Below are 256,277 nucleotides of genomic sequence, written 5' to 3'. Positions count from 1 at the left end.
TTTCGGCATCCACATTTTAGACTGTTGCATCCAGTTTCACAGCTGCAGCAAATAGTTTTCAGTAATATTTCCGGAATTAATTCTTTTTCGGTCAATTTGGGCATAATGCCCCTGAGATGTTGTTTCTAGTCCCAATCTGTTGCTGTCAGTTTATTACCGAGCCAAGTTTGAAGCTGATAATAAGCCCTGTAACAATGTTGTTCTTCTGCGCTTTCTGTAGGTGGAAGATTTGTCAATACGAAAGATGATTTAATTCTTGCTAACTGATATGTTTGAAATCTTAGTTGATGTAATGTTATACTTTCATGGTTACATTTATAATTTGATTTGTTTAACTGCAAGCCATTTTTGACAATATCTTCTTTTTTTGCAACTTTTTTATAAAAATTATCGGCAGCATTTGACACACTTTTACTGTCTAATAATGAGTTTACGATGGTTTTCTTTCCTTTTCCGGCAAATCCAGATGTTGTATCGCAACCAGAAAAACAATGTAGAAATGCAAAGATATTTTTGAAGGACTTACATTTGAAACTGTTGGACGTGAAAAAGTGATCTTTTACATTTCCTGAACTTGGTTTCAGAAAATAAATGTCATAATTCAACTGATTCAAAAGGACCAAAAGATCAATATCTTGACCAACAACTACGATAGTTTTATTCGTATCTCTGGCAATTTCAATTGAGGTATTAATTATGTCAGCATCTTCTTCTGCTTGTTTACACGAAAATCCCTGTGACTGTAATCTTTCCATTAATGTTTTTATTGTTTTGTCCTTGTTTTTCTCGTTAGATAAAAACTCTGGAACATTGTCAGACGTTCTCTTGCGATCACGTTCTCCTCTTTTAGTTGAATTAGCAGGTGTTACAGTCGTTACACTTACTGATTTTTCAATTTCTGAGTACCCATCAAAAACAATACGCTGTTCGCAGCGTAATGTTTTTCTACAAAGCGCAAATATTTGTTCATAATTTCGTCTACCGTTTCATTTTTCTGCCAAACTACTTCGTGCAATAAAAAGCCACCGTCCACTACATGTATAATACCTGAAGAATCTGCTGGTCCATTCGTGCTCAAAAATAAATCGTAAAGTTGAGATTTTACGTTCTTCCTGAGGCCATTTTCTGTAAAAAGTGATAGTGGAAAAAGGGGCATGATCGTACTATAAATAAGTTTCCATACCTTTTTTACTATCATCGTTAACGATATTTTTTTAAATAGCAACAATGGATCAACTGCTACGATATCTTCATTCACTTTAACGGAAAATTGAACCGTTTTTAAAGACGAGTCTTTGTTTTTTCTTTTAAATTTAACTGTCAAAATTATTTCCAACAATAGATTGCAATGATTTTCTTCATTCGCTTCGTACCAATTTACAGAACGATTGCCAATAATTCCAGAAAATATTTTGGCAATGTTATCAGTCTCTGGAAAAGGATCATGCCGGTAAAAAAATATTTGTAATTTTTGTAGATCTGCTACATCTCTTTTTACTCGATATTCCCGGGAATCAACATGTTGCTCTGTAGTTGCAAAAGAAGCATTACAAAAATCTTCCATTTCATTGCAAACTTCGACAAGTATGATCATTGTTAATACAAATTTTGTTAAAACGCTTTCAGACCAACCACGGCCATGGGTAAGTCAACTCTGAGTTTTCATTGAGCTCATAGATCTCACCTGCTCGATTGTCATATCCGTCCAAACTCCGGACTAAAACTTGTGAGTACATCTAATCGTAAAAAAACCTTCGGTGTACCGCGTATATTCATAATCATCATTTATTATGTCTTTAAGCTTTCGCTATCTTGGAGATAAAGATGAGCAGATTTTGCGTTGAAAAAGTGTCCACTTGCATAAAATGAAAATAGAAAAAGTGTCCACTTGCATGAAATGAAAATAGGGAAGCATTCATTCTACGCATTTTAAATGTAATTCCCAATTACCTGCACGTTCAGCCCGAATGAAATCTTTAATTGATGAGATCATTTGCCAGTACTGTATCCAAAGTTTTTTGTATTAATTTTAGATGCTCGATGAATTTTTCTTTTATCATAAAATCTTCGTTCTGTAAAATTCTTCCGAAATTTTCTCTTCTTAAATCTAGCAAAAATGCATCCATTAAACCCTTTTCTGTGTCCCACAACTCCATCGATGAAAAAATTAGTTCAGACAAGGCAAGATGAATTAGAAAATGTCCTGAGATGGCTCCTGCATATGCGTGCCCAGAAAGAGCTTTATCAGAAGAATTTTTTGCATATATTTCACAAAATGTTTCCTTAAGCCCACTACCATCCATGATGAATCCAACCGCCGCCGGGAACGACATCAATTAATGAAATCCCCCAAGCCTTACTTACCCATTCCAACCATCGGATGTGTTGTTTGAAAATGTTAAATAAGACCATGCAAAATCTGCCGAAGAAATTTCATAGTTATCCTCAACATCTAAAATATCTTCTATCAGAATTTTTTCAATCCATCGGAATTATATTTTTCAAAATTTCTCAATTTCACAAATCCAATGTTGCCTATCTCTTAAAGGGTCGCCATTCACGGGCGCTCCATCCATCCGAACGGCGCGGCAACACTCCAAAATCCGCCCGTGAATGCCGAACCCCTCATCCAATTGGATGGCATGGCGCGGCTCGCTGGATATCCAGCCGGGCCGAAATCCACCGCACCGCGCCGATTTTCGACCGCTCCATCGCATCGTGGTGAATGTGATAACCCGTTGGAGTGGAGAGTCTAGATAGGAAATAGTGGTCGATGATAATCTCATGTACCTGACGCGACTAACTAATATCAACCAATTAGAGTATTTGGTTTGAGCTCCCTGGGTTTGAGAGAGGGAGAGGGGTGAAAATCGTGATGCAATGTTTGTTTTCGGTAGTGGAATCATGTTTCCTCGCGTAATGGATGTAATTGTTTTTTTTTTTTTTTTCAACTTTTAGCTCTACAACTGGAAAAGAAAGCAAATTGAATAAAAAAAATTTTGCCGTTTAAGAAATGCATCATATGTTCTACATGCATATTGTATTTGTTTCGAATAAAACGCATGATGTTTAAAGGAAAATGACAATTTGATAATCATCGGTTAAGAATGAATCTCTGACAAGGCAAAGATTTTCCAATAATTTACTCACAACAACAACTGAATAATACTTAAGAGAATTTTGAATTTAAATTGCAAAATAAAACAACAGTATTATTTCAACCAATTATTGTTTGTGAAAATGCGTTTCGTTAACAGAGAGGTAGGATAACGAGAAATTGGAAATGAAAAAGATTAACTGGTGTGACTTCTACTCTCAAAAATTAGAGCCTATAAAAGTAAGAAAATGAAGTAATACTTATATTAATAGGTTTTATTTACAGTTGTTAGATTCAGTAGATTGTATTCAAGGTGTGGGGTTTTTTATAAGGCTAAAACTTACTTGTGCAGCACATTATTCATACTTGTCAAAAAAAAAAAAAAAAAACTAAAAATTTTGTACGTACCTGTTTATCAACTTTAGTTAGTAATAACTAAACTGACTTTTTTTACAGCATACTTTAAATATATTTTTCATAACTGTAATGTAAGCATTTTTTAGTGCAGCATAATGCAGCACTAAAAACTGCATATTCTGATATGTTTCAGTTTCATTAATTTAAAAAGAAAAAAAATCCTACATGCCTAAATTCTTCAATTCAAAAAAAAAGAAAGAAAGTCAGTCTAATATTTTGAACCCAAACAAAACAATATGAATTTTTTTTTCTTAGTGATAGAAAGATTTCATTGAAATTAATAGTAATAGCAAATATTGATGGTTCTTAGCACTCAGCTAAATTTTCCTACAAAGACTTTATTTAACAGGTTCTTGCAATTAAATGAATAATCAAGTGTATATTTTCATGTTAAGAAATACATATGTTATAAATTTTGCACTAGTGCAGATAGAATTTACCTTCTGGGGGCATTTTTTTTGGTCATAACAGTTTAGGATTGACAATATACATTAAAACCATATGTTCCTGTGGGGGGGGGAGAGAAGGGGCACGACTTTCTTTGCATCACTACAGTTATGACAAACCTAACCTGGCAGCATTGTAACTGTAGGACTAAAATTTGCGTAGCCTTTACAATGCTGCCAGGTTAGGTTTGCCCTAACTATTTGTCTTTGATTGATAGTCATGTGGCAGATAGATCCGAAAGAAAAAAGATCTGTATCCGTATCATGATTAGTAGATCTTAAATGGATTTTTAGTCATAAACTCTTATTACATATTTGAAATTCTACATGTGGATAGCTATAAAATAACATACAATCAGTAACGTAACTATGGAGTCTAGCACCCCATTTAGGAATTGCATTCTTCCTCTTTTCGTCTTTTCCAGGCATTCTTCGAAAAATTGAGGCTGAATTCTCTGATTACCCTTTGTAAAGATGTTCTCGGCTGTGTAATTATGTCAGTAAGGGCAAGCCGAGAGGAATGGAAGAGCGGCATTTATGTGCCGAAATATTATTTCTAGCCAGCAGGTGTAGCAGCTACTACTATAGCTACAGAACAAGCAAGAAATAACTTTTCACATTTTATGTCGGCTTAAATGCAACGTGGTCTCATTCTTATCGACTCACACCTACTACTCTTGTTAGAAAAAAAAAATGAAATAAGAAAACATCTCATAACAACAAAATAACTTTATTTGTACAGCATTTATATACATTCAATTTTAAAAGCGAACATTAAGGGCAGGTGGTGTTAACTTGTGCACATCAAATAGAAGACTATATTATTGACAGATAAATAGTGGAATAAATGTAAAATTTTTTATTTAGAGTTTATCAATAAGGAATTAAATTTTAAATTCCAAATTTTACTGCAGGCAATTCTTTACTTAGTGAACGCAATGGTTTTATTTACTTATACAACATTTTAAAATCTGAACATTATAATTTTCTCTCAAATTTTGTAGAATTTTCATGTAATTGAATGTGTAGAAAGCTTCACGTGGTACTTAGGGCCTTGGGGGATGGAAAACTAGGGTGTCCTAAAAAATGAAAGTAGATCTTTTTTGTCGCATTCCCTCTTATTTTCTTTTCTTTGATATCTAAAGAAAAGAAATGTCATGTAATTTGAACAACGACAACCTGTGCCAACTTGCATCCAAAAGTATGAACCAGTATGCCTTATGTACTACATCAACCTTGGGTGAACCTTGCGTACTAAGCCAAATCGAAAAAAAAAATTTTTTGAAGATTAAAAATTCCAAGTGCATAAAAAGTTACCCTTATAAACCCCACATGTACCACAAAATCATTAATATCCAAAAAAAAAAAAAAAATTAGGCACCACGCACAAAGCCTAAAATTGATCATCTTCCTTCAAAACATTATTTCTTCCTATTTTTCTTTTTTTTAAATCAAACATACTAAAGAAAATATCAAGTTGAAAAATACATTAGCTAACTAACTTGCGAATCAAAATTTGCAAATGAATAATAAAAATACTGTGTTAAAATGAAAAATTTAACTGAAACTTACAGAAATCAATATTTTTGAGCACTATATGGAAGACTTAAATACTGCATGAGAGCAAAAGTTTCTATTTAACATTAATTATGTAACTGCAAATAGTCAAGATAATCAGTTACTACTCACTGTTTTTTGAGCAATCACGATTGCTTATTGTTCTCATTTGACTGTCCTTGACGTTACGCTGATTTTATTTTCCTCCCGCCTTCCTCTGCAGCACTCCCGCCCACCGTCCTTTGCAGGTGCGGCTCCTCTGGTCCTGAGCACTGTCCTTCTGGTCGGTGGCGTCCATGTCTTGCACACACGCACACTCGTACACATACACACACCTACGTGCATACACATAGGTTTACGCACACACACAACTAATACACATGTAACCGCCCAGGGGCAGGCTCGGGGGGACAGGAGCCTTTTCTAGAAACAATAACTCCAATGAGTAGGGCCCAAAGGCAACCATATAGGGGGGGATTAAAATTGTACTGAAATCGGTTTCCATTGGGAAAATATTTTGTAAACCATGGGGCAAGTTTTTGAGCCCCCCCCCCCCCCCTCTTAAAATTTTGCATATGAGCACCTTTGGTAGGGTCTTGTCGCAACTCGTGATTGTGAAACACATAATTTGAATTCAAAATTTCAGAATTCAAATTAATTTACTTTTTTTTATTGTCTTACACAGGTAGCTCAAAGGAGGTGACTGCTTCGACAATTTCAAAAGTAATGGGGCATTGCCCTCCACTTTTCTAACTTCAGAATTATCAACTGATCATAAAATAATAGTATAGATCGATTATCATGTTTACTGAAAAAAAATCCGACCTAAATATGTTTAATATTTTTCTCATGTAATTTCATGCAAATTGTGAAATGGAGGGAGGGAGTCTCTACTGGGGGCGGCCATCTGCCTCGATTTCTGAGATGATGTCCTAAATGTGTGAGGTCATTTAAGTAATTATCACATTAAAATCCAACATAGCCTAATTTTTATTAAAAGTTGATGATAGAAGAGTTCCCCCTAACCATCCCTTTCTGTATCTATTTTGGTGCATGAGCTACCTATAAATCCTTAATGGGACAACTTTTGACTATAGAACATTAAAAATGTATGATTTAATTAAATGAAGTTGATTCCTTTCAAAGAACTAGCGGTGTCGAGTGTTTTCACTTTTCTTGATCTTTAAAATAGTCGTACATCTATTGTTTAACATGACCACCTTGCCCAATGTACCACTTAACCTCACCACATGGGGTAAAGCGGTCATAACTACGTATGAAAAAGAAAGTGAATAAAATATTTTTTTTCTTCCGAAAACTTAATGGAATGTGTTCTTAATGTAATGTTTCAAAACAACGAAACATATGTGAAGTTTTTAAATATTTATTATCTACATGAGTTGAAAAGCAGGATTTTATGACAATTCCCCATCCCCTCCTGACCGTAATAAATGAAATAATTTCATAGACAAAAATAATGAAGTACATACACTAAATTAATTTTTTTTAAAAATTAAAACCAAAATTGGCATTGCATAAAAATAGTTTTTATAAATATCCTATTTTCAATCACAAGTGATCAGAGTCCTGCCACAAACTAAAGGAAACATAAAATTATAAAAGATAATTTTTTGTGCAGAAATCATTAAACGAAGAAAAACTGTTTTCCTGGAAATTAAAATTGCATAACTTCAACATTTCAAAACATTAAATATAAAAGTAGTATGAAAGTACATGATAAAAGCAAAGGAATTATTGCAATGCAAAAATTATACAAACCTTTCTTCTTTTTTTTTACTTCCACTATTGAGGGATATATCCTAAAAGCCAACAAAAGCGAAAGACAAATTTACATTAACAGGCAATCACCCTCGTATGACCATTGGGACGAATTCCCTTTATGTCACTTACTATAAACATGTTATGTATATTTAAAGTTACATACACACGAAGAACAATATTGTCCTTAAAAACATAATACTGCTGCAGACGGGAAGGCAAAATATCTTTGTTGACTTTAGGCTCTGTTCACATAAATTTGCGACATTTTCATCTCAAGAAATCACCCACGTCGTCATTTCCACGAAAATTTGCAGCTTAGGAAAATAAATCCTTTTACAGTAATGAGAAGAACAAACCCCTGAACTTGAACCGAATTCATTCTTATTCGTGTACCGGCAGCTGTAAATTAATGAGCGCACACCTGGTTTAATCAAGAAAGCCTGCGTTTTCAGTTTGTTTACAAGAATAAAGCTTTTTAAACAATTTAAATCTTTGCGATTTGTGAAATAAGTCGATCAGAGTTTGAAAGGTTAATCTATCTTTTCGAATTTTTAAAAATACGAAATAAAAATCTCATAATTACTTAATGAAATAAAAACTTTTAATTTAGGGGAGTAACTCAATATTAACAACTTATATTTTACAGCATTAAAGCAAATGTGACAAGCTGTTTGCTTTTTTGAGTGATTGTAAATATATATGTACACATGTGTCAGGTTTTTCAAATGGATAATAAAAGAAAGAGATGAATTTTTTTATGGCTTGGTTTAGTTTTTATATTATTTTTTATGTAAACGTCGTACATTTCTTACTTTTATTTTTTTCATTTTTTGCTTTCTTATTTCGTTTGGTGATTAACTAATTCCAATATGTTTATCCTTCACTTTGTTCTTAAATGCATTTCTCCATTTGATACATTGCTTTCATACATAGTTTTTCCCGCTGGTAAATTTATTGCTAATTTATTCAGAGTGGTTTCATTTTTGGACTTTTTGCATTGTTTATGGGTTTTCTTGGAAAATTTATTACTTAACGGTTTTTTTCTTGGTGGAATTATATAATAAATTTTGCCTCCATGGTGTCATTTTATCTTTTTTGTTTTGTTTAATTTCTAGTTTTTGATATTTATACTATCTCCTGTTCCACCGTGTTGCTTTTCTCGGATGACTTTTCATCCAGAAGCTCACATTTCTTTGCATTGAAAAAGGTGTTCCTTGTAACACCGAAACACGTGTCTGCAATATTTTGCAATATTTGTGCTTTCTGACGTTGGATTACTGATTTTTTTGAATCAGACAACAGTTGTCTGAATAGCAACTCGCACAACAGTTTCGGCGCATGCGCAGTTATTGGGCTCGCTGCGATGGAAGGGTTACAATCCTCTTTGAAATAATATCCATGCTTCCAGATTTGGCAACTTCTTGCTATCAATCATTTTAGTAATGAAAATTGAAGTGCGTGGTAGGTCCGTTTGTCATTAACTTAAAAATTAAAATATTTACCAAATATATTTGCAAAAGTAGTGCATGACAAGGTTCTTTTAAGCTATTTATCGATTTTGAATTTTTATTGAAATAAGATAGGTCTTTATTCATAAATGAGTTTTTAAACAGGGAAACCTAAACCAAAATAAAATAAATAAAAAGAAATTATATTAATTTGAATTTTTGGCATCTTGGGCACGGGAAATAGGAAATTGAATACCCCCCCCCCCTTTCCGCCTTCGATGTTTCATAACAAAGTTTTGACGACTTTATTTTTAAATGTACGGTTTTTTTTTTTTAAGGATTCCTTAAGGGGTCAATGAATCTACTTCTAAGTACATGAATATTATGCACTAATATACTTTGAATATGGACGGAATACATCTTTAACGTTTCAAGCCATTTAAATAAATAAATGTAATAAATAAAATAGCGAAATTAATTAATCTTTTTTTTGGGGGGGGGGCACGTGCCCCCTGTGCCCCCCCCCTGAAATCCGCTACTGCAAGCGTGTGTGTGTATGAATGCGCGTGTGTGTTTGTGTAGGCGCATGTATGTGGGTGCGTGTATATGTGTATGCATGTGTGTGCGTGTACGCGCGCGTGTGTGTATGTATAGGCATATGTGTTTGTGTCTGTGTGAAGGCATGAGTGGGTGTATGTGTGGGTGTGTAGGAGTGTGTGTTTGTGTCTGTGCGCAGGCATGAGTGTGTGTATGCGTGTGTGTGTAGGATATGGACGCAACCTGGAGACGGTTTAACAAGAGGAGCAGCACTGTGAGGCCGGTCGACGCGACGGAGGTGCTGGCGGAAAAATAAAATTATAGGAATTCAAAACAGTCAAGTGAGAACAATAAGCAATCGTGATTGCTCAAAAAAAAAGAAAAATTAATTTGAATTTTGACCTTTTGAATTCAAATTATGTTTTTCGCAATTACGATATAGTTTGTGTATGTAGGCGTGTGTGTGGGGGGGGGGTTGTGTGTAGGGGTATGTGTAGACATGTGTGTCTGTGTGCAGGTATGAGTGTGTGGGTAGTTCAGTGTTTGTGTGGGGGAGGGAATGTGTGTTTGTGTGTGGGGGGGGGGAATGTGTGCTTGTGTCTGTGCAGGCATGAGTGTCTGGGTAGTTGAGTGTGCGTATGTGCGTGTAATTGCAGGATATTGACGCAACCTCGAGACGGTTTTCGCTAGAGGAGCAGCATCGTGAGGCCGGTCGACGGTGATGCTGCAGAGGGTGCTGGGGGGAAAATAAAATCATAGGAATTCAAAACAGTCAAAAGAAATCAGTAAGCAATCGTGATTGCTCAAAAAATTATATAAAATTAACTTTGGATTTTCGGCTTAAAATTTTTAAAAATTTCGAAACTCTACTGGAATATTTGAAATATCAGTTAATTTCATCTTTTCCGCATTTTTTTTTTTTTTTTTTTCACATACAGATTGGTTACCAAATTCCTCCAAAGGGGGTGGAGCAATCGAACGTTTCCCGCTCTTTGAGTAACTGCTATATCTCAGAAAGTAATAAGTGGCGGAATCATCAAAGGGGTGGAGCAATCGAACGTTTCCTGCGCTTTGTGTGACTGCTGTATCTGGGGTGCACACCTAGAGGAGGGGGGTCATGGCGCAGACTGCGCCATTGGAATATTTAAAGGGGGCTGTTTTGAGGGGTATTTTTCTCTTTTGGGGGGATGGGGGATCTCCGCAATATTATCTGGCGGAAGAAAACAAAAATTGGTTCATAGGTAGACCCCATCGTGTTCAAGTGCTGATTCAATTGGTGTGTAAATATGCATCTCAAATGGGGGGGGGGGGAGGTGAGCAAATCAAACGTTTTTCGTATTAAATGTGACTGCTACATATTTCGAGAAGTAATGAACGGAATTAAACAAAATTGATCCGCAAGTATACACCTTAGATAAGGTACAAGAACTGATTCAATTTTGGTGCCAGTAACTTTAAGGGGGGGGGGGGAGAGGGGTGCAAGCGAATGTTCTTTTTTTTATCATTGCAACGCAACTGCTATATGATAATAGACAGTGGCGGTGAATCGGGGGGTGGCTACCCCCCCCCCCACACACTTTTTATAGACTTTTTTTTTTCAATTTAGAAACCAAAACTAGAAATTATATTAAAAAAAACCCGGAAATGCCAAAATTTTTGGAACAAAATTTGCTTTACGTTGTATATTTGTTTATATGTTATATGTTATTTTCGTGAAGGAAGGATTTTGGGGCTCTAAAAAGCTCAATTTTTTGTTATCTTTAGTGACAATAAGGAAACCGGGAAGCTTCAGCTGATCTCTCTGAATATTTTTCGATATTAATACCTGAAAAATACAACTAAAGACTTTTCTCCACCTCACCTCGGCGATTGATGGGGGATGCCGGATGCCGTAGCGCCGTGAAAAATTTACATCAGCCATCCAGAATTTTTTTGAAATGCGAAGTCCCAAAAATCATATTTTTAGGCATTGTTTGATAACGATGGTACAAAGACCGGGCGGGGGGTTCAGTGCTGTGCCCTCAAGAACTGTTTTTTGAAACTGATGTCAATTTCAGGCTAGTTTAGGCAGGAACTGTTTGGTGGCTCCACGGAACCGTCTAAAAACAAAATTTTGAGCCTATAGTGATTACGTTGAAGAAAAGAGGGATCCGGTGTATTTCCCCCAAACAGTAGCTTAACTTCAAATTTTCGGCCCTGCCGCAAAATTTGATTTTGAGTCCCGTACTAAAAATCGTATTAATCTATATTTGTAGTACAATTTTTCGATTTCGTCGAGAAATAGGTTTTTGGGGTGAGTTTATAAAACTGTTCTGAAATTCCAGTTAAAAAAACGAAATTTCAGAAAGTTTCAAAAGTGTTTACACACATGATTACTCCTCCGAAAATCTCTAGATATTAAAATTCCAAAACCGTAATCCTAAACAATCTTCGTTAATGTTCATAAAATGGGAAGGGTATGCGCTCTCTCAGAGGAAATTTTATGAAATGTAACTCCTACAAACGCAATTGTAGGCCACATTTGATGACGTTGCAATGAGAGTGAATGGGGGATTCTGCCCCGAATTTTCGAAATTCAAGTTTCAAAAACGCAATTTTAGGTGAAGTCGTGTGATATTTAGAAGAGGCCAAGTTTGGGGGCCTGTAAATTTTTCGAAATATAAGTTTTAAAAATGCACTTGTAAGACATCCTAAATAGCTTTTTTGGAACTTCGATTTCGAAAAATTAAGGGGCGAAGTTTCAAATCCTCTCATCCCTTCTCCTAACTTCATTGAAAGTGGTCCACAAATGCGTTTTTAGGATTGTAAGGAAAAGTGTACAAAGATGAGACTTACGGAAAATTTTTTGATATTGAAGTTCCTAAAACGCAATTTTAGAGGAGCTTCGGTAATTTTAACAGGAACAAGGAAGGGTTCGGAGGCTCTTCCCCAGAAAATTTTCAAATTGAATTCCTGAAACGCAAGTGCAGGCCACCTTTGCACCTGCTAACGAGAAGGGATGGGGTTCCTGGGCTCTCCTGGCATTTTTTGAAAATCAAAGTTTTAAAATCGTAAATTTGGGAAGTGATAAGGTTCGAAACTTTACCAAGGAATTTTTCGAAATCAAAGTTCCAAAAAAGCAATTTTAAGCTATTCTTGGACATATTAGGGAGAAGAAGGGTTTCTGGACTCTCCCAGAATGTTTCCGAAATTGAAGTTCACAAACACAATAGGCTGTCTTCTCTTTTAGGTGAAGTAAAAGAAATTATTTAGTTTTAGGATCACTTCTTGGCTAAGTCCCTACTTTTATTTATTTTGGAAAAAAAAGAAATGTAAGAAAACTTTGTAAGTGTTTGGCCTAGGCCCATGATTTCTTAATCAGGACCCTTTGTCAATAGGTTCTAGAAGGCTCCCGAACCAATGTAATCTTTTTAAACAAAGTTTTTTTATGGAATAATTTAATAAAATTGAATGAAACAAAGCTCAAAAATTTTCAGGCCCCTTCCGGCTCCGGGCCCCCCAGCGTTGTGGGGTCTTGCGGTACGTAGTTACGCCACTGCCCCCAAAGTTCTTCGAAACTGATGATTGAAAAACGCAATTTTAGTTTGTTTTTGAATACGTTAAGTGCAAAGGGGTGGGAGTGGGAGCCTCTCTAGAGACGCTAATTCAGACTATCTTTGGTAGTAATGTTAGGGAATGAATTTCAGGGGCCTCTACCGCAAACATTTAGAAAAAGAAATTTGAAAAATGCCATTGAGCAATTTTTGATGACGTTTAGTGAGAGCTGTCTCCAGAAAAGATATTTTGGAGCCATCATTTTTAGGCTATATGTTTGATTACATTAAGGAAGAAAGGGTGAATAAGAGATTTAATTGGATCCTTAAAATCGGTGGTTCAACCAGCGAAAATTTCCGAAATTAAAGTCCTAAAAACGCAGTTTGAAGCTTTCTTTAGTCTCGTCAAGGTATTCTTTTAGATCTGCGTTTTGGAGTCACACTTAAAATTTGTAACCCGAGGCAAAGACCCTGTCCTCCTACCTGATCTGAAACCGGGCATTTCATTCGTGATTTTAATTACAAAAAATTGCTGTAAAGGGGGAAAATTAAAAATCTTAGTTGGTTGATCATATATGTTTGACTCTCAGGGGAGTCGCAATTTTCCATTGTCTCTCCTCTCCAGTCTCTACGCATCATCGACTGCTGAGCACAGAATTTGTTGTTGGAAATACTTGCGAGAGTATCCTTTCAGCATAGTTTTTTTACACAAAATATGTCTTCATTGTTTAGGGTCAATAAAAACTTGGGAGGCTGGGTAAAGCATTAGTGGCCTTTAGAAGGCACCCTTTCATGATTCGGGGGGGGGGGAGATTTTCGTCATTGCCCCTCCCCTGTATAAATATCTGATTACCAGTTCTGTCACAAATTTTGCAACCAAATGAAGCATGTGAGTAAAGAGTAGATATTAATGGATAATGGAGCAAGACAATGTGCTCTACATTCCACTTTTCTTAATATGCTATGCTGTTGGAAAATTTGCACTTACTTTGATAATAGAACAATTAAAATTCAGCACATTTATTCGACTTAATATAAGTTATTTCGTGAGTAATTCTGCTAGATTGAAAGAACTATATGATGCGGCCTGCGGCCGCCCGTGTGCGGTGCACACTCTGCTAGGATCGGCCCTGTTCAAAATACTTACTAGGGTAAATAATGCAATTTTAATTCATGTCTAAAAGTGTTTCTTCGGGGAAAGTTACTGTGTACAAAATCTTAAGAAAAACGCAAGTCGCTAGATTTACATCAATTACCACTCATCTGCTTTCAAAACCAGCCCCAGACAAATTTTGTACTTTCTTTTCCTCTGCTCCCATGACTTTTAGTTATTTTTTTCCTTTGCGCCCCCCCCCCCTCCTCGCGAGTCCCAATTAGCCTCTGATAATAGAAGAAAGTTCCGTTGTGATGGCCATATACTAGTTTGGAAAGGGATTCATTTATAGAAATATATATACAGTGGAAACCGGTTAATCTGATCAGCAGCTTATTCGAAACAAATCACGTAATAAAGCCTAATATTATTCGCTTGTTGGGACCAAATATCTGTTTAATCGGACCAAGAAACGTGAAAACAAATTGGAAAAAAAATTAAATTCGCCCACTTGAAGCAAGTTTCAAGTGGGTCAACGAACTTAATAATAGTCAATGCAATAAAAAATAAGAATGGTTCCTTGTTACTTTCAATTAAACCGAACAATATTCATAGGAAAAAAATGTTTAACGAAAATCTCATTTCATGGCGGCACTGTTCCAGCAGAAATCAAAATTTCAGTGAAATTTCTAATTTCTTCAATTTAGTTGTAGAATATGTAATTTACATTTCATTGGAAATTTATAACTGATAAGTACTTTTTAGCCCTTATTTTTTCACTCTCACATTTTTAGTTTCTTGGGTTGTTGAATTGAATCGATTTGGAAGGAATAACTAAAACAGTATGGCTCTGTTACGAGAGTTAACAGATCATTCGCTTTACCTTATTTTTTAATGGAAAAATTTCGAAGACAGCATTTTTTCTTATTCTTTGTATGCTTACCATTATCATAAGGGCATTTATAATTTATATGCTTTGTGTATAACATGTTCGGTCCAGCTTCGCAGGTCCCTGCTCGCTTAATCGGACCAGCCGGTTTTTAGGACCAAAATGGTCCCGTCCCCCTGGATTCAGACGATCCTTTGGGGAGGGGCGAATGACTAATGCATGTCCGACTGTGATTTTAATAAAATTGTACTTCTGTTTTTGAAAAGCACGTTTATGATCCTTGTTTTGTATTTTCCTTCAAATATCAGTCCGTTTTAAAAAACACTTCTAAATTTAATAGTTACCCAACAAATGGTAAAATTTCAATGATCAAGTTTTAAATGAAATAAAAATTTGAAGTTAAAATCCCCTGAATTCAGTGTCTTTTCCTGGCCAAACAGGCATGTAAAAACAAACAAATAAATACAAACAAAATATAGTGATATTTTTTATTAATTCTTTATAAATCTAAATAAAAACATCATAGCTATGTACAAATATAGGACTCTTTTAAAAAGTTAAATAGTCTCAATCACAAAATGTTAGAAATGAAGATTTATCTTTACATTAACTTAATAATTGTTTTTAGATCTCTTCAACTAATATTACTGGCATATTTTATCATATCAATGAACAAACATTCAATTAATATACTCAGGTTGATACATTTACAACCAACTTGTAATGCAACAAGGGAAAAAAATTGTCCAGTACTCATATTTTCAGGCCGAGGAGTGCTGAAGACTTTTGAGAAAGATGACAAATTTCAGAGCCAAGGACACTAAAGTAGACAAAAAGGCAACTAAAATTGATAATGTAGGGGAAAGGAGGGCACATGTGGTCACGATTTGTTTTACTGAGACAATTCTTAGTAGAGATCTCTCCCCCTCCCGTCACTTATTTCTAATGTCTGCAAAGCTAATTTGCAAGTATGTTTTTAGAAAGGAGAGCTCCCGGATTTCTAACTTTGTTTTCTACTATCATCTAAAATTTTAAAACAGCATTTTTGAGCCTACATGCCTAAAAAATTCCGGGAGAGTCTACAAAACTTTACCTTCACGTAAAATTAAGAAACAGACTTAAAATTCATTTTCCCAATGGCCTACCTTTCTCTCATGAAACGTACGGAGTCTTTTTGAAGGGAGACATTTAAAGTAGTTCAAATCTCGAGTGGTCAGTAAGTAAGTAAAATTCCTGGAATTTAGTAAAAAAAAAAAAAAAAGAAAACCTTTCACCTTAGTGTGCTTGTTGATCCCGGGCCAGTGGTAATTTTCGTAACTTTTATCAGTTCCACCGGGTATGCCGATAAAGATCAATTTGCTTTCTGGTACAATAGACGAGTCACTGATCGCTTACTAATTTGGTTGTGTGATTGGAAACGTACTCATTTAGTAGGTTGCAATCAGGTATCAATCTTTCCAAAAGATATAAACATGCAAAAATCGCTCTCTCTTTATAGTATTAGTATATATTTTAATGTAAGTTTTTGCCTTTCATATGAAGAAGAAATTTTTTGATTAGGTACAGTGGATCCGGAGATTACCAGGAACATATAAACATACAAAATAAACCCTCTATCTTTAAAATATTGGCATATCTACAAAACCTCAAAAGGTAACCTGAAATAAATGCAAAATTACAAATTTTAGAAGCACGGATTAATATTGTCTATCTGCACTACTTGAACTCAAAAACTAATTTGCTCGAAGGAAATCCCAGTTATCATTCATTTGAATAAATTTTGATGCATTAACATTCTGTGACTCTAAATGGTTCACAATGTCTAGGGGTAATGGAATGCTATATACCTTATCCTCTGTAGCTTCAGAGACATGTAAAGGTTTTAGCAGTTTTTATGCCGCCGTGATTTTTTTCCACTTGTTTTTATTACTTAGCATTCAGTCCACAGGGAAACTTCAACTATTATAGCATTGCAAATGCAAAACAATCAGCGCTTGTGTTTACGGTAAAAGAATAGATCACTACGAAACACAAACTGGTAGCGAAGACAAACTATTGGTTTAAAAAATTAGTATAAGTACATATATGCATAATTTATAGCCTATGTCACTCAGTAAGAATGCACTTTTCATGTAGTGAAAGAATTTTTCAAATACAGTGAAACCTCCCTTAACGGACACCTCTAATTAACGGACATTTTTGCAAGTCCCAGTCCCTCAATATAGGCCATTCCATGTAATTCACTCTGAATAACGGACAGTTTCACAAAAAATTTCCCTTGCGATCGTAGCACTTCCGGGTTTTTTTTTTTTCTTTTCACAGAATATCTTAGTAACTGCTTGCCTTACAAAACTTTTCATCCTCCACAACTGATATTCCACCCCCCCCCCCCTTTTCCTTATCACTGTTTCTTGGAATTAAAAGGGTGGTAAAAGGCATGGTAATTTTTGCGGGCAGCAAAAAAGAAAAAGAAAAAAAAAGTCATAATTTTGTAACGGCTAGTTTTGAGAGTATTGAAGCAGATAAGTGAAAACTGATGTCAGTCTAACAATTAACGTTCATTTTTCTTAAGATTTTAATGAATTTTGTACACAATAACTATTCGAAAGTTAAGATAAAAAAGAGGAAACTGGGCGCTTTTTCTAAATGGGTCTCTCAGGAGATGCAATTGAGCAGACCGGCGCCGGTAGTAGTCGGCTTCATGGCGCTGTGGTTTCGCTGGGTTGTTTAATTTTTAGACATGAAAAAGATTTGCCCATATTCAAGGTCATATTGCCAACTGTCAATCATGCAATAGTGATACTCGAGATAAAATAAATAAATTAACCATAAAAAGTGTGGGGGGGGGAGGGGGTTGCTCCGCCGAATCGCCGCCGTTGGTAATGCAAAAAAGAGATGTCAAACTGTTTTAACTGATTACTTTAATTGATTAAATGCTTTTTAAGACAAGTGTGTGCTGTCAGTATACCTTTATTAAGAAAATACAGATTAATTACACTTGACGTAAAATGTAGGAAACCTTTCGCAATTGTTTCGATTGTGTTCTACAAAGGGAACCACAGCCCATTTTGAAAAAGGTAAATTAAGTAGTTCCTCCTAATAGCGGACACCTCCCAATAACGGACAAAACTTCTAGTCCCTTGACTGTCCGCCATTCGGAGGTTTCACTGTAGTTGCAATGGTTTTGGAGATTACTTTGAACATATAAACATACAAAAATCTGCCCTCTCTCTTTATAACATTAATATTGATAATCGTGTGCATAATTTACAGCCTGTGCCACTCTGCAAGAATGGGCCTATCATACAATGAATGAATGTTTTGAAAAAGTGAAGTGGTTCTGGTGATTTCCCGGAACATATAAAGATACAAAGCAAACCCAGATTAATACGGCTATCTGCACTAATTGAATTCAAAAGCTAATTTGTTTGAAGCAAATCTCTTTCGTTTCAATAAATTTTGGTGCATAAACACTCTGTGACTGTAAATAGTTTGAAATGTCCATGGCGAATGGAATGCCATCATATACCATTCAAAGAGAGCCTTCAACTATTTTGTAGGTGCAAAGGCGGACAATCGGTGCTTGTGTTTACATTTATAGAAATAAAACGGTACGAAACATAAACTGGTGGCGTAGACAAACTATTGGTTTAAAAAATAAGCATAAATACATATATACATAATTTATAGCCTATGTCACTCAGTAAGAATGCACCTTTCATATACTGCAAGAATTTTTCAAATTGCTGCAATGGTTTGAGAGATTACCTCAAACATATAAACACACAAAAATCTGGTCTCTCTTTATAGTATTAGTATAGATTTGATATTTTAAATTTTTTCCATTTTCTTCATTTGTTCTTTCTAATACATTTTTCACTTATTTTTGCTTCCACTTCAAATCTCATTGAAGTTGGCTTAATTCTGTATTATAATATTTTAAGCATTGCTATGGTTTTTAACAAATGGGGGGGGGGGGGGGGGGAGACTCCATATTTAATGCAACTTTTAAAAAAATATATTTTTAATTTTAAAGCTCCCTTCAGATATTTTTCAAGATTTTAATGTATATATTTTTTTTATTTTCCTAAAATAAACTTACATAAAGGTTGAAAACGGTGACAAAAACTTCAAAAGGTGATTAAAGGTAACAAAATTTACAAAAAGTGACTGACTCCTCGGCCTGTGTTTTGTTTGTCCATATATATGGTTCATACACTTTTTTTTTCAAAAAATTACAAGGTTAGAATACAAGGATACAAGATATTTAATGACTATTTTAAACGGCATTTACACCATTTTAAGGAGTGCATTTTTCAAAATAAGACTGTCGGTCCAGGGTTTAGCATGTCATTATGTGAATTAGTCAGTTTTACTTATTACCAATAATTACTCCTCCTAAAAAAAATTAAACCAAAAGTGTATAAATCAATTGTCAGACCCATATAGTGACTAATAGAAGAGAAAACTGGACTTAAATATAAAAATATATCAAACATGTTAATCACCAAGAGAATTTTCAGACCGATTGAAAAAGGAGATTATTTATGGAGAGCTGGAAACATTTTACAAACTGATCAATTAATCAGACAAAAAATATAATTTTAACATTCAAGAAATTTAGGATGTCTTAAATATATAGAAAGATATTGTGTGGAAAGCTTCATGGCAGGAAATCGATGAGCAATAGCTAGATGATACCAACCAAAATGTAACCACTTTAAACAACTTCAGAAAGCTAAAACTTACACTAATGAGAGGATTTTTAAAAAATTATTAAAAACTAGCAAGAGATTGAACTTGACCAAATAAAAGTTCATTAAGTCAATGTTTTCCAAACATCAAAAAGTTTAAAATTCCTACAAAAGTCAGTGGAATTAAAAAACATATTCCAATTGTTTTATGTACCATATTTATATATAGCACTCAGAAAATTTTCACTTAAATACATGTATGCACAACTCCAATGAAACGGAGTTAAAGAGTTGCTCCAAAAATATAAAGGAATTATTTATAACTCATAAAATGGCACAGATTAATACTGTAAGTTTTTTAATTTTAATATTCAAAAAAGTTAAACAGCTTTTAAAAATTCAATATTTTTGAAGTTATAATTTTTACAACCATATTCTAAAGTAAAAGTTTTGTCAAGGACTTTTAAAGGCCTTGAAAACAAAGAAAAAAATTTCAAGTAGTTTTCAAGGCTGTGAGAACCATAATATCCAAATGAAGATGCAGACAATTGTTTGTGAGAATTAAAAAATAGCTTTCCTGGGTTGAATTATTGAATCAATGACTAATTATTTTAATTGTCATTTCTACAGTAATATAGCAAATGCAACAAATTTTTTTAAACGTATTCTCATATTTCAAGTATATTTCTTGTCACCTATTTTTACACAGTAAGACATCAAGTTAAAGAAGAAAGAAAAGGTTCAAAATTTAATTTTAAAAGTCACTGTATAACACTGAAAGTAAAATGAATTATTAATAATTTAAATAAATACAACGATAATTAATGGTGACATGTACATTCATAAAAGTAAACATAAGAAAAAAGAAAGAAAATTCATTTCTTTCTACAGTCATTACAAAACCAAAACCTAGCTTTTGGCTGACTTTTAAGCTTACTGCAGCCTAGGTGCGTCCACAACAAACAAGAGTCACATACAATTGACTTTTCGTTGCTCAAATCCCATTTGCAAACATTGCCTTTCCATTTGTGGGTTTTCATTTTTTTTCCTATCATTTCTGAAACCAATTTCCAAGCTTCATTGGAGAGATAATTTTCAATTAAAGCAATAGAAACCGATTTATCTAAGACTGCAGCACTAATTTTGCTGACATCCTGATGAACGTCACTTTCCTCAACTACATAATTGCAATTTGTAGCTTTCTTTGAAATATCTTCATCAAAAAGCCAGGAAAGTATTGATTTTTCGTTATCCCTAACATGTCGTTTAATGAAAGCAACAGGTTTGGATGTCAGATGAGCTTTCTTGCGTGGGAGTCCAATAGCAGTCAAATCTGCACCTTTAGGTCTTCCTCTCTTTCTGAGTTTTGAAGGGAGTGTAATTCTTTGCAGATCATGTTGAAGGTCAGCAGATGGTCCTGGCTGCAACAGTAAATAATAATTTCAGATCTGTTGTATGTACAATTCTACAATTACATGCATTTTTTACTAAAATCAAACCTGCGATATTGTTGAAACATGGGAGACCGCTGATGCATATGTGTGATCGTTGTGCAGCATATTTTGATCATCATTTGGAAATAATTGGGGCTGAAAAAATAACAAACATATAGTTAAGAGCAGATAGATGGAATCAGCCCAATGGAACAGGAGTGTATTTAGGTTGTTAGCAGCCTACTACAAAACTGACTGAAATTTCTGCTTGACGTAACCTGGCACATATTCACACATAACAAGCTTTTGACAAGGTACCGCATGTTGCTCTTCTCAGCAAGTTAGCTGACATTGGAATAGGAGGAAAAACTTTACTTTGGGTTAGAAATTGGCTTACTGGTAGGAAGCAAAGAGTAGTTGTGAGAGGAAATCATTCTAATTGGAGTGATGTTTTAAGTGGGGTTCCTCAGGGATCAGTTTTAGGGCCTCTTTTGTTTATTATATTTATGAATGACATCAATGAAAATATTTCTGGAAGCATGAATTGTTTTGCTGACGATGTAAAAGTTATGGGGATTGTCGAAAATGAAGAACAAGTAAAACAGCTGCAAGAGGATTTAGATCATATTACTAAGTGGGCAGATAAATGGGGTATGGCAGTTAATGTAGGGAAATGTCAAGTGCTACACTTAGGTCTTGGAAATAAGCGTATGAGATATCGTTTACAGGGTTCAGTCATAAATCAGGCAGATAATGTTATGGATCTGGGTGTCTTTATAAATCAGGACTTCAAGTTTAGTCAACAGTGCAGTATTGCTAGTAACAAAGCCAACAAAATGCTTGGGTTCATCAATAGATCTATTTCAAACAAATCTAAGAAAGTTCTTCTGCCTTTATATAGGAGTTTAGTAAGACCTCATTTGGAGTATGCTGTTCAGTTTTGGTCGCCTTATCTGAAGAAAGATATTTTTGTATTGGAAAGGGTTCAAAGAAGGGTAACTAAATTAGTAAGGGGACTCTCAGATTTAGATTATGATACCAGACTTAATAGGCTTAACATGTATAGCCTGGAGCAAAGGAGAGTCAGAGGGGACATGATTCAGTTATTTAAATTTATCAAAATGAAAGATGTAAATAAATTAAATTTTTGCAGGGAAAGCAGGACAAGGGGTCATTGTTTTAAGCTATTTAAATCTCAGGCTAACTTGGAAATCAGGAAAAATTACTACTTTAGCAGGGTCGTGGGCACTTGGAATAGCTTACCGGAAGAGGCGGTAATGAGCAAGGGAGTGGATAGCTTTAAGAGGGCCATTGATCTTCATTGGGGACTAATTAATTGACTAGGACCAGCCTAGCTGGGCCCAGAACCTGTTGCTGGTCGTCACATTTGTATTTGTATTTGTATAAAAGCATTAAAAAAATCGCTTATATAGCATCTAGGCATATCTTTTCCTCATAACAAGCAGTTATTTTGAAGGAAAAAAAAGTAAAGGAAACATAAAAAAAATTAATACTTTTTCTTTTGAAATATTGAACGGTCTGGATAAACCATTTACCAAAACAGAATTTACCTTATTTCTCACTTTTTGCAGCCTTAAATTTAAACGACCCTATGTGATCGCCCACATTTCTACCCCCTAAGTAGGGCAAGGACCCTCTTTACCAATGGTCATTCTGTGAAGGTGCCCACGGCCCCACAATTCAGTTCCAGACAAACTTATCTCAACATTAAAAAAAATTGGCATACTGAAGAAATATATTTTATTTCTCATTTAATATGAAGAAATAAAAAGAAATCTAAAACCTTGCTTGTGTACTTTTCCTATTCTAACAAAATTGTCGCTCTGTTAAGGTCATAGGTGCCCCATCATCCTAATGTTCCCAGGGCCTCCACTAGGGCAAAGACGGCCCTACAATGGAATCCCCTTATTTGAAAACCATACAATTTCCACAAACCAGAAACATGAAATTTTGTTTCATTTTGCAAAAAAAAAAACTTACCGTAAAATCAGTGTTTTGAAGGGTAATTTCTTCAAACATCACAGAGTCCTCAGGCTATAAAAAAAAAGATCAATTTACTTTCAATATATAGTAAGTGCTGTTTAACATGATCAGTACTAACAGTACTAGAAACATGCATTGAATATAGAATTTTGTCATACTTTGCATATGAAACTTACTGTATAGTCAGTGCTTCGAGGGATAATATCTCCATTAAAAGTTGGACACATCACAGAGTCCTCAGGCTGCAAAATAGAAGATCAATTTACTTTAAATATACTAGAATATACTCAATGCACACAATACTGGCTCAGACTGAAAGAGAAAGATAAGTTATATACTAGTAACAAGCAGTGATGTTTCTATAGGGTATACTCCACACACGATGTATACTCTCAAACATTTTTTTAGACATATGGCGTATACCCTCAAGCTTCATAAATTTTCATATTAAGACATACTATGTATATGATCACATGCACATATTGTGCGTAATGGGTTACTGGGAATATACCTTGAGAAAAATTGATGGGAACATCACTGGTAACAAGCATTAAATTTTGTTACACTTTACCTAATGAAACTTACCGTTAACTCAGTATTCTGAAGGGTTATCTCAACCAAACACTCAGGCATCACAGAGTATTCAGGCTGCAAAAGAAAGTTAAATCAATATACTAGAAACATGCACCGAATTTCGTTATACATTGCTCAATGAAACTTACTGTATATGCCGTGTTTTGAGGGACATCTCCATTTAAAATTGGACACATTACAGATTCCTCAGGCTGCAAAATAGAAGATTAATTTACTTTAAATACATTAGAATATACTCAATGCACACAATACTGGCTCCGCCTGAAAAATCAAGTTAAGTAATATATTAGTAACAAGCATAAAATCTTGTTACATTTTGCCGAATGAAACTTACTATTAACTCAGTATTCTGAAGAGTTATCTCCTCAACCAAACGCTCACAGACCACAGAGTGCTCAGGCTGCAAAAGGAAATTGAATCAATATACATACTAGAAACATGCACAGAATTTTGTCATACTTTACCAAATAAAACTTACTACCGTATAGTCATTGTTTTGAGGAGTAATATCTCCATTTAAAGACTTAGGCACTGCAGACTCCTCAGGCTGCAAAAAAAAAAGGTTAACTTATTTTCAATATTCAAGAATATACTCAATTCACACAATACTGGCTCAGACTGAAAGCGAAAGTTAAGGTTTATACTAGTAACAAGCATTAAATTTTGTTAGACTTTACCAATTGAAACTTACTGCTAACTCGGTATTTTGAAGGTTGATCTCCTCAACCAAATGCTCACAGACCACAGAGTGCTCAGGCTGCAAAAGGAAATTAAATCAATATACATACTAGAAACATGCATGAAATTTAGTTATACTTTACCAAATGAAACTTACTACTGTATAGTCAGTGTTTTGAGGAGTTATATCTCCATTTAAAGATGTAGACATTGCAGACTCCTCAGGCTGAAAGAAAAAAAAAAGTCAACTTATTTTCAATATTCAAGAATATATTCAAATCACACAATACTGTATTAGACTGAATGAAAGAGTTAAGTTATATACTAGTCAGAAGCATTAAAGTTTGTTACACTTTGCCAAACGCAACTTACTGTAGGTTTATTAACCAAAGACGTTCAGAATACCTAGTCTTCAGACTACAAAAGAATGTTGAATCAATATACTAGAAGCCAGGGTTTGTAATTCTTTTTTTTTTTTTTCATTTTTCTAAAAAAAATTAAAAAAAGTCTGATTTTTTTAATTTAAATCTGATATTTTGTATCTGTTATCTGTAATTTTGGAGTAAAAGCAATACTGCAAGAGTGAAAATCTGTTTCACACAGAAAGAGGTATCTATGTAGTTTTGCCAGTTGAAGTTAAGGTTGTTTAGTGTAATGTAGTTAAATTTAGAGCCACACATTCTAAAAATATGCAAAATTAATTCATGAAAATGAAATAAACCGATTTTGTTAAAAAAAATCACTTGATTCAAATCAACGAACCCTGCTAAAAGCATACATAAAATCTTATGAACTAGAATTTTTTTTACCAAATTGATCGTGAGCATACATCTGTGTGGACCTTTAACTAGATTCAGATCCTAAAGTCATATTTACCTGACCACAACAAACTAATTTAATATGTTTTCCCGCATTCCAGTATTCAAACATCTCATCCAGAATTTTAACTTGATGAAGATACTCTTCATGTGAGCTCAATGAGATGAGCTGGCAAAGCTTCTTCGCCCTTATCATAGATTGCTTGTATTTTTCTTGAGCTGAGGCACGCTCGACTCTTTGTTGGGTTGTAGTTAGATGCACTGCAGGGGTCATGTCAGTTCTGAATTCATCATATTTGTCTCCCTTTAAAGGGTGATTTTGCTCAAAATGGTTACGTGTCCACCTTTTAAGACACAAAGCTTCGTCAAACAGATCAATGTTGATGCTGTGAACGAAAATTGAAAATATGCCTGCAAGGCAGTCCCATTGAGGATCGAAAATGACAACTGCAAACATCTTTTCTTGTAGATAGAGAAGAGTATTTGGCTTCAACTATCTCACTGTTTGCATGTAGCAACTCGTTTTTCACTAGGTCAAATGCATAGGGGGTAAGGAATTGAAAGTAGTTTTTTTTGATCTTCATTTGCAAATGCGTATGTTGTTTTCTGAAGCACATTAGCTGCTGTTGTATTTCTTTCAGATCTTATTGATTTCAAAAGAATGAAAAATTTCTTGAAGAAAACTTCCAAAGTTGAAAATGAATTACGGATTTTAATTTCTGATTGAAACTTTCAATTCGATTGTTGGTTTTGTTTCCGAAACAACCAGCATTAAATTCAGCAATTCCTGTCCATTGCTCAAAAATGCAGAGCCAATTGGCCTCAAAATAGTCTAAAATTTGTTTTGGAGATGACTCTTTTAGAGTACTATATAACTCCAAGTACTTTTCTTCCGTGTCACAATAACACATAGCTTCAAAGATGGATTTCGCAAAATCACGTTCAGCAGGAGTTATTCCCAGTTTGTCACAATGAATTTCTCGCTTAAAAGACTGCAACGTGTGGAACAGGCAAAGTCTCAACTTTATATCAGGCAAAACAGTCTTTAAAATGGTTCGCTCTGTTAGATCTTTGTCTGTTACTGCAACAAGTGTATTGGTACAATCAGGGTTTTTCCTGGAAAACACCTCAAGGAACCATTGTAAATTTTCTATCTCTTCATTAATTAGAAGAGCAACTGCAACAACCTGGCTCTCACCATTGCCATCTTCAATCAGAATTATGAAAACTGGTAAATTTAAATTCACCAGTTTGTATGTTGCATCTAGGAAAATTACTTCTGGGTAGGTTTTAAATAGTCTCTTTATTTCTGCATCTTGAATGAAGATCCCTTGCAACTCATTCAACGAGTTCTGGTGAATCTCCGCATCACACTTGTACTCATTTTTGAGCATATGAACGACTTCAACAAAGCTGAATGTGGAAGAAGAGCCAGCTGTAGGGGGGAAAAAAAATTAGTTATCGACCAAACTCAGGAATTTTTTAGCAACAAGCACATATAAATGCACAACAGGATAAAAATTACCAGTTAGATTGATAAATATGTGATAGCTCTAACCAAAGTAAAAATAGATTAATTTTTAACCAGTAAATATAAGTTTGCCAAAATGTATCAAACTTTATCATAGAAAAAGTTGCTAAAGCAGAATGTTTTTACGGAGAGTTTTAAAAAGATTGTATATGTTTTGGTTCAACCTAGCTTTTACTGGTTAAAGCAGGCTTTAACACTAGAAAGACGGAGGGGCCTGTGTGGCCCCTCGCGTAGTTTGTTGTTTAATAACTCGGATAATATCTAACGGAACTTAATGGAATTTTCTGACTTTTCATTATATGACACTATTTGAATGCTTGTTTAATCATTTAATCATTCGCCTCATAGTACTGTTAATATTGATCCTTATACCTAGAAAGACGGGAGGGGCCACAGTGGCCCCTAAGCATTTTGACAGTTAAAAAAAATTTTTTTCCTTTCTCCTAATTGTTGTAGCATAAAAAAATGCCATTCACTCTACTTTAACCTGTAACTTCCTCTTTATGCAGCCGGTTGGATATACAAATGCTATAAACAGTACCGACTGCTTACCATCCTAACTGTGGCCATTGCTCTTAGAAAGGAAAACTAATTCAACCTTTTGCCCAGTATAGAGAGAAAAACTAAAAATAATTAAGTACTAAGTTTTTATTTAGTCATGAAAGAAGGTGTATCAGGCATGTGGACTCCCTCAGGAAGAATTTTTAAAAGAATTCACTCCAAAAATGGGTAGGGGCCACACTGGCCCCTTCAGTCTTTCTAGGTATACAGAAAATGTCAGTCGTTCTAGTGTTAATCAATTAGGATTGGTTAGACCCAGTTTTAGCCAGTTAAAGATCTAAGTATTAGGAACTCTTCGGGCTTTTGTTGTAAAGCCTGGCTAATCTCTGATTTAACTGGTTAAAGCAAAGCAGACAGCACAAATGTGGATTCAAGCTTTATGTAAAACTGAAAAAACACTTACTTTGAAAAAAAGACTAACCGCAAGGATAAATTAATATGTGAGTTGTTCTGACAAAGAGAATCTAAAATCAATTTAATTTTAATCATTTGTCATATGACATTATTCATATGAAGCACTCCAAATTTTTCATCACAAAAAATGTCGAAATAATTTGTTCTAATAACGTTTTTCGGGGTTCTGCAAGTATCCCTTACAAAAACAATAACAATGATAGAAAACAATATTCAATAGATTCCTTTTTATCTAAATATAACAGGTCTCTTGGAGCATTTTCAATTTCTCTGAAGTAAGTGGTTTTCTACGGTAAATGGACGCACAGAATCTAGGTTGACAAGCATCAAAAATCCCCGATACTTTTGGTTACACAACTGAAAAGTTTTAATATTAAAGGTAGCTTTAATCTCTTTAACTTAAGCTTAATAAAACTCTTAAATTAACCTGGCAGCTTCACATACTACAAACAAATAGATGAATAACATTGCTTACAATCTAAAACCAATCTTTTTTAAAAAAATGAATCAAATTTACAAACCTTTTTTTGACAAATTAGTTAGATCTCTTAAAGAGACCACCTTGCCGGTTTCAATCGTTATTTTATTTTGAACAAGTTTCTTGTTTGCTCCAAGATGTAATAGCGAGGCAACTTCTTTTTGTACATTTTCCGGTAATCTTCTCTGTTTAGGCAGTTGTCTAAATAGTGCTTCAGACACTTCATGATTGTGTTCTTCGATGAAGTCCGCTATTACAAGAGAGTTTCCATCGAGCTTCACATATATTTTAAAGGGGCAGTTTTTTCTTAAAGTTCTGAAAAAAAGTTGATATAGAAAATATAGAATAAGAAAATATAGTTGTAATAATATTGAAACATTGGCTTAACTGCAGAAGACGGTGCTGTTTTGATTTGTTCAATGCTGCTTTTTCTTCTTATGTTTATACAGTAAAATCTCGCTACAAGGATATATTGGGGATCAAAGAAATGTATTGTTGTAGAGGGATATATTATTACATATACCCCTACATATTTTGGGAACATAATAAGGGGTTCTTTTATTTGAATGTTATAGTATATACACTACCTAGGTTTAAATGTATTTGGGTCATTCTCCAGAATCCAAACAATATTATGTCCCAAGAGCTTAACATAAAGGATTAGTTTCTTTTTTTTTAAATAGTTAGAAATACCTTTTCCGATGCTATTCCATTCCTATTAAAACAATAACTCATTTATTTTTTCCTACATTTTTTTTTTTAATCAGAAAGTCATTCTTTTGGCATGTCCCGATTCGTTTCTCAAATATACTTCCTTTATTTAAAAATGTTATATCAAAATTCCAAATTTAATTTGTAGTACTAAATTAAGCATACTTAAAGGTATAAGAACATCCTTGAACTAAATTTAATTATTCAAAAATCAAGGTATGTCATTTTAAAGTTGTCCCCAGGTTTCATGTCATTCTCCTGTCCTAGGAATGAGTTCAATTATTATAGACTTAAAGAAGGAATTTTTAATTTGTTGTACTACTACCCTGTTTATTATCACCATTTTGTTGGATTCCTTGAGCATTTTGTTAATATGATTTATCTGCTGTTCTTACTAAACCTTTGAAGTTCAAAAATCGGTATGCAACATTTTTAATAATTCTTACAGTGGTGAAGAGAAATAAGTAAGCAATTAGCAGTAAGTCTTCTCTTGTCAGAAAAAGTGCAAAATAAGGGCAAAAGTTGATAAAATAGGATTTTTTTCATTATTTGAAAATCAAATAATCGTAATAAAGGGTGGTTGCAAAATTTAAAAAATATCGTTTTACAGGGGTTTATTGCTGTAGAGAATATCGCAATATTGAGAGGAGAATGACATTAATTCCTATGCGAGTTCACCGGGACCATGAAATATTATCGTAGTAGAGGGATTATCGTTCTGTCAAATAGCGTTGTAGCGAGGTTTTACTGTACGAAATTTCTATAATTCTTTGCTTTCTCCCTTCGTTTTTCCATTCACGTTTTACTTCACTTTCTTTTGGCGGCCGTAATCCTTTTTTTTTTCTTTCACGGATGTCCCCAAAGCAGAATTCTACTAAATTCGGGACGTAAGATGAAGAACAATTTTGCTCAAATCTAAAGGAAATCTTTGGTTATTCAGAGTCATTCTACAGATATTCTAAAGAAAAGAGCCTTTTTGCTGCCGAGAATAGATACTTAGAACAGGGTTTTAAATTTCCTGTCAAGAATCTTTCATTCATAGTGCTGCATGAAAAAGGTCAAGTTTCTACGTGTACAACGCTTGAAGTACTTGCAGATCAATTTTTGCTGAATGATTTTACGTAGCAGAACATCAAAGTATTCTGCTTTGCGGACGGGTGCCTTATTATTTTACTTCACACATTTAAAAGAGTGCCAAATAGGAAACTAGCAAAGTAGGAAATACATCTAATTAGATAGCGCTACAGAACTGAATAAGTTATATTGTTCCACAACATTTTGATTGAAAAATGAATATATGCTTAAATAAATAGACACTTACGTTGATTCTCGCTTGTTTCCACCAGCTTTCTTATAGTTTCCGCCATGTATACATCTGTAATCAATCAGGTAATATTTTAAAGCTGGGTTGGCTTGTCCAACATTGGTTGGGCAATGTTTTTTTGCTGCATCCAAAGTTCTTGACGTATGGATGTGAAAATCCAAGTAATTTTCCTCTGCGTATGAACTCAAATTTAATTTGAATTCTTCATACGAAGAAAATCGGTCACCAAGTTTGAGATTTACCATTCTCAAAAATCTAAAAGTAGAGAATTCAGGCTAAGTAAACAAATGGCTAACTAAATAAAGCTTCGCTTCTTTTCTGATATTGGCGATACTTTTCTTTTGGCGAATATTGACATCAGATCGGGCCCCAGAACTGCGCATGCGCAAAAACTGTTGTTCGAATAACAAGTCAGACAACTGTTGTCTGAATATACAGTGCGTTTTTTTATGAAGTTAGAGCACACGATAAGAACTTAGAAAATGCTTCTCACTTAATGATAATTGTTGGTTGTTATAAAACTATGAAATAAATTATCGTAAAATCGGCAATGTAAGATTTTTCTACCTTCAAATGACTGTTAAACAAGGCAGTTTTGCATAGCAAGTTTCGAGAAACGTTAACCGTTCTGGTGAACGATTAGCGAATTTCAGTAAAAGGTAATCTAATCTAGGTTTGCAGCGAGCAATCTTAAAATGCAAGTAAACACAAATGCTTCTCCTTATATTAGTGTATTTCTTATTAGTAATTAAAGGACGAATCGGCTTTATAGGACATAAAAAATCAAGACTCGTTCACACAAATAAATGAACAAATTTGTCTGCTAAAGTCAGGAGATAGACGTATACAAACCTATTTGAGGACTAGCTATCATTAAATTGACGTTATTTCACCAATGATATCCAAATAATTACAAAAACAGATGCCCGAATAACGATTTTCAAATTGTAAACAAACATCGGTGCGGTCGTGTCGTGAATGCGGTCACAATTTTATCACATTCCAAATGGATTGACTCCTAATGGCTCGGCTCCATTCGGCTCGCTCGTGAATGGCGCCCCTTAAGAAGATGGAATCTTCTTTAATCTGGAGATAGTTTTCTTTGAAGTAACACTAGATGCCGGAGTAACAACCATTATTCCACCCATAGCATCAATCAATCCATCAATCGTGCAAGTATTATGATCCGCGTTGTCAAAAACAAATTGGACGTATGAATCTGGAGAAAACGAATAATCGACAAATCCTCAATAATCAATGCTTCAAGGTGCAAATTTTCTTTATATGAAAAACACAAACCTAAATTAGATACCGTAAACCGGGGTTATTTTAGACTGACGGGGTAACTTTATAAAAACTTGTTTTTTATTTTTGAACCGTTCTGGCGGGCTTAATTTTACAATTGGCGACCCCCTGGTGGTCTCAGGATTTCAAGAATCACTTTCAGAGTGCGCTGACATCGCCAATTGATTGAAACAGTAAAATGGTTTTGGCAACACTGATTTATGTGTTATCCGTGATATCAGCTGTTTTCAGTTTGTTGTCCTAACATCTTCTGGTGCCACCAACTGAGCAATCTTTTGAATTCGGGCAAGTTATTTTCTGATTACACAACTATTTAAGATGATTTTCTTTTCTTTTTTATTTCTGTAACTCAATTCTACGCTTTACTATGAATTAAAACATAAAACAACACAAGTTGAAGAGGTAACTTTGATACATGGGGAATTCTGAATCTCGCCGCATCTGCTGCAGGATTCGAATCCCAAGGATCATACCTGGAGAGAATGCACTGTTTTCAGTTGACTTGAAGCCATAGATCAAAGACTGCTGTGAGTGCACCTTGGATAATGTTCACGATATGAGAAAGATCTCATGTGCCTCATTTATTTTAAAAATTTTGTGATTTCTGTGCCTTATTCTTAATTTCCTTTCGAGCGTTTATAATTTTTTAATCTATTCTTTTCAAGTTCTAGTTCAAGTTTTATTTTATTCTAATCAAGTAGTTACCTTGATATTTTTTATTCTCGAAATGAAGAAAAACATTACGATGGCTGTGGTTTTACATTTAAAAAACACGCTTGATGTGGTTTCAAGCTTTTTTCAACTGATGTTTTATAATAAAAAAGTTTCTTATGAATTTCTCTCTTTTTAGTTTGATTCAAACCTGATTCCTGCTAGATGAGCATGCTTAGAGTGGTAGGAACCACTCTACGTGACTTAAGAACCATTTTTCATTTAAAACCAGCTTTTTAAACCCAAAAAATGGAAAAATTGAATTTTGTTATCAAAAAAACTCCGGCTACCTTTTTGATGTGGTAACTTTATTACAAATCACCGAAACAGTCGTTTTAGATGGAGAAAACACGTTGTTTCAAAGTAACCCCAGATAATGGGGTAACATTAATTTAAAAAAGAAATGACCCACCTCCCTCCCTATTCAATATATCGAAGAATTTCAAACGGCAATTTAAAGCTGAGATGTTAAGCTATCGTTTAGTTCAAGAATTTTTGAAATATCTTGAAAAATGAGGGTGCTACAATACAAAATATGCGAAACCTGTATCAAAGTAACCCCGGTTTACGGTAATGACTCGATCAATCCATTTGAGGCATATTTTTTCTGAATCATTGACGACAAACCAAGTAAAATGGGAGATAAAAAAGAACGTGGCCTTACAGACATGATGATACAATGAGCCATTGTGGCCACTTTCTTATCCATCGTACGAACATTATTTATACTCTTTTCGCTATTATGTTTTCACACAGCATTCAAAAAACTTGCAAAGTTTCAGGAACATCCTTAAAAAGATTGCCTTCACTTAAACCTGCAATTTCGTAGTAACTATTGTCGTATAATTTAGAACGCATATCTTCTAAAACAATTTCAGCAGCCATTTGATCAATTTTAATTCTTTTGTCTTCTTTACTTTTTAATTTTTTTTCATACCAATCTTGGCAGAGTTTTTTACTTACTACACTATTTTTGTATAAAATTATCATGTCTTTTTGAATTAAATGACACTCCATATCATTCTGAAAATGCTCTTTCAAATTATTCTTTATAGTTGTGTAGTCAGGGAGATCTCTTGAAAATCATTCTTTTATTTCATTGACAGAAAACTGACATTCAGTTTCGTTCTCAATGATATAATAAATAAGATAATTAATGATATTCTTAGTGTTTTCATGGCTGAGCACCCCCCCCCCCCGTGTGCGTATACCTTGTCCTGGTGGTGGGGTGTTTGCGGTGTGGTGAGTTCGGGGCGATCTCTTGTGCGGAGTAGTTAACTCCAGTTGCTCAAACAGAATATCGGCAGGAAGGGACTTTTGTTCCCTTCCTTCCCTCATCACACTTACCAAATGCGGACGAAAACCCCTAAGCCAAGGTGTGTCAACCGTGCCTATGGCTGCGTGGTACCGGGGGTAGTCGGTGCCTCAAATGGGAGTCTTCAGGGATAGCAGGCGAACCCTGTCGTACGCAGCCTTACCTCTGTGTAGGGGGGCTACACCCCACTTTTCCCCGGTTCATTTATGGAAGATAACATAAATAACCCTTCTCCCCCTTGTGGGTAGCGTCAAAATTTTTCATAATAAAGCGCAATGATCCAAATTTAAATCTAACTAAAGTTTCTCCAATTTTAATAAATTACTTATTTTAAACTACCTATGTTTATACCTTTCACCTGAAAACACGCTTACTTTTATATTTATATATTTCATTCCAACAAATCGTTCGGCGCAGTATAGCCCTTAAGGGCTCTTGCGCCATAAAAAATAAACAAACCAACCAACCAACAACAGGACGAGTACACCTTTGGTGGATACCAGCAAAAGGGTATGATCATGATTCTCTCTTTCCAACTGTCAAGCATGGAAGAGGATCCGTCATGATATGGACTGTCAAGTCGTGGGTTTTCGCTGGACCTGTCGTAACCCTAAAAGGAAGGATCACTGGGGAGAAGTATAGAGACATTTTAGCTTACCAGATCCATCCTATGATGCAAACTTTGTTTCCTGGAGGATATGGAATTTTTCAAGATGATACTGCACCTATCCATGCAGCGGGACTTGACCAATCATAGTTTGATGAACACGAGGATGAAGTTAAACATTTTCCTTTGCCAGCACTGTCGCCTGAACTCATTATAATTGAACTGTTGTGGTCTATTTTCGAGCAATCGTTACCCTCCATCAGCGCCTCTCCCAAAGCTTCACAATATCTCCAGCAGAATTGTACCATTCTTGAACATAATTCAACTCTTGTATGAATCGATTTATCGGCGGATTCAAGCTGTAATACACGCCAAAGGTGGTCCTACACCATACAAATAAAGAATTCTTTATAAATCTCAAGAGTTTCCATTATTTTGATAACTACCTGTGTATATATATATATAAAGGGGAAAAGTAAAAATATGATAGAGTGCTCTGCTCATTTGAAAAAGAATCTGCTTAATTTAGAGGCTAACATACAGGGATGCAAAAGCTGACATCCCTGAAAACTAACAGATGCGTTGTCCAGCGAATCCATCCTAACAGAAGTGCCTGTAAGACGGATGTTTGCCTTTCCCTGCAGCAATATTTTTAGTTCTTTAATAACCAAAGAAAGCAAAACTACAATTTAGACCAAAGATATATGCACCGGAACCTTTTTTTCTTTGACGAGTATGTTGTATCCTTTACCAATGTTTGTGAGTACATTTTATAAATGAGCCCCTCTCCCTTAACCAGAGCCTGGATCCACCCATGACCCACATATATCGTCGCCTCTGAGCAACACTAAGACATCTGATCCCAGAAATAACACTAAGATATCCCACTGTTGCTCAGAGGCGACGATATGTGGAAATATTTTTTGATTTTTCAAAGCCCTTTTCAAGATCCCCACCCCAATAATCCTGCTAATAACTGCCCTCAGAGCAACTGCAAATATTTTACATAATCTAGATACTGCATACTGAAATATTTACCGACATTAGGGGAGAGTGAGCAGTGCACCTTGGGACACTGCTAATTTCTAAGAATCTATTTTAAGCAGGCATGTTTTTGTAATCTTTATTAGTAACCTTCACCACTAAATGGTGCCATAGTAAAAGTCAGCATCAAATGAATAAAATTTATGATTTTGTGAGAGAAAGAAAATTTCATGACTTAAAAGTAAATATTTTCTTCTTTTTTGTTTTATTCTCTGTCTTTGCAAATTTAATCAACTGAATTTCATTTTCTTATAAAAGAGAAGTACTTTAGATAATTTGCTTATGAGAAAATAATGAAACTGCATCTAGATTGACCATTACTTTGGTTTTTCTTAAACCATGTGGTGATTGTACCTTGTGACAGCTCGAAACTCTTAGTTTAAATGGCTGGCAATATCCTATTTTCAAACTGTCTGAATTTTAAAAAATATATTGCATAGAAGTATGTTGGGGTATTTCAATGCAACATTTAGATTTTAAATTTGATTCAAATAATTGACGTTAAAAATTAAAATATGAAGTGTCCCATGGTACAACACTCTCCCCTCCTTTATTATTATTTTCTAACCCTTACCTAGTTATGACTACGGTACACTGACAAGCGCAATTAAGCGTCAAACTGCTTTAACTGATTGCTGTAATCATAATGTCGTTATATGCTTGTTGAAGCTCTTGTTTAGGGTGGTATAACTTAAAGCTTATTAAAATCTTGTACCTTTGAAATTTTTGGTGTTTAAAAATTCATATTTTTCCAAACACCAAGATATCAGCAATTTTGCGAACAGAGCAAAAAGTTGAAAAATCCACCATGAAAACATACTTTGCAAGGCTTGAATTTTTGCACTTATGACAGGCTCGTGAAAATTAACACCACTCGAAAATAATTGCTTTTTAAGTAGACTGTGATTAACATTGCAATTAAATACTTTGTGATTGAAAATACAAGTCAAAATAATTTATTTTAATATTAAACATAAATTCTTATTTTATATACATTTTGGGGATATATTCAAAATTACAAAACATAGTAATGTTTTCATGAGAGCATCACTCCCAACTCTGTAGTATTGCAGAATATTCTGACATGTTTAAGAAAGGGACATCTATTGACCTAAAAAAAGACATACATATTTTAAACATCAGTACAAAATTTAGACATTTTATACTTTTTTATAAAGAAATTCAAAAATGCATAGAAAAACAATAAGTTTGCATATTAAAAACTGCTAAGTGAGGTGCATATTATGATAAGGAACTTTACAAAAATTAACTACCACAGAATGAAACATCCCAAGTTAAAAAAAAAAAAAAAAAAAAAAAAAAAGATAGTCCCATTTGTTGTTGCAGAGCATTATTCTGAATAACTAACCCACCCCATTGGAATTTATACTCCTTCCTCCAGGAGATTGGATTCTCCCTTTTAATTTAGTGTTTGTGCTGTCAAAATGTGATTTGTCTTTTTCTTGTTATTAAAGGTTTTTTTGTCAACATATTATTTCATACGTTAGTTAAATGTTTTTAATGTCTACATGTTTTTTATTACTTATTTTAAACTACCCATGTTTATACCTTTCATCTGAAAACACGCTTACTTTTATATTTATCTATATAATTTATTCCAAAAAAACATTTGGCGCAGTATAGCCCTCAAGGGCTCTTGCGCCATAAAAAATAAACAAACCAAACCTGAACAACTAACATGAACATTTGTATTATATCAAACCCAGAGGACATGGCTTTTCTTGGCGTTAATGAATCAGTAGGATCTGTTTCACAACTGGGGCTCGGAATCCTGGGCGGGTTCACCAAAATTCTTCAGTAAATCGATTCGACTATTAATTGTGTTGGAGCAATTTGTGAAAGAATAAGAGGAATAGATGCCAAGCGTTATTCATTCCTCCACTGCATCCAGACTCTTCAAAATTAAAAAACATAGTTGTGCGAGGAGGTTGCCATGTGGGTGGGTCTATGAACCGCAGTAAAGCAGTCCTGGCCTCCGCTATGATTTTGGCATTTGGCAAAACGGAAATACAGTGAGGCATCGTTTATTTGTTTTTTAAACTTGTCACTGCAGAGTCCAACACATATTTATATATACCTATTATACGTTTTTTTTTCATGCAGTCCCTTTAAAAACTTATAAACAATGTTTCACTGTAATTGCAAATGAGAAAACTGAATGAACTGAGCTATGATGTAAAAATGAATTAAGTATAGTGATGAACGTAAAACAATGTTAACGAGTTGTCAGGATTAACTTTAATAAATCAGATTTTGAAGGTTTTGCATTGGCAAAGTTTGTTTTTGGGAATTCACAAGGTAAGATTTTTATTTATTTATTTATTATTACTTTTAAATATTATAAATTTTAAACAAAAAACTTTTTTTTTAGTTCTGATTCTGCTAATTTTGTGCAACTGTTTCATTTTTAGCATTTACAGAGTAGAATACATGTTCATTCAACCAGGGAAATAGGGGTCAAAAAAGGAAAGGATGGGTTTGGTAGGGTCAAAAAATTCCAAGACCCTCATAGTCTTGGAATTTTTTGAATGTAACATATGTTAAAACTCATGAAAAAGTAAGATCAGGATACATTTTGGCTTAGTCCAAAAAAATTCCTGGGCCGAGATACAGGCCACCCAAGATGGCAACCTGGACATCGTTTCTCACTTGCATTCATCACTTGTGATTTTCGACAAAATCTTTGAAGTTCTTTATTTTAGCTCTATAGCGAAATTTTCACTTTATATTGTAACTTTACCCCGGATATTGATTTTAGTGAAAACAAGAATGTACTACGTCGAAAGGCTGTGTGCAGAGAAAAATTTTGGCTGGAAAATCAGCTAAAAACAGAGTTCTTGTTTTCATTAAAAAAATTTTAATTCCTGGATGAAGCGCCAACTTCATATGAAAATGGAGTTATGTACCTAAATTAAAAGTGTTTTCTACCCTCTTGCTGCTAAATAAAACTTTGAATTACCTCTACATATGAGGCAGTGAGAAGGAAAGGGATGTAAGTGGCAAAATTTAAAATATGGAGATAACCAGTTCACATAGTAGGTGAACCTCTCCTCTGTCTTGGGGCAAGAGATGGTACTAGCAAGGAAGCCCTGGTAGTTGCTGCTGTACAGTATTATTTAGAAAAAAAATTTCAATGAAAGCCTACCTAGAATGCGTTTTATTCAAAAGTTTAAAAAACCCACTTACATCTCTTTGCTTTTCAATGCCTCATATAGAGTTCCTGAAAAAAACTCATTTTTTCAAACGCCTTTAAAACCTGTTAAACGAAGAAGTGGAAGCTTTCCTTTTCAGAGATTGTAGTTCTCAGTGGTACTAATCAACAGTAAAAATATTTAATTTTTCTTTTTCAAAAGACTGGAACAAAAAACTTATGCAACATTTTGAAATATGTGTTATATCTTTTTAAACAGAAAAGAAAAGTTTTTGAATAAAACAAAGTTTTTTAACAAAATACAGTTGTCTTTCTGTTTAATGACTTTCAAAGAACCACAAAAAATCGTCCTTAACACTTTGAGGTCTATACCCGAGCGTCACTCGGGTTTTCGTTTTTGGTGAAGTTAACTAAGCCCGAGATTCTCTCGGGGCCCAATATTTACTCTCTTTGCTATAAAAGTACGAGTTATGTACGTTTCTAGCCTTTTTATATAGTATCTACGAACTTTTTACTTTCAGAAAAATATTATAGATGGCACTAACAGGCAGAAATAACTACATGAAACGTGATTAAATTGGGGTTCAAATTCGAATTTGTGCTTTGAAATGTACCATACTACAGCAAATTTTATCAAAACTGTTTATTTGCAAATTAAACCTATTTTCAGATATTTGTTCAAGATTTAGGTACGTTTTTAATTCAGTCTATGTTAACTTAAAATGGTTTTTTGTTGGTTAAAAATTATGTTTTCCTATGCGGAACTTTTTTTTTTAAAGTTTCAAACATGCTTTTTTTGCTAATTTCTTACTAAAAATTGATTTTTATTTCATTCAAATAGATCCTTCATTACGAAAGAAAACATCTCAAAATAATGTAATAAAAAAAAATTACCAAAATACACATCTTCCAAGTGTTTTTTAAAAAATCATGCAAAGTGCTAAAAAACCCCAGTCTGGAGGGAGATATGCGGTCGAAATAGCTCATACCTGAAAGTGTTAAATAAAATGCTTCTAAAACTACAGATCTTTCGAGACCATGAAAAATAGTCTTTAAACAGAAAAAGTCGTTAAATACAACTTCGTTAAACGGAGAGCCAACTGTATGTTATAACGTTCCTGAAGATTTCGTCGAAAATCACAAGTGAGAAATGATACCCAGGCCGCCATCTTTGGAACCTGAATTTTTTTTTATAGAAAACCAAAACATACCAAGACCTTACTTTTTCACGAGTTTTAACATATGCTACGATCAAAAAATTCTAAGACTATCAAGGTAATGTCTTGGTTGAATTCACATGAATTCTACCACATGAATTCATCATATCCAATTCAGAATTACTGCAGTACACTTGATGCCGAATTAAAGATGTTTTACAGTACACATATCAATAAAATTAATTGGGTCATTCCATGTCAAATCAGCACACCCATCTGACCTCACTATCTCAGATTTAAATGAAATTTGGCACATAGGTAGCATCCATGTAGACTAAGAAAAATGCCAAATTTCACTAAATTGTATCAACCCATTTTGGAAATATGGCAACCCAAAGTTACCAAAAATCGACCAAAAAAGCATTACCTTGCTCTCTTGAAATATAAATTACTCCTCTCCTAATTGAACTAGAGAAATGAAATTAGTGTCTTTCTGTTGCAATTGTTATGCAGTTTCTTTTGATATACAACAATGCATATGTTGTAATTAAAAAATATTTTGAAATTTTTAAATTTAAATTAATAAAAAAACACGTCTCTAAAAATTCTGAAAAAAAATCCAAAAGATACAATAGCTTATTGTTAAATGTTACAAAAAGTTTCAAAATGGCAGGGCAATGGGCTGATAGTTAAAAAAATTTAAAACTAAAGTGGTTTTATCAAAATTCTGATATAAATGACTTAAATTTTGTTATGAATGTTTGCATAAAAATTAAGCAAATTAAATAACCCAAAATGGAAAACATTTAATTCATCATTCACTAACAATGAATAAATCATTTGGATTGATGAAGAATCAAAATTGATTGTTATTTAAAAATTTAATCTAATTTGATTTGTTTTTGAGGTCTAAGCAAATTGTATATTAATGTATGTTTAGTTAATATCCATGTGAATACTAATATACTATTAGTTTAGACCTAAAAAAATCAAATTAATTAATTTTTTAAATAACAATCAATTTTGATTCTTCATTCAATTCCAAATAATTTTTATTTATTGTTAGTGAATGATGAATTAAATAATGTTACCATTAAAAACATTAGGTACTTGTCAGATATTAAATGTATAAAAAAATTAAATTTTGAGTAGTCTTAATTTATCGTTGTAATTTAGAGACATTGCAGAAAACATCATCCGAATTCATTGACCTTCTTTCTGATAAGCTGTCAGCTCTAATAAAACATGATTTCATAGCTAAACAGCAGACAGCATTCATGAACCAAATAAAAGAAAATTACAATATGGTAGTTCAGGATGAAGCTCAAAGTTATCATTGGGCTAGTAATTACGCCACAGTTCATCCTTTTGCAGTACACTACAAAAAGGGAAATTAAATGAAGCATTTGAATTGTGTTATTTCAGATTGCCTTGAACATATTATATTGGTGTGCGTACTTTTCAAAAACAATTTATGAATTCTTTAACAAAAAAATTTGGAAATACTCCAAAAAAGATCTTTTACTTTTCCATTGAGTCAGCTGCCTAGTACAAAAATAAAAAGAATTTTTCTAACATGTGCCATCAGAAACAAGATTTTAAAATTGAAGCAGAATGGCACTTTTTCACTTCTGCTCACAGTAAAGGGCCTTGTGATGGCACTAGTGGTGCAGTGAAAAGCCCGACTGCCAGAGCCAGCTTACATTTACCATATGAGAATCAAATCTTGACTACTCTCAAACTGTATGAATGGGCAGATAAAAACATTTGTGGAATAAATTTTACATTTAGTACACAAGAAGACTACATTTTATCAGAAACATTCCTAAAAGAACGTTTTAAAGAAGCAGTAACAATAAAAGGTACACAGCAACTTCATGCACTCATTCCTGTTGCATCAAGTCAAACTAAATTGTCAGTGAACATATTTTCATGATACAACCTCTTCTGAAGTATATATCTCAAGATCCCAAGATAAACTGAAATTATCAGATTGTAACGGTTACACTTACATTACAATGCAGAAAAATGAAGATGACGAGGTTAAAGTTACATGCCTTCATCCACATGGGCCATCCTCATCATTTAGTTATCCAAGTAAACTAGATGTACTGTGGGTACATGTGACTGATGTCCTATGTGTAGTAAGTCCTGTGACTCCTACTGGAAGAATGTATGTTCTTCCTGAACATGATATTTCACAAAGCAATGAAGCCCTATCCAATAACACGTAATGAACTTCCTTAGACTGAAGTGACAGTGATTTGTTAATTCCTTTCCGACGTCTTCATAAAAAAAAAATGACTTATTTTAAATTATTTCAATAATGATTTTAACTATGCAAAGTATATGGACATTCTATATCACATGGAATAAATTTCAATTTTCTTCATCTCACTGTCCGAAAGTTGTGTTTTCTATAGCAAAGTAAGTTGACTTTTACTATAGTTGAAATTTTGATAAAACCACTTTAGTTTTGAATTTTTTTTAACCATCAGCCCATTGCCCTCCCATTTTGAAACTTTTTGTAACATTTAACAATAAGCTATTGTGTCTTTTGGAATTTTTTCAGAATTTTTAAAGATGCATTTTTTTTAAAATTGAAATTTAAAATTTAAATTTGAAATTTTCAAAAAAAATTTAAATTACGACATATGCATTGTTGTATATCACAAGAAAGAGCATAACAATTGCTACAAAATGACACTTATTTCATATCTCTAGTGCAATTAGAAGAGGAGTAATTTATATTTCAAGAAGGCAAGGTGATGCTTTTTTGGTCGATTTTTGGTAACTTTGGATTGCCATATTTTCTAAATGCGTTGATATAATTTAATGCAGCGGCGTACGCAGACAAATCAGTTCGGGGGGAGGGGGGGGGGCTGAGCTCGAAAGTCTTTGAGCTGGGGGGGGGGGATACTTATGAACTGTAGCTAAGAAAAGTTCATGTATCGCTTTTCTGATATCAATACGAATGTAAGATTTCAAAAATACATCATAAAAAAAAACTTGTTCTTTATTATAATTATTGTTACATGTGCTATAATGAATTCTGAAGATTTTTATAATGATAAAAAAACATCTAAAACTTACATGTTACAATATTAGATCCAGCTTCCTAGATTTTTTCGAAAATTCATCTAAAATTATGTCGTTGGAAATGTTTATATCCCTGTGTATGGGGAGAAGTGCAAGTCCGTTTAGTCTTGTTTCACTAATAGAGTTCCTTAAGTATGTTTTTAATGAACGCAAAGTCGAAAAACTTCGTTCAGCTGTTGCAATTGTCACTGGTAAGATGCACAGAATTTTTAAAAGAGTATAAATGTTTGGAAACATATCTTTTGGGCACTTAGCGATGGCGTCGATTCCCGAAGAAGGTCTAAGGGATGGATCGATGGCGCACCACTTTTTTTTCCAAAGCTCAAACTCTGCTTCTATAACTTCTTGATAACCAGACATATCGCTCCGGTACAGCTTAATCAAACTTTCAATTGATGAAAAGTTTTCTTTGTGTACATTCTGTGGAAGTATATTTTTAAACGCTTTCAAAATTTCCTGGTGAGACAAAAACCGCTCGTCCAGGGAAAGGATGATGTCGTCTAAGAATGGAATGAATACGGCTCTCCTGAAATACTCCTCTGTCGTCGTGTAAGGCACATTTTTTCTGTATAGTTGCGAGTTGCAAAGTCTTGGAATGCTTTCAGCCACGTTTAAATCTTCAGCAAGACTTTGTACTTCTTCAAAAATATTTTTAAATCTCATTTCTGCATCTTCTCTCATTTTTTGTAACAGATTGCTAAGGCTAGCAACCATGTCTAGAGCATTAACTAGGTCTAGATTTTTCAACTGCAAGTATTCTGAGAGATTATACGTATAAGAAAGAAGTTTGGAGGCTACAAACAAGGATAATAAAAAACTAAAATTGCACACATTATTAAGTAGACTCTGTGCTTTGCTGCTATCTTTTGTTGAAGATTCCTCTCCAATTTCTTCTAAAGCAGAGACGACTGCGCACACATTCTCCTTGAACAATACGATTGCTTCGTGTCTCAAGACCCATCGCGTCTCACACATTCTCTTCAATTTTGTAACATTTGTTTCAGGATTTTTCCTTTTAATCCACTTCTTTATAATTTCTGATCGTTTACTTGATGATTTGAAAAAAAGTGCATATTTCTTTCAAAATTGCGAACATATTCCGAATATCTCGACTTTTGCAACCGTCAGATAAACATAAATTTAAAGAGTGGGACGCACAATGCGTGTATAAAGTCTTTGGGTACGTTTGCTTCATTATGGCTTGAACTCCGCGGAACTCTCCTCGCATTGCTAAAGCACCATCATAGCCTTGGCCACGGAGATTGTGCAAATCAATTCCGAGATTACTTAAAGTATCCTTAATCGTCGTGCAAAGTCCTTTTCCGGTAACATCGTTGACAGGAACAAAGCATAGGAAATCCTCCCTGACACTCGTAGTCGCATCTTCTAAGTATCGGACACACAGAGAAAATTATTGAATACCAGCAATATCTGTTGTTTCATCGGCTAGAATTGAAAATAATCCAGATTTGTGTACTCTGTCTCTGATTTGCATCTGAATCATTTCCCCAAATGTGTTAATAATTTCGTTTTGTATACGTGGGCTAGTATACATTGCGTTTCCTGCACTCATCACTAAATGTTGCCTTAAATCAACATCACCACCAGCTGCCCGATACCGCAAAAGAGCACGAAAATTACCGTCGTTCTTTTCAGGATCTTCTAGTGTGATGCGACCAGAATCTTGGTGGCCTCTCAAAGCTATCTGCTGCTTCCCGCAAAGTCTGATAGTTTGAACAATTGGAACAAGTGCTGCTCGGTTTTTTCTTGCAGTAACTTTCCTTTGGTTGTCAACTTGAACAGCAATATCTTCCGTCTCTTTTTCTGATATCGATTGAATGCTATCTGCAGTAAGCATACAGTTTTGATGGTAGCTTGTGCGTTCGTGACTTCGGAATATTTCCAAACTATCTTTTAAATTTTTGCACGGTTTGGATACAAGTTTTCCAATCATGACATGTTTCCCTTTACCAACTGTATCCTCGCTACGGAAAAGCACACAGAACTTGCAGAATGTTCCTTTTTCTTGATCAGAATAAGCCAACCATTTGAACTGCATTAGCCAATTCGTTTGAAAATGTCGTTTAAAGCGACCACAGTCCTCAGCTGGAAAAACGCATTTTTTATCTGGCTCCCACAATCCCGCAAGAGCTTTGAGTTTTTCCTCGTTTGACAATTTTCGATTGACATAGCTGGAAATGTCATTGAAACGTTTTTCCTCCATAGGAACTGGTAGGGGCTCTAGTCCTTCCTCCATAGGTAACTGGTCGGAAATTTTCTCTATAGGAAGCTGGTTGTTGGATATAATTTGAGGTTAATGGCCTACAGCTAAGCTGAAAATTAGGCAACTCATTTCTAACTAAAAATTTGAGGTAGTGGTCTGCCCGAAGAAAATAAAACATGAATCATTCTTTACACTGAAAAACATTTATTTAACATATATTGAGAAAATGATTACAACACAATGATTTGTTCCCCGAAGAAAAATTAAAAAAAGAGATCTTACAATAAGTCCATACATGGATCAAAAGTCCTGTCGATGTTCCATGGTGACACCTCACCGGTCGATGGACGGCATAGCAATTTCCACCAGAATTGCAGGCTGGTCAGTTCGTACCACGTGAGCAACAGTTCACCACATCAGGAGAAAAAACATATCGAAGATGGACACGATCCTCTTTCACCGGAGAACAAACAACCCACATCAGGGAAAATTATAACTTTTCACTTTGATAGACGTCATCACAACACGCGCTTTCCAGACTGGAGACATCAGCAGTGCATTATTCAGGAAAGACCAGACCTCACCTGAGAGGCCAGTAGCGAAAAATTTATGATGACATTGACAAAACACATTCACAGCACACCAACAACACAAGACGAGGAGACGAGTAAAAGAAAAGTAGTAGTGCCAAGCCGTCGAGCTACGGCCGGTCTGCGTATTTATAGCCAGATTCGGCCTTTCTCGAAACAATGTGACGTTACATTATTTGCATATTGCAAGAACAACACAACTCGGTAAACACACAGCTTGCAGGTTCACAATTCTTATTTAATTTGGCATTCAGCACCAAACACCTCAACATGGTTTCCTCATGTGATCGACATGTGCTTTGTCGGAAGTTTACCGACGTCTGCCGAATGACGGCAACCAATCATAGCGTGCCACATGTTTTTCCGAACACTTCCGATTCAAACTCGGACATTTGAGTGTCGGTGGCAGGTGGATGGGATTTCCCGCGCAAGGTTTTCTCCCGGAATGGTAAAAGGTAAGTCACAAAATATTTTTTTTTAAACAATATTGGTGAAATCCTTCAAGAACCAAAATAAAGGCATTTAGCCCAACACTGGTCTTTCCCTCCGTAAGAAACATCTTCATTTGTTTTCTGTTCTTCGATAACAGTAATTTGTGAGTCATTTGATAATTTAGGTTTTTTAAAAAAATCTCTCAAACTGGTTTGATTCCGCTTCGTAATTTTCGGTTTCTCGTGCTCCATCCTTTCCATGTTTGCCTCGCTAAAACTAACTATTACTCTGAGCGCCGAGCTGCTAAATTGTGGAAAGACCAAAGGCTTCAGAATTGTCATTGTGTTTCTTATTGCAGTCAAATTTCTAGTAATTCTACTCAAAGGAAGTGTCCCTGTATTAACTGTCGGATCACTATAGCAATTCTACATTAATGTACTTCACTCTGCAGTCGATAGTCAGACTTTGTTACTGTCCGAGATTATAAAACCCATTTTTCACCTGTCACTAAAAGCACACAAGCGCAGCTCAAATAATAAGATTAAGTAAGTCCCCGAAACCTTAACTACCTCCCCCTTTCTTTTACTGACCAGAACAAACTGCCCCAAGGGAATGACAACAGGTGCAGCAAATAGAGTCACTCGCTTCCCTTTTCCTTTATCTCGACAAAGGAACAGAGCTGCTGTGTGTGATACAAGAAAATAAATAAAAAGGCGAAAAGGTGGAAATATTTTTTCCCCTTTCTTTTAATTTGTACAAGCCGTGATTACAAAAAAAAAAAAACTATGTTGACTTTATTTTTATAATTAATTTTGAAAATTTCGGGGGGGGGGGGGGGGGGCTGTAGCCCTATCAGCCCACCCCCTGGGTACGCCACTGATTTAATGAAATTTGGTATTTTTCTTAGTCTACATAGATGCTACCTATGTGCCAAATTTCCTTAAAATCCGAGACGGTGAGGTCAAATTTTTGCAAAAAGTGTGTTGATTTGACACGGAATGACCCAATTTAAAAACTGAGAAGACGGGGGAAAAAAGTAACAAAGTGCAAAATAATTGCCACAAATAGGTTATCGATACCGATTTTTGAAAGCCTTAAGTACATCAATGTGACTAGCATAAGATAAAAAAATACTATCTGCACACACAACTCAAAACTATCTGCAGTATGAAAAATCAGTACACAGCAGGAAGGAATATTTGTTTTGAAAGACAATGCCATCTGCTTTCTACCAAGTATCCATGAAAGCAAGAGGGGATCTTCATCGATTTCTCAACATATTTTGAAGATAATGTTAAATATTGATATTAATTAACAAAAGCCAGTGTGATGCACTTATCCACAACAAATGTATCCGTGCACGTGTGTCTGTATTATCCAACTGAGGTGACTAGGTGAAGTGATTTGAGGATTAACTGTGGTATTTTGAGAAGCATTTTGCGCATGATTTATTTTTTCTTTTTAACTGAGACCACTTACATAAAAATCTGTATTTTTAAAATCATCTAAACTAGCATGATAGTTACACATTTTTAATCAGTAAAATATTAATACACCTGTATTGACTACTAGTGGCACACGCCACGGCTTTGCCCATAGCAGAAAATCAAAATGTCATTTGGTTCGCCTGTATATTTACAAATAATGGATGATGAATTTCTCGCCAATTGGCTGTGTTCATTCGCTCTTCCCATGTTAAGGTTCCACGTCATGATAATTTCGTAATTTACTCGTCCATCTTATGATAATTTTGCTCAGGAAAATGTTCTTAAAATTGAAATAGAAAATAATCGAATTTTCGAAAAATCGCTTCGAGGTGCACACCCCCATGCTACAAACTAACTTTGTACCAAATTTCATGAAATTCCTCTGAACGGTCTAGGTGCCATGTGCATCACAGAGATCCGGATAGAAATCCAGACAGACTTTCAGCTTTATTATTAGTAGAGAAGCCCACTTTGAGCATATATAGCCAAAAATCTAACTAAGTGAACTAGGTGGCAGAACGGTTGAGGCATTGAGTGGACCCGGAGAATCCAAGTTTGGGCTTAGACTTTCAGTCTGTTCATCTTTTAATTTCAAGTCGATTTTTCGAAGTTTCGAGAAAATTACCAAATGTGCAAATAATACCAATCTACATATTTCTAGAACATGTTTAAGATCTTTATAAAAAAAACTCCTCTTGCACTGAGAGAATTTGAATTCAATCTTGTCAGAAAAATTGCTCACATACTAAAAATAGAACCTGCTGTTTTCTATGCCAGAGTTTCTCAATTTTTTTTTTTGACATGCCGACTGACCGATAATGACTGTTGAAAACATTTTGTGGCCCAGTGTGCTTTTTTCTCTCTTTTTTACAAAGTAATACTAATGATAAATAAAACACATAATAAATAACACTTTGCCTGATATAAGAGAACTTTTTTTTTTAAATGTAAAGGCAAACAATTATTTTGTGTGTGTGTGTGTGTGTTTATTGTAATAATCTTACTTAAGTAAATCATTGGAAATTAAAAGGATTAATCACAAAATTCACGTAAGAAATTAAAATTTTATTAGTGTGTTTATTTATTAACTTACTTATTTTGACCAAAAACATTTTTTTAAACCTAGACGAGAAAAAATTTATGCAGACTACTTCCAGACCACTGGTTGAGAATCGCAGGTCTATAAGCTATGCTAAGATTTTTTTCAAAAAATTCTATACATCTAAACAACCACTTAACCTTTTCATCTTAGCAAATATGTTCTAAAGTTTCATCTTAATGCAAATATGTTCTAAAGTTTAGAAATACAGTTTCACAGAAAATTCAAAACTTACCTGACCATGATGTCTCCACAATATAAGCATTCTGAAGCAACTAAATCATCAAGCTCAGCCTTTAAAAAAAAGAGAGAAATTAGAATGTTTCAATGAGAATTAAACTGTATGTGTTGAATATGTAAATCAAACATCAAAATGTATTTCATACTTATATACAAAATCTGCCCAGATATGGATCCCGAACAAGCATTCCATTTCAGAAAATGGAACAAAATTTTAAAATACAGGTTTTTTTCAAGATATGTCATCAGAAATGATGAGGAGAAAATATAGTCACAAAAATTTTCAAATGGCAACACTAACTTTTGCCAAAAGAACAAATACAGGTTTCGGTGACTTAAATCAGGGAACTTAATTATAATTTAAATATTAAAATAAATAAATAAATAAATCATGATTTTTATCAAAACTTAAATTTGAAATTTTCCTTTCTTTTAAATACATTATTCAAATATAATCATAATAGACAAGAAATGATTGTATACTGTATTTAAAACAGCTGAAAAACAAAGTAGTATAGTTACAACTCCTTTTTTTAATGAATTTTTGTTTTTTGCTAATGGTAAACTTTTCTGGAGCATTTTCTTATAGGAAAAGTTTGAGCCATTGACTTGTGCTTTCCTTTTACTTCTAAGAAGGAAGGTGTCAGAAAAAAAAAAAAAAAGAAAAAAAATAGAAATCATAAATCAATCAGTGAGGTCAAAATTTTCATTTGATAGAACAGACCCTTAAAAAATCCTTTGGGTTAAATTTAATCTAAATAGCAAAATGTGAATGAGATTTATTTATTTATTTTGAAATCAAAGTACAACATATCATTTTGTAATTGATATGCTAAGTATTTGCTGACTCATAAATAAAACTGCTTTAAATTAAGATTTTTTTAAAAGCTGAATTAAGTATACAAATATTGATTAAATATAATTGCATGGAATAGGTTTTTAATAGTAAAAGAAAAAATTTGTTGACATTAACTTTTAAGATTATAGTTATACATTAACGGCATATACATTACTTATTTCACATTTTAATTCAGTTTATATGTCACTAGATAACAATATCAAACTACATAATTATTTTAATATTAGATTTGTATTTATCATTTCAGAAATTTATGTTGATGATGTTAAACATTAAGTTTACTATGTTTTTAAAATATTTTTGAATGCTAAAAAAGAAATAAGTTTGAACTTCATAAATTCAGATACATTAGAAGCTGTAGGATGATACTCTGAACACAATCATCCCTAAAATAACCTAAAGGGTCGTCCACAAATTATGTCATGCTTTGACAGGGAAGAAGGTTCGTGAAATTGCAAGTGTGTGATAAGGGGGTAACAATCAGTGCGGCTGATTTTTCATAGCAATATGTTAAATGAGGTTATATGCAACATGTTATAGGTGTGACAAATGGGATAGATGCCAAATACGATGGGGAAAAAATGTGATATCATTCATGAACAACCTGTAAGATTTAAATATATATATATATATATATATTGAACCTAAAATGAAAACAATTTAAATTTTGAACTCAAAAGAAGCCTAAATAAGCTTATGCTGCATTTCCAGAATTTTAAAACAAATGCTACTGTTTATAAAAATGTTCTTACATTTAGTCTATCTTTAGTGCTAACAGCTGCAGTTAGCAAAGATGCCGAGGAGATGGATGCCGAATCTTCTTGTCCAACAAGAGCAGCCAGCTGCCTTTGAATTTCGGAAACACGAGTTTGTTTAGTGGGAGAAATATGTGGGGTTACCTTTAAAAAACATAATACAATTAATGATAGCTGAATAAGATACATTAGGCATTGCAACAAAATGTGTTACATGTGCTAAAGGAACTAGAATCCTTGATTAGAAGATAAAACACTTTTATAGCTGTATATTGGCTCAAAATTTATCAAGAAAGCATTTTCCTACCCTACTTATCAAAGTCGGGTTTGAGGTTTCAGCAAATGATGTACAGTTTTAAGTTCATTAACAAAATAATAATAATAAATATATAAATAAAGCAAATTCTTTTATGCATGGTTAAGACAGATAAATACATGTATGGTTTTCGTTTTCAGTATTTGTAAAGATAAAATTAATTATATATAAATATATATATATATATACACTCTAGTTACTGTGTATTTCTTTAGAGATGTTCATTGATGCATTTTCGATTTAGTTTTCAATTATGAAACACATTGGCGCATTTAGAAAGATAATATGAATGTTTCATTTTTGATTAAACTTTCTTCCCCAATTTTAGCTTTTTTGCTAAAGAACTTTTGAACTCGGCTTAAAGCCCGATCAGCATAAGGCTAAAATACAGAAACATTTTATAATTTCTTTACAGACCAAATTTTTCAAAGTTTCTGATACAATTGCTGATTACACAAGTTTCTTTAGTTTCACATCAAAGCATACAGAGGCCACGTTCAAATAGAGCTACTGGTTAACCTGGGCAGTTGAAAATCTGCTAATTGTCATCTCTATTAGAAAGTTTCTGCTCAGTGACTGTCGGGCTCTAGTTAACCGGTGGATTTATTTGAATGCAGTCAAAATGAAAAAGAAATAAAATAAAATGGTCTTACTTCAGCAATCATGCAGATTGAATGGAATACATGTTTGCATGGAAATAAATAAAATGAACGACCCATGATGGGATAACTGCAGGATGCACATTTCTCTTGAGCTGTAACAGTGGAAAAGCTGGTGGGAAAAAAATTGGCTCATTAAATGAGGGACATAAAAACATTAGAATTGACAGTTAAATAATATATTTTATTATTCAGTCGTGTGCAAAAGTTTAAGACCACTCACAGAAAAATCAGATTGCAGGTTAATAGGGTAATAAACCAAAAACTTTAGTCAAACATCTTGAAAGAGTACTCAAACCTTTTGCAGACAGGGCAACTCGAATTCCACTCTGCAGGAGGTTGTTAGACATTGAGTGACTATCCTTCTTAGGACACGGTTATCACGTATATTAGTTTTTCTTGGGCGAACACTTTTTTAAGATCCATATAATTTCCCGAAATTTTGAATTTACAGATAGTTTGATAGATAGCTGTGTTGCTGAATTTTAATTTCAAATTTATTTTATGTTCAGAAAATCCAACTTCATGCAGGGCCACTATTTTTGCCTGTTTTTCTACAGTTAAGTAAAGATTTTTTACCCATTACAACAATCATACAACAACAATGTATATGAAAACTCTGATAACGAACTACTGATAAACAAGATAGACACGTTTATTTTGTGGTGTATCGAATTAATTGAACTCTGCTACCATAATCGTAGTGTCGGAAGCTACTGACGTCACTGGTAAAAACATTCTCTGGGGAGAGCAGATGGGTACGAACTCCGGAGATGTGTGCAGTGGCGACACACTCTGTATTGTATATAGAATTATGTATGTAACTAATGTAGTAATTAGAATAGTAAAGTCTAGTGTTATAATGTTTGAATGATTGCTAACCCATTACATGTCCCAACGAGCATAGGTTCCATAAAAGGAACCATAACATATTTATAGCAGCAGAAAGTGTCTGATGCAATAAACACATGAGATGATGCAATCACGGGTGTAAATGATGATATCTGTTTTACTTTTATTACAGAAAAATGACTACTGGTCTTAAACTTTTGCACGTGACTGTATTACACATCAAAATTACCCAAAGGTTATGTTTCACACGGAAAGGTTAAAACAAGAATATTCTAAAAATTGTTAGAACATTTTTTGAATTTTTATTCAAACACTGATAGAACTGTAACACTTGTTATGAAAGAGAGCAGAGCACAAATTTGCTACCAATCTTGGGATTCTGAGTGCCTAAATTTCATAGTATTTTTAAGATTAAAAAATTTAAGTAATCATATTGTAAGACATATTTTTTAACTTGCAAATGGAACACTACAATCAAGCAAAATACATTTGAAAATTTAATAAACAATTTCTGCAAAAAATATATATCTTAAACTTGATTTTCACTGGAAGCTTTCAATTCTCTGTCAATCTTAACAAGTATTTTGCAGTAAACTACCATCCTAAGCCAAAACTAAGGCAGAAACACATAAAATACACCGCCAGCTCAGCTATTCCATCCGAGGATTGCAGTTTTGTGTTATTCAGCAGTCATCAGCCCGGAATAGGAAGTAACTGAGCTGGAGGAGGAAAACCTCTTAAAGGAGCCAAACAAACTGGTAGCTAATTTAGAATTAGCACACTATTAGCATAATTCTGTGGCGTACGGATCACCATGATGTGGATGATGATACTCCGGGTCGGGATTTGAACCACGGACCTTTGTGATGCAAACTCAGTGCTTTAGCCACTGAACCAAAAGGACCTCAAGGTTTGGGGGCAAAGTTAGGTTATGTGCTCTCTGACGTACGCCACAATTCCTTGCTGGGGTGCAACAAGTTGTTCATCAACTGAACATCTAACTAACTGATTGCTTCAGATTTTAGAACTGCCTATGTGAGCTTGTTGCACAATAAAAAAGCTTACTGTTGTTTACTTATTTCATCATTTAATAAGTTTATTTGTTTATTCTCAAAACTTTTATCTTAACAGCTTAGTTTATTTTACTTAGGTAAGAAAAATATAACTTAATGATAAACATCAGGAACTGGATATTGTTAAAACTATAAGGGGAAAAAACTCAATGGTTTGGACAGGCAGTGAGGATGGCTGAGAAAAGAATTCCTAAAATATTATTAAATGGAAATCCAAAGGTTCAAGATTAAGAAGAAAACTCAGAGTCGGATAAAATGCATGAAGTGATGATGCCTTAAGCTCCTGATGCATCTAATTGTAAGAGAAAGGCAGCTAATAGAAAATAATGCTACCAAAATCTTGAAGTAACTCAAAGCTCTTCAAATACTGTCGACTCACAGTGATGATGAAATAAAAATTTAGCACTCAAAAAATAAATTTAAAAAAATCAAATGAAGAGGGTAAAAGAAAATTCAACGTACTTGTTTCGAAAAGTCTGTATTTCAACTCTTATTTCTTGTGTGCTTTTTGTTGCAACTTCCATTTCTTCTTTCAAGCCCTCAATATGTTGGTTATACTCATTTAACGAGGAACATATAGCATCCTAAAAGCATCAAATATTTTAGAAATTCCAAAAAAAAAACTCAAAACTAAAGTGAATTTTAAAAAAAATATTGTTTGCAGAATGGTAAATTGCTAAAATTTATTTTGTTTGTTAAATCATAAATACACAGAATTGTGCAATGTTATTATTAAATTTTGCTAATAATTTAAAAACTACAGCTGTTCAACAAAAAATAAAAATATTTGCCTCTTAATTCACAAAAATTTAGAAAACATTTTGTAAATGATAGAAAAAAATTCTCAAAGGTAACTCCTAGATGTTTACAAAAAAGAAATAATAAAAAGCTGACACTTTATATTTTCTGTTCAACAAATACAACTTAAAATTAGTAACTAATTTAAGTAATAACTACTTTGCTTGACATTGTATCTATAGTCAAATGAACAAAATTAATTTTACCAATTAGAATTCTGCAAAAAATGTTCCTAAAAATGACAAAATTAATAGTTTCTTGAGTTATTTATTAAAGAAATTTACACAGAAATACTACAAATGTTGTTTTACTGAAAGTAAGCAGAGCTATAACATTAATATATCATCAAACTTTAGTCAATGCTTGTAACTGAAGACGCATACATATGGGCATGAACTTTTACAGAGGTAATATCTGTGCCTCAAAGCCATACTAACGTAAGTCACAATATTGCTACTTTGCAGGAAAGCAGAAAAACCTTTGGCAAGGATGGGGCTCACACTCTTTTATGCTGGTAAATAATAAAGGAATTTTTTTTCACAGAATTACGCCGTAATGACTCAATGTGGAATAAGATTCTGCATTAGAACACTAATAACCTAAAAATTGACATTTTTGGACTTATGTTAGTTTGGCTCTGAGGTACAGATGTTAGAGCAATTGAAACTAATGTTGGGAATTGACATGAATGTCAAGCTATTTTCATGCTTATGACAGAATCAAATATTAATCAAAAGGGGGAAAAAAAGTCAGCAACCAAAAATAGAAAGAAACATAGTTCTCTCTGTAAAATTTTGCTTAAAATAAAAATTAGCAGAAAAAAAAATCATACTACATGTGAATTAACACAAAAATATTTGCACAAAAATAAAAATAGTTTTGAATAGTCTTCTGAATTTGAAAACAGTAAGAATTTTTTTTTTTTACCTTAAAATGATCTATTGTGACAAAATCCGAAAAAAATGGCAGAATGTCTTCTATCTTTATTAGGTCACATTCCTGTAAGAACTCCATGGCCCGTTTTATGTCATTTTTTTCTTTTACCACATGTTCAGCTGCAAAACAAAAAAAAATAGTCCTTAACACCAGAGTACTCATCTTACAGTAACAAATAACACACTACACAAAAAGAAATAATACAGGGAGGCCACTCTCCAGACAAATTCAAATTCCCTGAGATTTCCAGAGCAAAATTTAGGAAATTCCAGATACCACAAAACGTATTTGATTTTTTAATTTGATTTTGAAACATAATAAAACCACTATATTATACAAATATATACACAACTATGTGTTACACCCATATAAGTATTTTTCATGCTTTGCATTCTTAATAAAAATTGCTCACATGTGCCAGTCTCTCCCATACATGCTAATGGAGTAAAATTTTAAATGTCTTGAACTATCAAGTTAATTTTCTTTATTTTTATTTTACTTTATTCATGAATTCATTGTTGCCAGCCTCAAGATTAAACAAATAAGAGACTAAAAGAAACAAATAGGAGTACTAAGTGGGAGCTGAAACAGAATCAGGAAAATTAAAACTTAGAAAATACAACTCTTATATTGCCCCTAAATATCTCTTGTTTAGCATAACTGATAATAATAAAAAATAAAAAGATCTCTAAATTGCAAAAACAGAAACAAACTTTCCTCAAGGGACCTGTTCAATGTGTATATGTTGGAAAAATGTAGGGAAAAAAAGAGGTTTTATCTTTTTGAAGTAAAATTTCCTTGCCAAGCGTTTGATAAATTATATTCAAATTCAATAACAATATTGCCAGGGCAAAATTGCAAAAAAAAAAAAAATCAATAGTAATAAAAACAATTCATGAACTCTGTTCTCAAACAAAAATTTTGATTTACAATTTTAGTTTAACGTTAAAAAATAAATAAACAAACAAATAAATACTGACACATTCAGATTTAATTTTGTACAGCAAGGGCATCAATTAAGGAATAACACTATCGCGGACAGCCCGGGAAATTAAGGACTTGCCAAGCTTTCATATAATTAACTGTGCAGAAATTTGAGTCATTGAAGAAACGACTGCAACAGGGCTAGAAAAAATTTAAAAGCAAAATTTTATTGACATCAACTCTGAGTAAAATTTGTAAATAACGAAAATTGGAATTACAAATACGAGCCGTGAACCGAAAATCTTGATTGCAAAACGAAACCTACAACAAGATAGAGGGGGAAACTCGCATTTTCTATCTTAAATGATCATTACCTTTCCATTTTCTTCTTTTTATTGCATTTATTTCCAAGAAAAACACAGCAAAACATTTTTTTTTATTTACATTTTTTAGTTGTTGCTGCTTAGACAAGCTTCACTGCTGCAGAAAATCTGATTTTCTGTTGACAGTCTGAGCTTTGTACTTAGTAAATCAAGTTGATAAAGTTTGTTCTTCCTTTCTTTCTCTTTTTTTTTAAAATTTTCACTAACACAAGTAGCATATTTTGAAAATTTTATTGGAAAAAAGTTTCAGCTACACATTGCCTATTATTTCAAAGTTTCGTATAGCACGATTGATACAACACTGAACATATAACCTTGATTTATGTTATGTGTATACATAATTAATTCAAATAATATAATCTAAACAAATAAATAAAAAGTCTCATATAACACGGTTTCAATATATCACAGTACAAATTAATCCTGTTATACGAGGGGCACTTGTATTTTACATTCTTACCTATAGGTAATAATTTTCAATAAGGCTCCCATAAAATGAAACTTTTTTTTTTAATTTTGAGGGAGAATACAGTTAAAGAGGATTTGTTATTTCACTCATAAATTTTTTGAAGATAATGTCGGGTATAACTAGTGTATCAATACAAAAAAAAAATTAATTTGAATTCTGAAATTTTGAATCCAAATTATGTTTTTCGCAATCACAAACTGAGACAGGACCCTACTCGTTGGAGTTATTGTTTCTAGAAACGGCTCCTGGCTCCCTCAAGAGTGCCTCTCCTCCTACGTGTGCATAGTTGTGTGTGCGTGTAGACCTGTGTGTATGCACGTAGGCGTGTGTGAGTGTATGTGAGTGAAGTCGTGTGTGTGTATGTGTGTAGGACATGGACGCCTCCGACCAGGAGATCGGATAGCCCAAAACCGGAGCAGCCGCCAGCAGAGGATGGTGGGCGGTGGTGCTGGTGTCCCTGGTCCAAGTTGAAAAAGGCACGGACACCAAAAACGGTCAAATGAGAACAATAAGCAATCGTGATTGCTCAAAAAAAAAAATCAGTTAAAGATGCATTACCAATTTTTAGCCAAAGTTTTTTTCGTAGTTCATCATCATCCTCTGGTCTATCGGCATTCTGCTTTGCAAGTTCCACATCAACCTAATTTTCAAACAGCAATTATAAATTAAATGTTAACATTCATCAAATGTGCTATTGACTAAATCCAATAAATAAGAAGAGGCATCCCAGGTAGCATCAACTCATCGGATTTTGCTCGGCCGATCGACACCTCCTAAACTCATCGCGTAATGCACGCTGATATTGTTGCGATCAGAATCCGAGAACGGTTTTCGATGAGCTGTTTTTTATCGGAAAACTATATCCTTACGATCAAATTTCCCGATGAAAATTTGCCGAGCTGCATTTCATCGGAAAAAGAGATCGTAACGATCAAATTTTCCGCTGAAAATTTGCCTAGCTACATTTCATCGGAAAAAGAGATCTTAACGATCAAATTTTCCAATGAAAATTTGCCGAGCTACATTTCATGGGAAAAAGAGATCGGAACGATCAAATTTTCCGATGAAAATTTGCCTAGCTACATTTCATCGGAAAAAGAGATCGTAACAATCAAATTTTCCGATGAAAATTTGCCAAGCTGCATTTCATCGGAAAAAGGGATCTTAACCATCAAATTTTCCGATGAAAATTTGCCGAGCTACATTTCATCGGAAAAAGAGATCGTAACGATCAAATTTTCCGATGAAAATTTGCCGAGTTACATTTCATCTTAAAAAAAGTAGGTTGTTTAAATTTTCCGATAAAAGTTTTCCCAATCTAAATTTTTTGGAAATCTCCCAACTGTTAAAATAGGATAAGTTTTATTATTCGAATATCCGACTATTGATCAAACGTAAAGCTATATGGATCAACATTCAGGGTTGAGAATCGGAGGAAAAATGACTGAGACTTTGACTCCGAATCCGACTCCTGGATTTTGGAAAGGTTTACTCCGATTTGCTGCAAAATCAATTCAACTTTAACTCCACGATTCCAACCCCGATTAACTCACTGGAATTGCGAACAAAATGAGACTCCGACTCTTGAATGATTTCTCCCTATCTCCAAAACAATTCCATTGTGTTCAATTTGACTCCCAAAATTACCGACTCCGACTCGGTTTGCGGGCAAAGTGATCGACTCCGACTCTTCACTAGCTGGCGCCACGTATATTCACTGAATAAAATTCTCACTTTCCGTTCAGAAATCTGTCATGGCCTTGCCCCCCGATAGATGGCGTCACAAATGATTTTCCATTTAATACATTATTTTCCTCCTTGGAGAGAGCATTGCTTGTCTAGTGGTTATCATATGAATCTCGTATTCCAGAGGTCTAGGGTTCGATTCCCGGCTAAAGGGACTTAGATTGAGCTCATGAATCACGTTCATCAAAAGTTGTTAAATTAGAAATTAACTAAACAAGTTATTAAAAGAAATTAAATTAAATAATTGCCCAAATGATGTCATCCGAAAATACCCCTTCTGAAAGTTTTAAAGATGGCGGAAGTGTCACGTGATCATCCAAGATGGCGGACCCATCTTCCCACTGTTAATTTTTTTCCTCCTGCTTGTCCCTATATCGCGGTTGTTATTACTTCTCATTGTATTTTCGTCCTAAATTCATCGCCTCGGAACAGCACTGCTCGTATATTGGTCCAAATCTCATCGTATTTTCATCCAAAATTCGTCGCCTCGGAACAGCACTGCTCGTATATTGGTCCAAATCTCATCGTATTTTCATCCAAAATTCATCGCCTCGGAACAGCACTGCTCGTATATTGCTCCAAATCTCATCGTATTTTCATCCAAAATTCATCGCCTCGGAAAAGCACTGCTCGTATATTGCTCCAAATCTCATCGGTATAGGGAGCAAAATACATCGGATACCGATGATCGGATTCTACTACTGCCAATGAGACATATTGAAGCAATTTCCGATGAAAACTCATCGGAATCCGATCATCGACCGATCAAAGTTTGATCAGATTTCGATGAACGGCCGATGAGTTGATGCTACTCGGGATAAGTTCACTTTTAAAACTGAATACATGTACTTTCGTACTCATCCAATCAACTTCGGAAAACTTTCTTTTTCAAAGGAGAGAAAAAGCAATGCCACAAAAATCGCAAAGTCAAAATCTAGATACTTCTTCAAAATTTCAGTTGGAAAGAAATTGGTGCATAAAAATGTAAGAAAACTCATGAGTATAAAAAATACATAGGTTTTTATAACATGTCACCTTTCAGTTTTTACAGAGAATGTTCACCAACATTTCAAAATACATTTCTAGAATACATTAACTATTTTTATTATGTACAGTTAAATTTTTAATTCTGCAATTTCTGAAAATTAACAACTGCATTTTCAGAAAAAATTATTATTATTTATTTATTTTTATTATTATTATTTTTTTTAAATTTATTTATTTATTTTATTTGCTTTTTTTCTTTTATTTTTTGACATCTTTCTTTCATATATTTCTTGTGACAAACATCCTCTCATATCGTATCCAGCATGTTTAGCTATCACAAATCTAATATGAAATCCCTTTGGTCTAAAGGAATTCACTGGAAATGACTTGGAAGCTGGAAGCTTTTTTATTGATATTTTGCTTTCAGGCTAATTGACTGAGCTTAACAGTGATGAAAGAAGTGTTTTTACAGATGAAATTTGTGAAAGGTCTAACTTTAAAATATGGAATTTTGTGAAGGGGCTGCAAACCGAACTCAATTTGCATCTGAACCAACCCCTAAGGCTTTACAGTAAAATGTTAAAGGTTGTTGAAAAAACAGATTTGATCCCAGCCATGAGAAGAGCCCTCCAGGTCCTCTAAACTATTTGACAACTATGGACTAATTTTTAAAAGGTAGGAAATTGTTGGACAATAGGCCTCACTGCTTAAGCTTAACATCCCTAATCTTATAAACATACCTAAAAGAAAATTTTAAGTAACATGTTGGTAATTTTCTACACTTTAGTTTGCAAGGTGCAGATTTCTTTATATGTTACTTAAATCGAAGTTTTTCAGCCTCCTTTATGTTTTACACAGCGACTCAACTTTGCCATATCAATATTATGGTGCTGGCAGTTGATCACATGCCATTGCTTAGGGTGACTAAAATTTCTTAATCATGAGACTTTTCCACCTTAGGCAACAGCAGAGTCTCTGAAATATTTCAATAGATATGCAATTTATATAACAAAGCTGTTGTGCCTTACAATGTTAATTTTTTTCAATCGAACCAATGCAAGCATATATTTATTTTCCCAATTCAACAAAAAGAGAGAAGAGAATGTCAAATTTGGTTACATTACCCTTAAAGCTAAATCAACAGCTTCTTCATACAGTCCCATAGTAGTGTATATGTGAACACAAGCTTGTTCAAAACCGGCCTGCTCCGAGCATAAACGGAGTGCATATTTTTGATCATAAGGAATGTCACTTTCATCCTGCACAATAAACAAATTAATTTAATTAATCAATAAAATAATAATAAAAAAAACATGTCACTATACTGAAGCGGATTAATATGAACATGACTTTTTTCAGCATTTTCTCTGAACGGAGCTTCATTTGTGTTACTATGATAAGTGATGAATGATGATTTAATGACCATGAAATATGTTTATGAGAGCAAAACTTGGATTTATTATTATTATTTAAATTTCTAAATGTTTATATATATTTTTTTTTTGAGATAAATACAAAATTTTCTAATTTGCGAAAAACAACTTGGTCAATCCATTTGCATGGTTGAGATGATTTTACATATATTAGCACTTTATTCACATATTTTTTAATTTTGTCTTTTAATTATGATACACTTGAGTATAGGGACCATTATGTATCACAACGTGAAGTAGCAACTCTTTTGACTGAAAAAATTTGGACTTCAACACTAATGATTTGTACACATTGTGGATGTGATCATAAATACACACCTGTAGCACATACACACAAGTCATTATTTTTTAAATACAAGAAAACTTTAGAAAGTTGATACATAATGGTTTATTGCTACTTTGATCTCATCTTTGTAAACTTAACAGTACTATTATTATTTATTTGTTTGCTTATGAATTATTAACCATAACATGATATAATTATAAACCTAAGACAGCAGAAATGTAATCTAAGGAAAGTTATAAAAATTCACCAACCTGTCTCTGCAGATACACCATTAATTTTTCTGTCTCATGGAGTCGAGCATAAAGAGATACTAAATAATTATGGATAGCCTGGTCTTTCACTCCCATTTTTTCCACACAATATTCCAAATAGCGTATAGCCTCACTGCCCTAAAATATTTCAAAAAGAAAACTTGTTGGAATCAAACTATAATACACTTATTGTTGCTTTGCATCATCTGCATATCACGTCAAAGTTGAAGTGGAAAGTCCTTCAATCAGGTTTTAAATTAATTTATTCTTGTACTGTCCGTACGTTTGGTAATAAGACTTTTCTTTAATCATGTTATTTGTATTTTCTTGCTAATTCTTATCAGTAACGTAGACCCCTTTCAGCTGGTCTTCGCTCAACCAGATGTTTGCCCTTCAGCTGGTCTCCCCCCCCCCCCAACGGGTCTTTTGCTTTTTTTTTTTTAATATATTCTATTTCTCAAATATTTTATCTCCAGAAAAAAAAGAAAAGTCAATTAATTTAGAAGTAGTTTTTGTACTAGCATGTATACAATTTTTAAATTTATACAAAAAAAATCTTCCACTTCAAACATCTATTTTTTGCACATCAATTTTAGTTGGAAAATGCATTCAAACAAAAATGCCTTTTATCACGTAACTATATTTTTTTCACTTGTCCCTAATTCCTCTGCTTTGATTGGAATTTATCTAAACTTCCTAAGGTATCAGTAAAATAATCATGGGCGGAGCAGCCAAGCACTAATGCTTGGCCTCTTGTCAGTTTGGTCACAGCATCATGCTGCGATTAGGATCTGTATAGCCTTTACAATGCTGCCAGGCTAAGTTTGGCCCAACTATACTTTCCGAGAAGACCAAAATGATCTCTCTTTAGCCCTAACTATGATGGACATGGATTTGACCTTAAGAGAGAGTATATTGTAAACAAATAAATAAAAGCAAATGGTTATCTGAAACTATAACTCGTTTCTTAATGAGAATTACATTAGTACAATAAAGTCTCCCTATCCAAAAATTTCTTAAAACTCTGCATTATTTTTTTCTAAGTAGTTGAAAATATTTTTAAACATTACTTGTCTTGGATCTTTGCTAGTGTCATACTGGACAAGAGCTGGAATTAGCTGCACCGGATTTAATCTTCGGTCTTGAGCAATCCATGCATCAACTGTTTCTTTTGGATTTGTTTGCATCAGGGCTGGTGAAAACTGATAGAATAGCTCAGGACGACTCTATTAAAAATACAGTAAAATACTGAAACAACGAATACCAATACCCTAAAATATTTTTTAACTCTGTAAGCAAAAAAAGGATTAAAATAATGCAGCATTGAATGATGATGCTATGGTTTTGGATAGAAAAAATATTTAATTAGCCTGAATATTAAATTAATACTTCCCAAATGTTTTTCTTACTATTTTGCATCAAAATCATTTGACTATTTATATTATGAAATTTCAGTTTCTAAGTTTTCAATTTTTAAAAGAAGAAATCAAACATTGAAAGACTTACATGCTCTGTTAGAACACCTAAAGCTGCTTGATAATTCTTATGTTGCAAGTGATATTGTATAACTTTCTCAAAATCTAGAAAATATAAAACCATGCAAAGGTTATGAGCGGATAGCTTTCAACTTTTAAAAGAAATATAAAGGCAACATTTTGTAACTAAGCCGTTCAACATATTGTCAAGTTATATCTCTTCATAACAGGTTCTTCATAATCGCTTTCAATCAGATAGAATAAAATATGGAGAATAAAACTTATTCATTTGACTGCATAGTTAAACACCATATTTCACCTTTTTAATGAAGTACATTTTTATTAAAACTCAGGCATTACAGGAATTAATAACAGCATAATTTTCAACTTATGCTTCCATATTTCTAAGTAAAAACTTTGCCCGACTATTGGCCTACTTAATAATTTACAAAAGAATTTCAACTAGCTGATTATTTTTTTAAGAGAAAAAGTAGAGATTGAAATAACTTCCAAGAAAGTTACACTTACATAGTTCTGTACAAAAAAAATCAGAATACAAAAATAAAAATCTTTCGAAAAATGACAATGATTTTTTAAACCTGGTGAATATTTGAGAAGATATGTAAATAATTGTATCATTTGTATATTCAATTGTGTTGAGCTTCTTTTTGCTTTCATTTTAACCATAGGTTCATTACAAATTTTAAAGTTTATTATATTGCTTATCAAAGTGCTATTATCAAATGTTTGAATTAATGAATAAACATGATGTAAAGAATTCTAAGGAAGGTATACAGAAGCTTGCTAAGAACTCGTTTGGAGTATGCTGTTCAGTTTTGATCACTTGACTTTATTGGAAAAGGTTTCAAAGGCGAGCTATTAAATAAGTAAACAAACATTATAAATTTAGATAATTATTTCACACTCACAACAAATGAAAAGTTAGAATGTGATCCACTTATTTGCATAAAAAGCTTGTTACAAAGGAAGATGTAGATAAGCTGAATTTTTACAGAATTAGAAGTCAACCTATTCAAATCCTACACAATTTTGGATTAGGAAAAAATACTGCTTGTATTGTATAGGGTTGCAGACTTCTCGAAGTTTATTTGAAGGCAGTTATTAATTGTAAGAGGTTTAATTGTTTAATGAGAGTCATTGAGCTTCATTAAGGATTGATAAACTGACTAGGATCTACCAAGCTGAGCTCGGAACTTGTTGTTGTCACATTTGAAGTTGTACGTTAATGTTCAGTTACTTAAAAGTCTTGAAAGGAAATCCAAAATATTGCATGACCTAAAAGTAATTCAAATATCAAAATGAAACTTTTTGCAAAAATTAAAGAAGTAATTGAATTTGATGAGTAAAACATCTATAAGGAGCATCCAAAGGAAAAGGAGACTATAGTTATAGCACTCTCAGTACATTTTTAGTTTGTCTCTAGGGGAAAAGGGACCTAAATTCTTGACCTTAATCTTGATCTAAATAATCGTTCAACTTTTACAATTAATCGGCTGAAAAATGACTTTTTTGATATTAATTACTTTTGCTTGGATCAAGTACCTATGCTGAATGAATTTCACCAGATAGTTCAACTGGAAAAGTATTCTCTTCATTTATTTATTTATTTGTTTTTTTTTATTTTATTTTATTTTTTTTTGCTTAGAAGAACTATGCTGATCAAATGTATTACACCTAACCAATACTTTCGTACCTTTCTCATCATGCCCCCATTTGATTCAAAAACGGAAAATTACCGTGGTAGGGATGAGTGCAACGCATTCATATTTTTTTAAGGAAAAAAAATACAAATAGATAAAGCAGTGGAAATTTAAAATAAAACTGGAATTTTAAAGGAAAAAGAGGAAAAGAAGGACTTGTTTAGGGGGGGGGGGAAGAGGGCTTGTAACTAAAAAAGGACTTTTAGGGGGGAAAAGCGACCAGTTGGGGAGTCCTGCAGTTATGTCTACAAAAATTTCACAATATTATAATTACAGTTAAAAGTGAAACTGTGCAACTATGAATAATAGTCATCAATATTGATAGTGATTCCAGCACGTCGGAAGGGAGTGGATAGACTCAGAGTAGAGACTCGGGTTGCTACTGGATTCAGTCTTCCATGATGCCCTGCACTGTTCAACAGCAATTTCACATGTGGTAATCTGGCGGTTTTGCCATACAAAATCATCCACAAATGATGTTGGTGATGTGAGCCTGAATAGGGAATGGAAAAGCTTCAATGTTTACGAGTACTGTCTCATAACTTTGACATCATCAAAATAAGACGAACCATGCAAGACACTGCTCTCAGTACCTATCTCTAGAAATGAGGATATTGATTCAAATCCCACAACATCTATCATCTAACACATTTAATCACAGATATTTGAAATAACTGCTCCACCACTAAAATCTCCTTTTCATTTGGGCATACAGTAGATAGAGTCTCGCAAAATCCGAGGTAACTGGGACTCGCGCCACCTCGGATTACTGAAAACTGATTATCAAAAAATTCTTTGGACTACATAGAGAAACGCGCTGTTTACTTCCATACGCTCTAAAAAGGAAACATTGTCTCCTCGAAAAATTTCTCTCTCAAATATCAACATATATTTATGTTTTAACCAACCCTAAATGAGTTTTGATTAGTTTTCTTCTTGATGTCTGCACGTACTTGTGTATAAATTAGCAGGCAACAAAAAAATGCCCTTTGATCGTACTCTGTTAAGTTTTGATGAGACATTTGTGTCTATGTGTGAGCGAATGTATGTGCCTCACATAACACAAAAATATTAGTCATAGAAGGATAAAATTTCGTATATATAATTCGTATTTCGTAGAGTCATGTTTTGCACTTTTTTAATTGCAATTGGATATTCCAAAAGAGTTGTTTGTTTTTGGGGGCAAAAGAATGCTTTAATTTCAAGTTATTTTTTGTGTCAACCAACTTCCTACTTTCTCCAAGGCTAACTCTTAATCCATCTCCGACATTCAACGAATATTTCATGCCGTTTGGCAAGTATTATTGAGATAAACCTTTCAATAAGTTTTTATTACCTTATTGTACGCTGTTAGGGAAGTTCTGCACAGCAAACTATTTTAATTTTCAGATTAAAACATTTTTTGTTTAAAAAAGCATGCCTTGAAAATATCAACAAAATATCTCAAATGAAGCGGAACCTCGGACTTTTGAGACTCGGATTTTCAAGACTCTACTGTACTGTACTCATCATGAACAGAGGAAAATGAAATACCTTTCATAAGATTAGTAAAGTAAATTAAATTTTTCTCATCACCATGAGATGCCATTAGACTATAGACAGCACTCCTATTATTTGACGCACTTTCCTAAAAATATAATACAAATACTTCAGAGGAAACATAATCCAAGTACGTAAACACAGTGCAAAGTACAAGTGAACACATTTGAAGATAAAAAATAAATCATGGTAGTTATCAAAAATTTGTAAGATTCATTTTCAAGGTGCCAAGCTTAACACCATGGCAAACTTTGCAATACTTTAAAGTACTTAAAAAAATAAAAAACTCACAATGACAAATTACATAGTAACAAAAACATAAAGTGGAACAACTTTACTTTTTTACTAATGGTACAAACTTGTTTTTCCAGGAAAAAAAATTAAATGAAAGATGGTTTGTCATGAGGGTGTAATTTTTTGCAACTTTTCAGTTTTTCAGATATACATAATTGAAATAGAGCATATACAGAGGGAGACCAAATTATTATACTCAAACTTTTCTGTATTTTTATTGTTTTTTATTGTTGTTGCATAGCTTTATTATTTGAACACACTTTAAAGTTTATTTAAAATATGAATTAAACATAGTAAATTAAAGCACCTTCTGATCGATACTATAAATAGGTTTAAAAAAAATTTAATATTTAGTAACTCAGGCTTTTGCTGCTATCACGGCTTGGATGCGGAGTGGCATGCTTTCAATGCATGATATGGCTACTTGAGTTACCTAGTATTATATAAAAAATTGTTCATTTTTCTAAAAATCACACTCACAAGAAGCTTGAAATTTTAACAGACACTGACTGACACTGACGTCTATCACTTTTAAAATAGTTTTTTTAAAAAAAAGTAAAGTTGTCAGAATAAACTTTTATTTAAACTGTAAAATATGTTCAAATAATAAAACTAGGTAACAACAATAAAAATGCAGAAAAGTTTGTTTTGAGTATAATAATTTGGCCATCCTCTGTAACAGTATATTTTAATGCCATAAGTCTCGGTCTCTAGCCATAAAACACTTATGAGACTTTCCTATAGTTTCATTCACCATTATTTTAAATGGTGCATTAGTTATCAATTCCTAAGTTAAACTACATGTCCATGTATGAAGTAGTTCCAATTCAGTTCTAATATTTGAAAGGTGCATGAAGATTTTGCGGATTCTACACAATACAGAGACTTCTGCCACTGGAACATAACATTACAGTGAAGCACCGTTTATACGTTTCTGAAGGGACTGTATGAAAAAAGCGTACAAATGAAAAAAGCGTATAGGACACATTAAAATGTAATAAACTCTGCAGGGACCAAATTAAAAAACGTATATTTGATAAAAACGTATAAAAGAGAAATGTATAAACGGTGCTTCACTGTATATGCTGTATTTCAGTCGCATAGAAGAGAAAATTATGAAAAGTTACTAAAATACAATTCAGTTCCCTCAATTAACAAGATCCATATTTATTTATTTTTTTTTTACTGGAAAAACAAGCTCATACCATGCCATTGTAAGTTAATTTTTTTTTTCATTTGGTATTTGCATACTTTTTTACTTTTAGCCATTTATTATCATAAATGTAACAATAAAAATTTAAAAAAAAAATCATAAGATTCAGTGTTTTTTTTTTTAAAATATTATTATTTGCTTTTTATAAGTAACTGGAAAAGTGGAGAGTAATAGAACAAACCTTGACTCGTGATTCTTTGAGAATATTATGGAATTCTCTTTGCAAATCTAAATAGTCCTGTGAATTTTCCCTGCCAGCAGTTCTTAAAATTCCAAGTTCATTCAAAAATATTTCCATTAGCCACATAACTATCATCGTGATTTGTGTTTTGTCTTGCGATTTCAAACCTTCTAATTTTTTCATCAAAAACTTTCGTAAAGCTCCTTCCTGCTCAGCTTCTAAGAATTTTAAGGCGATTTCTTCAAATGATGTGTGAGTTTGAGCATAGATAACAGCACTTTCACCATACCTAAAAACAAAATTGTTCATTTTATTAACACTATGGCTAAATCACTACACTATATCATCTATCTACGCAAAGCATAATTTAAACTTACATAAAGAATTGAAAAATTTAGAAAACCAAACAACTGCATTATGAACTGAAAATATTTAAGGCATGAAAATTGAAAATGGGCAAATTGGAATAGAAAAAGAAAACCTCTGGTTTAATGCATTGAAAATCTACAAAAAACAGATAATACGGTGGTATTTCAATATGAACAAATTAATAAGAAAACAACAATAATCTGCACCAAAAAGATCAGAAATTCAGCACATTTGAAAAACATTTTTAAAAAAAAATCGACATTTGAAACTTATTTTACCTTTTCTTTTTAAACAAGTCATCAGCTTGCTTGGACAGGACTTTGTCATATTTCACAGGATCACCCTAAATATTTATTAAGAATGTTTTGAGCAATACTTTGAACAAATAAGAGCATACATATTATATTTTATAACACATTTCTTTTTGCAAAACATTACAAATAAGATATAATTTTTAAAAATGGTTGAAAAACAACTATTCAGTTAAAACTGTCTTAATCACTACCTTACTTTTTAACAGTGTTACGTCTAAAGGTAAAAGAAGAACAGCTAAAAAATAATAAATACATAAAATAAAAGAAAAAAATAATGAACCATAATCTATACTATTACAAAAAAGGATATGTTTATGATTTATCTTAATCGAGTTAAAGTAAAATTTTAAAATTCCTATTTCCCACCATATAACTTTACTTTTTCCAGGGTTCAAATACAGTGTCCTATTAAAATAATGCAAGAAAAATTAAAATTACACGATTCTAAAAAATTTATATTGGGTCAAAAGAAGCTAACCATTTGCAATAATTATAATTGTGCTACACCGTGGCAGGAAAGTGAGGCAACTGTTGCAGACGTGGAAACATTTGCCTTCGGAAGTAGTGTTACATACGGTTGGTAGGTGTGAAGTTTTTCGTTCTAGTTTTTTTTTTTTTTTTTTTTTTTGTAATTCAAGCCGGTAAGTCCCGTTTTTCTTTTTGATATGGTAATTGAATATGAAAAATGCATCTAAAAGAAACGTTGAAAATGAGGATGCAGTAACAGGGTTCATACCCTAAAGGGAGAAAAAAATTCAAGCACTTTTCAAGTACTTTTCAAGGCAAAAAAATTTTTTTTCAAGGCAATATCATAAATTTGTACTAAAAATATTGTATGAAGATTTCATGCAATGCAAACATATAAATAATAGGTAATAATATAAAAAAGTAAAGAAAAACAAAATTGCCTTTTCTACAACAAGACTTTGATAAAAAAAAAGATCCACTGTGTTGAAAGTTTTTCTGCAAATGTCTGAAAAACTTGGTCATAAAAAGCAGCAGGTCCTACGAGGTTTAATTTTGAAATCTTCACATTCAAAGAAGTATATTTTATAGAATATGCAAGTTAATATTTATATATATAAAAAAAAGAACCTTTCCTGAGTGATTTTAATTTTTATCAGAAGAAACCACAATGCTTAAATTCAATGGAATTGCTAGAGGAGGTTTTGATTGATAGTGGTTCATACACATATAAGGGCGGTTAGGATCAAAAACACAACCCAGATGGTAATTTCGGTTGCACGAAGTTTAATAGTATTAGACTTTTGATAATTATTTATGGGTATCAAAGTATAAATCAATCAATCGATTTCATACAAAATCACCTGTAAGTTTCACTGAGCTAATCGGGGGGGGGGGGATAATTTTAAAAACTAAGACCCCTATGACTTAAATATACATTTGTACAGCAACTACTTTTGATACATATAAAATTCATTTCTTATTTTAGAATAAATTTATGAAGTTAAAATATTGCACAGATAAGTGCCTGTTGATAACCAGCAAGAAGCAAAGGGCCTAACTAGGTTGGTCCTAGTCAATTTATTTGACCGCAATGAATATCAATGACCTTCCTTAAGCTATCTACCCCTTTGCTGATTACAGCCTCTTCTGGTAAGCTTTTCCAAATGCCCCACAACCCAACAAAAGTAGTAATTTTGAATATTTGAGGTAAAGGAGGGAAATTGGAAGTAGGGAGATGAAAGCATAACAAACTCTACTGGATTTATAGTAAATAACCAAAACACAATCACCCGTGTTATATACCTTAATTATTTTAGCAGACATAAAAAAATGATGTACTTATAAATTCAACTTTATAAAATTGTATAGCTCAACTTTATCATTAAAATACAAACTTTAAGTCAAAATGTTAAGTGTTCAATCGCTTAAATTAAAAAAATTTTCAAAAAATCTGTAATAACTAGAGACGTACCGAGTAGGACTTTGGCCGAGTAGCCGAGTACCAAGTACTCGGCTTTTCACTACTCGGCCGAGCTGACTTTTTATTTATGTATAAATTTTAAACTAAAAAATCGTTTGGCGCAGTATAGCCCTCAAGGGCTCTTGTGCCATTAAAAATAAGTAAACCAACCAACCAACTACTCGGCCGAGTACCGAGTTACCGAGTACTCGGCCTTTCACTACTCGGCCGAGTTACAGAGTACTAATTATGTTTTAAGAAGAACCACCGACACACGTGATGAATTTTGAACTTATTGGAATAGTAGTATAAACCTCCTTGTCCATATCATAGTTTTTGAAACTAAATTCCTGTTGAAATTTAATTACGCATTATTTAAGAATTTTGTTTATATGTGAAAAATTTTACAAAAAAAATTATTTTAAAAATTAAAAATAAATAAATAAAAGGTATGATTAATCAAGTTGGAATTCTAGTCCACTAAACATAAATAATTTTTAAAAGCAAATAAAACAAATGTGCAGGAACACTGCAGACACCTGTTTCTGGGTTACAAGGAACGTCTTTTTCAGTGCATAAAATGTGAGCTAAAGAACGTAAAGACATTCGACAAAAAAATCCGACTTTTGTCGGATGCCTTTAAATCGACGAGCTCACATTTTGTGTAGTGGAAAAGGAATTCCTTGTAATGCCAAAACACGTGTCTGCAGAGTTCCTGCACTGTGCTTTTAAGGTTGTTTTATTTCCTTTTATTTTTTGAGCAAAGGTATTTTTATATTTCTTATAAATAGTTTTTTTGCAGCAAAAACCCATTTCTAATATAAAAATTCCATATTTTCTATACTTCTCCTTTTTGCACAATTTTTACTTGATTTGTAAATGATTACAGAATATTATATATGCTTGCACTTTTTTATGAATTTTAGTATCTGTCTTGGACAATATTCAATTTTTTGCAACTACTCGGTATTGGCCGAGTATCTGATCAAAATTTGGCCGAGTACCGAGTACTCGGCAAATTGGCCGAGTAGGCCGAGTACCGAGTAGTTACCGAGTACTCGGTACGTCTCTAGCAATAACTAAGAATTAGCTAATGATAAAATTAAAATTGCAAAATTAAGTAAGTATATATGTAATTAAACAAAACAAAAATAATTAACTTTTTAGTTATTAAAAATAATATAAACAAGCTAATCTTATGTAGCATGTGCCAAAATAATTTCTAATTGCCAAAAAAATATAAAAATATTTACAAGATGCAAAAGGGTTGAAACCTCAAACAAGAGAAGCAAATTGTCGCGAATTAAGTTCAATGCTGGCATGTTTCCCATAAAATAAATTCATTAATTTTTTACTAAAATTAAACATAAAATACGTCATAAAATTAAACATAATCTAAGGTAGCATGTATGAAAATAACATCTGATTAGCCAAAATATTTAAATATTTGGAAGATGCAAAAAGATTCATATTTCAAACACGAGAAGCAATTTTCCGCGAAGTCTGAGTAAGTTCAACGTTGGCATGTTTTCCATAAAATAAATTTATTAATATTTTACTAAAATTAAACATAAAATATGTTAATCTGAGGTAGTATATGCGAAAATAACAATCGATTAGCCAAAATATTTAAACATTTGCAGGATGTAAAAAGATTGCAATTTCAAAAAACAGAGAAATTTTTCGGGAAATTCGGGAAAGTTCAATGTTGATATGGTTTACAAAATAATTCCTTTTTTAGACATGGAAATTAAACAAAAACTAAACTTATCTGAGGTACTATATGTCAAAATAGCTTCCGATTGTAAAAAACTTCAAAATATTTACAAGATGGAAAAGGATTGAAATCCCAAACAGGGAAGCGATTTTTCGCGATGTTGCAAATCGAACGTATGTTCAGAAAATAGCATTAGTAAAATACTTTATTAAAAGTTTTAAGCACAATCCGATGATTTTAGAAAGAATTTAAGCACCAAGAAACTTTTTCAAGGTTTTCAAGCACTTGAAAATGAACTTTTTTTTTTCAAGCACTTTTCAAGGTTTTTCAAGGGCGTACGAACCCTGAGTAAGTGACAGAGAGAAAGAGATAAAAAAAGAATAGCAATGTATACAAACCAGCAATAAATATTGTAGAAAAGGCAAAAATTGCTTTCAAAAATGGCTGTGAATACATCAAACTCATGTCTCAGGAATGACAGATAAAAGTCCCATAAACAATACTAAAGTGTTCAATGAGCATTTAGATAGAATTATTTCCATAGAAGACACAAGTAAACTCACACGCAAACTAAACTTAGTCATAATGACAAAAAATATAACAACTGTAAAAAATATCTCCAAGACGAAATAAGTTTGTAAAACTGAAATTACCTCTAGAATATTAGTTGAAACCCTTACCTCTAAGTATATAGTTAAAAATGTTAAATGTTACCTCTAAGTATAGTTGAAAATGTAAATGTTATATAGTTAAAAAGTTAAATAATTCTACCGTTATCCTGTCTTGCAACTTGCTTTGAGGTCTCTACTGGTTCTTTCTATAATCAATTTTTTTCCTTTCATATATATAATTATAATTTATTATGGAAAGTCATACAAATTTAAACATACCACATGGCCCATCATACGGGTTAACAAGGGGCCTGCAATCGATTTAAATGTGGGATCGACTTTGGTTAAGAAAGTTACCACATAGGAACATGAATTCAAATTTAGATTTAAATTAGGATATGAATATAACTCGGCTTTCTTGGCAAAACTTTGACAATATTTGTACTTTGCCTTTAAAAATGTATAAAAATTGCAGATATAAAAGATGCAAAACATGCATCCACGCTACTGGGCTTCAGATTAACGACAAAACTGAGATTTGCTTTTATAAGAGTTACAACATTATTTACGCAATAGAATGTTTGACTTGTAACTTGCACTTTATTGGGCAGACAGGAAATAAATATAAGGATCAATGGACATAGATCGGATATTAAGAATTATAGAAAACATAACAAAAAAGATGTCGAATTACAGCATTTCCAGGAGCACAGCTTTAATAATATCAAAATATCGGTGCTTGAAATGGAGAGCAACTTAAAAAGAAGACTTTACTTGGAAAGTTGACACACAGGCAGGTTTAATAGTGCTTACCCATACAGGCTTAACAGTTCTTTTTACAGCAAGAATACTTCCAGTTCACAATGTGTATACAAAAGTTCATTTTCAACGGAACAAAAAGAAGAGGTTGTAGGGGGAGAGAGAAAAAAAAGCAGAAAATGCAAATGCTTGAAATCATAAACGTTGTTAATCACAAAGAATTTAATATAAAAAATCTAAGACTAATTAAAATTGCAATAGTGTCCTAAAAATACAAAGCCCTGAAATTCTTTGTAAAAAAATCACTTGGATGAGTTTAAGTTTTAGAACAAGACTGTACATAATTCAATAATAGACCTAATAAAGTATAAATTAAATACAGATAATCTTTGTCAATTTAAAAAAACCCCTAACTTGCTGGTCGAAAATTTTGCAATTTTTTTTAAAAATAGAAGGTTCGACTAGATTAATTTCTTGAAAATCTTTGAAAGGTGCAAGGGATGCTTCCCACCGAAATATTAATGTAATACACGTAAAGTCTTTAAATATGAAAAGAATTTTAAAAAGCTAATTTGTAACTACAGTTTTTACAGCAAGAACATACAATACAGCAATCGTACAAGAAACTTCAACAGGAAGTGAATGCATCAGCAAGTACAGTCGAACATGCAGTAAATGAAGGGGCAAGCACTTCGGATTTAGGCAAACAAGGCAATTTGACTTTTGTGTCTGGGATTGAACAACCCAAGATAAGCCAGTGTGTGCGGAGAAAAGTACCCAGGATCAAGAACTAGAGAAAAAGGCCTTACAACTGTACCAGACCAGACTGACGGAAGAAGTGTGATGACTTCAAGAAACAACAAAGAATAGAAGAGCCACACAAATTGTTCAAGTTCATGGATATTGACGGTTTAGTTATTTGTATTAAAACTGATCAATATTGTGTAACTTGTAAATCTAAATACCGAAAAACTGCGCGAAAATGGCTCGAACATGCCAAAATAGCTCATGGAGGCAGACAAATCATGGGACTCATAAATATGTCTTACTAATATCGATCAAATAAAGGAAACAGACTGTATCTGCAATGAAGATATCTTTAAAAACTATATTGGGGATAAAGATCATGAGCATATTATTACAGGGGATTTGGGAATAATTCAAGATGCATCCTTAAAAAAATTGATGGAGAAGGATTCAAAGTTTCGACCACAAAGCTACATAAATAAAAGAACAATCATAAAATTGTTTTACAAAGAATTGGATACTTTCATCATAAAACTTGCTTAAAAATACAATTGGCCCACTGAAGGCTTTCTAGAATGGAAGAAAAATATTTTGGATGAATTCAGATATTGTTATAATCTTCAGGAAGATCAGAATAACAACATTATTGATAAAAAACTTTTAAAAAGTATAGAGAATCTAAAAAACAGTTTTCTTATAACTACAATTGATAAAGCGGCTCACAATTTTTCCATAATGTGCAAACTTTTTTATAAACTTATGCTGCAGAAAGAACATACAAATATCAACACAGGTTAATGAAGCTGAGTCCAATTTAAAGAAAAGAATACTAGCATTCGACAAAATTCTAAACATGCGCCATCTCAATTTCAAATTTCCTATCCTTTTAATAACTGTCAAGTTTCATAAAAATCCTTTAAAATTTAGATTTGTTACTAGTGGAACATACGCCTACAATAATCAAGCTGGATATATTTCTTTCATAAAACTTAAAAGTATCCTAGCCAAAATCGCTGAAGAAAAATGTTTCATAATTTTGAACAACCAGAAAGTTCTGGACTTCTAAAACAGTGGCATGAATGATTCATAGTATTAATACTTTTGATTTTGAAAATCTTTTCACTAACATTCCCCATAATCTCATAATCTATGTTTCAGTTAATCTTTTTGAAAAATATGAAAATTCCATCAATGTAGATAAACACTCTTGGATAAACCTGATTAAATTTTGTATTTTCGAAAATTACTTATAAAATGGCTCAAATAACTACAGACAGATCAACCGAATCCCAATGGGTACATCTTTTACTAGTGCATTTGTCAATGTTTTCTCTCTTGCATTATTACGAATCTATTTTTTTAAAAGACAACAGTATAGAAGCTTTTAGATATATAGATGACATCATCATTTTTAACAACGCAGAATTTCACAATTTATAGAAAGAAATTTACCCTAATGAACTTTTGCTTAAACAGACGAATAAGAATGACTCAGTATATTTCCTGGATCTCAAAATTCAACTAAATAAAAAAGGTACCAGTGTTGCTTTGTATGATAAACATTCTGTGATTCTGATTTTAAAGTTTATTCATTAATTCATTTTCACAGCTCTGTTAGTAAAAAAGTGTTCAGAAATATATTCATCTTGCAAATTACAAGATATAAAAAAAATGCAACTATAAAACAAATCTTAAGACAGCGATTCAAAATTTAACTGCAACCTCAACTGTGAACTGATATTCAGTGCATCTCATCGAAATTTCATTTACAAGCTTACGAAAGAGTAGTAGTAGGTCTTTTTGTTTGTTCCATGGCTTTCCTCTTGCAATTAAGTTCATTTGTTTCTTCTCTTGTAGTTTAAATTTGTTCTGAAAGTGTTCTAATTAATTTCTGTGATGCTTGTATTTTTGGTTTGAAACTGTTCTAATTAATTTCTGCCATGCTTATATTTTTTACTTCCGGCATCCCCTTTGCTTGACTTGTGAGATGTCGGGGTACTAGTGCTTCTTTTTAGGCATTTTCGCCTGCAACACTCACGAAACATCTCAAGATTTTTTTCCTACTCTCGGGGAGTAACTCCCTGATGAGCCCCTGCCGTGTTTTGGGATTTTGCTTCAATTTTACGTTCTTTCTTGTTCAAATTTTATATTGCTATTAAATTTATAGTCTACCAGTATCAAAGTGCTGCCTGTGGCACCTATTGAACTGAGTTGTGAAGCTTGATTCAATTTAATTTAAATTGAATTGTCCAGGTTTAAAATGCAGTCTATGTTAAAGTTTCTTGGTTAAAAATGTAGATACACAAATCAAATAGGAGAAAACTAGTCCACCCGTGCGGAACTCCGCACTGTACTTCGAATGGTTTCATAAAGCATTTCGCTCTTTAAAAATTTCAAAGAAAGAATATTATGAAGAAAAATCGAAAAAAGTAAACAGAAAAAAGTAAGCGCACAAGAGAAGGCATGTAATTTTAAGACATCAGTAACAAAACCTCGTTAAATACAACGTTGTGATAATTTGATCATCGCTCCCCTTTTGGTTGTACGTATTTTCAATGCAAATATTAATATCATTAAAAATGTGGCTGAGTGACACGTGAAAAATCAGTAATTTTGCATGTGAAAAAACAGGTTGTGGCAAATACAGTCCACCCATGTGAGCATCTGACGGAAAAAAAAGAAACATTAAAGAGATATTTAGTGGCACGGATTCGAACTGGCGCCATTCTGATTAACAGTACGACGCTCCAACAAACCTAGCAACTGTGCCTTCCTTTTCGAATGCTATTCATTGAAGGAATGCGTAATAAAACACAGTAAAAAAGTTTTTCGCCGAAAAAAATATAATAAGATCATGCGTCTATATTTTGTCATTAGCCAGCACAATAGGATTTAAAATTATTCGTAAAACATGGAATTTAATTAAAGAATGAAGAAGATCTCACGTAGCGATTGAAACAAACATACTTGAGAAGTAATAAATTCGGTTGAAAAAATAAGTGTTTTTATTTTTGAATATTCAACAATTTCCCATAGCAGGCTTCTTTAACCTGTACGGCTTAAAAGCCCGCACTTGTTCTTCTTTTAATCGAACACTTAAAATTCAAAACCAAATCCAGTTGAACTGAGCCCGTTTTTTAAGTGTAATTTTTTGAACGTAGACAAAATGTTTTTTTTTTTTTTCAGCCGAAAGCAGAGGAGTAGAAAATGATTTCTTACTAATGAAGTTGATAATAATTTTAATGTTTTATATCGTACTCGAATAAATATTTAAAGATTTACTGGTTGAAACTCTTAGTTTTAATTTGGCGTAGTATTTTTTCATTTGTACTAAAGTTCGAACACTGCTATTAGAAAAATCTACATTTCAGCATACAATGAAAATGTTTTTCTGCAGAAAAAGGATTTCCTTGAGGTAAATCTAATATTTTTTTATGCTTACATTATGCTCAGTGGTCTGGACGGAGTCAAAGCTTAAAAAAAAGGGAAGAAAACCTTTCGATTAGCAGTCAACTTATCTGAATGATAACTGTAGCCTGCATAAAGGAGTCGAAACACCAAACGGCATTCCCACTGCATTTATTTTATTACGTGTGTTATTTTTTGTATGTTATAAGTATATGCAATGCGTAATTTTACAGTAAATTTGCTATTATGTCGGACAGCCCGAACTGGCCCGAAGTTCAGACAGTTTATAGCCGAACGCTCTATCAAAAAAAACCCCACATGTAATTTTAAATTTTTTTTCTTGCCGAGAAGTGTTTTTATTTTTGAAAATTTTTACAATTTGTTATCGCAGGCTGTTTGAACAGTTATAACTTAGATGGCAGCACGTGTTCATCATTTAACAGCACGGTTAAAATACGAAATAATTTGAACTAAGTTCTTTTTTAAGCGTAGCTTTTCAAATGTAGTAAAAATGTGATACGCTATTTGTTTTTTTGCAAAAAGAAGAAAAATATATATATTAGCCTTTAAATTGAGGTAGTATTTTTTTTTTATTTGTACAAAGAGTCAAAAACTCATTAGAAGAATCTATATTTCAACATACGATTTATTATATTTTACTGAACAAAAAACAATTCCAACGTAGTCTGAAATCTTAAACATGATACAGTAGTACCTCCTGTAAGGGACACCTCCGAATAAGGGACACCTCTATTTAAGGGACACTTTTGCTGGTCCCAGTCCCTTTGAATAGAGACTCCAATGTATTTACCTCTCATTAAGGGACACTCTATTTAAGGGACACTCAAACGAAAAAACAAAAATTAATGCATAAATGCATAAAAAATATTGAATTTTCTAGAATTCAAGTTCCACTTTTTCTGAACAAACTAACTGGGGAATAATGGTATAGGTTTCAAAACATGAACAAAGAAAAAGTACTATTATCACACTAAAATGTTAGCTGAAAACTACTCCCAAATGCTTTCCCCATTCATGTGGGTTCAGCACTGACAACTTGAGCAACTTGACCCTTGACATTTTCTATTCATAACAGGAAAGTGCATACTATTGTTCTAGAAGGGGCAAGGGGTGAAATTATCTGCAAGGTGTTTCTTACAAAGTGTGGATCTGGATTACTTCTGGTTGATTTTGCTTTTGTTCTCACCCTCACTCATACTCATCTTTTAAATTCTTATCTCAAGTTTTGAGAATGACTTTGAAAAAACTCCACAGGTGTCTCAGAATGTACACTGGTGTATTCAACTCTAAGCAGATTTCACTAGCAAGTCAGGGGGGAGGGGTGTTGTTCAGAAGAGTTTGATAAGGTTTCTTATGAGAAGGAAAAGGCTGTATGCATAGAATGTTGCTTACTAACAATCAAGAATGGAGAAGGCAGGGATTATCTTGACTGATTGGCTCACTATTCTAAAAGGCTAAATTTAGATTCGGTAGGAAAAAGGAGATTTTTTGCTTTTAATGTCCTGTCACCAGTCAGGTAGGTCATATTGAGCTCTGTTGCTGAGAGGAATTTGTTTAGTTTTCAAGCTTTAATTCTAGCCATGGCTTCTAAAAGAGAAAGATTAACTTTGAAAGAAAAGATTGAAGTAATAAATGTGGCAGAAAATGAAAAACTAAGCTTAAGGGATTTAGGTGAGAAATTTAAAATAAGTAAAAACCAAGTAAGTAATGTGCTAAAGGAAAAAGAAGAAATAAAAAGATTGTGGATTACAAATTCAAATGAAAATTCTAAAACTGTTAAGTTTAGGAAAACTGAAGGAGAAGATATTGATCAAACAGTTTTTAAATGGTTTTCGGCTATTAGAGGAAAGAACATTCCAGTTAGTGGAGTACTGTTGCAAGAAAAGGCGAAAGAAGTTGCCGAAAGTTTAGGATTGCAGAACTTTAAGGCCTCTAATGGATGGCTGGAGAAGTTTAAACTACGTCATAATGTTACTTTTAAAACTGTTTGTGGGGAAGAAAAATCTGTAGATTTGCAGTGTGTTACAGAATGGCTGGAAATATTGACAGAAATTTGTGAAGGTTATGAAGCTAAGGACATATACAATGCTGATGAAACTGGACTGTTTTTCAGAGTTTTGCCAAATAAAACCTTATGTTTTAAAGGAGAAAAGTGTTCTGGCGGAAAAAGTTCTAAGGAACGGTTAACTGTGTTACTCTGCTGTAACTCGGAAGGAGAATTTGAAGTACCACTTGTAATTGGTAAGGCAAAAAAACCTAGATGTTTCAAAAACATTAACCCAAAAACCTTATCAGTTCAGTGGTATTTCAACAGAAAGGCATGGATGACTCAAAATATAATGATAGAATGGCTAACTGCTCTAGATGACAAAATGTGCAAAACAAATAGGAAGATTTTGTTATTTCTTGACAATTGTAGAGCACATCCACAAAATTTAAAATTGAAGGCTGTGAAATTGGTATTTTTTCCACCAAATGCTACATCTGTGTTGCAGCCTTTAGACCAAGGCATTATTCAAAACTTTAAAGTTGGATATAGGAAATTGTTTTTAACGCATGTTATTTCGCAAGCTTCCAGTGAAAACAGTGCTCAGCTCGCAAAGTCCGTGAATGTATTGAATGCAATCCAGTAGATCACTAAAGCGGTTTCCTCAATATCCAAAAGTTGCGTTCAGAACTGTTTTAAAAAAGCAGGCTTTAAAATCCAAGGTGTAATAGCACTGGGGAACAATTTGTAAAACAATTTCTGTTGAGTTAGGTTTTTGAGCTGTTTTATAGTTAATTAGGCATGCTGGTTTCAAAACTGTAGTTAGTTTTATTCTACCACGTCAAGTTTTTTCTCTACACCTTATGAGAATGTGACTACTCCCCGTGGAATCGAGCATGAATCATTGGCTGGCTGGCACTAACCTTCTCCGATTGGCGCCGGGTAAATGACGCATGGGAGCACAGCGACAGGTTTATACTGGTCTGGGGTTGTTCAATTACGCCTGAGATACTGTAGTGAGAGGTTGTATGTTACTCTGAAATAGTGAATCACATTCCAACGTGGAGTTTGAGTTCTTGTTTATATACTGTTCTTGTTCTTGTTTTTGAGCGTTTAGTTTTCATTTATACATCAACTGAAACTTTTCCTTATGGCTAGTTCACGTCGTAAGTGCTTAAACAGCCCCGATTCGTTTTGTTATATATGTGGCAGTTTTACCATTCCCAGTCAAAGGACAAACATCAGTACATTTGTCAGGCAAGTCTATTATGCCTATTTTAAAGTGAAAATTGGAGATCAAGACAAATCATGGGCTCCACACAAAGTGTGTAAGCAGTGTGTTGAGAGTTTACGGATGTGGACAAAGGGAACACGTGGTAAATTTCCATTTGGTATCCCTATGATTTGGCGAGAGCCCAGAGATCATTCAAGTGATTGTTACTTTTGTATAGTGAAAACGTCAGGATACAATAAGAAAAACAAATGTAAAATAGAGTATCCTAGTTTACCATCAGCTATGCGCCCAGTGCCTCATTCAGCTGAAATCCCAGTGCCAGTTTTCAATGAATTACATTGTTTGGAAATACAGGAATACGAGTCTGATGAAGATCGAAGTGACCCCAACGATAAAGATTTTGAAATTGAATGTGATTCCGTTCGTAAGGGATTTGAGCAACATGAGTTGAATGATTTGGTACGAGATTTGGGATTATCCAAAAAAGCTTCAGAGCTCTTAGCATCAAGACTGCATGAGAAAAACTTGCTTGAAAAGGGAGCTAAGGTATCATATTTTCGATCAAGAGAAAGCGCGTTTCTGCAGTACTTTCGAAGTGATGATGGATTTGTGTATTGCGATAACGTGCATGGTTTAATGGAAGAGTTGGGAATTTCAGCCTATAACGCAACTGAATGGCGACTGTTTATCGATAGCTCAAAGCGGAGCTTGAAGTGTGTTCTTCTTCACAATGGAAATTTATTTGGTTCAGTCCCGATAGGCCATTCAGTTCATTTGAGGGAAGAATACGAAGACATAAAGAGAGTCATTGATTTGTTGCAATATCAAATGCACCAATGGATCATTTGCGTTGACCTTAAAATGGTCTGCTTTCTTCTTGGCCAGCAACGCGGATATACTAAGTATCCCTGCTTTTTGTGTATGTGGGACAGCAGAGCTCGTGAGAAACATTGGATGCAGACGAACTGGCCGCCAAGATCTGACCTGAAACCTGGTGATCCAAACATTCTACATCATCCACTTGTCGACAGAAAGAAAATTATATTTCCACCTCTGCATATAAAATTGGGTCTCATGAAGCAATTCGTAAAAGCTTTACCAATTGAAGGAGACTGTTTCAAATATCTCATTTCAGCATTTCCTAGCCTGTCATTTGAAAAGATAAAGGCCGGTGTTTTTGATGGTCCACAGATTCGGCAGCTTGTGAAAGATGAAACGTTCATAGGAACAATGTCAGAAATTCAAAAGAATGCTTGGTTGGCATTCAAAAACATTGTTAAAGACTTTCTTGGAAATACACGAGCCCAGAATTACGCCGAAATTGTCCAGCAACTCTTGGAGAGCTTCAAAATGCTTGGTTGCCACATGAGCATCAAATTGCATTTTTTACATAGCCATCTTGCTAACTTCCCGAAAAATCTTGGTGCAGTCAGTGATGAACAGGGCGAGCGATTCCACCAAGATTTGAAGGTCATGGAGACACGATATCAAGGTAGATGGGATGTACATATGATGGCTGACTATTGTTGGAGCATCAAGCGAGAATGTCCACAGATTAAACACTCCAGAAAAAGCTATAAGCGAAAATTTTTACCTTAATATGTATAAATACACAATTTTACTTGCGGTAACTATTATAGCCTTTGTATGAATAAAATTGTTGATTGTAAACAGTGCATTTGACAAGTTTTTACTTTTATTTTCCTTTATATGCACAATTTGTATGACTTTTGAAGGTATCCTGTAGGTTGAAAACATGACGTGATAGACAAAAACTGCGAATATTTTTGGACCCAGAGGCCAAAAGTTAGTTGAAATCAAGTCACAGATTTAAAACAACGAAATTGCTGTTCCCCAGTGTAGTCAATGAAAGTAACAACGAAGAAAATGAACTCTCCGAACTTGCTCGAGTCACTGGCTGTGATATTCCGATTAACGATTATATAGCGATAGATGAAAATTTATGCACTGATGACACCAATGAGGATATCACTGCTTTCATCTCTGAGAAAATTGAAGATGCAGGAGGAAGTCTTCCAGAGGATCTTGAAAGTAGTGAGGAAGAAGAAGAGCCAGAAGAAGATTGCAAAATCAAAAATTATAGTGATGCTTTAAGACATATCACACAGTTGCAAAAGTTTATGTTGATAAATGGTGACAGTGAAGGACTCGGACTCATTAGCGACTTTAGTATACATGTACAGAAAAATGCGTCTAAATTACGTGCTGCAAAACAAACCCTTGTAACAGATTACTTTAAATAAATATCTGTAAGTACTTTTCATCACTAAATTTTTGCTAAAATTAATTTTTTGTAAATAAATAACTTAAAATTCAAAATATTTTCAAACTTTATTTAATACTAGCGTTACCCGGACGACTTAGCCTGTACTAGAAAATTAAAAGGGCATTTTAAAAATTATTATTGAATTCTTATTATTATTGTATAACGTTAATGCTCTAATGTTTGGAAATCTTGATTTTTGTACCTCCGAATAAGGGACACCTCTATTTAAGGGACAAAATTTCTGGTCCCCTTCGTGTCCCTTATTGGGAGGTTCTACTGTACTTATATTTTCGCTTACATTATGCTTTAATTTTCTTCCCGGAGCCGAAGCTTAAAAAGAAAAAAACCTTACAATCGAGTATCAATTTAGCTCCGTGTTGCATCAAATTTTCATAACAGCTAGGAGCGTTTCTACCTAATATATTCCCTCATATTTGTTATTCATTGTTCATGTAATGCGCAATATTTTTCTAATTTTTTGATGCAGATTGTCCGGACGTGGGCACAAACACGCATTCTCCCGGTTACCAATCGAATGCTCTGCCGATCAAGCTATTCAGCTCTGTCGTTAACAGTGCAAGTTAAAGTTATAAATTTAACCGAAAACCTTATTCTGGTTCTTTAAAACAGGTTTTTTTTGCCCGAAAAAACAATTTTTAGATCGTGGGTCTATTTTTCATCAGTAGCCTGCACGATAAGCTTTAAAATAAGGTGCAAATCAAAGAAATTGATCAAGAATTGAGGAAAATCTCGCATAGAAACCAAAAACAGGCTACAGAAATAATATATAAGGATTGCTGAATACTTGGCAAATCATAGTGTACAAGTAGCTCAGATAATAAGATTCAATAAGTAAGGGTCGAAAGAATCAATACCAGTAATATTAGTAAAAGAATTTGGAAAAAAAACAGAACAAAAAGAAATTAAAATAGGCATAATCTTATACAAAACACAAAAATATATAGAAAAATCAAAGGTTTGATACAACTGCTTAACTTGAGTCATCAAAAAAGAGACTAATGGAAAAACAAAATGCCTCACATATAGTGGCAATCATGAAAAGTGTGACGAATTAAAATGTATCAGATGTGGAGGAAACCATTTATCGACAGATAAAAATTGCCTAATTTATAAAACCAAAAATCAAAAAAGGTACCCAAAAAACTTCTAAATCTGACACTACAACAAAAACTTGGGCCAGTATAGTAATACCGGGAGATACTAAAAAGGAAAACAGTAAAGCTGAAATTAAGAAGAATAGTCCACCTATCACTTTTGCGGATCTCAGTTTAAAACTTGAGAATAAAGATAAAGAAATTAAGGAGTTAAAAACTGAAATTGAGAAATTAAAAATTTTGATATCGCTAAACAGCCAAATTAAGCCCCACCGATGAGAAAATTGCACCATAAAAAACTCGGAAATTGAGCTACTGAAAATCAAACTTTTCAAACTTAAACATAATGTAGGGAGTGTGAACCACCACTTCCTGATCTCCCATTTTCAAGTCAATTTGAACAGGACGACTTTCATGATAGCAAAATAGATATTACCTTGGGCGATAATTGATTTCTATGTTTTATTGTTCTTTTTTAGGTTTTGTTCTAACTTTATGTGCTGGAACATCTGTGGACGTTTCCCTAACTTTGATTTTATTAAATTCTTAATTGCTTGGACTAACCCTTCTATTATTGTTTACAATAACATTGGTTACCAGAAAATAAAATACAAAGCCTCAGAGGTTATGTGGCTTTATAGTAAAGAAAAAGAATTACCTCGTTGAGGAGGTGGTCTATGCACTTACATCAAGAATTTTCTACCATCATATTGTAACCCTTGTGAAATAAACAATACAGAAACACTTCATGTTAATGTTGTTCTTCACAAAAAAACTTAATACTATTAATTGTTACAGACCTCTTGGGGTGGTTAGAGAAGATACGATTGAGGGACTAAGCAGTTTAGTTAATGACATTTCATTCTTTGTTGGAGATTTCAGTGGAAGAATACTAGGTTTGGGGGACTGTTTTACTTCCCCTAGTGGGAGGAAACGGGAAAATTATATACTTGACAATAATCTACTTGTGTCATATGCAGGGACGTAACTAGAGGGGGGCAGACGGGGCTTGTGCCCCGGGCGCCAGATTTTAGGGGCGCTAAACTAACAAAGTAAATGCTCAAATTTTTGTATTAAAAAAAAAGAAAAAGAAAAATTATTAGAAGCCCCAAAAAAAAAAAAAAAAACTCAGTGCGGGCGCAGACAGAAAGCTTGCATGGTTTAATGTGGATAAAGAGTGGTAAAGATAGACCGAAAGAGAGCGAGGAGGGCGCAGTAAACAGCATGAAAGTATTTTCTTAGAGTGACTAGTACTTGTTATATCTTATTTAAAGAACCTGCCTCTCGGAGGAGGAATATAGGAACAAAGCTATGGGAAGTACAAAACAGCGGAAATACTCATACGTCATTTTTCTACTATTAAACGTCAAAAAGCTGCTAACATGATGTCTTCCTTTCATTTACAATGACGAGAGCCAGCCTCCCACACTGGCCTAAGGGAAAATCGTTACACTGTTCTATTGGCCTAGTTTAGTTTACAATTTTTCTCATTCTTGGTGAAAAATCTCGCACTATAATAATGGAGATTCGATTTAAAGTGCGAGAGGCTGCCCAATTTTTCTTTAGAAAATGCTGCGGTATTTAGAGATAAATTCAGCTAAAATGAGAAATTTTAGACTTAGTTTCGACATTTTTTTGCCACCCACACAATATTTTAAATATGCTTAAATCATCTACTTCAATTAATGAGTTAGAAATCAACTATTTTTTTCACCTCTCAAATTTTGCTTTGGTACTTTTGATGCATATTTATATTTACAGTAGAAACTCATTTATCTGACTCCCATTTATCCAGACCTCCGGCTTATCCGGATCAAAATATATTCTCTAAAAGGATAATTCTAAATTATTTGAATTAAGAACGAAACCATAAATGTGCCAAATATTCGCTTATTTTGATTTAATACACAACTGCTATATATAAGTCGTGCAATAAATTATAGTCATCTTATAAACAACGTGACGTATTTGGAGTGTCAGTCTGATACCACTGCAGCTGAACTATTAATGACCAAGTATTTGCGAGTAGAAATCCTATGTAATTTTGCTGCAAAAGATCGTTTTTCGCAGCTAATAAAAGATAAGTCTTCTTATTTGCGAATTAATTACTGCTTATTATCCGTACTATCTGGATTTCTGTTTATTCAAATTTCCTTCGGTCCAAGTTAGTCCAGATAAATAAGGTTGTACTGTAAATGGAAATAACCTGGAAAGAAACTCACTGAAATCATGCAATGTTAATATATTTAAGATTTGTGTTTTTAAAAAAGGGTAGTAGAAAGCGTTTTGATATCAAACACATTAGGTTTTCTAAAAAATGTTTTTCAGATGTATACTAAATACCAGAGGTGGGGAACGTGCGTCCTTTATATAAATTAGATGTTTTAATAATTAATATTAAACTATACAGATTGCGACAATTTAAAATGTGTTGAATATAAAATTTTCAAGATAATGTTTAAATAAGACAATCTGTTCGAATCGAGCTATTGTAAGTTGTCGGATCAAAGTCTATATACTAAGTATTAGCAATATTCAATTAATTTTACGTGAGAAACAAAAACAAATAGCCCACTAAATTTTTCATCGGAGTTGAAATTATTTCACACGTTATTGCGACATATTGTTGAATACTGTTATTTTTCTTACAAATTTCTTCATAGTAGTACTATGTAGTTAATTATAAGTTATAAGTACTTAAAAATAAATAATTGAGAACATTTCTGTTTTATTGTTTTCATATGAAGTGGTAATTTTAAATTCGCATTTCGATACATTAAAAAAAAAAAGCAACGTCAAAGAAATTGTGAAAAAGATGCCTGTGGCAGGTCTGCATCTAGGAGACCTCAGAGCACCTACAGCCTTAAAATTTTGTACAAAATTACTTCGAGCCCCAAGGATTTTAACCTGGGGTTGTTAACTTGAAATTTCTAATTAGTTTTTTTTTTTTGGAATTATTTTTTTAAGCTAAAATTTCACATAAATTGCCTTTAAAGGGATGAAAAATTTCCCACATCCCTTAATATTTCATGTTGTTCCAAAAGGATTTTTTCTGCATCAAATAAAGCTTGTAACACTATTATCAATAAATTAGAACAGCAGGTATAAGGGTTTCTCTTTAAGTAAAATGTTATGAGACCTAATGCTCAGTCCGGAGCTAAAGAGCAAAAAAATGTATTACTACAGACTACGAACTTAAAAGCAGTTTTTCAAACGTACAAAACTGCCGTTTGGCAATACTCAGGAGTCCCTTTAGCACCAGCACCTATAGTTGCGCAAGTTGGTTCAAGTTAGTTTGAAACGAGGGAAAATGCTCTTCCAGGCAATTTTTTTTTCTTCAAATATCATCTCATTTATGCATATTTCCATCAAATTATTTTTATATTTTCGGGTTGGAGTGGGATTGTGTTCAAAAAATTAGCTCTTCACTTAAACTCTATTTTCTATGGGAAGGAAAGGAGAATTTTCACTTTGTTCGAAACGTAACTCGTAACGTGTTTTTCAATCTGATTCTTTCTGACAGACGATTTAAATCTTCGCGAATCAAATAAGGTTGCGAAGCAATCTTCGGGGGTTGGTATGCGTCAGCCAGCAGGGGGCAGAGCCACCTGATAAAAATATAATGCAACAAGTTGTTAATTACTCCCTTGTGGAAATACAAAATAGTTTTCCTTGAAAAACTTCGTATGTAAAATAATAAATAAAATATTTAATTATTTTTACCCACTATCGAAATTTTAAAAAATGCAATCCAGTGATAAAACTGCATACAAACTTATAACTACGTAAAAGTCTCATTTATAGGCTTATTAACACATGCGGCCTCCTTATCACTGCCTAATTTAAATTTATATTTTTAAAATAACATTTTATTTTTTTTTTATTTTTTATGGGGGGTGGGGGCGCCGAAACGAGGTCTTGCCCCTGCTCGAAAATGACCTAGTTACGTCCCTGGTCATATGATGGTATGCCAACCAGGCTGAACAAACTGAGAACGGGATCTTAGATCTCGCAATTATAGGAAAAAAGTGTTGTTGGTCATTTCTCATGGATACATTTCGACAAACATGGTAGTAGCGACTACTTCCCATTCTCGGTCAAATCCAATATGGGAAGAAGAGATGACTCTTAAGCTATCAAATGCTTCACAAACTGGGATACAGTTTCAGAATCACTAGACTATCTCTTGCCCCATAACAGAGGAGAGGTGTACCTACCATTTGTACTGGTTATTTCCAAAATTTTGATTTTGCCACTTACCTCCCTTTCCTTCTCACTACCTCAAATGAAGCTTTGCATAGTTGAATAAAAGTGTGATTTGAATGAGCTAATCATTCCAGAGTGAATAGTTGAATATATAGTGTTTTGACTTTTTTTTTTTGCTTACTCAGGACATTAGGTACGAAAAGTAACATTTTAAATAAGGAATCATTGGCATTAAAGCAAAAGTAATTAACTCCAAAACTTCCATTATGAAGCATTATTAATTTATACTTTAACGTCATGAAAAATTTTAAAATAGCAAAAATCATTTTACAGACCCGCCTTGTTAGTTTGCACGTTAATATTAAATTGTATATGTATAATTGGTTTACTTCCTGAAATAACTTACTTAGGGCTGAGAGTGGTTTGTGAAATTATATGACGAGGGAAAGAGAGGCGGTAATACGCATATTTTTATAAGAATATGTTTTTGAAACATGATGCGACATGTGCAAAATGGAAGCATGGTAAAGTGTGACATTGGGTGGGGGGGGGAAGTCAAAATGCTGAAAAAAGTGACATCATCTATGGACAGCAACGAATTTCTCTCTCGAAAGTTTTCATGCTATTATGTAGTTTATATCGTATATTTCTTTTTCAGGTGGTTCACCTATAGGTCTTTTTACCATTGTCTTTCTTTTTGAAACAAAGAGGAATGACTATCAGAAGTGTCAGCAGTGTGCATCAAAACTCCAGTTCTTGAAAATTGTGTACCAGTTAAGGACAAATTATTAGCAGATAGGACTGTGAAAACCTGTTCTCATTGGAAATATATTTGCATATCAAAACCATAGGTCTTCAAAATTGCATACCAGTTGAGGATAGATTATTAGCAGATAGGACTGTGAAAACCTGTTCTCATTGGAAATATATATTTGTATATCAAAACTGTAGGTCTTCAAAAGTGTGTACCAGTTGAAAATGGATTATTAGCAGATAGGACTGTGAAAACCTGCTCTCATTGGAAATATATATCAAAACTCCAGTTCTTCAAAATTGTACCAGTTGAGGTTGGATTATTAGCGGATAGGACTGTGAAAACATGTTCTCATTGAAAATATATTGTCTTTGTAATATTAACATTAGGAATTCTGATTACACTTCCACGATTGAATGGAGAATCGCGCAATGTGTTCGAAAAATGCGCGTCAGAAGAGTACAGGAAGTAATTTATTCTGTGAATAATTATGAAGTGCAAGTTTCGTTAATTTCTCTATGCTAGCAAAGGTTAGTGCCTCTTATGAGGCTGAAAGCCACAGACACTTTCATTTAAGTAGTTTTATGTAATTATATTTTATATACTAGTTGTATACTGTAGTTGCAATAGTCATGATAAATTGATTGTGAAATTAACTGCAGTGTATGCAGTAACCAGAGTATCTATGGAAGAGGGTTCAATATACGTAGTTCCTAGACCAACGTTCTCGTGGAGCATTACATCATTTTTTTTTATCAATTATACATTTTTTCTAACTGTCACAGATTCTTATACGTAACTCCCATGACTTTAGTGAAGGAACAAAACTGGCATTATGGAAGAAAAAGATCGTTCGCCATTTTTGGTGTCTGTGTTTTTTTTCTCTTGGTGGTTTCATCGAAAAATCAACAACAAGCGCTGGAGAAGAGAAGAATAATTATTCTGCGTCTTACTTATTTCTTGCTAGACTTCTAGTCACATTCATGGCGGTTTACCAATTTAAAGTAATTTAGCACCGGCAGAAAAAATGTGGAAAAAAATTCTTGGCTTGGCTTAATATCCTGATATTGTTTCAAGTTGTAATAATTCTCATTTACAAAGATTTTCATGTTCTGGTATTTAGAAGACTTAAAAGCTTCAAGCATTTTAATGGGCTTGATAGTTTGTATGGACTATCGTTCCTGTTAACCTCCAAGCGGTAGGTGGAGAAGATTGGAGAACATTTTTTCTGGACAAATTGGACATATAGTAAGTGCTTTCGGAGACACCTTTTTATGTAATCTGTTTAACGTGTCAAGTATGGAATTTTATGAGAAGGGAAACAAAATTCCTAAATGGGTTGTGTTTGAAGTGGGGGCGAGTTGCTTGAAAACCCGTCTGACTGTCTAGAAAAGAAAAAAATTGTTTGTCTTTGGTTTTTAAAGTAGAACAATTTTTTTTTTTAATTATTATGCAGCAGGCACAGAGAGAACATGAGATATGCTTTTCGTTGGGGGAAAGGGGGGGGGGTGGAGTCACTGCCCCGTTAGGTTTGATCATTATCATCAATTTCATTTTGCAATAAGTCTTCCCCTATGAAAAATGCTCAACTGATACCTGACCTATGAGATGATTTCAAGTGCAGAAAGATAAAAAATGCATACTTTAATGTTGTTTTTTATAAGAATAAAAATTTGTCTCAATGAATTTTATTAACATTAAATATTTATGATTAGTAGATTTATAGCATTTTAGCAATTATTTGTGGTTTCTTCTGTGCTGTAAGATTTATATCTTTACGCCAGGCAAAGATATGTTCAAGAAAGAGAAAAAGAAATCCTAAAGAATTCCAAAGGCATCTAAGGTATTGAAAATTAAATAATTATTCAGTAATTATTGGCATTATTTTGTATTTATTTGGAAATATGGGACTTTTTTCAGAAAATATAAGGCTGCTAAAGGTTCATAAAAAGTTAAATGAGTTTTGTATTATCTAGTATCAAAATGTATTTATCTAGGATTCGAAATGCGGTTATTAAAGTTACCCTGAGATCTGTTAAATCACTGTTTTGTTTCACTCGTTAAAATCTATGAAATGTATGAGAGATATCTGGCTCCTATCAGTGTCAGGGGATGTGATCCAAATCCTTTCACTCAGATTATATTGTAATGTCAAAGAGAAAAAAGATCCATTCTTCAAACCTGAGTTTACATATTCTTAAAAGTTGTGGTGTTCATATGGTGGACTTCATATTTGGTTTCAGAGTTTAAATATTTGAATTTAACAAATCATATACATTTATTACTTTACTAATTGTCCGATTGTACTTATTGCTTCTTCTATCTGATTGTCTATAACGATAGAATTGATATATTCAAAAAGTACTCCGTATATGTTGTTCTACGCCAAAAGTTAATTTTGCTAAAAGTCGTTCCACACTTAAATAAATTTGTAGATTTGAAGTTATAAAGGTTTAGTTTCTCGTAAAGCTTAGTGCTGCTTTTTGAACTGTTCCAAATCTTATCGAAGGATGCTGTTGAAGGTTTTTCAAAAGAAAAGAATTATGATGGGATACTTTTCTTTAAAAATATTTGGAGGGAGCTTTTGGGGAGCACACAAACATTTTTTCTGACATAATTTTATTTTTTCACAATTTATTGACAAATTTTAGCTTTGAACTTTATTGTTTCTGAGGTTTATTTTGGAGGGTGTAAAGAAATGTTCTTTATATATTCTTTTACTTATTTATATTAATATTTTCTATCATTCCTTTTTTTCTTTTAAAGAAAAATAAGTTAAAATGGAGTATTTCCAAATTTAGCTCATAACATTTTGATTATCATAACGTGTAAATTTATAAAAAGCTGAGAGTATGCAATACATTTTGAGTTGCTTTTGTGAAATTTATTTTTAAAGTGTTTTATATTAGCATGCAATCTGACCCCCTGTTTCTCTTATACATCGTGACTTTGATTAAGAAGATTAATAAGCCAAGCTGTGTGTAGCAACAAATGGTAAATTGCATCAAAATATTTTGAACATTAACATTAAAACTGGGTTCATACTATTTTCAAGTTTCTGCAACATAAAGACTTATGTACAGTTGCAGGGAGTAAGAGTTCAAGATGTTATATCAAAATTGTCACTGCAACCAGGTTAAACTGTTAAGCAAACTCTAGGTATTAGTATAGTAGCTTAAGTATCTGGAGCCTTTTTTTGTACTCTGGCAAAATATATTGAAAAAGAACTATTTAAGGTAATCTTTTTATATATTAACACTAAAAACACAAAAGCGGTCATTTTGACTGCAAATGATTTTCAAATACTCATATTTGCTGCATTTAATTTTCAAACTATTTTTCCTTCATTCACTTTTCCTATTTTACAACAGTAAATTTTATTTCTTTAGGCTTATTATTTTAGTCGTTATAAATGTTTATACCTAGAAAGACTGACTAGGGTCATTTTGACCGCTTAATGAACCTTTATTTATGCATCCGTTATCTAGTGCGTTCAATTGGTGCGTATGTTTTCGTTTTCTTTTCTGTCAAAAAACTTCTGTTTATGTTAGAGGTTATACCGATGATTATATCTGCAATTACTATCTAGCTGACAAAGACGGTTTAACAATGAATCGTGTCATTGAGGAATTGGGAATACAGTGGTCGTTGCATGGAGTTTGGAACCTCAAAAGTAAGGGAAATTTCAGTTGTATAACTTATGGTGAATTTCTGAAGGACATGCATGCTGAATTTGAACAAGGAAATTTGCGACATTTTGTAGATGCCAGCCCCAAGACTCGGCATACTTGCTGTCAGGGTCAATGGCATGAATATTTGAAACACGCGTGTAATAACGGCATTGAATTTTTTGTTTGGGAAAAAAGCTGTGTTTGATTGTTTGAATAAATTTAACCCTAATGATGCCTTTGTGCACTGTTGTCGTTACAACAATGTTAGAGGTTGTAATCGCGTTGAAGAAATTGCAAAAATCTCCTATAAGCCATTATGATTGTCGTGCTGACAAACCTTATTGCCGGTCTTTCACTAGTGACATGTATGATCCATCTTTTAGGCATTGGGATACACGGACATATAAAACTGGTGTCCAAGTTCAAAGATTTAATAATGAAGATCCATTCAACTTCCATTGTAGTCCACAAACACATAGATGGTATGATCCTGATTTAGTTACAATTTTAGAATTTGGAGATAAATTTAGCGTTGATTTGATTCAACCTGTGACTAAAAAACCCGACCAATCTGTGACTAAGAAACCCGAAGTGACTAAAAAGCCTGAAATCGTAAAAGAAGAAACAACACTGGGACACCAAGTGTGACTATGGTCAATGATTATTCAAGGAAACGTACATGTGTATATCCGGAGGATGAAGATTTGTTAGATGATGAGAAATGGTCTAGTTGGGGAGTCCTGCAGGATTTTAGAATCAGGACAAAAAAAAAAGAATTAGCAGCCCTAGAATATCTAAGTGACACATACGGTGTGAAATGTCTTAGCCCTGGTGGCAAATGGACAATGGTTAAACGTAAGCGTGAAGATATTAATTTGTCTAGATTAGATATGAACACTGTCAGAATTATTGATGTCACATTGAAGAACACTGCTGAAAAAAAATCGAGTCATTCTGAATAATTTCAGATTTGGAATCAAAAAGAGGAGAGTTGGAAAACTCTGGTTTAAGGTTTAAAAAAAAAAGGTAGGCGAAGCACCCTTTTAAAACTTGTTTCAAAATTTTCACAAAGAACTAATGTGGATAATTTTGCGAGTAGAAAATAAAAATAACAAAAAATGTAAAAAATTGCTGTCTTTTTAATTTTTTTAAAGTGTATTGTTTCAAAAAAAAAATGTTAATTGATATGAAATGTTCTAAGATGCAGGTAGAGAAATTTTATTCTCTGTGCAAAGCATAGTCCATTTAAAAAATAAAAAAAAATTAAGAAAAAAAAATTTTTTGGCTTTCAAATTTGAGTGCAACAATGCACATCCCAGTGTCGTACTTAGAAAAATCATCAGGTCTACGTACAAAAATATGTTAAGATGTTAAATTTTTTGTTATGTCATTGTCATGTGTTTATGCAAATATATCATTGCATGAGAGTTATTCTGTCATTACAATCTTGAAAACAAGTGAAAATTTTGTTTTAATGTGTATGGCGTTTCCTTTATACAGATAAAATGATTTTGACCTCATCACAATATGGACTTTAAATATTCATGTGGTGAATTTTTCTGTTATTGATGTTTTTGGTGATTTTTGTAGTATCATGTGTAGATGGTGAATTTTTTCATACAGTCCCGTGTTTTTTATGTATGTCCTATGGTCATGTATTTTTGGGTAGTTTTTTGGCAACCGTGATTCTGTGTCATCGATTATCTCACTAGGTTTGTTTTATTTTCATTAGGCATTTAAATTTTGACTTACCCTTTTCAGTAAATTTTTGTCTTTTATGATTTGTTAATAGCGTGGGTTTGTTGTTGCAGCGTTCAAAATTTTTATTGCGTACAATTCAGTTTCTCAACCCCCCCCTCTTTCACCGGGTAAAATGTGATATAGTAATCCCATATTTCTATAGATTCGCGTTTTTTCCCCCCTATGTTTGCATTTTCTGATTTTCGTTAATTTAATGGCAGCATTTCAGAGTTTTTGGCAGCCATGTTTTTCTTCTTCCCGCGATGTGTTGTTCTCTCGTCTTTTCGCTTCCCTTTTTTAAATTTTTACTTCTACTTCAATAATAACTATGACTTCGACTCCCAGTTCTGTTATAGTTTTGATATGGTGTGGTATGTGTTGAGCGACAAAATGTTTGTCTTTAATAAGACATATGATAAATCACTCGTCTTTTCAATGGACTATTAAGTAACAATAAACATTATAATCAATCTATCTTTTAGAGCTTTATATTTATTTCTGGTAGAGCTACAATTAAATCAAATACTGAGCTAAGTGTGTCTGCATCAACACATCACTCAATCACGACAAAAAACAAATGAAAGGTGAGATTTTTGATTAATTATTAATATATTAGAAACTCTGCCTACTTTTTAATAACCAGTATTGAATAACGACAAAAAGACAAATGAAAGATCAGATTTTGGATTAATTATCCACAGATTAGAAACTCTGCCTACTTTTTAATAACTAGCATTCAATAATAACAAAAAGAGAAAGATCAGATTTTGGATTAATCATTCATATATAAGCAATGCCACTTATTCTTTAGTAATCAGTACTCAATAATAAAAAAAGGACCAACAAAATATCAGATTTTGGATTAATTATCTAAAGATTAGGAAAGCTGTGTATTCTTCAATTACTGGTATTCAATAATAACAAAGAAATAAATGAAATATTGATTTTGAATTAATTATCCATATGTTAGCAACGCTGCTTATTCTTTAATAACCAGTATTCAATAATAACAAAAAGTCAAATGAAATATCAGGTTTTGTATTAATATTCCATATATTAGCAATGCTGTTTATTCTTTTAATAATGAGTATTCAATAATGACGAAAAGACAAATGAAAGATCAGATTTTGGATTAATTATTTATACATTTGCAATGCTGCTTATTCTTTAATTAGAAAATCCTCCGTCAAGGTATGACGAGTGAACATTGCTTCTACATTTGAACAAAGTCATTGCCTGTTTGGTGATATTTTCATAGTTGAAATTTTAACCCTAATTCCAGTGGAATAACCCTTAACTCCTGTAGATCACTTATTGTTTGTTGAGATTAGTTCATTGTTGATCACTTCTTCGATTCTTTATTCCCCTAAAATTACTGTTTTACCAGTAAAACAGTTTAGATACCCGATCCAGTTCAGCCCCGTCAAAATAAAGCATTTCCCCGCATGTCAAACATTACAAAAAAAATGATCAAATTATCATGCTGTGGCAGGAGTTTCATTGTTGGTGACGTAGTGTTACTCGATCATTTGCTATTACAGTCGAACCTCATTAACACAAACTCGCATAACGCAAAATAAATGCCATTCCCCGTCAGATAAAGCTCCAAACTAATGTTAGATCAATCGTTTAACACAAAGATGGTTTTGCTACGGAACTATTCATCAACAGTAATAAGGGGACATAATTGTTATATATTTTTTTTTTGTTGTTTGTTCACGTTAAATTTATCTGCAATATTTTGCCATATTGCTAGAAGTGTTTCTAGGATTCCACGACTCATTTGGAAACTTTAAATTGTTCAAATCTCTATCTTTTGTGTTAATAAATGTTAATGATTAATCTAAACTTGTTTCATACTTGGCTCAACCAAGACACATTTGTGAGGGTTCACTAAGATTTAATTAATTTCCTCCAACATTTAATAACAGAACGTGGTTACCTCTGTCTCTTAGTATTTTGAGTTTAAAATTGAAATGGATAAGGATTATAGAAGCATCAAAAAGTTAAATAGCCAAAACTGGTCAACATGGTCAAGGGACATGAAAATGATTCTTATTGAGAGGGACCTGTGAGAAATAACAAAAGATAAATCATTAAGTCAGGAAGTTCCTGAAAATAAAAAGAAAGCCAACCAGGCTTTGGCATTTACTTATTTACACATAATTGACGAACTTAAACAATTAATTTTTGAAATTGAAGATCCCCTGGTCTTTTGGGAAACTTTTAAACTAAATTTTGAACCTTCATCCTTGGCCAGAATTGCTAGTTTATAGGAAGAATTTTTTTCGTGTAGAATCTTCGAAAACGAAAGTATTGGGATGTTTGCATCAAGGTTAAGGATAATTTTAAAACAGTTACAAGAAAGTAATTATGTAATGGATGAGAAATTACAAAGTTATCAACTTATTCGCAATTTGTCTGAGGATTTTCGGGGAATTGTACAAAACATTTACCGGTGGGAGGAAAATAAATTCACCTTTTCAAACGTTTTAACAGAATTGTAAGCTGAAGAAAGGCGTATTAAGTAGCTTAATAATGGGGATAATGGCAAGGGCAAATCAGTTGTAATAATAGTCTATGGGACAAACGCGATGTTCGTTAAAGTTCGTTTACCAGTTCTTGTGAGTAACTGTGTTCAGCTGGAAATTATATCAACAAACGATTTCTTCTTAAAATCACAATGTTCCCACTTTTAAATTTGCATGTTTTCAAAATTTTGCCAAATAAAATCGGGACTATATTGCATGCTTTTTTACATCTCTTTAGAAAAAGTAGCCAATAGATGGCGCTAAAAATAAAGTTAATTTGTTATTAGAAATCCCAAAAATACATTTCTAAGTTATTTAAAAACTTTATTTGAATATTTTAGCGAGATTAAAATATTAATTGGGCGAAAACTGTCTTTATTTTTTTAAAAAGTGCAGTGCTGCTTGTATTCATACGCGTTTGTTTACATCTCATCTGAGCTTTTTTGATTCCAACTGCGTTTAAATGCCTGTTCTGCATGCTGTCTTTCTAATAAGCGCTACTTATTAAAAACGGATGTTGATACTTTATTATGTTGTTGTATCCACCTAGAAGGATCAGACGGTGATTTAGTTGTATTATCACATAAAAGTTATGATAAAATAATGATCTGTATGAAGGAATGGTCGGCTCTTGATGGCCAAGAAAAAATTGTTGCTGACAATTTATTACAATTAGATGGTTTTTGTGGAGAAGGAAATGTTGAAGTATGTTTTGAAAAAAAGTACGCCTATCATAGAAAATGTTACATGAAGTTCACAGATCGGACTAAAATTGAAAGAGCCAAGAAAAGGATGGAGGTATCAGAACAGTCTAGAGAACAAGTTTTACCTGTCAATCGTTTGAAGCGATCCAAACCATCGACTAGTGTCATCTTCCCATCAATTTGCGTGATTTGCAGGAAGGAAAAATTCATCACCGATAAACGTTTTGGGAAGCGAAATAAAGAGAAATTAAGCCAGTGTCAAACTTTTGCTGCAAGTAAGTCACTCATGGATAGTGCTGTTAGAAAAGCTGATGAGAAGCTTCTTTGTCAAATACAAGGAATTGATTGCATTGCCAAAGAAGTTAAATACCACAATAGTTGCTACAAGTTGTACACCAAAATCAACAATTTTTGTGATGTTAAGCCAACTTGTCCTGCTGCATATTCTTTATTCTGTGAACTTATTAAAGCTAGAATTGTTAAAAATTCTGAAATTCTGTCTATGAATAAATTATCGAATTTATATAATGAGATTGTCAGTAATTTAAGTCCAACAGATTCCTTTTCTATAAATAATCGCCAACTAAAGAGGCGGATTCAAAAAGATTTTCCCCAAATATTATTTATAAAACCAAAACAACGAAATCTGTCGGAGCTGGTTATGTGCCACGAAAATTCTGAAAAACCTCTCCTAATCAATCAAAATGTGACACTGACTGATTCAACTGAAACGGAGGATGAAATGAAAGACTTGGTGCCTAAAAATCTTAATTTAAATAAACTTGATGGGGAATCTAAGGCAGTTCTCTATAAAGCAGCATTAATCTTAAAAAATATCATTAAATCATCCCCTTCTCTCGAGTGTTCATGGCCTCCAACTGCTGATGATTTGAGCGAAGTTTCTGCTGAAAATATGATTCCGTACCTATTATTTAACTTTTTGGCTTGGAGTATTGGTGAAACAGAGGATGTTGAAACTGAACAATTTGTAAATACTTCTTTGAATGCAAAACGAAAAATTCTTTCTATAGCTCAAGATATTATATACATTTCTTCCGCTTGCAGAAAGCAGACCCCAAAGCATCTGTCTTTAGCTATGGCTGTAAGACATATTACTGGATCTGCCAAAGTCATCAGCATTTTGAATGGACTAGGGCACTGTGTTTCCCATTCCGCTGTTTTAGAATATGATACTGCGCTTGCAGAAATGCAGTTAAATTCTTCTAATGGTCTTCCGGCTGGCATTGTTCCTGGAAGTTTTGCAACACTTGTGTGGGACAATATTGATTTTTGCGAAGAAACTGTTACCGGCCATGGTACTACACATAGTACCAATGGCATAATTGTGCAACCTAATGTTAATTTTTATTTTAATAATCATCAAATTTTGAAATCTGGAAAAAAAAATGAAGAAACGCAAAATAGATCCTCCAATAACTCATGTATCATATTATAATATTGGACAACGTTGTAACCCTGATGTTTCTAAAATAATGACGTGTGATAATAAAGCGGAAAAATTATCCACAGCAAAACTAATTGACACGGTATATATTCTTTCGAAACTTCCTGATAAAAACAAAGAACCCTTGCCAAACTGGACTGGTTTTAACTGCTCTTTAGAATGTGAGGAAATTCCACCAATAACAACCATTAGCTATCTGCCAGTTTTAGAAGCAAATCCAACAGAATATCCTACATATCTTCTATCTATTCTATATATCTTCTATCTTAATGCCATTTTATTAGAAAGTTTAAAAATAGCTGATAAAATTGGTTTAAAGGAAATAGTACTTGTTTTCGACCAAGCAATTTTTGCAAAAGCTCAACAAATACGTTGGAAAGAAGAGAAATTCAAGCAACGTTTAGTTATACGACTTGGGGAATTCCACACTATTATGTCCTTTCTTGCAATCTTAGGCAAGCAATTCAAAGATGCTGGACTCAGTAACATCATGATTGAATCTGAAATTGTTGCTGAAGGATCTGTCAATGGAGTACTAAGTGGCAAGCACTACAATCGCAGTTTACGTTGCCATAAAATAGTTTTTGAAGCCCTGAATAGACTGTTATGGACTGAGTTTTTAGATTTTATTTCCGATGAAGAACGAGCCCTATGCTTAAGAATGTCGCAAAAACTTCATCAAAATTATAGACTCGGTCTTCTGAAAAAGAATCAATTTCCTTCAGATGTCAAATTAATTGTTGATAAGTTTGAGGATTTTATTTCTTATCGTTCCAAAAGCAATGTAACATTTGCTTTTTGGACGACATATTTGGATATGTTTGGATGTCTTCTGAGATTTTTAAGAGCAACTAGAACTGCTGACTGGCATTTACATCTTGCGGCTCTTGAAGAAATGATACCTTGGTATTTTTCATATGATAGAGTGAACTATGCTCGATATTTACCTATCTACTTGCACGAAATGTTAGATTTATCAGTAACACACCCTTCTATTTACCAAGAACTATGCAATGGAAACTTTGTTGCTCAGCGACAAGACAATTATGGGTTCTGTGGTATCGCAATGGATCAAGTTATTGAACAAACAGCAAATCGGGATTCAAAAACCAAAGGCGGACTCACTGGATTTACAAAAAAACCCTGCTGCTGTACATAGATGGATGCTTTCACATCATTTAAGAGCACATATAAGCATATCATGTGAAGAGCTTGCTGGAACTGTGAAAACTGATACCCTTAAAAAAGATTTGTATTTATCTGAAATTAAAAAACATGAAGACTTAATTGATAATGCATCTACCACCATAACATCAATGATCAATCCTTTTACATGGAGGGAGGATACATTAGTAAATATTTCCAGCGGAGCACATGCTTCTGAGCATATTCAAACAGATCTTTTAAGAGCTAAAGATCTTGGTGAAGAAGCTTATAAAAAAAATTTTCAAGAGCGCCTCACCGAAGATCGGAGTTTGGATGTGTATGCTCCAATAAAACAATTAAAATTGCAAACTTTTTCAGACTGTGGGAAAAAAAGTATTTCGAAGGATCAGCCTCAAAAAAATGCTCTGAAAAATTCTTCTGACCTTTTAGCCCGAATAATTATCATGGGACAGAGTAAAACCTTAGACATGAAAAGTGTTTCAACTCACAACCTAAATGAATTTCCTCCTGCAATTGCAAATGCTGATGGATCGCTTGTGAAAACGAACAAAGCAACTTTGGTTCGTGCAGTTTTGGAATTGGCCGACATCAACATCACTGTGGAAAATTTACCTAGTAATAGTAGTTTAATTGTTGATGGAATGGCTATTTTTCAAGAAATGCAAAACATACCACCAACATTTGGAGAGTTAGCGTTGAATATCCTGAAGCGTGTAGTCAACCTAGCTATTAAATATAAATGCATAACTTTACATTTTGTAACAGATACTTATCCATTTATCAGTATTAAGAACAGCGAAAGAGAACGTCGAAGTGATGGAGATGAAGCTGTCATTAACATAATTGAACCTGCTCAGAAAATACCAAAACAATTTAAAAAGTTCTTGGCTTGTGGAAGAAATAAAGAAGCATTAGCAAAGTTTTTGTGTGAGCAATGGATTACTTATGATGCGGCTCTTTTTACTTTCTTCTATATCTAATATATAGAAGAAAGTATTGGATTCGTGCAAATTTTCGAATTTCGAATTTTGACGGATTCGAACGTTTTGAGGTGTGCTGAGTCCATTTCGACCATTTTTGGAAAATGTCTGTCTGTCTGTATGTGTGTGTGTATGTGTGTCACGTCTGTGTGTGACCAGTTTTTTGTGGCCGCTCTACAACAAAAACTACCGCATGAAATCGAACGAAATTTGGTACACATATGTGCCCCTATGTGAACTTGTGCCCATTAGTTTCTGGCGCGAATTCCTCCAAGGGGGGTGGAGCAATGGGACGTTTTTCGAGTTACGCGTGCTTGCTATTACTCAGGAAGTAACTGACGGAATCAAACAAAATTTGGTCCATATGTTGGTATTAACAGGAACAGGTGCTGATTCAATTTTGGTGTCAATAACGCAAACGGGGGTTGAGCTATAGAACGTTTTTTGTCGTCAATTGTGACTGCTGTATCTCAAGAAATAATGAACGGAATGAAAGAAAAATTTATCGGCAAGTAGCCCTTAGTGGGTATAAGAACTGATTTTATTTTTGTGTCAACAGCTAAAAAGGGGGTAGCGCAATCACCCGTTCTTTTTTTCCATTTTGAGTGTCCTATCTCAAGAAGTAATGCTACGTTCTGGTTGAAATTTGGAATATATGTGAATCCATGTGTAAACAGGCTTTGGTTCAATTTTGACGCCGATCGCTCCAAGAGGTGTTGATTTTTTTTTTTTTTGCGAATAAAAATATTTTTATTAATGCAACAATAAGAAAGATAAATCGTAATAGATTGTCGTCTGCGTATTTCTCGTGATTTTAATTGTATGGAAATGATAGGAAATATTATCTCAATGATTTAAAATTTTTAACTGTTGCCATCTTATGTTTGTTAACAAATAAAATATTTGTAATTAATTCAAGCAAGGCTTTTAAAAAAACTTTCAATTTTCGCTCTTTGCTTTGCTTTTGCAATAATTCAGACATTGGGATAGTCGTCAAGTTTTTGCATGTGTAATTTTGTTTTTGTTGGGAATATTGCTTCCTCGTCAAGCATGGGGAGGGATCAGAAAAAAAAAAAGAAAAATATAGAAGAAAGTTTCGTGATGGCCACAACATACTAGTTAAAAATGTGACTATGTTTTTTTCATATGGTCAAGTTTGTCATCATATATTTACTGAAGATGAAAAGATTTTTCACGAACAAGTGACAGAATTGAGCTCAGACCACGAAGAAGCCGATACTCGGTTGTTTTTGCATGCTTTTCATGCATGTAAGAAGTCTACAACTGTAATTATAAAAAGTTCAGACACTGACGTCTTTATATTATCACTGGCAATGAGCCAACACTTTTCTGCTGATATTTACTTACTGATGGGCTCTTCATTTAATATAAAGATAAAGAATATAACTGAAATTGCTAAGTCTTTGGGCCATGATCTTTGTTCAGCTCTTATTGGGTTACACGTTTTCACTGGTTGTGATTCTTGTAGTGCATTTAAAGGTAAAGGAAAAATAAAATCTTTAAATATAATGAATTCCAATCCTGTTTATCGTTCAACATTTCAAGAGTTAGGCTCTTCATGGGAACTGAATGATAATTTGGTTTCTAATCTTCAAGCTTTTATATGTGAATTATATGGCTATCCGAAGATAAACCTTGTAAATGACGTACGCTATTTAATTTTCCAGGTCAAATTTAGTATTGATGTTTCGTTGCCCCCTAACTTTGATTCGCTGATGGGCCATATCAGACGAGCAAATTATCAAGGAAACATTTACCGAAGGTGCTTGAAAAACTTTATTTATGCACCAAGCCCGTCCGAACATGGATGGAATATAAGTAATAACACCATCACAATACAATGGAGCACTATGCCCATGGCTCCAGATTTTGTTGTGAAACATATCTCATGTGCATGTTCAAAATCAGCATGCAAGACTAAAAACTGTTCATGTAAGTCAAACAACTCATTATGTTCAGAATTTTGTTTATGTGCAAGTAACTGCCAGAACTCTCTTCAGTCAACTGAGCTTTCTGAAGATATGAACAACTTAAACTATGAGAACTCATTTTATGACAGTGATAGTGATGTCTCACAGCACTAAATTTGTAACTTATGGAGACTTATAATTCATGTCCTTGTCAAGATATGAAGTTTTTCATTGGTGATTTCAATGCTTAAATTGGGAAGGAGCGTTTTATTAGTTCCTATGCTTGCCCTTATAGTCACAATGACACCAATGAAAATCAATATTCCTCTTCAATATTCCTATAATTTAAATTCCTCTTCTGCATGAGATCCACTAATTACTTGTTGACTTTTCTTATCTCAACGTAAGGTACAATATAATATAAAATTGTTAACATGTTATTCAATGTTTATTAGTGTCAGTGGTATAGCCAGAAAAAAAAAATCTGAAGGAAAGTGGTACTTTAATTCCTTTTCACTATCAAAAAGAAACATTGAGTTTCAGGGAAGATATACTGTCGGCCCCGCTTAATCGCCTTACGGATAAATGAATACCCCGCTTATATGAAAAAAATATCCTGAAACCAAATATTTCCCATGCCGTAAATGCAATGTTCAAAATCCCCGCTTAATCGAATAATATTTCTTGGAACTGACAGTATTTGTTTAAGTGTGGCTGACAGTATTTCCAAATCCATTTTTTTATGTGCCCCTAATTTGCATCTTTGATGATTGAAATATGTGTGCATTATTTTATCTTGTACTTATTCCCCACTAAACTTATTTGCAATCAGCTGCAATATTTTTTAGTAAATATTTTGGTGTGGTATTAATTGAAAAATTATAATGGTATAAAAGTTTATTATATTTAATGTAAAGTAATTAAACTTTTTCGTTAGAATTGATTTTGCAGGTTAAAAATTCTAAACAAAAAAAATTGATAAAAAATGGAAAGAAATACGCCTTTTTAAATTTTAATTATTGATAACTTTTAATCAGGCAAACTCTAATGAATTGTTTCCGGAGGAATATTAAAAGTCTACATCCTTATTTATTTCTGCCAATTTAACTTCAACATTTATGAAAGAAAAACTTCAAGTTTTTGACTCCAGCTTCGAATCCATTTCGGAGATAAAAAATATTTTTTATAATGCGTATTTTGGATCATTTTTAGTTGAGAGTATCAATAAATATGTGAAAGTATTTTTTAAATCTCCTGCTTATGGCTATTTCATTAAATATGTTTCAAAATGTCTCTAAAAATGTCAATTGCACTTAACATGAAGCTAAATCGCACAGAATCAGAGTGTAAACACACAAATGGCGGAAGGATACAACAATCACATGCATGCGTACAAAAATTCAAAAGCAAAGGAAAATTGATTTCTTTTTCGCTTTTTACACATTATTATTCTGTTTTCAACCATTAAATGAAATAAAAGGAACAAACTAGGTCTTTCAGAGTTTTAAATTTATTTTAAAGTAGATTTTTACTGCGCCACCTTGCGGCGATTCTGAAGAATGACTGCAAAGCAAATAAAACATATAGTTCTTGGTGAATGTGCAATGTTTTGAAAAATGTGCGCATGAAAAGGTGGGAACATTGTAATTTTATTTAAACATCATTTTCTCAAAGTTTTAATGTCAAAATTAGGTACTCCCTTGAGATGGCAAACGGAATCTCATTTCTAATCGCTTTCTACAGCTTCGTCCCATAGTCTATAAGTGCCTCCTCAAGATACGGAGAATCGTAGGGAGGGAAATTTAAACAGAAAACTTGTTTTCTGTGCAAGAAACCCGACATCTGGCAAGCCAATGTTGGCATAGAAATAAAAATCAAGGTAAAAAATTTTCAAAGAAAGAAAATGATATAGACCCAGTTCTGGATATGAAAATATAAGAAAAGAGAAATTTGGTTACCATGTTAAAACAAACCATGAGGCATTAGAAACCAGTAAAAGCAATGAAATTGAGGGATTTGCAGTAGATACTGGAGCCACTGCTCATTTTTGTGGGAACAAAAAGTTGTCCTTTGACCTAAATGAAGTAAAAGATGTTCAACTGGAGGTAGCAGTAGGTGGGGTACAGAGCCAAATCGAGGGAATTGGTAAAGTCATTTTTAATGTTAGAGTAAATGAAAAAATTGATGAATAACATTTAAATGATGTGTTTTATGCTCCTGGTTTAAGGTCGAATCTAATGTCTGGTCCTTGCATAGATAAACATGGGTTCAATTTTTCTTGTTCAAATGGTAAATTATCAGTGTTTAAAGGGGGGAGAAAAGCTTTTGATGCATTTTTAAAGAAATAATTTGTATTATGTAAAACTTCTTTCATATGTTTTTAGTGAACTCAAACCATCTGTATAAAATTGCAAAATTTTTGAAAAATGCTAATCAGGTCAATGATGAGAGGTTGAATCCCTTGAATCTGGAAATATGGCGTAGGCGGTTTTGTTATGAAAATAATGAAGATATACGTGTATATATAAAAACATGTTTATGGCCTTGCTATAAAGAATAAGCATGCTCCAAGTTGTGAGCCTCGCAAATTGGCCAGAAACTGCAGGGTTTTTATCAAACTGGTTCAGGGTGTTCAATCTCGTACCTCATTGGAGCTAATTCATATGGATTTAATGGGATCAGTAAACATCCCATCTTTAGGTTGACTCAAAATATGTTCTGTTTCTAATTGACGATTTTTCTCGCAAATCTGTAGTATATTTTTTAAAATCAAAGGACGAAGTATTTGATTACTTTGTAAGGTTCTAGAAAAGGTTTTTGGGGCGAGGCAGCATTGAGTTTGAATTACGTTTGAAATAGGACTGTTTTAAAAGGAACGGAGAAGACTCCTTTGGAATTGCATTATGGCAGAAAGCCATCAGTCAAACACCTAAGAACTTTTGGATGTATCGACTACCTAGGATGGCCAAACCAAAAATTTAAGAAATTACATATGAGGGTATATCAAGGTGTAATGATCGGCTACTCCACAAACGCTTAGGGGTATAGAATCTGGAACCCTGAAACCCGGGAAGTAGAAGAAACAATCAATGTTAGATTTGATGAATCCCAAATTTGGGGAAGAAGTAAACAAGTTGGCCGTTAAGGGGAGGACAGTTTTTCTTAAAAAGGCCATTTAGTGAAATGTATAGCGAGGATGAGAAAAAGACCAAATCTACCCCCACAAAGTATTTGATATTTTGTAAAGAAATTCCATGGGTAAGGGAAGCAGTTCAAAGGAAAAATGATACTCATTTGTACATAATTGAGGGTGAAAATGTCAAATTAAGGTCTAAAAATGATGTAAAAAATTACTGCAATTCCCATAATATAAAATTTGATCAAGATGTTTTTGACTTTTGTATCAAAAATAATGAATCAGGCCTAGTTGTCAATTTGAATTTAGAAAGGGGGGATAGTGAAACAATCTTTTAGCCCCCCCCCCTTCAAAATAAAAAGGTGTTGGGAAATAGATGGGTGTACAATCTAAAGACCAATGATAAAAATGAAGTGGTTAGGTATAAGGCCAGGCTTGTAGCTCAGGGAAACCACCAGGAGTATCCCAAATCTTATTCTCGGGTTTTTAAGCCCAGTTATCAGTTTTTCTCTTATCAGAGCCTTTTTTTGCAAATTTATGTTTGTTGGGTGTGTCACCTTTCTAGGTTGATGTAAAAAATGCATATTTATATGCTGATTTAAAAGAACAGATTTTTATGCCCCAGTCTGAAAGATTTGTAGATCCATACCATCCAAATTACGTCTGTAAACTAGAAAAATCACTATACGGGTTACAACAATCAAATTGCAATTGTTGGCATAAAATATTATTTTTTTTATTCTCGGCCCACAGCCGATAATTTAAAGAAAATATTTTTAAGTTGAATATTGTTACCTACTTTTAGCCCTGTCTGGTAAAAGGGTAATTCAACTAATTGGTGCCGACACTTCAATCGATGCTTTCTCCACACCATAATTAATGGCGAATGTTTTCTTAATCCATTGCAGATTGTGTGTTTCGATGTGTCGATTCGGAAAAGTTGAATTGTCACATGATGATTTTAATTTAATTCCACTTGTTTATAACCACATGTACCATGGAGGGATTACGAAAATTCGCGGCAGTGGAATAAACAAATGAGTTGTAGTTGAAGTTATTATCTTGACGTCATCGAGGCACGCAATCTCATTGGCTGATGGAATATATATTGAGGTGAGTGGCAACACTCGCTCTCTCTTCTCTTAAATCCCCGGCTGTTTTGGTTCTTGTTGTGAGGCCTAGCTCGGCTCACGTGGGTCTTTCCCCGCTATGCTAGCGGAAGTCTGTGGCGTGTAACTGGTGATGCATTAATCACATAGTTTTCAAGTTTTTTGAATTTCAAGTCCTGGTAATGAAATGAGTCCAGGTGAAGAAGTGCTTATTTTTTTGTCCGGTAAATTGATATTGCCAGGGAAATGAGTTCGATAAGTTCCTCTGGATAAGTTCACCGAATCTTCCCATGTGGTTTACCTGCCAAGATAAGTGTTGTGTTCCTGAAGTTTAATCCGGTCAACTTTGTGCGTTCCTGGGATTGTCAACTTGAGACTAACCTGTGACTTCATCTGCAGACTGGCGACATTTTATCCTTTATTATATGGAACTTATTTCTTGTGATATTTTGGAGGGTCTTTTAACGGGGATGTTTGCTATATTTTCTAGTCATATTTAAATAAATGAATTTTTCTGAAATATGCTTTTTGCATGTCTCCAACTTGACATTTCACGGCCATTTAATGTTAGCTTAGTTTAAATTTCTTAAACAGAATATTGGATATTTAAACTTAACTGTAATTATGCCAACAATGTGGTAGCAGAGCTCGGTCAAATGTCTTTTAGTTGGAGACAAATTTGCATAAATTTTCAGAATTATGGAACGGGATTATCGAAATATTGAAAAACTTAACTCCAGCAATTGGGCAACATGGTCGAAGAACATGAAAATGGTGTTAATAGAGAGAGATTTATGGGAATTAACGCAAACAAATTAGAAGAAGATATTTCGGCAGAAATAAGGAAACGGAGGGGCCAGGCAGTGGCAATTATTTACCTCAACATAGAGGATGAGCTCAAACAACTGATTGATGATTTAGACGATCCATTTGCTGTATGACGTCATTGAAGTTGAACTTTGGACCTCCATCTTTAGCCCATGTTGCCGGGTTGTGGGAGGAGTTTTTCTCAAGTAGAATTAATGAAAAAGAAACCATTGGAATGTTTGCGGCTCGGTTGAAGTGTTTGCTCTGACAGTTGGAAAAAATGGTTACAAAATGGATGAAAATTTGAAGAGATTTCAACTAATACGTAGTTTGGACCAAAATTTCAGAGGGATAGTTCAAAACATTTATAGGTGGGATGGAAATAAATTTAATTTTTCAAATGTTTTGAATGAACTTTTGGCAGAAGAGGGAAGATTAAAATTTTTAGGTAACGAAAAATTTGGCAATAGTAGTTCAAGCATTAATGCTTTTTCTGTTCAAAATAAATCTCAGACTGGCCGGAAAATTGAAAATGTTAACAAATTTGAAACAAGAGTTTGCTTCACATGTGGCAAAAGGGGGCATATTTTGGCTCGATGTTGGAGCAGAAAACCAAACAATCAAAATAAGGGTAATTGTAATTGTTCCAAACAAAGTAATACCCCGAAGGCTGGAATGTTTTGCACTATCAGTCATGTATCAGGAGTACAGGCCAACAGCACAAATCTGAAGGAAGAAATACCAGCATTTTTACTGGATACAGGTGCAACGGTACACTTCTGTAAAGATAGGGACCTATTCTGTGAATTGAAACCTGTTAAAAATACAAAAATGGAGGTAGCTGTGGGCAATGTAAATAGTCAAGTCGAGGGGGTAGGGAAAATTGTTTTCGAAATTAAGACAGGTGGTAAGATAGTAACCATCACATTGAATGAGGTCTATTATGCTCCAACACTTAGACAAAATTTGTTTTCTGGATCCAGGATAGACAGCCTTGGTTTTTCTTTAAAGTGGTATCCTGGTAAAATATGTATTTTTAACAATGATCCATGGCATCAAACTTTTTTCTGAATTTTAAATTGATAAATTATATTTTATAAAACCTACCTCATTTTTAAGTAGTAATCAAAGTTGTGACTCACCACCAAACATAAATGTAACAGAGGTTAAAGGTTTAGACCTGGAGTTGTGGCATGAACGGTTTTGCCATGTTAGTTATGACAGCATTCTTGAAACAGAAAAGAAAAATTATGTCAAAGGGCTTAATATTAAAGGTAAAAACAGGCCTGACTGTGAACCTTGTATCATGGCGAAAAAAAGATGATGTTCATTTAAGTTCACCCCAGGGATAAGGTCCCGAAGACAACTTGAGCTTCTTTTTATGGACCTAGCAGGGCCATTTCCGGTGGAGTCACTAGGGGGGGGGGATATATTTACACGACAATTGATGACTTTTCCAGGAAGTCCACTATTTATTTTTTGAAGTCAAAAGATGAAGCTTTTAGATTGTTTTCTCAGGTACCAGAGGTATGTAGAAAGAGCCCTCAATAAGAAAATTTTGGTCATAAGGTCTGATAATGGGGGGGAATTTATGAATTCTATTTTTGAAACCCATTTAATTAAAGAAGGCATCAGCATAGAGAGAATCAACCCTTATACTCTGGAACAAAATGGAGTGGTAGAAAGGTACAATTTGACCTTGAGAATGGGTTAAGGGCAATGCTGAAGGACTCGGGACTACAGGAAGAATTTTGGGCAGAAGCCGCCTTATGATTCAACTACTTACCCAGAGCTGAAGAAAATTTTTGAAGCTATCAATGTGGACTTCAGGGAAAATTTAAATTGAGGAGAATCAAATTTGGAAAAGAATGTAAACAATGAGGATGACTATTCATTTATTAAGCCTATGAGTGAAATTCTCTTGGATAAAGAAATAGATGAAATAAAGGCTCCCACCCCTTGTGAAGAAATTGAATGGATAAGGGATGCTGTGAAAAGAAAGAAAGGGGACCGTACTGACATCTACTATTATGTAAAGGAAATAAAACAAGGTTGAGGTCACCCAATGATGTAGAGAAATACTGTAGGGAAAATAACATTGTTTACAATCCTGGACTATTTGATTTCAAAAGTAAAAATATACCTTGTAACCCTTTGTTTGATCTTTTTAATTCCCCTAATGAACAAATGGAACCCGAGCCAGAGGCAAATTTGTCAGAAGTGCTAATTCCCCAAAATTATAACCAATGTTTAAGAACCCCAAAATTAAAACATTGGCAAGAAGCCATGTCTGAAGAAATGAAAGTGATTCAAGAAAGGGGGGCGTGGCAGTTAGTTCCCCAGCCAGTTGGTAAACCAGTACTTGGTAATAAGTGGGTATATGATTTGAAAAGGAATGCCCAGGGGAAAATTGCCAGGTTTAAATGTAGGTTGGTTGCGATGGGAAATAGACAAGTGGCAGGTGAATCATATTCACAGGTATTTTCCCCAGTTATCTATTTCTCCCTGATTAGAATGTTTTTTTTTTTTTTCAATTCTAGTAATGTTTCTAGGTTGGAGTTATTTCCAATTAGATGTCAAAAACGCATATCTTTATGCTGATTTGGATGAAGAAATATATATGAGACAACCACAGGGTTTCGTAATCCCGGGAAAAGCAGACTGGGTATGTCGTCTAAAGAAATCGCTATATGGTCTCCATCAATCGGGGAGAAATTGGTACCTGGAAATTGATAGGGTTCTCCAAGGTCTAAATTTTGTGAAATCTAAATGTAGTAACTGTGTTTATACAAGAAACAGAAATGTATTTTTATTGATTTAGGTAGAGGACATCGAAATTTTTGGAAAAAGTGAAATTATAATTCAAGAAGCATTCAGGATTTATCCAAACATTATGATATTAAAGAATTAGGAAGAACTAAAAAAACTATTGGGGGTTGAATTTTTATACACCAAAATTCTTATATTAAGACAGTTTGTGAGAGCTTTAAAAGGTATCAATATCCATATTCGACCCTCCCAATAGCGAAAGGTACAATTTTATCTTTGAGTGATTGTCCAAAAACGGACCAAGAAGTAAAATAAATGGAGAAAGTACTTTATCGCAATTTATTGGGATGTTTGTCCTATATAGCAGGGAAAACTAGGGCAGACATTGCCTATACAGTTATAATGTCTTATCACAATTTCAAGCAAATCCGGGTAAAAAACTTTGGCAGTGTTTATTAAGACTCTTAGGTTATTTAAAATATACGAATTACTATAAATTAAGTCTGTCTGCAAAAAATGAAATTAAAATAAATGGTTTTTCTGACTCAGATTATGCTGCTAATAGGGAGGATAGGATTTCGATGGGGGGGAATTATTTATATTGACAGAGTACCCATTATCTGGCAAACATTTAAACAAAAGTGTGTTTCATTGTCCACCATGGAAGCTGAATATGTCTCTTTAACAGAAGCAGCAAAAGAAGTGGTGTGGTTAAAAAGAATTTTAGAAAAAACATTACATTTTGAAATAGCTGGATATAAATTTAATGGGTCTGTGCTTAATTGTGACAATATAGCTGCAATAGAATTTTCAAATTCCCCTATAGAAAATTCCTGAACAAAGCATATCGATGTTAGGTATCATTTTTTGAGAAATTTAGTAGAAGAGAATACATTTGAATTAAAATATGTGAAAAGCGCAGAAAATCCTGCAGATACGTTCACCAAGCCTCTGACTCGGGGTACATTGAGAAAGATGTGCAAACTCATTTTTGGTAATTATGAAAATGTAAAAGGTTAATATTCAAATGTGTTAATTTTTTAATACGTTTATTGAAAGTGTTTAAAATTTTTTAAAAATTTGTTTGGAAATATGTCGGTTTTTCATGTTGTTTTGAAGTGTATCGTGCTGTGTGGCCAAGAAGGGGGGAATTTTGTTGGCATAAAATATTATTTTATTTATTCTCGGCCCACAACTGATAATTTAAAGAAAATATTTTAAGGTTGAATATTGTTACCCTACTTTTAGCCCAGTCTGGTAAAAGGGTAAATTCAACTAGTCGGTGCCGACACTTCAATCGATGTTTTCCCCATGCCATAATTAATGGCGACTGTTTTTTTAATCCATTGCAGATTGTGTGTTTCGATATGAAAAAGTTGAGTTGTCACATGATTTTAATTTAATTCCACTTGTTTAAGACCGCATGTACCATGGAGGAAATGCTAGAATTCGCAGCTGTGGAATAAACAAATGAGTTGTAGTTGAAGTTAAAATCTTGACGTTATCAAGGCACGCAATCTCATTGTCTGATGGAATATATATATTGAGGTGAGTGGCAACACTCACTCTCTCTTCTCTTCGACCCCCGGTTGTTTTGGTTGTGTCATGAGGTCTAGCTCGGCTCACGTGTGGGGTATTTTTTCCCCCGCTATGCTAGCGAGAGTTTGTGGCGTGTAACTGATGATGTATTAATTACATTGTTTTCAAGTTTTGAATTTCAAGTCCTGGTAATGAAATGAGACCAGGTGAAGAAGTGCTTATTTTGTGTCTGGCAAATTGATATTGCTGAGGAAATGAGTTCCATACGTTCTTCTGGATAGTTCACCGAATCTTCTCATGTGGATTACCTGTCAAGATAAGTGTTGTGTTCCTGAAGTTTAATCTGGTCGACTCTGTGCGTTTCTAGGATTATCGACTCGGGACAAACTTGTGACATCATCTGCAGACTGGTGACATTTTTATTTTTTATTATATGAAAAGTGGCCAGCGCTTAAAGAAGAGTTTTCACCCCGGGACATTTTCAATGCAGAGGAAACAGGTTTTTTTTTAAGGCACATCCTTCACGTACTCTTGTCATGAAAGGGGAAAAGTGTCCTGAAGAGAAATGTAGTAAAGAGAGAATAAGAATTATAGTGAGCTGCAACATTAAAGGCAGCGAGAAAATTCCTCTCCTTGTTATAGGAAAATCAGGAAAACCTCGTTGCTTCAAGAGAGTACGAACTTTATCTGTAGATTATGCTCTCAGTAAAAAGCTTGGATGAACGGTGACAGTTTCACCAAATAGCTGACAAACCTCGATTTAAAATTTCATTGTGGAAATAGAAAAATTTGTCTGATTCTGGACAACTGTTCTGCCCATGTTGAGGTTGAAGGTCTCAAAGCGATCAAGTGTGTTTTTTTACTCCCCCCCTCCCTCAACACTACAGCGAGAATCCAGCCTTGCCATCAAGGAATAATCAAATGTCTAAAAATGCACTATCGAAGAGAAATGGTCCGAAAAGCCATCGACTGTTACGACACTAATCAGGAATTCTCCATCGATCTATTAGATGCCATGTGGAACTTGAAAAATGCATGGGGCAGAGTAAAGCGTTCAACAATTAAAAATTGCTTTCGTCATGGAGGGGTCGATGGATCCGAGGAAATTGTCAAAGAAGAGCTGGGTGATAAAATAACTTCTTCAGTTATCGAAGAAGCTGTAAAAAGAAACATTGTTTTTGCCACCTTGTTTGAAGTATACATAGCAATAGGCAGAACTGCCAACCTGTGAAAATCCAAAATCGTAGCTGCATTTTGGGAGGGGGGGGGGGGGCGCTGCTTCAGGATCAAACATTGATGAACTGTCAACAGTATAATGAAAAAAATAACGATACTCAATGAATTTCAAATATGATACAAAAAATATAAAAACAAGAATAAAAGATTTTATATTGAATATTTTAAGATGATAAATTCTTGATTATGAGCTGTACCTTTCACATGGTCGGCATGTCTTTTTGAAGTAACATGATTGCGGCAATCATGTTCAACTGAAAAATCGCTATTGCAAATAGTACATCTTACGTAACACGTCTTTAAAGATGAAATAAGGAATGGCTTTTATATTCTTCACGATATTATTGGCAGTTTTTTCGTTTTTTTGCCAAAGAACCCATAAACTGCATGAAAACTAAACTGGCAGCACACATGTAGAAGTTTGATTTTCTGAACTTGCCAGTTTATTTTTCATGCAGTTTATGATTTATTTATTTATTTTTATTTTTTTGCATTTTTGGGATTACAAATTAAAAAAACAGAAAATCGTAGTTTTGAACCCATTTTGGTAGCGACGTAGTTTAAAGCCGTAATTTGTAGAAACTACGATTTTTGCGTAGCAGTCGGCAGTTCTGGCGATAGGTGACGAAGATAGAAATTATAAGATAAACGAAACCAGGTGGCCAACTTAAAATAAATAAAGTTGTTAAGTAGCAAATATGACAGAATTGGTGTAGGAAAATAAGAAGGAATTTTAACAGCTAAAAAGTCAATACTTTAACAATGATCACCAGAATGATCAATATAAATACCAAACTAGTGAATCAAGGGAATAAAAGATAAATTAACCACACAAGGGCCTGTGTGTATATGTAGTTTCTCAAATCATAAATAGCATAAAATTCAAAAGGAAACTGATAAAAAAAAAATAATTCCAAATTTGCAATTCCACCTGAAAAAAAAATCTAAATGTCAAGTTTTTCCTTTTTTTTTTTTTTTTGACCTGCCAAAACCTGGCACAGTTTACAGGACCAAGACTAGGTTATAGAGAGCATGGGGACTGCTGCAGTTATATTTAGAAAAGAATAACTACTTGTTGAAACCGCGGCAAATGGGTATTAAATTTTTTAAAACAAATAAAAGTGTTACTAGGAAATGATAAAATTTGCTCATAAAAGGCTGTTACATTATTTGTCATAAGTCAGCTGCTTGTGTAGTTATTGAGTACAATGCATTAGTAAATTTCCCTATAAATTAGTAGAGACAGTATCGACAATTAGACGATGGTATCAACGACACAGGAAGATTAAAACATTTATAAATTATACTCCCTTACTCTTTGCATAGTTCAAAACTGCTTCCCATGACAATTTTAGATTCATGTGAAGCAATCAATTCTATCTGGGGAAAAAAAAATATATTTGATAGTTTGTTTTTGGAACATCTGCTGTCTGAGTGAACTTAAATATTATCTTACTGATATTGTCCCTTCTTGCAAGAGGCTGAGAGGTTTTCTGTCTTTTTCAGCTCGTTACTAAGTATTACCGTAACCCCTGGCATGGTGGAACGATCTGCTGGGACAACCAGTTAACTCTACTTCTGCTCTACGGAACTGTATGGGCTCAGTGGTACTTAGATAACATGTTGAAGCACGGCAATAAACTTGAGTTTATCGGCAAGACCACTCGGCAATAGAATTAGATTACACTTGCAGCAACAATTAAAGGATATTTCGGACAGAATTTCTTACATTTGAACTGATATAACGGCGATGCAGTGGAATACAGAAAAGTGGAGGATGCGTAATGATAGGCAGACAGGTCAGGAATTTGTTATACACTCTTTTTAAGACAAAGCTCCAAAAATAGGAAATTAATGGGCACTGGGTCACAGGGTATCGATGTGCATCACAAATATTTCAACGAGTTCAACCCTCTGATTTCGTCACATTACCATCACACAAAGTTACACACACAACAGATTGAATCCATTACAACGACCTCCATTCACCAAGAAATCTTTTATAAACTCAATATTGTGTTTAGTAGCGGCCAATGGACCGACTTCAAACTGAATGGGTGCTCAGTGCGAGACCTGCCCAGCACAATGTACCATGCTCAAAGACCTCCGACTGCTCAGAACCCAGCCGTATGGGTGCCTGCTTTGCGAAACTCTCGTGTGGTACAACCTAACCCGGTAATTACATGATTTATGTAATAACAAAAAAATTTTTTTTTAAACGGTTGCATTCGAAAGAGCATATTGAGAGATTTTTTTTGACCCATAAATTATGTGATCTCATCCCCTCGTTCCCCAGATATAAGGTTTTAAAATCTGCTAAAATCTTAAGAAAAGTTGCCAAATTTAAAGACTTGGCAAAAATTGAAAACAGCACGTGATTTTACGTAACTTTTATTGCATTTGTGATAATACATTTCAGAATTTTAGTTTATTTTAAATGTGATTTACTCAACAAATTTAAGTGTTAATTCTAAAAATGAAATATGTTGTGTTCCTTAATCTAGAAGAATTAATATGAATCAGTACAGAAAGCATGATAATTTGAGCTTATGTATAGAAAATGTAATGGATAGATTTTGACGTTGAAATAAAATTGTCATGGATTATGGTATCAATTTCTATTTTTCAAGAAAATTTATTATGAATACATAAAGTTTTAGTCTTAGCACTGTCAGGAAAAATGTTAAACTTTTTAATCAAAAATTTAAAAAAATAAATAAAATCAATATTGATTATTGAATAAAAAATTTATACCTCATATTCAAAAATACAAAACATAACAAAAAACAGCAAAACTATAGCAAAAATAAAAAGGGCTAAAAAGAAGAAATGTTACAGTGGCTGGTCTCCACAGTGTTGCCATACAAGTTAACTAAAATATGGTGCATTTTTTAGTTTTTAGTATTTCAGTTAGGAAAACTCTATTTGTCCTACTGTACCCTATTTCCCACTGTGCTGCGCTCTCCCCTACCTAGAAAGATACTCAATGTAAAAAAATACCTTTTATAAATATCTTTCTTTCTTAGGAGGGTAATATATGTTGATAGACAAAATTTTTATTTAAGTTAACTTCATTGTATCAATTTGAATCATTGGCAATTTATATTATATTATAATTTCATGATTATGACATAATGCCTAAAAACTTTTAATACACCAAATTAACCTTACCTTACAATATTGCTTAGCAAGTTCATATTCTTTTTTGTCTAAATACACCTCCCACACATACCTATGTCAGGAAAATAGAAAACAAGCATGTCAAATATAAACCTATAGCATTAATGAAAGAAAATCTGATGTGAAATTACGCAATCTAAACTCACCGATCTTCTTTTGTAACTTTGTATCGGTAGATTGCCATATCTGAAAATACCCAAATGGAGTTCTTTTCCTGGTCCTTAACGATCCCTTTTAAAGATCCGTAAGTCTATGAGATAAATAATAAAACATGCAAAACATCAAAATTCATATTATAAAATACTTTCAGTTTTGTTTTGATACAAATTTTACTTTTTTTATTTTAATGTTTTTTATTTTTTATTTTGATGAAGTTTTAATAATAAGAAGAAACTTTTCAAGTAATTAGGCTTTCTACAAATCTAAGACAAAGTTTAAATTAGCAATTTATTCTACTGACTGAATATTAATGTATTTCACTTCACTCTTCTCAGTTTTGAGTATGTGAACAGAAACATGACATAAAGGTTACTTTTATGACCAAAATTAAAAAAAAAACAGTGTTTATACATTTTCCCCATTTAGTTACATTTCAAAAACTAAAAAAAATAATAACAAAAAAACAATATTTAAAAAATAAAATAAATTTTAAAAATTCTAATACCTCTGTGAAAGCATCATCAAACACTAGCTGTTCGTTAACAACACAAATTGCTTTGATTCTAAAAGAAACATGAAGATTATTAGATACTGAAATATACTTTTACTATTCATTCACTACTACATGAATTAATTAAATAAGAAATAATTACCTGTCCCTGAATAAAACTAAAACATGAAATTCAGTAAGAAGAACAGACAATGGTGTCCTTTTCTCATTTCTTTCATCAGGATATCCATTCAGAGTTAAAGTAAAATCCATTAATTAAATGTTTCAATACTAAGTATGCATTTTACAAAAGGTCCTTGTTTTTTGTCCATACAATATTATCCTTAAGTACAAGGTGCATTAAATCGAAAAACATACTAAAACCTTATACTTTAAAATCAATAAATGATTGTGTGTTATAATTACACTAATTCTTTCCTTTCTACATTAAAAAAGGACCGAGTTTTAATAGATTTGCATGGATGTCTCAGTCTTCTGGAGGAGATGAGGACAGTACAAAATTTTGGTTGCAGATACATGATAAAGCTACAGTGCAGGGCAGAATAATTTTCTCATCTTTAAGCATAAAATTTAAGCATTATTTTATACATTCTAATATCTAGTCCATGAAAGTTCACACATTTTAAAAATTCTTACACCATTTTAAAGACTGAAGAAAACAAGATTAGACTCATTCAAACTTCTATGACAATTAAACAGCGCCTAGTAAATGTCTTTAATGTTTCAAAAATGCACAAAGCCCACACAAATAAATTTATCCCATACATTGATGCAACTTTTATTAATGTTTTCATGAATTAATCATATTCTATCTCTTCAATTGAATGTTTGTTCTCACGTTTGTCCTCATAAACATAAATGTCAAAAGGAAAAAAAGAAAATGAGACTTTTTATACTTCAATTTATTTTCCATGCACGGTTTCAAAATAGTTTCAGTTGAACCTTGGACAAGGGAGCATGTTAGTATTTTTCAGCTGGGTCTGGTTAACCTCTCAGCAGCCCTGAGTGTAGCCTGCATTTCAATAACACAAGATCCAATTTTCAAATATTCACATCAAAATTTGTACTTCAATTCCTATCATTAAGGCAAATATTTTTCCCTTTTTATTTGAAATCTACTAATTACATAGAGGTATTACTGTAAGTTAAGAGATATCAAAATATAGTAATAATGAATGAGTCAAGGATACGGTAATATTTTCTTGTTACTTGCAATAAGGTTTTGAGGAGACTTTGCTGCATAATTAATGGTTCCATACATAACACCTGGCTCTGTTTGAAAGAAAAATATATCTTAAATAGTGTTGCAATACAAATTCAAAGGAATTCGTTACCATTATTGAAAATATACACAAAAAATAAACTATTGCAACTTTAAGGATAATCATATTTTAAATACTTATCTCAAACAACAGTAAAGGAATTTTTTCTAATTTATTCATTTAATTCTAGCATACATGATATCTATAAATTAACCATTGGATAGAAATTTGCTGCAAAAAATGTAGGAAAAGCGACAGGAAAACACTGTTTTTTTCATTTTATTTACAGGTTATCGGATTTTTTGCACTACACTGTTTATAACATAAAATTCTTTTAGTGCATTTTAATGAGAACCATTTATAACTGAGGAATATCCACTGTGCTCAGGATTTCTCAGTATTTGCGGAACAATAGTGTGTAGTTATTTCCGAGGAGATTTCATTGTAGATTTTCTCAACTTTGTAGAGTTGAGAAATAAATAGAAGTAAGATATAGAATTACTGCAAAAACAGCTACTGGAACACCAAACCAAAACAAAGTGGAATGACAGTCCATGGGGGCCAAGGCCTACTGTGTCCATCTCAGTCTTCCTGGTCAAGGGTGCTAGGTAGATATTCCAGTTAGGTGGTCAGAGGAACACGGAACACCTAGGGCTTAGTTCACAAGCACACTTGGTACTCATTTTATCGACCCACTGAAGGCTGAGTCGACCATGCCCGACCATGGGATAGAACCCGGACCTGTGGCGTGGGTGTGCGAAGCGGGGGTACCACTGAAGCACTGGGTTTCACTGGAACACCACAAATGTTAGATAAGTTATAAAAAAAAAATTGAACAGAGAAGCAGACAGGATTAGTGCTCCAACACCTCGGTTTTTGTAACCAGATCTCAGCTATTTGATGCATTTGCAAGTTGATCGGTTCCTTTCAGCGAATCTTACAATTTCTGGTTTTCTAAATATTTTTTATATTGTGCTACAATTTATATTTATTCCTTAAAAATTAAATATTTCTAATAAACGTGCTACAACAGCATGAAGCTGTAATGGCCATGCTGAGATGCTACAAAAATGCCAGCAAAACCAAAGAGTTATACATTGAATGCTAAATATGACACCTACCACTACCACATGTAACCAAAATATATTGAAAGTCATTTTAAATCTTGATTACGTAAAATGATTATCCCTACTTTTTCTTTCCTAAGTGAAACATAATTTTGTGATTGAATGGTTAAATAAGATCCAGAAAGAACTTCTTAAAAATTTTTCATAGCGAATCCTTGCCTGGTGATTAATTTATTAAGATTCTGTAATATAACTTTACTTTAAAAGCAATAGATATGAGCTTTTACCATACGTTTGCTTTACTATACGAGCTTACCAATAATTTGACAAGCATATTTGAAGATTAAAATACATACCTGTCAGCCATGCAAAGGCTGTAGGAAGAGATTTTGTGTTTGGATAAAACAACTGTAGTTTGCTATATGGTAAATCTCCAGGCAGTTCAATGTAACTTTCTGAAAAAATAAAAAAGGAATAATTAAAGCTTTTGTGAAACAACAAAAAGCGCTTTTCCTTTAAATAAATTAAACATATTTTCTCTATAATATGTATTTAAAAGATTATACATTAAAATATTAGTTTTTAGCCGATTTATCTTTAAAACAGAATGACTTTTAGTCCAAAAGCATCCTTCAGAAGTTCATTTAAAAAAACATACATTTAAAAACATTATTAAAGAATTCGAAAAGAAAAAGTTTTTATGGATAACACATGCTAACAATTTTTAATAAACATTACCTTTAAAATTTAAAATAATCAGAGAATTTAATGAAAGATTTACAAAAAGATCTTTACTTGATTATTAATCACTGTTTTTTTCCCTTACATTAAAAAATAAAAATAAAAAGTTTATTTTTTATTATTATTTCACAGTAAAGAAAAAGTTACAATAGTAAAAATCTCTAATGACTTGCAGAAACAAAACAAAAAAATTCTAATACAATATTTATAAGGCTTTAGAGAAACATACAAGTTACCTGGATTATCTCTATAACAATTAAAAACATTTTGCAAAACAGGAGGGTCACCAGATGTCCCACTTCCCATAAACTGCAGCAGGCGACTAAAATAAAAATTAAATATTAAATGGTAACACTGAAAGAAACAGGTTTTGGTTTTCAAAACAACAGATGCCGTCACATTCCTTTAAATAGAAATTATAAAATTTTCTTTATAAATATGTTTTGATCAAAATTTCACAATTTACTTATTTATTTGCAAAATCTTAAATGTGTGCAGAAAAAATTACAAACTCGAAGGATGGCTACTAAATGTTTTTACACTCCGAAAGAATAAAAAATTTCATTCTGCCTTTGTGTATATATGGATGCATGTGCTCAGTTTTAATCAGTTGTATTTTTTGTTTATTTGGCAAAATATTTCAAATTGCAAAGAATTGTTTTTCGTTTTAAAAAAGTTTTTAGTCATTTTAGTTGAAGAATGTGCTTATTTTACATCGGGAGGTGGGGGGGGGGATGAGTGATTTTCGCTTATTCAGAGAACTGTTTTTACCTTTATCATTTTTTGAAACAATATCCTTCCGATTGTTTTATTCTTTTTCATATGGGGGATGCTGCAGCGGGATTTCCCGTTCGTTCTAGATGATTAGTTAGTTTTCTACACTTAACATCTGAGGATGCTTTTTATCCTTCGAGTATGGCTGAAGGAACAAACCATCAAGTACGGGAGAAAAAAATAGTTAATAAAACAACTGCTCAGTGGGAATTAGATAAATCAAGTTGTAATAAATATACCCATTCTGACACCAAGCAGCTTAAAACACATTTTTTTTTTACCCTTTTTTTTCAACAAAACGGTTCAAACACTTGATAGTTTATTGAATTTTTTTGACTTTTCAATTTACAAAGTTTGAACAGAACAACGTTTGTCGGGTCCTCTAGCTATTTATAAAATATTCTGCTGCTGGACTCTCTCATGATTTTGTCACGTCTATAAAATTGAATAATGAGATTTTAAAAAAATCTTTTTTGAAAAATCTCACCCACATTTTTATCTCGAATAGGAACCCTGTTTTCAACAATAGGTGGCAATCTTATTCAAAAAGGCAAGTTAAAATGTTGGGGAAAAGAAACTGCCTTCAAGATATGCTTCAGCACCTCCAAATTATATTTTTTTACGCAATATACTGAAGAAAGCGACAATGTATATGATAGTGAAGCCAGGCTGGGGTTACCAATATCCTCAAGAGCAATGACACACTTTCCTGTAATGTTACAGAAATCTTCATTAAGCAGGCTAATATTTTCATTAGAATTAAAGTTATGGTTTATTATGTGTGTCTAAGTTATATCTTGTTACCATGACGCGACGAATGGATTAGTGTTATATTCTCAGATGAAAAAAATGGAATTCATACGGTCCACATAGTCCCTCATGCTATTGGCATAACTTAAGGAAAGATCTAAAGGGCATATTCAGTAGGCAACAAGGTGGTGGCTCGCTCATGGTATGGGGAGCTCTTTGCTTAAACGGATTAACTTCTCTTACCTTTCTGAAGGGCAGACAAAATTCAGAAGTGTATTAAAATACTCTAAGCAATCATTTGTTACCGTTTGGTGAAGTCCTAAGTGGTCCTAATTAAACTTTCCAGCAAGACAATGCTCCAATACACACTTCCCATAGTGCAAAAGAATGGCTTGTGTATCAAATTATCAATCAGACCCCGAAGTGGTTTTTTGATGGGAAAAGATAGGAAATAAGGAATCAAAAATTTAAAAAATAGGAAAAGTAGGAAAAAAATCACTTAAAAAAGTAGGAAAAAATAGGAAGAGATAGGACTACACACACGTCAAGACGACTGACAATCATTAGTATGAAAAATAAACTGATGGAAACAAAGATAGTAATTACAAAAATATGAAAATAAAATCTAAACAAAGAAACATTTTTCACCAATACAGTAATAAAATTTTTAAGTGTGAAAGAATAACATGGAATATAACGTTCTATTTTGGTTCAATAAAACCATTTTTCTTAAAGATTTGTTTTGTCAAAAACGAAAACATTCCTTCGAGAGCATCCATTTATCATTTAAAAATACTATCACTTTCAGCTCCTGTTATCATAAACTATGATACAAAAGCAAAGCAAATATAAAATTAGTTTTAGTTAAAAATAATTAGCAGTTGACATGCATTCTTGCATAAACAGAGGCAGATGTTTTAATTTGAAAAAAAAAAGGAAAACGACAGAAAATGCAGAACTAAAATAAATGTGTTCTTAAATATGGGACGTAAAATTTATAATAAATTAATTAAACTAAATAAATAATGAAATAAGTAAACTAAAGGGTTTGTACTGTTTTATGTATATTTTTAGCATTCAACATACATTTTTGTTTCATTCACGTCATTTATGGGGGTCAATTTCTCTCTTCCCTGGCTTTGGAAAATTAATGCTTAGCTATACAAGTTTGTGCGGTTTTTGTTATTTGCAGATAAAATTTGCATTCAGTATACATTCTTCGCTAGCTACCTCTGGGGGGAGGGGGTTGGGGAGGGGATCAAAGTGATGAGTCAGTTCTAATTTTAATCAAGCAATAAAAATGAATATTGTATTAATGGTTTGATGACTTTTACCTCCTTCTTGTTCCAAAATTTTTGCCACGAAAATAAAAGGAAACATCCATGCATGGCAAACATAACATTTTTATCAAAGACAAAAATCAGTTACTAATGTTTCTCTGTGCATAAAAGGGAAGGCATGTAGTTTATCTCAATCCTCATCATACAACAAAAATATTCATTGTTCACGAAATCGAGGTGAGGGGGGAGCACTTAGCATCAAATGCCTGCATATATCTCTTTCTCCCCCCTCTCTTCGATCAGGCGCACTAAGTAGATACGCTGCATCGGTATAATTGCCGCACCCCGAAAAGAGTAAGAGTCTGTCAAAAAAATTTTAAATGCTCAGAAATGTCGCATTGCCATAAACACAGCACATAAAAATGATGAGCAACTCCTGGATATTGATGATATATCAGAGTAGAAAATACCCATTAATAAGAAAAAAAATACATATTAGTTTGTAGCTCTATCCCCCAACTTTTAAAAATATGAAGTATTAAAAACAAAATATTGCATTTAAATCGATTTCCGATTTTTCTCCAAAAATCGGGAACGTTTTGCCCATCCAGGTTTTGTCGGGTTTTTTTCTTTTTGCAAAAACTCTTTGCAAGGAAAGAAAATGAAATTTTATAAATTTTATAATCATGTTTACGATTTAGAATGAACAATAATCATATTTATGAGTGAAAAAGTTTCCGCAATCATTTTTGAAGTGATCCGTTTTTGCGAATTTCTGTTATCTGTCGCTGTTATCTGTAGTCTGTATTCTGTTTCTGTCATCAATAAAATATGTACAGAGTACAAGTTTTTCATTTTTTGCTTCCTTATGTTCCTTTTAAGGTTTTACATTGCCTTTCTGTTTAAATAGAGCTCCATTTCACTTGTAATCATACAAAAAATTGGCGAATAGGAAATTCTTTTTTTTCCCACATTTTTTGAACAGTCGGTCGTTTACTTTAATTAAAGCTTCTAATTGATGGGTAAATAATATATAATTGCACCAGAATGTGCTAGTATCCATTTTTTTGTTTCGTTAATACAGTAGGACTGAAGTCAGGGCGATAAAAAGAAAAGTCGATCATAAACGGCGCAACGGCAAAAAAATCACTTACGAAAATTTAACTTTTAAACACACAAACGCCGCACAGTGGTTCAAAACGACAAAAAAGCGGGAAAAATTCAATAACTTTGAAATGCTATGGAAATTTGTTAAAATTGTTGTATGGTAATAGTTATCTTCCTGCTGGCTGATCGTATTCACTACGAAACCCCGATTTTACGTCCCTCGAATCAACGTTTTCCCCGCGTTTTACGATTTTTATCATCACGTCCCAGTTTTTCCATGTACTAATAATATTCATTTAACCCGGATGGAAAGTTTATTGGTTATGAATTCCCGCATTTTACGTTTTCCCTTGGCAGTTTAAAAAAAAAAAAAAGAGTTTTAAAATTAAGCAAAGTGTTTCCTTCTGTGCATTTTTAAACATAATCCACTCTGTTAAAAGTTAATCCATGAAAACAGAAATGCTACTTCTCCATCCATAACCAACCTTGTGGACCCTTCGGCCGCCAATGAAGATGAACAAGAAGAGGAAACACAACTTGTCTCTTCTTTCAATACTGCATTTTAGAGCTTACTAATAGTGAAAGAATATTTTCTTTATCATAAAGACCAGGAAAAAACTTTGCAAAGTATTTCAATCCTGTATGAATTCACTGACTCATTATTACTGACTATTTTCAACCTAAACGACCGGATTCGTAACTTAATGTGTTAGAATGATCTGAATTGGTATGCACAATAATGTTCTTTTCGTAAAATATCGCGTTCTTACCTTTTTATAAACGTCATCGTAGCAGCCTTTATTATTATTTTTGCTTCCTTATCTGATTTTTGCTTACTATACATTTCTCATACTTTACGTTTTCCCATATTTTATGTTTTTTTTTTTTTTGTTTTTTTTTATTTTGTTTTTTTTTTTTTAATTTGAACTGACGTTTTCCCATATTTTATGTATTTTATGTTCGATTCAGGCTACTAATAAACGTGAAATCGCCGTTTCTCTATAGTTAGAATTCATTTCTGTTTTTAGCGAAAAAAATTAATTAAATCAGTTGTATGCCACACACAAGGTTTATTCATTGCAACTGATACCCTCGAATAATATTTTCTGTCAATGTTGACAAACTGAGAACAGCTTTATACTCGAATGATTTCGAAAAGGAAATCGGAAATTTCATACGTTTGATGATTTTCTAATTTCATTGTTTTATGAACAGAATGGTTACTTAACTTTTTATATAGAATTCTGTATGAGTTTTAAAAATTTCTTTCTCATATGTATCTTCTTTAAAGTCATATGAAACGGATCCGAAAATTGTTATTTTCAGGTTACTATTGCATTGCATGTAGAATAATGCTCCGCTTTAAGCCACAACAACGTAAATCTGTTTAAAAAAAAAGCCTCTATATTTATTGATGAATGTTTCAAGAGCCCCAACTTTCGGAAACAGTAAACAAACGTTTTTAGGCTCTCCTGCAAAGTAGTGAAACTGTGACATACCTTAGTTTGGAGCATGTCAAGTTTGATGACCACTTTCTTTGATAAAAAAAAAAGCAATTTAGCCCCGTCATAACGTTACGGGTTATTTTCTAGCTTACTATATTGGTGGTGCGAAAATCAAACAAAACATCTGCCACGACTACAGTCGCAGGTGGTCGCAGCTAAAATGTTGTTGTTTATTTACAGGAGGGATTAAACTATTGATGTATGTAAATTTTAGCTCACCGGAAGCCGCCGATAAAAGTATATTCCACGATATTTTTCATTATATTTTTTAGAAAATAATGGTTTTTTATTTCAGGTAGTTTTCAATTTTCATGAATTTTTAACTACAACGTAATATGCATCCTATAAGTGTGAAAAACCAATCAGAAATGACTTTTATTAAATTTTAGTCCTCCTTATTGAACGAATGAATTAAAACTGAAGTATAAGGCGTACGTCCGAAAAAAGTAAAAACATAATTGTTCAACAATCTTGGCTTATTTTTGTGAAAAAGAAATTTTTTTTTTCAAAAAACTCTTATGGAGTAAGTTACTACAACTCAAGGGCTAAGTAGTTACAGCATGAAATATTTTTTATCTTAAAACTTAAAAATGGCTATTTTTTCCGCCCTTGAACCACTGTGCGCCGCGGCGTTCCTTCCAGAAATTACTGTAGTTATTCAATGAAAAGCTAAGGATCTGTTTGTTCCTTTTACTTTTCAAAATCAAAACATGCAGAAAATTATTGGTGTCGCATTGTAAAAATAAGAATCAATGCACAATTAGAAGTGCTGTACTAAAGAAAGAAAAAGTAGGAAAAAAAAGGAAAAAGTAGGAAAATAAGGAGAGAGCTCTAAAAAGTAGGAAAAAGTAGGAAAAATAGGAACTCTTCGGGGTCTGATCAATGTAATGAACTGTGGCCAGATCTCAATAAGATAGAAAACATCTTGGGAATTCTCTCAAGTGACTCATACCAGGATGGGAAGCAGTATTATTCTGTACAAGAACTCAAATTAGATATTAAGGAAGCCTGGTTGGTTTGGTTGATTTGATTTTTATGGCGCAAGAGCCCTTGAGGGCTATACTGCACCAAACGATATTTTATTACATGCTATTTATTTTTCATTAAAGAATAAAGTAAATAAAAGCGTATTTTAAAGAAGAAAGCATAAAACTTCAAGTGCTAGTATTAAAAAAGTGCAACCGATAAAAACATTTAAACAATTTGAAGATAAAGACAAAATGGACGAAACAATATCTTGAAAAACAAAGGAAGGACGAAATCACATAATGACGAGACAAACACTAAATTAAAAAGGATAATCCAATCTCCTGGAGGAAGGAGTACAAATTGCGATGGGGCGGCTCCCCCAGCAACTCCTTCAAAGGTGGGTTAAAATTATTAAAATATTTATAACAAATTAGATTAAAATTTGGGCAGTAGCATAAAATGTGCAACACTGTCTGATTTACATCACATGTAATGCATGTTGGAACTGGTTCATGACATAAGAGATATTTGTGAGTGAATCTGGTATGTCCAATGCAAAGTCGAGCCAATAAGACTTGATGTCTCCAGGTGATATTTAATGATCCGAAACCTCTAGTGGAGGGCTGGATCGAATGCAGTTTATTTTGGATTTCTGAATTCCATGTCCCCTGCCAATACGTGTTGAGGCTTACAACGATGGCGTTTTTGATATCATCGAAAGGGACACTATTATCGAACAGGATATTTGCAGCTCTGGCAGCTGAATCGGCTGCCTCATTGCCTGCAATGCCCACATGACCAGGGATCCAACAGAAGGTAATTTGAAAATTATTTTGCATAAGGTTTTTGTACAAAAGATATGACTGGATGAAGATAGGATGGCTATTATTATTGCAGTGAGTGATGGCTTCCACTGAACTCTTGGAGTCGGTGAATATCACCCACTTTTTGTAAACGGATTGGGTTATTGATTGTAGAGATGAAAATATAGCTTTTATTTCTGAAGTAAATATTGAGCAAGATGTATTTAATTTTTCTGCCGTAACTTGATCATTAATTATTGATGAAAAGTTGACGTGATCGTTTGCTTTTGATCCGTCAGTGAAAATGTGTTTATAACCAGAATACTTGCTTTTGATCTCATAAAAGACTTGTTGATAAACTGTATCAGCAGTAGTTTGTTTTGGGAATTTTGAGAAATCATTGATTATAGAAGGTTTGACTTAGCACCATGGTTCAATTAGTTCTATTGTGTTGACAGTTTTGAAATCTGATAGTTGCAGGTCTGAGAGTATTCGACGCATTCGGATCCCAAATATTGGGCTCATCGAAGGTCGATGTAGAAATAATGCAACATTAGATGGATTAAAAATATGGAGATGTAGTGGGTGATTGGTGCAAGGTTTTGTTTTGAAGTAAAAATTTAAAGAAAGTTTGAGGCGACTATTGTTTAGAGATTGTTCGTGTGCAAGGATATAAAGACTATTGATAGGCAAAGTTCGAAAGGCTCCGGTGCAGATGCGCAGTGCCTGATTATGTATTGGATCCAGAGCTTTCAGATAAGTTTTAGCAGCGGATAAGGAAGCCTGGTAGAGACTCACATCTGAAACCTTCCATAATTTGGTGCTATCAGTGGAAAATTGCGTATTCGAGCTAATCAGATGCAACGGTGACACCATAGACTACTAAAAGACTATGTAAATATTTCATTTTTGTGCCAAAACTTTTGCAACAGCAAAATTTTGATTTCTTTATGAAATCTTATTTTAATTTTTATGAATTGTTTCCAAATTCGAAACATGAATTTGTAAGCTGATTGTTTAATTACAGTAAAAATTTCAAAGCTATTCGGTGTATACTTTTCTTCATATCAAAATATTTTGGCTGTGCTTAAACTTTTGCGCCGCATTGTAGTCCCATTGAGAGATTTATTCAATTTGTCTCTATGTATGGACATGGTGCCGAATATTTAACCAACACAATACTTTTGAGTTTTAAGGAACTAAATCTCAATATCAATTTATGTAGAGGTCAAAGCTACGACAACACATCAAACATGGTTGGGAAGTACACTGGATTTCAAGCCAGCATTAAAGAAATTACCATCCTAGCAAAATTTATACTTTGTAGCAAGGTTGGTATAAAAAGTTTTTTTTTTTTTTTTTTGAAAATAAAAGAAAAAATTTTTTTTGTTTAAACCGGTTTAATTGGGTTTTGATTACTATTTGTAAAGAAAAAACTTTATTTAAGGAAAATCATGAAGATTTTATGCATTGATTGTCAAGGAATGTTTAATATTCATATTTGTACCTAATTTCTTTCTAATTGATTGAACAATTAAGAGCAAAATCTTGTAATTGCATTTCCTCGTACTTAGAGATTTCTATAGCAGAATGTTGTATAAAAATCTCTTAACTATTATAAAAAATACAATACATAAATGGGTCTTGATATAAATAATCAAAGAAATAATTTATTATGATAGTTCAGACATTATTAATTACAAATAACCATAAATAAATTCTAGCAAATTAATTTCCTCATAATCATAGCTATCTAAATTAAAATATATAAATAAAAAAATTAAAATCCTGCATTCTTAAACATGGAAAGTATTTTGCAGTATCTATAAATGAATCATAAATCTGATGTACATTATACAACTTTAAAAATCAAATGATCAACGTGTATTTTGTTTAAAGATTTAAAAAAAAAAAAAAAAGATTACAAATCATGTAATTTATTTACTTACTTAATGTATCAGTGACAACAATAATAGAATAGAAACAGGACAAATAGGTTTTAAGAAAATCATTATGTTTTCCATTGTAGGTTGTATTCCTCAGGTTTAATGCATTTAGGATTTTTTTTTTTCTTTTTGTCAAAGAAAAACAATCATTTTAATTAAAAGCCTCAGTACCAACTTAAATGAAAATATTCTTTTAACACATTTTGATAATGAAGACTGTCATAAATAATAATGTTTATTGATTCATCCACCATTCATACGTGAGACTTCTTTTATTACATTGGGATCAAAAAAGTTCATTGAAAGGTAACAATTTGGCATAAAAATTTTTTTATAACAACACACAGTTACATGAATGTTTTCTGTTTTCATAATTTTATACATTTTCTTTTCTTATCCTCACTGCATTGTACTAGTGTCTCAAACCCAACACGGCTGCCTACGAGATGGATGAATCCATTTCAAGCAAAGGGGAGATAGGGAGATTTAGGTGGAGTAAGAGTCCTTGTTCGAGGCTACTTCCAATTCATAGTCTGGGTTTTGGACTATTGTTATTTTTGTTGTTGTTACGATCGTTTGTTATAATCTTTCATATTTTATACTAACATGTCTATGCTTAATCAATCATCAAAAAAACAGCACTTTTCAGGGCCAAACCCATCCGAAATTTCTTGTGAAAAGTGCAATGTCACTTTCCCCACAAAGAAATATTTGTATGCTCATACAAAAAGGTTTCATCCAGGTGAAAATATCGAAATTCGTTGAAGCCAGCTGTGTGGATTGTGTTCCGTGGCATTTTCCACAATTTCACTGTTGCATGCACACATGCAAGATAAGCATGAAGTGAAATTAAATTTCACATCATATTCTTTTCACTCCCAAGTTGACTTTGAGGAATGGAAATCTCAAAAAGAAAGAGAAAGCCAGTCCTCCTTTATCATCAGAAACTCAGTAAACAATGAAGACGTGGCTTTTAAATACTACAATTGTCACAGAAGTGGATATTTTACCAGCAAAGGTACAAATAACCGACATGGGAAGGTTAGTGATTCCATAAAGTGCGGGTACACCTGTCCTGCATTTATTAAGTTGAAGTTACAACTTTAGACGATCTTTCAGAATGGAAGGTTGACTTCCATTCTGTTCATGTGGGTCATCCTATGGAAGTGGGAAAGCTTAGGCTTTCTAAAGATGAGAAAGCCCACTTGGCAAACTCTTTGGCTGCTGGCATTCCAATGTCAAAAGTACTTGATGAGACTCGGGTCAGTTACTCGCCTACTAAAAAGTACGGCTTAACTACAAGGAAGGACTTACATAATATAACAAGAGATTATAAACTAAACATAAATGTTGTGTTGCATCAAAATGATGCATCGTCAGTTGAACTGTTAATTTCCAAGTATAAGGATTCGAGTGACAATCCAGTCATTCTTTACAAGCCAGTAGGACAACTTCTTCCTGATTTTCCTGCAGTAAAGGAAACTGAGTTCCTTCTGGGCTCATGAATGAAGCACATAGTGAACTGTTTAAATTGTATGGGGAAAAATTTGTCATGGTTGATTCCACTTATGGCACTAATCAATATGGCATGCAACTAACAACTTTGATGGTGCACGATGAAAACCATGAAGGTATTCTAGTTGCTTCTCTGTTTTCTTCCAGAGTAGCAGCTGAAGCTTTGCTCCCTTTCTTTGAAGAAATAAAGAAAGTGTTGCCAGAGGTAAAGACTCAAGTTATGATGACTGATGACACCAATTACTATTACAATGCCTGGAAAGAAGTTGTTAATGACAACTCAAACTATATTCTATGCAGCTGGCATGTAAAACGGAGTTGGGCAGCGAAATTAAAAACTAAAATAAAAAGTGTAGAAAATAGAAAAGCACAGAAGGATAAACTAAATTAAAATTTTAACAGAAATGGACAAAACTACATTTTGGAAATTAGTGAATGAGTTTGTTGAAGAGTTCAAAAGTACCGAAAGTGAATTTATTTATAACTTTCAGCAAAATTACCTCAACCGATCTGAAAAGTGGGCAATAGTTTCCATAATAACTTGGGAGTTAACACTAACATGAAGTTTGAACGGTGGCACCATCAGCTCAAATATGAAGAAGCTGGCAGTACAGTAAGGAAAAGATTGGACAAAACAATTTCTCTGCTCTTGAAAGCTATAGCAAAAAAGCTCCTTTCCTGCATAATATCTATGGAGAGGGGAAAATTAACTTCCAAAGTGACTGAAATTAGAAAGTGCCACCAGACTTCTATTCAAATGAGCAGCTCAGATACATATGTTTTTGCCATGGAGGAAAAATATGTAGTATCAAAAGAAGGTCCTTCTGTTTATACGTACAAAATCAAAAAAAAAAATAATATCAAGTGCACCTGCACAATAAGATGCCACTATTGCCATGTTTGTATCCACAACATGAGCTGCACATGTGTGGATTATTCTGTTAGATTTGTAATATGCAAACATATTCACTTTGTATGCTCAAAGTACCAAGCTGCAAAAGAACCATCCACAAAAGATTCCAACACCATAAGAAAGATAACAGACTGTAGTGAGGACGAATTGGTAATTGCCACAGATTGTGATGATGCCAGAAAAATTGAAAAAGAAGCGATTATAAGATCCTTAAATAAAAATACATCCAAAAATAATGAAGAGGTGAAACAAAAATTGTTGCTTGAAATGCAACAGCTTCAAGCGAAAGTGTTGACAATGAATGCGGATGAACTCGACTTTGCTGCCTTAAGTGAACATCTTAAGGCGATGAAAGCCTCTTTAGAATTGTCTAGCGCCAAAAACCTGTTTGAATAGATTAACTCAAGTAGATGATGCTCCCCCAAACAAGTTAATTGAGAAGCAAAGAAAATTTTTGGTTAAAAAAATAAATAAAGATATTTTAGCAAGATCAAATTTAATTGCTGAATTGATAAAGAACTCTTCTATTTTTGGTTGTACAAAACAATTTTTGGCAATCTTCAGCATCATGCGATTACTGATATTTGTTCTTTTGTTTTTTTCAAAGTCCTGAACATTTCTTTCAGTAGTTGTGCATTAAAATTTCTTCAGGTAGTGATCAAATTTCACTACCTGAAGATTCAATAAACGGTCCCTGCTGTTGCAAGCCCCGTCCGGGTGTAAGATTCCAGCTAAATCCTGGCAGGCCAAGGTTCTTGCCCTGCTCCAGAACATGCCATGCCCAATGCATGAATTGAACCGAAAATTATTCTGCCTCTTCGAGTGATTGCCCCTGCCGTCCCAAAACCCCTCACAACATAAAATTCCAGCTAAATCCTGGCAGACCAAGGTTCTTGTCCTGCTCCAGAACACGTCATGCCCAATGCATGAATTGCACCAGAAAGAATTCTGCCTCGTCGAGTGATCGCCCCTGCCTGCGAAAGTCCCGTCCAGGCGTAAGATTCCAGCCTCTCAAGGAGCTCAGCCCAGCTAAAGGACCTAAATCAGTTCAGAAGCTGCATCCCAAGTCTTCAACGACCCAAAGAAAGGTTATAAAGACAAATGCTGAGTAACTTAAAATGATTTAGTTATCTCTCTTTTCACGCAAATTTCAACTCTATTCGGTCATAGATGCACTTACACAGAGTATAAGAGCATGCGCTCTGGCCACAAGAAAATACTTGGATTATTATTAAGTATAATTATTAAGAAAACAAATTTTTGATGAATAACACATTATTTTCATCAACTTGTCTTTCGAGTACACTCATTTCTTAAATAACTTTTTTAGTTAGACTTTTAACTTTGGTAAACTTTTCAGAGCTGCACCTTTTTTATGTTTGCTTAAAATTGAAATTGTCAAGTTTTTTGAAAAATTGGAACTGTAAAAGTTGTGTCTTTACAAATAGAAAATGGAATTACAAATGAATATGGTTTTAAAAATTTGCACACTCGTGCTAAAACAATTGAAACTGTGTTGTATTCAAATCTATGTAGATATACAGGGTGACCAGTAATTAACATACTGATGTTTAAAATTCCTAGTGGCCGTAAGTTTTGTAGCTGTCTGTTACAAGCTTTTAGAATTTCATTATCTGTCTGCAAATTTCGAGTGCAATTTTATTAAAATATTTGTACGATACTGTCATAAAAGAAAATTTTGTGAACTTGAACTAAAAAAGAAGGAGTTTTAAAAGAGTTAAAACCAAAATGAAGGAGTTTGAAGGGCCCTTCAAAAAAATTTCTTGAATGAAGGAGTATTGGAAGAGTTTTGAAGGAGCATACGAACCTTGTCTCCGGCCAAATGTGAATTGAGAAGTGCTGTTTGTTTCTTGCAAGCAGAAGGTAACAGGGCAGTGGAAATTCATCAAAGAATAAGTCGTGTATGTGGAGACAACTTAATCATTGCTGGTGTTCGTAAGTGGTGCCGAAAGTTTAAAGAGGGCAGAATTAATGTGCATGATAAAGGGGAAACCTTCAACAACCTTAAGATTATAGTAACTGTCTTTTGGGACCAAAAAGGTGTGTTACTTCTAGAGTTTATGCAGCCATTTACATTGTTAACGTAATCCTGGAATTAATACTTTTGAGTTTATTAAACTAATGTCCAAGTTTCACGTAATGAAAATATATTACATTTGCATAGATATATTTTTTTTAATTTGAGAGTTGTATTGATTTTTAAAATTTATTTGGATTAAATTTAGATAAATTGAAGAATTACCTTAATCTTTCATCTTTCTCTAAATTAAGATATATCGTGTAATGAATATTTTACAGTTGTAAAAGTATATTCATAGTGAAAAATATTCCAATTTAAAAAAAAAATACTTTTGAAAAATCTCTGAATTGTATTAAATATGTAAGAAGCATAAATAACTAAATGAATAAATAATACATTTATAAAAAAATGGATATTTGAAAAAAAAAACATTTTATTTTTGTTTTCAGTAGCAGTATACGATTATGTTTCCTCCAGGACCCAGCAGAGATAGATGTCGGAAGGAAATGGGAATCTGGTTCATCAAAAAGGAAAAGGAAAATTGCAGAGGCTGCTTCAAACCAAGCTCAGAGCTTGGTTTGAAGTGATGAAATTTCTAAAAAAAACCATCTGAATCAATTGAAGTAACTGCACCTAAAAGTCCAGATACTTCTGAATCTCAGTTGAAAGCAGACACTGATCAATCTGATTTGGAGAATTATCAATTCAAGGACACTCATGATGAATGAATAGATTCTATGGAGTCGATAGTTAACCACCATGTGGACTTACCAGAAAAAGAAATCAGATGTGAGGATGCTCCACAGCAGCCATTATTAATCAGCTTAGCAAATCCAGGAATATGGCTGTTCCTGTTATCTAACTCTCAGCTCCACGATATAGTTCAAATTGGTCCTCAACAAACGTTAGATATCGCTGATGAAAATTACCCAAAAGATGACAGTCAGACATTTTTCTAACTTTTACTACGTAGGAAGGCTAAATAATGGTGAAACTCAGCATCAACGATGGCTGCTTTACTCAGCAACTTAGGATAAAGTGTACTGTTTTTCATGCAGACTTTTTTCTAATCTGCAAATACATCTGGTGAAAGAAGGGTGCTGTGATTGGAAACATTTAAGCAGTATCTTACAAAGACATGAGAATAGCGGAGTACACATACAATGCATGCTAAAATGGATAACGCTAGAAAAAAGGATAAAGCTTGGAAAAACAATAAACAAAGAGAATGAAGGACTGATTCGGGAATCACAAAAACATTGGCACAATTTCTTCAAGAGATTGATTGATATAATAAATTTTTTAGCATCTCACAATCTGGCGTTAGAGGACACAAAGAAACTCTTAACACAAACAATAAGAATTCTGGAAACTTCGTAGACTTGTTAAAATTGTTGGCTAAATATGATTTTACATTAAATCAGCACATGAAGCGCATTAATGAAAATGAACTCAAAAAACCATTGTTTAAGTCCGGATATCCAAAACGAATTAATCGTATTGATGTCTGAAACTGTTGCAAGTGAAATTATTCGAAGGGTCAAAGAGGCAAAATATTTTGCTTTTATGTTAGACTGCACTAGAGTAAAAAACACGTAGAACAAATGTCAATTATTTTGAGATTTTGTAATATAACTGGTTCCATAGAAGAGCACTCCATTGGATTCCTTGCAGTTAGTGAAACATCTGGAGAATGCCTTACAAACACTGTACTAACAGAGTTTGAAAAAGTTTAGATATTCAAAACTGCCATGGACAAGTCTATGACAACGGCGCAAACATGGTTGGCATAAATTATAGAGTCAAAACTTGAATATTAAGAATAAATCCTAGGGTATTTTTTGCCCCTTGCAGATGTCACAGTTGAAATTTGCTGCTGACAGATGCAACCAAGCCTTCCATAACAGCAAAAACATTTTTTGGATTCATTCAAAAAATTTACTTTTTTCCAGATCCAGTAAGCGTTGGGAGATAGTCAAAAGCAAATTGAAACTTACATTAAAACCTTTATCAGAAATGTGTTGGGAATGCAGGATCGAGGCAGTCAAAGTTGTATATTTGCAATTCGATGATGTCGATGAATGCGTCGAGACTCTTAAAACTTGTACAGAAGAATCCGACACACTAAGTGATTGTGACGCAATTCAGAGTGAAATGCTTACTTATGAATTTGTGCTATCAATAGTCATATGGTATGAGTAACTATTTCGCGTCAACGTTATAAGCAAGTTATGGCAAAAAGTAGAGTCAAATATGAGCATAGCTGTTGAGCACTTACGCAAATTTTACGATTGGGTGCAAGAATACCGAGTGACAGGATTTGAAAAAAGCATATCTGAAGCCAATGCTTACATAGAAAAATGCTCCTATGATGTGCCCAAAGAATTTAAAAACAAAAGAATATCTTTAAAAAAATTTTTTTTTGATTATGAAGGTTTAAATGAACCTATTCTGACTCTGGAAAACCGATACAAAACAGAGTTTTTCAATACAATAGTTGATGATGTTATAACTAGTGTGGGGTCCAGATGTGTAGCTTTATATATATATATACATAAATCACCATTTTAAAACTTTCGGCTTTTTGCACGACCCTGGTAGGTTGAGGCTGCTATCTAATAAAGGCATTTTCAAACACTGCCAAGATTTAGACATCGTCCTGTGGGTAGGTGTGGACGTTTACTTCAAAGCTGACGACTTACATGAAGAGCTGCACATTCTCACACATAATTTATCAGAAACTGTCTAAGAGCCAAAGCAGCTTCTTTTGTACATAACAGAAAATAGCTTGCATGATATTTACTCTAACCTGTACATTATTATACACAGTCAGCTCTGCTTCCACTGAAAGAAGTTTATCACAACTAAAACTGGAGCAAAATTATTTAAGACATATGTTGGGCCAAGACAGTTTATCTGCTTTGGCAGTTCTATCTGTTGAAGCTGACATCGCAACAAAATTGAATTACTATGAACTTTTAAATGATTTTAGCAAGGCTAAGAGCAGAAAATTTTTGTTTTTGTAATTGATGTTTTATTATAAAATGAATTGTTAAAATTAAATTTTGATAAAACATTTGCTTCTTAAATATGAATTAATTTATAATGCAAAAATTAAGGCTTTGTTTTATTTACTGTTTTATAAAATTACAAGTTCATTATAAAGCTCATCAAAATATTGTGCCAAAAAATTGAATAAATCAAGCATTTCAAATAAGTTAAAACAACTTTAAAATATATGTGCTTGTGGTTCACATTATATATTTTAATCTTTTAAATATATTTTTAATGCAAATTATTTTTAATTTTTTGATTGACAAGAAAGTACGAGAAGTTTGGTATTTTACACAGACTACTTGAACAAGTTGATTTAGGGTTTATCTCAAAATCGTGGGGGGGGGAGGTCTTGCAAAATTTATTCGCTCACTCTTAACTTTGCTGTTGCTATGCCACTGTCAAGAAGCAATGGGCCATTTCTGAGAATTTTGAATCTCTTGTTAGGTTTTTGGGGGGAAATTTAGACGACGATGAAATTAAAAAAAATATTTGCAAACTTGTGGTAAGAATGCCACATATTTACCCTACATTTAAGTTCAAATCATTTTGAACTCCATTTCTGTTTAATTAGAGCGACAACTACTAACAGAACTGTCATGTGCCCATTTCTTTGCTCTAATGGCGGATGAATGCACAGACGAATCCCAAAGGGAACAATTGGGATTAACCTTTTAAGCGTGTTTGATGAGCTCACCTGGTCATTGTAATGTTACGCTTTAGACGGGTGTGACGAGTCCCACTCGTCATGCAATTTTAAAGTCAGCATTTCTACGTGTATGACGGAAATAACATGTCATAACAATATATTCTTTTAAGTACAAAAGCTGCCACTAGATGGCAGCATCAAAAAATATAGCTTTAGTTGTATTGTAGTTTCTTAATTTCAGTGAAAATGGCGAGCTCGTATAAGCGCTTTTGTCAGAAAAGATCGTTATTATCAAATGATTCGAGTGATTCTGAAGATGAGATTTTGGATCATTCTGACTTTGAAAGTGGGTCTCATGAGGAAACAAGCATCTATAGTTCTGAGTCAGATGAGGCAACTAACAATTTGGATTCAGCGCGGGAATGGTGCCAAGTCTCAAGCTTGACACAAGCTCCACCACGTTTTCGATTTGATGAAAAACCTGGAACAAATTTTCAGATACGAAATAGCGATAATTCTCTAGACTTTTTGCAATTATTTATAAGTGATGATTTGGTAGAGACTATTGTGAAGCAAACAAATTTATACGCAGAACAGTTTTTGCAAAAGAACATAAGTGTACTGAAGAATAGATCCCGAGTGCACAAGTGGAAACCAGTAACTGCATCTGAAATATGGATTTATCTAACTCTTCTTTTACTGCAGGGAATTGTTTTCAAACCTGTAACAGTATGGTATTGGTCAAAGAAAAAAAATTTAAGTACTCCTTTTTTTTGCTGAAATTATTTCGGAGCAAAGATTTTCTTTGATAAGCAAGTTTCTGCATTTTTCAAATAATGAAACCATGAATGAAGAAACTCATCCTTGCTGGAAGCTTAGAAAAATTTGGCCCATTTACACTTTGCTTCTGGAAAAATTTCGAACTCTGTATACACCAGAGTGTGATATTAGTATTGATGAAAGCTTGATGTTACATAAGGAAAGGCTTTCTTGGAAACAAGAGTTACCCTTGAAAAGAGCAAGATTTGGAATCAAATTCTATATTCTGTGTGAATCAGACAAAGGTTACATATGGAATTATATTTTATACACTGGCAAAGGGATGATTCTAAGCCTGGACTTCTACAAGGAAAGCCTTAAATCACAAATCATGCTAAGTTTGATTCAACCATTGCTGAACAAAGGATACTACCTTACAGCCGATAATTTTTACATGTTGCAAGATCTTTGTGATGAACTTATATCATTCAAAACTGACTCGTACGGCACAGTTCGAATGAATCGTAAGGAAGTTCCAAAAGAATTTCAATCATCAAAACTCAGAAAGGGTGATATTATTGGTTTTCAACACAGAAAACTAATTGCAATGAAATGGAAAGATAAAAAAGATGTTCATTTACTGAGTACTGTCCACAATATTGAAATGAGTAAAGTTTCTTGTAATGGAAAAGAGATTGAAAAGCCAAAGGTTGTAATTGATTACAATTTATCAATGGGAGAAGTAGACAGAGCAGATCAAAATTTATCCTATTATGAGACGGTACGGAAAAGAATGAAAGTTTACTACAAAAATTTTTAAAGACGCATGCTTGATCAATGTGTTTTCAACGCATCGACTCTACAGAGAAAAGTAACTAACAAAAACATAAAACTTGTAGACTTTAGAATTGCAGTAATTGAAGAAATATTACGCAAATATCAAGTTTCTACAGTCATGCCGGGAAATGCGGGAAGAAAGAGTAATGAAAATGATCCTCTACGTCTTACAGGAAGACACTTCGCAAACTATATTCCTCCCACACCCTGCAAACCAGAACCTATTAGACGATGTGTTGTCTGCTATGCTTCTGCTAAAAATGGTAAGAAGATTAGAAAGGACACAAGGATATGGTGTCCAGACTGTGAGGTTGCTCTTTGTAACTGTAACATGTGAGAGAATATATATCATCTGAAGCACGCCCGACCACTCCTTCCAATCTTCTTGATGAGCATTCCCCCACTGCAGTGCGCGCGCGAGAGAAAAAACTACACGCTTAATGATCATAGTATGTCAATCTAAGCGAAGGTTTATTATCATTATTTTAATGTTAGATAATTTTTAGATATTTGCATGTTTCATGTCATTGTTCCTTAACGAACGCTAGAATCCGTGACGTAACTAGTCTTGGAATAGAGAACGGCACGTGTAGTGGTCGTTGCCCATGACTACTTTGACGTTGATCCTTCTAGAACAAGTGACGTCACGTGCACACGCTTCGGGCTTGGCCACTGAAGATCACGATCAGGTAACATTGAAGTGAAGATATGCTAATGAGATTCGGAATATAAGCGGTGGCTGTTATCAGTTGATCTCACTCTCACTTCTTGCACAGTCTAGACGCATTGGCTCATGTCAGGCAAGCCAACTTGCTGTTTGTTCAGCAAGCTTAGGCTGTTAGCCTTTATGTTTAATTGAAGTAGTATGACGTTTGTCCATTGAAGACTTCATTCCTTATGAACGATAGTGGGGTCAATTGATAATTACTTATTAGTCTAGGTCAACGGGGTATTTGCAATAATGGTATACTTATTCTTATTTACTTTTGTTAAAGCCATATACTATGTTTTTATCTCTAAATAAATTAATTGATGTTTACTAAGCTATTTGCCTTCAATCATACTGATTCACGAACTCGAATTTCACAATCTGCTAAATGTATTACGTTGTTTGGATAAGAGTTAGTTTTAATCATACCTTCCCATCCAAAACTTAAAGGGTCAATAGTCGGGAATCGTTGAGAAAAGTATGAAATTATCTAATTGCATCTTTATCACTCTAGATTAGGCAAATGGAACGGCAAACAAGCAGGGGCTCAACGCAGAATTAGGCAGATTTCAACTCACTGCAGAAACCATAAATTGGTTCTAGTTTTAACTCCCGACACACAAAGGAAGGGAGTTATAAGTTTGACGTGTCTGTGTATCTGTCTGTGACACTCTAGCGCCTAAACGGATGGAGCTATTTTGAAAAAAAAATTGTTTGAAAGGAGAGTTGATTAAGAGTGTTCTTAGCTGAGTTGCATTTTTGGATGACATTAACTAACGAAGATATTAATTAAAAACCCTAAAAGGTTCTTCGCAATTTTTGAAGTGAAAACATAGTTCAAAACTTTAAAATTTAATGCCAAAATGAAGAGAATTTTTTTCCACGTCTGATATAATGTGTTTGAAATTTCCATGTTTCATAGACTTCGAATTATAACTTTTTTTCAAAGCAGATTTTAGAACGGTTAAACCTTGATTCACGGGATTGATAACCAAATTCATTGTTGGCCGACAAGGAAATAAAATGCAACCATTTAAAATTGTTATCCGTTGCCAGTTTCTGTTAAATAGCAAATTAAATACTTGAAATTGATTTTTTTAATAGTATAAGGCTTTTAAAAGGATTTTCTACAGTTGCGACTCAGTCGGAGGGTTTTTAAATTTTATCGTTGCTTGTTATCGTTGCATTTATTAAAGAAATAGTCAACTGAATTCGATAGATGCTTTGCTAATTGCTCTTTGGAAACTATTTCACTATAGCCCAAAGTAATTTGAAGTTTTCAAAGAAATTTAACGAGATGTATATGGAGAAGAAGTGCTCAAAATCTTAATAGTATTGACTATTCGTTGGTTGTCTCATGGCCATGCATGGCAAAGAATAGCTGCACGCTATGAGCAACTAATAGATGTCTTAGATACTCTCTTCATAGAAACCAGGGAGCCTGAACTCAAGGGCTTGAGAGAACAGCTCTTGTGTGTGGATTCTAAAATTCTGACCATTTCGTTCTTAGCCGATTTTTGGGGAAAAGTAGACGTTTTAAATTTATGGCTAAAATCTCCAGATATTTCTTTCAGTGTACTTCATGTGAAAGTAAATCATTTAATTGAAGAAGTGGAAGAATTTTGCGGAAACCTGAAACATGGAAATATTTTGGAAAGAGTCGAACATGGTTGAATATTACAACAGACAGTACCTCCTCTAAGTATGAAAATGCAAGGAGAATCAAAACTCAAAGAAAACTGCTGTTAGCGAGTTTAATGGACATTTTGTAAATTAATTTTTGAAGGATTTGAAACAAATAAATTTGGCTTTTGGATTAACTTCTACTATTTCCAGTTTGAAAGGTTTGATACTTTCAAGAGTGTACATTTTTATGCAATATCTAATGATGAGAATAATTTTGATTCATATTTATCTATATTACTGTCATATTATGGGGAAGGAAGAAAAGACACTTTTCAGTGTTCTGTTTCAGTTTCGAAACCATTGACGGACAAAAAAAAAGAGAGGATTTCTATCCAAAATGAGAAAGAGGATTTCAAAAAACAGATGATGTTTGCCAAAATGAGTTTTGACATAGAAAAACCAAAATGGCCTAAGAGCTATAACAGGAAAATAAAAAAGATGATGCAAAGAAAATTTTAGGAGGAAAAATGAGTCCCAAAAAGTTTAAAATGTTTTTAGAAATTCTCCAAGTTGGGTACTACATCCTAATTTTATGAAACTTATAACCATGGCCACTACAATGCCAACATCAACGACATCTGTGGAAAGATTGTTCTCTAGATAATTTTGTATGTACAGAGATGAAAACATCTCTGAAACAGGAAAGTCTAGATGAAAAGTTACGAATAATTTTTAATAAGCCAAAAAATTTGTCTGGAAAGAAATTGTAGATTTTTTTTTAAAGTGGAAATTGTCACTTATTACTTTAAATTTATGTTCTGACACAGTAATATTTTATCTCACTTTCAAGTAAATCCTGGGAGCGAAGTCTCTTTGTTTAAATAAATGTTAATTTGTTAAAAATGAGTATGTGTTTTTTTCTCTCCAGTGGATCACACAACACGTTTTAGTTCTTTGAACTGCAGGTACTACCTTTAGTTTGCCAACAATTAATAACTCAAAAAAAAAAAAAAAATATTTAAAACATTATCGCAAAAGAAGCCCCAGATGGTTGTTTATGTAACAAGTCACTATTATTAATAACTAAAACAAAAGAAATATCTTTAAAATCTCAACATACCTTGGGGTAGCAGCAAAGACAAAATAAGTATCTCCAGATATTTTATGAAACACTAAACCAGTAATTGTCTTAGAAACAGAACCCAACACATTGCTTGTACCTATATCAAACATCTGGAAAGCAGACGGTGAATTTTAAGCAAGAAAAGACAAAAAGTTTTTGAACAAAAGTATTTCTGAAACTGGTAATAAAACTAACTTCTGATTTTAAAGTCAAACACAAACACACACATACATGCATTATACAACAATAGAGCCTTGTGTATCATACCCTCATTAATCTGGATATTTGGATCAAATTTGTAAAACTTTTTCTTTTAATTTTAAATGCACAACTGTAAAGTTTTATATTGCAGTAGTGCTTTTTTTTATATAGAAGGACTGCTCTAACGACTTTTTAGACTAAGTGCCCTCTAGCAGGAGAAATACCATTCAAGGTGAGGAGAAACAACAGAGGAGATGTGCGCATTAGATGTTAACATATAAGTGTTCCAGACGGGAAATAGTTTCAGCATGAAATCATATGTTATGTATGTTGTGATAGACATAGAATGTCTACTTAAGTGAAGGTAAATTATCATTATTTTTTCATATTAGATAACCGTTAGATTTTTGCATGCTTCATGTCATTGTTCCTTAACGAACGCTAGAATCTGTGACGAAAGTAGTCTTGGAATAGTAAAGGGCACGTGTGGTGGGTGTTGCCCATGACGTCATTACTTCGGGAAAAACCCGACGTCTATCCTTCTAGAACAAATGACGTCACTAGCACACGCTTCGGGCTTGACCACTGAAAATCATTGATCAGGTAGCATCAGAGTGACAATTTACTAATGAGATGGGGGATATAAGCGGTGGCTGTTATTAGTTGATCTCTCTATCACTTCTTGCACAGCCTCGACGCGTTGTTTTAGTTCAGGCAAGGCAACCTGCTGTTTGTTCAGCAAGCTTCGGCTGTTAGTCTTTATGTTTAACTGAAGTAGAATGTTGGTTATCCAGTGAAGACTTTTTTCTTTCACGAATGAAAGTCGGATCAATTAGGAATTTAACTTAGTTGTCTAGGTCAATGGCATAGTTGCAATGATGTTACACTTTCTTATTTACTTTTATTAAAGCCATATATTATATTTTTATCTCGTAATAAACTAATTGATGTTTACTAAACTTTTTGTCTTCCGTCATATTGATTCGCGAACTCGAATTTAACACTCTGCTAAATGTATCACGTTGTTTGGGTAAGATTTAATTTCAATCATACCTTACCAACCAACATGTTGGCTATTGAAAACGATGATCGATTCCCATGCAAATTCGTTCTGTGCATGTCGGCTGGGCCCAGGCTAACAAGATTGGCCTCATCGCTAATCGACGATCGGCATGTGCCGATTTGGCGTATATGAGACACGTGCCTTTGAAGGAATGAGAGTATGGGTGGTTGTGAGGTTGATAGATGTTGATAGGAAAGCTCGTTTTTCTTTTTTGTCTTAGGCGATTCTGCCTTTTTAGTTACCTTGTAAATAGTTGTGTTTGTTTTAGTATTGTTTAGTGTTCAAATAAACCATGAGATTTTAAACATAGCTTTCTTTCAAGATTGCTACATGGATATTAAACGTTGGGAAGTTTGAGGAAAAGAATTTTGCTAACAATGTATTGATAGTTACATTTGTGTTTAGTATAATGAGAAATGTGAGCATTGTCCACTATCAGAATTCATCTTATTTGTGTAAGTAAAATTATTAACGAGCCATAGAAGAATTATATTTACACAATTGCACAAATAATTTTAAATTATGATCACGAGAAGGTAGCTGTAAGTATGCCGGACATTTGACTTTTATTTCGATTAATGGTACTGTTTTTGCATAGATTGCACAATTAATTATGATAATCTAATAAACATGGCGTGCACAGAGAGAGCATCAGTTCTACATCATTCCAACTGAAAGAACCATTCTATGAAAAAGCTGCCATGTTGTCCTGTACATGATCGCTCATATATTTCATTAAAATGTAAGTTTTAAAAGGTAATGAACAACATATTTTGCTTAAGAAATCACTTTCAATTTTAATTTCTTAAAATGCTAAATTGTGACTGTTCCTCTTTAAATTTATTTTTAATGAAATAATATACGAGCCGCCAAGAGTAGAACAAAATCTCTTTTTTCCATGGAACATCCCTAAAATGTTTGCATGACTTTCATTCAAACAAAGAAAAGTGCAAGGAATACCAAGTAAAACATATTTTGCCATCCCATATTACTGCGAAACAGACGATTCAAAGAGAAAAAATCAGCATTTGTCCCCTTAGGAAAAGGTAGAAGAAGTCCTTCTCCAATTCATAAATTTTAGTGAGTGGAATGGGTGGATTCATAAGCTTTGAGCTAATCTCATTAATTTTCAGACAAACTTAATACACTGAATGGGCTTGATATTAGCATTCTCTGCTCTAAGGCTGACGCTGTTCCCCTAATTACAATGTAGTTGGAAATAATTTAGTAATCTTAAACAAGTAATTTCTAAAAGTATGCTTTAAGTTACCTGTTTACAATACTGTTCAGGAGAACTTTGGAAGAAAGGTCTGTCATCGCTGGATGCTAACTCGGCTTCAAATATTAAACCTATAAGAGAAAAATACAAGATTTAAAAAGAAAAGTTTTTAACCAAAGAAAAAAAAATAACAGAAAGTGTTACCATTTTCGTTATTTGACATGAAAAATATTCAGCAGTTAAACTTTAGCCATACTGCACTCATTAAAGTGTATCTAATCTAAGCAGAAATCAAAATAAAAACAAGCTAAATAATAAATAGCAAATATCTTAAGTGTTGTTGGCTCATAAGATTTATACTTATTGTTACCATTTAAACTATGTAACAATTTTCTTTAAAAAAAACTTAAAATAGCTTATTGACTTAAATACCTAGAAATAAATTCAGATTCTTATATACCTTTTGTGGTTCCAATTAATATCATGCCAGTAGTATTTTCATATCCAAGCAGAGGATTCCAAGCAACCGCACTCAGTACATGTCCCTTGAATGATAACCAAACGTAATTACAAATTACAATCAAACAACAATTTTTTACAAATTAATTTGTGAACCTCTTTTAACTTGTGTCTATTAAATGAATGACATCCATAATGCATTACTTATGGGGAAAACAGACTCTGCTTTCTTGCTGCATAAGCATTGAAAAAGGACCTCACTGAGCCTCAAAACAATTGCTTGCTTTTACGAAAAATTTTAAATTGTGCATTATTTTAACTGAACCTCAATCGAAGGTTTTCAATTCATAAGTAGTTCAGTTACATTTAACATCTTTAACCTCTACTCTCTACTCTGTTTTTCCTAAATAACTGTTTAACTTTCATGTCAATTAAATGTACGACATCCATAATAAATGTATTAACCATGTAAAAAAGATCTTTCAGAGATGGACAGGGACTGATTTACGGCGGGGCATTCGGGGCCCGGGCCACCAAAGGAAAGGATGCACCAAATTTCTGTCTTTTTTTTTTTTTTTCGAGCAAAAAAAGACAGAAAAAACTCCAAAACAGTTTTATGATGGACAATGTGAAGAAGTCATATTAGATTCTAAGTAAAGTTTCAAGGTTTCCTGTTTTTATGTAATTTGTGATAATTTGATTACAAAACTAAAATTCAGAATGTCAGCCTATGATGGCATATTAAGGAAATTGTCCTGCTTGTTTGAATGCGACGAGCAAAATATTCGAGAAAGTGCAAAAGATAATTAAAAATCTTACTCCTGTGATTTGGAGGAATCTTTTCCTGATGAATTTATTCATATTAGTTCAATCATCGGAAAAGAAAGTTTAATGACCGAAAAGTTTAAAAAAATCCATAAACTTGGTAAATGGATACCTTTGCCAACGTAGATACAGGCCTGAAATTGTTTTTGACTTTGCCAATCTCCAAAACAATTTTTTGCTTTTATGAAAAATTTTAAATTGTGCATTCTTCAAGTTAGCTTTGCATTGTACCTGAACCATTTACAAAGGTTTATTACTTTTAGTTATTATTCATTTGTTTTGAATGCCGCAAAACAATGATTATCGAAATGAACTGTGGGATATCAACATTGATAACCCTGTTTTTATCTAGGCTGCTAGGAATCTGCATGTTGATTATAATGATAATATCAGCGTAATCGACCCTAAGCCTGTACTTGAAAATCTGATCAATCAATGTTTTCGAATCTGTGGAAAATTTATACGAATATTCCCTTGACATTGAAACATGAAGTTTCTAGTGCACTAAGTTGAGCACATTACATTTTGCTCTTCTCTGTCTCACCTGCTCATATTTGGGTTTTCAATTTCACAACGATGCTTGATCAAACAGCAGACTCTCCTTTTTTTTTGCGTGTTGTGTATGGTGTTACAGAAAGAGGTTTTGGCTTGCACTAGTGCAGCTGGAACCCACAAGTTAAAACTGACGGTAATCGACTTGACAGTGCTCGACCTCAGGTTCTTATAGGAATTAAAACGTTTCCAGTTCTCGACAAAAATAATGAGCAAGCCTGGATATTTTCTCCGACTGTTACCGGAACTACTTCCAGCTGCAAGCACTCTTCATCGATGAAACGACCAACCAATGCAAAAATAATGCTTATATTCTACTTGATAATAGCACAGCTCATCCTGAAGCTGAATCATTAGCTGAAGAAAATGCTGAGGTTACGTTTCTTCTAATTCACGTTTCTCATACAGCCTTTTAGACAAAGGCGTGCTTTATGAGGATTCAATGCTCATTACAAGAACAATTTTTTGCAATGCATGCTTGACTTGATAAATAAAAAAAAAAGAACATTTGCAAATTTGTAAGGGACTTTTCACTGAAAGATGCACTCTAGTGCAAAGCTAGTGCACGATAGCATATCCAATGAAACTTTGAAAAATGCGTAGTACAAATTAATTCCTCAAATTTTATTTGTTGTAGACGATGAAAGCAAATCTGAATTCCATAGATTTAATGTACTGAAAGAAAAAGCGCAAATTTCTAACTTGTTGGCTTATGCACAGCAGCAAAAAATGAATTCAAGAATCAAACTTCATCAAAGAGCTGAAATGCGATGACAATGCCCAGACTGTCAACAAATCAAGTGATGGTGAAATATTACTGGACACATTAAAAATAGAAACCCACAGCACTGAGGACGAGAGCAACTGTGAACAAATTGAAAAAGAGACAATTTCGACTGAAGATCTAACTAAAACACTTGATACTGTGATAAAAGGTCTTGAACAAAGATCGTTCATAAATGAACAGAAAATAATGACTGTTTATAAAATTCATAAGAAATTTGTTTCCAGACACCTAAAATAAAGAAATTATCTTTCTTCGATATGTTGAAGTAAATTTGAAAAAATTTCCCCAAAACTTCATTGTATTTGATGATAAACATATACATTTTCATTTCACATATTCATTTTTCCTGTAATTTGTAGAATAATGTTTTGTTTACATTGTGTCAGTTTTTCTTTATCAAAATGCTGATATGATTTTTTTTATTAATCATAAATTAAGTGTTTCTCATTTATTTGTAAGGCCTATACTTTGTATTATTATACTATTGGATTTGTTAATTTTAGAAGTAATGTTTACCTTTCTGTTATTATTGTTTTCTCGGAAATAACAACAGATGGAGCTACCATTCAAAATCTAAATTTCTTCAAAATACATGTTTTACATTAGTTATTTAAGTTTAAGATTCATATTACAAATTGCTATTTTTGTTAATTTGTTAGAGTACTACTTAATCAGATATATTGTCGCATTAGCAATCAATAGATCATACTTTCAATAGTTCAGAAAATCCCATAATTCAGAATTGCTGTAGTCCAGGCCCTGATTGCCGCACAGGCCAACTAGGCCCCTATCTACCTAAGGGACCCCGATTTTTTTTAAGTCATAACTGTGACTGAGACATGCTGTTAGCTGTTTACAAATAATCATTAACTCTTTTCTCTTGCATTTTCAAATCAAAATAAAAAACGATCTGTTTGTTAAATGAAAAATGCTCCCAAGAAAATTTTTTTAAAAACATGAAATTTTTTAAGAAACATGTTTAATTAAAAACTAAAAAGATGAAAGGAAAGTTATTGCAATTTTTAGAGCCACATGATGGTCCTTTTGGCACTAATAGCAATAGTAATGAAGAACTTGGACTCAGGACAGATATTTCAAACAGAAATCTTGGTAATAATACTATTGATGACTCTGCAACACTTGCGCTTGCTGAAGAAAAATCTGTAGAAACTATAGCAGTTTCTCCCTAAGAGCATTGTTCTCATAACCTTGTAGAACACTCAGTAAGTCCTGTTGAAGATCATTCTGCTGTACTTGTGAAAGAATATGCCACAGACGGATACGTTGTAGTTGCTGCTGAAGAATGTACTAGTGATTTTTTGGAAAAACCTGTGACATAATTTGTCACAGCAATTCCTTTTGATAAATATTCCGATGATCCTGGACTTTGGCCTGCAAAAATTTCTGAAGATATGAAGGACTATTTTGTAATAAATAAACCTGATCAATTTATTTCTGAAATTGATCGATCCCAAAAATCCAAAAGCTCCTGTACAAAAGGCGAAGATGTCTTACAGGAGGGCATTGCTGAAAGCTTTGCACTAAGGCATCAAAATGAAATAACGCCTGCTCACTGGAACAGCAAACAGTAACTATATTTAGATTGTGAGCACGACAAGATTGCTTTATTTTCATCCAACAAGACAGTTTTGCGGTACTTTCAACAGCAAAATCCTATTAAGACATTACATATAATTTCAGATGGATCTGCTAGCCAGTTTAAAACAGATATTCACTGTCTGTTGCCCTTTCCCCAGAAAGAATGTATAGGGTGTGAGGCAAGTATTGTCTTTTTTATTTTTTTCAAGTAAAAAAAATCCGAGCTTTTTTCAAAAAGTTGAAAATGCTGCCAATAGATGGCACCACATCGATTCCTTTTCGTTTTGTGAAATCTTTTGACCTACAGTGATGCGAAGTAAAGCAAAGAGGGGAGGGAAGGGAGGTGAATCAGCGATTGCACGTGTTTCACTGAAGAGAGAAGCTATACTGAAGCCTTCAAGTTCAAAGTGGTTACGAAGGCAGAATCAATAGGAAATTGTCCTGCTGCCAGAGAGTTTGGTTATCGATGAGAGATGTGTTCGCTGTTGGAGGGCAGAAAAGTTTACCATCGAAGCGATGTCGAAGGCAAAACGTGCTAGACGGGGAAGAGCAGCTCACTGGCTAGAGTTGGATGGAGATCTCAAGAAATGGATTTTGGAGCAGCGATCGAAAGGACTCTCCGTTTCAACTGTTTGGATCTGAATTCAAGCCCAGAATATCGCTGCCAACATGAACATCGCCAATCTCAAAGGCAATGCGAATTGGTGCTTCCGGTTTATGAAGAAGAATAAATTGTCCGTCAGGTTCCGGACAACTGTGGGGCAGTGTCTTCTGGCCGATTGGATGGAAAAGAAGCAGACGTTTCTGGACTATGTCGAAAGGCTGAAGAATGAAAAGAACTTCCAGCCATCACAACTTGTGAACATGGAAGAAGTCTCTGTTGGGCTTAAAAGCCTTTATTTGATATCTTGGAGTCCTTTTCATTGAGCTTTCACATGTCAATTAATGTGGCATTTTATTTTGAAACTTACCTCCTTTACATTTGCCACTTCGTGTCCTGTTTCAAGGCGGGGGAGAGCTAAACATAGATTCGTGCATGTTCGGACAACTTCGGAATCAGGTTATGACGTAACACCCGATGGCCAAGATGTTTCTGGCTACTCTGAGCCAAAAGAAAGAATAGAAAGTTGTTTGAATCGCTCGATCAGGAATTGTTGAGATGTGTGTCTTCAATTCAAATGGGTTTGAGTCATAATATGATGTGTGGTAGTTAAGAAATGCATAAATAGGTTTTTCAAAATTTCTTCAGAGCTTCTTTTTTTTTGCTTAGTTTTGGCACTTGCCTGTGTTAGTTGGTCAATCGTGGATTGACCTTTGCCATTTGGCAACCATGTAGGGTTTCATATGCAAGGAAAATCGGCGTGCTCGAGTCGCTGTTGAAATTTTTGTTTTTTTATTCATGCTGAGCATAAAATAAGTTAACTATGTTATTATGGTTGTGTTCAAGTTTTAAAAAGGTTCATGAGGAATTTTAATTCACTTTTGAATAATTATCTGAGTTAGTTGATTTTTGAAGCTGACTGACATGTGCTACGCCTATTATGTGAACATGGCTGGCGTTCTCATTGAATGACCTTTACATTCAAGACCAAATGGTGAATGATGGTCAACGCCTCTTCTATGGAAATGAGAATCATCTCTGCTGTGGTCATCACTGGATAACTGTGATTTGCTTATAGTTGAACTTCCCGGAAATCTATTGGAGATATCCGAAGTTCCTATGCATGTTCCTGAATCTGGTGCGCTAATGTTAACTGTAGAGGATGTCAGTTCGATTAGAGCTGAGAAGCCTATGTTTTGAGAGCTGAGGAACTGTTTGCGCGAAAGTCAACTTGGTGAAACAACATATTGGGTTTGCGTGTTCAATTGTCTCTGTGTTATGGGACTTTAGTTTATCAGTTGCTGTAGCAAGTTTATCAGCTGAAGGTGACATTTTATATTTTGTTTAAAAGTGGTTTTCCTCGCATATTTTGTTTGTCTAGCTGTTCAACGTAGAACTTTTTGCAAATGTTTGGGGGGTTTAGTTCAAATTGTTTTGGGGCATGTGACTAAAGAGTTTATTTAGTTGAATTTAAACTGTGATATTTTGAAATAAATGTTATATATTTACAATTTTTGAGTGTTTTATTTTCTTCTGGCAGACTGCACGGGTTTTGATGTTGGGTTCTGAATTCCTTTAATTTAGTTCAATTAACTAAAGGTAAAAACAGAAAGATATACTCAACAGTCCCCTTGACGTTCAACTGCCTGCCAACCAGGACAGTAACTTCTGCTGAGGAAAGGAGTGTCCTTATCACGACCACGGGGAACAAAAAGACTTCGTTCAACTGTGTTTTGGCGTGTACGGCCAGTGGAGAGAAGTTTAAGTCTATGCTTATCTTTAAGCGAAAAACGCTCCCAAAGGACACCTTTCCATCGTCCGTCATTGTACGATGCAACGAAAAGGACTGGATGAACGAGCCTCTGATGTTGGACTGGCTGAATGAAGTTTAGAGCAAGAGAAAGTGCTCTTTTTTCCAGCCAAGTAAAATGCTGATTTTCGACTCCATGGCGGCGCACAAAAATGACCCTGTGAAGCAGGCTGCTTGGAAATGTTCAGCTTCCCTAGCCGTCATTCCCGGGTGAGCTGACAAATCTGCAGCCATTGGATTTGGCTCCCATCAATAGTTTCAAGCGCCACATGCGGCAACAATGGGAGTCTTTGATGGTGAACCGTCTTCATGACTACACGAAAGACGGCAATCTTAAGAAGGCATCGTTCAGAGAAGTGGCCAAATGGGTGGATGTAGCTTGGAATGGGGTGAAGTAGAGCACAATCATTTCCGGCTTCACAGAGGTAGGGATAATTCCCCCAATCCCGGATGTAGCCGAGGAAGATGGCGATTCAGACGATGAAGAAAATAGTTTGGAGCTAGATGAAGGTCGGTTAGGTCTGTTTGCATCGGACAGCAAGGAAAGCTACTTCGACAGATTTTGAATTGCCGATCCGTAGTGGATGCGATCCATTGATCTGTTAGATTTTTAATTTAAACTTTCACAAAAAATGAAAGAATCATTTGATTTGAAAAAGAATCATTAAAAATACGTTTTTGCATCATGCAGAATCAATCGTTTTTCAATGTAAACATTGCATCACATTGTGACGTCATTCGTGTGATCGGTCCCAATAACTCAGTCAAATGAATGAACTTTTGGGTGAACCGAGTCACCAGTTCATTGTATCTTATAACCGCGAGAGTTTTTTTTTTTTAGATTGAGTTACTTTTTGATTGGCAACACATCTTTAACTTTCTTGCATTGGCAACACATCTTCTGTTTTGCATATTCTTGATTCGAAAGCCATGTGAAGACTTGAAATACTTTGGGCGATCTTTTTCGCTCTCTCTCTTACCTCTCGTTGCCGATATGTGTTGCATGTTGTAATTTGTCGTAATTTGTGATGTCTTTACACCTGGCAGGTCGTGATAGTCTACAACGTGATGTTAATTATGTTGGTATGTCTAAGGTAGCTACTATAGGTAAACAGTGAATTGACAGTTACAGTTAGCTATAACACTGAATCATTGAAAATTAAGATATTAGAGTATTATTTGACCTCTTTAAGACTTCATTTATTTTGTGCTGTAAGAAATTGTTCCTCAATTATATTTTTGCTATACAACTTTTGGGATTTACTGATATCAAATTCTAACATATCTTTCCCCATCTACTGTCATCAACTCAACTCTACACTAATTGGTCTGGGGGGTGATACTTTTGTGAAGGGGTTTTTTCTGTGGTGATTTGGCAACAGAAGGAAGGAGAAAAAAGGACAAGGTGGATAGGGGCTGAAAGGAGAAGAAAGCCATGAAGCCATGTGGGGAGTGAGATAAAAATCCCACCTACCAAGAAAAATATGGAAGAGGCTAGCATATACAAGGCATAAGAAGGTTGAATAAGAACCAGAAAGGCCACCTTGAAATAGAATTATCCTGATGCAGTCTGATTACAGAGTGGAACGTGGAGTTAGGGTGGCCATTGTGTGGAAAGTCACACAGGAAAGTACTCTGGTGTAACCTACCAAGTTGCCTCCTTACCCTGCAGAACACTCCTCATAAGGTATGACATTTGCAAATCATAATATTAAGAAAATAATGAACTGCCTAAATGACTAAACTGCCATAGATTTGAATCATAATTTATATACCCCTTAAAAAAATTGTGTAGGGTTGAGACCTCTTTGTCCCTTTTTTTTACTGAAATCAATGTATGATGGAAATAAATGTTTGATGGATTCCCTCACCTTGCTGAACCAGTTTTAAATAGTGGAAACACAACGCAAAGTTTTTTAAATTTGTAATATACATTGCTTAGAATTAGAACAATTATAAAGTTCAGAAATGCCTTTAGGCCTATTTTGTATGTTATGAAGATGCTTTATGTTCCATGGAACCAGCATGCTCGTAAATAGAACTTTGCTTCGTTGTATCATAGCGGCAGATATACTTATTTTCAAAATATTTTTAGATACTAATAAGGATGTTGTACTACAAATTTAACAATCTCTAAAGGTAATAAATACAGATTTTTCCATTGAGGAAAACAGCCCCTCGTGTTATTATTTTCTTCAACTTCAGGTTATGGACATGTTTTGCAGGTTCACTTCTACTAGCGGTGTAGTCATTCTAATTCCACTACACTTAATGCTCACAAGTGGTTATGGGCCCAGGGTTATCTCCAGGAAGCTGGAGAATCTTTTCAAGAAGTTTTTAGCCCAGTCGTTGATTTTTCTATAATCAGATTGTTTTTCTGTATATCTTTTTAAGTGGTGTCATCTGCATGTAGACATTAATAATGCTTATTTGTATGCTGATTTGGATACTGATGTCGATGTGAAACAGCCTGGTGGACATGTACTAGAGCCTAGTAAAGTTTGCTTGTCAAAGAAAGCTCTGTACGGTTTACACCGAAGTGGTAGGATGTGGTATTATCAACTCCATGAAACACTTTTGAAATTGAACTTTTCTAGTTTAGATTGGTGTAATTGTTGTTACATATATAAAAATAAGATTCTTCTTCTTTTTTATGTTGATGATATCATACTTTTTGGCAAACTAAAATCTGATTTGAATGAAATTGTAAATTTTTTAAGAAATTATTTTGAATTAAAAATTTTGGGTGAAATAAGAAAACTTCTGGGAATTGAATTTGAAAACATTGATGGTAATTGGTATATTCATCAGACAATGTATATTAATAAAATTGTAGAGTTGTATTCTAGTTATAATATTCCAATTAGTAATGTTCCTATTTCGGTTGGTGTGGTTTATTCAAAAATTGATTTGCCTACTAGTAAGTTAGAAATAGATAAATGTAGTTCTTTACCATATTGAAATTTAATTGGCTGTTTATCCTTTTTGGCTAGTAGAACTCGCCCTGACATAACATATGCTTTGATTATATTTTCTCAATTTCAATTTAATTATAGTGAAAAACATTGGCAAGGTTTACTTCGTCCTCTTGGTTATGTTTTGTATACGAAAAATCTTAAATTGAAGTTATCAGATATTTCAAATTTCAATATTAAATGTTATTTTGATTCAGATTGGGCAGCTAGTAGAGATGATAGGGTTTCAATGGGAGGTTACATCCTTTTGCTAGATAATACACCTATCCAGGCCCTGATTACCGCACAGGCCGACTAGGCCTGGGCCTTGGGCCCCATCTTCCTAGGGGGGCCTCGAATTTTTCAAAGACGTATGCACTAGAAGTGATACAAAAAAAAAAAATAAATAAATAAATAAAATTGGTTAAAAAAAACTTCCTTAAAGGAGAATTTTATTCATTCTGTTACTAGGGGATTTATCACATCGCAATTGCGAGAGCCCCCCGTGACCACAGGAACTCTAAAATTTATGATTTGTATAGTTCTGTGACACCCAAAAGGGCCCCAAAAGTTTTCCTTACAAAATTTTGATTTATTCTGCCAGTAGTGAGTTAATTATGCCACATTTGCGAGGAGGGGCCCCCACGACCAGCGAGGGGGCCCCAAAAGGGGGTTCAAAAATGCACGTGGCAAATGGTTTACACAGTTGTGGGATAGAAAGAAGGGCCTCGTAAAATGCATTCTACCAAGGAGCCTTCACTCCGTTGATCGGGAAGCGCCGTAGTAGAAAAGGAGGATTAACAAAGGTATCCCCAACTTCCGTGGGAGAAAAGAAGCTAATATCGTTAAGCTAATTTCTCGAATACGACAGTGTTATATTCAGTGTTTTCTCTTTCCTTCTTTATTATTATGGGGCTGCATAGGCAAGTAGCCTTTTGCAGGGATCGTATCATATATGAAAACGAGTGATGTCATGAGATCATCTGACCGGGTTAACCGCTAAGCTCGTTCGAACTCTACCGTTATTTGAAAGAAGCGTTACTCATTGTCGGGACCGTAACTGAGACAAGCTCTTGGCTGTTTACAAATGATCGTTCGCTATTTTACCTTGCATTTTCAAATGGAAGTTAAAAACGACCTGTTTTTACATCAAAAATGTTCCCTAGAAAATTTTCTAGTGGTTCTCAAAAGTGCCAAAAAAAGAAACATGTGGAATCAGAAACTAAAAAGATGAAAGGAAGTTTATTGCAATTTTTGGAGCCACGTGATGATTCTTTCGGCACTAATAGCAGTAGTTGTGAAGAACTTGGACTCGGGACAAATTTTTCGAGCATAGATATTGGCAATAATTCTACTGATCACTCTGCAGCACTTGCTGAAGACAAATCTGTGAAAACTACAGTAGTTTCTCCCGAAAAAGATTGTTCTTATAACCTTGTAGAACACTCGGTAAGTCCCTTTGAAGATCGTCCTCCAGTACTTGCCGAAGAAAATACCACGGAAGAATGCTTTGCAGTTGCTTCTAAAGAATGTCCTAAGGATTTTATGGAAAAACCTGTGACATATTTTGACACAGCAATTCCTGTTGAAAAATATCCTGCGGATGCTGGACTTTGGCCTACAAAAATTACTGAAAATATGAAGGACTATTTTACAGTAAATAAACCTGATCAATTCATTCCTGAAATCGAACAATCCCGAAAATTTTGCTCTGATAAAGAGAGAGTTTTAACTGCTCGTAATTTTTTCCGGATGAAGCCAAATGGAGAAAAAATTTGCAGAGAATGGTTGGTGTACTCTCCATCTAAAGGAGTTGTATTTTGCTATGTTTGCAAATTATTTAGTTCGAATCAGCAAGCATTGTGTGAAGGGGGATATTCGGACTGGAAAAATATTGCAGCGAGATTGAGTGAGCATGAAAATTCACAGACACATAGACTTAGTGTGTGCTCTTTATCACTTCGGTCTATTTCTAAAAGTCAAATTGATTCTCAGCTAGTAGAAGAATATGATAGAGAATGCAGTTATTGGAGGATGGTGCTTCAAAGAGTTGTCTCTATAGTAAAAAAACTGACAGAAAGGGGACTTCCTCTCTTTGGTGACAATGAAACTATAGGCTCAACCAGTAATGGCAATTTTTTAGGAATTCTGGAACTGGTTGCAGAATTCGACCCCTTCCTGAAAAGTCACATTCAGACCAAAGGTAACCCAGGTACCGGAAATGTCAGTTATATCTCATCGACAACAGTTATTGAACTGGTGAATTTGATGTCTGAAAAGGTGTTAGCCTATATTGTTGACGCTGTTAAAGGAGCCAAATATTTTGGGCTTATCGTTGACTCAACGCCAGACATATCCCACATGGATCAGCTTTCAATTGTGCTCAGGTATGTCGACAAGGCAGGGGAACCAAATGAGCGATTCATAACATTTTTGCCACAGCATGGGCATGATGCATTTTCCCTCTCTGAAAGTGTTTCGAACCTTCTTAAGAAATTGAACATTGACATTCTCAAGTGCCGTGGGCAATCATATGATAATGCCAGCAACATGTCTGGCAAGTATTTTGGGCTACAAGCCAGGATTAAAGCAGTTTGTCCTAATGCAGACTATGTACCTTGTGCGGCACACTCTCTCAACCTAGTTGGGGCAAACTCTGTGGACTGCTGTCCACAAGTCGTTTCATTTTTTGGATTATTGCAAAGCATTTTTAATTTTTTTAGTTCCTCAACTCACAGGTGGCAGCTGCTAGAGCAAAAGCTTAGCCAGTGTTCTAACAAAATCAACATCAAGTCTGTGTCTGCCACAAGATGGTCAGCTGAAGTTGATGCTACCTCAGCATTTCGAAGGGGGTTTTCTTACATCAAAGAATGTTTAAGTGAAATTTCCAGTGATGAGAATGAACAATCAGCATGTCGCCATGAAGCAAATAGTTATTGTTTAAAGATGGGTGAGTTCGAAACTGCGATTTTAACAGTTGTTTGGGACACCATTTTAAAACGATTTGATTTGACTAATCAAACCCTTCAAAGCAGTACCCTCGATATATCTGCAATAGTGCCACTGTATGATGCTCTTATTCAGTTTGTTCAAACTGTTAGAGATAATTTTGATCTTTATGAAGCAGAAGCTGAAAAGTTAGTAGATGAGGGCATTTCCTACAAGGAAACAAGAGTGAGAAAGTGTGCAGTATGGAGAAGAATTTTGCAAGAGTCTGCAGTTGAGACAAATGCAGCAGAATTTGCTTCTGTAGGTAAAGAAGTATGTCCCAAAACTGTAATCCTATACTTGTCTGCAGCTGAAACACAGAGTGATAGAAACACACAAAAAAATTAAATGAGAATGAAAAATCAACCAAGGAAATTCCCAATACTCATCAAATACACTATATTAGGAAAGCAGGGGTAAAATTTGTTGAAACTAGTCTTATAAGCCTTTTCTTTTCTGATGATACATTGAATTCCAAAAAAAACTAAAGTTTATGTCAGTTCTACATCAGAAACCAGCTCACAAGAACTGAATCCATGCACGGTGAATGGCGAAATTGCACAAAAAAGGACTTAGATTTCAAGCTGGCAACTTTGTAATAGTTCAGTATGATTCAGAAAATGCACCTAAACAATGTTCTTTATTGACCTGCCAAAAAAATTTGTGTGCACATTGATGTGAAGCCTTGGGTTTTTAGTAACCGTTTTCAGCATCTGGGAATGCATTAGAAGTTGTTGAGGTTTTTAGCATGAGTTATCTTTGAATGTGATGTGATCAGAACGTCGTGCTGTTACTTGGATAATAAAGATTTAAGTTAGTGAATATTATCTCTTCTTTCACACTGAAATAGTGCAGCAATGAACGTTTGTTTTCAACGTTAAAGATTTGAAAATCATATTTGCGAAATTCAATTTCGGAAGAAAGATTAAATGGACTAGTGCTAATGTATATTCACATGGAAATCTATATATAGGAGGTCTTGAATGATCTTGCAAAAAAGCCCCATAAAATGGATATAAGAGTAAAGTAAATGTATATACAATACATATTGTGTGTAAGGATTTTTTTTTTCCCCATTCTTTCTCTTTCTTCATTTTTAAAGCCATCGTTATAGCAATAATAATTATTTATTGTTTTAAGCAGGTAATATATAAATGAATAGTTTCAATGTCACATAAATTAATTGGTTAAATACATTAAATAATACTTCCATATTAAAAATGAATGAAAATCAATTAAGAATTTTCAGTTTTCACCATCAATCAATGAATCATGTTTTGATTTTCAAAACAAATCATCGGGAATCAAATGCATGAATGTTTTTCTGTTTGCTTTTGAATTATTTTTCTTGTTGATAAATTACTATGCCACATCAACAGCCAAAACAAAAATCTAGCTGTTTGAACAGAAAATTGCTAAACGCTAAAAATAAGCAATACAAAAATATGGCTCAGTTTATGATAGATTTTACCCAGAAAGCTGAATCTACTGAAGATGAAAGCTCAACAAAAATTGATTGTGCTTGTGACTCTGTTAACAGTGAAAATTAACTAGTGATGTTTACAATAGTTCCAAGTTGAATTCATCTGATATAATTAAGGACAAGGAAATAAATAATTTAACTGAACCTATGAATGTTAAAGAAAGTATGAACAAAGACATGCAACTTTTTTTACAGGAAGATCCTGTCACATGGAATAACATAGATGATAATACGGTCAAGTATTTTATTAAAAATCCTCCTGAACAAAACACTGAAAAGCTTTCTGAAACCGTCAGAGAAATTTTCGACAAAAGATGATTCTTGACAGAGAATAATTTCTACCGCCCGAAAAAAAAACGGTGAAAAAACACTAAAGAGACTGGTGTGTTTTATTTCCATCTAGAAAAACTTACTTTGTTGGTTTGTAAACTGTTTGCTTTAAATGTAAGTAAAATAGCCACTTCTGGCTTTAATAATTGGAAGCATCTTTCCATAAGATTATCGGAACATGCAAATTCACTTCCGCATATGTATTACCTTATTAAAATCATCTGGAAGAATAGATTCTGTTATCATTAAAAAATATAAAAATGAAGTTTTATATTGGAGAGCAGTTCTCGTTTGAGTCACAGAAGCTGTTAAATTTTTGTCATCAAGAGGCATGCCTTTTTTCGGTAGTGAGGAAACAATAGGTTCTGTTTACAACGGCAATTTTTTAGGCTGCCCTGTGTTTATTTCTAAGTTTGATCCTTTTCTTTCTGGGCACTTGGAAAATTGTGGTAATACACAAAGAGGATCACCATATTTAGCATGGCTGTGTTAATATGCAAGTATCGAAAGATTTTATTGCTTCATTACATAGAATAAGAGAGAATAGGAGGGGAGGGACAAAAAATAAATTTCGTGCCCAGTGTTTTCAAAAATCTTAGATGGGCTCTAGAGGGGCCGTGAAATAGAAATGATGACTACATTATCAAAAAAAATTTCTCTAAAAGATGATGTATTATGTATTGCAGATCTTGAAAGTCACCCCATGCTTTGTGAAATACTTTCCCGTTTTAGTAATATTTATAAGCAAGCAGAATCTATATTCTATAAAACGTTTTTTTAACCTGCAACTAGAAACTATCTCCAGTATTTTAAATAAAGAAAAAGCTGAGCATATTGATAAACAATGGGCTGAAGTAAGTCAATTAAGTGCAGATGGAAAACTTTTTAATTAAAATGCATTGAAAGTGATCCATAGTTTTTAACCATAGAATTTTTTTGAAATTATTTGTCAAATGATCTATACCTTACTTCCAAACCACAGTAAAAGTGTAATTCGTATACAGTGAAACGCCACAAATCTGCCGACCTAAAATCCGCCAACATCCGAAATCCACGTCAATTTTTCCCAAAACTTAATTTTGCCGAAAAATAATTTTTGCAAACGCAAAACTGCTATTTTGTTGCCAATAATCTGACGAATTTCGTCACATTACGCTCTCAATCACTGAATAAAAAGATGATCCCCATGCAAAAACAGTCACTAGCAAAATAGTTTTAGTTACTTTACATTTGGCACAATGACTGAAAGATGTAAGCTCTAAGTCTCTCCTCTCCGATACATGTTTTCTTAGGCTGCTTCCAAAGGTATGCTTCTTTCCAAGGTATGCTGTCATTGATGCATTTGCTGCAAAGGTGAAGATGAGAGGAAGGCACCTTCACCTCTGTAGGTCGGTTCTGTTTGAATTGAACAACATACCTTGCAATAAAAGTTATGATTTTTAAATTTTTTTAACTTATTTTTTGAAAAAGTAAATTTTTTTCATTTTAATTTGATGGCAGAATGCAATTGAACTAAATTTCCCTCGGAAAAAAAGTTTGCCCTCTCACTTCACGTAGTCAAGTTACGCCTACGTGAACAAGTGTTTAGTTTAGTGAGAGAGAAGCACACGGATTTCTGTTAAACTATGTCAAACCAAACGCTAGAGCTCAATCATTTTAAAAAGCAAAAATTCAGTATTCTATGCTCTAGTTTTCTGTCAAGAACTTTTGAAAACTGCTTTAAAAGCTACAACAAAAATCTATGAAACATATGTAAAAAAAACTTAAGGTTCTTTAAAATGTTTGTTTTGACATGTTTTAAGTTAAAAAAAAAAGAGGGTCATGTTATCAAAGCATGAAAATAATAATTATTGATTTCTAAATAAATATGGATTTAAAGCTTTCAAAAAAAAAAATATTGTAAGATACTGTGACTCCTAAAGTGACGAAAGATTTCAGATAGGGGATGAATAAAATACTCCATTTTTCTCTGTTAAGATGGAATATTTCTGAGCAACAAATATAAAAATATTCCAAAAGACGAAGAACATCTTAATGTATAAAAATCAATGCCCTGAGGTAATATATATATATAAATCAACACACAGCCAATGCCGCTGAAGCCTCAGACTCGAAATTTGGCAGGCACGTTCACACGATTACGAAAGTATCCAATAAGAAAGGATTTTTCGAAATATCAATTAGCTTGGGAGATATTAATTAAAACCCCTTAGTTTCTGGAAAATTAAAAGCTGTAATTGAAATTTAAATCCCTTATTTTCGGAGGCTTTCCTCCATTCAAATCATTATTCAGTACTTCATTTCAATTTTTAATCAATGGCGAATTTAAAATTTGATACTTTTTATTTCTCACGCGATTCTTCAAGGCTTTTCTCAAGTCAAATAATAAAGTTTTTGTATTTTGCTTTCAGTTTTTTAAAACTGGAAACGAAGTTTTTAAGAACATCATCACAGATAAAATACATAAAGCATTTACGTTTTATTTCACATCGTAAAAGTAAATGAGTGAGTTCTTCCAGTTTATTATTAGTTTGCATAGTACTGATTTAGAATGAATTTTCATGTCTTCGACCCTGTAAAATAGAGGCTCAGCTGGAATAATACAGAAAATATGTTTCCTGAAAGCCAATATGATGTAGTATGCTGCAATACAATTTAAAAAATTGAATTTCTAAAACTTGAGAGGAGTGCAATTTCCTGTAAAAGTTTGCTTTGCAATAACCGTTAATAAGTCACAAGGACAGACATTAAAAGTAGCAGGGTTCGATTTAAGAGAAGACTTTTTCAACAGGCCAATTTAATGTAGCTTGCTCCAGAGTTGGTTCATCAAGTAGCTTAATAATTTTAGCATCAGAAAAAAAAATGTTGTATGCAAAGAAGTTCTTGCTTAAACATAGGTATAACAAAATGTGGATAGCCTGCGTTTGCAAAGAAGATCGATACTTTAAAAGGATCGTTAATGACAGTTAAGAATCAGTTAAGGAAAAGGGCAAATACATAAAGAGTCCAGGGGCCCTGGGAGCCTCCCAAAATTAGAAAAAACTATAGGTTAATAAGTAATTATTATAGGGGATTTTCGTAACTAGGTGCACCAAGCACTGTTATCTCCTGTTAATTCTATTACCCGAGCAATGCCTGGTACGGGAATGCTAGTCCTCTATAAAATAGTATTAAGAGGTCTAAGGTTTTGTTTTTTAAAATAATTTAAACTTACCTTCAACTTTGTGCAGTGTTGTGGCTTCTTTGCAACACGAGTTAAATATAAATTTTCCGTTGGACCATCATTTTCAGGATTGACTAGACTAATTATGAGATGATTTCCTTGACGATCCAGAAACAATTCATAAATCTTCCCCTTCTCATTGGTTAATTTTTGTAAATCAACATCTAAAAAAATGTTTTTTAATTAGGAGAAAAATATATTGTGTTTCTGGATTCTACTAAAAATACTTTAAGGTAACAGAATAAAACAATGAAATAGAAAAGAGAGATTTTTATTTAAAGTATATGTTCACAGTTCAAGCTGACAGTTAGCAAAAAATTAGTATTTTTTGTACGACTTTTTTTTCTCCAACTGTTTTAAGGATGTCACAAAATATTCATAACAGAAGCATGCTCTCCTTTAAGTTCAAAGTATTTTGCTAATTTTAATCTCATTTTAAATAAATAGTCAAATATATATAAACAGATTACACAATGCATTGGATCTTCAACAGGAAAAAGTATTCACCTAAATAAAACAATCACATAAAAGCAATTGGTAAAATTTCGATGTTGCCATCAGCGATTGTTAGTTGCCTTTTTTTTTCTTCTTAAAATTAATGACTAATAATAAAAATACAAATCAAAAACACTATGCTGCGGTACTAAACACAAATGTGGTATTTGCAGTAGAGCTCAAAATGAGAAATTCATGATTAAAGTTTTACAACTTGTTTCTTTGATTTGTGATTTATTTAAATTTACAACTTATAGTAGTTTCGGAAATAACTTATCTAACCTACGTAAGAGTGCATTTTTGTAACAGTCTTACTTTAAAATTAATGAATGTAGTTATGAAAAATTCTCCCTTCAAAACCTTTTCATATACTAGGTTAATTTCAAAGTAAGTGACTATTACTAGTCCTTTTTAGAAGTCTCTGCACAAATACGACAAAAATAGTCTAGTAAAATGTGCTTAATGTACCATTAAATAATACTGGAAACATCTGATTTATTTGGATTTTGCTGTCACTTTATTTTGTTAATAAATATCGAACAGAATCCACCTTTTGACCGTTTTCAAAACTTTGGACATTTAAAACTGTGTAAACCATAATAATTTTCTGTTCTTTATATTCAAAGAATGTCGTGTTGATGCTATCATTTATAATATTTTATTTTCTAGATTCATTTTTCCCAAGCATGAAGATAATTTTGACAGCAGACGACACTTTAACAAAAATAATATTGGCCGTAGAATGAAATGCTTTTTTTTTTACATAAAAGATTTAGATGTGAATATTTTACATGCATTTCATTTTTAAGAATTTGCATTTTAAATAAAAATTTAAATAGAAGAAGGAGAATATTTATGCAAAGTTGTATTAGTTTTTATTTAACAACCTATATCAACTATTAAAAGGTAAACTAATTTTAGTACTTTGTTACCATAAACTGCTACATTATTAAATATGATGCTTTACTAAGGTACAAAAGTTGTATCCACATAATTACTAAGGAAAAAAGGGGTAACTGCTTAGATACAACTTTAAAGGCTTAACATTTGTCACTTACATTGAAATTGGTTTAGCAAACTACGCAAAATATGCAGATACCACTTTTTTGCTATAGCTTTTCATTTTGATATTTCGAATTTCACAAACTGCCAAAAAACTTGAGATTTAAGTAAACTAAATTACTAATGACCACCTGGTAAAAATTGTCAAAATGTGCAGATATCACATCTGTGTCTATCACAGCAGTGCAGGCAAAATTTCAAGTCTCTGGTTTTCATAATTTTTTTTTTTCACAACATTAAAAGTTAATCTTGTTATCTGATATAGCTCTTTTCTCAAAACATGTGTCAACTGATAAAATACCAGTGAATAGAAAAAACTTAGTAAACTGCTATTTTCACTGATTTTATGTCCAGAATGATAAGAGTTTTTGTATGCAGGTTTTTTTTATATATATATTGATTTGTCAAATATTGTTCTTCCTGAAATTTAAAAGATTTAAACCTTGAATTTTATTTCTCACAAAAAAATAATATTATTCTACTACGACAAATCAAGGGGGGAGCAGATAAACTAAGTTAAACAACAAAATAATACCTTCGTATTTGTCAGGTTGGGCTAAATCCATTCTTCTAATCTTATTCCGCATCCCTAGTACTAATTGAAGATTGCACACAGCCATATGGGTAACATGATCAGTAGGACTAAAATTTAAGAAAAAAGTTTTAAAAAGGCAAAGGTTTAAAAGGAGATTTCATTATGAAATTTAAAGTAAATTAATAGAATTTTTAAAAAAAAACTAATCTTTTGAATAACAATTCATTTTGTGAACTACTCGATTCAACAGCTCATTTTAAGTTTCTATGAGATGTAAAGATGTCAGACAACAAAACAGCAAGTTTTAATTAAATAAAACAAATATGTGTGTGAATATATTAACTTCAAATCTTTTTTACTACAGTCCAGCAAAAATATCTAAACTATATCCATAAAAAGCAGAACTTACTGAAGGCTCCAAACCGAAGCACATATGCATGCATATAACTTGAAATTTTATTCGAAATATGTTACACTTGGCAACAGATATCAGATATATGCAATTCATCTGAAATAAATTCTGTATATGCGTAGGTGTAAGTTGATATCACGTATATGCCGACCCCTTAATTGAGGAGCAAAATCAAGGGGGGGGGGAGAATCAAAAAGCAGGGGTAAGTCAAGCCCCTACTTTCCGGGGAAAAAATTTAAGTTTTGCGGCAGTTTCTGAAAATAAACGCTTTAAAAAGAAGGAAAATGAAATGTGTTGAACATACTAATGAACAAAAATGTGCGACTATTTTACTTGTGTTAAAATAGTTCCATTTCTGCAATCATAATTTTTATAAGGAGTGTTTTTTCATCATTACAGTATTTGTTGCTTTTATTTTGAATTAATATCAATAAAATCTTATGTTTTAGTCATGTTACAATTTATTTTTTCAAATTTCTACGCAACCATCAAAAAGATTCGCAAATCACATTTTTTGAGAAGTCTGTCTTTTACTGTAACTATTTAGACTTGATTTCATAGTTGGGCCATACCAAATCATTCCTGATATTTGAGTATTGATTTCTTTAGCGTTTGTTTAAAAAGGCTGAACTAAAATCAGGCAAATGTTCTTTTGAATAGGGTTTTTCTTCCCAAGAATTGTTCAGGGAATTTTTTTTATAAGTTTCTCCCGACACCCATAAGCTGATCCCCCCCCCCCTTTTAAACCACACTTTTTTATACTAAATTGCTTAACTTGTACGCTAGTATGTATGGTGCTTCTAAATGTTGGAAAAAATCCCTTATTGGTTGTAATAAAGGCACATCTCAAATATGAAAAAATATAATTAATGATTTAAAATCTTAATTTAATGCCATTTCCTGCCACAGAGCTTGCACAAAAGAAGTTTACGTACCTGGTGCATGGGGTTAATAAGCAATATAATCAAAAGTATCAAATCATTAATTGTAAGCTATTAATTTAGGCCGAAGAAACAAACCAGTACACAGAACATCAAAAATATTTGTGCTTTTGTAGTAAGAAGTAATATAGGGTGTAACTTTTGATTTCTCCTATGCTTTTTTTTTCTTTTTTTTGAGATGTGCCACTACACTTGAGAAGGCTACAAAACAAACTACAGATACAGCTAGTTCTAAGTACAAGTAGGGTGAAACTATTCCGAGCTTTCGTTAATGTTAATACATAACTATTTTTTAGTAATTTACCTGTACGGGATTCTTTTCTTGCTGAACATGGGAATATCGTCTTCTAAATTTGCGTTTATAATGCCAGCTGTAGTCTAAAATAAAAAGTTATTGTACTAAAACTTTGTATCATGAAAGAAACATTTAATAGTTCAATGACATATTAAAGCACTTTACATGAGAAATTGATTGAATGCATAACAACAGCACATATTACAAAATTCATATTTTCAATTTAAAAGTGTGGTGGAACAATAAAAAAACCTATTAGCTAGAGAAAAATTTAATCATTAAAAGCTCTTTTAAATAAATATTTTGAACTCATTGTACCAATTTTTTTCAACTGCAAAATACACAACCAAAAAAAGGCTAATTTCAGTGTGCAACAATTATTTACAATGTCACTCAATTTTATGTTGACATTCATTGACTGCACTGTACCAGCTAATGATGACTGCTCTTTTTCTTTTTTTTTTTTTCTTCTTCTGTAGGGTAGTGCTGCATGCTGCTTTTACCCAATATACTGCTGGAAAAGAACAGAATTCTTGCAAATAATACTTATTTGTTTCTGTCACAAAAATGTGTCAGACAATACTTTACGTAGTAATATTTTTTGTGCTACGCATATGTTAACAGAAATTATTTGACAAGTAGCTGTAAGAAATACGGTGATGCTAATGAAAATGGTTAGTCCTAAGATAGTGGCATGCTTTGTAATTTGCACTAAAATGGTGTTGCATCTCTGACCATGATCAGTTCTTGTTCCTTCAGGCACAGCACACCTGAATGATTTTTTCATCATTTTACTTCTATGTCCTGCTACAACTTTTCCAAAACTAGTTAATATTTTTTACTTCAGTTGTTCCTAAAGAATTTATAAATACAAAACTTATGAATAAATTTTAAATTACTACAAGATTAATTATTTTTGTTTTTCTTTTATTTTAGTCAGAACAAAGTCCGAGCAGTAGGCCAAGAAACAAGACCAATAACAAAAAGAAGAAAATTGATAAAAATGATATCAGGATTCGTACTCAATTTCAGAAATAAAATGAAGGAGTTTTGGAGGAGTTTTGAAAGAGTAAAATGAGATTTTGAAGGAGTACTAATGGGCTAACCTTAAGTGATGTTACTTTGTGTTTTCAATATATCTGACTCCATTCCCCTTTGTCACAAAGTGTCACACTTCACCTTACTACTCTTCTTGTCACATGTCACATTATTATAATAACTAAGTGAAGTCACTTTTTGTCACCCTCTCCCTTCCCCTTGTCACAATTTCTTGAATCCGTCTCCACCTCAAGGTTTAACATCACTTGTGGATGTGGATGACCCTTTTTACAATATCGTACATAACTACAATTTACTTATTTTTTTTAACACAATCACTTAATGTAGTACTTCTTCTTATGTATCTTTAAATATTAAAAAAAATTAAACAAACTGACTGTTGCTGCTGAGAGTTTGGTGGAGGGAAAAGCAATAATCATTCAACTCGAAAAAAATAGCCAAGCAGCATTTAAGCATGTTTTACTTCACTTATGAAATATCTTAGTCTTCTAATAATATTTTCATTTTTAACTTTTACAACTTCTGTGCTCAATTTGTAAATCACACCTTTATGAAAAAATTAAATATATGAAATAACTACATCAAAATCATCCTCGTTACAAAGTTAGTTGTTGCCCGAAATATTTTAAGTTACTGCCATAGAGAAAGATTATGTACTCTTGAACTAAAAAAGAAGGAGTTTTGAAGAAGTTAAGACGAAAATGAAGGAGTTTGAAGGGCCCTTCAAAAAAATTTCCTAAATGAAGGAGTATTGGAGGAGTTTTGAAGGAGCGTACAAACCCTGCTACATGATCTCGAGTAGGAGACATTGTGGCTAAACTTCCAAACCCTAGTTAATTCCCCCCCAAAAAATTTTACACCCTAGTCACCAAACATTGAAGTTTTTTAACAAATAATTCCCTGTGTCACCCTACTTTTTGTAAAATTTATAGATATTTTTTTCAAAATCCCAGTCAGCTAAAAGACAGGATGATGGAAGAATTGCAAAATTTGTTCTATTTCTTTTTTTTTAATTGAAATTTTTGTTTCTAAGAGGGTGCACAAAAACACATCGACTTAGCAACTAAAGTAAAATTTGTCATATTTAACTGTTTCACTTTACTGTTAAGTTATTTTCTAAGAAAAAACTTAAAAAAAACACACAGAATACAAACCATTTCTGGTATCACTGGTTTTCCCGTCATATAGCCAGAAGACATTGATGTAGCTTGCTCATACTGATCAAATAGAGAAGCCATTGCAGATTACTTTAATACTTTCTTGCACAATTATAAGAAATACTCCTTTTCTGCAATTAAAAAAATACTTTATAATCTTATTTAAACAAATCTAAATACACATTTTGAAAACAGGAACAGTTTGCTTGAAAATGGCACATCAAAAATACAGGCCCTTAATTGGGGAGGGGAATCAGGAGCAGCAATCTTTTTGGGGGTTCACCCCCCCCCCCCCCCCCCACTAATAACGTCTTGACAAGCAGATAAAAAAAGAAAGCAGTGTATCCCAAAACATAAATATACTTTAGTACAATATAAAAGCAGACTTAATTTCTTTTTTAATCTTGACAAAATCTACAATGAAACTTGAAAAAAAATTAATACAGGACTTTTTTTACTGAATACCTAAGATGAAACTCTTATGCAATGCAATGCTTCAAAGATTTTTATTTTGCTTATTTTTTTACAGCTTGAATATTTTTTGCGGGCATAAGGCTCATAGGAGTGAAACCGACACTGTTTTTACACCGAAAAATAAGTGGAAAATATCCAGAAAATTTCACCTCTTAAACTCGTAATAAGAATGTTAACAGCTGTGACAGTCAACTTTGGATAACTCAAAATCCCAAGGGACCAGTTAAAGTCCTTGAGTTGTTGGTACTTTGAGTTACAGGGAGTTCCCATAGTCTTCTCAAGAGCTTGGGACCCAATGAAAACTTAGTGATAATATTTGAGTTATAATGCTTCAAGTAATCGAGAGTCGTATGTACAGGGTGTGTATTTTAAGTAATGAGAATAAGTCCACAAAAAATAATTTATTAGAGATCTTGCTACATAACTTTAGTAGTCTTCAAAATATGCTCCTTGAGCATCAACACACTTCTGCAGGCTACGTTTCCACGTTTTGTGCGCTCCCTGGAAGTCGAGAACCAAAATATCCTTCTGAGTATGCGTGCAAGCCCTTTTGACATCATTCAGGATCCCGTGGTGGCGCCCTTTGAGGCTTTTAGGGCAGGTTTCACTTTGGTGAATAGGAAAAAGTTTGCTGGGGCTAAGTCAGGGCTGTAGGGAGGCTGTGGAACTGTTACGATGCCATTTTTTGTCAAGTTCTCGGCAAACACGAAGCACAAGTTTGGTGCAAATCTTTCTCATCCCAAAATCCTCAATGAAAAATGGCAGAGCTGCCAGAAGCTAATGATCCAGAGCAGCATTTCTTAATTTTTTTTTAATAAGTGAAAACCTTTTAAATAACCTGCTGTTTTTTTTTTTTTTTTTTGAGGAACCAGTTTTTTTTTTTTTTTTTTTTTTTTTCATAAGTAGTATAGTTTGAAGCAACATTCTTGAAACGTTTTATTTACAGTGAAAGTAAAAATTATTTCAGATAAAATTTTGTAATGTCCAAAAACATATTTCGAAAATTAACGGCAAAATTCATGTCAATTTAACAAGGGCTGTAACATGATAGTCTCTTTTTTTTTAATTTAACATATGTTAAAATTCATTTAAAAAAAAAATAAGAAATACAGTCGAGCCTCCATATATCGAACTTCCACATATCGAAATTTTCTATTTATCGAAATCCCAGCAAATTTTAATGTTCATTACATAGAAAAATTGTTTCTATATATCGAAAAAATCTCTATATATTGAAATTATTTTGAGACATTTGTAGATTTTTTTTTTAAACTTTAGACTGTTTGTCTCATGAAAAATGAAGGTTTAGGGGAGAAAATTATGTTTGCTAAAGGTTGCTAAGAAACTCATAAGAAATCTGGCTTTGAGGGGTGTGTAGATAGGTCGTTGTTCCGTTCTGGAGTTCTTAAATTCCTTCAAGTTTATTTCAAATCTTAGTTGTAACCAGTAACACTGTAAAATCAGTTTCAAGTTATCCTTTTTGTCTGTTGATTATCATTCCTAGTCTTTTTAGCTTCAGTAGAAATCATTCAAGTTAAGTAGATTGATTTTTTTACTTTTCTCTCGATTACATTGTCAAAACGAAAATCTCCTCATGTGGCGAATCAAGTTGAACTGCCGAAGAATGAAGATGTATGAAGGCACAAAAATGTAATTTCTGTTAATTTTTCAATTATTAACTTTTACTTAATCCAATGCTCGTATAAATTAGAAATTGGGTTTCATGCACGAAAATTAGCTTTAATTTTAATGTTTTAGGAGATTTTTATGATAAAAACAAATTGTTTCTATATATCGAAATTTCTATATATCGAATTTTTTTCCGTCAATTTGCTACTTCGATATATGGAGGTCCGACTGTACACGTTTTTTTTCGCCCAAAAAAATTCCTGGGCCAAGATACAGGCTGCCAAAGATGGCAGTCTTGTCATGATTTCTCACTTGGGATTTTTGTCAAAATCTTTAAAGTACATTATCTCAGGAACAGTAGAATATATTTTTTTGCAGTTTGTTTTATTTATAAGTTTTTTTTTTTTTTTGGTTTAAAAACATATGCAATATTTTGAAATATGTGCTTTAGTTTTGGGGAAAAAAATTTTAAATGTTTTTCATTTTTCTCAAATATGTCAATTTCAAAAAACTTTCTTTTTTTTACAGTTTATTTAGTATCACTGAACATTATGTTCCCTGAAATGGAGAGCTTCCACGTTTTCCTTTAATAGAATTTTAGAGGCATTTGAAAAAAAAGAGGGTTTTTTTAAGGAACTCTTTACGTAATTGCAGACCTGAAAATTCCAAAAAAAAAAAAAAAATTATAACAAGTGGCCAGAAAACACTTTTAATTAAGTTACATAGCAAAAAAACTCATTTTGATTCTACTTTATCCAGGAGTTTGTTTTTTTATCAAAACTAGAACGCAATCTCCAGCGATTTGTTGTATTTCCCCACGCAATCTTTCAGCATAGCGCCAAAAGAATCGTTAAGCACAATATCATTTTGTTGTTCTCACTTAATTTTATATCCTGAATAAAATGGCAACTCAATATGAAAATTTCGCTATATAACTTAATTAAAAGTGTTTTTCGGCCACTTGTTGTGAAATTTTTTTTTGAATTTTCAGATCTGTAATATGTAAAGAGTTTCTTAAAAACCTTAATTTTTTCAAATGCCTCTAAAATCTGAAAAAGTGGAAGTTCTCTTTTTCAGGGAACCTAGTGCTCAGTTGTACTAATAAACTGTAAAAAAATGAAAAGTTTTGAAATTGACATATTTGAGAAAAACATTATTTTAAACTTTTTTTTCAAAAGACTGTGGAAAAAAAACTAAAGCACATATTTCAAAATGTTGCACATATTTTTTAAACAAGAAAAAATATTCTTTAAAGTAAAGCAAACCGCAGCAAAATATGTTCTAACGTTCCTGAGATAATGTACTTAAAAGATTTTGACAAAAATCCCAAGTGAGAAATCATGACAGGACAGCCATCTTTGGCGGCCTGTATCTTGGCCTAAGAATTTTTTGGGGTAAAACAAAGAAAAAAATTATGAATTTTAACATATGTTAAAATTAAAAGAATCCGAGATTCCTGTTATAACCCTTGTTGAATCGACATGGATTCTACCTAACAAAAAATGAAATTTGGAAATAGAATTTTGTAGATACAAACAAAACTTTAAAATTAAGTATAAGTTTTGTTCATTCAATAAATATTTTAAGTTGTCTAAAAAGAAAGGAAAAAAAAGAATGAGTGCTTCGTGGAACCCTTGATTGATCTCTATGGAACAGTGGCCAAAACCAGAGCCCTTCATGAGGTTATGTTATTTGTAATTTTTGTTGGCAAGAAATAATGTATCCAGTGCCTCATTGCACCAGGAGGGGGAAAAAAATTAAAAAGGGCTGTTTTACTTGTTCATGGCGATAAATAAAGCAGTGCTAACCCATTTGGCAACTTTTTGCGAAATGTGGCAGACCTGAGTGAGTTTGAAATTAGAAAATTTCTGCTGATGATACTTGAAGCTAAATCTTTTTTTTATTTTATTTTTTTTTTTTATACACCATCTCATTTTTTACATTTTAGTCACTTTTAGGCTGAAATAGCAGTTTTTTTGACAAAATAGTAGTTTTTGTCCTCATTTGGGTGAAAATAGTCGTCATAGTCTGCAACTCTTCAAAATAGTCGCAATAGTCACTCAGGGTTGCCACTCAATTTTGGAAAAAAAATTCCATGTGTTTTCCCTGCATGAAAATAAAACATTACAAACGAGCGAGCACTGATTATATGGAAAAGAACATTAATATCTTGATAATTTCACCACAGGGTAAAAAAACGAAACACAAATTTCTAAATAAATAAGGAAAAGTAAATAAGAATTCATAATAACCGAAATAATAGCATAGTGGTTGAATATATTCAACTCTTTATTCAAAAAAAAAAAAACTTCTCTTAGCCATGGACCTAAAAGTGTATAAGTGACCCAGAACAATGATTATTGACGACTAATTTCATACTCTAAATTATCATAAAATTCAAGATTCTATTTTTATGATAAATATTTTAATATTTACTTTAAAAAAAACTTTCAAGCAAAATTACCATTTTTTATTTTACTTTATTTCTGAACTTTATTAATATTCTCATTATAATTATTACTATTTATTTAATTTTTGGGAGTTTATATATTTGGGAATTGATTTTTGTAACTTTAATTTAAGAAGGAAAAAAAATTCCCTGTATTTTCCAGGTTTTTGAGGAAATTTTCGAAATTTCCCGGATTTTCCCTGTTTTTTTGTTGATTTTTAAATTCCCTGTATTTTCCCTGTTTCTTCAGGTTTCCCTGTGGCGTGGCAACCCTATCACTTTTTTAGTTGCCAGTGGCACCCCTGACAGCAAGATGTCAGATTTGACAATTTTCCCACCAAATTGGAAAACTAATCTCAGAAATAGGAGAAAATTTTCACCAATTTTGCATATTCTACGTTATGATAACTCCCCTAGTTCTTCGTTTCCTTCAGTGAAAGTAACAGGTACGGAGACGATAGTAGCGACCCCGGTTCTTCTTTGAACAAAACCCTGGATTAACCACTGTTTCACTCAAAACATATTTGAACACATCAAGTATAACAAACACCAATTAAAACAAAATGCACGGGAAGTTACGAATAGCTTCAAAATACATTATAGAATGAAATTCAGGAACCTGGAATTCCAATGCAATTGATAGAACTCACTTCTAAAACAATGAACACGAGCCTAGAGTACACATTTCCATGACAAAGTATGCTTTTAAGGAAACTTCATGCTTGTGCTGCATCTATTCACGTGCATTTGGTTCACCTTACAAGACATAAAAGATAAAAACTCTTAATTCTTGTTCCTTCAAACCCCTTTAACACACCTCTTTATTTACCAACGAGGAAGCCTAGCGTCTGAAAAGCGACGGCTACGGTTTTCGTAAATAATTTCAGTGAATTTTCCAGTTATACCGAAAACAGATTTAAATTCAAATAAAGGCTACTTGTGTTATTATATAACGGAAGTAAAAATTCAGACAGTCGTTCGAATGTCCAATATGTAAATTTTTTGAAAGTTGTGTTCGATGAGCGACCGGTTGATTGATCACGTGCTAGCTAGTGACGTCAGCTGATGCCTAAGCATTGAAGGTGACGTCATTTTTACCGTCATTACTTAACCGCTGTGTTTCCGGTTACTCATCGAACGCAACAATTGTCAGTTTAAAATTCAGTTAAAAAGAAAGTTAGTTGTAACCGAGAGAATTTGTTTATTTATGTCCTTTCAAAGATATCACATTTTTCGCTTATATCTACAGAATAAAACATAACCCAATGTTTTGACGAAAATTGAATATTGAGTTTCAATAGTTTATCACTTTTGCGAACATTTCACCCTTAAGATGTTTCGTCCAGTTGTAAATTTCCTCAAATGGTCGAATTATTCTAACGGTGTTGTGCTTAGTTTTTGTTCAAACGCTAAAAAATCCGCGAAACCATTAAGAAAAACAAAAGGTTCATCTGCAGATTACAGAACTCAGCATTTTGTTGATTACCGTGAAACGACTGTTCAAGGGGGCAAAGGAGGAGACGGAGAAATCGCTTTCTTACGTTTACCGAAAAATCCCTTCGCCGGGCCATCGGGAGGCGACGGGGGAAATGGAGGGCATGTCATTTTTGAAGCGTGCAGTACTACGAAATCGCTGGAAAGTGTTCCGTCTGTGATTCGAGGTTTAAATGGAACTCGAGGTCGAGGCAAACATATGCATGGCGCCAACGCTGAGCACACTATTATTAAAGTACCAATTGGAACTCTTGTGAAGGAAGATGACAAATTTATTTATGATTTGAATGCTCCTGACTCGAAATACATTGCTGCTAGAGGAGGCGCTGGTGGCCATGGTAATCATTTTTTCCTAACCAATGAAAACAGGCATCCAGAAATCGCAGAGCTGGGCGCCGAAGGAGAAGTCCGCAAATTATGCCTTGAATTGAAAATTATGGCACATATCGGTCTTGTTGGGTTCCCGAACGCTGGAAAATCTACTCTTCTAAGAGCAATTTCCCGTGCACGACCAAAAATTGCTGCGTATCCTTTTACCACCTTGAACCCTCATGTTGGCATTGTCCATTACGACGATTACGTGCAGTTAGCTGTGGCTGATCTCCCTGGGTTGATACCAGGAGCACATGAAAACAAAGGATTAGGAATATCGTTTCTGAGGCACATTGAAAGGTGTTCAGGCATTTTGTATGTCATTGACCTCTCCGTGGAGAACCCATTAGGACAGCTAGAACACTTGAAATTTGAACTGGAGCAGTACCAAGAAGGACTGTCTAGAAAGCCTCATGCTGTTGTGGCAAATAAGTGTGATTTAGGAGCAGATGCAATGGAGAAGTACCATATGCTGAAAAGTAATGTTGAAATTGAAGTGTTTCCTGTCTCTGCAATGTTTGGTAACAACATCTTAAATCTTTTACAGTATATTAGGAAATTGTATGACGAAGGAAATGCACCTATGATATGGTGAACAATAGTTATGTTTTAAAAAACATAGTGTATAAATAATAAAAATATATTTTATTGGTTTTGATCCTTTACCATTTGTCTATTACGAAACATGCTAGATATTGTAGTATCCTCAAACTCATATTTAATCATTTGGTTGTTAATGAAACTTGAATGCATCTGTTTCGGATAAACCCCTTCTTCCATGCAAGGAAGTAATTATATATATATATATATATATATATATATATATATATATTCATCTAATAACTTCTTTACTTTCACTATAAAGGAAATTCTATTCCACTGCAAAACATTTTAAATTTTTCGGCTATGTTCTATGCCAAATAAAGTTGAACTTCCTTTTCGCACTATTGTCATGAAGATGAATATTCGCCTATAAAACTATTGGCCATTTAATCAAGTAATATGACATTAAGTGATCTGTATCCTTTTCTTTGTCAATAAATCAGGATTGATAAAGAAATTTCTATGTTTTAATTCAGAAGCTTTAAATGTCAAAACAAATTTTAATGCTCTAGCTCCTCTCCTTGTTAATGCGTTATGACTACCTTGCTAATGCGTCAAGGGCGCCCCAATTGAAGGTTGCTGGGACCAGCAAATTTTGCCTAACAATTCAGCAAGATTATGGACAATATGTAGTAGCTACATTGCCATTTCGTTAAAATTATAACTAATATCTTTAATTAGGTGTGGGTATTTAACATTCAGTAAATTGAGAATTTCCCTCCTCTTCCCTCCCAAAAGTTTTATTTTGCGGTCTTTCTGGCTACAGCTTTATGTCTGCTCCATTTGCAGTAATTTTCCTTAATATTTATGCACTCTTCTGGTTTTGATTTGCAATTTTTGTTATTAAAAGCAACAGTAAAAAAAATAATTACATAATGGAATAAAAAGAAAATGCTTTGTTTTCAGTCCTTATGATCTGATAAAACACGAAATATATTTTGCTTTAAATTTTTTTTTACAACTACTGATTGTTAAAGCAAAATTCATTTTTTAACTTTCTTTTCTCTGTTTTATATTTAAAAAAATGTATAAAATTTAGTAACAAGTTTTGTTTGCAGATTTATTTCAATCTAATCTAAATTAATCCATCGATGGAAAAGTATAGAAATCTATAACCTTTTTAAAATTTTACAATAGATAAACTTTTACCTGTCCTTAGTTTATCTTAATATAAGGGAATGTGGGTCAGAGTGAAATAGTTAAGATAAGTTACTTTTTTAAAAAATAATAAATTGAAAATGTGTTTGGAAAATCATGGAACACAAAGAAAGAACAATGCATTTTGCAATAAAATTGCACTGAAACGTTATTCTTTATTTTTGGTGCTAAATTTATATCTTCAAATAAAAAGTGGAAATTTTTCTTTTCTTTTTTTTTTTTTTTTTTTTGTGTGTGTGTGTGTGTTAGCAAAATGAAAAATAAAATATTTTTCCAATAAAATATTCCCCATTTAATAATTATAACTATTTTGGTCTAATGGATAGTAATAATGAATGAGGAATATAAATTAAGGATAATAACCAGGGTTGCCAGATGTCCTGGATTTCAAGGGACAATTCCGTATTTTGAAAAATTGTCCCGCGTCCCGGGGGAACGTGCATACGGGACGGCTAAAGTCACGTATTCTGGCTAATAACAGTATTTTACAAAACGAGACATTATTTTAAGGGAAAAAAATAACAAAACATGTGAAATAAAGAGCAAAACGAAAATAATTTGGCAGCAAATGCAAAAAATGTTATCGTTTTTATTTGGTTTGTACGTTTTTGTTTTGGCGGCAGACCATGAGGTTTACTCATTCAAATTTCCACATTGGCTGGTGTGGCATTTAAAAAAATTTTTTGCTCCACGGTTCCTTCCATTACTATTTTTGATAAAGTAGTCACATTTAACAAGAAATTTTTTCGATTGCACTGTTTCTCTTATAGCAAACGCAAGTAAAAAATTAGTTAGCACCTGTTCCTATCAACGTCGATCTGCACACTGAACATCGTTCTATTGCTTGCTTTATTCTCTGAGATAGAGTTCCTCCAAACTTGTGCTTACCCATAAACATACCGAGAGAAATCTTCGGACAGCTATGAAAACGTTGTTTATCACTCCTTAAAAATACACCATTACCAGTAATTGAACTCAATCTCAAAAATATCCCCCCCCCCTTTTATTTCACTTCTAGAAGCCGTCCTGTATTTACTCTTTTTAAATCTGGCAACCCTGATAATAATCCTCATATCAATAATAGCCCAGGATCAAGTAACCCGCGTGTTTCAACGATGAAACTCGCGCCACGGCATGATAATTTGATTTCATGTTATGGTAATGTTTAACATGCAGGGAAAGGGTTTATTGTGACAAGGCTGAACTCGATCCAGTAACTTAACTGTTTTACTGGTAAGACTTTCATTTTAGGAAAACGAAGAAACCAAAACAATTAACACTTATCTACGGGAGTTTAGGGTTGATCCACTGGTGTTAAGGTTAAAATTTCCACTATCAAAATATTACTAAACAGGCAATTGCCTGGTTCAAATGTAGAAACAACTTTCACAGGTCATACCATGATGGGCGATTTTCTAGTAATGAATGAGGATCATAAATAAAATAATGAATGAGGAAATGAATAGATAATGAAGCAACTAAATGAATGACATAATTAATGTATGAGAAAAATGTAAATGAATAAATAAAATATTGAATGGAGAAGAAAGCAGGGGAATTATTAAATAGGAGTGTAAATAAATTAATTAATGAATTCATAAATGATTTAACAAATAATTGAGTTAGTGAAAGAACTATATTACTTTACCCTGTGTGCACTTGACTAATTGTACAAAATATTTAAAATAAAAATAAGCTTTAAAATTAAATAAATTCTGCAACCATTATTGGTGGGTTTCAGCAAATATTCAAATGTTAGAACTTGATCATTTTCTAGTTACAAAAATATTTTTGTAATTACTGCAAAACATTACAAAATGAGTATCAATTTTTTTAAATGACTTGTATAACCATATGCTTTGATTTTCAGAGATTTTTGCCTGAGTATAATAGACTATACATGATGTGGTTAAAATATTACCAGATAAGTGGCGTTAAAAGCAGAGTAAATATTTCACTCTGCCCCACATTCTCCTACATAAGTAAAAATTACTAATCATTAACTAAAACTAAGTTAAGAATTTTTACTTTTTATGTTTTTTAATAAACTTTTTTAAATGCAACCTAAAAATGACAGCTTAAGTTTAAATTTTTTACTTTAATTTAGCTGTGTTGAAGTAAAACAAACAAACCTCTTTATTTAAATTAGTTTAATTTCATAAATACATAAATTAAAAAATTAGAAACACTAAAGAAGTTAATTTTAAGGTTTTTTACTTCCTTTTACAAAAAAGAAAGTATTGTATTCGCGAAAAAAAATTCACTCAAAAATCGACCTTAATTTCCGTTTTACGCACCCCCGAATGAATATTGAGTTTTTTTTCCACACGACCACACGTGGATAAGTGCCTAAGAACGTACAAACACGCGAAATATCCATAATGACGATTCCCGAGTTAATTACAACGAATTTTCTCGTGACATCTGTATGTACGTATGTATGTATGTGCGTATGTATGTCGCATAACTCAAGAACGGAATGTCCTAGAAAGTTGAAATTTGGTACGTAGGCTCCTAGTGGGGTCTAGTTGTGCACCTTTCTTTTTGGTTGAATTCGGATGTTCCTATGGAGGTCTTTTACACCTTTTTTTTGGGGGGGGGGGAATCATTGTTAATTTCGATGTAAACTCAAGTGGTGTTATAATTCGGCGGACGCTTGGCGATATATCGCCAGTCTTTAGGTCGCCAAGTTTTGTTGCCAACTTGGCGACAAATTTGGCGATTTTTTAATAATTGTTTTACGTTGGCCACTGTTAGTGATATTTAGAGAATAGAGTATTGAATCACATTAAAATTGCCAGTAATGGGGAAATTACATTAAGTTGGAGTAAAAGGAAGTCATGTGATGCACACATCAGCTCGTTTTAGTTAAAGCATAAATTTTGTTTAAATTAATTACTTTAGCACACTCTCATTAAAATATATACAAATATTAAAATCTTGTATAATAAATATAGTATTTTTAAATGTTAAATATTTAATTAAAAATATTTGGTTAATTTTGGTTACAGCACACCTCCCCTCCTCTACCTTCAAAGCAAAGATCAAGAAAATATTGGGAGCCTGCATTTATTCCAATCCCCTTACCTTTTAGTGTATGTTTGTAAACATTTGGATATGAATGAAATCTAATGAATATGGGTCTGAGATCGGTCAAGTAGGATTTTCATGTTCGTGTACGAATATTTTTTTGTAAACCTGTTTTTGTTAAAAGTTCGTTTTCAGATTGCATTTCTTATTCCCTTTTTTACTTCCTTTTACAAAACGAGCTGATGTGTGCATCACATGACTTCCTTTTACGCCAATTTATTGATAATAGCGCCTTGGAGTAAGCAAGGAAACACTAAACATTTTTACCCCCAGTTTCTTTCGAACCAAAAAAAAAAAACGTTTTACACAGATTTATTTCCCCATTATTGGAAATTTTAATGTGATTCAGTGGTTAACTCTTTAAATATCACCAACATTGGCCGAATTAAAACAAGATTTAAAAATTTAAAAAAAAATCGCCACATTTTTTGCGAAGTTGGCGACAACATTCAGCATTTCTACACAGGCGTCGTTGGCACGGGTAACAGGAAGGACATGTCCTCCTCAATATTTTGAACTCATCAAAAAGTACCCCTCAATATTTCGAGATGAATAAACGTGCATGAAAAACTTCATGACTTTCTCATTTCTGAAACAAAATTGGATTAGAACTAGAGCCTAGACTAAAATAACAAAAACTTCCTTATCTATCGCTCTATCTGGAGAACCATCCCTGAGTCACTCATTAGTTTCCCACGTTGCTATTCGGCTTGATGAGTTTTCTAGTTTTTTACTTTCCCATTAAAAGTAAAAGAAAGAAGATAAAAGCATGGAAGATGGCTAAATGCATCTTTAAAATATTGTTTAAAACAAAAAAAAAGTAAAAGATATTGCGAAGTAGAGTCTGAGATGGGGAAAGTATGCTCCTTCCCTCCAACATTTTTGATTAAATAGTCTGATTCGAGCAAACTTTTTTTTGTTCGTATGATCGCAGCGAGAACGCTTCATTCTCATATTTCAGTTTGATTTGATCAATTTTTCGTTCAATTTTGATCAGTTCAAAAAAAACTTAGCATTGGCGCCTACAGGAAATTTAAGGCAAAAAAAAAAACATAAAGACGGATTTGCTTTATGCAATTCATGTTGGAAAAAGTTCTTGATACGGAGAGTAACGGTATAGTTGATTGGCACAACTTTTGTTCAATTTTGAACAGTTTAAAAAAAAGTGAACAATAGCGCGTACTGCGAAATTTAAAGCAAAGATAAATTCCGAACTTAAAGGCAGATTTACTTATAGCAAACTGTGTTTGAAACAGCTCTTGGTGAAGAGAATGTGCAGAAAACATCTTTTTGATTTGAACAATTTTTCGTTCAGTTTTGAACAGTTCAAAAAATATTTTAACATCAACGCCTTCGGGGAAACTTAAGGCAAAAATAGATCCTGAAGTTAAAGGCGGACTTCTAACATTGTTTTAAAAAGTGTCGTTGTTGATGAAAAACGTGTACAGAACTAGTTTTTTTATTCAGCTATTTTAAGAGTATTTTTTAAGCAATTCGAAATTTTTTAACGTTACGGAGAACGCGAATTTTTTTTTTTTTTAAATTATTTATTTATTATTATTATTATTATTTTTGTACCAAAAAGTTTAAAAAATAGCTCAGATTCTGGATACATTCTAAATTTTAGACTTAAAAAAATAGTGCGTTTTTTTTTTCTCTCTCTTCTTTCTTTTTGCCATTTTGAAGCATAAATCTCGATAGTTAATTGCTAAAAACTAAAAATAATAACTGGACTGCAAAAAAAAAAAAACTGTTGTTTCTACAATATAATACTTGCAGATTTGAGGTTCCAATTTAAAACTAAAATTAACAGTAATGTCCTGTTTTAGGAAAGATTTGTCCTGTAAAATCAACAATAATAATCTGTAAAATTAGCAGTAAAATATTGTTTTTTAATGAACTTGCCCTGTGAAATTAACTGTTAAAATTGGATAAACTAAAATTAGCAGTAATATACTGTATTATAAAGAAATTCTCCTGTGAAATTAACAATGATAAACTGTAAAACAAGCAGTAATACACTGTCTTGTAAAGGACTTGTCCTGTGAAATTAACAAATATCAAGTGTAAAATTAGTAGTAATAAAATGCACCTTTTTAGTAGCGGTATTTTATGGTCTTATAAACGATTAATACAGTAAAAATAACAGCTGTAAGCCATTAAGTTTAGCAAAGATCAATAATTTTTAAGGTTTTTTTTTTTTTTAATCATTCTCTTTTCATAGCCGGAATCAAGGGCGCCCATATAGGGGGCAAGGGGGGGGCTCAAGCACCCCTTAGAAATAAGAACATCCTTGTTTTTGATGCTTTTTTTCTTTGCAAAAAGGTTTAAAAATTTCTTTTCCAGCCATTAATGAATAAGGTATTAAAAATGTCAAATTTTAATATCTCTAATCTGTACTGAAATCGGTTTCCATGGGGAAAATATTCTGCTAAACCATAGGGAAAATTTTTGAGCCCCCCCCCCCTTAAAATTTTGCATATGGGTGCCCTTGGCCGGAATGACTGCTTTTATAGCTGAAAAACAATATAGAAAAGTAAAGCAATAAATTCTTATGCACGTAGTAGAAATCAGTCCACGTACACTAAAAAAAATTGCGTAACCTTACTCCATAAAATCGGTGGCTGCTTAGCTGCCTCCAATGCTCTGAGGCAACGTAACTAGTGTAAAGTAACACATCGCTTGTGGAAAGTTACACCATGGTAATGAAACTATAGTGTAACGTCTCACTCATTTCTGCGTAAGGTTGCACCAGTATACTTACAAATTACCCGAAAGGTTACACATTAGCAAAAATTAAGGTTTCATCTGACTTTCTTGCTAATTGGTACTCATTTTTAGTTCTAAGTTTACTTATAATATTTCAAATTAACTATTCGGTGGTTTAAATTATCCAGATATGTAAATGATTAAGTAAGAATTTCTTTATTTAAGTTTTAAATTGAGAGTACAAAAATTAATTTGTAGGTTACAATACTTGAAATATCATTTATAACAGTTTAAAAAAGTCATCCTAGAAACCCTTTCCTTACAGCTCTGTCTTTTAATTATTTGGTTATTCAATATTTATCAAGTTCAAGTATTTTCACCAACTAATGTACACCAATTATTTATTTATTTTAAAATACAAACAAGACACATTTTTATTAGCCTGAGTGGTGTCCGAACCCACAGCGCAAATTTCACAGACAGGTCGCAAAGCTAGAGCTTTTACCGCTCTACCACAAAGGCCAGTTTTTGTTTTGCTAGAAAGAGTTGATCTTCTCCGCGCCGATGCTGATCTTTAAGCATGCGCTTTGAATTCTACAGAAACCATGGCGCAAGGTTCCTCCAACAATTTAAGTTTTAAAAGAATGATACTACACACTTCAGAATTCGTGTAACGTTTCTCCCATTAATACTGGTCCCCTTGGAAAAAATTTTCAGTGTACAAAATCTGTTCTTTTTCTAACGTTTTTTTAGCTGCAAAAACAATGTTTTAGGGGTTTTCAAACTGGGTGCCGCGGCACCCTGGGGTGCCGTAGGAAGAGGTGAGGTGTGCCGCGAAGTTTCCATATTATCAGTATAGTATATGTTCGATGGGTTTGCCAAATAAGGTCCAAGAGATCAATAAGGCTATCCCTCCATTTTTTGATGTGGCATAGCAAAAATTCACCAGATCTTGACTTCATCTTCATCAGAAAGCCAAATTGATGACAAAGCGTTATCATCAAGCATTTTTAATAAAACAGACAAAAGTGTAGCAAAAGTTAATATAGTGGAGTGATGTAAAAACAACCTGATCTTATCTTGTTATAAGTTTTGCTTCTACAACATGGTTCACTGTAGGTTACTAGTATAAAAAAAAAGTTGTTTATTGTTCTTAGCCTACTTCATGTAGATGACGAATTCACAAAGATAAATGTCGCTGTGTACCGTCATTTTTTTCCCTATGATTTGATACCAAGAAAATCAATTTGTTAACCGTTATTAAGGCCGTGGTTAGCCTTCTTAGCACTCCGGTGTCCTTATAATATGCCGCTGCATACAATGAGGTAGTGAGAATGGGGGATGCAAGTGGACATTTTCAAGTTTTGAGTAAAACGCGTTTAAAGATAACATCCTAGGTAGGCTTTCATTGAATTTTTTTTCTAAATCATGTTGTACAGCAGCAACTTCCACGGATACTAGTACCATCTCTTGCCCCAAGACAGAGGAGAGGTTCACCCACCATGTGTACTGGTTATCACTGAATTCTTAATTTTGCCACGTACATCCCTTTGCTTCTCACTGCCTCCTATGTGCACGAACTGTACCAAAAAAAAAAAAAAAATAAGTAAAAAAATAACGAATCCTGTTCTGAATATGGTGATTGATATTTCTAAATTTCATGGAAGTTAATGGTAAAAACATTACCAAAAATTAAAATTTTTGGTAATGTTTTTGATGTTATCAAATGTTTAACATACATCGATATTAAAGACTTTCAATTCATTTCAGTTTGATAGTAGTTTTTGGCACTTTTGTATTCATTCATAAAGGAGAAAGATTTTAGGTTTCGAACTTCAGGGTAATCTTATTTGCAGCACTTACGCACTTATATAAATAATAGAGATGGACTAGGGTGCCGCGAAAAAATTCTGATTCTCCAAAACAAGGTGGCCCGGGTCGAAAAAGTTTGAGAACCCCTGTTTTAGGCTATGAAAAGCGACAATGAAAGAAATATAAAAACCTTTTGCATAAAAAGCATAAACTACAGTCAAATATGTTTAATTGATATTAATTTCAATGTACACAGCATAAAGCAATGCTATCTTTATATTTTATAACATCAGTTGGAGGAGAAAAAATGGGGCTTTTTCGTTTCTATAAAGAACTTATAGTTCTGTTGCAAACTTAAAAATTTACAAACAGAAAGTTTTTGCTTTTTCATGAAAAAAAGCTTTTTGATCCATAAAGATTTTTAAAATGAGAAAAATTCATTGTTTAACTGAAAGTACTGCATCGTAATTTCTCTGCAAATATTTTTTCTCTTGTGTTGCTAAAATGTGTAGCACAACGTGGGAAATATTATGCAGTTATGCAATCCATTATAGCTTTATTGTCACGGATTTCTTCTTTTTATTTATTTATTTATTTATTTATTTTATTTTATTTATTTATTTATTTATTTTTTTTAATGTAATCAGAGTTGGACCATGGAACTGCCTTGTTTGAGAAATACTACTAATACTACTGACCATATACGGAAGAGATATGGGATTGTTTCCCAAAGACGAGTATATTTTAGTGGCGTTATTGTAGTAGGGATTTTCTATTTTCTCTGTGGAAAGATGATTGATTATGGGCCTAAAATCATGATATTCGGCTCAAATGCCAGAGGAAAAAGCTGCTGAGAAATTCTTTTAGCCTTATATTTTTATTGATGCATCTAAACAATTTATGTGTGCATAATATTTTATTAAAAAAATTATTTTATTTATAGAAACATAATGACTGGTATTTGAGTTTGTTTGATAATCCTTAGCAAGTCCGAACATTTTTCCCAAGCCATCAATAACAGAATTAATTGAAAATCCCGTTCTTTCCTTACACGGTGGCTATAAAAGCCATTTTCTGCAGCTGACAATCATGAGTAACATAGCTCGATAATCAACCACTAAAAATCGTAACTGAAAGGAAAGGGAAAGTAAAAAAATAAATAAACAAACAAATAAAAAAAAATCGAACAGATGATTTAAGAACAATAAAGAAGGCTAGAAAGTGTTTTATTCTCTCAATTGGCGAAACGATTCAATTAAATTCGAAAGTGAACGAAGCGAAACGATCACTCGCTCGGTACTCACCAATCGACAAGGCCGTTCGTTCGATGTTCTATTTGTTGTTAATTCACGTGTGCCGCGACTCGAATACAAACAGATAAGCTGGGAGGGCTTTTTCTTTTCGTTCGAATGTTATTCTGAGCACATTTTGGCGTCTGAAAAGTTTTCGCAATCCGTTTTTATCGTCAGTGAAGGAGATACGGGATGTTGGTAGTTTGCGAGACAATGTTTGATAAGGATATCCATCGCTGGAATCGGCCCTGATTACTGTTTATTCAATTTGGGGCTCAACAGCTTTTGCTTCAGTTTTATTGCATCGTCAATGCATTTTGGGCGATGTTTCCGAGGTGTGAAGCGTAAGACGAAAGGATAAATTAAGAAGTTGCCTGGAACTTTTTCTGAGGTAAGTTTTAATTTTTCTTCATGCAAAAAATTAATATTTTTGTTGTATATAAAGTTTAGTGCCTCGAAGCTACCCACCAAAAATCAGGTTCTGGAGCTGATATCTTAAACTAAAAAAATATTTGAAGCATTACCAATTCTCTAAAATGATTTATTATGATTTTTTTTAAGAAAGAAAAACTAATTTTAATAAGAAGTTTTCGAAAAATGATAATGCTTTAAATATTTGGTTTATTTAAAGATATCAGAAGCAAACCCGTTATTATTCCAGGGGAGGGAGGGGAAACAAAGGGTGTATACTGCCGTGCTAATGCTAAGCGCAAAAGTCGTATCTACAGCCGAGTTCAAAACGAGAAACTGCCATTTAAGGGGTTACAACAGTACCTCAAAAATGATCAAACGATCAAAAAAAAAAATTATTTCTTATTTCAAAACTAAAAATTATTTCAAACACAGGAAAAAAGTTTCATCGCTTTAATTCAAATATTTAAAAAGTTATGATTGTTTTTAGGTCATGCTCGCTGTGTTTTCTATGCAAAAGAAAAACTTTAAATTGCTTTTTCTCGATGATCGTTTTTTTTTTTTTTTTTTTTTTTGCGATTTCAAGTCATTAGAGAGATTTTTTTCTATAAAAGATACAGCTTTAAAGTAATACTTTTCGCAGTTAGGATAATATATTTAACAAAACTGTGCATTGGATAAGCATTTTATAAAAAACTCAAATATTTAGATCATGTTATACCAATAAAAACAATTTTTTTAAATAAAAATTAAGATTTTTTACATAATTAATCACAGAAAGTTTTCTAATAAATATATAAGCAAAAGAATGCAGAGATTTTTAGAGATAATTATTGCAATCGTTTAGCAGAAAACTTTTTTTCAAAAACAAAAAAGCCTTAGGGATTTTAAAAAATTGAAAATTTCCTTAATTTTTTTTAAAGGTTAATTTAAAAAAAACTGAAAGTAAATTATTGATTGCGAAGTGACTGTGCATGTTATCGTTTCAAAGAAAAGCAAAATTTACTGAAACTAAAAAAAAATGTCTTGAAGGTTGACCCCGTAAAATTTTGCGCCTCCATGTATTTGATGCGGGTGCAACTTTTTTGGAATTTTTCAAAAAATATTCCCACTCACAAGTGACCATCAAACGTTGTATTTAGGTGAAATATATGACAAAAAAAACACCAGGTGACCGTAACTCAATTTTGATAAAAAGCGCAGATACGACTTTTCTGTTAGTACGGCAGTATACTTAATGCAAATTTTATTGGGAAATAACAAAAACTACGCCCACTTACGTATTAAAAAGAGACATTCATTTTTCAAAAGCAAAAGGGAGCAATTTCCCCATGACCTGCCCTTAGTCTGGAAATATTTCTTGGGAGTCAGCTCTAGAGTACTTTACCTAAATGGTTTTTTTTTTTTTTTCCTCACCTGATTTTTTTGTCGAGTTAAATCTGAAGATAATTTTAAACCAAAACATACTAATTTTCAAAATTCAATTTCAGTTTAGAGATATTAATAAGCTAGAAGTAAATGACTGAAAGGAAATGAGATCAGAGTGAAGCTTTAAAAAAAAAATTAATCATGAAAAGCTGTAACTTTTTTGAGATCTTTGTTCGTTTACAAAAAACGTTTAAGTTTTAGATAAGTGTTAAACAAAAATTGACTCTCTCTATTTATATTTTTAAAAGTAAAGTTAATTCCTTTGGTTATATGCACTCTGGGTACATAACAATGATGGTAATAATGTTTTCTTGGTTCTTTTCTTTCTTTCTCCCCCCCCCCGCCCCCAACGTAGAATATCGATTAATGAATTATTATAGCATCAGTTCCAGTGATTGTACACAAAAAATTTTAATTTAGTATTGGTGGGCAGTTTACACGACCGAAGACAGTTTCAGTACATTAGTACCTGCTTTTATTTATATTTCCATTCAGGAAGCTCTTTCTTAATGAACCAATAGATCCATCAATCATTGCTTCCCATAAGAATAAAAATTACTTATCGCTTCCTTCAGCACAAGTTTTCCCATTTGAAATCAACATACTTCACTACTAGTAAAAGTCATTTTAAGGTATCATAAGCTTATTTTCACCAAGCGCGGATCTAGAAAGCGCCATGGGGGGTCCTGTCCCTTCCTCTTAATCGACCAAATATAGTCTAAAACTGCATTCTGGTGACTTTTGATCACCAATTTGATATCTAAAACAATGTTTAAAGCAGTTTCAATTTACGACCTCATAATTCTTCTGCGAGTGCTCACGAATTCGACACAAATATACAATTTAAACAGGTTCTTTTTTTTGTGGGGGGGGGAGGGGTTATGAAATGCTATGCAAAAAAAAATATTTATTTCGAGTCCAAGATAAAATTCTCTTTGCGAGGTAGTGTTCGACGAAACCCATCTAAACGGCACCCAAAACTCTCTTTCAAGATCATTTTTCTGCAAAAACGATGCACTTGAAAAGCCCAAAAACAGCTCTTTTGATAAGTTTAAATCAGGGCCGGATTTGGAAGTGTGGAGGCCCCGGGGCAACGAAGGAGTAAAGGCCCCTAATCAGAGTTCAAAAAATCATCATATTTTCGAAAATATCCGATACTTTGATATATATCCGAATATATTGATATATATGTATATATCCGATATTTTCGATTTTTTTGACCCGTGAAGGTTAGGATATTTTGTAAAAATTTTATTGTGGGGGCCCCTTTGTTGTGGAGGCCCAGGGGCAGTAGCCCCGCCTGCCCTCCCCTAAATCCGGCCCTGGTTTAAACGATCATGTCTCTGAAATCAAAACCAACACTACTTTTTTTAAGAACATTTTCTGAATTCCCACTTGTAAAGCTTCTTAAATTTTAAAAATTCCAAAGAAAAATTTTTTTGTTTATCAGTACAATTCGTAATGTAGTTTAATATTCTGTATTCGAAAAGAATATAAGAGTGTAGAAACGTAGCTACATTTTTAGCACTTACTTTTCATTTTCTCAGAAACTGAAATAAGTTTTATAAATTTAATTCTGCTTATTAATTACCAAAAGCGGTGGAGTTATGTGTCAGTAATTTAGTTATTATGTGTTACATTATGTATTGTTTAGTTATTATGTTAATTATTATGTGTGTATACTATGTGTATAGTGATTTTTTTCAAACATATTCAGACCTTGATTCAATATCTAAAAAATGTCAATAGAACTACATATTTTTTTTTTCTTTAACTTACATATCTTCAATGAAATTTTGGAAAAAAAAATAGTTTTTCTTATTACTCTACCCTTTCTTTCGTTTTCTTTTTTTTCCGTTTCAATTTAATTTAAATACTATTTTTCACAATAGGTTTAAGTATCTATATTCTCAAGTGATTTAAAATCGTAAAAAAAACTTCTTTGAATTTTTAACATCTCAGTTAACTTGCTCCAAAAGTGACAAGTTTTCTTTTTTTTTTATTATTCAAACAAATTAAAAGTAAATTTTATTGTTTATTGAAAGAAAAAAAATTGATTTCTTCAAAAACGAAAATATGAACACCTAACTTCGTTTCGAAACAAGTTTTCTTTTAAAATATAGTACAGTAAAACCTGTAAAGTTGACCACCCTTGTAAGTTGACCACTTATCTAAGTTGACCGCTTTTGTCAGGAACGGAATTAGTCCTATCTTATATAATGAAGGAAAACCTCTGTAACTTGACCACCTCTCTATCTTGACCACCTGTTTATCTTGACCACTAATATACACCAGCTTTGGTTTGGAGTATGGTAAAAAAAAACCTTTGTAAGTTGACCACTAGGCAAAAGCAAAGCTTTATCAGTTATGCCTCAAATAAGTAACCAGACATTTTAGAAAAACCTGTGAATATTTATGTTTTCATCGAAAAACATTGGGCTACTGTTAAGTCTCAGAAAATGAGCCTAACTTCAATAAGGAGTTATTTTGTTGAAAAGTAGATTACCATGGTCACAAATGTACGAGAAAAAAATCAAATGAAGAATTTGAGTCACTTTTGACTTGTTATGATTTTTTAGGAATTGTTAATATCAAGTAAGTAGTTTTTCATAAGCAATGAGGCATTTTTTTTTTTTTTTGATCGATTCACAGAAATTTTAAATTTGTATGATACTTTACACGTCATTCTGGTAAATAATCTCTAAAAATATTTAAACATTTTTTCTTATTGTTTTAAAGTAATGTTAAACAATGAAAGTGAAATACACTGCCAGCTCAGTCATTTCCAGCCGAGGACTACAGTTTCGTGCTTATTAGCACTCATCAGCCCGGCATAGGAAAGTGACTGAGCTGGAAATGGAAAACCTCTTAAGGAAGCCAAGAGTGCCAAACAAACTGGTAGCTAACACAGAATTAGCACTGACCAGACGAGTGACCGAAGGAACGGTTCGGTTCGACTCGAATATAGGGCGGTAACTTACTGAACACACCTGCCTTGCTTTCAAAATTCGAGTCGAACCGAACCATTGCTTCGGTCACTCGTCTGGTCAGTGCTAATTCTGTGTTAGCTACCAGTTTGTTTGGCCCTCTTGGCTTCCTTAGAGGTTTTCCATTTCCAGCTCAGTCACTTTCCTATGCCGGGCTGATGAGTGCTAATAAGCACGAAACTGCAGTCCTCGGCTGGAAATGACTGAGCTGGCAGTGTATTTCACATATTTCTGCCTTAGCCCTGGTTATAGGGCGGTAACTTACTGAATGAAAGTGAGTTTAAAGCATTCCAATTAATTAAAAAATGAATGCATTGGACAAGAAATGACAAAAAAAAAAAAAAGTTTTCATTACTACCTTCTATAAGTTGACCACCTGTCTAAGTTGACCACCAAAGTACTGCACCGCAAGTGGTCAACTTACACAGGTTTCACTGTACCTAAATTTTCCGGGTTTTTTTTTTTTTTTTGTAAAATTACGTCGTGAAAAACATCTACATAGATGAAATTAAAAAGCAAATCTTCATCTAAATGCAAACTTTCAAGATTACTAATCCCTTTCACTTAAAATTGATAAGAAATAAAAGCACCATAAATGTATGCAGTGTAAATTTAATCTTTATGATGAGTATACCAATTTGCCATAATAACTAGATCGTTATTACCGCATCCTAATGACCATTTCTCATTAAATGGATATGCCTCATATTACCTAATCTAGAAAATCATCAGCAATAATAGTATGTCGGGTGCAAATTTTTTCTTCATTTCCACTCCAGTCCATTTGTAGAAACAAGAAACTGAACGAGTAGGGTCCTATCGCAATCTATTGTTGCAAAAAACATCATTTGAATTCAAGACGTCAAAATTCAAATGGATTTTCACTTTTTTTTTCTTTTTTTCTTTGAGGAGAGCTACAAAAGTGGAAGTAGTCTTGTAAACAACTCAATTTCGTGAAAGCAATGTTTAAGTCTTCAAAAGGAATCAGTTTTTGTGAATTAATTTTAAAACTATCGAGCATTCTATTTAGATACACTTCAGAATATTTAATATTCGTCTTATACAAGGTCAAAGTAAATGCAACAACAATAATAGCAGCAATGATAACAATAATAACAATATTATCCTGATATAGATAATAACCGATGAACGAATAACCCACGTGTTTCAACAATGAAACTCGCGCCACGGCATGATAATTTGATAATATGTTTTGGTAATGTTTAACAAGCAGGAAAAGCCTTTAATGTAACAAGGCTGAACTCGATCCGGTAACTTAACTGTTTTACTGGTAGGACAGTCATTTTAGGAGAATGAAGAATCAAAAAAGTGATTGAAAATTAACGCTATCTACTGGAGTTTAGGGTTGATCTACTGGAATTAAGGTTAAAATTTCAACTATCAAAATATCACCAAACAGGCAATTGCTTCGTTCAAAAGTAGAAGAGTAGAAGCAATTTTCACCCGTCATACCTTGACGGGCGACTTTCTGGTTATTAATAATAATGAGGTCGTTTCCAAAATTTTAAAAGTATTTTTTTCTGAAAGAGCATGATTAAAAACATAGGATCTGACCATTTTTTGAATAATTTGTTTAAGTTTAATATTTTTAAAAAATTACTTAAATCGGTATGCTTTCATTGTTTATACTTCTGCCGATGAAATGCCATTCAGTGTTGCCATTCACAGAACAAAATATTTAATTCGCATCTTTACTGGCGTGTATTGGCGATGATATGGTTGATAGCAAGCGTAGAGTGCAATTTTAATTCGCTTCTTGATTATCATAACGTTGAAATGCGATAGAAAGATGCGGCAAAGTGCATCATTTGTGATGTCATCAAGACCACGCCTTGTTTGAGAAATCGGACATTTAAAAAAATTAATTAAAAAATAACTGTTGGGAAAATAAAAGTATTTTCTGGGTCCTTTTTTTTTTTTTTTTTTGCTTATTCTATCAATTTTAGTGACAAAAAGTGCTACTTTTGACTGAAGGAAACAACCCATTATAAATAGCCTTGATCTTTTACAGATAAATTTCCTGTTGCTGTTGTGTAATCATGTATATTATAATTATGTTTCGTAAATGCTTCATTTAAAAAAAAAGGTTAAGAAGTATTTACCAGCACACTTTTTTCTTTAAAAAAATTTTCTGTTGACATTTGCTTCAAAAATAACAACAATAATTCTTGACTTTAAAAATTATCATTTTATCTTTAGGGAAAAGCTCCTTATCACTGGAAACATGGTTATTGTTTGAGTTCAGTAAACTTCCATGCTAATATTTGCTTTTTTTTTTTTTTTTTTTTCGTGTTGATAAACCCTGAGTTTTTTGTATCAAAGTTATTTTTGAAGTATAAATCTTCCACTGTCAAGTTTTAAACGGATCTGTTTCATTTGTTTACTTTATGATTTTGAAGGAAGTGTTTATATAACAGTATTGGAAAATAATTTTAATTTTTGAAACTATTGAAAAAATTGCATAGCGGATTTTTTTTTTATTTTTAATATTTTATATTTTTGTTAAGATTCTTATTTTGTTATTTACACAAGCAAGAAATTCTTCTTTAACTTATCGACACATACATCCAATATGTCAATGTTTTTTCTTTTTTTTTTTGCTATTTGATTTTTTACTCAAATAAATAAATTGCTATTTTATCTAAAATACGAAAATTATTTTTTTATAAATAAATCTTTTATGAACAGGTTCCAATAACGCGCCGAGCGACTAAAATAATACCTTGGCGACTAGTTCTTTCATAATAAGAGGGTGGGGGAATTTAAGTGTAATTTTTAATTTTAGAGCACTTTCCCTCTTTCTTTTGCCTTCAAAATTCCAAAGGTAAATATTATTTTAGGAGTAAAGTAATATTTACATGTTTTTTGTTTTTTTTTTCTTTAGTGGTTGAAATGTTAAGTTGTTCCGCGCAAAATGATGCGCAGATCAGCCACTTAATACCAAATTTTTCTAACAGTAACTAATTCTGGAAAATAATTTGTCATAAAAAAAATTAAAAAAAAAATTCTCGTAAAAAAATTAAAAAAAAAAATTCTCATAATTTTTTTTCCTGTATCTAAAATTGTAATTTTTATCGGTCTCTGGCTATGAATGTTAAGTTACTTTAAAAATCTTACACTTTTTAACCACAAATTTCGTTCGTAAAAGTAATATTTCGGAAAAACTCAATAAAAGAGAAATAATTTGGCATTGTAACTTGTGATACTTATTTCATAGTTTTTCTATAGCTACGCGTACATTTTCTTTTTGCTTAAAGTCAAACAGTGCAGTGGAAAATAGATTCTTATAAACTTTCAGCCACCATTCCCTTCCAGTTTAATTATTGTATAATACTATTCAATTTTGATTATGTGATGTTTTGTTACTTGAAATGTTCTGCTTTTTGCCTTCCAGAAGGCAATGCCCTAGTGTTTCTGACTGAAAACATGTCATGTCAAATGTTGTAATTCCAATGTTGGTTTTGCTCTTTTTCCACATTATCTCTCCTTTTTTCTTTCTTTCTTTCTTTTCTTTTTTTTTTTTTTTTTCGCAGCCTTCAGCAAATTGAAAACATTATAGGAAGCGCATATTTAAGTCTGAATGCTTCCCTTTTAGAATGTCTTCTCACTTTTTAAAATTTCGTCTCGTATCACGGTCTCATTTACATTTTGACTCATATTATCCAATTATCATTTGCCGATAAATATCGTTTGTTTTTCTACTTCACGTATCTCAGAGAAGTTGCAGTTCCCAGTAACACGTTAGACACACAGACGATAGTTTAAAATACTTAATTTCATCATTCTTGAAGGAAACGTTCTCGTCTGCTCAAGGAGGCGTTTAAAACACATTAAAAACTCCGAAGAGAACATACGAATGACCTTGAGTGACTGATTAATATTCCGTGTCGGCTGTCTTTCGCTCAAGCGTTCTGCGTCACAAAAACAAAAAGGGATCAAGAAGTCATTGTTTTTCTTTTCCTTCTTCACAGTCATGTTTACAGTAAACATGTGTTAGTTATAACTTTGAGATGTCTCTTTCACTCTCTCCTTAGGCCTAGTTTAGCTGTTAGTTATTTATTGTGGTGCAAGTTTTTGACGAATTTGTCTTATCATTTTCGTCAGTGCTGTTCAAATCATATAGTTGACGAGTTTTTGTCAGGTCAAAAGGGCAGTTTAGACTACTTGTATCTGTTTCAATTCAAAAGGCAGACATTTATTTATTTAAAAGGGCGGTTTCAAACCAATTTACTTTAAACTTACAGCCAAACATTGCGGGAAACGGAGTCCCCCCCCCCCCATATTCAGCTTTGGTTTCACTGGCAATTTTCGCGGGAGTCAAATGTAAAAATTATGATTTTAACGCATGTTATTCAAATCATTTTTTTTTAATTAGGATAAATCGCATACACGCATCTCCCCAACTGATGCATCGTTATTATTTTCTTTGTTATTTGTTGTTCCCTTTAATATTTCTGAATCCAGTTTTTTTTTTTTTTTCCCCTTCAAATACCAGAAGTCATTTGACATCGTTTCTCTAAAACTTTCCACGGTTGGTTTGCATAGCTTTCAAAGTGCATGTTTTATGTAGTTGATGATATTTTCTTTCTTTCTTTCGTTTTTCCCTTAAAAAGAGATTATTTTAATAAAAGAAACAAAAAAAAAAAAAATATCACGATTGATAAGACCACAATAAAAGCACAAAACCGTTCGTCCTAGATAAAACTAATGAAAAGAAAAGTGATGGAAATAAGATTCTAATGAAATGCCAACATTTTTAAAAGAAATTAGCAGAAAAACAGCACTAAAAATGACTGGCACTTGTTTCGTGGTTACCAAGAACTTCTTCTCCAACGCTAAGATCTGAGCTTATCGATGAGAAAACACAACCGGAAAAGGTATCCGATTTTTTTTTTCAATGTTTTTTAAATCATACGCTCATATCTTTCACACTGAAAAATCTATCCCTTTTAACTTTGATACATTGTTTGCAATTTTTACCTCTGTTTTGTGCTTATTACCATTGATTTCAGTTTTTTAATGTTTCAGCTTTTAGCCAGTGGCGATGATTTACCGTATCGAAAAAGTGACAATTGTGGGTGTCCCATGTCCATTGGAGATCAGTATGAGTTATTAAAATGCACACGATAAATGCTTAACGTGGTTTCGTGCATATGCGTTGCCGGGGGGCATGGATAGGTACCTGTCTGAGGGATGCCGAAAGCCAAGGCGGGCCCCTTGTCAGTTTGGTCGCCAAACCCCCTACTCCCATAAAACTAGTCAAATTTATACTACTCCGATTCCGAGCTGGTCCCTCTCAAGGGACGGGCCCCTAGTTTTAGATTAGGCTGATATGGATATGACCTCTCGTTGACCCTGGCTGCTCCTCCATAGAAGAGGCTCTTATATCCGCGCCTTTTATTCCTCTCCTTAATTAAATTAAGGAGAGGAATAAAAGGCGCTTCTTTTGTGGAATTAAGTTAATTTCACAAAAGATAATTTAAAATTACATTTTTAGGACTTCAATTTCAAAGCAATTCTGGTGGAAAGTTGAATAACTGCGTTTTTTTCTCTCAATCTGATCGTAAATAGAGTAAAACTTTTTTTTTTATGGGGGGGGGGGGGCTTTATTTCAAGCCATTTCCGGAGTTCGGAACTGGAGGGAAGAGAGTAGCTAAAAATCCACCACTGCTTTTAGCACAACGATAAGCACTTTGCTTCTTGCTTGCTAACTACTACTTCTTGAGCACGTTACCGAATGAAAAAATTTTAACGTTAAAATATTCAAACCAAACAATATTATTTAGTACTAGTTTAAAACTCAAAATAGATATTGAGTTTTGAGATTTATCTGAATTCTGGAAAATACATGATTAATTTTAACAGTTTTGAAAAAGAGAAAGTTTTAGGTCAAACTTCGCATATCGTTATCTTGATACTGGTGAATTTGAAACGTGAACTAACGATGACCTATTTTAGGGTCGCAATAAAAGAAAAAGGGAAGAAAAATACTTCTCTTTGATCGATTGTCATCAACAATTGTTCAATAAAATGTAGGGTGTGCTTGTGTATGTGTGTATTTTAATAAATTTTAGGTTATGCATGTGAAAATTATTTTTTGAGCTACCTAAACATGTTTTTCAAAACTTTAATACTTGATCGCATATAAAGCCTCTTGACTGTCCCATCACTTAATGTATTGTTTGGATCAGCAGTTACAGTAAATAATGTGGATTTTTTTGCCCTTGAAATGTTTGTTTAACTTTTTACTAACTTGTTACTACTGATTTCTTAAAACTCCCACTCCAAAAAATTTTAAATGTATTCTTGAAAATGCATTGAATTTTTTTTCCTAAAATTTTCAAAGAACACTAATTCAGAAAAGTTTAAATTTTAAAATTTTATGGAAAAGAAATTTTTTTAAATTTATTCGAGTTACATGTACCAAATTAAAGTGCATGCCATTTTCTTCAAAAAGAGCTAGAAAACAATTAACTCTAACTGCAGTAAAAATTGAGATATAGTGTTTTGAAGCAAAATTTAAGCAAAAATTGCAAACATTTTCCCACGTTTTTTGCTGAAACTGCTTATCTATTCAAGTTCCACTTGGAAATTTTCTGGATGTTTATATTAAAATACATTAAAGAATGCTTTTTTTTTTTTTTTTTCAAAAATTTTAAAGGACACCATCGTTAAAATTTTGTGGAAAAAAAAATTTTTTTCAATACAAATAAATCATATCATATCAGCATCAGATAAAAGTGTATATAGTTGATTTTAGTAGCTCTCATAAAACTTGAGTTAGAACATTTAAAAGCATTGTAAAAATGAAGGCTTTCACGGCCGGTGTCAATAATGTTGTGAGATTTCGGGCTGTTTTGCCGCGGTCTGAATGTTGTTTCCCCAAATGTTTCGACCGCATCTGCAGCAGTCATCTTCAGTGTTTACGTGGTTGAAACTTCCAGGGAAGTGACTTCCTAGCAACTGATGCAGATTTTGAAGTGTTTTCACTATTTCTGTGGGAGCTAGCTCTCCCTTCGTTTTGGGCCAGGATTGGCTGATGAACGTTCGTCCTTGTTTCTGGTAGTGACAACAAGTCGAAATCTTCATCAGTAGCTAGAAAGTCGCTTCCCTGGAAGCTACGACCACGTAAACACTGAAGATGACCGCCACAGATGCGGTCGAAGCGTTTGGGGAAACAACACTCAGACCACGGCACAGCATCCCTGAATCTCACAACATTATTGAAAGCATTGTCTGCAAGTTTAAAAAAAAATGCTTTTAAATGAATTTCAAAAACTAATTGCTCATCAATTATGAATGATAGATTTTTTTTAAAGTTATACTCGTTTCTAAATTTAAGACTTTAAAGAAAACTTTTATGCCTGAATGTTTCGTGAAAATCTGAGATAGTCATTTTTAGTTTTTTTTCTCCTCGGTTAAAGTCACCCAATATGATGGTACCTCCGAAAATGGGGTAGTTTTATATGTGTATTTGGATATATGCATGCGACATCTAACGGAGAATGTCGAACTATAGTTGGGGTAAAACGTAAACCTAACCTGGTAAAATCGCGAAGGCTACGCACATCCTAATTACAGCGTTACGACGCTGCCGGGTTAAGTTTGCCACACCTATATTTGTCTAAGGCAGCGTTTCTCAACCTTTTTTGGCCCGCGGACCAGCAAGAACTTATTTAAAAATTTGCGGACCGGTGATGATTTCTTCTTTTTTTCTCAAAAAAACTTCTTTGCTTTTGTAGAACATTAAAAACGTGCGAATTTTGTTTACGGGTCGGTGAGGTCTTTCCCTTTTTTCTCTTTCTCGCTCTTCTTTTTTTTTTTTTTTTTTTTTTTTTTGGAAAAAAAAAAAAAAACTTTCGACTCGAGGACCCTAAATACTTGGGGAAAACTTTTGTGATCGACTGAGATTATTTTTTCTTTATTATCAAAATATAGTTATAATAAATGAATTAATAAATGCTTAGATAAAACTTTACTTAGTGTAAAATAAGTTACAAAAATATTTGAACGCTAAGAATAAGACGAGTAATTATTGCACAGAAATAATAAACAATGCTGAAAAATCATAGATAGTATGAAATTTAATCAGTAAATTCAAGTAAAATGTGTAGTATAGAATGTTATTTTTCCTATAGTTTTTTTATTAAAGAGAGAAACGTTTTTTAACATAGGCGAACAAAAATCTCTGTGGACCGGTCAAATTTTTCTGCGGACCGGTTGGTAACCGCTGGTCTAAGAGGTAATGCTGCTTTGTATTGTGACTGGAAACAATGGTTAAGCTGTAGTTGTGAAGGTTATAGATAGTAGTTTGCAGTTCCAAATGTTTTTCCATTGCTAGAGCAATCAAGCAGCACAGTTCTTATGTAAAATTTTGAAAATTGTAACTTTTATCTAAATTCTGCTCGCCTACATTCGAAAATTATGCTTGTAGTATTATTGAGTTTTGTTTCAAAGTGTGTACAGCTTTTAAAAGAAATCCCACAAGCAAAACGTGAGGTCCTAAAATGAGACTGAGCTTCCCCTAACTTCTGCTGGTAATGCAAAAAAGAAAGAAAAAAAAACTTGGCGACCAAAAGCTTGGCGATGCATCGCCAAGAGTTCACCAAAAGAAACATCACTTGAGTTTGCATTGAAATTAACACTGATTTTTCTCAAAAAGGTATAAAAGACCCCCTTTTGGAACATCAGCGAATGCAATCAAAATGTGAGGTGCACAACTGGCCCCCATTCAGAGTCTACATACCAAATTTCAACTTTCTACGGCGTACCGTTTTTGGGTTATGCGAAATACATACTACGCACATACAGACGTCGCGAGACAGTTCGTGGTAATCAACTCTGGGATCGTCAAAATGGGTGTTCATACATTCCATTTCGGGTATCCATACATTCTTAGGTACAAATGCAAGTGCGATCGGGTCGAAAAAACAACTCAATAGTCATTCGGGGTGAGCAAAATGGAGATTTAGACCGATATTTCAGTGGCATTTTTTTCGCGAATACAATACTTCCTTTACGATGTAAAAGGAAGTAAAAATGCAATCATTTCTTAAGTGCAAGTAATTGATTCATGAAATGCAAGCAGTTGCTCCCTAGTGTAATTTTTGCGGTGCCCCGAAAAAGAGTCGTTCAAGTAACCTTTTCTCGATTTTGAAAAAAATATAATTAATAGCTAAAATTATTGGTTTGAAATTAAAAACTCCAATGGCCCTTATCCTAAAAAAAAACCCCTCTGTTTTCATGTTACTCTTAATATTCATTGTTACTCATATTAATAGTAAGTCACAATAATAAAAGGTAACCCAGATTCAATGCTTTTTACCCTATGTATTACAATAGATTCTACCGAATCTCGAGTTATTCCTAAAACTAGAAAATCAAGCCAAAAGCGAAAGTAGTTCATACTTTTTCCCAGATTAAAATCTTCTGCTCTTTTTAATTTAGTCATTTCTTCTTCACTCTTATCAGAGTGAATCAAAGCTCTTCGCTTCCCTGCTGTTGTGGAGGAAAATGCCCCCCTTTTTTTCAATTACTTTCAATTCCTTCTCTTTTTCTTTCCTGTACGATTTCTCGCCTTAGGACCCGGCACTTCAGATTCGTTACGCTTGAGCTTAGAAGAAGGAAGGCATTAAATAAATTTCGTATGCTTGACTAATCTGGAATTTGTGATGAATTTCGAAACGTTCCAACAACTGTTTAAGTGATTATCGTTCACACGGTTATATCACAATTACTTAAAATCTCAACAATGCTTGACACGTAACGCATATTAAAATAAGAGTCATAATTTGTTTAATTTCTAGTAACTTGTTCTGTTCTGCTCGAAAAACATGAAGTTGCTTTGAAATTCAGAAATGGAACATTTAACTCTGAAAGGAGAAAAAATAGACAAAATCAGCTCGGTTAAGGCTGTGGCTAAAACTGTGTATAGACCTGCTTCGGAATTACTAGAAACCAAGGACGCCCATATTGGGGGAGGGGGCAAGTGGGGGCTCATGCCCCCCCCCCCTTTAGAAATTAGAACTTTCTTGCTTTTAGTACTTTTTCCTTTGCAAAAATGTATTTTTTTTTTTGCAGTCATTAATGAATGGTTATAAAAAAATGCCAAATTTTAATAACTCTAATCTGTACTGGAATCAGTTTCCATGGGGAAAATATCCTGCTAAACCATGGACAAAATACATAAGCCCTCCCCCCCCCCTTTTAAAGTTTGTACATGGGCGCCCATGCCCCCTTTCTTCATTGCAGAAGACGTTTTGAGATTTTAACAATAAATCACTGTAAAAACAGCGTCCGCAATATTTTTGTGATTTTTTTCTTCAATATTTTTACCTTTCATACTTGGAACTTATGAACGACTTTGTATAATATTTAGGCCGCGTCAATCTAGTCATATAGGCGGCTAAAGCACCAAAAAAATGAGGGAGCGTCATTTACCACCAAATGAGGGAGCCCCCTTCACCACCACCAGTCTCTTGACTTCGTGAAATAAATGTATTTCTATATTCGCAACTTCAATAAACTATAGGGGGCGCTGCAGCCACTGTCTAATGGCGGATGAAAAAGGTAAAACAAACAGATGCCGTAACTTTTCACTTGCTTTGAAGCTTAATGAATGACAGTAATTTTTCATCGTGTTTGTGGGAAGCTTTCTTTTCTATTCTTCTGAAATTACATTACACCACAAACTGTCTGAAGCCTGTAATTTACCCCAAAGAAAACACGTGGAATGGAATGTTTTACCTTTTTCTTTAGTATTGTTAATCACCGCAAGGTAGCTTATTCGAGCTCTGGAGTTGCGAATACGTGTGGGCGCGGGTTTCGCAGGCCTGAAAAAGAGCGAAGAAATGATATGAAAGATAAAAATAATATTATCAGTGGCGTAACCCCGGGGGGGGGGGGCGGTCCGCCCCCGGGTACCACCCGTCTGGGAGGTATCACCCTAAGTGAAATTGCAAGTTTTTGAAAAATACGAAGTTAAAATGCATTTTTAAGACTACAAATATGAAACTTTTCCGGGGGGAGGGCAAACCTACGGACCCCCCCCCCCCCCGCTTTATTTGTTTTTGTACATTAGCCCACTTAAAATTTCGTTATAACATAAATGTAGTTGTTTCTGAATTGCATGAATTTCATGTTTACGTACTTTAGGTACCTATAGGTACGCCACTGTATTTGTTCCCCCTTTTCCATGCTACAGCTATGTTGTAGAGTATAGTGCACAGTATACACTACTGGAACAACATAGCTGTAGCATGAAAAGATGAGAATAAATGTTTTTTTTTTCTTTCATATGTAATACAGGGTGAGCATAAAAGAATATACCAGTTTTAAAAATTTTGACTATAAATAATACATAAAAATGAAGATAAATTGTGCAAAAAAAAAAAAATCACTCACAAATGTTAATGTGAACGCCTTTCGTAACGCGACACACATCTATAACATACATTTTGAAGTGCTCAATTGTCAATTTTTCGTAATGCTACGCATATGCGATCTTTCAGTTCCTGCAATGTTGTAGGGTAGACAATGGTGGTGTATAAGCATTGTCTTTGACGAAACCTTATAAAAAAATCACATGGGGTTAGGTTTGGGGATCTGGCTGGCCAACGCATCTTTACTAATAATAAAGTTGAAAGTCTCTCTCTCTGTCCGGATCTCTGTGACGCGCATAGCGCCTAGACCGTCCGGCCGATTTTCATGAAATTTGGCACATAGTTAGTTTGTAGCATGGGGGTGTGCACCTCGAAGCGATTTTTCAAAAATTCGATGTGGTTCTTTTTCTATTCCAATTTTAAGAACAAAATTATCATAAGATGGACGAGTAATTTACGAAATTATCATAACGTGGAACCGTAACATGGGCACAAGCCAATTGGCGGGAAAATTTACCATACATTATTTGTAAGTATACAGGCGAACCAAAAGACCTCTTTATTTTCTATTACGGGAAAAACCGTGCGGGTACCACTAGTAAAGAATAAATGATCATCCCCTGCACTGTCAATCCAGCGTTGCGGAAAGTTAGTTTCGGAGTGAGGGGGGTGGTAAAATAACCCCCAGACCTCTTGGTTTTTACATTGTTGCCAATCCTAATATAGTAGTTTATACACGTGTAAGGACTGATGTGACCAAAAAACCCGCCCGGAAGGAATTTTTGGCTGCGCACGTTTAAATAGTTACTTGCGGTGCAAACAAACTTGGGCAGTTTATCTTTATTTGTATGTATCATTTATAGTGGTAAGTGTACTAGTTTATGAAATATAAATTTTTAAAGCCAGGATATTCTTTTATGCTAACCCTGTGCTTATTTATTGTATATGTACAGTATTAGCTACGGTAACGACATAGCTGTAACATGTAAAAGGGAAAATAAATAGTATTTTTTTTTATATAACAGACGTGGTGAACCGATTGCTCCGCGTTTGCTATTTTGAGCAATAAAAACAGGGGATCTCTCTTGTCAGGTTGGTTGATTGGTTGGTTGGTTGGTTCTATTGGGTTTCTTTTTTTTTTTTTTTTTTTTTTTGGCACTAGAGCTTTGATAGGCTACGCTGCGCCAAACGATCGTCAGGATGTAGCGAAAAGTGCCAAAGGAGTGAAAGTGTTTAGAGAGAAAAGGACTTAAAAATTCTGAGATTTTGAAAAGCATTGCCGAAACACACGCATAACGAAGTTTTAAATGGGGTTGTTTCCTTCAGTCAAAAGTACTACTTTTAGTCACTGAAATTGATAGAATGAGTAAAAAAAATAACATGGACCCCGAAAATACTTTCCTTTTCCCAACAGTTATTTTTTAATTAATTTTTTAAAATGTCCGCAAGACGTGGTCTTTACGACGTCACAAATGATGCACTTTGCCGCATCTTTCTACGCGTTTCCACGTTATGATAATCAAGAAGCGAATGAAATATTGCGCTCTACGCTTGCTAGCAACCATATTGTTGCCAATACACGTAAGTAAAGATGCGAATTAAATATTTTTCTCCGTGAATGGCAACACTGAATGGCATTTCATCATTTGTGATGTCACACGACAGAAACGTAAACAAGGAAAGCGCACCGATTTAATTTAATTTTTTAAAACGTATTAAACTTTAACAAATTATTTAAAAAATGGTAAGATCCTATATTTTTAAGCATGCTCTTTCAGAAAAAAATACTTTTAAAATTTTGGAAACGACCCCATTGTGAATTAAAAACCAAAAAAGGAACTGAGCAAAAATTTTTAGTAATATAAAACATTTAAAATACAATAACGATAAGACGAAAACAAGGACACAAGGACTAAATAAAAGATATAAAGCCAATCCCATGAAGGAAAGCAGGGAACAAGCTCCCTTATCAGGCAATTCAATGGAAGTGAGACAATTCGTCACAACACGCACTTTTCGTCAATCTTCAAGACAACCCCGGGTTTTCGGACTCCAACCTTCCTAATCTCGATGACTGCCGAATTTCTTAACAAGCCACTCAGAGAGCTGAGTCATTGATTTGATCGATTAACTTTCTATTTGTTAAACTCAAGAAGACATTGAAGAAACTGAAGACAATATTGCAAAAAGCATTTTTCTTTAAACATCCTAAGTTCAGGTAGGTGCTATCTATTTTTTACTTCCTTTTACAAAAAAAAAAGGAAGTATTGTATTCGTAAAAAAGTTTTCACTCAAAAATCAACCTTAGTTTCCATTTTACTCACCCCCGAATGAATATTGATTTTTTTTTCGGCTCAGCCACACGCGGATAAATGTCTAAGAACGTATAGACACGCGAAATACCCATTTGGACAATTCCCGAGTTAATTACAACAAGTTTTCTTGTGACGTCTGTATGTACGTATGTATGTATGTATGTGCGTATGTATGTCGCATAACTCAAGAACGGTATGTCCTAGAAAGTTGATATTTGGTACGTAGACTCCTAGTGGGGTCTAGTTGTGCGCCTCCCCTTTTGGCTGCATTCGGTTGTTTCTAAAAGGTCTTTTGCCCCTTTTTGGGGGGAAATCATTGTTAATTTCGATGTAAACTCAAGTGGTGTTATAATTTAGCAGACACTTGGCGATATATCGCCAGTCTTTTGGTCGCCAAGTTTTGTCGCTAACTTGGCGACAAATTTGGTGTTTTTTTTTAATTATTATCTGATTTCAATTTGGCCACTGTTGGAGATATTTAGAGAGTAAACTAATGAATTACATTAAAATTGGCAGTATTGGGGAAATTACATTAAATTGGGGTAAAGGAAGTCATGTGATTCACACATCAGCTCCTTAATTAAATGAGCGCTTTCTGAAAATTTTCAAAATAATATTTCTCAAAATCAGTAGTTAGGGAAACAAGCAAACAAAATATTCCATGCAAAAGTTTTTCAAATAAGAAAGAGACGAAAGTTGAAGCTTGCTCAGTATTTTTAAAAAACAGATTCTTAATAGAAATCTACTTTTAATAATGTTTAACTTGATATTGTGTGCCATGTCTCACATGCTAAAGAGGCTTACCTTTCGATTTGAAAGATTAGAATTAGGAATTCGTCCTTGATTCCAAACTAGCTGCTGATCTTAATATAGATCTTATCAATCATTCTACCATCGGAACTTCCGAAAAAGTATGCCGTTAAAGATTTTTTTTCTACCTTTTTTCTTTTTTCTCTTTTTGCCTTTAGTGATTATTTATTCATTTTTTTAATTCATCAAGCAAATTTGGTTTTCTTCAGCGAAAGAACAAAACTTACAGATTTGACAACGTAGAAATAAAACCTGTTTTGACCAAAAAATATTTAGACCTCACCATACGCCTAATAAAGCAAAATTCGGGTTTAAACCAACCTGGAAATTAAAACTATATTTTTGGAAGACAAATAATGGAAAGATATAAGTGGTGAAAGTTGACCTCGTTTATTGTAGGCATGGCATTATTTCCCATGCCAAATTTTGTAAAAGCGTTAACTTTTCAAAACTTCTCTTAAAATTCTTTTGCAAAGTTCTCTGAATTTTGATTTTTTATGTCAAGGAAAGGGACTGAACTTCTGGTGAATTTTAACGTATAAATTTAAGGCTGTGTGATTGTTTTTTAAAAAGTTCTTCAATAAAATTAAAAAGAAACACATAACTCATATCGAGCAATAGCAAAACCAGGCAAAGATTAAACAGAATTTATCGGGTAAAGCGAGAGAATTAGCAGTCTTAATTGCTGAAAATAAAAAAGACAGTTTGTGCGTTCGTAAATAAACAGGCAAGGCAATATAGTAGAATATGCTCCGTAAACCTTTGGTTTGGAAAATATCGTATACTCTCACATTTTTAATGAATTTGATGGTTATATTTTATTGAATGATTTTTCTGAATACAATGCCTTTAAAAAATATCCGCGTTTCTCATTCAATTATCATCATTTACTTTTCATTACATTTTTATAAGTTTATGATACTAATTTGCTGTTACGTGGGATGTATTTTTATTAAAATAAAAATTCTTAGCATCAATATTCTGCATATTAATAATATCACCATCCTCTTTTCTCCCGACAGTTTCATCGTATGTTATTTTTTAATTCATGTACAGTGTCTCTTCTGATACTTTTACGAAAACAGATTTACAAGCCAAAATCATCAAATGCAATAAAAATTAGTTACAGAATTCAGCCAATGGTTGAAATTTGAAGAGGGGGGGGGGATTTCGCGATTGCAATTCATCTTTTGCCTCGCCAAAGAAGTGAAAAATTGTGTATTACTTCTCTTTGGATCAGAGGTTTCGCAATGTTAAGATGCGTTTGCTTTTTCTTCCAGGTTCGAGATGCGTGCCCCCTCCCTGTACGTCCTGATCTCCCTGTCAGGGATGGTGTTCGGGGCCGAGATCGTGGCTAGTCACATTACCCAGTCCCTGGTGCTCCTCATCTCCGCCTACCACATGCTCTACAACATCCTCTCGCTCCTCCTCCTCGTCGTCAGTCAGAGGGTAAGTCACTCGACGTGGAGAAATTTTAATAAATGTCGTTGTGCAGCTATAGGGTAAAGGCGCCATATTTCCTACTCCCTAAGCTTTTTGGCCTCTGATCAGCATATGTTACGATCAATTAATCAAAAAGAAAAATTTTAAATATACCATACCAAATAAGAATGCGGTATTTAAACTAAATTACATTAATGCAATTTGTTTTCCGTTAAAAAAAGTTTTTAAAAATGCACTTTTACTAAGATATAAAATTGTTATTTTCGTCCCCCTTCCAATACACCTTCTAAAAGAGGTAATAGTTGGGTAAAAAAGCGACTAATAATAGTAAATGCGGAATAAGAACTGTGGTAAAGAAATCTTCCCGAATTGTGCATGTTTTTTACAAAGTATTACATTAACAAATGTAAGATTGATACTTCAAGCCTCCAAACAAGCGTCACAAATAACTTTTGTTTGTTTTTCACCCCGAAGCACATATTTGTGTTTACCACAAGGTGCATTGAGGGCAATGTAACTATATTTCTCCATGTTTGTCTCCAGAAAAAAAAATGTTTGGCACCTATTCTGCATAAACGTTTATATTCCAATCTTTTTAGGGTGCGAAAATAAGAACATCATGTTCAGCCATATGGCGGCTTCCTGTTTTACGTGAAGTGAACCTAAACGTGCAAAAAGCTCAGATCATTCATTTTGTAGCTTACTCTGAACGAATATGTCAAATACAACAAAATAAACACATTTTAATCAATCCAAAATACCATTTACAAATAGCATTACGTTAAATCATGTTTTCAAAAATCAGAAAAACTGCTCCCACATGGTAACGCAACGAACTAGACTTATGAAATTTCCACCAATAAATATTTAAGGTTTTTTACTGCTACCAGAAAAATTATCACCGGTAGCGGCACCTAGTGTTAGACCATGGAAACTTAAGGAGATGAAATATGGCTGCTTTACAGCTAAACTTCGAATTATGTGGGTGGAGAAATAAATAAATACCTTTGAGCAATTCCATCTTAATAGACGGATCAGTTATTGCAAAAAGTTATCACAAAAGACTCAAAATATGTTTGATCAAAGATTCATTACATGAGCTTTATGAAGAACATGGACTTTACTTCTAAATAATATAATTATTTTTTGAACATCTCGAGAAAAAATACTTAAGTAACATTTTTTTGGCACAGTAACGGACGTATCTTTTGAGATCCCCCCCCCCCCCCCAACACACTTCAAGGATTTTTGTTTTAATTTTGTTACATTATAAACACACGTAAAATTTTTGAAAAGTACATATAAAAAGATATTTTAAGTTATTTACATGGTATTGACTTTTTTAAGGAAAAACAAAAACAAACCGATAGACAGCGATACACTGAGTTACCGTCACGGAGTAGAAAACCGTACACTGAGGACACTGAGTTATTGCCGTCACAGTTACCGTAGAACACTGAGTGTAGAAAAAAAATGAGTAAATTTAATTAAAATTATCTTTTACCTTTAAAGGCTGAAATGAGCAAATCAGTTGTGTCATGTTTTACATAAGCAAAACTTTTTTTTTTTTTTACACTAAGTAGATATGCTTTAAATGTACAGAAAAAAGATAAATCGTTACAAAAATAACTATTATCGATTTAGTTAAATTTTTATTTAACTAAATTAAATTTATTTATTTTTCCGATTTTATAGATAAGTTTTTTTTTTCTTTATTTCTTTCTTTTCTTTTTTCTTTTTTTTTTTTTTTTTTTTTAAGTTTTCTTACTTTTTCGCTCCTAACCATTTTATCAACCTACGATATCTTAGAGTTTAGCAAAAACAGTAACTTTAAGGAATAACGTGCAAGATGGCGTATGTGCTGTTTTTGACGATCAGAGTATAAGAAGTGGCAAGGGTAAGTTGTTTTTCTTGCATTAAAACTACTCTAGCCGAGAAACAACTTTTACAGAATTTATTATTTATTATTTAGAGTTATAAAATAACAAAAGCTTGTTGTTTTTTCTGCATCTAGAATACTCCAACGGAGAAACAACTTTTACAGAACTCATCATTTATTATTGAGAATTAAAATTACAAAGGCCTAAAATAAGAAGTAACAACTTCAAGTAGCACAAATTGCAGATTACTGCAGGCACGTGTTTGGTGTTGCAAGGAACGCCTTTTTCAATGCTAAAGAAATGAGCTTATGGATAAAAAGACATCCGACAAAAGCCAAAAGCGATCCTTTTGTCGGATGTCTTTTCATCCGTAAGCTCATTTCGTTTGCATTGAAAAAGACTTTCCTTGTTATGCTGAAACATGTGTCTGCTGTAATCAACAATTTGTGCTTTTGAACGCTGTTATTTCTTATTTTACTCTTTGCGCACAAAGGCATTTATTTAACTAACAAAGGCTTTTCTGCATGATGAATACAACTATAACGGAGATACAATTTTTACAGACTTCAGTATTTATTATTTAGCATTAAAACAAAAGCCTTGGTGTCGGAATTGACCTCATGATGAGGACTGGGCGAGATTTGGTGAACAATCTAGTGACAAAACTGGAATGTCTCCAAAATAATTTACAAAGCCGCATAGTTTTCTAACCCGAGAAATGAGCTACAACCGTTATATCATCACCCTAGAAAGCACGTCGAAGAAAAGAAACTGGAATAAGGAATCTTTAATTCACTTTTTCAGTCGTTTTTGAGCCTTCTAAAAATTATCGGAGGAAGTTCATGCTTTCCAAGCTTTCTCAGTGAGACAGAAGACTCCCCCCCCCCCCCCGAAATTCAGAGTCAATTTTTTTAGCCACAGTGGCTGAAACTAACCGTATCTTCCTATGAAATTTTTCCTGTCAGTGCCACCTCATTAAACAGAGGTTGCTTGCAACCTGAAAATGCTTTTATTGGTTGTTATCATGTGTTTCCAACGTTTATTTTTTTATTCATCCAAAATATTTTCATAAATATGAAAATCAAGGTATCAGGCTTGAATCCATAACTACTGTGTATGCTTTGACGTTTGTAGTAAAAGTTAATTTTCCAAATTTTGACAACAAATAACTACATGTGTTTTCCGCATTCATTCGCAAAGATGCTTTAAATGAAGATACACCCGCAATCGGAAGCAAATATTCTTGTACGCAATCACTTTTGACATAATTTCATCATTTCGCTCTTTGCATGTCCTACTTGATGACTTCCGTTCTGTTAGGCTTAGATTCACTATCAATCGAAGGATGACCTCTTCCGTGATGATAAGACTATTACAGTAGATAAAAAAAAACACTTATGTCTTTGTTAGAATGTTATTCTTGGATTTTAAACATGTCTTCTGCAGCTACAGCAGGACAAACATCAAAATAATATTGCACGGAAAAAAAAAAACTTTCAAAATGTTACTGACATTATTCTTGTTTATACTCACGTAAAATGAACCCCTGAATCCAAGTATAACAACCGTTTTTACCCATCATCCACCCGTTTTTTTTTGTTTTTTTTTTCAAATATCATCTCGTCCCACTAGTTTTTTTTTTTTTTTTTTTTTCCAGTTTTCAACAGCTTTATAGTCATTATTTTTATTTGAAGGGGAAGGGGCAGTATATTAATCAACCGGTAACTATCTTCTGAGAGGGTAGAGAAGTGAAAAGTTCAGAATCATAAACAGGTAAGGAGGGAGACTGATGGGGATATTCCTCTCCTAAAATGTTTTTAAAAAAAAAACCCCATCAAATCGATCTTTGTTCTGGATTTTTTTTTTTTTTTTTTAATTTTTCAGTTATATTTCGGTTTAGAAACAGACTGTCGGCTTTGTTCCAATGATCTACACGGTCGAAAAAAAATTTACTTTGCAAAAGGGCAATACCCTAGAAGCTGTTTTTTTTTTTTTTTTTTTTGGTAAAGTTGGATTACATATTTGTATGTTAAAATAACTAATTAAATGACCTCTAAAAAATGTGGAACGTGGCCTCACAAAAAATCGGGATGTATAGTCACGGTAGACTTCCCCCTTTCAATTCAGAATTCCATTCTTATGAAATAACATTAGAAACTTCCGTTGGTTTGGAATTTTTAGATTTTATTTTTGTGAAATAAATAAGTTCATCCATAAAAATCCACACACAAACACATACACACATGCATACATACAGAAACCCACACTTACACACATTCATGCCTGCACAGACACAAACACATATGCCTACACACACATACACATACCCCCCAACACACACATTCATACACACAACTACCCATACACTTATGCCAGCACACAGATACAAACACACATGCCTACACACACATACACATAACCCCTACACACAAACACATACCCCCACACACAAACACACACGCCTACATACACACACTCGTGATTGCAAAAAACATAATTTGAATTTAAGATGTCAAAATTCAAATTAATTTTTCTTTTTAAATGTTTTCTGTTCTTTTGCAGATGTCGAAAGGAAAAACCCTGAAGAACACGTTCGGCTGGGCCCGGGTCAAAGTGCTGGGGCTGCTGGTGAACATGCTGTTCTTGGTGGCGCTGTGCTTCGCGGCGAGCGTCGAGGCCGTGCAGACGATGGTTCACGCATCCCACGAGGACACGGAGCCTCGCTACCCCCTGCTCATGGTGGTCCTTGGAATGGTCAACCTGGCGCTGAATATCGTCTGCTTCGTCCTCATTGGAGGTAAAAAAAAAATAAAAGAAAGAGCTTGTTTGCGTAACTGCTTTTGAGGCTCGCTTTTCTTCTTCCACAGGAAGTGTTTGTCAGCCTTCAGTTTTTTTTTTTGGTTTCGAATAAGAAATGTAAAACAGCAAGTGTGAGTGCTAGAATTAATTCTAAATTAGGTTCTATTATTACGACAGTCGTCAAATGCAGTCGAACTCGCTAAAACGAGCGCAAAAGGGACCGCGATATTTACTCGTTATAACCGAGTGCTTGTAAAAAGCGAGTTCGTGAAAAAAATTATAATAATTCATAAAGTTGCTAATTATCTACTTATTTTTAATCATTGTGCAGGACCAAATAAGTTGGTTTCTTTGCCTTAAACTGTCTGAAAGTATCTTTCTCATGTCATTGTTTTTGAGGAATATACATGTTTGTTACTGCCGTGTGCAGGTAAACGGCAGTATCTACAAAAATGAGCTTCTGAGATCAGGGCCCGATCAAGACAAACTGGTGCCCAGGTCCTCGAAAGAAAATGTTGCCTCTCCCCTTCCATGAGAAAATCAGCACAATTTTAAAGCCGATGTGTTATACTAGATACCTAATATACTAGAAACCAACACATTACTACAGAAACGTGGGATTTGAATACCAAACATTTGATAGTCACATAGTTAAAATTGCATTAGCTTAAGGTAAAAATGAGTTTAAAAAAAAAAAAAACAATTTAAAACTGCAAAAATAGCAACAAAAAAAAAATAACTAATTCTGACATTAAGCTTTAAAAAGGCTTCTTTCTGACTTTAACAGAGGCAAATGTGTCGATCACATCATCGAAATCTAATTTTGATGTCACAGAATTTTCAATGGTCAATAAGGAAAACGCCTGTAAATTATCCTGAGAAACGCAGCTTCTAAAACGATTTTTGATTCTTTTCAAAGCTGAAAAGGAACGTTCACTTTAACAGAAAAAAAAGGAAGGAAGTAAGTTAATTTAGGCTATTTTAGTGCCCCTAAATTTGTGGTGCCCAGGTCCGCAGACCCGCCGGACCGTGCGTTAATCAAGCCCTGTCTGAGATATTTGAAGAAACGCGTTTTTGATTTCCCACAAATATCAATTAAATATTGAAATTTGATTTTAGGCTATTCTATATGTTTATATCGAAATATTTTTTGGGCAGTTTGTTTCAATTTGATTTTGCAATCAAAATTTTAATTAAAGCAGATACTGCCGTTTACCTGCACTTCGCAGTAGTAATTTTCATGCACTTTTACTGGTAATCAGCAGTAACTGCACAATGTACTATTGAATGACCAATAATTACAAATTCAACATAATACGGAGTAGATATGTCATTATGAAGTATATTTATTGCAATGTGAATAATATATTTTACTTTAAAAAATAAATAATACCGTGTATACACTTGACATAAATTTAATATCAATAAATGAAATGTAATTTAAAAATAAAATAAAAAGGCATATGTTTTGACTGCTTACGGCATTGTCGAAAACTCTTTAATGTTCATACGTTGTCACTTGGCAACTGGAAGATTCTTTAGGCATTTTTAAAACTACGACAAATCGCTTTATGTTCCGCACTTTGCACTAAAGCAATAAATATCCATGAAAATTTAGGCGAAAGAAATGCTTCGTGTGTTGATAATGGCTATGATCGAACTACTAAAACTGCAGCAGCTTAGTATATATAAAAAATTGTGAAAAATATCGTCTGCGACAGAACAAAACAAATGGAACAGAAGCGTTCTGTTGGTACACGTTTATTTATCGTCTGCCAAGCATTACTTGTGTTTACTCGTATGTTATCTTCTATAACTGTACATTAGCAAAAAATAATTTTGTTTTATTGTTTTTAGAACACGGATATGAAGAATCAAAGATTTTTTTTTAATGTTTGAGGGCTGTGAAATTACAAAACGTTTTCTTCAACTTTATTTGAAATAAAGTATGATTATTTTTCCCCAAGTATCTCCCCCTTTTAAGTATATCTTTCGCTCAAGGACGAGAGACGGTAATTCCCAAATTTTGCCGAAAGATAAAATACGACCTGACACGCATACCTACATCTAATGAGAAGCGACTAGGAATCATTTTAAAAAATGCAATATTTTCTCTAAATTTGCCTAATCAAGGAAATTTTTGAGAGGTCACACAATAACCTCCCATCGGGGCGTCACTGCTTGCCCTTAGTTGAACTAAAAAGAAATCGCGAAAACCGTTTGTGCGTCTTGGTTCAAGTTTTGGCGGCGATTCATTTATGTTCCATTCTCCAGACAATGGTTATGGGCAGGTATAGAGCAGTAAGTACATACTGCTGATTACCTGCATAATGTAGCGATAATATCAGTTACTGCTAATCACCACTGATAAAAAAATGCTTTTATTTAGCGCTAACCAAATAAACATGTTTGCAGCATAAAACTGAAGAAGCATAGGTTTGAAAAATTCCAAAAAAAAAAGAAAAGAAAAGAAAAAAAAAAGAAAGAAAAGAAAATGGAAAAAATTGCAGTTACTGCCATTTACCCTCCCACAGCACAACGATCATTGGCAAAAAATTTCATGTAAATCAAAAAATTTGCAGTTACTGCCGTTTGCCTGCCCACGGGAGAAAGTTTTCGTTCTTCCGTGTGCAGGTAAAGAGCAGTAAGTGCATTCTGCCAATTACCTACAAAATGTAGCGACAAATGCAGTTACTGCCGTTTACCAGTCCACGGGAGAAAGTTTTCGTTCTTCCGTGGGCAGGTAAAGAGCAGTATTTACATACTGCCGACTTCCCGCAAAATGTTGCTAAAAAAGCAGTTACTGCTAATTACCACTGATAAAAAAATGCTTTTTTTTCTGCGGCAGTCAAATAAAAGTGTTTGTACCATAAACCTATAGTTAATAAAGATTTTAAAAATGCAAAAAAATGAAAATCGAAAAATCTGCAGTTGCTGCCGTTTACCTGCACACGGCGGTGTACACACATATATAATTTTTCAATGTTTCTTTACTCCAAAAATTTTTTACAAAAAGTGCTGCCATCGCTTGTTCTCAAGATTTATAACTTACTAGTAGCACCCGCAAGACTTTGCCTGTAGTAGAAAATTAAAAGGTCTTTTGGTTCGCCTGTATATTTACAAATAATGGATGTTGAATTTCTCGCCAATCGCCTTGCCCATGTTACGGTTCCACGTTATGATAACTTGGTAATTTACTCGTCCATCTTATGATAATTTTGCTCGGGAAAATGTTCTTAAAATTGGAATAGAAAAGGAATAAAATCGAATTTTTGAAAAATCGCTTCGAGGTGCACACCCCCATGCTACAAACTAATTCTGTGCTAAATTTCATGAAAATCGGCAGAACGGTCTAGGCGCCATGCGCGTCACAGAGATCCTGACAGACAGAGAGAGATCCGGACAGAGAGATATACAGACAGAGAGACTTTCAACTTTATTATTAGTAAAGAAGATCACTTACTTTAGTTGACTTGCTAATGTTAAAGAAAATTTACCAAAAAATGATAATATGAGCTGGAAGTAAATAGAAATTTTACGAATCACAAAAACATTGCTCGCTTTAAGCGAGGTTTACTCGTTAAAAGCGATCTATGCTCCCACAGACTTAACATTGCCCCATCCAAGTATTTCTGATTTCCTCGCTAAATCCGAGTTCTCGTTAAATCAGGGCTCGTTATAAATGAGTTTGACTGTATATCGATGGTCCATGGGGATATTCACACAAAGTATATCACACTTTTTTCATTATTTCTAAACCCCCGTCCCTTCTCTTCCCCTATCAAATATCTCGCTATTTTTAGTAACATATTCTTATTTTTAAAAAAAAAATGTCTGAGTAGCACACTTCTTGTTTTTCCCTCCCTCCATTTGTCACAAAACTTCCCAACTTCACCACCCCACTTGCTCAAAACGTGATATCATTTGTTGATAGGAGTGTAGTTACGTGTGAAAGACCCAATATCTAAGGCATTATACAGGAAAAAGACGCACGTGTAAAAAAAAATTCAAAATAATTTACAAATGCATCACGAATATCACATGATTAAAAAAAAACACTTCTGGTTGCGTTTGATGAGCTACCGGTCGCTCACCGGTTAAAATAATAATGTTACCTCCAATGCTTTAGAATTAGCTGACGTCACTAGCTGTCACGTGACAATTAACCGGTCGCTACCGGTTGAGCTCGTCGAACGTAAGCTCTGAGAGTTGACATTTTACCACAAAATACACAAGAAGAATTTCATCTAAAAAAATATTTAATATCTTTTTAAAAGTGGCAGAAGATTTTCTAATAATTTGAATTCAAAGCTGCTGCCACGAACTTATTTCCTTGAAATATTTCTAAACATAAAATGTTTGTCATTCAAAGCATCTGCTACTAGCTCATTATTGCAATGTAAATACACTTTCTTTTCTTTTTAATGGGCTGTTGAAACTAACCTCAAGGTTAGCGGGAGGTTTCGCTCATAATAGCTGGCTCTATTGACAGTTCAGCGCTCACTAAACATGCTTAGTTTATCTATTTATTTTTTAAATAATGAGATAAAAGAAAAAGTTGTTTGGTTAAAACTAGTGATGTGCCGGATCGTTAAAAAAGTAGATCCGCAGATACGGATACGGATACGGATCATTAGTGTCAAGATCCACGGATACGGATACAAATCTCAATTTTTTTTTTTTTTTTTTTTTTTTTTTTTTTTTTTATCCAATTCAACTATCCAAGTGTAAAATTTGTTACGTAAGGTATTCCCGTCGGAAAATTGGCAGTTTCTTCAAAAAATGTCAACTGCGGCAAAAATATAATCAAGATTATGATTTACTCTTTAAAGAAATCTCCGTTAAAATTGAGGGAGAATTGGAAGGAATGGGCCAGCGCTGCATTAATGATTAGATGGAATGTGAAAAATTATTTCTAGCTTACTCGGTAGATGTAGGATACAGAAGCAAGAGTGTAAAGATGCTACTGGACAGACTAGAAACAATTTTTCGCATTTTATTTCAGCATAAATGCAGCGCTGATCCATTCCACCAAATTACTCCGACCGACGGAATAACAGAGCCAGGAACACCTTTGCAAACAGTAAATAGAGATTTTAGTCTCACTTTTTTTGAAGGATGCCGAGAAAAACAAAAATGAACCAATAACAGAAACCCCAAATCAATAACAAAAACTAATATTAATTAAAAATTTAAAAAAAAAACAATACATGTCCCTGAGACCTCATATGAAGATGAATTTCGCGGGTCAGATTACACATTTGTTAACAAATATGAACTGACAGCTGGTAAAAATTTTAAATCATTGAGCTTTTTCTCTTTATCTTTTCCGACTATGAAATCGTAACTAATCACGCATATAAAGGCTTAGAATTGCATTCAAAATTTTCTTAACAAGATTATAGCTCCTATTGTATATAAGTTGGAAGTTTCAAAATAATATCAAACACAGAAAACTTCGTTCTTTCAATTAGGGCCAAAATTTTTTTATAAACTTCTACGCCGATCTGAAGAAAAATTATTGAGCAATCACGATTGCTTATTGTTCTCATTTGACAGTCCTTGACGTTGGGATTATTTTTCAGCTTGGACCAGCAGCACCACCGCCCACCGGCGCGGCGGCGGCACGGCTGCTCTGTTCCTGAGCACTGTCTCTCGGAATCCACTTCTGCTGGGTGGTAGCGTCCATATCCTTCACACGCATGCTCATACACACTCGCCAACGCGTGAGCGCCTTTACACACATACACAGGCCTACGTGCACACACTTAAGCCTGCACACACACACAACTATACACACGTAACCACCCAGGAGGAGGGACATGCTTGGGGGGGGGAGCCATTTCTAGAAACAATAACTCTAATGAGTAGGGTCTACTCGTGATTGCGAAAAACATAATTTGAATTCAAAGTTTCAGAATTCAAATTAGATTTTTTAATTTTTTCTTTTTCTTTCTTTCTTTCTTTCTTTTTTTTTTTTCAAATTCTGTTTATGAAAAACAGTTCGGGTCTTAGAGCTATCTTTTACTGTTTTGTTGAAATGTTGCTGATATTTGGCGCAATCAACTAGAGCAGGAACAGTCAAGAAAAAGCCGTCATTAAAATGACAGTGTACCAGTTTTACGAGTGAACACGAAACTATCGCTCGTATTGGTACAGCTGTTTCTCGGAAGCAATATGCAAAGTCATTTTCGTTTTTCCTTTGAAGCAAGTATTTCAGCTTTTTTTTTTTTTTCTTTTTTTTTAAATAAATTCGAATCGTGAGACAGTTTTTCCTTCATTTAAAATATTGTTTTCGATGATGATTTTACTTGTAATTCTTTTGAGAGACTATATTTAAACCTACCACAGCAGCTAAAAATGAAATCAAAAAATCGTAAACTTTAATTTAGTTGCAAATATTCTCTTTTAAAATTTTTTTTGTCCCTCTGTCCGCCACTAGGAGAGAGGCGGAGATGAATGCTTTGTACTCAGGGTGTCAAATAAATAAATAAATATAAAATTAATCACTCATAACTTTAAAACATAAAGGCGACTTGACTTCTCTCCCAACGACATGAACGTGGACTTATATTAAAGCAGCCTATGAAAGTACACGGGTAGGTAATTACTAATTCACACTTGCACAACTTGCAGCACTAGAAAACTACAGAGAGAAAAAATATGAAAATTGGAAAGTATAATTATCATAGGACCAACAGCTCGCTGCAAAATAAAAATAGTCGTATGGTTTAACTGGTTGCTTCTTCTACACAGAGTTTCCCAAACTGTGGTCCGCGCAACCTGGGGGTCCACGAGTCCATGCGAGGGGGGCCGTGATGCTATCTAGCTAAAATGTTAAATATAATTGAGATTGAAGGACGAGTAACAATATTTTAATTAAAAAAGAAAGCACATTTGCGAGGAATAAAAAAGTTCTTGCTTAAGTGCATCCAAGACGCACCATCCCCCCCTCCGTCGGAGCTTAACACAGTGCACGTTAATTAATTTTGTGTGCATGACAAACACACTTAAACTAGGCTAACAGTGAAATAGGAAAGTGACTGAGCTGGAGATGGAAAACCTCTAAGGGTTCTCCATCTCAGTCACTTTCCTATGCCGGGCTGATGAGTGCTAATAAGCACGAAACTGCAGTCCTCGGCTGGAAATGACTGAGCTGGCGGTGTATTTCACGTATTTCTGCTTTAGCCCTGGCTAATGGGCGGTAATTTACTGAATATATGCTAACAGTGTTTTGTTCACTAACTGAAAAAGTTCATTTTTATTAGTAAACTTGTTGTAAAAAAATTGGTGATAGCATTTTTATTCCTAATTAAATATTAAATAGAATTTTACTTCCATAACTCAAAATAATAATGTAAGAAATGGAAACCAGACAAGAGTTCTGAAAAATATACAGAACAATGAATGAATAAATTTAAAGGATAACAAGCGAAAAAATATATTCGAAAAAAAATAGATTTAACTGTGTCAATTTTTTTTTTTTTTTTTGGCGCACCGGTAGGGGGGGGGGGATTCGCGACGTTTAATTTTTCCGGAGGGGGTACTGGAGGTCTGAAGTTTGGGAACCTCTGTTCTATAACTTAAGAATACACAAAAGGGATAAAAATAATCAATTAAACAAAAAATAGTTTTTGAGAAAAATGAGCGTAAGTTATTAATAAAATTAATCAGAAATATAAAACTAAATAGACAAGTTAGTATCACAAATATGAATAAATGAGGAGCTGGCATTGAAAAGGAGTGAAAGGACAAAAACAAATTTTACAGGAAAAAAGGGAAGATTATTAAAAGTCATAAAAATAACAAAAAAAACTATTCTAATGAATCATTTGTAACCAGTAAATAGTTTACTTTGAAAATTAAACGATTTTTTTAGTATGATTTTAACAGTTGTTTTAATGATTACTCCTCCTCACTCTTCTATAAAATTTTGCTTTTGTCCTTTAACTCCCTTTCAATGTCAACTCCTCGAATAAGTATACAAATAAAAGAAAAACAATGCTTGTAGAAAAAAGAAAATAATCATATTTAAAGAAAGGAGTAATAGAATTACGATTTCTTAAATATTTAACACTGTTTTTATTTTCCTTCTTAGGATATACTCATCACCAAGGATGTTCGATGATTATACAAGGTCATGATGTCCAGATGAATTGTGTCATCACAGAATCATCATCAGCCTCTACATCAAATGCAAAAACAATTCAATCGACAGACCGTCTCGCCAAGAAACGTAAGAAACATTTTTACGAGCCTGTAATAGAATTGCGATGAAATGAATTGATGAAGGAGTTCCTTGTTAACCTGGAAATTGGTATTTGAATGCTATAGTTTGTGAACTTCGGAGCGTAAGCTATCCGACTAGCATTAAAATTTGCGGACTTTTTATTTGTATTTTATTTATTAAAGCATTACTGTTCTTATTATTTTATTATTATTATCACTACTATTATGATTACAGTAGAAGGCTAATTATCACAACTGGCCCTAGTCCGAATAATTAAGAGTCCATGTAATTGAACAAGCAACTTTAAGAATACTTCTAACCACATCAAGGGCGCCCATATAGGATGCATAGGAGGGGGGCTCTAGCCCCCCCCCCTTAAGATAAGAACTTCCTTGCTTTTTTTGCAAAAATGTAAAAATATTTCTTTTCTATCCATCAATGAATAAGTTATTAAAAATTTCAAATTTTACTATCTCTAATTTCTACTGAAATCGGTTTCCATGGGGAAAATGTTCTGCTAAACCATTGGGAAAATTTGTGAGCCCCCCCCCCCTTAAAATTTTGCATATGAGCGCCCATGAACCGCATTGAAACGGCTGGAATTGGAATTTAATCCAGAAGATGAATATTTCAATCAAATTTAAAAGTGAATAGACAGATTTTTAATAAGTTCAGGGCAAATCACATACTGGTCGAACTTTTTTTTTATGTCGTTTTACCACTAGTCACGTCGACGAAATAGCATCCGATTCACTAATGAGGAATCAAATTTGTCATGTGACAGTTTAAAACGATAGCAAAGTTAAATCAGAGGGGGACGAAAATCGGACTGATTGTGTACATACAATTATTTTTCTTTTACTCTATAGGACATCGAATTGTATATTTCCCCCGATTTCCTTCCTTCTACAAAGTCATTATTATCTTTTACAACGAGGAAATGTTTTCGATTTTGTGCGTATTCAGTCCTAAGAAATATGAAGTGTACTGTCTGTAAAGTAAGAAAAACAACGTCAAAAAAAAGCACAAATTTGCCAACTACAGGGGCTTCACTGGCTTTACAGGCTTTACTGGCTTTTGTTGGATGTCTTTTCATCCATAAGCTCATTACTTTTTGCACTGAAAAAGGCGTTCACTGTAACGCCGAAACACGTGTCCGCTGTAATTGGCAAATTTGTGCTTTTTTTAACGTTGTTTTTCTTACTTTACTGTTCAGCACAAAGGTATTTATTTATCTGTACTGTCTGTGTTCGGATCATTGGATGATTCAATTCATTGGAGTTCCGATACCCGCGCTTTACATCTGTCGCTCTCTTTTATAATTTTTTATTCAAGAACTTCATCTTGATCATTATTTATAAAGTTTCCACTTTTAGCTCTGATTAAAAAAAAGGTCCTTGTTAACTCCGAAATACGTGTCTGATTTTTTTTTCTCGTAGTTTGAGTATGTGAATTTATTACACTGATTCCGTCAGATTATGAACTGTTTTGTTCCTTTTCCACCAGATAGATGCTGTTTCGGTGATCACCAAGTCCTCGACTTCTCCCGAGACATCTCCTCTTGTCTAACGGTCATCGCCTGTGGGGCTATCGTTCTATTGCTGGACGGACTTATCCTGAAGTACGCCGATGCTATTCTCGCACTTGCTTCCGTGGTCGTACTACTCAGCACGACATACCCTTTCAGTAAGTGAAATATTGCAGTCGGACACTTTGAGCAGACATCTGATGGAGAGAGCACAGGGTTGCTTCCCGGTCGCCGACACGCGGTAGATTTTTGTTTCATTCTCACGTGTCAGTCAGCCAGGCCGCGGAATGTGAATAGAGTTAGAATGGGGTCGCTTCCAAAATTTCAAAAGTTTTTTCTGAGAGAACATGTTTAAAAACATAGGATTTGACCATTTTTAAAATCATGTGACAAAGTTTAATATTTTTTAACAATTATTTTGTTCGGTGCGCAGATTCAATTCCATTTTTTACGCTTCTGCACATGACATCACAGGTGATGAAATGCCATTCACAGATGCCATTAGCGCAGAGCCCATAGTTAATTCGCTTCTTTGCTCACATGTATTGGCAACGATATGGTTGATAACAAGCGTAGTGCGCAATATTTAATTCTTGATTATCATATCGTGGAAGCGTCAGCATTCAACACACCAGTGGAATTGCGCGCCAAAGTACATCACTTGTGGAGTCTTAAAGAACATGCCTTATTGGAAAAATCGGACATTTAAAAAAAAAAAGAAAATTAAATGTTTTAATAAAGAAAATCCTCGCCCCGTGCTATTATTATTATTATTATTATTATTATTATTATTATTATTATTATTTTGCTCATTCTATTAACTTCAGTGACTAAAAATAGTACTTTTGACTGATAGTAACAACCCTATTCTATTCCAGCGATTACTTCCGTATTTTTACCGAGCCTTAGGGTTGATATCTCCCCCACTTGAGCTCCGAAAAAAAAGTAGCCCATTAAAAGTAAATTTAAAACATAACCGCGAACCGAACACATTTGAAGTTCACATAAAAAAGATACTGAAAATAAATAACAACAATAAAATGTTTATTTCATGGCTAGCTTAACAAGCATGTATTTTCATTAGAAAATATGAATCATAATTTCCGGTTAAAATCGGTAATCGGTTAGATACATGAAAATATTACTGATATGAAAATATCGGTAGTGAAAATACGACTGAGCTAAAGCGTCTCTTTTATACAAAGTTTTGTTTGATTTAGGTCAGTAGCCGAAAAAGGTTGCCAAAGTCAGTTCGAAATAATATAAAGACGAACTTTAATTTCATAAGCACCAAATACCACGAGAAGAAGTATTAAAAATGCAAGAACAAAATCGAAAAGAAAAGAAATTTCCCCTTGTGAATTCTACCACATTAATATTTCTCCTATAAAAAAGTTAAGTTACTGATGACATTTAATGCGTTAACTGCTACAAATTTAGAATCACTTATGCTTACCTAACTGTTGACATCGGCCTGCATAACCTTTGTTATATAATCAGTCCTGCCTTCTTAAACTAAATCTATAAGTCTGAAAATCAATCATCTCCACTTTTTTACCAAATTAAGATTATTTTACTTTCCAATTCAAATGGTGTAGATCCCCACTTTTAGCTATACCTCATCTTATCCCGGCTTCGTTCGAAACAGGAATGGTATCATTCCAGCGACAGACAGTCGAAAATTTTGAAATGGAACCTGCCTAAACACGATGCCCGAAATATGACGAATCTACCCGGTTCGATTGCCAATTCTCTGGCATTCGCATGAAGTGAGTGCTAAACATACATACATATACATAGATAAGTAGATACACTCAGATTTTGATATTTAAGATATTTCATAGATTAAAACTTACTCTTAGTGCTGTGAAGGCAACTTTAAAGCTTTAATCCAATGTGTGTGGCTGCTTTGGTGCAAAAGACAGATGACAATAGCTTTTAAATAATGTTAAGTTCAGATCTTTTATGTGAACTTTTATTCTTTTTGCAGTTCGCGAATCTGGTCTCATCCTGTTGCAAAGCATCCCCAGCCACATTGATGTTGAAGGCCTAACGAAACGACTACAAGTAGAAGTTAGTAAATGTTCTCTCATAACTGTCTATTTATGTTTTGATTACATTTTGCCATTGTTGAAAGGGAGTGGCTCCCAGGAGCGGATACAAGGGAGGGGCGATGGGGGCGATCGCTCCTCCCTTGAGGTACTCTCCACCGGTAATTTTTCGAAAATGAAGGTCTAAAAACGCAAATTTCGACGGGTTTTATTGATGTTGGGAGAAGGGGGGTTTGGGACCCTATCTCGGAACTGCTTCGAAATTGAAGTCCAAAACATTTGTCATCAATATTTTTAAATCTGTATACATATTAAAAAGTAAATAATAAAAATCAATCGCCTCTCCCTTGAAAAATTTCTGGATTCGTCCTTGGTGGCCCGGAGTTAGATCTGTATTCCCAGGGACGTAACCAGATTTGTTTAAGGGACGGGCTTTTTAGTATGTATGTTTTAGGTGGGTGAGTCGAATAAGGCCGTGTAGACCAGTAAAACCATCCCCTCTTTCTTGATGCAGAATTACAAAAATTCGCTAGATCGTCACTTCATCGTCGTCAGAAAGTCTAACTGATGAAAAATTGCTATCAACAAACAGTTTTTAATCACCAGGCAACAGCGTTGCAAAAGTTATTACAAAATTACCTGATTTTATTTTACAGTAAATTTTGTTTCTATCGTGGTTCACTGTAGTTTCACAGAATAAAACAGTTCTTATGGATCTTGAAGCCTAGTTTATGTTGTTGACGAATTCAAAAGGAAAAATGTCATTGTGTACCGTCTTTTTTTTCCCCTGTGAATTGAAATCTTGAAAAGCAGATTGTAGCCCAATAAAGTCATGGTTCTCTTACACCGGAGTATCAGCAGGTGTAGGATATGATCCCGTGCTGCATATGCTGTGCATATGTGCGCGAACTGTGCGCAGGAGTGACTAAAAAACAAAAAGTAACAAATTGCAATAGTGCCCTGTATGTGACTAATACTTTTCCACTGTAACTCTTTTCCACTGTAGTAAACACGGACGTGTTGATAATGTTTTTGAATTTATCAAACGTGGTTGAATATATTTTTATGTTGACATGAAAGAACTTTTCAATTATTTTTAGTTTGATGGCACTTTTTGGCGATTTCTTGTCTTCAACCCTGCATGAGGTAACCCTTGCCCAGAATTGATTTTATTAAGAACCCCTGTTTCTAATGAGACCAAATAACCTTTCTATGTTAAAATTGCTACGAAACATAAGTGAAACTTAAATTTTCACGGGGAATTATTTTCTTCTTACTTGTTATGAATCAGCTGATGCAATACAAAAGTTATAGCCAAGTGAATCATGAATTAGCGATGTACTAGGCCATGAACCTTAGGGTGGCCTTACTTGGAGCACTTATCTTACCCAAAAGAACATCTAAATTTAACTGTTCATTAGTTAAAGTCAGACCAAACAACGTAAGTAGAAGCACAAATTTGTAAATTGCTTCTACTTACGTTGTTTGGTTTGACTTTACTATTCAGCACAAAGGTATTTATTTATCTTGTTCATTAGTTATTAATGCAATATAAAAAATAAAATGTTAGCAAACATTGCTGAATGTCGAGAGTTTGGATACTGGACGGTTCCTGTCTACCTGTCTCTAAAATCCTCGCCTTCAATTGTAAACCTGTGGATTTCTTTCTTGAGTCTCAAACGCTGTATTTTTCTTTATTGTATGGAACTTTTACCATTTTCGTTATTTTTAAAAAGGCATAGCCTTCCTAAACGCTTCAACTATTCAGTTGTAAATTAAATAAAATGCTGATTATTTCCATTTATTTTACCAGTAATAAGAGCAAACTAATCGTAAAGTTGAAAATTTTCATGATATGTCTTTGTTGCAATTGTTACCAAAGCGGAGAAAGTAGAATTATATGATAAAAGAACTAAAAAAAAACAGCAGAGTCTACCCATAGTTGGGGCAAACCAAACCTGGCAGCATCGTGATGCTGCGATGAGGATCTGCGTAGCCTTCACAATGCTGCCAGCCTCGGTTTGCCCCAACTATCATTGTCTTTGTATCTCAGAAGTAGAATGGGTCATTTCCCTGAAAGTGCTTCAATAATAAGTTCTTTTTTGCAGTTTCCCGACGTGCTGAACGTGCATGACTTGCACGTCTGGCGGCTGACGACATCGGAAGTCATCGCCACGGTACACATCATCTTGAATTCTCCAGACATTTACAGGAGGATTGAGAACACCCTCAAGGATTTCTTCCTCAGAGAAAGCATCAGCTCCGTTACTGTACAACCTGAATTTACTAATGTAAGAGCTTTTCTCAAATTGAAATTTCATTTTATGTTTTAAAACAGCACTTGAATTTTTTTCAAGCATTTTTGTTCAGTTGAATTTTTGTACTGCAACTTAAGAAATAATCGATTTTTCTAATAGAATGATTCTCGTCTCTGAAAACTATATTTATCAAACGACATGAGTAGATTGATCAATTATGGATAGTTGACAATTGCCCTTTTATCAGGTTGTTGTTGTCGTTTGCCAGCTAGACTGGCACGTTGGGAGTAAGGAGATGTAGAGAATTTTCCAACCCTCCTCCCCCTCGGGACCCTTACGTAATTCATGTATAACCCCTGGGCGAAAATTTAAACCTCGCTAAACATTTTATTGAGCAATCACGATTGCTTATTGCTTTCATTTGACTGTTTTTGGCGTCCTATCATTTTATTTTCCCACCGCCACCCTCTGCACCATCACCGTCGACCGGCTCCTCACGATGCTGCTCCTATATCGAAAACCGTCTCCAGGTTGCGTCCATATCCTACACACACGCGCATACATACACAACTACATACACACGCACACACATACACTCACACACACATACACACACTACGCACACACACACATACACGCGCACTAACACATACACACAAACACACACAAACACATACACACACGCATACATACAGACACCTAAACAAACACAAACACACACACATACACACAACTACCCACACATTCATGCCTGCACGCAGACACAAACACATATGCCTACACACACATACACATACCCCGCCCCCACGCACACAAACACTCATACACACAGCTATCCACACACTCATGCCTGCACACAGACACAAACACACATTCCTACACACACATACACATACCCCCCACACACAAACACACACGCCTGCATACACACACACACTCGTGATTGCGAAAAACATATAATTTGAATTCAAGATGACAAAATTTAAATTAAATTTTCAATTTTACCTTCTTTATTATTTTTTTTTTCTTTGCTCTCAAATAATTCATGAAATTTTAAACTCGCGAAATCACCGATACCTTCATTTTTGCGAAAATAAGTGCTTTTGCAGTAAAAAAAAAAGCATAGATTAAAAATATTTTTCGTCCGTCGAGCCGGAGTCGAACCAGCGACCTTTGGATTACTGTTATAACCAGCTACAGTCCACCGCTCTGCCAACTGAGCTATCGTTGGCCCAGAGTCTGTTGCTGATCATCTTGCAGTCATTTGTACTACATTTTAAACGAAACGTATCAACTTAACAATTGAACAAAACATTCTGTGACACTTGAACATAACATTTATTGAACGATTGAACAAAACTCAGTATAGTGTCCGGCACCCTAATAGAGATATTTCTCGACCCCTCTCTCTTGGTCGCACGATTATTTCAGCCTGGTGCTCGGATGCGGAGGAGCGAAGGGATGTTTGGGGAGAGAGATGACTGAGGTCTGATAGAGAGCAGCGGTGTTGTGCGCTGGCTCTGACCGGTAGTTGATCTGTTTGATGTTGTGTGTTATGCTTTATGCTGATTCTTGTGTATATATTGTACAGTAGATTAGAGGATGTGTGTAAATAAAAGTTCCTAAAGTTAAATCAGATGAATTCCCTGAATCTTTAAACGAACCAAAGCGGATAAAGGGCAAGCTAAGTCCTGCACTCGCTAAACTCATGGTAATTTTACAGTGTGCTCTTCGTGAGCAAAAGATAAGATGCGCCTAGCGGTCACGCACTTTTCCTGATAATTCTTGTTTCAGATTATCAAGTGTACGATTAGAATTTTCATTAATTAACATTGTTGCCAATTTGGCGAGTGCCAAATGTTTAGGTTGCCAGATTGTCACATGCAGTAACAATCTCTTTTATATTTGTATCTGTATTAGTATTTTTGTCTTTAATTTTTGTTAGTAGCATCGATCTGGGTTAGTACAAATATTAACCACTGAAGTCTGAACAATGAATGACCACTGCAGAGCACACTTCCTTTTCAGAAATTCATAATATTTTTGAAAACTAGCGTTTGGTTCATAACAGTAAAAACACTCTTACTGATACATCTCATTATAGAAACATAAGCAAAAATTTTATTTAATGGCCATATTCGCGATTGCTTAAGATTATCCAAACGAATTAATCTAGGCCGTTTCTTGTTATGGATGCTAATCAGTCAAATATCATGGACTTAATCTAGCATTGCTGATGCAAGAGATTTGCAACAAGTGGGAGTTTTTGGTCATGGCCAACGTAAAATGTAAAAAAAAAAAAAAAAACTACCATATTAAGATTGGCAATACGTGTTTAAACTAAGAATTTAAGGAAGGTTTTGACTAATGGCGTTGTCAAGGGCAGGATAAGGCAGTCATAACGTTTCCCCCTCCATGAGGCTCAAAATTATGCAAGGTCCTAAAATTGCACTTTTCGGCCTTTAATTTCAAAGTTTTTCATATCCCCCCCCCCATAAAAAATTTCTCACTACGCCACTGGTTTTGACTCCAAAACCTCCCCCCTGGCTGTGATATTGCTTCGATCAAATTTAAAATAAATTCTGTTAATTTTTGTGCCATTCATTCATTTATTTATTTTGTTTAATAAAAAATATTTTTCACTTCTGCTACAGGGTTCTTGGAGTGAAAAATCGAAGTTGGAATGCTTCTTGCAGTGTTCTTCGAACAACAACTGTGATGCGCTTACTTGTTGTGGTCCTCTTACTGAAAAATCCAAAACCCGCCATCGCTGTACAGATAGTCAAAACAGCGAAGGTGGCAAAGGAACAATGGGTCACATAGAAAGAGACCTGAACTGCATTCCCGGAATGTATGATTTTGCCAAAATACCTACTGCTACGGAAACAGTGGTGTGAAATCAGGTGTATAGCAAAAATAAATATTTCGGTCACAAAATATGAGCTTTAGCATATCAGAGTATGGAAATAATTGTGTGACCCAAATCCAGTTTCGTATCTTTCTGAAGATTTTAAAGAATTTTATTTTGATACAACGATGACAGATAAAAATGCCCCAAAACGTAGTTCATATGTGTTTCCACAAGGAGGTAGATCTACGCTATACCCCTAACACTTCATTCAGCATTTTTCAAGCATTAACAATATTAAAACATGCTTAGTTTTGTATTTTCCATCTTCTGCGGATGATAAATATATGAATACAATCCGTAAAAATATTTTTATTTTTTCTCCAAAGAAACCACCACCAACAGCGAATTTTTCCACTAGAAAATACGCTTGACCGCTAAGTATTCAAGATGCTATCTGAAGTAATTAAGAATAGTGCCAAATTAAGAAAAAACAAAAAGAGCAAAATTAACAAAATAATAATAATAATAATAATAATAACGTCTCATCTTTTTGCTATAAATCAAGTCATGTCATAGTTTCATATCTTTAACTATATTTAAAGATGAATAAAAAAAATCTAAATTCAATTGCTGTATTTTTTATTATTATTATTATTATTATTATTATTATTATTATTATTATTATTATTATGCAATATACTTATGTAAAGTGCTGAAAAAAAGAGTATCCAACGGTCTTTTTTTTTTAACCATTATGCTTAAATGAGCCATTCAATATTTTTTCTCATTATGATGCTTTGTGGATTTATTTTGCTCAATCATGTGACGATTGAATTACATTGTTACAGTGAAATTTGTTGTTATGTTTTGTAAATAAAATGTTTTTACTTTTGTACGTCAAATTGAGTTTTCATGCATCAAAGCCGTTTGGTTTCAAACAAAAAATTTGTTCTATTAACCAGGGTTTGGTTTATACCACGTTGGTTTAAACCATGGTTTAAACCACGGTCAAACGGTTAAAAAAAAAAAAAACATGTGTTTTTTTTTTTTTTTTTTTTTTCAAAAATGTTTTTTTTTTTTTTTAATTGAAATTCTTCATCGTTTTCCCCCAAATGTTTTCATAAATTTTATATATTATTGCTAAGAGTAAAATCTAATTGATGCAAAGTAACTAGCAAAGTTTTATAGATAAATTACAGATTTAATAAATTTAGAAACTTATATTTTTTTTAAGGAAATGCAAGTTTGCTAAATAGTTTTTCATTTGATTTCTTTTTTTAAAACAATGCAGCTTTACTATTAGGTACATCTTTATACAAGGCAGACCAACTAAGTTTTTTTTTTTTTAATTACATGGAGAAAAATCCAAGTAGCTCTTTTTTTAATTAATTCAATTATCATTATTTTTCAGTCTTTTGCGTTTTAAAATAGTTCAAAAGGCATATTTCAACTAAAATTTCATTTACTACGTAATTTGCTTGATTACTAAAGATTTATTGAGATAGATTATGTACTATTGAAGTGGTGCATAGTGTATACAAATTTTAACGCTAGAATATTTAAATGACAAGAGAAAAAAAAATAACTAAAGTCCAAGACCTTTTGCATTTTCATTAGACGATGGAGTCAGAGCAAGAAAAGAAAATACATAAAATTATGAAAACAGAAAATATATATGTAACTCAGTGCTGTTATTAAAATAATAATAATAATAATAATGCCAAATTTTCACCTTTTAATGAACTTTTTTTTTTATCTCGATATAATAAAAGAAGTCTTATGTATGAATGGTGAAAGAATCAATATAAATATTAATTTTTGTCAGTCTTCATTAGCAAAATATCTTAAAAGAGTACTTTCAAACTGAGACTTTAATTATTTTTTTTTCTTGGATAAAAAAAATTGTATTCCTAAATGCATTAAACCAGGAGAAATGTCTAAAATTGAAAACATAATGATTTTTTAAAACCTACTTGTCCTGTTTCTATAATTGTTGTCACTGATACATTAGGTAAATAAATTACATGATTTGTAACTTTTTTTAAAAAAAATTTTTAAACAAAATATGCGTTGATCTTTTGATTTTTGAAGTTCTGTAATATACATCAAACTTGCGATTCATTTGTAGATACCACAAAATACTTTCCATGTATAAGAATGTGTGATTTTAATTTTATTTTTTTTATTTATCGTAAATATCTATGAGGAAATTAAAAATTTACAAGAATTTTTTTTTTGGTTATTTGTAATTAATAGTGTCTGAACAATCACAGTAAATTCTGTCTTTGATTATTTATACCAACGCCCATTTTTGTACTGCATTTTTTGAATCAGTGTGAGAGACCCCGAAAACTCCTTCCCTAACGTTATAGAAGGTCGACTATAAATACATGTTTGGAGCTTCGAAAGCTTCCGGAGAGGGCGTTGAATCTCTCATCCCACCAACATCACCTGAAATCGTCTGAAATTGCTTTTTCTGATTGATGATTTCGAAAATTACTGGGGGAGTACCCCCCCCCCCCATCCGGTCCCCCCTTCTTCTAAACTGGTCGAAGGTAATCTACAATTGGGTTTTTAGGAATTCGATTGAAAAATTTGCCGGGGAAGGGAACCCAAACCTCTCCTTTCACAAGACCTAACGTGATAGATCGTTTAAAACTGCTTTTTATGACTTCAACTTCGAGACTTTTCTAGGCGAGAAATGGGGGGAGTGCGTCATCCTTAAAGTTCAAATGAGACGCTAGACCCCATAGGCACGTTACTAAGCACTTTAAATTTTCACACGAGCATCTTTATTTTTATTTCATGAAAATTCATTGATATTTTTAAAGTGTTAAAATGGTATGAGTTCTATTTGTGTAAAAAGGGGGAGAAAAATCGTTTGAAGGTTGCCAAAAAGAGCTTCCATCCAAATTTAGAACTTGACTTGATTTCACGAACCAAAAGTTATTCCTCACCGCAGAACCGTTTCTAATTATTATAATTCTTCACTATCATAACAAAGATAAAATGCGTATATAAAAAGAAATGATGAAAACTGGGTGTGTGATGTAGAATCTGGTTAGAAAAGGCTTCCTTTGCCAGTCAGACACAGCCTCCTCAGTCTCATTTCAGCTGGCTGCCTGCACATTTACAACGGTTTTTTTTTTTTTAATTTTTATTTTTATTTATTTTTTTTAAAGCTAATGGGGAGCGTGGTACCCCTGGTGACCCCCGAGCGCACGCCTCTGTTCCACTGAAAAGATATCCTATTGAAACCTTTCCTCATGCTCACTGCTCATAACTTTAGTTTAAAAAAAATATATCCTGGAAGAAGTGAACAAAATCAAGTTTTAGAAACACATCATTCATCAATGGTCACAGAACTTCCGTAGGGATTGTTTGACCAACTCTTATTAGTTCTCGTTTTCTCTGCTGCTTAGAAATATATACCTTAAAGGCTTCTTAGGTATTTTTTTTCTCCCCTCACATTTTTTTTTTTTTTTTCAAAAACACTGATTTTCAAAATTGCTCGTATTTGAAGGGTCGTTGAAACTTTTCTCCTTAACCTTAGCTTCAATACATCTTGATTTCGATTTCGATTCCGAGTCACAACTGACTACAACTGTATTTATGTCGACGACTGCATACTAAGTGCCTTGCCTCCATTATTTTTTTATACCGATAGATGGTAGCACCATCGCCGGATCGAACAGTTAATGAGAATTTAGAACTAGACCAGGAGCTGATAGCTACCTGGTGCTAGCATCCCCAGAGGTATCGTTTCACTTGGAGGACATTGAGACTACGAGCATATTTAACGTCGCCCAGTCCCCTTTAATGACGACGGTGGATCTTCGACCATCGAGGTTCGAACTCAGGACCCTCCGGCCCCGAATCCGACACTCTACCAATCGGGCAACGACGGCCCCACAGAACTTCCGTAGGGATTGTTTGACCAACTGTTATTAGTTCTCGTTTTCTCTGCTGCTTAGAAATATATACCTTAAAGGCTTCTTGGGTATTTTTTTCCTCCCCTCACATTTTTTTTTTTTTTTCAAAAACACTGATTTTCAAAATTGCTCGTATTTGAAGGGTCGTTGAAACTTTTCTCCTTAACCTTAGCTTCAGTACATCTTGGACATTTCCCTAAAGGTATTGGCAAAACTGTCTTTGTTCACAGCTTTCATGAAGTTCTTCATTATTCCCAGCAGAATGAGAATGAGTGGAAGCAGAAATGGGTGGAACTACCTAGAAATCAAGTTTTGGCTGATTTTGGGCATCCCAGAATTTAAATTTCTTGTAGTACATTTCGGTTTTCATGTAGTGAGATTTTTTATCCCAACCTAGGGTCGAAGTTTAAAGGACGTTGGGTCCCATTGGGGGGGGGGGGGTCTATCTGTCAGGAAAAAAGAGCATTAGTGAGCATTCACTATCCTAGTTGGCTCTGTATCTTGAAAACTAGAGCTAATCTTAAATTTTTATGGTGATTTTCGTGTTTAGCGAAGCAAAATATTTCGGAAATAGCTATTTTTGAGCCGGATGCATTTTTGGTGTTGACTAGTTAATTGCTTGTAGTGAAAAATCATCAAACGCGATAGCTTGCCAGAAAATACAACTACTCAAACACACGTTCCTATCCAAAATGGATGATCGTAAGCTGATGCGTCGGCTCGTAGGGGCCTTAGGTAACCCTAGCGACTTATTTACTTGTGACGTCAGCACTGACGCCTTTTAAGATTTTTTTAAGCGAAAAAGTAATTCAAATTTAAGAAAAAAAAAAGTAACTCACCCACGTTTTCGACCATGCCCTTTCAGAAAAAAAAAATAGTTTTGAAAAATAGGAAACACAAATCAATTACTTAAAAAAAAAAAAAAAAATGATGGGAATGGGTTCGTTTCCAAAATTTTAAAAGTATCTTTTTCTGAAAGAGCATGCTTAAAAACATAGGATCTGACCACTTTTTAAATAATTTATTTAATTTTAATGTTTAAAAAAAAACTTAAATCGGTGCGCTTTCTTTGTTTACACTTCTATCGTGTGACATCACAAATGATGAAATGCCATTCAATGTTGCCAATCAGGGAACAAAATATTTAATTCGCGTCTTTACTCACATGTATTGGCAACGATATGGTTCATAGCAAGCGTAGAGCGCAATTTTAATTCGCTGCTTGATTATCATAACGTGGAAACGTAGTAGAAAGATGCTCCAAATTGCATCATTTGTGACGTCATAAAGACCACGCCTTGTTTGATAAATCGGACATTTTAAAAAATTAATTTAAAAAGAACTGATGGGAAAAGGAAAGTATTTTCTGGGTCCATGTAATTTTTTTATTTTATTTATTTATTTTTTTTTATTTATTTTATTTTATTTTATTTTATTTTTATTTTTATTTTTATTTATTTATTTATTTATTTATTTTTTTTTTTTTGCTCATTCTTTCCATTTCAATGACTAAGAATAGTACTTTTGACGAAAGGAAACCACCACATCAAAAGTACAAAACTATTTTATTCACATTTCTACGACAATGAAAAAGGGGAATCACATGTTGCAATTATACATCTTGTTCACTCTGACGGCGTCGCTGGACGTCATCGTTGTCTTGTCATAGGGATCCAACAGCGGCTGTGAGTTCGTGGCTTCCATGGTCTTCAGTTTGCCCCAATCCTTGGAGAAAGCGTAGTTGCCGTAGATCATAATGGAACCGTAGTCAAAATTGTTGTAGAGGATTTCCTCTTCCGGTTTTGCTTTGATAAATTCACTGTCCATTCCTAAAACGAAATGAGAGTTGAAAATGGAAAATTTATATCTTTTTACCTATGAGTGAATAAGACCAGCGGTTAGAGTTGAATCAATACCTTTGTGAGTAAAAAAAGACAATGTGTATACCAGTACAAACAAAGCAATAAACAGAGCTAAAAACTCAACAAAAACAGCAATTTCGAGTCTATTCAAAGCAAGGCTCTTCATCAGTGCATAAAAAGAAAAATTGGTTAACGAAGTCCAAACTAATGGTCAAGTGAACCTTAGCCGTTCACTAGGTTCACTTGACCGTTAGTTCGAACTTTGTGAACCATTCTTTCTTTTATGCACTGATGAAGAGGCTGGTTTTTGATAGCCTTGAAACAGCTGGTTGCTGAGTTTTTAACTCTGTTTATTGCTTTGTCTGTATTGGTATACATGTTGTCTTTTTTTATACTCATTTCGCAGTACGAAGATTTTGACTTTTTTTTACACATGTTGAGCTTGAAAAGTAAAATGAGAAATAACAGCGTTTAACTGCACAAAATTGTTATTGCACAAAGTATCACATTACAAAACTGCTTACAGGTGCAACTGAAGAATTTCTCTTGTCAATCTTTCGACGTGAAATTTTAAAAAAGAGAGAAATAAATCTCCACTTATTGGCATACGAAGCTTAAATCTTATTTGTATGATGCATCCAGGATAATGATGGAACAAGTCATTCTATTTATCAATTCAATCACTGGTTAACAAGCGAGATTTTGGCACTCTTTTAAAGAAAACTCGAACCACTCTTCAAATCCACACTGTACTACAGTAGAGAACCAATTATCCGGGAAGTTCGGGACAATCACCGTCCCGGGTATCTGAATCTTTTTTTTTTTTGGATCACTAAAAAGCGCTATTGGCCTTTTGTTCATTAAACTTAAATTACTATAATATATAGTAATACATATTAGCAGTTCAGAAATGCTTGTTATTGAAAGTTATACATAAGACCTGAGACCCTAGCATTAATTTTGAAAAGGAAAAAAAAAAAAACTTTTAAATGTTTTAAAACGAAAGAAAATGAAGGGAAGGGCAAAAAAAAAATTTTTTTGAATGTAAATGTGCGATTTTTCTACTAATATAGTGTATAAAAGAATTTGTTTTCAGGAACGCTTTTTTTTTTTTAAATATTTTATAAAGGTTTGGTGTTTGCGATTACGGTAGTTATTGATAACAATTGCTTTTGCATTAAGTTCATACCAATAAAAATTTGATTTATGAGTCTTGCGTTTAACGATTTCTAGATTCCACCATCAACTATCCAAAAAAAATCGCAAATCTGGTTTTCGGTGTTTCCCGCGCTTTTCCGACGTCACTTACGCTTCAAACGGCTTTAATTAGAGACTGTTCAATAAAATATTGCATTAGAATGCGGCAATATTCATTTCTTTAGTATTCAGTTGGAATAAAACACGAAAATTTCAGACTTACGAGTGTACTTTTTAATTCAAGAAAATATTTCGGAAATTTTGCCCCGCGTTAGGATAACCCTTTGAAGTTCGTTTTTGTAAACATTTTCCCGAGTTATAGATAAGTAATATGGTATTTATTGAGAAACCGCTCATATTCTTTTAGGTATTTTTAAAAAATTCTTAATTTTTTAAAAATTGCCAAATGCGCGTATTCTTTAAAAATGGCGGGAAAATCGGCAAAAGGTTGCCGGTTTTCTGGTTTCCCGGTTTTTTGGTTCCCGGATAAAAGGTTCTGCACTGTACAATATTATACAAAGCAATAAAGGAAGCTCTGATAAATGTTGTGCGGAAGTTTTTCCCATAAGATTAATTAAATTAAGAGATAGTTAGAGAGTTAGTTGAAGAGATATTATTTCATTGGAAAAGCAAACTCAAATTTTTGACGCAGTTTATTGTAACTCAGTTTAAAAAGGTGAAAGCCCTTACCGTGCTCGATGTTGTCCCAGTAGATTTTGACGTACTTATCTCTGTCGGACCGCGTCTGCTCGTGGTTGAATCCTAGAGTGTGTCCAAGTTCGTGGATGATCGTACCAATATAGAGACAGTCAGGTCCCAAAGACATCTCTTGTTGCCAATAACTCTGGTAGCCCAAAGTTGCCCAGCACCTGTTGAAGAACGAATCGTTGTAATATACACTTCTTATAAGCTCCACTTTCCCTCCAAGAATTTCTTAAAAGTGGACAAGCTCTGAAAAACAACTGAAAGGCCCTCAACAGATAACGATTTCTTTCATTTTAGGTATAAAGTTACAGACAAAAAATATGCATATAGCATTTAATGTTAGAGCTTTGTAGCCGGCGGAGTCGGAGGGTTTTCAAGATTCAGAAATCAACAAAATACTTGTATGATTATGTGGGGTGTAAAATATTTCTCAAGTATTCATTTTTCCTTGAATACGCTTGGCAGAATTAAATTCCTAGTACAGTTTCGTATCAAAGGGAGCTCAGAGGCCTATCTGGAAAATCTGGTTGCTAAAGTTCTTGTGGTAATAGCTATCTGCCGATTCAGATGCCACAATAAAGAACGAATGCCAACTCTCGTAGAATGCACTAGGTCTGCAAATGATCTGAAATGAATACGCAGTCCCATGACTCAAAAGTAAAAATAAAATAAAAATAAAGCATTTAATGTGATGTTAATGGCGAATGTATATTTTCTCATTCCTTTTTCTTTCTTGCTTTCTTTATTTTTTTTTCTTAATGTAGAGGCAATTTGTCATTTCGGCATTTGCTCTTTCAATGCATGAACTTGATGGTGATGCTAATGTAGTTAGAAGCTCGCCAGAATTTGTGTGTTCAATTTTCCCAACTTAGCTCATTCTGAGAGGTTCGGATAATTGAACCTTACTGCATGTTTCTAAAATTTGCAAATTTTGTCTTGTGAACATAGTGTTTCTAGAAACAGTAAAATAGCTGAAACTTTCAAAATAAAACATTTTGAAACAATTATAAATATTTAAATTATAATGTGATTAAAACTTCAGAGGAAGAAGCGGACATTCCAAATAGTTAGCGAATGCTGCTTCCACCTAGAAACGGAATATTTTCCCTTTCATCTAATTGGTGGTAAAGCTTGACCGCGGAGATATGGCGGATGACCTTGAAGAGGTTTGTTATTAATTTGTAACTAGAAAATCGCCTGTCATGGTATGACGGGTGAAAATTGTTTCTACATTTGAATGAAGCAATTGCCTGTTTGGTGCTATTTTCATAGTTGAAATTTTAACCCTAACACCAGTGGATTAACCCTAAACTTCAGTAGATAGCGTTAATTGTTTTCGTTTCTTCATTCCCCTGAAATGACAGGGGAATGAGTATAACAGTTAAGTAACCGGATCAAGTTCAGCCTTTTACAATAAAGCCTTTCCCTGCATGTTAAACTTAAACATTACCAAAACCAATTATCAAATTATCATGCCGTGGCGCGAGTTTGATTGCTGAAACACGCAGGTTACTCGATCATTGGCCATGATATATATGAGGATAGATAGGATCGGCGAAAAGGCGCCTCCTACTACTCGACGCTTTCTGACCGGTTCTACCTATCACAAATTATACAACCGCTTCATGGTCATCTGCCGTCTCTCCGTGGTGAAGCTTTATGACAGTTTACAAAAGTAGGGGTTTCTTCTACCTACCCTTGTCCAGAAAAGATTTTGAGAGCTTTTTCGTCGCCGTTCCTCTTCACAAACTTGACGCAAGTGAGTTTGTGATAATTGTCCATAGCTGCTTCAATCAACTTGGTGTGTTTCGCTGTAATAAGAAAACGACAGATCAGGGATGTAATTCTGAAAACGAATTTACTCCAAATGAACCAATATAGAAGATGGTGAGGGACAGTGAGACCTTGGGTACAGTGAAACAAAGCAATTTTTTGGATTTTTTTTATTATAATCGGTAAATGATGTTAGGTACCCATGAATATGCAGCATACAATACTAAACGAGCTGATGTGTGCATCACATGACTTCCTTTTACTACAATTTAATGTCATTTCCCCATTACTGGCAATTTTATGTTTGATTCAATAGTTTATTCTCTAAAACTCACCAATAGAGGCCAAATTAAAACAGATTTTTTTTTAAAAATCGCCAAATTTGTCGCCAAGTTGGCGACAAAACTTGGCGACCAAAAGACTGGCGATATATTGCCAAGTGTCCGCCAAATTATAACACCACTTGAGTTTACATCGAAATTAACAATGATTTCCCCCCGAAAAGGGGCAAAAGAAACTTTTATAAACACCCGAATGCAACCAAAAGGGGAGGTGCACAACTAGTCTACCCCACTAGGAGTCTATGTACCAAATTTCAACTTTCTAGGACTTACCGTTCTTGAGTTATGCGACATACACACGCACATACGCACATATGCATATCCGCACATACGTACATACGTACATCTAGACGCCACGAGAAAATTCGTTGTAATTAGCTCGGGAATAGTCATTATGGATGTTTCGCGTATCTGTACGTTCTTAGGCATTTATCCACGTGTGGTCGAGTCGAAAAAATAACTCAATATTCATTCGGGGGGTGAGTAAAATGGAAATTAAGAATTTTTGAGAGAAATTTTTTTCGCGAATACAATACTTCCTTTTTTGTAAAAGGAAGTAAAAATTAGCAAATATAAATCAGTAACTAGCTTACCCATCATGGTCATAGAAATCATACATAGAATCAGGGGCGTGCAGGAGGGGTGGGACACCTGTTGGCCCGTGCCGAGCCTGAAGGGGGCCCAATATTTTCAAAACTAGGGGTGAAAAATAGAGGTAAACAATATGGAGGCGGGCCCGGAAAAGTCATTTGTGACGGGGCCCCAAAATTTCTGTGCACGCCCCTGCATAAAATAATAAGGATTGGAAAGTTGTTGAGCAAAATGTACCTACCGAATGAGTGGAATCGAAATAAGTGGATATTATTTTAGCAAATTGTAGTTCTTCAAACATGGAATCGTTTTATATATTACTACTGCTAATTGGGAAAGAAAATAGAATTTGAATCTTTTATGACCACTTAAGCATTTTGCAATCAAGCAGGGGCAGGTTGGGTTCCCCAAGAAAGCGCCAACCTTGACTCAACAAGGTCGCACATCGAGGGCGCACAGGTTCAAAGGCAAAAAAAAAAAAAAAAAAACGTCTAGGTTCGTGGGCGAAAAAAAAAAGGAAGGCGCATAGGATTGAGGGTGCACAAGCAGGAGGGCGCACCAGCCCGCGAGTCGATGGGCCGACGGACCAATTTGCCCCTGGAATTAAAATTAATTGGTATAATCTTTTTCTTACAAGAAATTCTTTGGATGGCAAAATTGTTAAGCTGCCACAAAAAAGTTCAGTTTCTTTATTATTTTATTTTATTATTTATTTATTTATTTATTTATTTATTTTTTGAGCGAAGCAAAATTGCTGATTGTTTACACCTTACTTTGACTGGCATTCGTTCCTTTTTTTCGCTTTATGATTGGTGGATAGAGAATTACATGATCAAGTGCCATTTCTCGAAAAATTATTTTCAGATTTTGAATGAAGTAAATATTATCGACTTCGTTGTTTGCATGCGAAAATAGCGTTTTCTTTTTCGGAGAGGAGAGGGGGGGGGTGTTCTTTTTCTATTGGATATTCTTTGTACTTGATTGCGAAAACTTTTTTTTTTCTTTCCAGAAACAAGAAATTCATTTCTTTCCCCATGAGTTGAGAAACATTGATCAGGCTTGGATTTCAATTGGGAAACCAACTTTAAAACAGTAAGAAGTTACTTACTGAGGGAGCTATCAATGTAATAAGGAACTCTGGCTCCCTTCCATCTAAGTCGTTCGTCAGCTACTGCATTTCTGTCCTAGGGAAAAGAAGATAATATGGCTTTTGAGCAATGAGCAATGTTAATACCTTAACTGAAACCACTACACCGATCTAGACATCTAGAAAGGTATCATTTGTCGAGAAATTACCCTCTGCCTATATTGTTAAGAAATACATACATTTACATATTTGTACAATAAAACCTCGTGCGCCCGGCTCTCGTTTATCCAGATCTCCGGATGAAATTGATTTCTTTTTCAAAATTTCAAGTTCACGTACTGTCCACCTCTGTCAAGTTGAGCTTCGCTTCTCGACCGATTAAACGATTCCATTTGTTGAAATAGGGTTGAGGGAAAACGAATTAAGAGCTTGCGGGTTTAGTTTGCGGTGTAATTGCTCATTTGACGAACAATATAATTCAGGTAAGAAGTAGCAAGCGGTACAAGATTTTCTCGCCAAATAAAAGGGTAGCAATGGTCGCTCAACTCCACTATTAACAATTCCTCTTCTTGTTGATTGCTCTCCCTTGAAAGAAATGGACTTGCCCAAGGCCACAGCTCATCTTCTCAGAGGCGGACAGTACAGTCGACCCTCATTTATCGCGATTAATTCGTTCCAGGCTTTACCGTGATAACTGAATTTCCGCGAAGTAAGGATTCTGCATTTATAAACCGAATATTTTCCTAAGCGCATTAACTTACTTAGGGCAATTTAAATATGTTTTTAACATAGTTAGAGCCCCATAGAAATGAAACAGCACCCTAAGCCACCATTAAATTTGCATATATTACACAAAATATGAGAAAACGGGATATATTAGACGTAATAGATATCACATAGTTATGTTTATTGGGAAATAAAACTACATACACTCATGCAGTTCTTACACACTACTACTAATCTATGAAAATAGCTTAACTTGTTCGATGAAGAAATAATTGCCAGTTAGTGATCATATATATCCCCGTTCTTCTTCTACATTTATCCTCATTAAAAATATTGCGAATACAACTTAAAAAGCTAGTGCACTGTTGAACACCATTTACAGGTGTATTTATATCCTGGTGGATTTTTATACTTTCCAGTTATAGTGTTAAACGGTTAAAATGAAATAGCGATTTCTACATTTTCTTCGGCGATTTTATAATACCTCCACTTCCTCAACTAGTACAACTACAGCCCCTCAGAAGAGCTTACCTTACTTGAAAGACATACTTTGTTATTCTTTTGCAGGAAAGAGTTTACACGAGAGCATAAAAAAGGCTAATTACTATATTTAAAAAATAAAAATAAATAAAAACGAAAAACCGCGATGTAGTGAAGCCGCGAAAATCGGAGCGCAAAGTAGCCAGGGACGACTGTAGATAATTTTAAATCATGATAGCAAAAATATAAGTGCACTAAACATTCGCTTTTTAGTTTGGTCTGTGAATGATAAATCGTTCACGTGAAATGCTTCATTCAAACACCATGCGTAAATGAAACTGAACCAATTCTTTATTAAGAAATGGTATAAAAATGTTTTACCTTTTTTATATCTTATGAACTTTTTTTTTTTTAATTTTGTTACAAAACATTGTTTTTTGTATCCTAATGAACGAGAAGTTTGCTTATTTGAAGATTTGTTTGTTTACGACCCATACAACCCGGATTATTCGGATTTTATATCAACCAAACCGGATTGCCTTTGAACCCAGTTCGGATAAACGAGGTTGTACTGTACTTGAAAGACTACTTTAACTTTTGAAAGTATTTGCAAAAAATTGTCAATTCTATTCTAGTCGTTCTTAAAAATTACAATTGATGCTTTTCAAATGTCTTCTTACTTACTGTAGGATCATATCCTTTGATATCTCCTTGGTAGAGGCCATTGTTTTGCAAAGCTAGTCGAGCTCTTTCTGTCAGAATAAAATAAATAATGGGTTTTAATTACAGTTACATTATGTTTCCTTAAATTATACAACTTTCATTTCTAAAGAAAATATTACAATTGAAATGAGTTCAGTGTTTTTATTTAGTAAGAATACTATCGACAAAAACGATTTTCACTTGAGGTGATTTATAACCTTTCAAAGACATTCGACTGCCTCCCTGACTTTGAGAAATGGAATGTGTTGAAATATAATTTCCTGCATGTCAACGTATCTTGCTATTATTAGTATAATATACAGAGTGTTTATAAAGTCTTGTTTTGATAAAGAAAATTTATATCAAAAATATTTCAGATTCATGTATAATTCTGTTTTATTTTGATCTTAATCTTATATCGAGTTTTTACCACTCATTATGCAATTCTACGTATGCACCTTTCAGAGCTCTGAGAAGATTTAGACCGGACGATATTCGATCTTGTGCGAGGGAAAAAGCAGTACGGTTCAGTTCCATTAAATAATGGACTTATACACATCAGGATTTTTTTCAAAACATTTAATCGTAGAAAGTACTATAGTAAGAAAAATATATTTTTTTATATATAACATTAATTACATTATTTTCCATTACATTAACATCATCATACTCTATTCGAATACTAATATTTTCAATAAATTTTTTTAGAAAATCGTCGCCAACATCAAATATTCACCAAACTTTTTACAGAAATTTATCAATTTCCATTATAACCTACATAGATTCTCTTTCGCTTTCTGTTCATAAACTTTCATTGAATAAGGTTATTATTATTATTATTATTATTATTATTATTATTTTCAGATAAAAGTATTTTTTTACCAAGCTTTGCGAAAACACTTATAAAAACTCTGAAAACAATTTTTACCGACAATATCAAACAAAAATCGTTTTCTAACACCTTACTTTCAATCTCCTACGATAAAATAAGCATAATATAGTATGCAAAAACTTCTTTAAAAAATTGAAATCGTTAGGAATTTAATCCTAAAAATATTTTTACATAAAATTATTGACAAAAAGAATTCACAATTTTATGGAAATTTAGAATAAAATATGTAAAGTTTTGAAACTTTCTCAACTGGAATTTTAGAAATAAATCTACTCAGCTAACTTTGTCATTTTCCATTCATAAATATTTCTTTCTTGCAGCAACACATATACATAAACTGCCACTATTAACTATTATGAAAAAAACTGTAACGTAAAATCATATGTACCTCTTTCAGCAGGGGTTACTGGAACCCCATGTTCGGACGAGGGTGCAGCTGCAGCAGCGGCTACGAGAAGCAGGAATACCAGACACATCTCCATGTTTGGACACAATCAGCAGACACTTGGAGATGCTTTTATAAAGATCAACTCTTTATCAGTTCTTCCCACAATCTGGATTCGACACCTGTGGTGTTCAGTTCTCATACAGTGGGTTTCCATGACAAATTTAAAAGCTCGAGAAGTTTTTATTTATTTATTTTTATGATCTTTAGCATCTCAAGGAAATACTTGAGTTCTATTGCTCTGTAAACATCATATCCATATCACATGCTGATTTCCATTTTTGAATAATCGAAAAAAAAAAGTTTAAAAGATGGTTCAAACGGTTTGAGTTATCGATTAATCTAGAGGTTCTCAACCTCGGAAGTGCGCCCCCTAGGGGGCGTCGAAGAATTTCAAGGGAGACGTAAATGTTTGTTTTGCTAATAAAACTAATTTGATGAAATTTTTCTGCCCAATATGAATGTTTTCGACATCACCGCCCTTTTTTCAGCTGTTCAGTGCAATTTTCATTCATTAAACTGAGCGAATCTGGATTTGTTCAGAATTAGCATAAATCAATGATCACTGAAAGTAACCTTAAGTGCGCTGTGTCACAGAGGTACAATCTGATATACAGAAACGTGTCAAGGACAAGCAGTGGCAGTCCTCCCGTTGATGTTGCGAAAGTGACTAGCATTACACGCCTATCTAACACAGATTCTAGAGTACTTCAAATTAATTATAATCAAAAATAATTACATTCTTTGATTTCAAGTGTACCAACAAAAATACTTTTAAAACAAAATTCTATGTATCAATGTTAAATTTTGTGTTCAAACTTATCTGCCTTTTCATTTAAATTACAGCTCCAGCTATCCTAACTAGAGATCTTATATACGGAGAGATTGGACAACGGCGCGCCGCTGTCCGCCATGTTTAGTCCAAGTGTTGTTAGCTTGGAATGCTGCGCTGTGTGAATTTCTAGATTTGCCACAGAATATAGGACATGAAATCTTTGAAGAATAGACTGATTTTTCTTCTCCTTGCATTTTCATCAAATGGAGTGAGCGCCAAGTCTGGCAATCCGGTACCAATCGTTTTGTAACGTCATAGCGCTTGCAACGAAAAATTTTTTCCTCAAAAGTTTGTTCATAAAGATAGAAAACAAACATAAATTTGTGATCTGCACATTTCATTTCATAATATCATAACTAGCTTCTAGTTTTTTCGATACAATGTACAGTGGGGCAGAAGATGCATTACCGTCTACGGGGAGTGAGCATTTTGGACATAAGATGGCCGCCGCTCTGAAGTTGTCCAATCTCTCCGTATTTAGGATCTCTAATACTCAAGAGCGGATCCAGAAAATGTTCAAGGAGGGGGCGATTGTTTTCCACTCTTTACTCTTCAATTTCTAAAAATTTTCGAAGGAAAGCATTGAACCCCTCGTTTACCTATCCCTAATATCATCTATCGCCTAAAATTGAGATTTCGGAACTTCAATTTCGAAAATAATCCTGTAGAAAGTTCCTGTCCCTATCCCCAGTGTAAGAAGAGATGTGCTACGATTGCGTTTTAAAGACTTCAATTCCGGAAGAATTCCTGGAAAGAGCTCCCTTTCTTCTAACACCATCGAATATTATGTAAAATTATGGTTTTGAAACTTCAGTATTGAAAATATACAGGAAGAAATTTCCTGTCTCTCGGCTCAAGGAGGGGGCGATCGCCCCCATCGCCCCTCCCTTGTATCCTTCCTTGCTAATACTAACCAGCTTCTGCATTGACACATTGACAGCATATGGCTGTGAGGAAGAGGCGTGAGCTTACATCAGTGTTCGAAAGGGGAGCACAGAGCCTGAAAGTTTGGTCTGAAACCCTGGCTTAAACAGCTATTTACGGTAATTTTAAACCTTGAGGGATATCAGTGCACCTCTTCATATTTTTAGTATAGCCAGGGGTGCTCCCCCTCCAGGACCCCCAGGAGCAAGAACGCACCTCCCTAAATATCACGAAGACCCCCCAAACGCAAGAGCCCTCCCCCCCCCAAGAAAATGAGAAAAATACCCATTAACCCCCCTCCCCCTAAAAATGGCGCTGTCTGCGTAATGAAAGGTGGGCACCCCTGGTGTAGCTCATAGTTTAATAATGCTTATATTTTTAAACTTTTCACCCCTTCAGAAGAATGTTAATTCTTCTTCCAAATCAAAACAATGGCAACGAATATTTTTAGTAGGTACATTTGACTCTAAAAAAAATAAATAAATAGAAATGCAGAAGACCCTATGTGTTGCTCTCACTCTGTTGACAAGGTCATAATATCAGTTTCCTGCTTTTTATTTTGGAAAATAAGTTGGCAGCACGATACACAGCTCATTATGTATCGTCCAATCATTCTGAAGCTACTACTGTTTGGAAGCTAGTCCTGAATGCAGATTGGAAGTTGTTGTAATCTCTCCTCCGCTACATTATAATAGTCTATTTTCCACGCAAAGTAATTCGTAATTCTAGAGCTTGGATACACGTAGAACTCTATAATAGTCTTGATTCTAGAGCTCTTGGCTCTAGAGTTTGATAATTTAAGAAATGATCCAAAGAGATAAAACCATAGACTAATAATAAGAGTAGACCGAGCTATGGCAACCCTTTTGCTGCTCATAAACCAAATCATGTGACTGGTGGATATCCTAGCAACAGCGGGCATTGATCGTAGCAGACGATCAACGCCCGCGAGAAATAAAATAAATAGAATTGATGGAACACGGAAGAATGATCTTTTATGGAGTCGATTTGTAAATTTGTTATTCTAAATTGTAAATATATAGTGAGTTTTTCGTTTAGATAGTACTGTGCATTTTCTTTAGTAATTTTCACTAACTCTCTAAGCAATTAAAGATGCAAGCGCCCAAAAAGAATTGGCAAACGGTAAGATTTTTACTTACAATTTCAATTTAAGATACCGATTAGTACATTTTTGCGCTAACGCAAAACATTTACGCCATTACGTTTACGCCAACGCTGATGTAGTAGCTCCGAATGAAATTAAAGTTACTGAAAACTGCGATCAAAAACTAATTACTAATGTCAAAATAATGTATAACTAAATAAAACAATTCAATCATCTCTGCACCTGGGAAAAAAATTATAATAAAAATACATTGTCTTAAAATACATGCCGAGTGCCAAACTATAGATAATCCTGCCAGCTGGCAACCATGCCGCCAAAGTATTCGCCGAGCATTCCACCAGTCACATGATGTATCCATGAACCAATTTTTTCATCAGCAAGTCTGGGGAAGCTCGGTCTACTCTTATTATTAGTCTATGGATAAAACATTTCATTTTTGCTCGGCCAAGGCAGATGTCTCGTTGGACAGGTGTAAGTGGGTGGATCTTTGCTTTTCCTCTTTCAGCAGCCATTGGTCAGGGACTGCTGTGTCTCCAATGGGTTTTTTTTAATTGCGATTAAAGTGCAGCAATCTGGTGACGCTATACATTTAAAAGCAATTTATTTGAACAGTCTGGTGACGCCGTACTTTTATTAAAACAACCAGAAAATCGCCAGTGAAAATTGCTTCAACATTTGAACGTAGCAATTGCTGTTGTTGTAGTAGTATATTGTGATAGTTAAAATGTTAACCCTAACTCCAGTGGATTAACTCTAAACTCCAGTATTGTTGACCACTTTTTCGTCTCTTCATTCTCCTAAAATGACGCTCTTACCAGTAAAACAGCAAAGATACCTGATTCAGTTCAGCCTCGTCAAAATAAAGCCTTTCCCTGCATGTCAAATATTATCAACTAGTGATACCCGCACGGCTTTGCCCGTAATAGAAAAATCAAAAGGTCTTTTGGTTCGCCTGTATATTTACAAATAATGTATGGTGAATTTTCTCGCCAGTTGGCTTGTACCCATCTTACGGTTCCACGTTATGATAATTTCGTATCTCGCCAATTGGCTTCTGCCCATGTTACGGTTCCACGTTATGATAATTTCGTAATTTACTCGTCGATCTTATGATATTTTTTTTCTTAAAATTGGAATAGAAAAAGAACCACATCGAATTTTCGAAAAATCGCTTCGAGGTGCACTGCACACCCCCATGCTACATACTAACTTTGTGCCAAAGTTCATGAAAATCGGCCGAACGGTTTAGGTGCTATGCGCGTCACAGACATCCTACAGACATCCAGACATCCTCCGGACAGAGAGACTTTCAGCTTTATTATTAGTAACTAGTGGCACCCGCACGGCTTCGCCCGTAATACAAAAATTAAAGGTCTTTTGGTTCGCTTGTATATTTACAAATAATGTATGGTGAATTTTCTCGCCAATTGGCTTGTACCGACGTTACAGTTCCACGTTATGATAATTTCGTATCTCGCCAATTGGCTTGTGCCCATGTTACGGTTCCACGTTATGATAATTTCGTAATTTATGATAGTTTTTTTTCTTAAAATTGGAATAAAAAAGGAACCACATCGAATTTTCGAAAAATCGCTTCGAGGTGCACACCCCCATGCTACATACTAACTTTGTGCCAAATTTCATGAAAATCGCCGAACGGTTTAGGCGCTATGCGCGTCCTACAGACATCCAGACATCCTCCGGACAGAGAGCCTTTCTGCTTTATTATTAGTAAAGAAGATAAAGATTATCAAATTATCATGTCGTGGAGCGAGTTTCATTGTTGATGACGTCAGGAGCGTTACTCGATCATTCGCTATTTTATGTATGAGGATTTATTTGAATTCTGTGGCGCTATACTTTAATTAAAATGATTTATTTTACATCCCATTTCACAAGGTTCAAATTTTCCTTTGGGAGGGTTCACTTTGAACTAGGTTACTGTTTCATTTCGGAACGGTTTTTACAATTATTATTTCTTAATTTTGTGTATCTTTGCAATACTACTTTCAAAAAATTTCTTAGATTCATACCAATAGATGCAAATAACACAGATAAACTATGACCGAAGCAAATACAAATAGAGAAGTTGTAGATAAAAGTTACACTGAATAAGTGTAATGCAGTACACCTCCTTTAAGGGACACCTTTATTTAAGGGACCTTTTTTCACTCGACGTTAAATCCCGGCTATCACAAATTTGCCATTTCAACTGCGCTTGCGCGCGGACTTAGCTGATTTCAAAAATCTTGCTAAAATTAATTACAAACATTTTAAATTTGGTAATAAATATGAGATGGCAACAGATAAAAATTAGAAATCACAAAGCTTTCTCTGATTTAGTTTTTAGGCCTCGGTAAAGATTGAATTTTGCGTCTTAACTATTAATGGATTCTGTGTCTGATTTGTCTGTTTTTTTTTTTTTTTTTTCAGGGCCAAATTTCTAACCTCAGAAGAGCGTACTGGAATTGCAGCATCACTTCTAATACAAAGCATAACCTTCAACCTAAATAAAATGTATAATACTAAGTTGTTTACGCCTAACGCAAAATATCCGCAAAAGACGGATTTCTGTACTAATATCCCAATCATTTTTGAAGTACGTAACGTGTTTTACATTTATGTTAAATAAATATTTCCAAACTAATAAATATTGAAGTCATTTTTCTCTTAAGATTATCAGTTGTTCATATCCATAGTTTCATATAATATATCACGAAATCGCTGTGAAAATATTCTAATTGCATTCATTAATTTGGTGGGACTCTCGCTCAGCCTAAATATAAACAAGAAACACGAAATTTTAAAACAGAAAGCCTAAAAAGCTAAGTCCGCGCGCAAGCGCAGTTGAAATGGCAAATTTGTGATAACCGGGATTTAACGTCTAGTCCTTTTTTCTGGTCCCAGTCCCTTTGATTTGCGAATAATTGCCTCTGAATAAGGGACACTCTATTTAAGGGACAGTTACAGCAAAAACTTAAAAAATTAATGTGTGAATGCATAGAAAGTATTGAATTTACTAGAATTTAAGAGTCTAAAATTCAGCTGGTGAAAGTTTGACACTATCGTGCACTAATATGATGCATTTTTCAAGAATTTTATAATGCATGATTATGATGCATTATAAAATTCTTGCCAAAATTTACATGCATGTTTTTCCCTCTCAGCAATTTATTCATGTAGGCTAACGGCCGATGGATAATCAACGGCTCATGAATAGCTTTGTGTAGAAAATTTGAAATATGAACACTGATTGAAATTGAATTTTAAATTGCATGAAATCTAACAAGTTTATACAAGGAATTACTACAAAATAACTCATGTAAGTTACAAAACCATACAATTGCAAACTTTTTAAAATTAAGTTTTAATTATTAAAAGAATGAATTTTGAAATTTGAATAATTTTGAATTTTATTCAGTATAGATGAATAGCATTTTATCTTAATGGCAAAAACTGTTTTACAGGGGCGGATCCAGAAATTTTTGTAAGGGGGTCGAGTTTCAATGGCCAGCGTTATACCTCCTATGCAAAAAATATTAGTTAAGCAGGGATGCCTCGCCTCCAAGGGCGAAGGTAACCCCCTCCCCCTCGTCAAATGGGAGCACAACCCTTTCAAAGCCCCCCCCCCCTATCCAAAATCTTTAATGGCGCAACCTGACCAAGGATCTTATTCTCTCAAATTTTCATAAAAACTCAACTGCCCGTTTCTTTAGGCAGACAAACTGATCACATTACCGTAAGCTTTGAAATGTATGAGATTTCAGCTATAAACTAGTTGGGAAAAGGTTGATATTGATTCCCAAAACTATTTTTTGGTTTCAAAAATTTGAAATTTTATTATAGTCGTAAACAAAATGTCACAGGGAGGTCAGCTGACCCTTTGACCCTCCCCTGAGCCAGTGGCTAAAATTGTTTTATCAAATGGCTAAAATTGTAATGCTTGAAAACGGGGGGCCCAAAAAATTCTTTGGCCTCGGGCCCCCTGATGTCTCAATCGGGCCCTGGGTGTCATCATTGAAAGGGGGGCCATAAATGCAGTATTAGGGCACACATAGGAGATCTAGGGTGATTCTTTTTGAAATGGAATTCCCCAAAATTCAGATTTAGACTATCATGAGTCGCATAAGGGGGAGGCGGGTCATGACCTCTCCTTTGAATCCGCGCGCAATGTTACTTATATGTTTTGTTTCTTTGAGTGACCTATTAAAAAAAAAAGAGCAACATGTAGTTATCACTACACTAATGTGTTGTCACCAATGTAACGTTGATGTAAACTTAACTGAAGAACTACGTCTATTTGAATCGATTATTTCTAAAAGGGCGTAAGTCCAATGGATTTCTGTATAGGACTTACGCGCTTTCGCTCTCCCAGAAATAATCGATTCAATTAGGTGCCAAATGAAGTCAATTAGGCGAAATAAGGTCAACCCCTAATTTGTTTATGCAAGAGAGCAAAAATTCGCTAGATCGTGGTTTATCGTCATCGGAAAGCCTAATGCTGGGGTGTCCACCTAGGGGGGGGGGGGGGGGGTCATGGCGCAGACTGCGCCATTGAAATATTTAGGGGATTGTTTTGAGGGGCATTTTTCTCTTTTCGTGGGGGGGATCTTGCTTTTGGAGAGGGTCTTTGCGATATTCAGGGGGTTCGCCCTTGCTCTTAGTGGGGTGGGCACCCCTGCCTAACTGATGATAAAGTTTTATCAACAAGCTATTTGTTATCAATTGGCAAAAGCGTAGCAATAGTTATTACAAAAAGAGCTTTTTTAAAATTGCTCAATTTATTTTGCAGTAAATTTTGTTTCTTCGTTGTTTACTGTAGTTTACTAGTATAAAATAGTTGTTAATTGTTCTAAAAATCCTAATTTATGTAGTTGAAGAAATCAAAAAGAGAAATGTCACTATGTACCATCATTATTTCTTGTGATTTTATAACATTAGAAAAGTAGGCTGCAGCTCAATAAGGCCATGATTGGCAAAATTAATTCTCCGATGTCCTTATTGATCCACCGAAGAATCGGGTGGAAGAAGAATCGGGTGACCCTGTGCACTATATACTGCACATACGTACACGAACAGTGCTCAGGAGTTACCAAAAAACAGAAAATAGCGACTTATCAGTGCTCCGAATGTGACGGTTGAACTTTATCCTTTCCATTGAAATAAATATGGAATTTTCGATAATATTTTTGAGTTTATCCAATGCTCAATATGTTTTTACATTAAATATAAAGAATGTTTCGATATTTTTAGTTTGATTGTTAGTAGGGGAACATGGGGCATATAGTGAAATAGAGGGGCAAAGTAAAATGGTGGAATATTTTCTCTGCTACAACCTATCTGGTATTATTTTAACTATATAGTACCACATGTAGTCTATTCCAGTCAGGAAACAAATACCGTCGAAGATTAAAGCATTTGGTGATACAGTCGATTTTTAAAAAATGATACTCATATTGTAATACAGTAAAACCTGTCTACAAGGATACTGTTGGGACCTAAAAAATTAATTTTACAGACAGGTTATCATTATAGACAGGTTTGATTATTCATGCTGACATTTTGCTGGGACCAAAGAAACTATCGTTATAAACAGGTTTATTGTTATAGACAGTACCGTTATACACAGGTTTCACTGTATTTTGTTGTAAATCAAAAATTATTCTTGTCACTATAAAATGGTAAAGTTATTGTTATTAACATTTTAAATATTGAGACCTCGTAACATTCAAAGCAGCATTAATTTAGTTAATATAAAGCTTATTTGTATTTTTAATAAATTGTACAACTAGTCAAGTGCATGCGAGGTAAAGTGCATGGGGCAAAGTGAAATAGTTCGTTTCATTCACTCACTCAATCATTTAATATAAATCACATACGTTTTCATCTATAACTTAATTCAGTTACATCCTTTCATTTAGTAATTCACTCATTTATTCAATCATTCACTAATTATTCTATTCCTTCATTCTTCTACTCGCTCATTTATTTTTCTTCATATATTAACTGATTTATTCATGTGATTATTTGTTTATTGTTTCATTATCTTTTCATTTATTCATTGATCCTTTTATTTACTAATTCTTTTGACCAAAAATATGTTTTATAATCAGATAGAAAATATTTTATTAGAAAAATATTTTATTTTTCACTTTGCCCCATGAAAAAAAAGTGAAAATTTTCCACTTTTTTGAAGACTCAAATTTACTGCCAAAAATAAAATACTGTTCCAACGCAAGTTTTATTATAAAATACAATGTTCTTTCTTTATGTACTGTACTTTTCAAAACAAATTTCCAATTTGTTCATTTTGAAAAAAGCTCAGTCATCTTAACGATTTTACTTTGCCCCACATTCCCCTACTTCTTGAAGTTTTTTCGGGTTTGGTCTTATTGGGGACTCGTGTTCCTGAAAAGGTCAATTTGCCATTTTTTGTCAAACTGCTCAGACAAACATAATTTAAACAAAGTTTCACAAGGAAGTTTTTTCTGAGCAATCACGAATTACACTCCTGTTGTTGGGAAAATTGCAAAACCACGAAGGACTAACGCGAGTGAGCTGAAAATTGCAGGAAATGGAAAGTAGGGCATGATATGCAAATTATTAGAATTGCAGACCGGTAGCGCATGCGTATGATGAGCAGCGCCCTCTGAACGGCGGATTGAACCGAATATAAATAGATGGTTGTAGCAAGGCGTGTATGATTATCGGTAGTTATATGGTAGAGTAAACGTTAACTGAATCTTTACTATGCCTCTTCGACGAAAAAAAGCGAAATTTGAGCTAATTTCGGAGTTTGAACGGGGCAGAATCGTCGCCCTTCGTGAAGCTGAATTGTCTTACCGTGCATAGCCGCTCGTGTGCAGCGTAACAGCAGCACAATCATGCGTGTTTGGAAGCAGCGGACGGACGAGGGTCGGACAGCTCGGAAATGCGGGAGTGGACCCGAAATGTGACTTCAGCTCGCGATGACAGACACCTGGTGCGTATGGTGCTGACGGACCGCACAGCTTCTTCTAGACAATTGGCAGCACAATGGTCAACAGCTACAGGTGTTTTATTGTGTGCTTCATCAATTCGGAGACGTTTGCTGCAGCGTGGGCTGCGAGCAAGGATTCCTTTATACAGAATTCCTCTCACGCAAAACCATCGCCACCTGCGGCTACAATGAGCCAATGTGCATAGTAGTTGGCGTGCTGATTGGTGGTAGATCGTCTTTTTTGACGAATCCCGCTTCAATTTGTGGAACCATGATGGCCGAATTCGTGTCAGGCGCTATACCGGTGAACGGCACATTCCGGAGTGCATTATCGAACGCCACAATGGACGAACAGCCGGAGTTATGGTCTGGGGCGCCATAGCGTATCATGGACGATCACAATTGCTACGAATTGTGGGCAATTTGAACAGTACCCGATACATAAACGAAGTTTTACAGCCCCAAGCTATTCCTTTACTGCAAGGATTGCCAGGGGCTGTATTCCAGCAGGATAATGCCCGTCCACATGTCGCCAGGACTGTCAAATCCTACCTTGATTCGCAGCAGTTACAGCTTCTTCCTTGGCCTGCATATCCCCGGATATGTCACAGATCGAACATGTGTGGGATTTCGTTGGGCGGCGTCTCGCTCGTGATCCTCGTCCTGTTGTTTTGACAGACGAACTTTACTTGCGCATACAAGCAAGATGAAATACTCTTCCACAGGCAGATATTCAAACTTTGTTTCACTCCATGCCGAGTCGTGTAGCAGCTCTTATTGCGGCGCGTGGTGGCCACACAAAATACTAATTTCTATCTCTTTTTATTGTTTGTTTGGTTTTAAAATGTAATAATTTATTTGTACCATTTCTTCTCAAATGTGTATAAAATTTCATTCAAGTATGATGCTTCCTTCATGGTGTTGCAATTTTTACAAACAGGAGTGTACTTATTCTTTTCACTTGACTGTTGAATGACGTCCGTCTTTTGATTTTATTTGTCTGCGCTTATAATGCAGACGACCATGTGCCTCGGAACCGAATTATTTTTGTACGACCTTTACGACTTAAAACAGTATCCAACACACAACATCCAGCATCCATTAGTTAACCATTAGTAGAAGTAAGAATCCCAACGAATAAGATGCAATAGCAATTCGTGATTGTGAAAAACATTATTTGAGAATTCAAGATCTCCAAATTCAAACTATATAAAAAAAAATTAAGCAATCACGAATGGCTTATTGTTCTCACTTGACCGTTGAATGAAGTACGCATCCTTTGATTTTGGCCTCGGGTCCTCTACATGTACCATCCTCACCACTGGGCCAGCAGGGGACCAGGTGGATCAGCAGCATTGTCCACCGGAATCCGCTCCTCCTGAGCGATTTCGTCCATGTCCAACACACAAGCACGCCTACACACACAGCAAACACCCCTATACCACATGCCTACACACACACACGTCACGTACGTCCTTACACACTTACACGCCTATGCGCACACACACAGGTCTATATACACTCACAAGGGGCACACACACAAGGGGGGGACGGGGGGAGGGCGACATGTTAGCTCTGGCCAGAGCCAGAAGGAGGCAAGAGATTTTTTAAATGATGAGTGAAATACATGTAGAGAAATTGGGGTAAATAATATGGAGGAAGGCCTGTAAAAGTCGTTTGGGACGGGACCCAAAAATTCTGTGCAATCCCCTGCACAAGCCTATGCACACCACACATACTCGTGGTTAAAAAAGCATAATTTGAAAAGTTGATTTGAAAAATTCATTTTTCTTTTATTTTTTTCCTTTCTCTTATTTTTTATGAGTCATTGATGAATGAACAAAAATTGGAACCAATTGAGCTTAATGTGAACGAGATATCAGGTCCTGAACTTTAGGCTGACCTTACTTGGCACAACAATTAAAACAATTTTCACTAACCAAATATTGCTTTATTTTGTCTTTTTTTTTTTTTTTAATTATGCATCAAGGTTTTACAAAGCAGTCAAGTGGCATATGGCAGTAGTCACAGCGCTTATCATCGCCATTGAAGTGCCGTTACAGAACGTGTGAAATTTCACACAGTTACGTCTTGGCAACGGACATAGTTTAAGTGCTTCTCAGTTCAAATTTCAATCGTGTCACAAATTCAATGGACAGTTAGTTAATGCATCACCATATCTATGCAGGCCACACAGCGGCGATAACCCGATTAAAGCAATCGGGCAGTACTATATAGTGATGTAAAATAACCGGGCATTTATTTTTAAAGGTACCCCCCCCCCCCAAGGTACTCGGTAAATATAAAAGACAGAAAACGCAGTTTACTAGTGGCGTATATATGTTTTTATATTTTTTGGAGGGGGCCTTTTAACAACCAAGATCAATTCCCCCTCCCCCCACTTTTTTTGTAAGTTAAATTTTTTTGAGGGGGGAGCAACAGTGCCTTGATCTGCTCATTGTTAATCAAAAAATAGTTTTAGGAAGGCACTTTATAAAAATCTCGCTTTTGGTGGATGGAGGGAAGCGGAGAACAGGGGATTCTCCCCCGGAAATTTTTTGGAATTGTAGTCCCAAGAACGCAGTTTTAGGCGGTCTCTGGTGATGCTGCGGGAGAGAAATCCGGGGGCCTTCTGCGGAAATTTTTAGAAATTGAAATTCTAAAAGCTATATTTTTGAACAAAATCCATCACCCTTCCGCCCAATTTTTTGAAATTGAAGTTCTAAAAACGCAATTGGGCAGGGCAGTTCTGGTGCTCTGCCCAAAAACTATTTTGAAATTAAAGTCCTAAAAAACGAAGTTTTAAAGAGATATTTAGTGATACTAATTGGAGAGACTTAAACACTCTCCACCTTAAATTTTTCAAAATTGTAGTTTTTTAATTTTCAGATTTCTTACGGAAGCAAACGGACCTGAGGTATTTATTTTCCAGTGAGCTCGATTCATACAAAATACCAGTATTT

The 256,277-nt window shown here is 33.8% G+C and overlaps 4 protein-coding genes across 4 annotated transcripts; 2 read left to right on the top strand and 2 right to left on the bottom strand.

Moving 5' to 3' along the window:
• Positions 1–36,001: 36,001 nt before the first annotated feature.
• Positions 36,002–174,611, bottom strand: LOC129229308 (vacuolar protein sorting-associated protein 18 homolog). The gene is made up of 29 exons (XM_054863591.1): positions 174,445–174,611; positions 169,240–169,373; positions 167,036–167,109; positions 165,379–165,485; positions 163,278–163,450; positions 146,136–146,220; positions 145,727–145,806; positions 143,190–143,302; positions 121,069–121,154; positions 120,448–120,546; positions 118,953–119,034; positions 117,905–117,988; positions 117,757–117,814; positions 117,239–117,342; positions 117,084–117,144; positions 68,319–68,383; positions 67,672–67,960; positions 65,978–66,071; positions 62,755–62,828; positions 62,319–62,474; positions 61,249–61,386; positions 60,403–60,537; positions 57,104–57,185; positions 54,761–54,888; positions 53,498–53,619; positions 51,105–51,222; positions 50,133–50,279; positions 48,517–48,575; positions 36,002–36,132 (listed from the first exon to the last, which is right to left on the bottom strand). The coding sequence occupies exons 2-29, from the start codon at positions 169,321–169,323 to the stop codon at positions 36,069–36,071; spliced, it is 2,961 nt and encodes a 986-aa protein (XP_054719566.1). The 5' UTR covers positions 169,324–169,373; positions 174,445–174,611; the 3' UTR covers positions 36,002–36,068.
• Positions 174,612–174,999: 388 nt separating this feature from the next.
• On the top strand, positions 175,000–176,358 carry LOC129229571 (mitochondrial ribosome-associated GTPase 2-like). Its single transcript, XM_054863902.1, has one exon. The coding sequence runs from the start codon at positions 175,128–175,130 to the stop codon at positions 176,253–176,255; it is 1,128 nt and encodes a 375-aa protein (XP_054719877.1). The 5' UTR covers positions 175,000–175,127; the 3' UTR covers positions 176,256–176,358.
• A 9,979-nt stretch (positions 176,359–186,337) lies between these two features.
• Positions 186,338–228,997, top strand: LOC129229631 (proton-coupled zinc antiporter SLC30A1-like). The gene is made up of 8 exons (XM_054863985.1): positions 186,338–186,715; positions 206,958–207,126; positions 211,563–211,797; positions 219,898–220,035; positions 221,536–221,715; positions 223,548–223,630; positions 225,717–225,899; positions 228,521–228,997. Exons 2-8 carry the CDS (start codon positions 206,965–206,967, stop codon positions 228,761–228,763), a joined length of 1,224 nt encoding a protein of 407 aa, XP_054719960.1. The 5' UTR covers positions 186,338–186,715; positions 206,958–206,964; the 3' UTR covers positions 228,764–228,997.
• A 5,200-nt stretch (positions 228,998–234,197) lies between these two features.
• LOC129229744 (astacin-like metalloprotease toxin 5) lies at positions 234,198–243,544 on the bottom strand. Its single transcript, XM_054864113.1, has 6 exons — positions 243,394–243,544; positions 242,096–242,163; positions 240,227–240,302; positions 238,110–238,224; positions 236,399–236,577; positions 234,198–234,478 (listed from the first exon to the last, which is right to left on the bottom strand). Exons 1-6 carry the CDS (start codon positions 243,485–243,487, stop codon positions 234,249–234,251), a joined length of 762 nt encoding a protein of 253 aa, XP_054720088.1. The 5' UTR covers positions 243,488–243,544; the 3' UTR covers positions 234,198–234,248.
• Positions 243,545–256,277: the final 12,733 nt, after the last annotated feature.

The sequence above is a fragment of the Uloborus diversus genome, chromosome 9, assembly GCF_026930045.1.
Source record: "Uloborus diversus isolate 005 chromosome 9, Udiv.v.3.1, whole genome shotgun sequence".
Lineage (NCBI taxonomy): Eukaryota > Metazoa > Arthropoda > Arachnida > Araneae > Uloboridae > Uloborus > Uloborus diversus.
The sequence above is the reverse complement of the archived record's forward strand: the minus strand, read 5'-3'. Positions and strand labels throughout refer to the sequence as shown.

Coding starts and splice junctions, on each gene's coding strand:
- LOC129229308 (XM_054863591.1), bottom strand. CDS start 169,323: ATGGCTTCTCTATTTGATCAGTATGAGCAAGCTACATCAATGTCTTCT. Junction 146,221..163,277: donor AACACTGCACAAAGTTGAAG/GTAAGTTTAAAT, acceptor TTATCATTCAAG/GGACATGTACTGAGTGCGGT. Junction 67,961..68,318: donor GACTTGTTTAAAAAGAAAAG/GTAAAATAAGTT, acceptor TTTTGTTTTTAG/GTATGGTGAAAGTGCTGTTA.
- LOC129229571 (XM_054863902.1), top strand. CDS start 175,128: ATGTTTCGTCCAGTTGTAAATTTCCTCAAATGGTCGAATTATTCTAAC.
- LOC129229631 (XM_054863985.1), top strand. CDS start 206,965: ATGCGTGCCCCCTCCCTGTACGTCCTGATCTCCCTGTCAGGGATGGTG. Junction 220,036..221,535: donor AGACCGTCTCGCCAAGAAAC/GTAAGAAACATT, acceptor CTTTTCCACCAG/ATAGATGCTGTTTCGGTGAT. Junction 221,716..223,547: donor CAGCACGACATACCCTTTCA/GTAAGTGAAATA, acceptor TTCTTTTTGCAG/TTCGCGAATCTGGTCTCATC.
- LOC129229744 (XM_054864113.1), bottom strand. CDS start 243,487: ATGGAGATGTGTCTGGTATTCCTGCTTCTCGTAGCCGCTGCTGCAGCT. Junction 242,164..243,393: donor AGTAACCCCTGCTGAAAGAG/GTACATATGATT, acceptor TTATTCTGACAG/AAAGAGCTCGACTAGCTTTG. Junction 238,225..240,226: donor TTACATTGATAGCTCCCTCA/GTAAGTAACTTC, acceptor TTCTTATTACAG/CGAAACACACCAAGTTGATT.